General features: G+C 46.7%; 4 protein-coding genes across 11 annotated transcripts; 2 read left to right on the top strand and 2 right to left on the bottom strand.

Moving 5' to 3' along the window:
• Positions 1-15555: 15555 nt before the first annotated feature.
• On the bottom strand, positions 15556-64538 carry Rab22a (RAB22A, member RAS oncogene family). The gene is made up of 7 exons (XM_075963235.1): positions 64224-64538; positions 62771-62850; positions 35600-35681; positions 27392-27463; positions 27206-27312; positions 26573-26682; positions 15556-21756 (listed from the first exon to the last, which is right to left on the bottom strand). The coding sequence occupies exons 1-7, from the start codon at positions 64257-64259 to the stop codon at positions 21659-21661; spliced, it is 585 nt and encodes a 194-aa protein (XP_075819350.1). The 5' UTR covers positions 64260-64538; the 3' UTR covers positions 15556-21658.
• Positions 64539-64808: 270 nt separating this feature from the next.
• Positions 64809-153306, top strand: LOC142844576 (serine/threonine-protein phosphatase 4 regulatory subunit 1-like). Of its 8 annotated transcripts, XM_075963225.1 has the most exons (21): positions 64809-64841; positions 64981-65025; positions 98031-98121; positions 100910-101042; positions 115300-115406; positions 116659-116801; positions 125881-126027; positions 133399-133506; positions 134100-134165; positions 136100-136258; positions 136808-136992; positions 139320-139747; positions 141648-141841; positions 144308-144403; positions 145090-145275; positions 145471-145632; positions 146337-146437; positions 148875-148995; positions 149803-149937; positions 151921-152062; positions 152704-153306. In XM_075963225.1, the coding sequence occupies exons 3-21, from the start codon at positions 98070-98072 to the stop codon at positions 152853-152855; spliced, it is 2817 nt and encodes a 938-aa protein (XP_075819340.1). In that variant the 5' UTR covers positions 64809-64841; positions 64981-65025; positions 98031-98069; the 3' UTR covers positions 152856-153306. The 8 variants fall into 8 exon arrangements, with proteins under 8 accessions (XP_075819340.1, XP_075819342.1, XP_075819345.1 ...); XM_075963227.1 differs by lacking the exon at positions 98031-98121 and having other exon boundaries at positions 64815-64841; XM_075963229.1 differs by lacking the exon at positions 64809-64841 and having other exon boundaries at positions 64955-65025; positions 151921-152013.
• A 2807-nt stretch (positions 153307-156113) lies between these two features.
• On the top strand, positions 156114-161598 carry Ankrd60 (ankyrin repeat domain 60). The gene is made up of 2 exons (XM_075963234.1): positions 156114-156198; positions 161441-161598. Exons 1-2 carry the CDS (start codon positions 156114-156116, stop codon positions 161596-161598), a joined length of 243 nt encoding a protein of 80 aa, XP_075819349.1.
• A 43428-nt stretch (positions 161599-205026) lies between these two features.
• Positions 205027-211801, bottom strand: Cimip1 (ciliary microtubule inner protein 1). Its single transcript, XM_075963956.1, has 4 exons — positions 211713-211801; positions 208955-209036; positions 207341-207442; positions 205027-205188 (listed from the first exon to the last, which is right to left on the bottom strand). Exons 1-4 carry the CDS (start codon positions 211778-211780, stop codon positions 205027-205029), a joined length of 414 nt encoding a protein of 137 aa, XP_075820071.1. The 5' UTR covers positions 211781-211801.
• Between the last annotated feature and the right edge of the window lie 15 nt (positions 211802-211816).

Genomic DNA, 211816 nt, shown 5'->3' with positions numbered 1-211816 from the left:
TATTTTTACATCTACAGGAAAATTGAGAAGAGAGCCGTGAGCCTGGGCATATTCCCCGCCCCCCCCCCCACAGCGTTTCCTCTTGCAGTTTTCACACTGCCCTGTTGCATGTGTGCACACTGAGATGCTACCACCAGCCTGGTACTGTCAGCCACACTCTGGCCTTTGGATGCCACTGGTTGCCCACTGACTTTGCTGTTGTTCTGTTCCAGGATCTAGGCACATACACTTACCAATGTCTCTCTTGGGAAGATGCCCTGGGAGCTGACTGCTGGATAAGGTCGTCATAACAACAGCAGCCACCCACCCACCACATCCGACAGGGACTGTGGTTGCCTGAGAGCTTCGGGCCATTGTACACACTTCTCAGAAGAGCAGGATGTTGTTTTTCCTTGCTGCATAGATCAGGAACCTGAGGTGCAGGAAGTTCCATAACCTGGCCTAGGGGAGTGGGACCTGAAAGCAGGGGCTGAGGTCTGGGCTGTGGGGAAGAGGGTGCATTTTTCAGAAGCAGGGTCTGTACTTATGTATTATCTGTGTGTTTGCCAGGAAATGGGCTCCTGAGGGGCCATCATGTCTGCTTTATTTTTAGCTTTATAAGGCAGAATCTCATATATCCAGCTCAGGCTGGCCTTGAACTCACTATACAGACAAGGTTAGACTTCAGTTCCTGATCCTCCCGTGTTCACTGGGATTATAGGTTTCTATTTCCATGTCTGGCTTTTCTGTCCTTTATTTTACCATCATCCCTCCCCATTTTCAGCACTGATGGAGGCTTGCACCCTAGCAGATACTCGGTGGATGGAGGAGTGACGGAAGGGATGAAAGGATGGGTTTGGGGGAATGGTCTGGTCAGTAAGAGCACTTGGAACACAAACAAGGGGACTTGATTTCAGATCTTGGTGCCCACATAAAAATCTGAGCATGGCCTACAGAGTTCAACTGTAAGCCTCACTGGGGCCTGCTGGCTGCTAACCTAGGTCCAGGATCAGGGAGAGGCCCTGTCTCAAGGGAATGAGGAGGAGGAGGAGGCAGTGAGTGACAGAGCAGGGCAATCGACATCATCCTCTGACACCTGTAAGCTCACGTGCGAGCACTTGTAACACACACCACACACACACACACACACACACACACACACACACACACACAGCACACACACATCCTCTGAAGGAAAGAAGGAGAGATACAGATTCACAGTCCCCAGGTCTATGCCCTTCCCTCACATACACACACACACACACACACACACACACACACACACACACCCTCTGAAGGAAAGAGAGATACAGATTCACAGTCCCCAGGTCTATGCCCTTCCCCCTCACACACACACACACACACACACACACACACACACACACACAACACACACACACACACACACACAGCACACACACATCCTCTGAAGGAAAGAAGGAGAGATACAGATTCACAGTCCCCAGGTCTATGCCCTTCCCCCTTACACACACACACACACACACACACACACACACACACACACACACATCACACACACACACACACATCCTCTGAAGGAAAGAAGGAGAGATACAGATTCACAGTCCCCAGGTCTATGCCCTTCCCCCTTACACACACACACACACACACACACACACACACACACACACACACACATATCACACACACACACACACACACACATCCTCTGAAGGAAAGAAGGAGAGATACAGATTCACAGTCCCCAGGTCTATGCCCTTCCCCCTCACACACACACACACACACACACAGCACACACACACACACAGCACACACACACACACACACACAGCACACACACACCCTCTGAAGGAAAGAAGGAGAGATACAGATTCACAGTCCCCAGGTCTATGCCCTTCCCCCTCACACACACACACACACACACACACACACACACCACACACCCTCTGAAGGAAAGGAGAGATACAGATTCACAGTCCCCAGGTCTATGCCCTTCCCCCTCACACACACAAATGGCAATCAATAAAACTTAACATTCCGGGCCCCAGGGTAGAAAGTGTCAGGATGAACTTGTGCGCACTATGTCTTAGGACCTCAAAGACCTACTGACACAGAACAAGCCTGGGGGGCTTTGCGGTGATTACATCCAGATGCTTCATAGTCTCTGAAAAAAGGGGTGCAGCCATATGAGCCACTCTTGCTACAGGAGAGGAGGCCCCTTCAGACCTGGGTGGGAGGCCTGAAAAGGGTTTCTCCTCAGGAGAGGGTCTTGGTGGCCTAGGCGGCTGACTTTGGGGCTCTCTGTCTCTGGAAGGAAGCTCTTCCCTACATCCAGCTTTCTTGGACCCTTACTGCTAACCGAGAAAAAGCAGAGACGGATTTCTGGGCCAAATCTCTGTGCCTTGCACGTAAAAGGTGTTCAATAAATGTTTGATGAAGGAATAAAATAATGTAATTAAGAATCAGAGGGGGCGGGGGAGGGAGTCTTTCAATCCTTAGAATTTGTCCCAAGCACCCAGAAGGCCACATTTGCATACAAATAATTGATATTCTAATTACAAATCATTCCTATTGATTTATTAAGCAGATCCCCGAAGACTCTCCAGATGATAATTAGATTCTCTCTCCTTAGGGGTGAGGGTGGTGTGTTTACCTCTCTGGTTCCCCCCATCCCCGCCCACCCTCGAGCAGAACAGCAGAGCTGCCTGCCTGATAAACGCTCTGAGCAGAAGCAAGCGTGGGCATCATTGTGGAGCGAGGTCTCAGGGCCCCACAGATTGCTATTGTGCTGAGAAGCAGGGATGTGCCCACGCATGCGTTTGTGCTGGGCAAACCCTGGGGACCTTATGCATAGTGTTGGCGCTTGAGGGGCCTATGCTGTCACAGGAGAGACCTGAGTGGTCCCTCCCAGTGGCTGGGAGCAGGACCTAGACCTGCACCCATTGTCTGTTGCCCCTCCCTTACCACATTCAAGGCATGACAATAACGCATAAAGGCTTCAAATAAAGGTTCTATAACGAGTGCGAGGGTGAACACTGAAGAGAGTCTCCCTGACTACAGATCAGGGAATCCAAGGACGATGACAGTCACAGATCCCGCTGAGAACTGTCACTCTGATCCTACCTCCTGTGTCCTGACTGGATGGCCACACGACCAGTGATAACAGCTGTAGTGGCCGCTGACCCCTCAGCCTCCGAAGGGTAGCTAGTGTCTGGGAACCCCAGACAAACACACAGACATCAGTGACAGGAATGAGAATGACCAGGACAGACACAAGTTGTGTTATGTGTCAAGTCGTGGAACTTTAAAGTTTGCCTTCTCCACACCAGTTTTTGTGCTCCCGGGAAGGTTCCAATCACTGCTCAGTGGCTGCTGACCATTCCCCATTCTGCTGAGGGGAAACCCAGGTGCCCAGAGATGACGCCATTGATACCAATACCAGATTTCGGCAGCAGAAAACCCTCCCATGTCTGTCCTGGAAGAGCAGGAGTGGGTGTTAGCTGTCTTAGTCCCCATCTGTCCCCGGGCCTAGTAACAGTTGCCCCTAGACAGGCTGCTTAGGTCTCCATAATGCTTTGCAGACAGGGAGCCCGCTGAGATCTCTGGAGGTGTGTGTGGGCTGGAGAGTAATGCGGGGCATCCCGTGGGGCGATGACAGAAACGGAGTGCAGTGGTTAGAGGCAACTGCAGAAAGGCCAGGGATGCAGAACTTTGTTTAGATCTAGACCCTGTGAGGGTGTGGACCAACACTCTGCACGGACCACCTAGGGCAGGTCAGAGTGAGCTGTGAGTTCGAGGCCAGCCTGGTCTACCTGCTGAGTTCAAGGTAAGCCAGGGCTGCGCAGTGAGACCTAGTCTAAGACACAAGAGTAAGCTGATGGTTAGTTAGCACTAAGATGGCGGCATCGCTGTCGGGCTGCGTGGTTGTGTTGGCATTTACACCACGTCTTTTCTGGACTTAGGGGTGATCACGGAGGCGGGGGGGGGGGGATCATGTGTTTATCTTGACAGTCTGTCAGAGCGTCCTTCTGTGACATATATTGTGTATGTTCTGTGGGTCAGAGAACACCACTGGGGTCACCAGGGGATTTTTTTTTCTCCCCTAGTTTCACCACTTGTGTGGAGGGGAACACAGGAACTCATGTGTGTGACAGGCAGGGACACTCAGGGAACAGAGGCCGTGGTGTTGGGACAGTATAAACAGGAGTCCCGCCAGCATGGGGCGGGGGCGGAGCTTCAAGGTGTAAGCCTGAGGTCTGTTGCACTCCTCGGGACTGGAGCCCTAGTGGGGCGAGTGTGCCAGTCATTTGTCACCTTATGAAGGACATGAGCTCCCCGGTTCTGGTGGGGCACCTCCCTGGGTCCCAAACACACCGTCAGTATCCAGGCGTCCAGGCATCAAGGCAGCGTTGCTTGAAAGACATTCCTCCCTCCTCAACCTTTAAACGCTGTTAAACAGAAGCAGATGATTCTTAACTGGTAGCAGCAGGAACCACCAAGTAGTAAATATCTTGTTATTTTCTTCTAGGGAAAGGGCCCACAAAAGAGCTGTCTCCTTTCCCTTTATTTCCCAGAAGCTTAATTCCCTAGGGGGGCCCTGATTTGTTTCTGTTCTGATAATGCACGGTGTCTGTCTGGACTCATGAAGCCCTGTCCTGATTTCTCATTTATTTATTCCTCTGAGCCCAAGATGTAGGACTTTGCAGCGGCAGGGACAGTCTAACGTTTGACAAACCAAATAATAAACGATGATGGATCAGTGTAGGAGAGATGGTACCAGGGAGGGGAGGGAGGCGGGATCAGTGCAGGAGAGATGGTACCAGGGCGGGGAGGGAGGCAGGATCAGTACAGGAGAGATGGCACCAGGGCGGGGAGGGAGGCGACCTTCAGCTGCTGTGCTCTCAGAGCTCCCCGCCTCTTCAGCTGTTCTGTCCCTGCTCTGAGACCCAGGTCTCCTGATGACACCCTTTCCCTGATCCTGTTACTCTCTTACAAAAAAAGTCTTTTGTCTTTTTTTGTCATTTTTCTCGGCAATTTCAACATTTATCTTTTATTTATTTTGTGTTTGTGTGTTTACACATACCTATGTGGGTGTATCTTTAAAAAAATAGACATTATGAAAAATGAGGACAAGCTTTCATATTGTTTAGGCTCATACAGAACCAATAAAAAAGTCCCCCAATGGACCCACGGTGGAAGAGGCAGGTGTCCACTGTATATGGCTCACTTACAAACAATTGCAATGTTAGGGCTGAGAACAGAATTTGTGCGTCTGTGTGTGTCTCTGTGTGTGCAGGGAATGGCATTGGTTGACAGAAGCTTGGCTTCTTGTCATAAGTTTAAATCCTTCTCATTTAGCAAATTAAACCATCAAACAAAGTTAGATGTGTTGGTTTACACTTGGGAGACTGAGACTGAGGCTGGAGGATTGCCACAAGTTCAAACAAAGCCTACCTGGGAGACGGTGAGTCCCAGAATAGCTTGAGTCCTGTCCCAAAAATCCAAAAGGGAGGGGAACATCCACACACCAAGTCACAGAAGAAGAAGAAGACAAGAGGGTGGGTTTGGGAGTACAGCCCAAATTCCAATACTCGGGGTGCAGATGCAGGCAGGACTTCGAGGCCATCGTGAACCCTACCTCAAAAACAGAAGAGGGACTTGTCTATAGTAACTACTCCAAAACAGTGCACATGCTTTAGGTGATTCCCAGCCTAGAAGTCAACGGGAAAGGCCACCAGGACTTGGGGTGGTCTCTAAGAGGAATGATTTAGGTCATTTTTCTCCTGGGGACTTTGCAGCCAGCTAGCTGAAGGACATTGCTTGGTACTGTCTTGAGTCCATGAGTGTACTTGGTTTTTGAGACAGTGTTTCATTATGGTGTCCAGACTGGCCTGGAATACACTCTGGAGCTTAAATGGCTGGTCTTTAACTCTTGGTAATCCTCCTGCCTCAGCCTCCCAATGTTGGCATTACAGACATACACCTCATGCCTGCTGAGCTCTCAGGAGGACCTGGTTGGCTGGCTCTGATTGGTTCTTCCTTGCCTCCAGGTGGCTGTCTTTGGGGGCAAAGCAGATGGACTTCATGCCATCCTCATGAAGACATCCAGTCGCCACTTCACTCCCAGGCCATTTACAAACACTGGCTCTCAGCCACCCACATCCTCATTGCCTGTGACCTGCAGGAGGAATTCAAGAGCAGGAAAGCGAGTCTATCTGGATCCTGATTCCTTTACGTGGGGGTTCATCAGAGTGCTATTAAGATGTATAAAAATCAGTTCAGGTGAAACGCTCTGGATGGGTTATTTCATGAGTGGGCATTGGCTATTCAAGACTGATTACAACAGCAACCCAGCCTGTTGAAAACATTCTGGTTGTTCCTACCATCAGGCTACTACACAAATAAAAGGCTTAAGACATAAAAAAAAAAAAAAAGAAAAAAAAAAAGAAAAAAAAAAGCAACTGTGAGGTTAAGATGGTTCTCACTTATATGCAAACAAGCCATGCCCTGACCCCCCTCGTTTGGGCGGAGTGGGGTCTCCAGTGCGGATGATAGTATACCACAGGGCCACGCTGTCCCAGCAAGGCACATTAACCTCAAATTAACATTCTCAACTCCTCAATTTTCTTCTTTAAAAAATGCCCCTTTCTAATGGAATTGGAGCCCTGGTAGCTTTTCCATTTTCTTTCTCATATATTTCACAGAGGCCTGAAGCTCTGTTCTACACTAAATATTAATAAAGAGAAAAGTGACCCCCTGCTCCGCTTCCTACCCCATTAGCAGTGGTATTAGGGATTGCTGCACCTCCGCGTACACTTAGCGAAAGGTGGTCTCCAAGTTCCTACCTTGTTTCCTAGGAGACGATGAAAATAAATCTAAAGTGACTGGAGGTCTGATTAAAATCATAATTAACCAAGTGATTCATCTTGACAAGGTGTTGGCTGTAAAGCCTCCACCTCCCTCCCCCCCTTCTTCCAGGCTCGACCAGCACTATAAAGAAAAGTGGTAATTTAATACTCTTGAAGAGTAAATTCTTGAAGCCTGAAGATGCCTGGCTTCCTAGCTGACTGTAGTTATTTTCAGTGGGGGTGGGAATCATCATGTTGGCCATTATTATTAAAAGAACACCCCCCTATCAGAGATGAGTGTTTTGTAATTTATCATCTCAAAGGAAGTACACTTATGTTCCAATGGAAGAAAGATCTATCTAGAAGCAACTCAGCGGTTGCCAAGAAACCTGGTCGGGCAACCCAGCTGCCGTGGGCTTCCAGGCCAGCTGCCTGTGAAGACACCAGGCCATTGTTGTGTGCATTTAAGACATCCGGCTTGTTTGGAGTGGTGGTAATCGGTTCCTTCCTTTTTGGCTTGGGCTCCTCCTGTTTCTCTTGGCATCTGTAAACAACGCTGGCTTTTACATAGTGCGGCTTTGAGAACCAGAGACTGATTTGCCTTCTTAGTAAGCATTTACACTTCCCTGCCCTTCTTCCATGAGGATTTAAGGTGGCTTGGAAAGATCTAAGGCAAAAACAGACATGGAAATAAAGGTGCCCTGTAAAGCTTTTACACTTGTTCCAAAGCCACCTTAAAGTGAAACAACAAACACTTTCAGTGTGTGTGAGCAGCTGCATGTGAGCGCGTGGGTGCATGCGTGTACGTGGGTGGGTGCATGCACGCGTGTGTGCAGGTCCAAACATGACCTTGGGTGTCTGATTTGTTTTCTGTTGTTTGGACAGAAGATTTTTTTCACTGGCCTAGACTGTAAGCTACACTGGCGGGGATCTGCCTGTCTCTGCCTCCCTAACATAGGATTACAAGCACAGACCGCCACATGGAACTTCAAGTGGGTTCTGGGGAGTACACTCAGGTCCTTGTATTTAACTGAGCTGTCTTCCCAGACCCATGTTTTTGTCTTTTTTTTTCCTTTTCATTTTTTGGTGTTTCGAGACAGGGTTTCTCCGTGCAACAGCCCTGGCTGTCCTGGAATTCACTCTGTAGGCCCGGCTGGCCTCAAACTCACAGGGATCCTCCTGCCTCTGCCTCTTAAGTGCTGGGATTAAAGGCACGTGCCACTACTGCTTGCTTGGTGTCTGTTTGCATTTTCAGACAGGGTCTTGTTATACAGCCCTGGCTGGCCTGCAATTCTCTATGTAGACCAGGCTAGCCCCAAATTCAGAGCTCTGTGTGCCTCTTCTTTCCAGATGCTGGGATTAAACGTATGTGCCTCCAGCCAAGCAGCTGTGAACTCCCTATCTTCCTGATTCCAATTCCTGTGGGTGGTGAGGTCCCAGGTGTACGGCACCTCCAGGTGTGCGGCACCCAGGGCCTCGTGCGCTGGAAGAAACCAGTCAGCCACACTTTCTGTGCATCGATTGATTTTCATTAACGTTCTGAAGGCAGGTTTTTTTTTTTTTTTTTAAGTTTTGTTTTCTCTGTCTTCAGAGGCTGTGTAAGCGCTTTGAAGCCTGCAGAGTGCCGTGAGGATCCGGCAAACTGGTGAGGATTTGTTCTTTAGACCAGAACAGAAAGAAAACAAGTTTGTTCAGTCCACTGCACAGCGAGCAGTGGGCACGGCAGCGACACAAACGACAGACCAGATTTCTTACAAAGGTGCTGTTATGTGAGAAGGACGGGCACATCTGCGGGGTCAGAAGTCATCTTCCAGGAGCGGGTTCTCTCCTTCCACTGCTTGTTTGAAAATAAGGAAGATTATGCATACAGCAGGAGCTTGAACAAGTACAGAATTATTCACAAAGTAGCAGGTGTCAATCAACCTCTCTCCCCAGAAATGACTACCGCTGGCAGCTGGGGATGGACTTGTAGTCTGTAACCGGGGAGACTGAGCAGTGGAAAAATCTCCTGTGCTGCTAGTGGGTTCAATGGAGGGGCCCACCTTAGAATAGTGCATCTAATAAAATAAAGAGCAAAAAACTGTGTACAAATACCACACCCCGAGGATATGCCCAAGAGCAGTGTGATGTGTAGACCACAGAATGTGGGTCACAGCGGGGTGGGGGCTCAGAGCCATCATTCCAGCGTGCAGAGGTGGGTGGCTCTCTGTGCACTCCAGGTCAGCCAGAACTACAGAGAATTTCATGACACTCAGGGCTAGAGTGACAGCCAAAATGAGCACCAACAAACCAAACAACCAGGACTTTTTGTCAAGGTATATTACAATAGCAAAAGCCTGGGCGCAGCTCGATGCCTATGGGTACAGAACGGACACAGGGCAAGGATCTGCTGGCAAGGACTCTACAGGGATGTAGGCAGGAGTGAACAAAGTGCTTTGTGCTATTCTGACTCAAGGCCAGACCCAACAGTACACCCACACGGCTGCGTGCAGTCCACATCAAAAACGACAAAGACAAAAGAATTCTGTGGCCAGAAAAACAAGGGCTGGGGAGATGCTCCACCAGTGAAGCGGCTGCTCTGCAGGCGTGATGACTCACGGCTGATCCCTGGCACCCCTGTAAAGGACACGGAATGTGCCTGCAATCTCAATGCGGGGAAGGTGAGAACAAGAGGATCTCTGTGATTGGTTGGCCAGTCACTTTCACCAATTGGTGAGCTGCAGGTTTGTTGAGAGACCCACTCTCAAAACCTAAACCAGAGAACAGTGTAGGAAAACATTCAATGCAGACCTCTTGCCTCTGTATGTACCTGTGCAAGTAAACATAGACGAGCAGACACACACAGAGAAACAGACCAACACACACACACACACACACACACACACACACACACACGCCATGGTAGAAATGTTTCTGGGATGTACACAGCACAGTTTGGGCTGGACACATTGTGTCATCTCCTGAAGATGTTTGTATTTTACAAATGAAAACAAAGCCAGTCACCCACCCTGAATTACAGTCACCTGAGTAATAGGGAACTTTCAACACAATGGCGTAAGGACAGAGATATTCCCTGTGTGTTTACTCCTGGTTAATACATCAACCTTCTACCTGACCACACAGACACCCAGCCTTTCACCAGATACCACAGATACACCAATCTTCTACCTGACACCACACAGCTAGGCCAACATTCTGCCAGACAGCAAAGATAGAGCAACGTTCCACAAGACGACACAGACAACTATCCACCAGACACCATACAGCTACACTAACACACTACCAGACACAACAGATACATCGACCATGCACCAAAACTTCCACCAGACACCACAGACACACCACCCTCCCACCTGAAAACAGACCTTCCATTAGACACTACACGTTATGCCTAGATGACGGAGTCCACACAGTCCCCCCAAACCAACCAGAAGACCGAGTCCTGTATGTAAAAGCAAAGAGCCTTTATCCTTACACAAGTTTGCAAGCCTGGTTTCTCCATATGTCCAATGTATTGGAGTGACCGGAGAACCCGAGCTCAGTTAGAGTTGGGTTTGTATAGTAGCAAAGGCGGGGGTCAAGGATTTCTAAGGTTTAGGACCCCTGATTGGTTGACATTTGTCTAGGGGTATCTTGGTGAAAAGCGATGGGTATGGGCTGGCAGGTGATCCTATCTGTAGGTTGGAACATTAGGAATTTCCTTTGGATGGTCTGTTCCTGAGTGGTGCCTGGGTAGTCTCAGTTTGTGGTCTTTCTTGCAACCAGGTATTGCCTTAGGGAAAACTACTGAGACTCAGGCCTCTATTGAGCTTCTCATACACACAGAAATACCAAGACACACAAGACACCACATACACATGAACCATCCACCAGACACCACACAGATACAGCAACATAGTGCCAGGCACCAGAGATACACCAATCTTCCACCAAACACTACAGATACATGAACAGACTACCAGACAGCACAGATACACCAATTTTCTACAACACACCCCAGATACAACAACTTTGCACCAGACACCACAGATACACCAGCCTTCCACCAGATGCCACATAGATAAGACACACTAACATACTACCATAAACTGGAGATATGTCAACATACAAGATACTACAGAAATGCCAACCTTACATCAGATCAGACACACCAACATACTACCATATACCACAGATACACCAACCGCAAAGCAGAAACTATAGATATATCAGACTTCCACCAGAAACCAGACACACCAACCTTCTACCAGACACCATATAGATACACCAACTTTCCCCCCGATACTACACAGACACAACACACTATCACATACCACAGATACAGCAACATTCTACCAGACACCGCCACGGACACACCAACCTTCCATCAGACACCAAAGATACACCAATATTACACCCAATACCACACAGATACAACAACATGCTACCAGATACCACATATATACTAAAACTCCATCAGACACCATAGACACACCAACATACTACCAGACATGATAAACACATGAACCTTCCACCAGACACCACACAGACACACCAACCTTCCAACAACATAACCACAGATAAAGCAAACTCCATGAGATACCTCTAATACTGAAACCTTCTACCAAAAAACATACCACCCTTCCACAAGACACCACACAGATACGTCAGCCTTCCACCAGAAACCACAGGTGCACCAGCCTTCCATTAGACATCACAAATATGCCAACCATGCACCAGCACACAGATACATCAAACTTTCTCCAGAAATCAGATACACAACTTTCTACCCAATACCACAGATATACTAATTTTCCAGCAGACACCACATATATACCAAACTTCTAGGCACAGATATAACATATTATTATAAATCACAAATGCATCAACATAGTACAAGATACCACTGATACACCAACCTTACACTAGACACCAGGCAGATACACCAACATACTATCAGACATTACAGACAGTCCAACTTCCTCCAGGCACTACAGACACACTAACCTTCCACCAGACACCACACAGATACACCAAACTTCCACCAGACAGCAAACAGATATACCAACATACTACCAGACACCACTGATACATCAATATAGTACCAAACAATATAGACTCAACAAACTTCTACAAGATACCACTGCAGATACAGCAACATACTCCCAGACACCAGACATACCGACCTTCTACCAGAAACCAGATGCACAAAAATTTCATTATTGCCACAGATTCACCAGTTTTCCACCAGACATTACACAAATATACCAGCCTTCCACCAAACTCTACCACAGATACACCAACCTTCAACCAGACACCACACAGTTATAACCACCTTCTACCAGACACCACCACCATACACCAACATACTACCAGATATCACAGATACACCAACCTTTCACCAGACACAACACAGATACATCTAGCTTCTACCAGACACCGCCACAGATACACTAACCTTCCCCTAGACACCAGATACACCAATCTTGTATCAGACACCACAGAGGCATACCATCATATTACCACACCACACAAAGATACACTAACCTTTTCAATAGACAGAACAAAAATACATCAACCTTCTACTAGATGACATCAGAGATATGCCAACATACTACCATACATTATAGATATAACACATTACCAGACATCACAGAAACACCAACCTTCCACTAGAAACCATACCAACATTCCACCAGAAACCAGATACATCAACCTTCCATGAGAAACCATACCAACCTTCCACCAGATACCACACAGATACACCAACATACTATCAGACGCTACACAGATACACTAACTTTCCATCAAACATCACAGTAACCAAAGATATACCAGCCTTTCACCAGACACCACACATACACCAGCCTTCTATGAGACACAACAGATACACAAACTTTCCACCTGATACCACATACACCAATCTTCCACCAGAAACCACAGAGACACACCATCTTACTACCAACACCACACAAACACACCAACCTTCAACCAGAAACCACATATACACCAACTATTCCACCAGACACACAGAGGTGTATCACCTTCTACCAGACACCACCAGAGATACACCAACATACTTCCAGATACCAAACAGATTTATCAATCTTCCACCAGACACTATACAGATACACCAATCTTCTACCAGGCACCACAACAGATACACCAACCTTCCACCAGACACCACTATTGTTATACCAACTTTTCATGAGACACAACATTCCATCAGAAATCACAGAGATACACTGTCAGGTAATATGTTCCTGAAACCACACAGATACATCAGCCTTCAACTAGACACTACAAATACACCATTCTTTCCACCAGATATATCAACCTTTTACCAGACATCACCAGAGATAAACCAACATACTACCATACAGAACAGATACACCAAGGGTCCACCAGTAACCAGATAAACCCACCTTCCATTAGACACCAAAGATTGCATGCCAACCTCACACCAGAAACTACAGAGACATACCATCTTACTACCAGACACCACACAGATACACTGGTCTTCAACCAGAAACTCCATATACCCACAACCTTTCTAGCATAAAACACAGAATATCAACCTTCTACCAGACACCACCAGAGACACACCAATATACTGGTATACACCACTAATACACCAACATATTTCCTGACACAACACAGATATACCAACCTTCCAGAAGGCACTATAGATACACCACATAGATACACCAACCTTCCATCAGAAACCAGATACACACACCTTCCATTAGACACCAAAGATACACCAACCCTGCACCAGACACCACAGATACACCAACCTTTTCACCAGAAACCGCAGAGATACACCATCATATTATCAGACACCACAAAGATACACAAACCTTCAACCAGATACCACAAATTTACCAACCTTTCTAGCAGACACTATGTATATGACTTTTCACCAGACACCACCAGATACTCTAACCTTATACCAGACACTACAACTTCCCACCAGAAACCACACAGATACACAAACCTTCCACTTGATACTCAACAGATACACTAACAGCTACCAGACACCATACAGATACCCCAATCTTCCACAGTATACCACAGAAACAGCAGTCTTCCACCAGATACTACATAGATACCCCAATCTTCCACAACACATCACAGACACACCAATTTTCCATCAGACAGATACCCCAATCTTCCACAACACCCCAGACACACTAGTCTTCCACCAGACACTAAACAAATAGCCCAACCTTCTAAAACTACCAGAGTAGTTCATACATACATATACTAGTCTTCAACCAGACACTATACAGATACACCAACCTTCTCCCAAACACCACCAAAGACACACCAGCCTTCAACAACAACCCACAGATACACCATCCTTTTACCTACACTACAGACATCCCAACACACTACCACTTACTACTGATATAATAACCTTCTACAGATACTACCACAGACATACCAATATGGTAAAAGGCCCCACAGATACAGCAATCTTCCACAAGTCACCACAGATACACCAACATACTATGAGACATGATAGATACACCAACCTTCTACCAGACAGCACATACTCTAACTTCCCCCAAACACTACCACAGATACATCAACCTTCCACCAGACACCATATAGATTACCAAAAATACTACCAGACATCATAAAGATACAAAAACCTTCCACCAGATACCACAGATATATCAACTGTCTATTCGAAACAGGAGACACACAAACCTTCTACTCTACACCAAATAGATACATTAAAACACTACCAGACACCACAGATACACCAATCTTCCACAATACATCACAGACATACCAGCCTTCCTCCAGACACTATACAGACATACCTACTTTGTACCCAACAACACACAATTAAACCAACCCACTAACAGACACCAAAAATGTACCAATCTTCCACAATACACAATTGATACACCAACCTTTTACTAGATACCACAGATACATCTGTGTTTCACCAGACACCACATAGATACACCAAGCTTCTACCAAACACAAACCTCCCATCAGAAACCATAGATATAACAACCTTCCACCAGACATCACAGACACTCCCAACTTTTACTAGACACTACTACAGATACAACATACTACCAGAGACCACAGACAAACCACCATTCCAGGAGGCACACAGACAAACCAACCTTCTACCATATACCACCTAGATACAGCATCATACTAACAGACACTACTCAGATACGCCATTCTTCAACTACACACCAACAGAGATACACCAACATCCTACCACACAGCACAAATACACCAACATTCCACTAGAAAACACATATATCAACCTTCAGCCAATACCACACATACACACCAACCAACCTTCAACCAGACACCACAGAAACACCAGCATTCCTCCAGACGGCACAAAGATAAACCAAGATACTATAAGACACCATACAGATTCACTATCATCTACCAGACAACAAAGATATACCAAACCTTCCACCAGACACCGCAGAAACACCAGGCACTACAGATACACCAATGTTCAGCAGACACCACACAGATACTCCAACCTTTTACTAGACAGGAACTAGTCACCCCAATCTTTTGGAACTCTATCCCTCAGCCTGTTAGGAATGCCTTTGGAATAAGTGGCTAGAGTGATGTGAAGGGCGGTGGGTGTGGTACATATAACCAGAAATTGCAGTACTTGGCAGAATTCATATTTGGGTTAAACTTGAAGAAAACATCTCAACCAAAATAAAAGAATTGTGTTGAATATTGTTGAAGAGAAAAAGCACCAGAGTCTAAATCATGCATCTGTAAACATAGCATTTTATTAACGAAATGTTTACACCTCTCCTGACATAAATCTTGTAGTGATGGAGCATGCCATACTCTATAAAAGCATACAATACAAGTCAAGCTGAAGAAACACTGTTCCAAAGGATGCTAGATTTACCATCTGCAAACAGGTCACAAAAGAAAAATCTTATAACGAGAAGGAAAAGGTGGAGTTTCCTTTCTTCAACGTTTACAAACAAAACAAAGACTTAGGCCCAGCCTAAGGTCAGACTGCAAAAATGGTCATCAAACATCCATACAGGCTTGTGAAGCCACGGCTTTTCATTCAGGCGTTTAGAGTGTTACCAGGCTTGGGAAACCAGGAACAATTGGATTTTCATACAGATGCTATTAAAAAAGGCACAGGGCGCTATTCCTTCCACTGGGTCTTGACAAGGGGTGGCACTCTCAGGAGCAGAAAGGATTGCTGGTACAGGGCTTAGGTTTTCTTTCCTTCAAACTTCGTGCAGCTGATTCTCCAGTCCACCACCCTATCACCCACAACAGATCCCATTCCGTCATTCAGTTGTGTTTGCCTTGCTCATGCTGCCTACTGCCCTTTTGGAAGTCCTGGGGGCTCTTTACCCCACAGGGAAGGGCATACTATACATGCCAAGATCGCTGGGGCAGGATGCCTGAGGGAGAGCCCACAGAAAATGAGAGTGAGGCAAGAATTCAGTGTCGATCATAAGGAAGGCAGGCCATAATTTCTGAAGGTCAGAGCAGTGATGGATGATGGTATAAGTGACTTGTGATGTAAAATGATGGAAAGACTGAGTGGGACATTAAAAAAAAAGATCCTTCCCAGGGCAATAAAGTTATGTCTACAGAACACAACCAATGGTTTAAAAACAGAGCCGCATCAGCTGCTGACTACCCAGCTGCCACTCATCCTCCCCTACCAATCTAACTGGTCTCTCTGACATCGTGGGGGAATGACCCAAGTTGAGAAAATTTCATGACCATGTAGTAACAACAAAAAGGGATTTGGGGGGCGGGGGCTCCATCCTTGCTTCCAAGCTTTTCCAAGGGGTGAAATGAATAATTAAAGTGTAAATGCCAAGTGTTAATGGTGGTCAAACAATGTTAAGACAAGCCCTAAAAGCAAACAGTATAATGGGCAGAGTCTGGCAAGCATGGGGAGGACTCCAGGCTGGCTGAGCAAGTAATTAAAGCCCTGCTTTGTGGAGCAGTGGATGAAGCACACACTGGGTTTTAGATGCTTTGACAATGTTATAGTTAGTTCTATGTAAAGATGAATCCCTTCAGTGGACTGCTGTCCATAACCTGCCTCTAAACACTGTCCAGTTCCTGAATCAAGAAGTGGCATGAGGAAAGCAGCAGGCCATTTCTACTGTGCCATTAAGGAGGACATTAAGACCCACGCTTGAAAACTGTCAATTAAAGAAGGCTCTAAAAAAGTCATTACTGTCTTAGACTCCCCATTAATTGGGAGACAGAGCTTGGCACTTAAGTCGTGTCTGTGGAGACCTACCCGGGTTTTTGCTTGTTGTAATTATGCAGCATTTTGATGAGGCACTGGGCACCATAAAATGAACTCACAGCAAATTAAAACATTTTTTTCCTGCAAGTTTTTTGGACATTATGGTTTCAATCTTACTATCTACTATTTATATATTCTAATCTTGCTATCTAAAACGTTCAACATAATGAAAGGAATCGATGGAAGGTCTGAGATTCTATTTTATTAAACTTCTGAATCCTTTTGTTTTGAAGCCAAAAATATTCTAGCACATCTCTAATTGATTACCCTCTGAGAGGAAAGAACACAGATATTAGTTATTTCTGATGGTACAGACCATCAAATTAAACTTGATCTATGCTGGTGGAAGTCCTAGCTCCAGATAGTAAATCACTCCTACATGCTCGGAGCATCCTGAAGGACGAGCTGAGAAATACAGTGATTCCAAGCTCTATTCATTTGCCCTTCTCAGCATGTCTAATGAACTTCATCAGTGTAGGCCCCTCACTCATCACCTTCTGAGGTGCAGAAGGAAGGCTCCTGAGAAGGGTAATGCCCTTCTAATATTTTTTAGAGCTTCATTTTCACATAAAACAGGACAAATGCCCTGGAATTCCATTAACATTTCTTGCAAATCAGATAATCAGATTGCCTGGTTTTCTATCCCTGGACAAGATCTCTGCCGTCACAGGAAATCTGTCGAGGTCATTCTTTTAAGTCTCAGGCTAAATTCTACCTGACCCTCCTTTTCCTAAACTGCACAGTGCTCTGTTTGTCTTCTAGATAATGTACTGCACAGAACATTTTTTAAACATTATGACACTTTGTGTGTGTGTGTGTGTGTGTGTGTGTGTGGCGTGGGAGGACACGCGGCGATCAGAGGACAACTTGTGGAATTCTCCTTCTACCCTGTGGGCTCCAGGGACTGGACTTGTGTCATCAGCCTTAGCAGCAAGTGCCTTTACCCGCCGAGCCATCTCGTCAACCTCATTAAAAAAAAATCAAAATCATTCATGGGTTGTCTTAAACAACATCTTTTATCATCAACGCCCCCCCCCCCCCCATGAAGGCATAGTTAACGGCTTGAATCTTAAAAGTATATCCCATTTCTTCCTTAAAAACTGATAAAATCAAACAATGAACAAAAATTGTGCTGCTTGTCCCTTCAAAATGAATTTAAGTAAGAACTTACAAGGGATTCCATGACCACTCTGCCCTCACCAGAATCAGGCTCAAGAGCCTGGTAAGTTCTGTGATCCAAGCCACCTGTCTGGCTGCCATGCTCTGAAGCACGACTGGCGGTTAGAGAAGAGCTAAGGGTTCCCAGCTACCTTTCCCCAGGAGGATTCTCTCCTGACTCCTGCAGGGTCTTGCAGACACATGGGTGGCTAAGAGCTAGTTGCAGAGATCACATAGTATGAGGGTCCACATTTCACAGTCTCTGAATGAATGGGTGAGAAATGTTGAACGGAACCCCATTAGCCTCTTTTGCAATAGAAAAGACAGAAGGCAGCGAACTATTGCCTTTTGGGACACGCAGTGTACCCCAAACTGAACCCACCCACTCAAACATGGGAACCTTGAAATACAGCAGCAGACCCTCTGGTTTGGCAGCCCCCTGGGTGCTGGGTGACAGCAACCTACAGAACACTCTCAGCTGTATATCTTAAGAGCTTTAGAAGTCCTCAAACCCACTTTCCCCCTGAAGACAAGGAACAGATGTAAGACTTATAGGTTAAGTTCTGAAATTAAATGTGGGTCACTGCCAGCCCCCATCACATATTTAACAATCCAGAGAACAGCTAATCTTCACAATGATACTGGCCTCTTGATATAACCATGTCTCTCATAAGAAAATCTTGATCCTTTGACCTGGGTAGGCATCCAAGGAAGAGGAGCACAACGAGAAGAGGTGGGCACTTAAAAAATATCATCATAAATGGGGAACAAGGACCCAGGTTATTTTAAAAGGAATAAATCTCCCGACTGCCATGTACAGTGCTTGTCTTGGCTGAAGCTGACAAGCAGGCAATGGAATTTCATTGGGAACCAGAAAGGCTTGCAGTAGGTATTTCTCTCCAATCACTTCTCACAGAGTTCACACTGAAGGACACTTAATCAGACTCTCACTTTATGTTCTTTTAATCACCAAATGATAGTTAATTAGTTATCACAGAATCAGAAAAACACTTATGTAAAAGAAGAGATCGAGAGACCAGTGGCTCCTAGGATTGGACACCTGCAAGGAGCTTATTTCAATTTCTCTGAAAGAAATCAATACACACTGGCAGTTAATTAAAGATCTTGCCCCTTCTGTTCAGTCTTCAAAGTTTTTAAAAATGGCCCTGCATCATTTGGAACCAAAGATTTTTTTTTTTTTGGAGGAGCAATGTCTCAATGCCTTTGGAGTCTGGCTATTTCTCTTAAGAAACAACCAGGAGACAATGTGGTCAGAATAAAGCACTATGTCTGCCTACATTTTAATATACATTTTATAGGAAGAAAGGACATGGAGACCTCCCTGTGTTCACTGACCATGGAGTGTGGGCCCAGCTGCAATCCACTGCCATTAAGCAGTACACGACACCACAGGCAGGGCAGCCCCCTTCATTTCTTGGACAGACTGGTGACAGAGTGGGCAAGAAAGACATGAACACAGGGTCATGACCAGGAATCATGCTGCTCCTTCTGTTGGGAAGACATGCAGCCATGGCCAGAGTCACTCCCTCCATGTGGCATGAGAGGGAATCAGCTAGAGAAGTCACATGTGCCACAGGAGAGCAGTCACTGCATGCCCCACGACTTCCAGAATTTACTGGACTGTGCAGGTCATGAATTTATACCGTCATTTGGTGAAATGAGACAGAAAGGGTCTCACATGGGCAGCCTCGTCCACATGAGCTGAGCAGTGCTGTTTTCTGCAGGTGTATGTCAAGTCGTATCAAGCCACTGCAGGTGGAAGCAGCTCAGTCTTGGGAAATCACGTGTGAGAATTTAATGCTGCGCAGGAGGCTCAGGGATGAGGTGACACTGAGTCCACACAAGGCGCTCCCAGTCTGACTTGAGTAAGAGTAAACAACTGAGACGCTCACGAGGCCTCACCCAGGTCTGTGTCATCTGGGCTGCCCTTTTGCTAAAACCTCTCCATGGGAAGCATGTATGGGAGGGCGCAAAGTAGTAACAGTTGTTTTGAAAAGTTTTGACTGTTTAGTTAAGGACAGCTCTGAAAACACAATTTGGATTGAAATTCAAGCTGTTTCATTTCCTATTTAATCTTGTAAATTTCCTTCCCTTACAATACTTGGGCTGGAAGGGTGCCAAATTAGACCAGGAACAAATTTCCAGCAGTTTCACTTGGGGGCTTTATTTTTAGATTATATTAAGAACCTCATTAGGCTCCTGAGGGAAAAGAGTGCAAAGCACTAGCAGAGGCAAGAGAGAATAAAGGAGGTGAGGCGAACTGGCTGTTATATGCAAAGCACTGTCAACACAGTTGGTCTGAGCTCCCTACTGCTAAGGCCAGGTGAGTGCTGGGTGCTAGGCTCTCACTTGCCCCAGGCTAGCAAGGACTGGTCGGCTTGTCAAGGAGGCATATGTCTTTATTACCATTTCCAGATGGGATGCAGAAGGGCAAGGGGAGGAGGAAGGAGCTGTGAGCTAAGTGCTCCATGCTTTTGCACAAGGTGAATGCGCTTCAAAATCTCCTGTGGACTGGCTGAAAAATGAGTGGGTGCACGACTAAATGGAGTACTAAATGTGGAATTCAAAAGTTATTAATGTATTTACATAATTTATAATTTTAAGCAATGGTCTCATAAATATAGACTACAAATGTACATATGCTAGGCAGCACACATTTGTTTTTGTTTTTTCCACCAAATACCTGGACCAAAAAAACAAAAAAATCATTTCCTTTGTTCTTTCTCTCTTCCTTTTAAAGCACTGCTTATCTCAAGTGACTCCAGGTAACATCTCTACACCATCACCTGGACCATGAGAGCTTACTGAGAAAGGTAATGATAAAACTAATGTGTGGTGACACATACAGGGTCAGAAGGAAACCCGAGGTGAACCAGGCTGCCGCCGCCGTGGTGTTAATTTACTGTGCATGAAAGTGCTTGAGAGATGGTGGAAACTGTTCCAGGGCCAACCGTCCCTCCACTTGTGATCATTTTCCACATCTTAAATGATGCAACTCTGACACTAGCGACAAGGACCAAGGAGATGGCCATCTCCACAGCGTTTTCCCTTAAGATCCACAAAAGTGCTCATTTCCCTTTACAAATGATACACGACATCCTGATTACAAAAGTACCTGCAGTTCAGTCCTACCATCCATACATCAGATGCTCCTTTCAGCTAGTCAGCAGCCAAGGATGTGGTCCCTTTGCACACCAGAGTCCGCGACACAAGTCTGCAGTTAGAAACACCTGCTGCAGTCTTCCAAGAGTACCCAACAGCCAGTTCCTCTGAGTCCTTTTTGCATGAAGAAGACTCCAGGGCATGAGGCGGCTGCCAATGGCAGGGACTGGCCCTCCTGCAACATCCAGGACCACCTGCTTCTTCATTAGTGTGGGGCCCCGGGTCGTCAGCAGCAGCTTCGCTTTGGCTCCGATGGCTGTCTTCGGAGTTTGAAGCCCTTGCCGCCAGACGGCGGGTTGGCATCTGTGGATGGAATTCTTCGGCCTACACCAAAGAGAGAAGAGAGGAAAGGAGAGGAGGCACAAGCTTTGATTTCCTAATCTGTTCCTTCTCATACACAATTTTGGCAACGCAACATGTCAGTTTCATTGAGGTAAGACAAGGAAGATGCCAGGGACAGAGTGTGCCTATTCACAGTGACCCAGCATCACCTAACCCTGATCCTACAAGACACCTGCCACAGTGAACAAACACTGCTATGGCACCAGAAGTCACCAGTCTTTTAGATGTCACTAGTTCTTAAACTAATATACTTCTATTCCAGGATCCAAATAAGAATAAACAGCATTTAGTAAGCTTTTTAAATACAAAAATTAGACTAAAAACATTTTCTCTTGAGCCAGTAAACATACACACCTAGGAACAAAAACAAAAGACAACCAACAAGCTTGGTTTCATGTCTCATGGCAGAAGTCATCACAGGCATGTGGACACTCCCAGATGTACTCAGCTCCTTTGCCCTCAGGATGGTCCCTCACAGAACACAGTGGGCTGCTGTGTCTCTGAATGGTTGAGCATCTGCACTGTCTCTAGCGATCATCACCAATCCCCAGGATGTCAGTGTTTTGAGCAACTGTGTGTGGGGGGGACTAAGAAACTGGAATAGAGGAGCCAGGGCACTGCTCCACTCCTGAGCGTGTATCTGTCACATGCACCAAACTCCCAGTGACTACCTACTGCAATTTAGCTTTTGACAGATGCTGCCAAGTTGCTCTCAGAAGAGGCTGTGGCATTTTATCATCGACAACAATGTAGGAGAGGGACAGGCTTCACTTTACTGCTCTGTGAGGCTAATGTCAATTTTGAGAAAAGCTTCAATCACCATCCACCCACCTGGCTGACATGGCTCAAGGCTGCTTCTTGTACAAAGGCATTCCTGCCCTCCTCCTCCTGCTCTATTCTAACCCTCACATATCACAAAGCACCAAGACATCAGCAACATGCTGGACTTGTTTTCTGTGTGGCTGGCATCCTCGTACTAGACTGGGCCCTCCAATCTTGCCTGTTTTCTGCTCTGGCACCCTCTGATCTCTGTGGCATAGCATCAGGCAGAGAAAGGCTTTCTGTCTGCTTGTTTAAAGAGGGAATTAACAGACAGGAACATCTGACATCAGCAAGGCTGAGAGAAAAATTCCTGACAACCCTTTGGGTGTGGCTGCAGAATCTTGAGGGCTCCCCACCATGGCCGGTAACCTGTGTAGACAGCACACAGTGTGACTTCCACATGGACTGTCCAAATGTGCTGTGACACTGCTGTGAATAAATCACCAATGTAGTTAAGTCTCTCCAAGACTCTTGTTATTATGGTTTTCTCAATAAATGGAAACTGAAATATAGCTGGTACCACAGAGGCAACTGTGAAATGTGACAGAAGATTTTCAAATGTGACAAAGTGATTTAGAAGAAAGCAGGAGACAGCTTGATGGTCTGGGCACGACCAATGGTTTCTTAAGCAGGAACTATGGTGAGTATAAAGGAAAGTGAGTACAAAGGGACTCTGGGTAAGGTTAAGAAGCTCAGTCCATTGAAGGACTGGTTCAGAAATCAAAGTCAAACCTAAGGGAAGATATTTCCAACACACATAACCAACCAGCGACTGACATCCAGAGTGAAGTACAAGTCATTAGGAAGGGGGGTGGTGACTCGGCAGAGGCAGGCAAGAGATTAAGAACTCTGAAGAAGAGGATGCCAGCTACTGTCCAGGTGGAAATCTGTATGCGGACAGGCGCTCAGCTTCAAGGCAGACACGGAGATTCAGACCCTGCCTCTCCCACAGACTGACAGGGAAGAAATCTTGTACACCACTGCTGTGGGCAGCAGCTGGCACAAGTACAACTTTGTAAACTGTTTGGCAGTAAAGTCACAGTGAACACATGCAAACCTAATGACCCAGCTATTTTTCTCTTGGGCACAGAGATACTGAGCAAAAAATGCATCCAGATGTTCCCCAGAGGACACAGGATGTTCATACAGCAGTCTGAAATTGCCCTAAGTTGGAAACAACTGCCCAATGTCTGTCAACAACAGAAGGGACAATTATACAGTAAACAGTATCCATTTCTTCATTTTCCAACTTTGTGATCTGACACTAACATACACTAGCATTGTGAATGCATCTTTTGCAGCTGTATGGGATGTACAGACAATTTAAACATGTGATATAGAGTAGCAGCCAGACACAGAAGAGTAAATAGGGTGGTCAGTTGGCAGAATGCCTGCTTAGCATATGTGGGTTCAATTCCCAGCACCGAACAGGCAGGGTGGTGCCAGTATATTCTAGGGTGAGAAGGGAGAGAAAGGAGGTCATCAGTCACAGAGCTCGTGTGAGGTCAGGCCGGCTACAGAAGATGGAGACAGAGGACAACAGAGGAAACAGTAAGAAAGTGCTGTGCAGTGTTTAATCTCAGCACGGGGGACGCAGAAGCAGCAGATCTCTTTGAGTTCAAGGCCATATTGGCCTACAAATAGAGTTCCAGGGCAGCCTGGGCTATATAGTGATAGCTTGTCTCAAAAAATAAAACAAGGGGGCTGGAGAGATGGCTCAGTGGTTAAGAGCATTGCCTGATCTTCCAAAGGTTCTGAGTTCAATTCCCAGCAACCACATGGTGGCTCACAACCATCTGTAATGAGGTCTGGTGCCCTCTTCTGGCCTGCAGGCATACACACAGACAGAATATTGTATACATAATAAATAAATATTTAAAAAAAATAAAAAATAAAACAAACAAAAGTACCTGAAGTCAGCTATCAGGATGGGTTACCTGTGGGGTGGCAGCAGCTGTGCTTCCCGGAGTGTTGAGCACAGGCTTTGTTCTTTCTGAGACAACCTGGGAGTACCTCTGTGCTTCTGAAACTGCCCTTTCCTATATGCACATTATGCTTCAACCCAAAGTTTGTGTCTAGGCGTAAGTTACTGACAATACTCACTGAACAAAAAATAAAGATGATTTCTAACTCTGTCTGGTTTCCATCTCTGTGGTCATGTTCAATTCTTCTCAGTTACAAGTATGCACTAGGTCTTTGCAGTGCTGGCAACTGAACCCAAGGCTTTGAACATGTCAGGGAAGTCACTATCACAGCGCTGCACCCTGTTTATGTACATTCTGGCATAAGGATTTGTTGCTCGTAAACCTGTTTATTTTTAAAATTGCTATGGTACAGAGAAAGAACCCACAACAAAACCAATAGTCTCAACACACGGCACACTGTCCCGACAGACCTGGCTACCTGTTAGCTATGAGTACCATGTCTACCCCTGGAATGAAGAGAAATGCTTGAGTCTGCCATGGACTCTGAAAAGGTTTAAATTAGTGGTCAACTGAAACAATGGAACACATGCATAAAAACCCAGATCTCTGAGCATCTAACTCATCACAGTACTAGATGTGTGGACTCAGACTTGTCAATTCTCGAACTTTGGAGGCTGAGGAAGGGGACTGCTGTGAGTTCAAACCTGGGCTATAGAGTGAGACTCTGAGCCCCTGCCTCATAAAGGAAATACAAAATGAGAACAAAGCATGCCTAATCTCTAGAACCCAGGGTGACCCCAACTACTACAGTTGATTGGTCCAGCCCATGGGGGATCACTTCTGCTCCCTTTGGGCAGTCCCTGAATGGATCTGGGGGGTCTTGCAATTCATGACTTTCACCTTCACCAAGGCCAAGAGCTCTTATAGCTTCTAGCTACTTTGGATTTCAACCTAAGGGCAGTTAATAGGTAAAAGTACTATGCTTGGATGGGTGCTCCCTTCATTTGGGAGCTGACTATGCTCTGTGAAAGCAAGTTATTTAGCTTGAGGCCCGTACTGTCAGGCCTCAGCCCCCATCCCACTGCCTCAAAGAGTCCTTCATCAGGCCTCAGCTTCCAACGCTCTTCCCCAGAGGGGCTTTCTTGGACACCTTGCACACATGCTTACATCTATCTCATTGCTTTCTTCATGTCTCTTATTACTATGTGAAATGATCCTATTTATCTGGAGTTCACTGCCTGACTCGCTCAACAGAACAAGCATTCCAGGAGAGCAAGGGCTGTGTCTATCTTCTTTAGACTGGCTCCCTTGAGTCTGGAACAGTTCCCAATAAATATTTTGATGAATCTGAATGAAATGAATAAACACAGAACCAATCTGCAGAGAATCCCAAAGGCACCAGGCAGCTTCTCTCACCCACTGTCGACATGCTAACACTCTGAAGGAGGAGAAGGGGAGTGGTCTGACCCTTCCCTTGCCAAGGACTAAGTTTGTGGGTTTTCTTTCAGACAGACCATACCCACATTGCATCCCCCTTGAGCTATTTTTTTTTTCTCTTCTAGAAATCTTTATTATTTTTAATCCTGTGTATATCTGTGTATAGGCATGAACAAACAAGTTCAGCTGAGTTCAGAGGCTGGAAGTGTTGGGCCCCCTGGAGCAGAGTCCCAGGTGGTTGTGAGCACAGTGTGGTGCCGGGAACGCACTCAGCTCCTCTGGAAGAACAGTGTATGCTCCTCCTTGCTAAGCCGACTCTCCAGATTATTCTGTTCATTTCTGATGGCCTTGGATGAACAACGTTTACAGGAGGAGAGAGGAAAGCAGTTTTGACACTGAGAGGCATCCTTTCTGGAAAGGCACTATCTACCAAGCAACATCTCTCCAGAAACCCCACTGCAACAGAGACTCTTGGCTGTCCTCATCTGCTCAAATCTCCTTTCAAGGACACAATCTCAGAGACTACTTCAAACAAGTTGGGTTCTAACCAAAAAGAAAATTCTGTTTTTGTTTGCCCTGAACAGAGGAAACCCCCAAAATGCAGGGATACTTACTAATTTCTATAAAGAGTTCATTTATGTTTATTGCATTTTTTGCGCTGGTCTCTACAAAGATGGCATGAATGGAATCAGCGTAGTCCTTAGCATCTCTCTCCATGACTTCTCTGGAAGGCAACAATTGCTAATCAGAGGGTCTGTCCCTTAAGACCTTCCCCTCACCCCACCCATACAGAAGGATCATCCACGGCATGAGCCCAGACAGTCCTTCCAGTTACATGATTTTTGTGACAAGGTTTTCTCCAACCCCTATATTAAAAAGCCCTCCCCCTCAACAAAACAAGGTCCCTGCTCTGGGAATCAAATGTGTAGTGCACTGAAACTACCAATAAAATGCACTTTTTGTATTCTATTACTCTGTGTCATAGCAGCCTGAGAGGCAATGATCTCAGATAATGTCATATGTGATACCACTAAGGTTTGAGTAAATTACACGCCTGTCTACATGTAATATAATTAACTCCAAATGTCTTTAGTCTTCATTTTAGCTTGAAACTTCAGGGCCAACCACATAACACAAGACATTTTTCAATGTCAAAGATAAAATAAAAGCTAGACTCTTACCATGGATGTGGCTCATTAGAAAAAGAACATGTAATCGGTATGGGAATCTCTTGTCTAATAACTCACCTGACGTCGGTAAGATCGCATTTGTTCCCAGCAATGGCAACAACAATGCTAGGGGGGCCATGCTGGCGGAGCTCTCTCACCCAGTTCTTGAGCGTTGAAAACGTCTCCTGCAACATGAAAGGAGAGTAGCTAGAGGCCTGAGCAACAAATGATGGTGTCTAAGAATAAATGAATAAAAAGTCTTACTTCTTTTGTGATGTCATAAACGATGATGGCTGCTGCTGACCCTCGATAGTACATCGGTGCCAATGCACGAAACTGCAGGGGGAAAGAAGCAATGAAACTGCGAGAGCCAGTTAAGGATGTCCTCTTAGCAGACTTTGAAGTCCATTATCCCTGCACAAAAGGTAATCTTTCTCTGAAGTCACAGAAGATGACATAATGCTTCGGAGTAAACAAACCTGTAATTACTAAAGGCCAAGACTGATGGTAGTGCTGGAATGTCCCAGAAGATAGTCTAGAAAACAGCTTTATAGGAATTGAATATGGGACTATAAACAATTGTTTCAGCTAAGAAAGCTTTTTAATTGAACTCAACATTATATTCCCCAAATTCATTTGTTTAATAGTCTTTTAAACTTTGGTTTCCCAAACTAAGGAGATAAAAACACTGCTATAGCCATAGTGGTTGAGGATACCACAGGAAGGCACATACAATTAACTAATCTGAGATCATAAGGGCTCACAGAGACTGAACGGACAACCAGGGAGACTGACGCTTGGCACTCTGTATATATGTTATAGCGGTGTAGCTTGATCCTCTGTGGGACTAACAGTGGCAGCAGGGGTTGTCTCCAACTCTTTTAATGGCTTTTGGGACCCTACTCCTCATACTGGGTCATCTTGGCCAGTCTTAACACATGGGGAGGTACTTAGTCTTACTGCAACTTGAGATGCCATGTTTTATTGATACTCATAGGAGACCTGCCCTTGTCTGGATGGAGACAGAAGAGAGGGTTTGGGAGTAGGAGTGGGGTGGGGTGAGAGGGTCTGGGAGGGGAGGATGGGGAGGCTGCTGCCGGGCTGTAAAATAAATAGATGAATTAAAAAACAAAACAAACACTCCCCCCTCCCAGAACCCACTGCTGTAAACAGTTTTTCTAGACATGAATGCACATTTGAATTTACTAGAGTGAGTGTGCAACTTGCTTTTCTGACATCTGCATGCATATGTCTCACTGCATTCCAAGTGTCATATTGCAAGTAGTTTCTGCGTCCTCTCCCCACACACTAGAGAGGGACTTAGGGAAAGGCTTACCCTCAGAGTGAGGGTAATTCAGCAGGCCATTTCCTTGGAGGAGTTTGGGATAGAAAATGTGAAGCTCTTTCCTCATTCAAATCAGGGTCTTGGCCAAATGTTCTAGTGTGGCTTCCCCCCATCAAGTGTCATGTCTTCATCTTATACCCTGACTTTGAAATCTAGTACCCAAGAGTGATACAAAGTTCCTGTACTGTATCCTGATCCCTTTGCAGTGGTTGGCTGGCAGATACTATCCTTAGAGAGCACGGGGTATACATGAGAACACATACAGCCTGCTTGTGACACTCGAATGTCTCTGAGTTCACAGTCAACCTTCTGATAAAGTAGTGACATTCTAACTGGAACATCCATGAGGGAAGACATCATGACTGCTAGGGCCTGGAATGGATCTCATGCACTACAGCATAACCAAGAGCTACAAGCCAGTTCAGTCCTTTCTGCCCGACAAACATTTAAACTGTTGGACTGACTTGAACAGTGAAAGAGAATGAGACAGTGGCATGTAGATAGAAGTAGGATCAAGGCCCTAGCTGCCTCGCTATGGATGTACTTGTGATGGCAACATCCTTTAAAGGGTCATTTCTTTCTCTACAATTTTGTAAGGGGAAATTCACACCAAGAAAAGCAGATTGCAACTCTATAATGTGTAAGCCAACAAATGTAAATCCCCTTGTACATCACAAAGACAAAGCATTTCTGTCAACACAGACAATTCCCAAGATCTCTAACCTTGATAATACTTGCCTTCGAGTCCATCTGCAGAAGGAACACAACCACAGTATTGTTTTTTTCCCCCTTTGTGCTTATAATCTGCATAGAATACCCTTTTCTATTCTCTTATTTTCTCTTCTCTGTGCAGAGGTGTGTACATTTCTTTAAGCACCACTGATAAGGTCTGTCACGTGGCAGTTCTGCCACCTCTGCCTGCTCAGTGGGGTGCTTGGTCCTTTCACAACTAAGAACATACGCTGTGTCTGGACACAGGTCTAGGGCTTTGCTGCAAATTTGTTCAAAATTTAAAAAATGCTCATCCTTCCTTTCTTCCTTTCTCTGCAGTGACTAAGTTTTAGTACCCCTAACTGGTTTCAAATTCCTGATGTTGCCAAGGATAACCTTAAACTGCTGACATTCCCACCTCAATCTCCTGCGTGAAGGGCTCCTGGCTTATGTAGTGCTGGGAATCAAAGGGTTTACTGTGCCTGGTCCCAGCCCCCTTCTCTTAGCTTTTTACTATACTTTTATGCATTATTTATTAGGTGGTTGTTCTTACAAATACGATATAAGTTTTTTTTTCTCAATATACTTCTAATTTAAATGTATTGAATATATGCTTCCTATAAAACATCAGAATCTTAAATGAATCTAACCTTGCCTATTAGAACCTTATATAAATTTAACCTTGTCTACTTCACCATTCTTTGGCTGCTGTTGCTAAATGCTTGAAATGCACAAACTAACTGCTGAGTGAAATAGCCAGAGTTGAGAAGAAAAAAATATGCTCTTCACCCTCTATCACCTGTACTGCTTATTCTTTCTTTCTCTCTTTTTTTCAAGACAGGGTTTCTCTGTAGCTTTGGTGCCTGACCTGGAACTAGCTCTTGTAGACCAGGCTAGCCTTGAACTCACAGAGATCCACCTGCCTCTGCCTCCTGAGTGCTGGGATTAAAGGCGTGCGCCACCACTGCTCAGTTCATTATTTATTTCTGTAGGATATGGGTGGCCACTCTGTGACTGTTACTACTGAACTCTCTGCTCCCACTTTTTCTAAGACTACTTTGATTTTGTATCTGGAAAACTATCTAGGCAGACTGACTTGTTTGCATGCCCACAGCATGCTAAAGAGTCTGTCTATTGGCCTGCCTCACTGCTTCTGTAAGAAGTCACCCCATTCCTACTGTTCTCCTGTATACAATATATCTCTGGCTATTTGAGGATTTTTCTCATTATCTTCACTTTTTGGCAGTTTGACTAGGGTCCTAGTTGTACTTAAAAATTTACTGAAACTCTTAGATTTGAGAGTAGATGTCTCATTAAACACTGGAAGAGTTCAGTCATCAATTACAGAAATATTGTCTTTAACCTGTACCCCTTCTTCATTCCTTCTGGGTGCCAGCTCTGTTTTACTCAGCCAACCACATCCATAGACTGTTGAGACTTTTCTGGCTTCTCCTCCTCTGGTTCCCAAATGATCTGTTCTACTGTCCACTCAGTCACCTTTGCTTCCTGACAGTGTGGCTTTCAATCTTGGTATTTTCATCATATACTTCATGAACCTCCATTCTGCCATTCTTTGAACCTTTGGACATACTTAAAGGTATATTTTAAATTCTATGGCTGTATATTTTCATCGCAGGGTCATCCTCTGTTCTCATTTCTCCACATATGTAACAATTACAATGGCACTCTGGCCATGTCTCCCACACTGCCGTTTTGAAGAGCGGTAACTCTTATCGCTTCAGCTGATTTTCTGCACTGCTAGGATGGCTCTATGTGGGTTGGTTCCAGGACACTGTCTCTCCTCTGACTAAGATGCTTCATCAAAATGCATCACATCAAGGAGTTAATCAACACCCTCTAATGTGGCAGACTGGGTTTAAATTCCAGCGCTGCTGTAAGAAGCACCAGTGAGTCTCTGCTCAGTCTGGTCATCCTGCTGATTTCGGTTGGGTTTTGCAATGTCTTCTCTGCATATTCACTTAGGCATGAGGGGGGCTTCTCAACAGACCTGACTGAGGGTTCTCTTTTCTGGGATGTGTCTCCCCAGGCTTTGTTGATCCTGTCCTGTCTAGTGCCCTAGCACTCTCGGACAACATCTTTCCGTATCGTAATCTTAGAGACTTTTTTTTTTTTGAGACAGGGTTTCTCTGTGTAACTTTGGCTGGCCTCAAACTCAGAGATCTGCCTGCCTTTGCCTCCCAAGTGCTGGGACTAAAGGCATGCGCCGCCACCACCCGGCATAAAGATATTTTCTGCTCAGCTCCTTGCTACTCTGTGGCACACTCTAACTGGGCGTGCCTGTGAGGCCTGGATTATGACCTTGCGATGCTGCTTCAGCCTTAGTTACTAGTTGTTTGGCAGCACTTTCAAAAGGCTACTTGTACAGTCTCATCCAACATTTACAAGCCAGGGTGGCCATTCTGGGTGACACTCCTGTTGCTGACTTAGCCAGGGTGGCCATTCTGGGCAACACCCCTGATACTGACTTGGAAAGTCTCCCATATTATTCTGGTAAAGAAAGAAGATGGACACATAAGAAGAGTCCAAATATGTCATCACATCTGTACCTCAAATCTGGCTCTGGATTAGGGGACAACAAACATTTGCTGTTGAGGACCAGATAAGAAATAACTTTAGCTCTGTGGCCCTCTGTTTTGTGTTATAGTATTATTGTGTTTTTGGACCAGGATTACTGTAGAGTAAAGCACAGACAAAAATGAACAGATAAGCATGCCCGTGTTCCAATAAAACTTTATTTATAAGAGCGGATGGTTGGTTCAACATGGCCCATGGTCTGGCAATCCCAGCTCTGGATGCTCTTAAGCTGTCCTTGTCCCAATTTAAGCACTAACAACACTGGTTATTATGAACACTGCGAGAACTGATAAGACGTCATGCTGTTTTCTGACCTTTGTGGAACAGTAAGGCAGAACAAGTACAGGAAAACACAGGGTTGTAAAATGGTTGTTAGAGGTGTGGCTGAGAAGCCTTCTAGACTGTCATACAGTTAGGAGGCACTGGGGATGCTGCACTGCACTTATGATGTGCATTCATGGTAGCCATCTGTTTACGTGCTGTGGGGCTGTCTTGACACACCCCAGGAGTCTTAGTTAAGGGTAAGTGGGACAAACGGTGACAAGATGAGCTCACTCAAATTGCAAACAGTGGAGAAAGGACTCACAAGTGTTCAGTCTTAAGAACATATATTTAATCATGAAAACAAGTTCATTTAATCTGGCATTTGAGAAACCCAGGTTTATCTTTACAGCAGAAGCTGATTTTTAGAGGAGTCTGAGTCAGTGAGGAGACAGCCTCGGGAGCTGCTTCTGCTCAAAATGGAGGAGAGCACATGGGACCTTTCATTTCACAGTGGACTCTCGTGGGCCTCAGAGACAGTGGCTTTGAAAAAACATCTGAGAGCTCCAGTCTGCTTTCCTGGGTGCTTTTTAACCCTTTGATATACAAATCATTGTCTTCTCAGCACTTTTTTCCTTTGACTGTAACAAGCTCCCCAGTCAGAGACTCACATTCCATTCAATTCTTACTTGCTTCCATCAACTTAGTGAAATCACTTTGTGATCATTGGAAACTTGTCAGAAAACCCCTCTTTCAGAACTACACATGGCAAGAGATGTGAGGGTCAAATGGAGAGGACGTTTGTTCAGTTCATCAAAAAGCCTTTCCATTCTGCAATGGTTTTGGGTCCCTACCACAAAACTCTACCCTACAGAGTGCTAAGCAATAAACACACTACCATAGACACTTATCACTGGAGTCATGCACTACCCACAGTGGGCAGAGAGGCTCTGTCCTTATCTGTCAGAAGGGGGGCTACCAACCAGTCAACTAAGTACAAACATCAATGCCATGTGCCAAGGGCTGGAGCACATGCAAAGGCAGTCCCTGCCCCTGAAAGAGGCCACAGTCTAAATGGAAGATAGAAAAGTAAGAAAATCGGTAACAATCCCATGGCCAAGTGCAAGCAAAGACTGCAAGACACAGTTCATTTGCTGTCAACCAGATAACCCTTGGGCATTAGTTTGCCTTTGGGTACTGTGCCAACACTGGGACTAGAGCAGTAAGCAAGATACTGCAGGCCTAACTCTTGACATTTACATCTTGGTTGGTAGAAGTTGCCAATAAAGGTAGACAGATAAGCAGACATTACTACTTGTAAATGAGCATCTTGAAAATACTGACAAGGATAGAGAATGAACCAGGCCCTGCTCAGATACAGGGAGATAGGGAAGCCCTGAGGAATGACATTTAGCCTGAGGCCAAAAGCTGGTAAGGAGCCTATGAGTGATAGAGGGGTATGCCAGTGAGAAGAGTCAGCATATGTGAAGGCCTGATGGCAGGTATGCATATACGGACCTGCATGGAGGCCAGCATGTAGTGAGAAGAGTGGAGCAGAACACATGGGCACAGATAGAGGTGAGGGTCAGCAAGAAGACAGCAGAGTCTGATCAATGTTCTCTACAGTGTCTGGGTTCTCGGAGTAGTGATATAGGTCAGAACTGGGAGGAGAAAAACAAGGGCTGCAGAACACTTGAGAGACAGTGAAGGCAGCTGAAGCCAGGTGAGTGGAGAGCCAAAGAACTGAATGGCCACCAGAGCTGTCAGGAAGAACACAAGGCGACCTCTAGATCTGAGTGTAAGAAGCACAACTTTATGGCAACGGGGTGGTTAGGACAGCTCCTCTCAGGTAGTAGAGGGTAGGTTCCAAAGCCTGGATAGTTATTGGGCCAAATACGGGAAGACAGACAAGAGAATGCAGAGCTGTGTGGCACACTGGAGAAGAATGCATGTTTACAGCTCCAGAGCAGACAGGAAGGAAGAGGTGGAGTGGCGTCTAGCTATAGCTCCCATACAGAGCCTAGAAGATCTAGCTCTAAATGAATGGGCAAATCCTTGAATGAACCCTAAAATCTGGATCCCTGGGCATGTCCTTCTGCACAATGACAACTGGCCACACCCCGTCTTCCTCTCTTGATTCTCTTCCTGTTTCAGGGTCTCCTGGTCAAGGGCCCTGTCCCTGGCCTGGACTTTGAGCATCACCTGCCCAGCTCTGGGCTGCAAGATGGTACTTCAGTCAAGGAAGGCCAGATTGCACAACAGAGCAGCACTCTCTGCTGAAGAACCAATTGGAAGTGGGCAAGTAAGAGGCAGGCAAAGCATACAACAGTCCTCAGGCTCCTGTGACCACTTGAGGGAGGCTCATGCCTAAGCATTCATTCTATTTTCATGGTACAAACAAGTTACATGATAATGGAGCCTGTGATAATCGCAGCATGTGAGCATCAAATATATCTGAAGGGTAATAGAAACCTGGGGTCCAGGAGAGGGGCACATCTATCACTACTAGGGAAAGTCCATGTGTTTGGCTAACAGCACAGTCCCAGGGAAGTGTGTAGATCCATCCGTAGGACTTGGGGAAGAGTGCTTCTGCACGATGGAAGAGTGATGGTTACAAAGGGGACCACTGTCCAACTCCCAATTCTAGATGCACACAGGCCACCAACAAAAGGGTGGCAGCTCTCATAAGTGACACACAGCATTCAAAACTAAAGGTAGCAAGCAGCAAGGCTGAGGCACATGACCTCTGCTCAGATGTGCACCCTAGCCTGGTGCTCTTCCATCTGTCAGGCTCTACCTGTTGTTCTAGATAGAGTGTGATGCCAAATTATTTTTCCTGATTCCCTCTGCTGCACTTTGAGGAGGCGAGGACAGAATTGCGCATCTGTCAGGTGCTCTGTTTGCATAGAATCATTTGAAAACAAAATTAAGTTGTAGCTGAATAATGTGATGACTGCTGCAGGACCTCACCAGGGAAACTGGACTTAGTGCCAGAATGGTATCAGGCTGAGGGCGTGCTTCTGTTTCTGCTCCCTATTCCTTGTCTATTCCCATAACTCCCCAGTTCCCACCTTGTGCTACAGACAGGCTCCCTGTCAGGCACTTAAGAGCCTGTTGCATGGCACTGCATTAGCTAATCTGTCCACTTAAACCTAAAGTTTATATGCTGTAAAGTTCCCTCTTTAGCTTTTAAAAGGCGGCTATAAATGAGCTGTGCTTAATTCCCCCTTTCTACCACTAATTCTTTTACATCTTTACTAGAGGACAGAGCCCCAAATCACATACTCTGCTCAAGGAACTTTATCAGGCCTGTTAGTCAGCATTTACTTTAAGACACTAAAAAGTATAAAAACGCCCTCAGTGCCCATTATCACTTTCTCCATCAGTGGACTTTGTGGCTCTAATTGAAAAGAAAAAGGCTGGCCCACGCAGATGGAAGCAAATGCGTCTCTGGTGCACAGAAGTGAGGAATGGTGGACGACAGGGATGCTGACAGTTTAGTTGGAGCTGTAATTTGGTTTGGGCCTCAGAAAAACATAGTAAATTAAAGAGTGACTTACTCGTTCTTGTCCAGCTGTATCCCAGATTAGGAATTTATGTAGCTCATTTTGGTACTGGACAGTCTTGGTCATAAAAGATGCCCTATAAAGAGAGACCTAAATGATCAGAACACAGTCATTTAACACCCGTGTCCAGCCCCAATTGGAATCATCACTTAGATTTGCACTCAGACTCCCAGTTCCCCACTACATCCTCACCATGTCTCTCTGGAGTATTCAGGGATGGTCAGACGCTGGCTGCAGCTTCTGTCAAAATAAAGTATTAGGCACATCTGCCTGACAGAAGAGGAAGCCTGAGTTCCACATCAAAGAACTGAGAACCAGTAAGCTTCCCTTGTAAAACTCACGGTGCTGTCACTCACACAGGTGGGTGTCACAGGAAAGCTTTCTTTAAAATAAGGCTTATTTTATCATTGTGCACCCACGCACTTACAAGGCAAGCACTCTTACCTGCTGAACCATTTCACTGCCCCATGAGAAAGCAGTCTAAAGACCACCATGCTCAGGAACCTGTGCACTAGTTAAAGCAACTCAGACCATTTTGGGTTTCTCTTCCAGTTCTCAAACCACGTGCCACATAAATAGCCAAGTAAGAACCAGGGTAACACTGGAGCTCATAGAATTATGATGCCAAAACAAAAGAGGACAAGGATGGCTTCTGGGACAGCTGAATCAAGGCGACAATGACCTCTGTACTGGATGATCACTGCTTCTGGAACACAAACTTCTCACCTGATGCTCAGCGTCTGCCATGGGACATTTCCCAACCAACGGTTACACTCCGTTTCTGCTATTTGGGGGCCTTAGGCATTTTGAAGGACTTTGAAACTACCAGGTGCGTGTGTGTTTCTGAGGAGCCCCAAGGCCACAGCACAAACCTGCCTCTCCCAAGTTCTGGGGTGCAGGCCTGGCTCCAGTGTTGCTTTCTGTCCTCTGTGAAGGTTCTTGTCTTCTCACTTTGCTTCAAAGGACTCAGAAATGGCCCTTTGGGGTAAACAACCAAGTTGTGTATTTTTAAAAGGTGTGTTTCCCTTTGTAGCCTAGGCTAGCCTTGAAATCACAATCCTGCCTTAGTTTCTGAGAGTTGAGATTTAGGTATGAGTCAGCATGCCAAGCCCGAGTTGTATTCTTAAAATACACCCCAATCACTGCAATCTAGACAATGAACTCATTGGGTAGACATTCTCAGACATGCGAGAGAGCCTTAATCAGAGGTGATCTTCAAGAGAGTGCATTAAGGGGACTTCTGGAAGAATACTGAGCTCCTCAAGAATCAGAATTCTTAGAAACACTTATGTAAATTCATGGCCCAGCAGGCAGCCTCCCAAATGGCTAACGGAATGGAAAGTGAGATGCAAGACCTGGCTACTGTGGGTGCCATCTGCTCCATGGAGCCCCAGGGAAAAGCTTTGTGGTAAAGGTTCTCTATAAAGTTCAAGTGTAAGGAGCTTTTGGAGAGTCACTTTGACTAAATCAGGGTGTGCAACAGGATTTTCTTAGGAAAGATCTGGCAGTCAGAAGCCACAGTACTGGAAGACGAAGAGAGAAGACAGGTCTATACAGGTGTTATTGGTCAGAGGCAGCTCAGGAAATGTTCAGTCGAAACTCCCCAACATGTCCTCAAAGACTGCACTCAGTTCTCATCAACTGCACTGTGGGGTTACATGAGCATGACAGCAAGGGGAGCAGACAGATGGTGACTGGAGGACAGAGAGGCCAGGCTGTACTCCTGGTGGACAGAAAGCTGAGGAAGGAAGATGCAGGGATCAAAAGTTGTTTCCTTAAGCTCAGAATTCACGCCAAGCCCAGCCTGCCTCCAACCAGTTTCCTTTAATGAAAACAGGCTTCCATGAGTAAGAGAACACAAACACAGCACTGAGGTCTGCAGTGTCTAAAAAGAAGCCCCAGCACCCACACAGCTCTCACTGTACATCCTCCCAGTTTACCCACAGCTCTTCCTCTGTAGCAACACGCTGTCTGCAGCTTTTCTTTGCTGTCCTGGAACTTTGTCATCAATTACTGTGGTTGTCCACAGACTACTTGGCAGTCCATTACACACACACACACACACACACACACACACACACACACACACACCCCATTACAGCATAAAGAACAAGTGTCACTCATACGTAGAGGCAGATAAGGCTCTGCTCTAGCTTGGCCAGAATGCAGCAGAAGGAAGTGGTGCAGCGGGGCAGGAGTGCCTTGTTGAGGGTCCTACTGCCTTGTGCTCAGTTACCAGCCTCAACCCCTGGACTAGCTGCAGGGGTCAAGCAAAACCTGGGATTGCTGCAGACACTCATTCTGCTCCCCCACTACAGTGGCCTTTGCAGTTCATTAGGAAGAAGTCATAGTACCGTATGGGGTTTGTCTGCTGCTCTCATGGGTTGAACCAGGAGCCTCTTCCCACCTCCTAGTCCCAGTCTGTCACTCTCTCACCTCTCCTCCTTTGGTCTCTCTACTTTATAGCACCAAGCATCGCATACCTGTTCACTGTAAGAGAGTGAAATACTGATTTACCTCAAATCACTTCATCCCTGATACACAGGTTTGGTTTCCTCCTGTAGTAGCAGTACTACAGATCAGAGTCAGACTTTGGAGTAACATTACCTGCTGCTTCTCTCAGTAGTCCCTGCTAGGTTCTGGCTAGCACCAGGACAGAGGTTGTCTACCAGACTCAACCATAATTTCCTGCCAAAGCTATAGTGCTGTCTACTGAGGACAGCACTTTTCAAAATTGAGCTAACAACAGAGACACGTTATCACAGAACACAAGTGTCTAACCCCACATTGGTCCCAACTTCTAAGTTGTCAGTCACAAACACCAAACCTCCCTTTAACACCATGTGATTATACCTGTCTTTTATTAACTTGCATCCAATTTTGTAGTAGAGTTGTCTGGCTCTTTCATTTTATGTTTAATCTACATCCAAACCTTGGCCCCTGAAATAAATTCATATATTGGACCCCTAATCTTGGGATGGCTTTACTCCAATTATCTGCCATCATTACTTCAATTCTAGGATCACTCCTTTAACGTTCAAGTTAAATGATCCAGAGGGTACGATAGCTTCAGTGTCTTGCATTTGAAAAACAGGCACTGGCTCCCTGCCATTCAAAGGATACGTTTCTATTTCCCAGCCTGCCATTTACTTGTCTGAGAACCTTATTTTTCACTACTAAACTGTCTCTCTTCAGTCTGCCTAGGCAGATCTTATTACCTCTTTAATCTAAAATCCCTACTAGCATTATTTCCTAAAGCTAGAACGCCTTTCATATGCTTCTCCATTTTTCATGACATTCTAAAAATATGACTCTCGCGCACATCAAGCAGTCACGATCTTTGGTCAGAGTACGAGTTCCCAATGAAAATACTCGCTACAAGGTGTTTTAAAATCATCTCTTCTTTAACTTCAGTAACTTGTTTAGCTCTCCTGGAATACTGCTGTGCAATGACATCACCGCAGACTGCTTCCTTTGAGACCTTTCTGGGCTCCTGAGGTGCAGTCACCCCCCTACTGTGCATTCTGAAGATGAACAACTCAGTACATCTTTAAATAAAAAAAAGGCCATAACTTGGATCTGAAGGTTAAATGTGCTTGATGACACACTGCCAGGCACAAACCAAAATGGACGTGAAGAGACAAACACAGATGACCCTTATAGGTCCTCTAACAGAGACAGCAAAGGTCTTGGGAAGGTGTAGGGCAGTGCAAAGACCGTTTGGGGCTCTGAGAATTTGCTGAACAGAGAAAACATCTGCCTAGGGTAAAGTCTTTAAAGCCTTGATGTTGTTGCCGGGGCATGGTGGTGCATGCTTATAATCTGGGAGACTAAGATGGGAAGGGAGTATCCACAAGTTCCGTGAATGTACATACATCCTCCAGTGATAGACCTCTCATCGTTTCCCTTTACTCATCATCTGAGCCTAGCCATGCATAAAGACTAGCTGGCCACACTATCGCTGCCACCCATTCACATCAGCAGGCACACAAAAGGTTGTTCTCTAGGGTCATGTTAAATCCATACAAGCTCTTTATATTCTCTACGTTGGTCATATATTCAAAATAAATATTGAAAATCTAAAAAAATATTTATTTAAACGGAAAAATATCTAAAGAGTTTTGCTTCTCCTTTCCTATAACTTTAAGAATAACTTATAACCCTTTCACATCATAAACAAAAAAATCAACAATAACAACAAAACTAGCTGCTTCAGCTAAGTGTTGACTGCTGTCATATTCTCTTCCTATCTGTTCATGTGTGAACCTATTTAGCTGGACTGTGAGCTTTTGGATTGTGAGCCTTCATCATCACTGCTCAGGACAGAGCCATGAATGGGACTGCTGGGATCCAAGGGCAGTAGGATCCCAGCTGTCTTTTCCAACACCTGGGCTTCCTAAGTCTTGTACGAACACTGACTGGTAGGCAAAAGGGGTAACCACATCACTGCCTCTGAGAAACCCAACTGGGAGGGCTGGTCCCAGGGACAGAAATGTACAAGACAGCTGTTCTGGAGATATTCACACCAAGGCTCTCTACAAGAGCAACCATGAAGGGCCAGGGCCAGAGAAGGTGATGTGAAGATGGAAGGAGAGAGTACAGTGATGGGCCTTGAAGATGGCAGAGGAGGCCACAAGCCATCGTAGTCACTAGAAACTGTAATAGGCAAGACAACAGGCTCTCCCCTCAGAACCTAGAAGGAAGCAGCATGGCCGACACCCTGAGCTTAGAGTTAGGGAAAGCTGATTTGGGACCCCTGATCTCCTGGACTAGAGGTGAAAACACCTGTGTTCTTCAAGGTGTTGCAGTGATTGGTCACAACAGCTGGGGGAGACGAACACATGCAGACTTTCTGAAGAGTAAGGGAAGTTGTTCCTGGAAGTCAGGAGGGACAGTGTAGATAGTGGAAAGAGCAAGTTCATAGAGAGCAAACTTGGGCCAAAGCAGAGCACTAAGAACACAGCAGCAGCCCTGCCTGAGATGGGCTAGACAGGGTGGGGTGGGTACCATGTTAGGAGGCCACAGAGAAGGCTCTGGGCAGGAAGGCACTGGGGATGAGGGCATTCTGTGAGCTAGTGCCCCTCTACAGAGGTATCTTTCTGCCATGGCCACACTCTGTACTACTGTTGAAGGCACATACTAACAAACTACTTCCTCTTCTGAAACCAAGCTATGCCTAAGCATGGTGTTGGTAAAATCAAGCACTTGCAGGTTTCGTAGATGAACTTCACTTATTGTTTATCTGTGTATGATCTGAACTCAGCTGCATGCACTGCTTTAGAAAATGAGAGCTAGGATTGGTCACATGACAAAAGAGCAATGCTAGCTAATGTCCTTAGAGTGGACCATGGTGTGGGTAACGGATCTCGCAGGGCAGAGACACAAGTGAACTTGAGATATAGTTGCTAGGGCTGGGGAGATGGCTCAGAAGGTAGGAGTACTGGCTGCTCTTCCAGAGGACCAGGGTTCAGCTACTAGCACCTCCATGGTAGTTCCCAAACCATCTCTAAGTCTAGTTCCAGGGGATCTCCTGAACTCCACTAGGTTTGCACACATGATACATATAAACTCAGGTAAGCACAAACATATGCACATAGTTTTTTTTTCAAGAATACATACAGGACAGAGTGAACAGGACAGAAGGAGAACAAGGGAAAGAAGGCTAAGAGACCTTTGCAATGATCCTGGACAAAGATGGGCAAGCTTAATAGGAAGAAGGGGTAGTTGGAGACTGATATCCAAAAGTCACAGGGCTTTGACTGGGATGAGGACAGGAGCAGTCTCAGTAAGTCTGAGGCAGGTTTTCATGTGCTTAGGCACATATGCGATGAAATATTTCAGCAATTTCCAAATTGTAATTGTGGTCCTCAGGTTTCTGATAGAATACTGATATGCTTCAGTACCTCCTATGTATAAACTCCTCCTACTGCTTCTCAGGCCAGCTGCATCCTCTCCTGGAAACTCAACTTGATCAGCTTCCTCAGAAGTACTGCAGGTTTATAGGAGTATAAGATAGTCTCTACCAAACCCTCCTTATTTTTGAAACACTGATAGTAATACTTCAAGCTGATCTTTTTTCCCTTCTACACTGCACCCACCTCACCCAATAGATTATGAATGTGTATTCAAGTTGCATCACTGTACTTAATACGATCAGAACAGCCCCAGTGAACAGTGTCACGGCTGTTAACTGTAGTTTGAAATTTACAGGTGCTATCTGTAGGACAGAGTCCTAGAAGTGGAGCCATCAGGCAAGACTGAAGAAGATAGACAATATGCACTGGATGAGAAGCAGACCTTCGAGGGAGTTTTCCAGCGTGGCTGATCAGGTTTGATAGTATGTGCCACAAGATTAGTCAACTCACCTTTCTTCAACTATCTCATGTGAAAACGAGAAATGACTTCATATGTGTTTTCCCACAGGTTCAGGTATTTAAAGCGTTGGTACCCAGGTGACCTTACTGAGATGTGCAATGGACCTCCAACAGGTGGGGCCTAAGGAGGGCCTCAGTCTTGGGGGTATGCTCTCCAAAGAGACTGAGAATTCTAGTCTCCTCTTGCTTTGCTTCTCAGCATGAGGACATGGAGCCTACTCATTACAATCACCCACCCTGCTGTTCTGCCTCAGCATAGCACTGAGCAGAAACACAACAGGGTCAACTGACCAGCCAGTGCAGCCTCCAAAACCTAAAGTCAAAATAAGCATTCTTTTTTTTTTTTTTAAAATAATTACCTCAGCTATTTTGTTCTAGTGACAGAACAATGACTAACACAATGGGGGTTTACAAAACTGTAAATTTATTGAGGTATTGCTCTGGTTAGCCTTGATTATAAGCTTGACATGGCCCAGAGTAATCTAAAATGATAAGGCTGTGAAAGACTGTCTTGACTGATGATTGATGTCATCCCATCAGGGCCCATCCCACTGTGGGTAACATCATTCCTAGACAGTTGGAGCTGGGCTGATAAGAAAACCAGTGGGGGGGGGTCGCTAGAGAAATGCTCAGCTATTTAGGCCATTTCTTGCTCTTCCAGAGCACCCCAATTCAGCTCCCAACACCCCTAACAAATGGCTCACAGCCATATGTATCTTTACCTTCAGGGGATCAGACACCTTTTCCTGGCCTCCACAGACACCCCCACATATGTAGCATATATTTACTCAGGAAGATGGAAAGACTAGAAGAGAGATCTAGCAACTGAATCCCAATTGTAAGCATTTCATGGTATAAAACAGTCCTGCTGGCAATAGATAGAAGGTTCAGTTGGTAGAGTGCTTACTAAACAAGCATGAGAAACTGAATTTGAATGCACAGCACTCATGTAAAGGCTGTATGTGGTAGTGTGTGTCCTCAATCCCAGCATTAAGAAGAGGGAGTCAGGTGAATCCCTAGGGCACACTGGCTAGCCAATCTAACCAAATTGGTGAGCTTCACGTTCCAAGAGAGATTTTGTTTCACAAGATAAGGCAGGAAGAAATTGAAGGAGCCTTTCTGTGTTAATCTCTGGATCCCACATGCAAAAGCACATAGTATGTGTTTCTGGTGCTACTCTTACAATCAGGCCTAGCAATGCTTATGTGTGTACTCTGATATCCTGACTAATGATATCCTGTCTTTTAGATGCCAATCAAATGATGACCCTCCAGTCTCCAAGCTTGAACATTCTTCATGCCCATTAGATCAGACAGGTTGAATTTCCACACCTAGAGAAGAGAGTCTCTAACAGGAAGAAGCTTCAAAAAATGCATATTCAGCCAACATCAACCCTTGAGATTAAGGGACTGGAAGCTGGGTGTGGGTCTTGGGGATGGAATCAACTGCAATCCTTGTTACTGGGAAGCTGAGGCAGGAGGATCACTGGAAAGTCTGAGGTCAGCCTAGGCTACAAAGTTGAGTTGCAAGTCAACCTGGGCTGCAGAGTGTGACTCTGTCTCAAAAACTAAGGATAACAAACCTTCAAAGAGATAATCTAAGTCTCAAAAGGAAAAATTGAGGCTGAGGAGAAAGATAGAGAAAAGTTAAGGGGAAATAGGGGGAACAGGGAGTCTCTCATCTCTGTTGCTGAGAAGGTCTTTTCAGCAAGATTATGAGCCATGTTTACAGTCAAATATGTTTTGGCTTGTGACATAAGTTTTTAACCAAGGCTTCCTTTGACCCATGATTTTATCTCAAGGCCTGTGAAACTGTACCATACACTTCATAAACCACTTTAAAGTCTTACAGTCAACAACAAGAATGAGTAACATTTCTACCCAATTTTTTAAGTCTTTGAACAATGTAAGTGAATGTGACTTCAAAAGCTGTGAAGTCCATATAAACAGCTGCTAAGACATGAACTGTGGCTCTGTAGAGAGCTGCTAGCTGCTCTGGAGTGTGCACTACTGTTCTTCTTTTACACGTCTAACATTCAGACTTTCCTTAATAAACTCAAACCCTGTTTCAAAAGGGAAACAGATAAGGACTAGGGAGATGGCTGAGTGGGCACAGGTACTTGACACAGAGTTTAAAACCTTGATTCCATCCCCAAGACCCACACAGGAACTGTAAACTGTCCTCTGACCTCCACATATGTGCTGTGTCCTATATGTGTGACGGTCTGAATAGGAATAGCCCCTATAGACTAATGTGTTCCAATGCTTGGTCCACAGGGAGTGGCACTATTAGGAGGTGTGGCCTTGTTGGAGTAGGTGTGGCTTTGTTGGAGGAAGTGTGTCACTAGGGGGTGGGCTTTGAGGTTTCAGAAGCTCAAGCCAGTTCACTTCCCGGTGGGTCCAGATGTATAAATTTGCAGTAAAAGTCAAATTTCAAGTCCAAGAATCTTGGTGAACCCAAGGGATATTATGTACTTTGCATATCATGGTAAACGGGACAGACAGATAAACAGCAGGCCTCTGAAGCAGCTGGAGACTAAAGACACACATTACATACACAGACATCATAGGTAGGGGTGGGCTGTTCAACAGAAACACAGGTACCAGGGTTCAATTGAACAGTGTATTACAAAGTACTTGAAGCAGCAAATAGGGGACTGCTTAAGCCAGAGTACACAGCTGGAGTACACATCTGGGACAGATACTCCTCCAAAGTAAGGAGGGGAGCACTACAGGCCGTGAGGATGGAGTCCATGGGAGTTAAATCACTACTTACAAGGCATCGGATAAAAGCATAAAGGCAAACTCTGAAGGGAATACGGAGCCTGAAACTGGAATGTGCATTCAGCAAAGCACCTCTCAGAGATTTGCAAGGAAGAACAACCTGCACTCTAACCAACCCTCCACAGGATGGAGGGAAACAGCTCCAGGGTGGTGGAGCTCATCAATGCTGGCAAAACTCACACAGGGTTAGCCACTATACTTCAGGAACTAATAGGCCCAAATAAAACATGGGGCTTGAAGGACAAACCTACAATTAATTTTAGCGAATCTCAAACTTGTCTTAAATCAACATCCTCCTACTCACATTAATGTCTTGATTAAGTAACACAATGCAATTAAATGAAATAACTGTAGCTGGCAACATGACCCAGCCATGAACATATTTAACATCTCCTTAATATCCTTATGTATCACAATCTTTCTCTTGCTAAGGCACTTTAAACACAAGTCCAGAAGCATGGTGGCACATGTCTGCGACTACAGCACTCAAGGCCAGGGCAGGCAGGAGAAATGTGAGTTTAAAGTCAGCCTGAGCTACATAAACAGTTTCAGATCAGTGTGTGCTACACGGTAGAACTCACTGTCAAAACAAAAACAAAAAAACATAAAAGTACCCCTAAACATCAAAACAACATACATCTGAAGTACCCAGAACAGAATTAGGCTTACAAGGTGAAAGAAGCCAAGAGGTATCACAGGGCAGAAGGAACAGTCTTCTAAAAAGTCAAACACTGCAGAAAAAAAAAAAAACAAACAACCATAAATGGTATGCTTTCTCCAGTTTGCCCAGTGAAGAAGCTGCAGCTCAAACTATTTAAAGTAGCAGGCACAGGAGTGCCTTCCCAAACAGTGTTAACTTTGAAGCAGTGTGTCTTTGGATCATAAGTATCAAAAATTCTCAGGTCTGGGGTCAGCAAGATGGCTCAGTGAGTAGAGGTGATTTCAAGATGAGCTTGCAATCTGAGTTCAATATCCAGATGCAGGTAAATGTGGCAAAGATGGAAAGAAAGAACCGTTCTAGGAAGCTGTCCTCTGACTTCCACGTGTGCGTGCTCTGAGAGTCCCTTACCAACAGCAACAATAACATGGGTCACGATCAGGGCTGGTAAGATAGCCATTCAGTCAGTAAGGGTTTTGCCATACAAGTACAGAATCTGTCCCGCCAAACCCCATCCACATAAAAGACTGGTGTGGTGGAATGAGTTTATAATCACAGTGCTGGGGGAGTCTCTGGCATACATGGGAGCCTGCCTCGCCTATAATCAGGAAGCCTCAAATGCCAATGAGAGATCCTGTCTCAAAAGCAAAAACAAAGATGTTGAGGATTGTTTGACAGTTGTATTTACAATTAAACATTGGAGAAGGGCGATGAAGTTTGGTTAAAGAGTGTTCCTGTGTGTCACACAGGATATATTATGTATTAATCTTTGGTTAATCAACTATGTACTTAAGTTTAATCAAAATCAACAAAAAAGGAGACGAAGTTTGGATGTGACTCACAGACGTGTGTGCTCGTGCGGGCGGGCACACACGTGCATGGGTACAATCACAGGCCTTAGGTGTTCTAGAAAAGTATTTTTGCTACTGAGCTGTAACCCCAACCCTACAGGTAGTCTTCTATGTAAATAAAGGTGGAAGTGGTGGCTCATGCCTGCAGTCACAGTACTTGAGGATGGAGCTAGACGAAGGCCCATCATGAATTTGACACAAGTATGGACTACATATATAACTGTTCTAGGTTACAGTATGAGAATGGGCCTTTCAAAGAAAAAAAAAAAAGGCCTGTGTAGTAGTTTGAATGAGAATGGCCCCATAGGCTCATATGTTTGAATGCTTGGTCCACAGTTAGTAGAACTGTTTGGGAAGGGTTAGGAGGAGTGACCTTGTTGGAGGAGAGAGATGTGGTCACTGGAGGTGGGTTAGGAAGTTTCAAAAGCCCACACTAAGCCCAGCTACTGTTCCAGCACCATGCCTATCTGCCTACCACTATGATGATCATGCTAACACTATAAAACTGAAAAGCCCCAGTTAAATGCTTTCTTTTTACAGCGTTGCCTTGGTCATGGTGTCTCTTCACAGCAATAGAACAGTGAGGAAGATGACAGCATGCTAGCACAGGACTGCTCATTTCTCTTGGGATTTACTTGGGAGAATCATAAGTTAAAAGCCAGCCTGAGCTACAGAGTCATTAAGGTTAACCTGGGCAACTTGTGAAATTGTCTCAAAATAAAAACACAAGACTCTGGGAATAGCAGATATAACCTATTGCATAATACTTAGAATAGATGAGGCCCTGGGTTCAATACTCAGGCTCAGGGCTAAAAGGCAAATGAAACATGTCCTGGGGGAAGGCTGAAGGGAGTGAGGATGCAATGCAGGCTACAGCAGATCATGATCGGGGAAGCCTGTGCACAATAGCCCTACATCAAATGCTAGCTGGTCAATAAAATAAGTAAGGGTCAGCCATCAGAGGAAAACTCCATTTTACAAGAAGGAATATAAAAGTTATTTCTTTTCTTCCTGATCTGAATAAAGTTTCCATGAGATAGTTTAAGTAGGTAACTACTCATTGAGAGGTAAGTAAAGTCACATTGGCCACAGGTCTCAATGAGCGGGCTGATGAACTCCTGCAGATGGAGTGGGGTGCTGGTCTGTGCTGAGCAGGTGACAACTCAATGGCTTTTCTTGTAGTAAAGGGTCAGAGTCTCTCACTATGCAGCAATCCCCACCTCACTACTGCCCCTGACCACTGTGTTCCACTATGGTCCACCCTCACTACCTCCCCATTGTATCCCATCACAGTCCCCCCAACTATCTCCCCACTGTACTCCACCACAGTCCCCCACTGCCCCTGACCACTGTGTCCCACCACAGCCCCCCTCCCCCACCTCCCTACTGTATTCTACTACAGCCCTCCCACAGTCCCCCACTGCCCCTGACCACTGTGTCCCACCACAGCCCCCTCGGTTCCTCACTGTGTCCTACCACAGCCCCCACCTCCCCACTGTGTCCCACCACAGCCCCCGCCTCCCCACTGTGTCCTACCACAGCCCCCACCTCCCCACTGTGTCCCACCACAGCCCCCGCCTCCCCACTGTGTCCCACCACAGCCCCCGCCTCCCCACTGTGTCCTACCACAGCCCCCGCCTCCCTACTGTGTCCTACCACAGCCCCCACCTCCCCACTGTGTCCCACCACAGCCCCCACCTCCCCACTGTGTCCTACCACAGCCCCCACCTCCCCACTGTGTCCTACCACAGCCCCCCACCTCCCCTCTTGTGTCCTACCACAGCCCCCGCCTCCCCACTGTGTCCTACCACAGCCCCCACCTCCCCACTGTGTCCTACCACAGCCCCCGCCTCCCCACTGTGTCCCACCACAGCCCCCGCCTCCCCACTGTGTCCTACCACAGCCCCCGCCTCCCCACTGTGTCCCACCACAGCCCCCGCCTCCCCACTGTGTCCCACCACAGCCCCCACCTCCCCTCTGTGCTCCACACTGCACTATACCCACTACTCTCATTTAATACATCAAGTAGTTGGTTGTCTTTTAATGACACTGAGACAGAGTGTGGGAACACTTCACAGTGAAACAACCATTTTAAACAACAAAATAAAACAATTTGAACCTACAGAAATAGATGCTAAGTACAATTAAAAACAATTTATTTTCCAGTTGAAGAAGCTGCATGTATTTATCCCAACCCTTCACGGTACATTGCATCACCCTGAAGGCTAGTATGACTCCTACAAACCAGAGCACTTTCCTGTAGAATCTGCAGCTAGTCCTCAGACCCCATTAGAATTCTGACAATGGTCCTGATGTTGTCTTTCTGGAAAAAATCCCAGTTCAAAGCCACGCATTTCAGCACGACTCCTCTCCTCAGCCTTGTCAACGTTTCAGCATCTCTTCCACCTGTCAGCCTGTGAGATGACCAACAAGCTGTCATGTCATATCAATGTTTCTCAATCTTGGTTTGTCTGATGTCATTATATAAGTTGTAACAAAGATAGACAGGGGCTATATTATAAGAAATTCGGTTTATGAAGATTCTAAGACACACCTCTTTTCTGCACCATGGGACAGTCCTAAAGTGTGTAAAACTGTGTTCTTAACAGATGCCATTGCCAATGACTCTCAAGAGGCTGGAGAAGGCACTACAGATCTTACCCTGCCCCCTCCTTCTTCTATGCTGTGTGAGGGCACCACTCTAAGAGCTTGGGGTAGGCTTACCTGGCAGAGAACAAGGAAGATACACAAGGGCCTCCAGCCACAGCCATGCCATCAAGCATCCTTTAGCCCTGGCTGATGTGTCACTGAACCAGAACAGACTCTGAGCCCAGCCACAGCGAACTAACCTACAGAAAACATGATGTACCAAAAGCTTGGGATAACTGTTCCATACAATATATAAATACAGTAATGCACCACAGAAAGGACAAAAGAATTATCATCTAAGAACATAAAATATCAAGAAAAAACTCAAGAGTTATTCTTAACAAAAATGCTTATTTAACTAGAAATACAAAGAGACTTCCTTCTCTTCGTAAATGGCAACTTTCGTGGGTAAAGTCACCCTGCGTACTACAGAAAACACCCAACAGCACAGTATCAGGGCTGAGGAAAGGCAAACATGTCAGCTCTCACCACTGTTTCCAGCTAAAAGTCCTGGGGAACAAGGCACGGGGAAACAACAATAAAAAACACCTAACCAAATCATCAAACTAAACTACCACCCAAACTAACCAAAGAGTAAAACAACCCCACTCTGAAATCATAACTATGTAATCCAAGGATCCCAAAAGCCCACAGCACACTTTTGAGAATAAATGGGGCTACCAGGTGTACATGCTGATAAGGCCAATCCATAAAAACCAACAACATTGTACACAAAAATGAAAAAACAAACAAACCATTTTCATTCACAACAGCTAAAACACCCATCAAATATTAAGAAAATAATCAAAAAGATTTCCAGCATTGTTCACATTACAAACTGTAAAAAAGGGCTGGAGATATGGCTCAGTGGTGAAGTGCCCATACTGCTCTTGTAGAGGACCCAAGTTCAGTGTCCAGCACCCATAGCACTCAGCTTACAACCACCTGTGACTCCAGCTCCAGGGCTTCTAGTCTAGTCTCAGTGGGCATCTACACGATCTATAGTCTGTCTGTCTCTCTCTCTCTCTCCCTCCCTCCCTCAAAAACAAACAAACAAAACCTATAAACCAGTACAGAGAAAATGCTTAAGATATGGGGGGCGTACATATTCAGGGACAAAAGACTCAATGGGAACAACATTGACTCAAGTGCTATTAAATGGAAAATGATAAAAGCTCACAGAATGAGAGACAAATTGACAAATTCACAACAACAGAAGGTTTTAACCCATTCTCTCTGTTAAAATGCCAACAAAGGAAAACAGAGAAGATGAATGTTAAAGAAAAAGAAAACAAATTCTAATCGCAGGCCACGCCCCAGCAGCTAAGAGCACAGAAACTTTGCCAAGAAACCCAGAATGCTTGCTGAGATGGACCACATGATGGGAGAGAGACTGCAGATCACACTGGATCCAAAGGATGAGTTATGGAAAATATGCTCTCCTGTTTTACAAGAATTTTGTCAGTAATCCAATAAAAAATTAAGTTATTTCTATGTCTGAGATTGAGAACCACATATTTAAATGACACTTGTTTCAAAGATAAAGCCAATAATAAATCAGAAAATACTTAGAACTGAATGGCAATAAGATAACAAAATACAAAAATTTACTGAGCTGGAAGAGAGATGGCATAGTGCTCTTGCAGAGGACATTAGTTTAGTTCCCAGTATCCATGGCAGGCAGCTCATAGGGATCTGACACCTCTGGCCTCTGCAGAGCCTACAGTCATATATACATACCTGGCTCCCTCCCCCAGTAATAAAAATAAATTAAAAAGAAAAGCCTTGCTAGTTAAGGTTTAACTTGTAAGGTGTGTGTCTTAGGGTCATTACTGCTGTAATGAAACACCAATCAAAAATAAGCTGTAGAGGAAAGGATTAGGTTTGTCACTAAAGAGTCAAGACAGAAACTCTAAACAGGGCAGGAACCTGGCGGCAAGAAATAATGCAGGGGTGCTGCTTTATGGCTCACTCAGCCTGGTTTCTGGACCACCATCCCACTCGCAATGGACTGGGCCCTTCCCCCATCAATCACGAATTACGAAAATGTTCTACAGGCCTGCCTAGAGCCCAATCTTATGGAGGCATTTTCTCAACTGGGGTTCTCTCCTCTCAGATGACTCTAGCCTGGATCAAGTTGACATAAAATTAGCCAGCAGAATGTGGAACAAAAGACTGAATATTGCCTGGCGGTGGTGGTGGTGCACACTTTTAATCCCAGCACTTGGGATGCAGAGACAGGCAGATCTCTGTGAGTTCGAGGCCAGCCTGGTCTACAAGAGCTAGCTAGTTTCAGGACAGGCTCCAAAACTACGGAGAAACCCTGTCTCGAAAAAACCAAAAGAGTTAAAATCATTAAAGAATGCAATCTACCAAAACCAGAGCCAGAAGTAACAGATTAATTTGCATATGAACAATCTTAGAACTATGAACGTAATTCACTCCTCAATTAACTCTATTACATAAGCAGTGCTTGAAGCTCAGATGGAAACACTGACAAATTTTACTAATAATTTGAGGAATTAGGAGTGCTTCATGCAAGCAGGGTTACTGAATAATCACAACTTTGATACAAACCTGATAAGTGTTTGTTCCAAAATGGATGACATCACAGTCTCACTTGTATACACACAAATCCAGCAAGTGACAGGCAAGTGAAGTCAAATGTGATGCTTAGGACAATCAGCTTAAAAGGAACTGGATACCTAGGAGACAAGCCTCTGGACAAGATGGGAGGAGTTTGCAGACAGGGTGGGCTGATGGGGGTGACAAACACAAAGTAGAAGTGCCCCAGCAGCAGCACTGTGGCTCTGCCTCCGTGACTTCCCTATCACAGACTACAGTTCCTCAAATGACAAGATGAGATAAACTCTTCCTCACTATGCTGTTTCTTGTCAGGGATGCTGTAATGTCAACAGAGAAAGGAATAAAAAAGGTACTGAGTAATGGGTTTGCTGTTGTGATAAATTTGACAACGTGATTTGTAGGCTCTGGAGACTATCAGCAGGAGGAAAGGGAGTCTGCAGCTGTGTGCCACAGAAGCTGTGCAGAGCCTACTGGGTGTCTAGTAGACCAGAGTACAGACAGTCATGCAAACAGTGACAGGCTAGCTGATGAAATTTCAGAGAGCAACTGGGAACTGAGCTAAAGGCCATTAAAGATATATTTTGGCTATATTCTGGTTGGGTCCTGAGAATCTTATTGAGGCTGAATTTGAAAATAATGGACTAATTTCAAGACAAGGGAACATTCAGGATGTGGCATGACAACTTCTTGGTGCTCTTACTCAGATTGGGGGGGAGGGACAGGCAGGGAGTGAGAACAGAGACATGAAAAACACAAAGTTCAGTAAGGAAAGGAGTGTTGCTGACAAGGAGGTACTGAGCCAGCTGAAGATAAGGCTAGCCTTGACTACACACAGATACAGACAGACATTCAGAGAGACATATGGCCAGACAGACAGACAGACACACACACACATACACACACAAGCCCAAAGTAAGAATGTCTAAAGGGGTTTTCTCCTAGAAAATAAGACATGTCCCCCAGGATCAGTAGACAAGAGACTAAAGCAACTGTAGTTCAAGGAAACAAGACTATATTTGATGTCCGTGTTTTAAGACTAAGGGGGACCATGGAATCCTCTACCAAAGTTCCAGAAAGCCACCAAGGCCAGATGTGTCACAGCGTCAGTTGTGAAGGTAAGGCCTAAAGTTGCAATGGATCCTAAGATATTAACAGGCAACAGACCATCCACAGAGGAAAGGTGCAGGTTACATTGTGAAGTTGGCCAAATAGAGAGGCTATGTGTATTATAGGTAGTAGATTGGTAGAAGTGGTGCTAACCAAGTCCTTTGGAGTCGACATTATTTCGTTATGGGCTTCAGAATTTGGTGTTTATAATGCTAGGTCTGGATTTGCTTTGACCTGGCCCTTCCTTGCTATGCTCCCATTCCCAGGTTTTGGAATTATAACTATTTACTTTATGCCACTGGATATTGGAACTATGTAACTTGGTTTTATTTTTTAGGAGCTCTCAATTAAGAAATTGCCCTGAGTTTAAGAAACTTAGACCCTTAGCATTGTTGGGACTATTAATGATTACGAGACCGTCAGAAGCTAGACTGGATACACTCTGCACCTGAGATGCCCATGAGTCTATGGGAAGAGGGTAGAATGTTATAGCTTAAAGGTACTATGCTTGGGTATCAAGTTGTCCAGGGGTGGGCTTGTGATGGTTAATACTGTCAACTTGATAGACACAAGCCTATGGGCATAGCTATGAGGAGGTTTTAGATTGGATTACCTGAGGATGGAAAATCATGAAGGGGTCCCAGACTGAAGAAAAGGAAAAGTGAGAAGGCCACCAGCTCTCTCCTTCCTGACTGTAGTAGATGTAGTGTGATCAGCTGTTCTAAGCTGCTGCTATGACTCCTCCATCATCTTGGACCATATCAACTTAAACAGCTGAAACCAACTCTTCCTCCCTTAAGATGTTTCTTGACAGGGATTCTGTTAACAGTGGTGGCCGTCAGCCTCCTAATACAGAGACCCTCTACATAGTCATGCTGTGCTGACCTCAACTATAAAATTAGTTGTTGCTAGTACTATTATGAATTATAATGTAAACATTTTTGGAGATAGATGTTTGTCAAAGGGGTTGTGATCCACAGGTTGAGACCACTGTGTTAGAGCAAGGAAAGCAACTAAGACACCAGTGACATATAAAAACTGCATGGATGAATCCTATAAAAATTCAAAGAGCTGGAGAGTGTTGGCACATGCCTTTAATCCCAACACTTGGGAGGCAGAGGCAGGTAGATTTCTGTGAGTTCGAGGACAGCCTGGTCTACAAAATGAGTTGCAGGACAGCCTGTTACACAAAGAAACCCTGCATCAAAAGAATCAAGCCAAATCAAACCACAAAATCTAACAAGATATTACATATAATGTGGTCAGCCTCTTAGAGATAGAAAAACATGTTCACAAAGTCAATACTACCAAACTAATAAGATCCTAGCGAACAACATCTTCTTTGAACATTGTGGTAAGGATGTGCACAGAAAAATCCTCTAGTGAACGACCTATCACATGGCAGCTCAGTGAACGTTCTCCCAGCACCATCACAGCGCTGTCAGAGTACTCAGTTACTACTCATTCTCATCGACACTGTTAAGGAAATCCGCTGAAACCAACAAAAACAGAAATAACAAGTCAAAGGCTTAGGAGTTACTATAACAAAGCCCCACTCCCAGATGGCAGAAAAATGTGCACAGAAAACACAAAAAATGTCCATATGGAAGTGAATTCATAAGCAAATTCAGGAAGGTCATTGGAGAGAAGCTCAAAACCCAAGATGTTGTTATGTGTGGGGGTACATGCCTTTCTCACAGCACTTTGGAGGCTAAGGTAAGATGTTTCCAAGCTCAAGGTTACACACCAAACCCTACCACACCAAAGAAGACAACAACAACAAGAAGCCATAAACTTTGAATCAGCTACCACTTTCACAGCAAAATAGTGCATTAAAAACATCAACCCCCTTGAAATAACTCTAATGACAGATGTGCAAATCCACTACAGAGAAAACAGAGAGAGACTACAAAAGCCCAGGGAACCGAAGGATAATCCATATTCATAAGCTACAGCGTTTAGTATTACCATGTCATTTCTCTCTAAATGGATCTGTAAATTCAATGGAAGGCTAGTCAAAAACCACAGTAAGGGTCATCATGTTGGTGTGTGCAAAAACAGATGATATGATTGCTAACATTTATATGGAAATGTAACAGACCCAAAGCAGCCAAGACATTCTTGAATCACAGAACATTCAACTAACACTGGACATTGCAACTTTTTATAAAGATTAAAAAGAAAAAAGAGGGATTGTACTATTGGCACAAGGATGGAGAACGGAAAAGATGAATGACATCTATAAAAGATCACTGCTGCACAACAAGCTCACTGCAGTCCCTTGAAAACAAAGCACAAAAGCTACAGAAGGTGCTTATAGGCACCTACAAAGCATGCAAAGCCATGCTATTGTCTGAACACAAACTGTGATTCAGAGACTGTAACCCTAGGCAACAACCGTTTTCATCTTCATTATTGTATAGAAGGTAGTCAGACAAGATGGCAGTGGAAATAAAATGGAATTGTAGACACAGGAAAAGGCAGCAAGATGGCAAATTTAAACCAAACCACACTGACAGCTACCATACATTTAGGGTCTAAACTAGTACCACAGCATTCCTGACAAGGACTAAAATGTAGACAGCATTGATTGAAAACCCTAATTTTACATGTGGTTAGTAGCAACTCTACTCCATAGCTACTATCGGTCTAAACACTCGGAGTAAAAGGGGGCACTCCATGAAGCCATAAAGGCTAAGTTCAAGTTAGCAGAATGCATGTAAGAGCAAAATTACTTGAATGAAACTTGTAAGATGCTTGCTTGAAATACCTACCTATCAACAGGTTAAGTTTAAGATATGCAAACAGAATGCAGGGAGCCTAAATTATACCCAAGCAGATTCAGACCAAGCATTCTTATTGGGCGTGGAGGTGAGGGTGGGGTTGAGGTGCATATCAAGAAACCATGGTACATACAGACACTCAGAACAAAGACTTCACAACACTCTAAGCAAAAAATAAAGGTTACCATCATTCAGAGTTCAAATACTCCTTTCAGTGCAGGCAACAGAAGAAGGGCCATACAAACACCACTATTAATAAGCGCGTCTTTGCTAACATCCATTCATCCAACACCTCACACAATAGTAAACACACAACTTTTTCTAGGATAGAGGAGGTTCTAGGCCAAAAAGAGGAAATACATATGTATATCCTAATAAAATCAAAATCAATTTCTTATTAACTCTGGGTAGAGAAGGCATCCGTAGTCTGTAGCAGGAGCAGCCATTGAGTTTAACTATAAAAAGGCCAGATGAGTCCCTTTTGCTACAAGGTTAGGAAGACAAAGGGCCTGGCTGTCTACACCTCAATGGTGGGCCCTAACTTTATTGCACCTATCTCCTTGGTGTAGTAAGGAAGTAGAAGAAAAAGCAAATGTGTGTGAACCAGAAAGGCAGAAGTGCCTGACCACAGTGACTAACTGTGTACCAGAGAAAAGCCCAAGGAATTCTCAGAAAAGTTGCCTTAGCTAACTCAATTAGGCAAAGCCACAGCAATTTGTGTCTACATGTTATCAGCATGCAATTAAAATGAAGACTATCTATAGTAGCAAACAGAAGCTGGAAGATTATGAGTTTTAGGACAGCTTAGGATACACATCAAGACCTTGTTCCCAAACCAACAAAGAATCCCAAAGCAAAGGAAACAAAAGCCATGAAGCATTTTGAGATAAACTCAGTAAAATATATACAAGGCATGTAATGTACAGTGACAACTAAAAATGCTAACAGGAAGAAAAGGATCTAATGAGACAGAGAGAATAGGACTAGAAAGTCAAAATCAGCTTTGACTACAAGGTGAATTTAAGGTGTGTGTGTGTGTGTCCATGTGTTGAGAGAGAGAGAGAGAGAGAGGGTGAGCGCACGAAAGAGGTAGAGTGCATACACTCTGAGACCTAAGGAACAGAGGAATCATCATGTTCATGGTCAGAGCAGAACAAATACTATTAGGTTATCAATTCCCCCAAACTAGTCAGAAGGTTCCCAGTCAGATTTTCAGTAGATGCTCAAAGAATTAGGCATTGTGTCCCTAAAAATCTATACACATATCCAAAGTGCCTACAAGAACAAAACAAATTTGAAAAGTAATACAATTCAGTAACTGCCACATTTCCAAAACTGGAACCAACCCCCATCCAATCAGCCCATTTCTGACAAAGGTGCAAAGGCGTGAACAGATGCTGAGCTCCCTGCAGCCAATGCCCAGAGTGACCATGGGGAAAGTACTACCTCACACAGCAAGCACAGTAAGACAAACAGACCACAGGTCAATCTTAAAACAAAGTTACGGAAATTCTAGATCAAGGGCTGTGCAGCACACATTTTAATCCCAGTAATAAATGTGTGGCAGAAGCAGTGGATCTCTAAGTTCTAGGTCAGCCAGGGATACCTATCAAGACTGTCTTAAAACACAGAAACAAAACTAAAACTAAAAATCAAAATCTAGAGCATAGGAGAAAATCCTGGTCTTGGATATATAGGACACAAGCTGATGCCATGAACAGAACAGAAAGAAACTGCTCTTCTTAAGATACTGGTGAGACATAAAACACTCCTGACGGGTAGAAATGAAACAATACACGTGGAACTAGACCAACAGAAGTGCAGGACAAGATGAGCACACCCTTGGGCAGTAGTAGGGAGTTGCAAATCAAAACCAGTGTAGTGCATCACAGACCAAGAGGGTGGCTGGCATTTCAGAGAGGACTGACAGATTTGGAAAACTGTGGAATCATCCCAACTTACACAGTATCCTGGATGGAACACAAAATGAGTATTTGCTCTGTGACAGGGTCTTACTACACAGCCCTGGCTGGCCCTGAACTTACTACTTACAGGCTGACCTTGAATCCACTGTTCCTCCTGCCTCTACCTCTCACATGCTAGGATTAAAGGTGTGTATCACCACACCTAGATGATATGAATATTTTGGAAAAATCTGAAAGTTTCTTAATGAAAATTAAATAAATATTTAGTACATGACCCAGAAATGGCACTTCTAGATAATATAACTTGAGATATATATCTAAAAGAAAACTTATGTCCAAATATATATGTTTTATTAATAATAGCAAAAAATTGTAAACTCTATTTTAGCTTATCAACTAGCCAGTGAATACATTTTGGTATATCCCATGCAATGAAACACTACTTAATAATATAAAGGTACATGCTAGTAATACATTTAGTAATATGGATTAAATCTCAAAAAAAAAAGTCTTCAAGACAAAACATTATTAGAAGTATATAACCAGCAGCTGAATTATCTGAAGATCAAGAAGACTGCTAGAAGCTTCTTAGTAGCTGCCTGGGTAGGTACAAGGGTGGAGCTGCAGAGGTCAAGTGATGGGGTGAACACAATCAAGGAGAGAACTCTGTTCACCAGAAAGCTGTTCACAGATGGCAAAGGCTTGTCACACAACGGGACACAAAACCTCCAGACAGATGACAAGAGTGACACATGCAAAGCAGTGAGTGACCAGCAAATTGTCCATGGTTTGAACACAATGCTGAAATATCCAGTCTCTGCAGTCACCAGAGAAACAGAAACTAGAACAAGACAGCCCCCTCCCCCTGAGAAGATCGACTAGGCGATGCTAGTTAAAAGCCATATTACACAAGCTGTGGAGGGTCGGGGCATCCAAGCACCCAAGAGCTGCCGGTGGATGAGAATACTTCAAGATACTCACTAGAACTGAAGATGCACAGCTTTGTGACGCAGTGGTGTCACGGCAAGGGCTGTATGTGCCTGTGTGTGTGCCCCTGGCACGTTAAAGAATGTTCTAAGTAACAGTCCTCAGTGAGAACACAGCATCCGGCACAAACCTCAACTGTGCTTTACATCCAACAGGAACTACAACGTACACACTGCTAGACTCTTCTCACAATACTCAAAAGCAGTGGGGTTATAGTCTAATTCCGCTCACTAAACTCTAAGCTTTACAGGTTTATTATGAAATAACGACTGCTAGGATGTTTACTGTACACCACGCGCCATTCTGCACCACATTTATATGCTTTAACCCAATTCTCACAACCACCTCTATAAGGTATCACAGAGTATTCCCAATATGCAAATACAGGCACAAAGAGCTTACATAATTTAACAAGCCCACAATAACTAAGTACAGTGAGAGCTGGGAAATACGCAGCTGGCCTAGTGTGTGAGGGTGTGTATTTAAACATTCACTATGCTGTGGTTCGATGACAGAATGTAATAGCAAAATGGAGGGAAGACAAATGTACAGGAGGTGGGAGGACAGCTAGGATCCACATTTTAAAGAGAAAATCAGTAGATAATGTCTAAAATTGGTGGTGGGAGTGGGAGGAGGGGTGCAGTGTGTGTGTGCCTGTGAGGAACTGAAGGAGAGATCAGGAAATAGCTGCACACCATGGCAACAGCGGTTGCCTCTAAGAAATGGGTCTAATAGACAGGGCTGTAAGATGGACCCCGTTCTTTTCTGTAAACTACTGCTCTTCTCCACTCCACCCCACCCAGTCCTAGAGGAGCTTGTTATGTAGTCCAGGCTGGCCTGCAACTTCCCATCCTCCTGCCTTCACTTTCCTAGAGACCACGCACACCGGGGTTACAACTTACAGGATGCCTGCCTAGAACGCTGAGTCCTTCTGTTCAATCATAAAGCATTAAAAAAAACAAAAACAAAAACAAAAAAAACAAGATATAGTAACAGCTGTGTGATTTATTGACTCCAATGTCTCTACAGCTCTTTGCTTCACTTAACCTGCATTATTTTGAATCCTCCCAACAATAAGGGGGTGGTCCCACTAACCCTTACTTTGTTGAAGAAACAGATTATAGATTTGACTGCCATTGGCTAACTAACTGGCTAGCAAGTGGCAGAGCCACAATCCAGAAGTGTCTGTGTTTCATTCTGAAGTCCTCCATGTCAGGTGACACTGTGGAGGTTTGGATGAGAACCGTGGTGATTGGCTGGGAGGAGAAGGTGTGACTTTGGTATCTGAGGACATGCTAGTCCTGCTCCCTCCCCAGGAAAAGAGGAACAGGGGTCCAAGCCTTCCAGTGGTTGCTTACAAGTACAGTCACAAGCATGCAGAGCTCCCAGGTATCTGTGGATCACCTATGGGCACAGGCTACCTGGTGAGCACAATCTCTTCAAGGTTGGCTCTTAGGAGAGAATTTGGTGTTAACAGTGTGGGACCCACCCACCTGCCCACAGTGACGGCAACCTCTCTATTCCAGCACACCCAAGGGACACAATGAGCTTCCAAGGATTATTTAAGCTCATCACAGTGGTGACTCTAATGGGGTCCTCATCCTCCTGTGTTCCTTGAGGGATGGAATTATAGCATGTGGTTGATGTCTTACCAGCTACTGCCAACACTTAACAATACTTCCTATGCTAAACCAGTGAATCTTCAGTGACTCTTCATCAAACCCACAAAGCAGGTACGAGCCAGACAAATCCAACAGCAGCCTGGCCACTGGAGTGGAAATTCTCCCAGCCAGTGTTCACTGTGGACACTCACTGAGGTCCCAAGTCAAGTCCACAAACAAGAAGGTTCTCTTGAGGCCAAGGCTCTTCCCTATTCCATAACTCATTTGGGCCATCAGGGAAGAAGACACTGAGGAGCAGGGGAGAGACATCCACTTCTTTAGGGAGCTAAGTCTAAACCATAGCTTTGGACCAGTGGCCAAGGAAAAGGCTAGGAGAAGCTCAAGTTGGGTTACATGACCCAGGTGAAAGGATGTTTTGGGAACAAAGAGGACACGATTTGAAGAAGCCCAAGGCTTACTTCAGCAGTAGGAGAGGCCAAGCAGTCCCAGTGAAAAGAGGCAGCCTCGGGTGGAGGGAAGGAACCAGAGAAGACAAGGGACCTCATTCCATTACACCTGGTTTGCACCTATCATGGTGACTCACTCCCCATATTTAAGGCTCCTTGCCTGATCTTTGTCTCAACAGCCTCGCTGGCCACTCTTCCTGGTCTTACTCTCTGTCCTGGCTCAATTCAGACTCTTTTCCACCTGGCTGGCCCTTCAAACTCCCAGGTCTGTGCAGATTACTTCTTGCCACCTCTCACTCCTACCAAGTGACATACTCCTCTGCAAACACAGTTTCTTAACTTCCTACAAAGTATAATCCACTCATCTTTCAGTATTTAAATGTCACCGTTATTAAGTGCTTCCCATTTTCCATGGGACCCGCAGGAATCAGGCAACCTTAGGCAGGTCAGGGCCTGCTTTGTGCTGACATCACAGAGATATGCTAAAGAATCATTTTCTACACAATAGTTACAGAACTTGCTTCTCTCTTAACCCACAGGGAAGCTATTTGATATGAACAGAGTATGTCCAAATCAGGATTCAGTAAATGTATTTTGAAAAGTACCAGGTTAGACATATGATGGCTCATCCCAGCACTCAGGAGACTGAGTCATCCTAGGCTACATATTAAGTTTTAGTCCTACCTAAGCCTAAATATTTTTGCCTGCTGCAAAAATAAATAAAAGTGCCATAGTGCCAGATAGCAAATCCTGGCTTTCTGTGCCACAGGACCCCTGCCTTTGGTCAGGACAGCCTGGAAACAGTAGACAGGTGTGACTGTTTCAGCAATGCTTTATTTACAAACAAAGCAGGCAGGGCACAAGGCTACAGTTTGCTGAAGTCAGATATAAATCACCAGCATCCAGAACACCTGTTATACCCGAACACGTTATGGCTGAGACCCAACTTTTTGGAAAAATACCCACTGGGTTTGTTGTGGTGTTCCCGCCATGACTAGTACCCAGAGGTGGATTTAGTGACATGAGGGGTGGGGTGGAATTGTGTTGACACTGGGCTGCACAAAGTGACAGATGACAAAGTGGCAGGTTCTCTTCCAGCTTAAGTAGCAAGACGGTAGGAGGAGGGGATGCTGCTGGAATTCATCAGGATACATGGGCAGCAAAGCTGTAGGATAGGGGAGAAAGTGAAGAAAAGCTGGGGACCCAGAACTCCAGAGAGGTATATGGATCACTGAGGTGCTAGTCAAGGGAGAGGAAGTTAGAGGCAGAAAGGTAGCTAGGATAAAGAAGGAGGGGGCTTTATAGTCTTTATTGTAAAATATTAGCAAAGATAATAGCCTGCGACACAGTGGGAGCCTGACTGGGCCAAGGCATGGCATGGACTTCTCTCTACTCATCCAAAAGGAACTGAGGTGGTATTTACTATTTGTGGTCCTTGGGTTTCCAGCTGTGACTCGGTGTGAATGAAGTATGTCACTCACTGACTCATCCACACTTGCCACTTTGTAATGCAGGTACCAAGAGGACCCGACGTGGGAGGTGACAACTCCAAACATGTGGACACACCCAGTTCTTCTGGAAGTATGCTATTACAACTATAGACAGAGTGGTGGATTTCATCTGCATGCTCTCCAATGTGTAAGAAACCCAGAGATTTAACAAATTCTCGGTGAAGCTGTTCCCTAGGAGGCAGAGAATGGTCTTCACAGGACCACCAAGACACAGCATAGCCTGATGATGAGCCACACACAATTTTTCTTTAAAGACAGGAAACCATTTGACTGGCAGGATTTTCAGAACAAATAGTACATAATCATTATTTAGTTGTAATTAAATTAAATTAAGCTTTTAATTTAATAGTAGAGTCTACACAGCTCTCAAGTTCTCACACAGAAAAATTAGAATTAATCCCATGATCACCCCTATGACATTTAAATAGAAAAGATTTTTGTTAATTCTCTGAGGCTGGGGAGATGGCTCAGCAGTAAAAAGCAGTGCTCTTCAGAGGACCTGAGTTTGGTTCCCAGGACCTACAGCAGGCAGTTCACAACCACCTCCGTGGGCATCTGATTCCTCTGGCCTTCAAGGTGGGCACTACACTGACATTCACACACCGAATGAAAAATAATCAGACCTTCAAAATCTCTTTAGACAGTCAACTTTACTGACCAAAAATACTAGAGACCGAAAAAAGCAAAAAACAAAAATACCTAGCATTTTAAAGTCACTTTATTATTTCACTACTGTCACCAGTATTACACTGCTCAAGACGGTTTGGAACTCAAAGTTTCACTGAACTCAAGATGACACGGGTTACACCAGCAACACATTTTTTTCCTTGAAATGACTTTTCATTCATTCTACGAAGTATATTAAATAAACTTGTTCTCTTACCCTATGGTAGGATTGATATTCGGATCAAAACTGTCTTCCACGAATCGCCATACGATGCTTGATTTACCCACACCAGTATCCTGAAAGAGAATAAGATGTGTGACTGAGGAAAAGCTTGCTATTTGCAGACGCCCAAACCCACTTTGTGGCATAAAGTGGGGAATTTTAGAAAAAGCACCCACATCTGTCGATTTTCTAAGTTGAGGGACACAAAGAAGGCTTTTGCAATGCGTCAGTGAAGTAATTTTACTTCAAACTGTATTACTGGGGCCAGGCCCAGTAGTGGATGGTTTTGATTCCAGCACTTGGGATGCAGAGGCAGGCAGATCTCTGTGGTACAAAGATTTCTTAGCCTACAAAGCGAATTCTGTGCCAGTCATGGCTACACAGTGGGAAACTTTTAAAAAAAATATTTAAAAAGTACTAGGGAAGGGTTTTGTAGTTTTTAAGATTAAGAGACACTAGAACCTCTTGAAAGACCCAGGCTGGCCTGCCTAGTGGTACAGGCCTACAATCCCAGCAAATCTGGGAGGTTGAAGTGGGGGAGTTCCAGGTTCAAGGCTTGCTGAGGCTATGCAGAGACTTCAAGGATAGCCTCGGCAGCTCCTTAAGATCCTGCTGTAAAACATAAACAAGCTAGGGTTACACAAAGCTGGGTGGGACAGGCTGGCCTAGCATGTACAAAGTTTTAGGTTCAATAAATAGGATGCTCCTTCTCCCTCCATGAAGAAAAAGACCCTATGCTTCTGCTTCTTGAGTAAAGTGCCGCCGACTCGAAGGCCTTTTCACATATACCAGGAAACTCTGCGCTTCCAAGCTGGGCCTGAGTAATCCCGGATGAACCCTAGCCCCACCCTAGTAGAGGGGTAAAAAACGTCTAGTTATTGGAATTCTTTTCAGTCGGTCATTAAAACAGAAACTCAGGAAGGAGACCATCAGAAGGCTTTGGAATGGCCAAACTACCAACAGAGGACCGGAAGCTGAAGCTTCAAAGTCCTGGAAGCTTCCTGGTATGGACTCCTCCTTTCTCCACTAGGAGAGTAAACTTTTGAAAGTAACTCTTGCAGAAGTGTCAGAGACGTTCCAAAAGTTCAAAAGTATCCCACACTGCAGAAAGTAGGCCAAGGGCGCTCATAAAAACCTAAAGACCTGCTAGGGGGTTAACTTTGACAGACGTGGCCAACTTCAAAGGAGTCCCTCGCAAAGTTGGAAGGAAACTACCCGCGGGCCGCTTCACTGTGGGATGGAAAGAGGACACCTCTCTGGGGCGCCGGGGACCACCCCGATACCTCGGGGCCTTGGGTGGGGCACAGCCTGGGGGTCCGGACGGCCCAGGGGTCTGCGGAGGGGCGGCGTCCCGCACAGGGCGGGAAGGGGTGCAAGGGGCCCAGGGATGCCGGGACCCGCCCACTTGGCCTCCGCCGCCCTCGGGGCCCGGCCCGCCGCCACTCACCCCCAGCAGGCACACTTTGAGTTCCCTCAGCGCCATGGTCCGGGGACCAGGGGTGCGGGCCTGCCGCCGCCCTAAGTTGAGGGAGAGGCCCTGCCCAACACCAGCATCCCCCGGCGCCGCTGCCGGTGGCACCACCCAGCCCCGGTTCTGCACGCCGGGCGGCCGTGCCTCCGCCGCCGCCCTTCGGTCCGGCCGACCCGTCGCTTGCCCCGCGAAGGCACCTCAACAGCCTGGACGCTCCCTCGGCCTCCCGGGCGCTACAGCCGCCGCCATCTTGGGACGCCGGCAGGGTCACCTGACCTCCCCGCCCACTTCGGCAGCCACCTTCGCCGCGAGGGCGGGGCGGCCGGCTCGCGGTTCCCAGGCGGATGGGCGGAGCATCAGGGGCGGAGCCTCAGCCTCGCCCCGCCCTCCAGCTCGGCCCGGGCGCCTCTGAGGAGGGGCGGAACGGGGTGGGGCGTAATCATGACACTGCCACGCCCCTATCTCCACCTCTCACCCATCCCCAAGATGGCGGGTAAGCCGGACCAGGCGGGTGGGCGGAGCGCGGCGGAGGGGCGTGACCTTCGGCCTCGCTCCGCCTCCAGCCCCGCCCTCCAGCCCTTCCCAAGATGGCGGGTGAGTGGGTCCAGGCTCCGGGGTCTCCGAGAGGCTCCCCTCCCCCTCCCCGGGAGCCTCCCCGTCCCACCTCCGCGAGCCCGGGACTCGCCGCCCGCGCCGCCCCGCGTAACTCCTTGTGTGCCTTTTGATTTTTCAGAGATCCCCCTGTACTTTGTGGACTTGCAGGATGACTTAGACGACTGTAAGTAACAGTTGGGGCGCCCCGCCCCTCTTTGGGTCTCTCTTGGAGGATTGTAGGGTGCACTTAGACGGGGCGGGAACCTCAGGTCGAGCCTTCCTTTCCCCACGAGCCCATTTCCTCAGGTGACACTGCTTCCCCGGCCAGGACTTGGGTCTGTTGGAAACTTTGATTTCCTGTCAGTTTCTCCCTTAGCTGCTCTGGGAGCTGAGAGAAGTCGTCAGGGCGTGTGAGCCTCCTGTACTTGTGGCCCCAGCTCCATCTCTTCTTGGGGCACACTGCTTCCCTCGTTTTGAGTGGGTCTCTTCCACTTGACCCTTCTAGCCTGCTCTTTTTCTCTGGGATTTTTTTTAAGGGACAGTAGCTGAGAGAGATACTACTTCGACATGCGAGTTCGAATGTGTGATTAATGAATGAATGAACCTTTGGCTTTTCTAGGCAACACATTTTTTCCCCCAGTGCCTACCTCTTCCTGGCCAGGTCATTTGATGGTTTTCTGAGCGGTAACAAAGATGAACTAGAAACAGCCATTATTCCCAGGATCTCCCTCACAGGCCCGAGGGGACCAAAGATATATCAGAAAAATAACAAACCCTGGGAGGCTTGCTGGTGTATGAGGCCAGCACAAGTCCCCAAAGTAGCCATAGTCAGATGGGCCTTCCTGGTTATTGGTCCTTTTCCCTCCCTTCCGGCACATCCCTAGTGATAAGAGTTGCTGTTGACTGAGAATTTTGGGTAGACCTTGCAGTGTTGAGCACACTTTATCTCTTTACCCAGAAGGAGTCAATTTTATTAATGTCACTTGACACTTGAAGAGAAAATAGAAGTCAATGGTGAGGAGGCCTAGCTCTTGAGTCGGTGAGCCGCCAGGTGACGTCCAGTGGCACTGTAGCTGTGCTGTGATCCGGGGCAGGTCACCCTGCCACTTGGAGCCTAATTGGTCATTTCATCTGCAGAATGAGAATAAGAACTGCCCACCTCATAAGTCTTTTATGGATTCGAGGCCAACTTGCTCTACGTGGTGGGTTCTAGGCTGGCCAGGGCTGCATAGTGAGGGATTAACCCCCCATAGACGGTGACATGAGTCCTTGTGCACCATAAACACTCAGTAAATAGTGGCTGTTCCTCTGGGAAGTAATTGCGATTATCCTGGCTTACAAATAAGACTGGGAGTCAGAGCGTTTAAGATCTAGTGTGGCATAAAATGGTAAAGAAGATACATTTTGTTCCTCCTAACTCCTGGTCTTTTTGTCTCACTGTGTGGATTGACCTGACAGATACTCTTCACCCAGGAGTTGGGGTATGGTTGTCCGTTTGGGTGCTCCTTTATCTGTTGTCTCCTTGGGTGATTTGGGCGGTTTATCTAAATCGGTGGTTCTCAATCTTCCTAATGTCGTGACCCTTTAATATAGTTCCTCATGCTGTGGTGACCCCAACCATAAAGTTAATTTGGTTGCTACTTTATTTCTAACTGTAATTTTGCTACTGTTAGGAATCGGAATGTAAATATCTGGCATGCAGGGGATCTGATATGTGACCCCAAATCGATCCACAGGTTGAGAACCACTGACACCAGGTTTAGGTCAGGTTCCTGTGGGCAGGGACTCTGGCCATCCTTTTCATAACCTCATGCCCTGTATGGTGTAGGTGCAAATTCATATCGATACTGATAATAGTAATGTCTGATTTACTTGGTGATCCTTGATTAGGTTTGGCTGATCTCAGAACGAAGGTGTGATGAGTGGGTGCCTTGCTTTAAGCCTTCCAGAGTCTCCAGGCCAGAGCGGCCCAGAAAAGATGGGATTTTCTGGGGCTGGCTTGTTGAAGCCATCTGAATTCTCTTGAGCGCATGAGGGAGGGAGGTAGTCTTCCATTCTGGTTTTTAGCTGGGGTTGCAGGTGGGCGGTAGGGCCGTTAGGGTCGGCCTAGGGAATTCTAAAGGAGTCGGGGTTCGCTTACAGTGCGCAGAGGCTGAAGAGGTGTCATTGTTGATGAGAGCTGTTCATCCAGGGATGGATGATTGAGGAATGCCAGGGCTCTATGGCACTTGGAAACAGACTTAAGAGACTAATCTGGAGCACACAGTATGTGGTCATATTTGGATCCTTGCTTGAACAGAACCAGTATGAAAATAAAAGACTTTGAAGTGAGATTGAATATTAGATAACATTAAGAATTATTATTTATTATTTTGGTGGTGATAATGGTATCATGTTTCTTCAAAGGAAGAGCCCTAACAGAAATAAGCATTCATGAGTGAAATGACTTGGTGTGTGAAATGAGCTTTCAAACGCTCTAACAAATAGCAAACAAAACGTTGGGAGGAGGGATCCACTGGAAAAATTGCAGAATGCTGGTACTTGTAGAAGCTAGTGGCTGGGGACTATCCTTTCATTTTTTTGCATATTTGAAAATTTCCATAGTAAAAGGTTTTAAAAAATGAGATGAAAGTGTCACAAATGATCAGACCTTTGCAGGAGGAGTTGGAAGGCTGGATTTCAATTCTGAATATGCTGTAAGTTATTTTAGGATGCATTTAGCTTCCAAAGACCCTGGTGAAAAATACATCAGTGTTCAGGAGATCACATTTCTTTTCAGATGTTTAGTTTGCAAGAGGTATCAGTGAAGGAACCTGGGAGAGGGCATGCTTCTATTTATGAGAAAAGCAAGGTGCCAATAAATGATGTCTGGATCTTTGGTGAAAATAGGATTAGCTCAGCTGGTGGAATATAGAACGCTGGAGGGGGTAGTGCCTGTTCAACCTTGAATGAAAGACTTCCAGAGGAAAACACGTCGCATTTCACCTACACACTTTGTTCTGTCTGCGACAGTCTCTTTCCAAGAACTGCAGCTACTCTATACCCGCATTGCACCAGTTGCAGACAGTGTGCTACTTGAACCATAAATGCAGCCATTGAGTTTTTTCTTTGTACAGTGTGACTGTGAATCAAATATTGGCAACTATTGTTTACCAAAATCTCACTGTCAAGTGAAATAATTTGAACAGAATCAAGAGCTAGTTGAGGATTCTAATACTTGTAGAGCAAACCTCAGACAGTAGACCATTCTTAGAAATTGACCAATATATATTTATTTCCATGAAGGCTCAGATGGTAATAATTTTGAGCTTTTCAGGCCAGAAGGTATGTGACGCACCTGTAAGCTCTGAAGTTGCATACTGGACCAACTGTGAACTACAAACACACCCTCACACACACCTTGGAATCAACCATAAACCACACAGACACATACACACATATAGACACACACACCAGCTGTATCCCCACACCCTGTAAATAACACAGATGCAAACACATACATATACACATCCTGAAAGCAATCATACTCCTTCCCCAACATATTCCCAAGAAGTAACTGTAAATCAGAAACATACATAATACACATATGCCCCAAACTATATAATGTAAACCATATGAACACAGATGCACGAGTAAACCACACAAACACATACATAAACCTCACAGCTATATACATATACACATACCATAAACTACACACACCACCAACCATACAAAATATATCCATAAAGTTCACACAAATACATAGTCATACATACACACCATAAATCATATAAACATGCCCGTAAACCATACACATCACCAACCACACATAGACCATAAGCCGCAAATGTGCAGATGTGCATGTATTTGGGCCTGGATGTGTGCTTTTGAAGCTTTATTGACACAAGAGAGAGCTGAACTTGGCTCAGGGCAAGTGGTTTGCTGATCACCCCCATGAAATGAAACTGTCACATTGGAGCAGTGAATTCTGTCATCTGTGGAGGAGCTGGGCCAACCTGTCGAGGTGTCTTTCCTGCTGGGTTTGTGAGCAGAATATTTTTTGAGGACCACTGCTTGGTTGAATAACCTTGAACAAGTTACTCATACTTGATGTTTGGTTTTCTGTGGCTGCTGGGGATGAAGACATACACTCTTTCCTCTTGGTGGATGCACAGGGCAGGAAGTCCAGAGTGGCTTCCCTCCCAGCCTGGTGTCTTGTCATTCCTGGGTTCTTATGAGGCAAACAGGTAGATGTCAGCACGTCCTGGAGAGTTGTCAGTGTTTGGGTCTGTGCACCTTTCATTAGCAAATACAAGTAAAGTCGTATCATAAAGAAACTCTAGTAAAATTTTAAACAGAATTTTCAACAAAAGCTAATTAAAAAGAAAGCCTTTTGTGGCTGGAGGGTTGGCTTAGCAGTTAAGAGTACTTGTTCTTGCGGATGACCCAGGTTCAATTCCCAGCACCTGGGTGGTGGCCCACACCAGTCTGTAATTGTAGCTCTGGGGGGATCAACACCCTCTTTTGAACTCTACAGACACCAGGTGTGGCGTGATGCATGAATGTGCACACAGGCAAAACAGTCACATACACATAAAATAATAAGGCAAATCTAAAGAAGGATTACTAAAAATAATAAAAGCAGTAGCTTTCCTTTCTGGTGCTTGAGGGTGGGGCCTCTGCACAGTAGGCATGCGCTCTGCTACTGACTCTCACCACCACCAACTTACTTACTTTTAAGTTTTGCAACAGGGTCTCCCTAAGTTACCCAAGAAAATCTAACAGTTGGGTTTCCAGATGGCGTGCTTTGTCTTCAGATGGTAACATGGGAGGTTGGGAAGTCTGTGGAAAGGGTGGGGCGACACTAGGAAATAGGGCTGGAGACTGCTAGAGAAGAATCTACAGCCTGACCAGTCATATTCAGGGCTAAGGAGAAGACAGTAGACGGCTCTGAATGCTTTGCTTCAGCTTCTGTTATGGGAGGCTGAGGCAGGAGACTCACTTACTCAAGCAGTGGTACAAAACCACTGTTTAGTTTTTATTTATTTGCTTATTTTGTGTGTGGGTTCGTGCATGTGAGTACGGTGCCCATGGAGGCCAGAGTCATCGGATTCCTTCTAGCTGAGGTTAAAAAGACCAGTGAGCTGCCCAGAGTAAAAGCTGGCAATCGAACTCTCTTCCTCTGCAAGAACAGTATGTGCTCTTAACTGCTGAGTCTTCTCTCTAGCCCGAAGCTACCATTTCTTTAGGACTAACGATGTGAAGCTCTGATCTGAATATTTCTAGCATTTTACTTAATTGCAGGGCTGGTAAGATTGCTTGGATAAAGGTATTTGCTGCCAAGCCTGCTGACCTCTGTTTGGTTCCACACAGTGGAAGGAGAGATCATCTCCTACAACTTTCCTTCTGACCTCCACATGTGCACCACGGTTCATATGCAAGCCCTCATAAACTCACAGTAAATAAAAATGAGTAAGATATAACTCCTCTAGGGCTGGCAGAAATTTTATTATAGAAACTACATATAAGCCCTGGAAGAGGTAAACACTTTTAACCCAGTGTTGTTGCTGAGTAAGGCTGACAAGGGGTGAAGACAGGTTACATGAGTTGTCCAAAATAATGTACACAATCTAGTGAGTGATACCAGGGAGCTGGCTGCAGAATTTGTCTCAGACACTAATCTGTGGAGACATCATCCATCCATCCATTCGCTGGGCCTTTACTAAAGGCCCCTTAAGTCGTGGGTACTACTATAGGCATTATAGATTCAGAACTGTGCAAGTTCAGTAACAGAGCCCAATGTTCAGCAGGTTAATACAAGCCAGTGTCATAGTCTCAGGTTGTGGTAGATGCCTTGAGGACAGACAATCATGAATGTTGTTCCAAGTGCCAGCACAGCCAGGTGCGGTGGTTTGTATGTGTAGTCCCAGCATGTATGAAGCTGAGACAAGAGAATCCCAAGTCCAGTCTACCTGGACTTCCGAGTAAGATTCTCAGGGGCAAGGCAGTAAAAGAGAAGGTGCCAGCACAGTGCTGGAGGACTGCAGGGGTTGATTGTGTCAAATGGCCAGACAATCCTCTGGAGCTTTGTGGAGGGGCTCTTGAGTTGAGATTGGAGTGAAGGTGGAGGTTTTCATGTGAAGAGGCCAAGAAATAGTTCACAAATGGCCCCTCCAAGTCAAGGACCAGCGGGTATCTGTATGTCTGACACACAGGGAATGATAAACAGAAGAGATCAGAGACATGGTACAGCAACACCCCACATGGTACTTCAGTCCCTCTGCAAGGTGAAGTGTTTGCTTTTTGCTCAGGAACTCCTGGGGAGCCACTGGAGAGCTTGAACCAGGGCGTGACTAGAGCTGAGCATGCTTTCAGGAAAGGAGGTGTGAGAAGAGCTGCAAATCAAGAGAAGGGCGGGTCCCTTGTGCTCTCAGGCTGCCAGTAAAGGATTTAGGTGTGACACACACAAGGGGATGAGGTTGATAGCGGTTCCTAATGATCAGGGAAGAGTGACCTCAGAGCTAGAGCTTGTGGGACGCCTGTTTGCTCTTAATTAATACAAATAGGGCTAGATGCCCATTCTCCTTGTTCTGAAACTCTGTACCACTCTGTGGTAGCATTTGACATGGGCGTGGCCAAGTGGCTCTGTTGCTCACCAGAATGCATTGTGTTGACCTTTTATTGCTGTGGTCTAGTGCAGCAGATGGCACCAGGTAGCTTGGAGAATGCTTTGGGTGCTGGAGTAAAATGAATGGACACCACTTGCTTCAGAGAGGTTAGCTAAGATGAGAACTAGAAACACTTCAGGGTATTTGGCAAGGTCAGCCCAGCTCAGAGGGAAATAGGAGTGAGTTGGGAAGGCGTGGGAAGTTCAGCAGGGCAACCAAGGCCAGTTGCTCAGAGGCTACCCATTGAGCACTTACCAGGCAGTGGCTGAGTGTTGGACATGTTGCAGGACACAAAACCTAGCAGGAGAAAACACACCAACTCAAGAAGCTGGGTGAGAAGGCTTTCCCTTGTGAATGGAAGATTCCAGAACACATTAGTACTCTTTGTATTTACTCTGAAAATTTCATGAAAAGACAAAACCATACACAACTCCTTCCTCAAAGATTTGAATGCTATAACATCCCACTCTTGCTTGTATGCCAGGTGGAGAGTGCTTCTCAGGGGTTCTCTTCATAACAGCTCCTTGGCAGAGTTAGACTTGAGCCTACTCAGATATCCACGGAGAGCAGAATAGGTGTAGACTGGTGTAGTCACAGTGGGAAGCTTTGGCTTTAGCAGAAATCTAGAGAGCCCTCCCCACCAATTTCGATGAGTGTCTGGAATGTAAAAGAAGCCAGAATGTAAGGGCTCATGGAGTGATTCGGCTGGCACAGTTGTTCAGGCTGTGTGGAGGGAGGAAGGGTGGGGGAGCCAGGCAAAGTTTGGAGCTGCTGGGGAAGGTCTCTGACTTCCTGGAGCACTCACTGGATAGGCATGTTCTGTGTGAAACCCTTCGGGTGTACTTGTATTAGAGCACTGTTCTATCTGTATGCTACTTTATATTTTTTTAAAAAAGGAATGGTGACAAACACCTTTTAATCCAGCTGGGCGTGGTGAGACCGCTTTTTAACCCAACATCTAGGAAGCAGAGGTTGACATATTGTTATGAGTTCGAGCCAGCCAGAAATACATAGTGAGACCTTTTCTCAAAAAACCAAGACATCCAGGCTGATGAGGAGTGCCCAGAGATTCAGGAGTTAGAAGGGAAAAGAGAAGAAAGCAGGAGGAACTGGGCTAGGCTTGGGCTTGGCCCACTTCTCAACTGCTGTGACAAGGCTTTATGATCAAGGCAGCTGACAGACTAACGAATTTATCAAAGGCTTACAGTTTTGGAGACTTAGAGTCCATGACCATCATGGGGGGGGGGGTGGAGGACATGGCTGTAGGCGGGCGTGGCATTCCAGCAGCAACTGAGAGCTTACATCTTGATCCATAAGCTTGGAACAGAGAGAGCGAACTGGGAATGGCTTTGAGTTTTGAAATCTCCAAGCCCATGCTCAGTGACACATCTATTCCGAAAAGGCCATATCTCCCAATCCTTCCCAAACAGTTCTACCATCTGTGGGCTAAGCATTCAAATATATGAGTCTATGGGGCCACCCTTATTTAAAATACCACAGACTTCATTAGCCATAAAGCTCCAGTCTGTCTATGGAAGAGTTTGTTCTTATCTGGGAAAAGTGTGATCCACTATTAGATTGGCCAAAGAGAAACAACTTTATTGGGACAAAGCTGCTTGGTGCTTTTAAATAGTTTTAATAGGAGGAAGATAGAAACCTCCCCAGCACAGAGGCAGAGAGCGTCCTTCTAGGTCCTTCTTATCTGTTTGAATGGGTTTCAAGTCTGACTAGTGAATTCATTGCCTCTTTAAATAATTGTTCTATTTATCAGTACTGTGTCAATGAGGAATCACCGTCTCCAGATCTGCCCTCGGCCAGTGGGTCTGCTGACAAGGTGAAATGTGTCACTCTAAAGGGAGGCTTAGGAATTGCTTAGATGCAGCAGTCTCACCAATCAGCTAACCCGAGTAAATGTTTCCTATTGACCGTCAGTGTAAAAGTCACGGTCATAAATCATGACAGGTTTTGGAAGCTGTGATTAAATCCACAAATCAAAGAAGAATCTCCATGTATGCATGGTGTAGAAAGGATGGCTGGCTGCTCATGAATTAAACTGGCCTTTCCAGCCAGCCCAGAGCATGGTGCCAGATCTAACCATCAGTGGCCCTCAGAGATGTTGCCATATGAAGCACTGTGTCCACGGATGGGCTCTTTCAAGGGCTCATACATCTGTGGGGGCTTGTTAGAGGAGGACGCTGATACAGACACTTTGTTTTGGTATAACTTGCCTTTGAAATTCAGTTAAGTCAACAGGGTCCTGCTGTGAAGGGTCATTTCCCCAAATGAGTGACCAATCAGAAATGTTCTTTGAGATTCGGTGGATCTAGCCTAGCTAGTAGAAGTAGTCACCATTTAAGGTCTTGTATTCATCCTTGGAACCTGTTAAGGAGAAGGAGACCCTCTGAATAGCAGGATGGGGAATGGCTACTCAAGTCTCCCCAAATCACTCTGGACTCTTAGAAACTGATTGTTCAGGGAGAGACTAGTGAAACCTTTGTATATTTAATTATTGTTTCTCTGAATTCCAAATGATGCCCCCTTTTCTCTTTTTTAAGTACAGATTTTGAGAATAAGGTTAACCTCCTTGGCCTCAGTCAAGTAATGTACTATTTTGAGCCAGAAGTAGACGCAGAGGACCATGTCCATCATGCTCTCCACCCAGTGTCCCCTAGTGCTGTGTCAGAGACAGAATGTTGGATCGTGTGGATAATTGGCCTGGCCCTGGGTGTCATATCTCACACAGAGTTATAGTGACAGGGTGACATGTTGAATGGAGAGTCGTAAATACCGGGACTGCCCGGAGAACGGATTCTTAATGAAAATGCTTGCTGGGATGGACGTGCTGGAACATTCTGCCTGCAGCTTCAGCTCTGCTCATGTCTGAACCAATAAAGGCATCTCATTGGCTGTGCACTACTGTGGTTAGTTTTCCTCACCTTTCCACTTAAAACCAGTTAGACTGTGGCTACTCAGTCAGAGCCTGGTGGCTTCCTATGAGACTTCCTGAGTCCCTGGACCAGAGATGGCAGACTGTCCTGCCTCTGCTGTGTTCTTGCTGTGTATCCTGAATGTTCTTTTCTCTTCCTCTGACTTTTACTTTCTTCCCAATGACAGATTCTCACTTGTTCTTCAGGGCCCAGCTCAGATCATTTTGCTTCAGGAAGCCGTTTCTGCTTCTCTTTGCCTAATGGGCTTACCTCTTGTTTGTGTGTGGCATTTCCCTTGGTTCTTCCGTTTGGGACTGAATGCTGGTTCCTAGATGATGGCCTTGGTGCCCAGGAGCCTATTCATCTGGGGACTGCAGGGCTTTGCTGAGTTCTGGGTGACTGTGGATGGAGAGGGTGTTTTCACAATGGCTTTGCTGCTTATCAACAGCTTTCATACTGAGCTTTTGATGCTTTTCTTGCTGTGAATAATCTGATGGGTTTCTTTTCTTTCTGTAGATTAGATCTGTTCTTTGGTCCTGTGAAGCACATTTGTCTAACAGGAGGCTTAAATATTTACTCCTATACAGCCTACAGTAAGAAGTTGAGAGGCAGTGGCTTTCGCATAGGCACTCAGGGACATGTCGGGTCACTGAAATTCCTGGTCCCATTTGCCCTTCATTCCACCTGTTGGATGGTAAAGATGGTGAAGACAGTAGTCATTTTTTTTAGACAACTGTTGAGTGACTAACTTGTTTAGCATTGTGAAGGCTAATTCCCCTTCTCTGAGTTGAAGGTTCTTGATTTTTAAAACTTTTTTTTTTTGTAATTGTCTGGCTTTAGGATCAAAGGAAAATAAATCTTGTTCTTTGCAAAATGAAAACATCTTCATTTTGGTTATGAGAGCTCAGAACCATGTTGACTTGGCTGAATGGTAGAAATGAGATGTTTGTATGAGTTACTGAAGTGGAGACTTGAACTTGGGATTCTTCCCTGTAAGGCAAGTAACAGCCACAGCTGCTCACAGCAGGGACCTTGGGCACAATTCAGTAGAAACAGGCTCAGGGGTGTGTGTGTGTGTGTGTGTGTGTGTGTGTGTGTGTGTGTGGTATGTTCATGCACACCTACCACCATGCAGTAGACAAGAGACTGGGTGCTGAGCACGTGGGATTCTGGGAAGAAAAGCATACTTGAAGATCACAATAGCACTTCTAAGCTCTTCTCCAACTGCTTCTTGATGGATCTAATTATTTATCCTTTGTTGCAGAGGTAGTGGTGTCCTATGTGAACCTGGCACTGGCAGTTTATCCTAACCTTGATGGCAAATGAACTAAAACATGATCAGTATTGGTTTATTTGCTCTCTTAATTGGACCAGTTGATGTGAAGTTACTTGCTTCTCTGCATTGTATTAAGCTTTCATGAATGGAGCCGGTAACTTTTATTCCCCAAATGCAAAACAGACAGTGAAAACAATTGAACGAGGAATTATTCATATACTACTTCATATTTCATGCCTGACTCGGTGTTTATGTTCAGCCTGGACTTGTTGGCTCCCAGAAGAGTTGACTGCCCCATACCATCATGTAGACCTCACCCATAGTCCCTGTCAACAGTTGCCAGACAGCATGCCATCTTAGCAGTGGCCGGAAATGTAAATCCTAGAAAATCCTTTTAAGAGCCTACATTGCTTTCCGTGCTGCTTTTCTCGCTAGGGGACACAGGTTTTTTACCAATCGCTCATTCATTCCGCACCTTTTATTGAGTGTCTGTGTGTGCCAGGCATATCAATGAGCTCATCAGAGCTTCTTACTCGGGGCTTGAGGGAGGGGGAGGGGACACAGCTGATGAACAGCAAACATGCTTTTTCCTTCTGAAGGTGAGGAGTTTGTTGGAAAAATAGAAAAGGAGATAGGGCAGGAGAATGAAGATGGTGTTTTATTGTTGTTGTTTTTCAAGAAAGTTGTCTGAGAGGACATCAAAGGAAGAGTGTTCTAGGCATGGAACCAAGTCTCGTTGATGGGAGCATGTTGGGGACAGCTCGAACAATGAGTAGAGAGGTGAAGGCTTTGCCACTGGCCAGAGGCTTCTTGGGTAGTTATGCTGAGACCTCAGGCTCCTTAGGTGTGCCTCAACAACAGACATCTTGCCATCCTCTCCTTCCATCCTGAAAGGGAAGGGATGCTCCTGGCATGTGGGGTGTGAGACACAGTGCTGCTGAAGCAGTAGGGCCCACAGCAGAGTGTCCAGATCTCAGAGGTATCAGGGTAGAGACAGCCTGCTTTGTTATTACTGAGCTCATCAGTTGTTGATTGATTGAGTTTGTCTTTGAAGACATAATGAGAAGAAACAGGAAAATGTCACAGGCAAGGTTATTCTTCTGAGCACCTGGTCAGCACACCTTGGCCATCCACCCTGAAGCCATTGCTGGCTTGCTCACTGTGAGAATGGGCAGTCTCAACCTCATTTGCTCTCAGTTTAAACAGATGTGATGCACCATTTGCAAGGAAGCATTGGCCACCGCCTGGAGGATGGTGATAATTCAGCCCTGGGAGGGGCTTCGGATGCTTAGAAGGCCAGGGACTGCTCCCATTTTCTTTTACTTTTATAAAAGAAAATGGATTTTTAGTACTCGAAATAAGACGTGCTATTCTTTTAGGTATGAATGTGATATTATTAGTAAAATTATTTTCTTTGGATTACATCAATTCAGAAATCAGTCGCTTGTGTGCTATTTTTTGTCATTTTACTTTATCAATGTATAATGTGTAGTTTTCTTTATATCAAGTACATTTGAAATCATTTTGAGGAACTTGTATTGGTGGCTATAAGTGAAATTTAACAAGTATATAATATGATGGAGATAAAATAATATCATTAAATTCTAGATAGACACTGTTGCTTGCAAGATTTTTCTTTCCTTCCTTCCTTCCTTCCTTCCTTCCTTCCTTCGTTCTTTCCTTCCTTCTTTCTTTCTTTCCTTCTTCCCTCCCTCCCTCCCTCCCTCCCTCCCTCCCTCCCTCCCTCCCTCCCTCCCTCCCTCCCTTCCTTCCTTCCTCCCTTCCTTCCTTCCTTTCTTTTATTTTTAGAAGGGTCAGACTCTCTAGCCCTGCTGTCCTGCTGTCCTCACCAGGCTGGCCTTGAACTCACAGAGATTTGCTTGCCTCTGCCTCCCGAGTGCTGGGATAAAAGCTGCTACATCCACCTTGTCTGCAAGAAATTCCTGACAGCAGCTTACTTTATATTAACAGGAAGACTTGCCATTCTGTGATGGTGATACTCCTTCCCTGAAGGAGGAGGGCCCGCTTGTTTGTCCTGGATGCCTGGCTTGCTTAGCCATGAAATAACCACACAGAAACTGTATTAATTAAATTATTGCTTGGCCCGTTAGCTCTAGCCTCTTATTGGATAACTCTCACATCATGATTTAACCCATTTCTATTAATCTGTATATTACCACAAGGTCGTGGCTTACTGGGAAAGATTTAGCATTTTGTCTCTGATGGCTCCATGGTGTCTCTCCCTTACTCTACCTTTTTTTCTCCCAGCATTTAGTTCTGTCTTCCCCACCTACCTAAGTTCTGCCCTATCAACTAGGCCAAGGCAGTTTCTTTATTCATTAACCAGTGAAAGCAACCCACAAACAGAAGGACCTCTTACAGTTCCCCTCTATTCCCAGAACTCAGGAGGATCAGGAGCTCAAGGCTAACCTTGGCTATATAGTGAGTCCGAGGCCAGCCTCAGCTACATGATAGCCTGACTCAAAACAAAATAAAACACAGATAACTAGTCTTATGGAACTGTTTGAGACACATTAGCACCTAAAGGGTACTTCCTTTGATTTCGTTAGGGAATTAAGAAGGAAATAACTTCCCCCTCGTGCAGTTTAATAGCGTTTAATGTGTTTTCCCCGTGTTGTGAATGGGGAGCTGCTGTCCCCAGCCATGTGTGCTCTGAGGCACTGAAGGGCTGCTTTGGCAGCAGGACTGGCGGGCTGCATTGTAGTGAGAGTGCCGAGCCCACTTGTGGCACACCAGCTGCTGCTTCTCCCTGGCTCCATGTGACCCCCCAGCAGTGGATTTGGGCTGTAGCCGTGGCCTGATGCTACTGTGTGTAGAACAAGATTATAAATCCTGTTCTGAACCTAGACAAAACTATAATTTAGATTTGCTGCTATTTTAGGTCATTTTTTTAAGTTTTAAACTTATGCCTTTCCTTCTTTACATATCTAATATGAGCTATCAAGATTTCATTCCACTATGCCCATTGTTAGTGACTGACACTTGACAAATTAATCCACATTATATTGAACGTTAGCATTTATTTTACTTAGCAGCAGAATGGTAGTTTTGACCTGTTTTCTGTCTCTGTTTGGCAAACAGAAGCACATTAATTAGAGCCTGTGCTTGCTGGATCCCTGCTTTCCCCAGGTGGTGAGGCTGCATGCTGCACCTCAGGTTGGTTTTCTGAAGGCAAGATTCTCGCCTTCTTGGAGGCTGCCCCGCTGTCTGAATGCTGCTAATCAAAGCCTCCGGGGACTGATTTCTATAGAAACGAGCTGAAGTGTTCCAGGCACTATATGATAGGGCAAGTGTTTAAAGGCCTAGCCATGGAGGCAGAGCAGGCCTTGGCAGAACTGCTGCTGTCTGTGTGGGGTGAGGTGTTAAGTCCACCTGAAGAAGCTCCTTGCAGCCCCCGGTGTGGTTGAGTCACCACTGCCCACATCTGTGGGGTGCAGATTCTACAGCACAGGTGCTCATTTTCACTTCAAACCATAACGTGCACTTTAAAGTAATTGAAGGCAATAAAGAGGAAGGTGGTTTGTCTCTATGTTTCCAATAGGCTTTGTTCCCTTTGAAGACAAAGGTTTCTAAATGGTCTCACTCCATCCAGCCTGCTGTTCCTCCCAGCATTTATTGTTGTCTGGTGTTAAAAGCAATGTGTTAGGAGCACATTTTTACATTTTTCTTTTTAATCTGGCAGTGTCTTTATTTCATCTCATTCCTGAAGGCGGTCCCACTGGCCACCGAGCTCTGGATTGACAGCTTTTTCTTTTAGTCTTGGGTGATGCAGCCTTTCTCCCCTGTCCTGTGAGGAGAGGGCAGCCAGTCCTCATTCCATGCTGCTTCCAAAATGTCCATTTTGGTTTTGATGACCAATGGTGATGATGTGTCAGGTGAAATTTTTGTGTTTGCCCTCTTGGGGTTTACTGAGAGCTTAAGGTTCTCAAGGGTCTAATGAAATTTGGAGAATTTTATCATCTTAAGTGAGTTTTAGAATTTCAGATGTTTTCAATTCTAGAATTACTACTTGGTGCTTTTTCAAATGAAAAAATTATTCTCACGTATGTATGTGTGCTTGGACATGTGTTTGCATGTGCGGGTGTGTGTATGCTATGGCATGTGTAAGGACCAGGGCACCCTCGCCTTCCACTTTGAGACGTGTCTGCTTTGCCCCTGCACTGTGTACTCTAGGCTAACTGGCCTGCACACTTCCGGGGAAGTCTGCTGTCTCCTTCCTGTCTTGCCACAGGAGTGAAGGAATCACAGATAAGCCACCATGTCCAACTACATGGTTTTGTGGTAACGTGGGCCATCAGGCTTGCGGTACTCCCGATTTTACCTGTTGAACCATCTTCTTCCCAAAGGACACTTCTTTGCTGAGACCTTTTCTTCTTCATGGATCATCTTCATGTTGTGAGTCTAGTGTTTCCTTAGAATCCTTTGTACTCCCTAGCTTTTGGGTCCTCTTACACGCTTTAGAGTTTTGCTCGTGTCTTTCCATCTTCTCTCATGCTGAGGATGCTGTGTATTGTAGAACTTCCGAACCCCAGAGTGTTGTTTTTGTCAGTATTACCGAGCAGACATGTAAATCAGCAGGCTGAGATGTGAGACCGTTTCCTTGTCTTTCTACCCGGTCTCCAACTGTCCTGTCAGCTTGGGCTTTCCATGGATTCATGACTCAGCCATCAACCCAGGCATTGGAAGAGCTTATTGCCAACGCTCCTTTCTGGATTTCCCCTGGAAATCCTCCCCTCCCCACACTCCTAATGCTGTGGTTAGCCTTGAACTCTGGCCAGAGAAGCACGAACAGCACTAGCGGTGATTTAATAACAGTAACAGCAGCTAGTATTTTTCAAGGAAATTGTTGTGTTAGGAACAGCAAACTGAAGGCCCAGGAGTGACAATATTTACAGAGCAGACAGAGAAGGGTTTAGTAAATAAAACAGCTGTGGATTGTGTGAGAGAGAGGTCTCCTCTGGAAGATAGGAAAGGGCTCTTTTCTTGTAGGAACGGCAAGTTTCTTGATCTTATCTGGATAGATCAGTGGTTTTCTCACATCTTGTTAGGTAATTTATCTTTTCCTGAGATTGGCCATTTGAGATGAGGGTCTTCAGGTCATCAAGAGTGAAGCTCAGCCAAAGGAGGGGGATGGATACATCAGCAGGTCTGTTCTGTGATCGTACAAAGCAGACTGCAGGGAAATCCACCCCGATAAACAATCATCTACCACAGTCACTCATGAGAGTGCACCCTCATATGTGTGTGTGTGGGGGGGGGGGTTGTGTGTGTAGAAACCACATCATTACTGGCTTAATACTGTGGCACTTTGAATTAAGATGCTATCAAAAACCCACTGAACTTTGCAAACTCCACTGTTGCCTGATGAGAGAAACTGCTCAGGACTTGGAAATAGATCCGCACTCCCAGAGCACAGCCTCCGGTGCTCTGCAGGAGACAAGTCAGGCAGCTATGGCCACCTTTTTGAAGGTTCAGGTCTGTAAAGCGTTGATATGAGTCTAAATCTGATTTCTTCAGCTTTGTTGTCACAAACTCTAAACAACCTATGAGATGTTTATGGATCTAGTTGCCAGTGTTTTGGATGTTTTTAAGAGAAGTAGCTTTCCTACAGGCGGTGACGGAGTAGGTGCTGTCTTTGTCATGCAGTACAGTAGGTCGTGATCTTGCACTTCATGAACTGAGTTGTCCTGCATGTAAGCTTATGACTTCAGTGTTACCTGTCTTGTGTGCAGTGAAATACGTTAAATCTTAGGCATAGAAGAGGTAGGCTCTAATTGCTGCTGCAGGCCAGGCCCCCAGTTGGTGGGGCCCCTATTGTGTATAGGGATTTCTGCCTCTGTCATTTTTATGTCCACATTCATCTGTTTCTGTCACTTAGTCCTTGCTGCAGTAGTCATGGGAGTGGGCACTGCTCCGCTCCTTCACACAGGGGAAAGGGAAGCTCAAAGCCAAGGTCACCCTTAATGAGGCTGTCAGAGTCCACATCCCTCTTGTTGATTGGCTATTATTCTTCTAATAGGCCTTTTCCGGAACAATCCTTGCCTGGACGTCACTGTTCGGTTTTTTCTTTGCTGTGGTACTCCATAATGCTTGCATTGCTTTGTTATTAATTATGCAGTTGTACTTCCTCAGATTGGCTATTCATCTTTTTTTCCGGCCACTATCTCTTTCCTTTTTCTCTAATCTCTTCTAGAATCCTATTGGACTTACCTCAGGCCTTAGCTTTTCATCTTCGGTGTCCTAATTGTCCTCTGTTGCCATCTTCATTTCTCCACGCAGTGTTGTGGGCAATTTGTCAGCTCAATCTTCCAGCTCACTAACTCTCTCTTGAGCTGTGTCTAAACTGCCACTTAAGCTGCTTGCTCAAGTTTTAATTACAGTCCCCATTTTTCATGTCTACGGTTCTTTTCCAATGCCCGTCCCCCCTTGCCTGTTTTTGTTCTCTTCTTTCATCGGGATGCCTATTTCTGAAGATGTTGCTCATTTCTAACAGACTCCTCAGTCACTTTCTCGGGTCTTGTGATGTTTTGGTGCTGGACTGACGATGCTCATTTGCCTTGTGTACCAATTCTTCCTGGCAGTGGTCTGCAGTCTTGTGTACTTTGAGAGATGTGTTACCTGGTTCTCTTTGGGGGTGGTTTGGTATGTTTCTGCATCTTGAGTTAAAAGTGTTTCTTTGGGATAGTTCTTCTTTTGCTTCTGCTAGAGCGCCTGGGATTTCGATGGATCAGGGCAGCCATCCTCCTAGTGCTCTCTACGTATATGCTTTTGATCGATGAACTGACGTCTCCCCGCTGGCCCACAGCTGTTTCCTATTGGTATCTTGGTTTCCTAGTTACTGACCATGTGCTTTATCTCTGTGTTGAACAGATGTTTCCCTATGTCTTGTTCCGTTTCTGACAAAGTCTCACTCCCTAACTAGCCTGGAACTCACTACATAGCCTAGTTGGCAATCCTCCTGTCTGAGCCTCTCAAGTGCTAGGATTGCAGGTGTGACCCACTATGCCCCTGGGTGTCCTGCTAGTTTTTAGCTTCCTTCCTGGCCTTGGGAGAGCTCCTTCTCCCTCCCATCCCCCTGTGCTTCTGTGAGTACGTTACTGAAATTGCTGTGGTGTAGGTGGGGTGAGGGATTCCATTTTCTTCAGCTCTGTTGTCATGTTGCTGAAAACCTTAGTAACCAGGTTGAACCTCGTGGTCCAAAGCCCTGGGGGACAGAAGAATGTAGAGTAGAGAGATCAGTCCTTGGGATATTCATTCTGTTAGCCTTGGTCATTTCCCATTTGCTAGACTGTGTGGTAAGAACTCACTGGCTTTTCCAGTACCGCTGGGACAAATAGCACTTACTGACCAACAACATGAATGGCTTGGCAGACTGTATCTCTATCACAGTGAATTGAAGGACTCCCTGAAGGCTGCCCATCTCCCTGTGGTTTCCTAACTATTATCTATTGTGCTTGCTTTGAATCCCAGCTGGGTTTTGAAGGAGAGGGTTGGGTTCACAAAGTCACTTCCCAAACACAGAATCAGAACACAGGAGTCTCATGTGCTGAGTTTTCAGCTGGACTTAGTGGCACACATCTTGATAATTCTAGTCACTGGGAGGAGGCAGGAGGATCTGAAGTTCAAGGCTGGCCTGGGCACCATATGGAATTCAAGTTACATATTGTAAGACCTTTTGGCCCTGTAAAGCTTGGCTTGGCAGCATCTACAAAACAAGGTCTCACTATGTTCTCTTACTTGCCTGGGATTCATGGCGCTCCATCTGCCTCTGTCTCCTAAATGCTAGGATTAAAGGCTCATATTAATTTTTTAAAATTACTTTTAGTGATGATGTACAATTTACATTCAGTGAAACTCACCAATGTTTAATTTGTTAAAGTCAGTCTTAATACATAACCATTGGCAGAATAGATCTTTTTTTTTTTTTTTAGTTTTTCAAGACAGGGTTTCTCTGTGGCTTTGGAGCCTGTCCTGGAACTAGCTCTGTAGACCAGGCTGGTCTCGAACTCACAGAGATCCGCCTGCCTCTGCCTCCCGAGTGCTGGGATTAAAGGCGTGCGCCACCATCGCCCGGCCAGAATAGATCATTTTTAATGCTTGAAAAGTCCCTCATGCCTGTTGCCCAGTGAGCTGGAGCTGCCTGCCTCTTCAGCCCCAGGGACCATTTACACAGCCACAGCCCTTTGCCTGGACTCATCCACCCCTTGTTTTGGATCAGTTACTGCTGCTTTTTTAGGCCAATCACAACCTTACTTCTTAATACCAATCACCGTCATTAAGGCTTATATTTTGGACCAAACAAACCACAGCCTTGACTTCTGTACCAGCCATCACAGTCCCTGTGCTAGACTACAAGGTCAAAATGGCTGCAGATTCTTCTGGACTTCAATGGGTGCTGTCTCAGCTGTCCTGGCTGAGACTGCCTTTAGGACCAGGGCAGCCAGCTGCAACCTTTATGTACTTGTCTCCACAGCTCTGAGGTGTTGATGGTGGATGGCATTACTCTGAGCAGCCAGGCAGAGTCCAGCAGCTGCTAGGAAGGGAGACTGCCTCATCCCAACAGCTTTGCCTATTTACAGGAAAATGAGTGTCAGGAGTGCTCACACACACACACTTACACAGCTTATCATGAGTGCTGGTCGTGACTACGACGGACTCATCAACGCTCTAGCAGTGCCAGTGGCCCAGGGAGAGGTTGTTCTCCTTTATTTGTAACTGAACATACAGGCCTTTGTGTAAACAAACGTGTTTTCATTTCTCTTGGGTAAATACCTGGGAGTAGGGCTTAGAGGGTCACGTGGTAAACGTCTGTTAGCTTTGTGCGGAAACTGCCAGACTGCCTTAGGAGCAGTACCAGTTCGCCTTTCTGTCTCTGATGTGTGAGAGGTTCCATCGCTGCAGACTTTTGCTAGTGTGTTGATACAGTCAGTTAAAAACATCTTTCTAATGGGTGTGTAGTGTGGTCTCATTGTGGTTTTAATTGACATGGGCATAATTACCAAGGATGTGGTCCAACATTTCCTGTACAGAGCTGTCAGGTTTTTTTAATGTATAACCTTTATGCAAATCTTCCATTGAATACCAGTTTTGCAATTTTTTTTGAGGTCTGTCTGTGACATGGTGTTCCGCTTTCATCTTGTTTCTGGGTTGGGTGGTGGTGGTGAGGGGAAAATAAGGGGTTCATTGTTTAGCCCAGGCTATCAGATTCACGGCAGTCCCCCTGCCACAACCTCCTCAGTGCTGAGGTACAGGTATGGGGTACCCCATCTGGCTGCTTCTTTCTTCTGAGAGCGTGCTCTTCATTGTGATGGGGCTGAATTGGTCATTTTGTTGTGGCACATGCTTTTTCTCCTGTGCTCTAGAGTTTTTCGTGTTCTTGCTTCATATTTATCTGGCAGGTTGTAAGTTAATTATATTGGCAGCACATGAGGACCAAGGTTTATCTTCTCCACATTGATTTTCTTGTTTTGTTTTGTTTGCTGGAAAGTGTGTCCTTTGCCACTGAGTTACCTTGGAATCTTTGTAAAAACTGACTTCAAGGTTTGCAGACAACTCTTTCTTCTTATCATCCACTAAACATTCACCATAGTTTTCTGTTTGTTTGTTTTTTTGGGGGGTGTTGAGACAGGGTTTCTCTGTGTAGCCCTGGCTATCCTGGAACTAGCTCTTGTAGACCAGGCTGGCCTGGAACTCACAGAGATCCACCTGCCTCTGACTCCTGAGTGCTGGGATTAAGGCGTGCGCCGCCGCCACCCAGTGTGCAGTTCTGCTTTTTTTCTTGCCAGCTTATATGCTTCTGTCTTTTTTCTGGTCTTGGTGCCATGTGGTAATTCTACCAACTCTGTGCATAAGCCCCATATTGTGTCATCAGGAGTTCTGCTTTAGACATTAGTTATCTTTTGTTCATCTTGTTATTACTGTGTATGAGGTACTTACATGCACGTGACAGTGCGGGTGCGGCTCTGCTATGGTATACATGTGTAGGGCAGAGGCTGATTTGGGGAGCCCATCCTCTTCTTCTGTTATGGGCTCCAGGGATCACATTCAAGTTGTCAGGCTTGCATGGCACATGCTTTTGCCCTTTGAGCCCTCTCGCAAGCATGCAGTTATCTGTATTTTAGAGAAATTTTGTCGAATGAGAAAAACAACCCCCTGCCTCTGTTTTCCTGTGTTCATTCTTCTCACCGGAATGGCTTCTGAGCTTTGTCAGTGTCATGGCCTCTCTGCAGAAACCCCACCAGTTCTTCCGTGCAGTCTGTTGGCACCGGGCTGGTTTCTGTTGTTTGCTTGCTGCTGGAGACATGCCTCAGTAGTTAAAGGGCAGTCGCTGTACCTCCACAGGAGCTGTGTCCACTCCCTAGCACCACACCCCACGACTCACAACCGCCTGTCACTTGAGAGCCCACTAGTGGACTTTTAAAAACATCTTAAATTCTTGAGATAGTTCTACTACTTTACATCTTGAAAGCCATGACTCTAGGCAGAGACTTTGCCCCAGTTCTGTAACAGTATCCTTCCATTTCCTTATTTAATGGGTTTTGGTGAGAAGTTGGCCCCTTTTTTGGTTTCTGCATTTTAGTGTCCCCCCCCCACATCTTCAAGTGCATTCAGATTTTCCCTGTGAATGCAGTTATTATTTGTCAATTTACAAAAAGGAACTTTTATAAATGGTGCTTTGGTCCCTGATTTTTAACTGGCGAATGTGGCATGCCTTGCTGTCATCGCATTCCGTAGTGCTGCTCTGCACAGAGCAAGAGTGTTTGCATTTCTAGGGTCTGAAGACTTGCAGTTGTTCCAGTTTCAGTGTGCCTCTTCGCATCTCTACTTGCGCATGCGCTGCATTGCCATGCATCTTTTTATTTCTTGCCATTAGACTTCGTTGCTTTATTTTGGGCAGTTTCCTGTGTTAATTTTTAAATGTTATTATTTTATGTATATGGATTTTTGCCTGTATATGTGTCTTTGTATTATGTGTCTGGTGTTCATGGAGGCAAAAAGACGTGTTGGATCCCTTGAACTGGAGTTACAGGCAGTTGTGAGCTGTCAAGAGGGTGCTGGGAACTGAACTCTGTTTTTTTGGAAGAGCAGCCAGTATAGCCAGTCTTGGTGTATCTTTTGAGCCATCCATTTTCTTAGTTATCTGACCTGTTAACTTATTTCCATTTGTCTTTTGGTTTGTTTTGTATGTTTTTCTCACTCGGATATGCACTTGGATCTTCCTTGTATTTCTGCCTCTTTTTTTTCCTGGAAAAAAAATATATACATTATATATATATTAAACATTCATTTAACTGATGCTTAGAGAGAATTTTCTATTAATCCCATCGGCTCTGGGCAAATTCTGTGTATTCATTTTTTTTTCTGGTTATTATCAGCTTGGCTTCTTTTCAGGCTTGCTAATATTCTTTTGCATTTTGGACCTTAAGAATTTTATGTGTTCTAAAGGCCTTTTGAAAAAGCCGTATGGAAACCTCCTACTGCAGAAGATTACTACAATAATTACATATAGGAAAAGAGTCTAAATGGAGTTGCTGTATAATGGGTGTGGTAGCTTGAATGAAATTGTTCCCCAAAAACTCATGGGGAATGGCACTATTAGGAGGTGTGGCATTGTTGGAGGAAGTGTGTCACTCTGGGGGTGGGCTTTCAGGTCTCATATATGCTCATTCCATGCCCAGTAAGTTAGTTCACTTTCTGTTGCCTGCCTGTGGATCAAGATGTAAGACTCTCAGCTCCTTCTCTAACACCATATCTGTCTATATGCCACCATATCTCACCAATGATGATAACAGACTAAACCTCTGAAAAGTGTAAGCTACCTTAATTAAATAAATACTTTTCCTTTATAAGAGTTGTTGTGGTCATAGTTTCTCTTCAAACCCTAACTAAGACAGAGGTTGGTACCAGGGACTGGGGTATTGCCATGATAGGTCTGACCATGCTTTTGTTTGAAAGAATGTGGACCGTGGGACTATGGATTAGAAAAGCAATTGGAAGCTTTAAGGGCTGCTTAATAGGGCATCCTAGTAGGAGTGTGGAAGACAGTGGTACTGAGTGTGACTTGATGAGTGTGGGGGCCTGGCTCAAGAGGTTTTAGAGGAGAAGAATATTAATATGTTGCCCGGAACTCTTGTGCAATTTTGGTAAAGAATGTGGCTGCTTTTTGCCCTTGTCCAATGAGTCTGCCTGAGGCTAAACTGGAGATATTTGGATTAATTCAGTTGGCAAAAGAAAACTTCAAATCTCCTAGTATAGAGTCTGTCATGTGGTTTTTAGTGTTAATTCTAATGAAGATTTATAATGCAAAGAAGCAAGTTGAGAAAGAAAAAATATAAAATGTACAATCTGAGGAGAAAAAGAGTACCAAGTCGTGAAATTTCTGTGTTCGAGGAGATAAACTGATTAAGAAATGAAACAAAGAGAATGGTAATTTCAGGGCAAGATCCCATCCAGTTAAGTTTCCAACTTGTGAAAAGGAATTATAGAAATGTTTAGAAGTAGTTGTGGTGATGCACACCTTCAATCCCAGTACTCCAGAAGCAGGGGCTGGCAGATCTCTGAGATGAGGCCAGACTGGTCTACAAAGCAAGGTCCAGAATAGCCAAGCTTAGGCAGTGAGGGAAACCATTACAAACAGAAAGCTGGTGAAGATGTAATTGAAGAGTTCTGCCCAGACCACCGAAGAAGCAAGATGTGAGCTGCCCCACTGAGAAAGTCACTTCTGGTCAGGTATTTGGTCACAGCAAGAAGAAAAGTAGTGGCAGACACAGGTGGCAGCAGACGCAGGCGGCGGGGACCAGCGCATAATACCGAGAGCAGATCACCCCACTACAATTAAATCAGAGGTAGGCCTTTTGTTGGCGAGGTCCCTGGCAAATGGGGAGCCTGGTCCTGTTCCTGAAGACCCTTCTGAGGGGTGAGAAGATCTTGGCCTGCGACAGGAGCCAGGAAACAGAGCGAGGGCATTTTGTAAGAGGAGCCTCTGGCCAGCAGGGAAACCTGATCCGGTTTTAAAAGACCCATTAGATAGCATCGATAGGAGGAGATGGGCAGGCACCAAGGCAAGAATTCACCCAATAATCTGAAAAACAATATGAAAACACCAGAACCCAATGATCTTACAACAGAAGGATTTGAACACCCTAACACAGAAGAATTGGAAAAAATCGACTTTATGAAAGTAATAGAGTCCCTTAAACAACATGTAAAAAACGCCCTTATAGAAGTGGATGAGAAGTATAACAAAAAGTTTGAAGAAATGAGTAAATACGTACATGATACCCTGGGAAACCAAGAAAAAAAATGATCAAACAGGTAATGGAAACAGTTCAAGAATTGAAAACTGAAATGGAAGCAAGGAAGAAAACACAAACTGAGGACCAGCTGGATATGGAGAATCTAGGTCAATGAGCAGAGTCTACAGAAACAAGCATAATCAATAGAATACAAGAGATAGAAGAAAGAATCTCAGATTCTAAGGACACCATAGAGAAAATAAACGAACAGATCAAAGAAAACAGCAAAGCCAACAAATTCTCATCACAAAAACATTCAGGAAATATGGGACACAATAAAAAGACCAAACCTAAGAATAATAGGAATAGAAGAAGGAGAAGAGTCACAGCTCAAAGGCCCAGAAAATATTTTTAACAAAATTATGGAAGAAAACTTTCCCAACATAAAGAAAGATATTCCTTTGAATAGTCAAGAAGCATACAGAACACCAAACAGACTGGATCAAAGAAAAACATCCCCTCGCCATATAATAATCAAAACACAAAATATACAGGTCAAAGAAAGAATATTAAGAGCTGCAAAGGAAAAAGGCCAAGTAACTTATAAAGGTAAACCGATCAGACTTACACCTGACTTCTCTATGGAAGCCATAAAAGCCAGAAGGTCCTGGATAGAGGTACTGCAGAAACTAAGAGACCATGGATGCAAACCCAAACTACTATACCCAGCCAAGCTATTGTTCACTATCAATGGAGAAAACAAGACATTCCAGAATAAGAACAAATTTAAACAATACGTAGCCACAAATCCAGCCCTACAGAAAGTAATAGAAGGAAAATCGCAACCCAAGGAATCCAACATTGCCAACACTGCCTACAATAACTCAGGCATCTAGCAACCCTTCACCAGCACAACTCAAAGAAGGGAGACACACAAACTCTACTACCAAAAACAATAAGAATAACCGGAGTAAACAACCACTGGTCATTATACGAAAACAGGATCCAACATTCTGCTGTTTGCAAGAAACACATCTCAACCACAAAGACAGGCACCTACTCAGAGTAAAGGGTTGGGAAAAGGTGTTTCAAACAAATGGTCCTAAGAAAACAGCAGGTGTGGCCATAGTAATTTCTAACAAAACTGACTTCAAACTAAAAATCAATCAGAAGAGATTGAGATGGACACTTTATACTCATAACTGGAACAATTCATCAGGATGACGTCTCAATCCTGAATATCTACGCCCCTAATATAAAAGCACCCACTTATGTAAAAGAAATATTACTAGAACTCAAGGCAGACATCAAACCACACACACTAGTAGTAGGAGACTTCAACAACCTCTCTCTCCAAGGTACAGGTCAATCAGACACCTAATAGAGAATTAAGAGAATTATTGGAGGTAATGAAGCAAATGGACTTAACAAACATCTATAGAACATTCCACCCAAATAGGAAAGAATATACCTTCTTCTCTGCAGCTCATGGAACCTTCTCGAAAATTGACCACATACTCGGAAACAAAGGAAACCTCCACAGATACAAAAAAATATCATTGTCCACCTGTGTCTTATCAGATCACCACAAATTAAAGTTAGAAGGCAACAACAATACTACCCTCAGAAAGCCAACAAACTCATGGAAACTGAACAGTCAACTACTGAACCACACCTGGGTCAAGGAAGAAATTAAGAAAGAAATTAAAGTCTTCCTTGAATTTAATGAAAATAAAGCGACAACATACTCAAACCTATGGGACATAATGAAAGCAGTGCTAAGAGGAAAGTTCATGGCCCTAAGTGCCCACTTAATGAAAACGGAGAATGCATACATTGGGGACTTAACAGCACACCTGAAAGCTCTAGAAAAAAAAGAAGCAGACTCACCCAGGAGGAGTAGAAGACTGGAAATAAACTGAGGGCTGAAATCAACAAAATAGAAACACAGAAAACAGTCCAAAGAATCAATGAAACAAAAAGTTGGTTCTTGGAGAAAATCAACAAGATCAACAAACCCCTATCCAAACTAATTAAACGGCAGAGAGAGAACACGCAAATAAATAAGATCAGAAATGAAAAAGGGGACATAACCACAGACACAGAAGAAATTCAGAGAATCATTAGATCTTACTACAAAAGCCTGTATGCCACAAAACTGGAAAATACAAAAGAAATGGACATCTTTTTAGATAAGTACCATATACCAAAGCTAAACCAAATCCAGGAGAACAATCTAAATAGACGTGTTAGTTGCGAAGAATTAGAAACTGTTATCAAAAATCTCCCTTCGAAAAAAAGCCCAGGACCAGATGGTTTCAATGCAGAATTCTACCAGAACTTCCAAGAAGAGCTAATACCTATACTCCTTAATGTATTTCACAATATAGAAACAGAAGAGTCATTGCCAAATTCCTTTTATGAAGCCACAGTTACCCTGATACCAAAACCACACAAAGACCCAACCAAGAAAGAGAATTACAGGTCTATCTCACTCATGAATATCGACTCAAAAATTCTCAATAAAATACTGGCAAACCGAATCCAAGAACACATTAAAAAAAATTATCCATTATGATCAAGTAGGCTTTATCCCAGAGATGCAGGGCTGGTTCAACATATGCAAATCTATCAATGTAATCCACCATATAAATAAACTGAAAGAAAAAAAACCACATGATCATTTCATTAGATGCTGAAAAAGCATTTGACAAAATTCAGCACCCCTTTATGATAAAGGTCTTGGAGAGATTAGGGATACAAAGGCCATACCTAAATATAATAAAAGCTATTTACAGCAAGCCAACAGCTAACATTAAATTAAACGGAGAGAAACTCAAAGCCATCCCACTAAAATCAGGAACACAACAAGGATGTCCACTCTCTCCATACCTCTTCAATATAGTGATTGAAGTTCTAGCAATAGCAATAAGACAACATAAGGGGATCAAGGGGATTCGTATTGGAAAGGAAGACGTTAAGCTTTTGTTATTTGCAGAAGATATGATAGTATACATAAGCGACCCCAAAAATTCTACCAAAGAGCGACCCCAAAAATTCTACCAAAGAACTCCTACAGCTGATAAACACCTTTAGTAATGTGGCAGGATATAAGATCAACTCCAAAAAATCAGTTGCCTTCCTATACACTAAGGATAAGGAAACAGAGAGGGAAATCAGAGAAGCATCACCTTTCATGATAGCCACAAATAGCATAAAATATCTTGGGGTAACTCTGACCAAGGAAGTGAAAGATTTATTTGACAAGAACTTTAAGTCTTTGAAGAAAGAAATTGAAGAGGACACCAGAAAATGGAAGGATCTCCCTTGCTTTTGGATTGGGAGGATCAACATAGTAAAAATGGCAATTCTACCAAAAGCAATCTATAGATTCAATGCAGTTCCCATCAAAATCCCATCAAAAGTCTTCACAGATCTCGAGAAGACAATAATCAACTTTATATGGAAAAACAAAAAACCCAGGATAACCAAAACAATCTTATACAATAAAGGATCGTTTGGAGGCATTACCATCCATGACTTCAAACTCTATTACAGAGCTACAGTATTGAAAACAGCTTGGTATTGGCATACAAACAGAGAAGTCGACCAATGGAATCAAATAGAAGACCCTGACTTTAATCCACAAACCTATGAACACCTGATTTTCGATAAAGGAGCTAAAAATATATAATGAAAAAAAGAGAGCATCTTCAACAAATTGTGCTGGCAAAACTGGATGTCAATCTGTAGAAGAATGAAAGATCCAGATCTATCACCATGCGCAAAACTCAAGTCCAAATGGATTAAAGACCTCAATATCAGCCTGAACACACTGAACCTGATAGAAGAGAAAGTGGGAAGTATTCTACAACACGTGGGCACAGGAGACCACTTCCTACATATAACCCCAGCAGCACAGACATTAAGGTCCTCATTGAATAAATGGGACTTCCTGAGACTGAGAAGCTTCTGTAAAGCAAAGGACACTGTCACCAAGACAGAAAGGCAACCCACTGACTGGGAGAAGATCTTCACCAACCCCACAACTGACAAAAGTCTGATATCCAAAATATATAAAGAACTCAAGAAACTAGACCATAAAAGGCTAATCAACCCAATTATAAAATGGGGCACTAAGCTGAACAGAGAATTCTCAACAGAAGAAGTTCAAATGGCCAAAAGACACTTAAGGTCATGCTCAACTTCCTTAGCAATCAGGGAAATGCAAATCAAGACAACTTTAAGATACCATCTTATACCTTTCAGAATGGCTAAAATAAAAAAACACCAATGATAGCCTTTGCTGGAGAGGTTGTGGAGAAAGGGGTACACTCATCCATTGCTGGTGGGAATGCAAACTTGTGCAACCACTTTGGAAAGCAGTGTGGCGGTTTCTCAGGAAATTCAGGATCAACCTACCCCTGGACCCAGCAATACCACTCTTGGGAATATACCCAAGAGAGGCCTTATCATACAACAAAAGTATATGCTCAACTATGTTCATAGCAGCATTGTTTGTGATAGCCAGAACCTGGAAACAACCTAGATGCCCTTCAATGGAAGAACAGATGAAGAAAATATGGAATATATACATATTAGATTACTACTCAGCAGTAAAAAACAAGGACTTCTTGAATTTTGCACGCAAATGGATGGAAATAGAAAACACTATCCTGAGTGAGGTAAGCCAGACCCAAAAAGAGGAACATGGGATGTACTCACTCATATTCGGTTTCTAGCCATAAGTAAAGGACATTGAGCCCATAATTAGTGATCCTAGAGAAGCTAAATAAGAAGGAGAACCCAAAGAAAAACATATAGGCATCCTCCTGAATATTAACCTTCATCAGGCGATGAAAGGAGACAGAGACAGAGACCCACATTGGAGCACCGGACAGAAATCTCAAGGTCCAATTCAGGAGCAGAAGGAGAGGGAGCACGAGCAAGGAACTCAGGACCACAAGGGGTGCACCCACACACTGAGACAATGGGGATGTTCTATTGGGAACTCACCAAGGCCAGCTGGCCAGGGTCTGAAAAAGCCTGGGATAAAACCGGACTTGCTAAACATAGTGGAGAATGAGGACTACTGAGAACTCAAGAACAATGGCAATGGGTTTTTGATCCAACTGCATGTACTGACTTTGTGGGAGCCTAGGCGGTTTGGATGCTCACCTTACTAGACCTGGATGGAGGTGGGTGGTCCTTGGACTTCTCGTAAGGCAGGGAACCCTGATTGCTGTTTGGGCTGACGAGGGAGGGAACTTGATTGGGGGAGGGGAAGGGAAATGGGAGGCGGTGGTGGGGAAGAGACAGAAATCTTTAATAAATAAATAAATAGTAAAATAAAAAAATAGATGTAATTGAACAAGGGGGCCATGTTCCAGCCCAGCAGAAATCGGCACTTGAGCCACGTGGTTCTGGCTTTCGAGTCAAGGAGCGACTAGGGAAAGCCACTGGTGTCAGGCGTGTGTCAGGGATGTCCCTGCATGGAGTTCTAAAGAGGCCATTGCATGAAGCTGTGAAGGGGAAGCCTGGATTGCCTTGGAGACCCCAAGAGGTTGGAGAGGCCAGAGCCATGGAATCCTTGCCGAGGAGAGCTACTAACAGAGAGTGGAACCAGCCGAAGAGAAAGAAGTGTGCTGCAGTCAACAATGCTGGAAGAAGTTGGGGATCTGGAGAGTACTTTGACATCAGACATGGAGATGAAGAGCTTGGAGTTTGCCCAGCTGGTTTTCAGTCTTGCTTTGGTCCAGTGTTTCCTCACTATGCTTCCTTCCCTGCATTTTGGAATGGTAATATATATACTGTGCCATTATTTATTGGAAGTGTGTGCTCTGTTTTTTTTTATTTTGATTTTATAGGGGATTACAGTTAAGAGATTGCATGAATCTCAGAAGAGATGTTGAACTTTGCTGAGACTGTGATAGACTATGGGACTTTATTGAATTTGGACTAAATGCATTTTGCCTTATGATATTGTTACAAGCTTATGGGGGCCAAAGAGTGGAATGTGGTAGTTTGAATGTAATTGATACCCATAAACTCATTCAGAGTGGTACTATTGAGAGGTGTGGCTTTGCTGAGTAGGTGTGCCCTTGTTGCAGGAATATGTCACTGTGGAGGTGGGCTCTGAAGTCTCGTATATATATATATATATATATATGTATGCTCAAACTACACCTGGTGTCTCAGACCACTTCCTGTTGCATGTGGGTCAAGATATGGGACTCTTGTCTCCTTTTCCAGCACCATGTCTACCTGCATGCCACCATATGGCGCCATGATGATAATGAACTAAACCTGTGAACTGTAAGCTACCCCAATTAAATGTTTTTCCTTTATAAGAGTTGCTGTGGTCATGGTTTCTCTTCATAGCAATAGAAACCCTGACTAAGACACTGAGGAAGCAGGGAACAGTATCCCAACTGAACACCATGCACTACCACGAAATAAAACTTTCAGTGCCAGGAATGGTTTACCTATTTTTCAGTTGTTGGTTGATGAGGGTTCCATAAACCCCTTCCTAAACATTATAGGCTATTGCCTATGCTTTTGGTTACTTGCTCCAGACTAGGTAGTATGACCCTGTGCTGAAGACGGCACATTTTTGAGTCAAAGGATGTGGAAAAATTGAGCTGGTGCTCATCTAGAGGCTTCATTCCTATTGGCTAATGTTCATTGTACTGGAAAGTACTATGCACAGTACTAGAGGAGAAAAGTACTCATCTGTCTCATCCAGCTGTGAGTGCTATGAGACACAATAATGTCTCGCCTAGCCAGATATTCATGCTGATACAAACTGTTTCGGAGTAACCAACCACATTTTGATTGGAGAGGGAACTTGTACATGACACTGTCAATGGGGCTAAGAACCTGAGACTAGATATGTCTTGGACCCCAGGCAAACCTACTACAGTTGACTATTCTGCTAAAGGAACATAACAATAAAATGACTGCTAATGATATATTGCTGCACCCTAGATCAGTGCCTCATTCATTCCTCCCACAGAGACCCACAAGGTCAAGGTGCAGGGAGTAAGAGACTCAGGAATGCCCAAACCTAAAGGGATGGCTCTGTCACACCCCTCCCCTCAGGGCTCTGGATCTCCGTGGAAATTGGAAAGATAGAGAATGGTTCAGTACACAGCAGGACAACTGCACATAGGAACTCAACAAGATGGCAGAAGCTCAAGCCTGACAGGATACCAGAACGGAGCAAGGGAGGGGATTGTGACGTCACACTTCTAGCTGAGGAACCCTTGGCATGGAATTGCTTCTTGGAGAGGAAAAGACTGCTTTTTCACTGGTATAATATAACCGACCCCGTTCCCAGGAGTGGTCATCCAGTACAAACTGGACTCTGAGTTTAAAGGCAGGTGGGCAGGCAGAGAAAACATGAATTGAATAGGTAGTGGGGAGGATGGAGAAGGAGGCAAATATGATCGCAGTACATAGTCTGAAATTTTAAAAAAATTAATATAAACATCAAAACATTTTAAACTATACAACAAAGTTTGTGTGGTTAGTTCCTGGATTGTTGGAGGTAACCAGTAAGGGTTAATTATTCAATACCGTATGACCTATAGCTTTTATTCCTTTGTTTTATATGTCTCTGTAGTAGGGTCATTAGTATTCTGCAGTAACAGCTCTTCTGTGGACTAATTGGCAAGGTCTTTAGTTCTCTGAAGAAAGTGTTTCTTGCAGAGTTTTAAGACAGCAAGTTCTCTGCCCATGAAGCATAGGGTAGGTCCCAAGGGCCCGTGAAAGCCTCCACTCTTGGATGTGAGGTTCTCCTTGTGTCTGCAGGTCGGTCTCTGTGGATTCCAAAGCCGTGAGTAAGCCCCAGAGCTTAGGAATGAGCTCTTTGTTCTCTGCCAGGATCCGCAGAAGCTCTCACTCCTGTAGGCTGAGGGCTGCAGTTTCTGGACCCTGGCAGGGTCTTGGATATGCACATCAAGTACTGTGGTCATGATCAAGTACTTGGTCGTGACCCCTACAGGACTTTGTCTGTCTGTATCTCTCTCTCTCTCTCTCTCTCTCTCTCTCTCTCTCTCTCTCTCTCTCTCTCTCTCACACACACACACACACACACACACACTTATAAAGCTAATGTATACTAACTAGGCCTGGGGAGATGAACTAAGCTTGTTCAGCAAGCATGCGGACTTGAATCTGATCCCCCTCACCCACATAAAAGCCTGTCATCCCAGAGCCTTGTCGGCAGAAACAGAAGAATCCCTGAGCCTCACTGTCCAGCTCTTTCAGTTGTATCAGTGAATTCCAATTTAAGCAAGAGACCTGCCTCAAAGAATAAGATGGAGAGCAACTGAGGAAGACACCCAGCATGTCCATATTCAGCATTTCCACATGCACATGGCGTCCTTTAGTAAGATCCCCTTAGCCAGTTTGAATTTTTAATAACTCTCATTTATAACTAAAAGAATTGAGAAAATTGTGGCCAGAATTTCAGAGAATAGTGAGCACCTAGGCAACAGCTTTCTATCTCTATTTTAAACTCTTATCAATTATTCCTAAATTGACCATGGCTTCCTGTCTGCCAGGTGGGACTCTTCTGCCTCTTCACACCTGTAGTGTAACTGGCACAGACATCTAATTTTCAGTGCTCAGTACAGCAGGGGGCATCGGCACCTCTAGAGCAGGTGCCGTTGATCTTCCCAGAACTGGCCAGGGAGGCAAGTCTCTTGCCAAAACTAGCCTCTGGGAGGCCTCGGCTGCCTGTTTCTTCATCTTTATTCTTTTTGGTCAAAATAAAAAGGTTCAGCAGGGGATTGGGGGCGCAGAAGGGCTTTGCTGTGTCTTTTTCTCTTCGTTGTACACAAACCTATGGGCTCTCTTTGAAACAGTGGGAGCCCTCTTGATAATTAGATTTCAAATCCAGGTCCTTCCCTTCCTGCCTTACCCTTTTCTTCAGCAGGAATGAGACAAGATGGCTGCCTATAGGAAAAGTCAGCTGTCTCAGGGCTCTAGTAGTTCACCATATGGACCCTCTGAGGAACACGAGCTGTGCAGGTACATACGTCTTTCTGATGGTCCTGTGTCATTTGTTTGTACAGTGCTTCCCTAAGTGAGGAGGACAACTGGCGAGAGCAGAGATGGCTGTGAGCGCAGCTGTGTGTGAGCCCGCTGCTGGCGGGGACAAGCCAGGTGCGTGCCTGATAAACTCCTATCTCTGAAACAATAGCAAGAAGGAATGCTGAACGGTGGGTCCTTATCACCTCCACTAAGACTTGGAAAACAGGAAACAAGAGGAGGCAGACCAAGCCAGACAGCATCCCGGAGATGAGGTAGATGCTCTCCTTTTGGGAAGTTACTGGCAGTGAGTAATTCCTGGGGATGAGTCATCTTTCTTCTGGATATGTTGACCATTGGTAGGTTTCCCATGCTCCAGGGTTGGCCCTCCATCCATTCACATACTGATAGTTACCAGCTGGACTTCGAGGGTTATCAAAAAAAAAAAAATTAAAAAGATAAGAAGTTAGGAGAAGGGCATGTTAGAGGGTTATAAGAGAAGTTGAAGGAGGAAAATTGGATAGATGTCATATTTTTGTATATCAATATGAAATTCTCAAAAGAAAAAATTTAAAGACCAAGAAGGGCTGGAGAGGGAGCTCTATCAGTATAGTACCCAAGCGTAAGGGCCCGAGGTGGAATCCCCAGCACCTAAAAGGCTGGGATGTATGCAGTGCCCCAGAGTTCACTGACTGGATCCAGTGACAAATGCCCTGTCTCCAAGGCAAAGTAAAGACTTGAGTCATGCCTACTAGGACTTCTTCTCTATCTCTGTCCATCACAGGTGCTTAAGAGACAAAAGCTATTTGTGTGTGTGTGTGTGTGTGTGTGTGTGTGTTTGCGCGTGCGTGTGCATGCACGCGTCAGTGGAGCCCAGAGGTCTGCCTTGGGTGTCATTCCTCAGTAGCTGCTCACCTTGTTTTTTGAGACATGGTCCCTCACTGGCCTTGTACTCGCTAAGTAGCATAGACTGATTTGTAGCAGGCTTTCATTTGGACCACCAACCAGCTCCCAAATTATGACACGAAGACTTATTATTAGTTATGAATGCTAGGCCTTCCTTATGCTTCTCTCACTAGCTCTTATAATGTAATTTAACTTGTTTCTCTTCATCTCTGTTTTGCCTCAGGGCTTTTTTCCTTCCTTCCTTCCTTCCTTCCTTCCTTCCTTCCTTCCTTCCTTCCTTCCTTCCTTCCTTCCTTCCTTCCTTTCTTTCTGTATGTCCTACTTTGCTGCTTCTTCCATGTCTGATTGGATGATGACTGCCTGGCTCCCCCCCACCCCCCAGTATCTCCTCTCTTTCTCCCCCATTCTCCACTCTACTTCCTGGATCTCTCCTCCCTTCTCTTGAGCCTAGATTCCTCCTTATGTTTATTCTCTCAGCCCGCCAGCCCTACCTCTACTGCCTAGCTATTGGCTGTTCAGCTTTTTACTAGCCCAATCAGCTCCCTTAGGCAGGCAAAGAATAACCTTTTTGCATCCTTAAATAAATGCAGCATAAACAAACATAGCACATCTTTGCCTAATTAAACAAGTGCAATATAAACAATTGTAACACATCTTAACATAGTTATAGTAATATTCCACAACTGGTTAGCCATTGTGCCCTAGGGATTTACCTGTTTTTGTCTCCTTATCATTGAGATTACAGTGTACTCCATCATGCCTGGCTTTTTTAATGGGTCCTGGGGATTGAACTCCAGTCCTCATGCTTGGACGGCAAGCACTTTACTGAGTAAGCCATTTCCCCAACCCCTAAATTAAATTTATTTTTATTTTTATTACTACCTAAGAGCTCTTCTTACTATCACCGTTCTAGAATGGTCTCTTAGTGATAAGTCTTTAGTGTGTGTTTTATAGAAAGATTTTATGGAAAGATTATGTTAATTTGGTGGTTTAAAGTTTCCTTAGAGAGATACATAGCTTTAGCATGAATTTGCTCATCATGTGGTTAAGAACCAAACCCTCTACTGTGCCCCAGGCATTGTGCTAGGCATGGAAAACTGGGAGTGAGTATGTAGAGAGTATCTGTTGTTGAAGACCTCACTGCATTGTGCAGAGAACTGAACTGGAGCAGGTCAGCCAGGTTGGCACCACTGGAACCTTTGACATGGGACATGGTGGGCACGGGAGGCCTTCTAGAGATGCTGCACACTAACCATGACCGAAAAGCCCAGGACAAAGGAGATGAGAGACAGTGTCTGCCGAAGGTCTTGGAGACAAGAGAGCCAGTCATTGGTCATCACAGATCAAAGGATGGGGACCTGTGGTCAGAGTTGGCCAGGTCACAGGGCTTGGGGCAGATCTCACAGCTCTTTTTGTGCGAAAACTCATGTGCTGCCATCCTGATGGCACAAGGTAGGTTTACTTGGGATGAGAAGTGCAGAGAGGCTCAGTGATGTCCTCTGGTTACATAGCTATGTAGGGAGTCATGGGATTCCTTCTGTTCCAGGGCCATTGGCCCCAGGATTCCCGAACTCAGATCCCTCAGTGCAGTTCTTAGCTAAGGAAACTGGAGGGAGGGGCCTTTTTGAGTGTTGCTAGGCCAGGGTGTGGATGGGTGGGACTGCTCACCAAGGCTTTAGGCAGACATGATGTGAGGGGAACCTGATGTTGGATGCTTGTCTTCAGGGTGAAAAATGTTTCTTAGCTGACCATTTTCAGCATTTTGGAGGAGAGGTACATATTCTCCACAGAGATGAGTGGTTACCATAGTTGTTGATAAAAACCAGTTTTCTCTGTGACTCTGGTCCCTGCCACCCTTCTTTTGTAGTTCCATAGCTGTTGGCTCCAGTGTGGATGGCTTCCAGGAGCTTGTACTGGACGGCCCAGTCACAGGGCATGTCTGCCTCAGTGTGACTGACCCATCACTGTTGGCGGCACCTACAGATGCAGTTTTAGAGTGTTTCCTCTTCCTGTCTAGATGGATTTGAAGATTGTGGTCCAGACTGTGACAACGGGAGGGTCACGGCTTTTTTGGACATCCCTGGCCATGATAACCTGCCCCTGCTCACTCGCTTGGAAAAGCACGTGTTCAGCGAGAATGTCTTCAGCCGGTAAGCAGCATCCTCACACTGCCAGCCTTTTGCTGCTGCGGCAGGCTCGGGGGGACTCATGGGTAAGTTGGGCTACTGCTGTTTCCAGGACACCTTGATTCTATCTCTGCAGAATCCTGTCTTACTAGGCTTTCTCACTTGGCTTTTTGTTATTTTGGTAGAGCTGGGGATCCAATCTAGAGCTCTGTGTGTGCTGCTCTGGCTCCTTCTCACTGAGCTCGTTGCTCTTGTTATCATCTGCCAGCTAAGCAAAGGAGGAAATGGTCCAGAGGGCATTCTGTCACATGTGTACAGTAGAGTGTAGCACACAATTGCTGGACTATGCACTTCTGAGTTCCTTGTCACCCCATCCTGCCTTTCTCTACTCTCATGCCATAGTAACGCTGACCTGGACCATTCTATGTTGCTTTCGGTGATGACCTTGGTTTGGTTTCTTGAAGATAGCAGGAACTAACCCTGTCCAAACTACCCAGGAACCTGCACAGCTTCACCCCGTCCTTCCTGTTTATCCATTGGCTCTGCCCTTAGCCTTATTACTTCCCATCCTCTGTGCCCACCTGTTCAGAAATACCTTTGTCCCAGAATCTTTATCTGGTATACTGGTCCTCTCCTTCTGTCATTTTTTATCCTCTTATCTTCCCTGACTGTACTACTCTCAAGAGAGCCAAGGGCCTTCTCAATCTGTCCTCACCATCCGCTTGATTGTTCTAGGATGACGTTCTAGGTCAAGCACAAGCCCCACCTTACATTGCAGGTCATAGAGTGGGGAGAGCCCAGTGTCCTCCCATTTTAGAAGCAGGGAAATGTGGTCCTCATTCTTCATCTTCATGTAGTTCACAGCTTGCTTGCTTTATCTTTCCTGGTTAGGGCTTTTGTGTCTTGTAAACACGGTGTTTGCAGTAGATGTGGTGGCTCACGTTTCATCTCAGTACTTGAGACTGAGGCACAACAGTGTCAAGTCCAAGGATAGTTTGGACTACTTTTGAGAACTTGTCTCAGGAAACAACAACAGAAATGTTTGCCTGTTGTGGAACCATAGCTGTTCTCTGCTGGTGTTTTCCCAAGTTTTACATTTCGCATTTGTGTTTCCAGTCCACCTGGAGTCGTGGCTGTTGTCTGGACAGTGTGTGGGTGAAGCACTGTCTTCTCTGTGTCTTGTGCTACCACTTTCTTCAGTCACATGTCCGCACGAATCTAGTACCTGTTACTGCCCTACAGTATCCTAATAGATCATCAAAGGCATGACATGACACAGCGCTTTGGCTTGTCTCGCTGTCTCATTCCCACACACGCTCTGCAGAGGCTCAGCAGTCCCTAGAAGGACAACTAAGCAGCCTGTAGCGCTCCTGTTGGCAGCTCCACCCACCAGTCAGGCCCCGAAGAGTGTGGTTCTTCCAAACCTTCCTTCTATTCGCGTTTTAAGTTTTTCTTTACTTTCTTTTTATATGTGTCCACGTGTATGTGCAACACACATACACACACAACACACACATGTATCTGTGCACACACACTAATACAACTGTGGAGCCAAAAAGCATAATTTTTCTGTTGGAGAGTCCTGCCTCTTGTCAGGTTTAATTCTAGGTGTTTGGGTTTGGTCTTCTCCTTTATAAACCTTTCTGAGACAAACTTGCTGTGCAGCCTGGAAGGCCTTGAACATGGGCTTTTCCTGCCTCTCTCCCAGGCACAGCATTGCAGTTGTGCACCTTGTAGTGGCACCATTCCGTGACCTTTCTAGCTGCTGCTGCCATATGAGAATGAAATAGGCTTTAAGCTTTGTTTTCTTTGTTGATACTAATGCTAACTTCCCTGCTTTCTGTGGAGTCTCCTGGTTCTCTATGGTGTTTCTGTTTTCTCTTTCCTTACTTTACATTTTAAGTGGAAAGCTTGTGTTTATGGTTCATTAAAAGATGGTTTTTAAATTAAACACACACAGGGGAGGGATTGAGGGAGAGAAGGGGGGGAGCCTCAGGAGTAGCAGTGAGAGTTCTAGTGTGCCTTCGACTTCAGTTCCTCCGCAGTCACATTGTCAGCACTTTGCCCTGTCCCCTTCAGGACCTCTGTCTCCTCAAGTTTGTATGCTTCTCTCTGACCCTATGAGTAGCCTGGAGACCTTGCCTTTGCTATCCCTTGCTTCAGTTGCAGTTTCCTAAGAACATGACCCTCCTCTTTGTCGCTCCTCTAATCACACAGTGTGATTAGCATGCATGGGAAATGCAGCTGATACAATACTGTTTGTCACCTAGTTATTTTAGGGTTTTTTTTTTTTTGAGATAGGGTTTCACTGTGTAGGGAGCTGGAGAGATGGCTCTGCAGTTAAGAGCACCACCTGCTCTTCCAAAGGTCCTGAGTTCAATTCCCAACAACCACATGGTAGCTCGCAACCATCTGTAATAAGATCTTGAGGAAAAGACCTGGTCAGTTGTCTTCATCAACTTAGACATGAAGCACAAAATGTACCAGTTCAAGAGAACTGCCATCTACGGACTGCCCATGCATGCTTCAGCATTGCCAGGGCATAAATTTCATTTTTTTTCACTGTGTAGCTCTGGTAAGCCTGGCAGTCGCTGTGTAGAGTGGGCTGACCTCTGATGCTTGGAGAACCATCTCATTCTACCTCCTAAGTGCTGATGAGAGGATGCCGCCCTGCCCGGCTAACACTGTCAATCTAGTATACAGACGTTAGTAAAACGGCACGAACTCTCCCGATAATGCCTTGGTATTACTTTTCCTGTCCAGGAGTTAGCTCAGCACTGTGTGTTCTCTTTCAACTTTGTACTCCTGTGGCGCCCATTTATTCCAAGTGTCTCACCCTTTCTTTACCTCTCATGACATTCACTTTATCTTTTCTTCTTTTGAAACCCTCCAATTCATAGTGATTGTCCTGCCTCAGCCTCACAGATTCAAAGCTGTCATGCCTGCTGATTTTAACATTTGTTTTGTAAAATGATCTTGATTGACAGGCTCTCAGATCTGTCAGCTCATAGGTCTGAATTCTGTAGCATACTTCTTTGATTTTTTTTTTGAGATTGCCAGTGGGTTTCTGTTTGTTTGTTTTGTTTTGTTTTTTGTTTTGTTTTTTGTTTTGTTTTATTTTCTACTGAAAATCTCTTTAAAAATCTTCTTTAAAACTTCTTGCATTGCGAAACTGGATAGCAGCTAAGGAGCACTTTCTGCTCTGTAGGATCTGCTGCCCCTTCTGGCTTCTGCAGGTACCAGGCATACACAAGGTGCACACACATTCATGCAAGCATAATATTTATACATGCAAAATAAAAAGAAATCTTTAAAAGCTTTCTTGCACTGTGAAGTATGATACATAGGAAGTGGGATGAAGTATACATACAGAGTCGAAAGCATTCTTATGAGGCCGGTACCCTGCAGTCATGTCCTCGGGTCAAGCAGTTCCGGCTACATCAAGTGGCTGGCATCCTAGAGCCCTTCCTGTCCCTCCCCATGGCTTCCCCCTCACCAAGCACTAGTCACTAATCTTCATTTTCATGTGAAACACATTCTTAATTTTCTGCCAAGTTTTAGCCCCAAGTATCCACCTTAAAATTTTTAATTTTCTTTATTTAAAATATGTGAAATTATATAGGAGATGGGGCTTTTGGGCTTAGTGCTTAGCATGGGCATGCATATTTTGAAGCTCTTCTTGGAATACACAGACTTTTGCCTGTTGACAGGGTAGGGAGGTTTCAGGTGCTGGACTCTTGGGCAGCAGTTTCCCTTCGGCACCTGTGTGAAAGGATTGAGGGGAGGTGTGTGCTTGAGTGGATGTTGTTGTCTTTGCAGACCGCATATCTCATTGCATAGCCTGCCTGTGCCTCACACTTTACCTAGAGATGGTGCTGTCAGGTTTTCCATTGGAGCCAGCCTGCAGGGTAGCCATGCAACACCAACCCTGTTCCTTACAGTGCAAAATTATGTTCATCTGGTCTTCTCTGACACTGCTGATCACTTCTGTCCTTTAGACTCCTTCATAGATCTGAAACCCAGCCCCTCAGATCCTAACAAAATAAAACAAAACATAGCACCAGTTGGCCAATTTGGAGGACCTTGTCTTTTCTATTGTAGAAGGAGCTGCGGGCAGGCCTGCTTTTCATCCTGCCCGGCTCTGCCACGGCTAGCTTAGCCCCAGAATAATTACACGGAAACTGTATTCATTTAAACACTGCCAGACCCATTGTATCTAGCCTCTTCTTGGCTAACTCTCATAACTTGCTTAACCCATTTCTAATAATCTGTGTAGCACCACGAGGTGGTGGCTTACCAGGAAAGATTCAGCATGTCTGACCTGGCAGCTGGCTTCATGGCATCTGACTCACTTCCCTTCTTCCCAGCATTTTGTTCTGTCTATTCCACCCACCTAATTTTCTGCCCTATCAAAAGGCCAAGGCAGTCTCTTTATTAACCAGTGAAAGTAACACATATATAGAAGGCCCACCTACATCATTCTATAGTATTGAGAATCCAATCTATAAATGTGGCCTGCCTTTCTTATTTATGTAGGTTTTCTTTTATGTCCCAATAAAAACCTGTGCGAGGAAGAGAAAGCTATACTGGGCTTTTTTGGTGTTCTTCCTTTGGTAGCATCTGCATTTTTATATTGTACAATTTTAGTCAGCTTTTCTTAGGGTGACAGAATTACGGTGAGAAGAATCGATGTAAAGATAAGATGTATCTGTGGCTTAGGAGTATTCCTTGGTCAGTCGACTCCACTGTTTAAGACAGAAGATGATGGAGGACACGTTGGTACAAAGCTGCACACCTCATGGTAGTTGGGCAGGAAAGGAAGAAGCCTGGCATTGTGCGGTCTCATTCCAGGCTGCATCCCCAAAGCTGTAACTTCCTTCCACTAGGCCTTTCTTCCTAACTAGTCCACTTCTGAGAGCACCACATGCTGACAACCACACACCAGACACTTTGACTCTTGCAAGTAGCTGGTGTTGTAATAAGAGCGGTGGGCTACGTTCCTGGCACCCAGCCGCCTGCACGGCTAGCTTATGCCCCGAAATAATTACACAGAAACTGTATTCTTTTAAACACTGCTTGGCCCATTAGTTCTAGCCTCTTATTGGCTAATTTTTACATCTTTGATTAACCCATTTCTAATAATCTGTGTAACACCACAAGCTGGTGGCTTACTAGGGAGGATCTTAACCTGCGTCTGTGTCCAGCAGGAGAATCATGGCGACTCCCTGACTCGGCTTCTTTCTCCCAGCATTCTGTTCTGTCTACTCCGCCTACCTAATTTTTTGTCCTAACAGAGGCCAAGCAGTTTCTTTATTACTTAACCAATGAAACGACAGATAGAAAGATGACCCTCCTCCATCAAGCTGGCACACAAATCCTAGTGTGTAGATATCACCTAAGTTTTGTTTGTTTGTTTTAATAGAGCCTTGGGTGGTTGACCCACAAATGAACATAAGGCATATTTGCAGCTGCCTTTTATTTTATTTTTAGTTTGAGATATGGTATCATGGTATCAGGTATCCCAAGCTAGACTTGAAGTCACCAATCAGCTTGCTGAACAAGCAATGTGCCGGCTGATCTGCATATGATCCATTGTCACCAGGGTCCCTAATGCCCATGATGAGTTTCCCATTGACCAGTGAGTTCACAAATGCACTCTGCCATTTTTAAATCTTAAAACAGTTTTCAAAAATATTTGTTATCTTTGCTTTCATTTATTTTGTTGTCAGAGAATATCTTTTTTTAAAGTTTGCTGACTGCCGGGCGGTGGTGGCGCACGCCTTTAATCCCAGCACTCGGGAGGCAGAGACAGGCGGATCTCTGTGAGTTCAAGACCAGCCTGGTCTACAAGAGCTAGTTCCAGGACAGGCTTCAAAGCCACAGAGAAACCCTGTCTCTAAAAACAACAACAACAACAAAAAAAAACAACAAAAAATAAAGTTTGCTGACTTATTTATGTTTCAAAATGTGTTTTTTCTTGGAAGAATGTTGTATGCTAGAGTTTTGGGGAAGAGCGCCTTAGACATACATTTATATCCATTGGGTTAAGGTGATTGGAGGCATTTTCCAGATTTTTCGTGCTATTTATTTATTTATTTACTTTACTAAATTGATTTTTTAGTGTGCATATGTCAGTAGATGCCTGAATGCCACAGTGCCCGTACTGAGATCAGATGACAACTTGCAGGGCTGGGCTCTCTTTCTACTAGGACTCTTGTAACAAGTACCTTCACCTCTGAGCTGTCTGCTGCCCTCTTGACCTCTGAGCTATCCACTGCCCTCTTCACCTCTGAGTCGTCCACCGCCCTTAACCCTCTGAGCCATCCACTGCCCTCTTGACCTCTGAGCCGTCCACCGCCCTCTTGACCTCTGAGCCGTCCACTGCCCTCTGCACCTCTGAGCCGTTCATAGCCTTCATTTTTTATGCACCTATGTGGGTAGTTACTGAGAAGAGAATAGTGTTCATATCCTCAGCTAGGATCGTTATCGATTTTTCTATCCTTGTAGAAGTTTAGATGTTGGGAGTTGTACCCTACTAGCATTGTTCTATTTTTTTTTTAAATTAAGTTGGCTCTTTTATTTATCCCCCTGTCTGAAGTTCACATTGTCTGATAGTAATGCATGAAGTCCAGCTTTCTTTTGATTTTGTACTGTATTTATTTGTATATACTTGAACCTATGACCTTCAAAATTTCAATTATACTTACTGTGGGAGGTATATGAACACATCTTGCTTTTTGGTACAGTTCTCTACTTCTTAATTTGATCATGCAAATCCAGCCTGTGGTCCTCGGACCCCATACGCCCCAGAATAGCTTTGAATGCTGCCTGCCATGTTCACAGATAACATTCTCTCCAGCATCAGAAGGCTGGCCCCTTGGATAGATCACTGCCATTAATGCTGCTGTCAGTGTGGCTTGTTAAATGATCCAATTTCCCTTGGGTGCTGAGCACCTGCTTCTCCAAATCATTTAGTACTTGGCTTGGTTGGCTGGCAGGTACAGTCTTTCCAGAAGGCCATGTTCTTCCCTGTCTTGTTAGTCTTGCTAACTGAGACGGTCCTGAAGCCTGTGCTTTTGGCTCACTTTATCCCCAGTGTTCTCCCCGGGCATAGCCACAGAAAGCAGCAGGTTTTCCAAAGCACTACTATGGGACCGGTTATCTGCCTGCAGCCCTTTCTATCTGTATTCACACCAGTAGACTGTCCTGCCCTGGGGTCTCTCTTATCCCTTTCTTCTCTGTCCTAGGGAGGGCAGGTCCCTTGTGCCCTCTTGAGATCAGATGCAGATTTGTTCATCTATTCTGTGGCCAGAGCAGCAGATTTGGGATCTTAGTTCTTTGATTTCCCTGGGGAGGCTGGTGTGAATGAGGTCCAGGGAAAGGTAATAAGTTTCTTTCTCCATAGTGTCTGTTTCGACTTTCCCAAGCTTCCTGGCTGCCAGATCTCAACCTTTTATCCCCAGGGTGGCATCTGTCTCATCGGCCAGGCTTTGTGTTGACATATTTCTTCTGTATTGTGCTGGGCCAGAGGGCTTCACTTTGAATCCTCAATTTGCTGTCTTCTTTTCTTGAAAATCGGAGTAGGTGAGTCTACTTTGTTTGCTTCTCTGCGTGCAGTGAGGCCCTTGGCAGAGGGGATCTGTTGATTCCTCTGACACTGTTGTCTGGTTGCCTGTGTCGATTTGTGTAGATTTGTGCACACCATGCAAGCTGCTCGCCCTGAGCATTCAGTGTGCCCTCTTATGCAGCTGTCACTACAGTAGCTTGAGCACCTCTGTCACCCAACAGGCTCCCGTGTTTGTTTCTCATGGTCAGTTCTTCCTGCCCGATTCTGGGGTCCCCACAGCCTCTGGCATGGTTCCTGTTGTTTTCTCATCTTATTTCAGTAGAACTAGGGAGACCGATGAGGGATTCCCGGACTTTGTTTTGCACATGTGTTCACTAGCAAATGGACTGGACTTTTTTCATGAATGATGTTTGTGTATATGTTTTACAGCCTCTGTATATAGATAGATGCGTCTTCATTTCATTTGACTAGACACCTAGAAGTGAAGCATCTGTAGCTCCTCATGCTGTGTCTTCACTGGTACTTGGATTGGCATCCTACTTTAAGTGCTGGCTGCTGTAGTACTGTCTTACTGTAGTCTTTCGTCTCCTCTCTTTGTGTATGTGTGTGTGTCATTGTGTTTCATCTTCTAGCTTTTGGTTTTGAGATCATTAGTTGCAGATGAATTGTAGTGTAAGGGTTTATATAATGGTCAGCTTGACAGACCCTAGAGTCACCTAGGAGATAGAGCTCGGGGCATGTCTGTGAAGGCTTTTCTAGACTGAGTTGATTAGCTGAGTTGGGAAGACCCATCCTAAATGTATAAAACACCTTTCCAGGGGTTGAGGTTCCCAACTGAGTAAAAGGAGACAGTGAGCTGAGCACCAGTCTTCATCACTTTCTGCTTCCTGACTGTGAATGCCATGTGACCAGCTGCCTTATGCACCTGCATCCAACTCTTTCTGGCCATAATGCCTCTTTCTTCAAATTGTGGGCCAAAATAAACTTTCCTTTCTTCAGTTGCTTCTGTCGACGGTTTGATGACAGCAATGGACAATGGAACTGACGGGTATACAGATTCTGTAGCATGTGCCCAGCTTCTTCTAGTGCAGTGACCTGCAGCCAGAAGAGAGTCTGCTCCCAGGAGACCTCCAAAGGTGTCTCAGACACATATCTGGGTGTCACATCTGGGGGTCAGGGAATGCTACTGACACCTAGTGGATATAATCTAGGGCTGCTAGTAAGTACCCCTTAATGCACAGGATGGTCCCCCAGCAGAGAATTGTCAGCTCTCAAATGTAGTTGTGCATGTCAGACGTGAATATGTGTGCTTGTGTGTAGCAAAGAAAGAAAGCTGAGCTACTAACTGTAGCTGTGGTCCAGGGTGGCTTATTAACCACAGACATCACAGCTTTCCACAGAAATCTCTTTCTTATGCCAGGTTTGTACCCAGAGTAACATGTCAGTTAGTTGTGTCTCTGTAGTTTCCTCAAATCTTTGACAATTTATTGGACTAGCCTGGTCTTACGTGATCTTGATGACTTTTGAAGAATAGTAGTGAGGTATTCATAGACTCTCTTGTTGTAGGAGACTGCTTGTTTGTTCCTGAATGCTTAGCCCCAAAATAATCACACAGAAACCATATTATTTGCAATATTGTTTGGCCAATAGCCTAAGTGTATTTCTGGCTAACTCTTATATCCAAAACTAGCCCATCTCCATTAATCTGTGTATTGCCAGATGGCTGTGGCTTACCAGGTGGTGTTCCAGCATGGCTACATGGCTTCTCACTGACGCCGCCTTCTTTCTCCCAGCATTCAGTTTAGTTTTCCCCACCTACCTTTGTTCTGTGTTGCTATAGGCCAAAGCAGTTTCTTTACTCATTTAAAAACACACATAGGCAGAAAGACTTCCCACACCATTTCCCCTTTTCTGTTTAAATATAAAGGAAGGCTTTAACTTTATTACTACAATAAATTAGCACTCCAATGTGTACTAGCTAAATCCACTTAAAACCTGAGAGGACTTGGAAAGGAATTCTAGACAGTTTCTCTGTGGTTATTTTGGTTCTGGGCAGCTGGGAACAAATAAACATCCTCCTACTATACTCTCTCCCCAACTGGGTTTGGTTGATACTTTCTCATAGGTAGTTGGGGTCATAAAATTTTGGCAGTGTAATCCAGAGTCACACACCCTTCTCCCTGCATTGTAGGAGGACACACCTCCTTATCCATGCTGTCTATGTGGTGTCTGTCAGGATTTTTGCAGTCTGTGTTCCCAAAGACTTGTGAAGTGAACTCTTTCCTGATGATTGAATCAAATCAATACACAATATGTTATAGTCTTACAGTTTTAAAAGTCTGACAGTCTTTAGTTTACATATCTATATTTTCAAGAAAATGATGTACAGTAGCTGATTTCTGTTTCAGTGGGTGAGTTTGAGTTTATTAAGCCTGGGGCAAACAGGCTCAGAAACTGATAACAAGGAGCAGATAGGGACAGGAGAGAAAGAGAGAGAGAGAGAGAGAGAGAGAGAGAGAGAGAGAGAGAGAGAGAGAGAGAGAGAGAGAGAGAAACACTATTGAGTCAGGAGTTAGAGCATCCATGTGGACAGCTGGAGTAGCCTGGTTGAGAGAGCAGACAAAAGGCAACATCAACTGGGGCTCCAGCCTCTGGCAGGAAGGACTAGAGAAGCCTGCTGAGGCAGCAGCTCAAGGTTTAGGGTCCAGGCAGAGCCTTCTGAGTTAGAGAACAAATTGCGGCATATAAAGGCAACATTACTAAGTCAGGGGCTTACAGCACCCAGCAGAAACCAGTTGGGCAAGCAGAGGTTGTCAACTAAATTTACTGATTGAGAGTCCTAGAAGGAGGGATTTCCTTCTTCCACCCCACGGCTAAATCCACAGCCTCTCTTTCCTACAGTAGACTCTTTCGTATCATGAGGCGAGCACCCTTAGCCTCTGCTGTATATCCTCAGGAGCTCTGTGTTTTACTCTTGGGCTGTTCTAGTGTTCTCTCTTCTGCCACAGTTGGGGGGCATGGTCATCCCATTGGGGGGTATGGTCACCCCATTCCTGGACATGAGGTGTTGGAGGACACATTGAAGCAAAAATGATTGGTCTGAAGTGTGTGTGTGCTCATGCACATGTATGTAATCCTGCTTCCAGAGACAGCTTTTCAGTGAACTCAAACAGCATATGACAATCTACTGGTATGGTGTCCATTACATATCTGTGGTGGTTTGAATGAGAATGGCCCCCATAGGCTCATATGCTTGAATGTTTGGTCATCAGGAGTGGAACTGTTTGAAAGGATTACAAGGATTAGGAGGTGTGGCCCTATTGGAATAGGTGTATCACTGGGGGTGGGCTTTGAAGCTTCAAAAGTCCATGCAAGACCCAGTCTCTTTCTTGACCTGTGGATCAGGATATAGCTCTCAGTCACTGCTCTAGTGCCTTGCATTCTGCCATGATCGCCCACTATGATGATAATGGACTAAACCTCAGAAACTATAAGCAAGTCCTTAGTTATATGATTTCTTTTATGAGTTGTCTTGATCATGGAGTTTTTTCACAGTAATAGAACACTGACCAAGATAATATATCATACGGTTTAGTATAATGTCCACTACATTATGCCATACCATGCAGTTCATCAATATATTTTTCTAACACATACAGTAGAGTTTACCATTATAGTGTCTTTACACAATCCTGCTATGGGACAATGGTCTTGTACTCTGTAAAGATTTGTCACTTGTATTGGTTTAATAAAATGCTGATTGGCCATTAGCCAGGCAGGAAGTAAACCCAGGGTGGCCAGAACAGGAGAATTTTGGGAAGAGGAAAGGCTCAGTCTGCAGTCGTCACCCAGACACAGAAGACGCAAGATGATAATGCCTCACTGATAAAAGGTACTAAGCCACATGGCTGACTCAGACAAGAATTATGGGTTAATGTAGGATGTAAGAATTAGTTAATAAGAAGCCTAAGCTAATAGGCCTACCAGTTTATAACTAATGTAGACCTACTCTGTGTGTTTCTTTGGGACTGAACGGCTACAGGACTGGGTGGGACAGAAACCTCTGTCAACACAAACCATACAGTTTACAACTTTCAAATTTCATATTGATAGATTTTTAACATATTCACAGAATGTCTAGCATTCTTCAAGGAATTTTGAAATTTTCTTAGTACCTCCAAAAGAAACTCTGTTGTCATGAACATTTCTGCTCAAGTGACCTTTGTCCTCTCCCTAAGCAGCCATAATTTCTCTTTCTACTGTGTGTAGCAGTTATATTCATGTGGTTTGTGGGCTTTTGTGGCTTCTTTACTCAGTTTGTTTCCAAGGTTCATCCATGTTGTAGAACATATCAGTTCTTCATTTTGTTGACCTGCTTGGCAACAAATAATTATTCGGGTTGTTTTTAGTTATTTTCTGTTTGAACAACATTGCTGCAATTGCTTATGAACGGAGTTTCAATGCTAGGTCTGGATGTCTCTTTTGTCCGATATTTTCTTGCATTCTGTGGTTTGTCTCCTCTACCCTCCTTAGTAGTATGATTTTGGGAAAGAGTTTTTTATTTTAATGACATTTTTAAATTATTTATTTTCTTTTATGCTTTGTATATTTTGAGGCTTCAGAAATACTGCTAACTAAAGCTCACACAGATTTTTTTTTCTTGGATTCTTTTTCTTTCAGGACGTTTTATGGTAAAGATCTCAAATTAGCCTTCTGATGCATTTCATGTCAATCTCTGTGCAAGGCACACGGTGAGAGTCAGGGTCATTTCCCCAGTGTCTGTGCATTCCAGCAGCATTTTTGAAAAGCCTGGTTTTTCCCTGTGACCTTTGTGAAAATTCACTGGTGATGTATGTGTGGTCCTATTTCTAGACTCCCACCGTGACTTTTATCTATTACTCCTTGTAGTTTTATTGATTTTTTTTTTACTCTGTAGCTTGAAGCTGTGTTATTTAGTACATAGATAGACATTTAGGATTATTATATCTTCTTTACAAGTTCACCCCTTTATCATTGTGAAATGACTTTATCCATAGTGATGTTCTCTGTCTGAAATGTGTTTTGTCTGATATTGAGGTAGCCACCCTAGCTCTCTTTAACCACTTTTAGTTTTTCACTCTGTATGTATTTACATATGTATATTAGAGTGTGTTTCTTGTTAGCAGTATATAGTTGGATCTTGTTTACTCCAGCGGCTTGGTGTTTTCGTTGAAGTGTTCAGAGCATTTATGTTCTTTGTACTCCCTGCTGCTAAAACTGACATCATCCTGCTTGAGCTCATCTCTTGTCATTCTTCTCCTTTGGGTCTTCATCTGCCTTTCCTTGGCTTAATGGAATTTTTTTTATGAATTCAGTTTGTCTTGATAGTTGATTAGCTATAATTTGTTTTGTTATTTTAGTAGCTGTCTCAGTGTTTGTTTAACTTGTTAGTGATATTTTTCTACTACACAATGTAATAAAATTACAGTAGTATGCTCTCATTTTTGTTTCCTGGTCTTCGTGCTATTTTGTCTTCCACTTTACATATATGTATATTCATACACACACATGAACACAGACATATATGCTATAAATCCACAATTCATTTTCAGTTTTTCTTAACAATTGTTTCTTAAAGAGATATGAATAATGAGGTCAATCTTTATATGGGGTTATCATTTCTGGTCCTTTTTGTTCATGTATGTAAATTTGGGTTTCTATCTAGTGTCATTTTCTTCCTGCTTGGAGGATTTCTTTGGTTGTTTCTTATAATTTAAGCTTTTTTCTTAATGTTTAATAAAGCATTTATTTATGGTTCCTTGTCTTGAGTAGTTCACATTGACTTCCTGGGTTTTTAGGCCTGCTCCTTGGAAGGTCTCTACCCTGCTCTCAGGTAAACTTTAATGGCCATCTGTTTCTCCCCGGTGTCTGAGATGCCTACAAGGTGTATCTTTTAGACTGCAGTAGCAGTCCCATCTCTACAGCCCCATGGTGAAACCCTCTAGTGTTTGGAATGTGGCTTAGTGCTGGCCGCTGCCTATGGAAGGTTCCCTAGTTACTGTGTTGCTCCTTGGCTGCAGGCTGGCTCACTGCTCTCCTGCTGTCCCAGGGCCCAGTGATAGCTTTTCCTCTCCTTAAATAGTCGCTCCCACTGACCCTACCCTTCACCTTTTGTTATCTTGACCAAGCCTACTTGTAGCATTTGTGCTCCCTCCAAACAGGTGTTATGGGTCCATCCTGTTTAGTATTAATCACATGGGAAGATGGGGGGAACAAGCCAGCAGAATCAGAGAAGAACCTTAGTTAAAACAGTTATCTCTGGACTTCTGTCTGTATGTAGTACCTCGTTCTCCAGACCTTGAAGGACCAGCAGCTGCTCTCTGGGTCTCTTACTTATGTTTATTGGTCACTTGCCCCCATAATCTCAATGATCCAGGGTTTTCTTCCAAGTCTGTGTGAGTCCAAAGCAGCAATAGACCAAAGAGAATAAGGGCTTTCTGTGTCAAGTTTATTCTGACTTGCAGGCTGTGAGATAAAGTCCCAATTCTTACAGGACTTTGATCGGCATTAGAGCGGCCATCTCTGATGGGTCTTGGTAGTCTCTGTCCTGGATGGACGCTGGCTTTTCTTTGTTCCATGACCCTCCTGCTAGATGTAAGCACTGTACCTGCAGTGCAGCATCCTTTGGTCAGCACCTGCCAGCTAACATCCATGTGGTTTCTTCTGTCCCTATAGTCAGATTGTCGCCAGAGGACTACTGGATGTCTTCCGGGATGTCAGCCACAGTGACAAGGACATACTGGCAGTCATGGAGATAGCAGTCCGACTGTCAGAAGATGCAGGTTTGTTCAGTTCTGTAACTTTTTTACTTGTACATTTCTTAAAAATTATATGGTACAAGTGCTAGCTAAGATTGAAAGGCCTTCATATTAATCAGCGAGCTTTGGACAGTGTCTGACTGTGGATGGATTTTGTCACGAAGAACAGACGTCTTACTTGAGAATGACTCAAATTGCCCTTATTTTTGGAACATCGGAGTGACTAATGTGATGAAGGCCATTTGCCCTGGCAGTTAGGCCTTTTGTATTTCTTGAGTTTTGCCAGAGTGCTGGTTGCTAAGAAATACCCAATCAAAAGCAGTTCTTTGGATTAGAACAATCCAGTCATTAGTTTCTCTCACCTGTGATCTCTGTGGACTGATCTTGATTTTTCCTGTTCTCTCTGCCTCCCTGTGATTGCTATTCTGGAAGAAAGCACGCCGCAGCACAGCAGATGCTGCCTCCCCACCCCCGCCACCCTGTAAAGATGAGGAAGATGAATGAGTAGTGGGCTTGCCAGTCTTGACAGCTGCCCCGCAGCCCCCCTTCTTTGCACTCATAATGAATGGCGAGCTGCTTCAGAAAGTTCCAGAAATCTGAGGCCTTAGAATTTGATCATTTTAGCTGAAGATAGAAAAGAAGCCTTCCATGTAGCTCTGCTATCAGTTTGAAATATTCATGTGGATGTGACACGGTGCTTTTAAAAAGGCCCAAGTGGACGTTCTCAGGCTTTGAATGGATTCTCTTCGGAAATGAATCACCATTTACAGTGCTGCGGCAATTATATATTTGTGTTAAATTTAATGTGGTGTACTGGAGCTTGAGCGCTCTTTTGTTTAATGCTTTGCCTTAGAAATAATTGGGATGCGTGGATTGTGGGGGAGTGCATTTGTGAAAGAATTATTTATAATGTATACATCCTGGCTGGAATTTAAATAAGCACAACCCATAGGTCTGACAGAGAAGCCATTAGCTGTAATGGCTTTTGGACGCTGGCCCAGCATGCAGACTTCTCGGTCCTTTCTCCATTTGTATATGGCTTGTTATAATAGAGTTGTCATCCTCTCTTCCTTTCATGTTTTTATATTGCTCTGTGCCTTACTAGCTTTTTAAGCCTGTCTGTAGCATAAATACTCTAAATGGGAAATGATTTTTAAACTGCATTTGTCTAATTTTCTTGATGAAGTATTTCAGTAAGCAAAGCTAGAAACCATTAGTATATACCATGTCAGATGCTTGGCTTCTCCTTATCTAACTCTCTGTCCCATTGCTCCAGAGCCCACAGTGCGAACTGAGCTGATGGAGCAGATCCCGCCCGTCGTCGCTTTCTTACAAGAAAGCAGATTGGATTTTCCTGTGGTGGTCTCCCAGTACCTCGTGCCTGTTATAGTGCGGTACCTCGTGGATCCAGACAAGCAGGTGTGAGCATGCCCACCAAGGTCTCATCAGCACACTCTCTCTGGTTCATCTATAGCTCAGGAAAAGCCTTGGTAGAGCTAACTGCATGAAATAAGTCCTCTCATCTCACGGGAGAAGCAGACTGTATTCCTTCTTACTGTTACTTCTCTCTAACTTTTCATTATGGATGTGTTCAAACACCAATGGGTAGAACATAAAAGTGAGGTTCACGAACCCTCTACTGCTTCAGCCATCATTGCCACTTCACCAGTCGTCTCTGTTGATCTCACCCAGAGAGACTCCATCACCGGAGAGTAGTTCCCGACACCACATCCCTCAACTGCCAAAGCTTTAGCATGGCTCTCTAAGAAATAAAGAGCTGAGGGTGTAGCTCAGTGGTAGACACTTGCTTAGTGTACAATTCCTACATTTAGTCCTTAGCATGACAGAAATATATATAGAGAGATACCGTTATTTTAAAACTTACCGTTACTTATTTGACCCAGTCAGCTCTGCCAATTAGATTGTCCTGGTTTCTCATCAGTGTGTGTTCTGTTTGGGTCTGTGTTTTTGAGGCAAGCTAGTCTTCCACTTGCTATGTAGACCATGCTGGCTCTGGCTCCTCTTTCCTCACCATCTTCATTGCTGAATTATGGACCAGCAACACCACACATAGCAAGAAATGTGACTTTTCTAGATGACCCATTTGGGTGTAAATACAAACAAAGTTGGCACATGGATTTTCTTAAGTCTGTGAAGCTTGCGCGAGCTGTGCCTCTCTCCTCTCCTTGCTGTGTATTAACTAAAGAGCCCAGGACATTGGTGCTGTTGATTTTTCCACCTTGGGTCAGTAGTAGTATCTCTAGCCTTAAGATCTCCTTCATTCCAGGTGTTTTCTATAAACTGGGCATTGAATCTAGAGGTTCAACCAGAATGAGTTTTCTGTTTCCACAAGGGTACTTCTGAGCTGGGACCTCCCTTCTGTGTTGAGTAGGAAGTATAGAAGCTCTGGGAGCTTCTTTGTCGGATGCTGAGCTTGGCTCCAGGTAATATGCCATCTGAAGTTTAATGTGAAGGTGCCCATCTCTTGGAGCAGACCTGGGTAGTCCTCATGGAGAACACTATTTCCTTGGAGGCTGTATGATTTGATACCTGAATTCTGTCATTCATTGCTCTCTGGGCTAATGCCTAGAAGTCTTCAGTGAAGAGCTTTCCTACTGTCTGTTTGAGAACGCAGACCACATAGACAGCTGAGATCAGTTCTTTATGTTCTTCCTTTATTTACTGGTTTCCAGGATAATTAATTGTCATGCTCTGTCTACAGATGACCGCTGAGGCTCTGTCATTGGTTGGCTGTCAGAATTATGGAGACCAGCTAGGCTTTAGTGTGATGACTGTGTTCCCATCATTGTGGGCATTGCTTCTTTTTGGTAATTGTTTTTCACTCTGGCTTGTGGGAGCTATTCTAGAATCTTCCTGACATGTCTAGTGGACTTTGAGAGTTTACCTCCAGCTGAAACTGACTTCTTCTTCACAGGGTCAATGCTCCTTTAGCTGGGGAAATGATGAGAAACCAGAACATGGGTACCAGGGTGTTCCTGGCTATGCACTCAGCCATTACTTCTAGTGATGGCAGTTTTTAAAAATAAAATGGCCCATTGGTTTATCGGTATATCCAACTTTTATCAAGGATAGCTTTTACTTCATTTTCATATTTTATCTTCTTTTTTCACTTTGTACAGTGTAAGTCTCATGTGGTAGTTGGTATGTTTGTGTTTAATCCACATTACTACACTGAGGTGTGTGTGTGTGTGTGTGTGTGTGTGTGTGTGTGTGTGGTGCTGGGGTGGGACCCAGATCCTCCTGCTTGCTAGACACGGACTCTTCAATGGATGAGCTACATCCTCATCCTTGTTTTACTTCGGGTGTAAGTTGCTCAGCCTGACTTTAACGTTGGATTTCTTGCCTCTGCCTTAGGCTGTTGAGAAAATAGGCATACCAGACTAGCCTGAGTGGCTTTCATCTACTGTGTTATTGTTTGTTTATTTTTGAGATTGTGTTTTAGTTACATTTCCTTCCCTTTCTTCCCTCTAAACCTTCCCATTTACCTTTCCCCAGTCTCCTTCCAATTCACTGTCTCTTTTTCCAGTTGTTATTTATTGCATGTATTTTTTGTAGATGCATATGTACATTCCTAGATAGACTCTATAGAGCGCATAATCTATAGAGCGCATAGTCTTTTGCTCTTTTGAGACAAGGACTCACTATGTTGCTCGGGATGGCCTTGAACTCCTGGGCTCCAGTGCTCTGCTGTGGCTGAACATGTTTATCTTCAAGAGTAGGAGTAGCTCTTGTCATTCTGACTCTGATGCATTGAAAATTTTCACCCAATTCCCAAACTTAAAACTCTCAGTATATTTGGGGAAGTCTAATCTTCCTTCCTTCCTTCCTTCCTTCCTTCCTTCCTTCCTTCCTTCCTTCCTTCCTCCCTCCCTCCCTCCCTCCCTCCCTCCCTCTCCCTTCCTTCCTTCCTTCTCTCCCTTCTGACTCCCTTTCTTCTGGGCCTGCTTCCTCAAGTGGTATCAGTCTTACTGCTCTCCAGAGAATGCCCTGTGTCCTGCATCCCGGCCTTTCTCAGGTGGCTGTGCCCCCTCCTGCCTTCTTCATGCCATATGCCCTGTTCTTGGGGCAGTGACTCAAGGTGGGTCTTGCTCCAATTTCCTACAGTGTCAGCCTCTGAGGTTAGGGATAACACATATGCTGTTGGACACTGGGGAAACTTTAGTACCTATGACTTTGTTGAAGGGGTCTGGGAAACTGTTCAGGGACTCTCACACAAACTTGATGACCTAAATTTCAGTCTTTGGAAGCCATGTGGAAAGGTTTGATACAGTGGAGCGCATCTGTAAGTCCAGCATTCCTGCTCGTTATGGGAGCAGAGACAGGAGAGTTACCTAGAAACTTGAGGGCCACCCAGCCTGGGGTCTGCAGCCCAGTGGCAGAAACAAGAGGGGTTGCCTCATAAACAGGGTTGGAAGAAAGAACCAACTCCTAAAAGTTCTCTTTCACACATATGCCATGGAATATATGTACCCCCCCACACACACAAACGCTGTGAAGGAAGTTTCTGTCCTTTGTATTTGTATCAGCGTATTTCAGAGATGACTTCCTGTAAAGGGTGAAAGTGTTTAAATTTTTAATGACATACCATGTTTAGATTACCACTATTTTCAAGAAATTCTAAAATTTAGTTTGTGTTTTTCTTGATCTGGTGTTCTTAAAAAGGACAAACAGTCATTTTTAACTGTTACACAGTGTGACAGGGCGGAATAGAGTTTTCAGATAAGGAAAAAGCCATCCCATTTCCACTCTCCTGCCATGGATATTTTGATTATCTTTGCATTTTCTCCCACACGCGTCTGATCATAACGTGGGGCGGCTTCCTCAATTCGTTCATTTGTTCTGACAGTTTCTGAGTGCCCATTATGAGCCAAGCCTGGTGTGTTGTGCCTGGGGATGAAGAGATGAACAGGGCAGATTTCTGCCCTCAGCAAGCTCGTCTGAGGGCCACAGACATTCTCCTGTTTCTTCATCATCTCCACTGGTTTTAATTTTGTCGTGTGCCCATCTTCAGCTCGGCATGTGTCTGAGTGTTCTGTGAACTGTGCGGGCATCCACTTTTGTTCTTCTGTTGACTTTCTTTTTCTTTTGATGCATTCTTGAAAATGAGAGACTGTCCAAGGGTTTGCCTTTTTCCTGACCTCTGTCGCCTGTCTTTTCTGTATATTTTGTTCCAGACTGTTGGATCTACAGCTCCATCATGTCTGATTCTATAGTAATCTCTGCTCTGCATCTGTGCTCTCTCCCTCTACCCCCTCAGATCCACCTCCATGTTCCTGCCCTTTGGTAGAACTTCTGCTACCTTGGCTCTACCTAGCTAGGCCTGGCTTCTTCCAGTCTTACCTGCTGAGCTCAGTCTGTGGGAGGGTGTCCTGTCATGCATTGATTGGTGCCATTGGAAATTTATGGGCTCCAGTCGCAGCTGGATGTGCAGTACTGTCCGGCAATCCTTTCCCCCGTCCCTCATCAGCTGCTTCTCCCATTATCCTTGGCTGTTCCTTTAGACCTTTGCCATTCTCATCAGGCCCCTCACCCTGCCCTGCCTTTCGCCAAGCAAGTGACCTTGCATTTTACATCACGGAGAAAATAGAGGCCTTCAATCTTCATTCCCTATTGCCGTGAACAGAGCCACCATCTGAGATATTCAATTCCCCTGAGCCATGGCCCGGGAACTCTGGAAACCCTTCCCCCTCACCTCCACATCCAGTCAGACCCGTGCCACATATCCATTGTTTCCATCATAAATGCATAACCTCAAAGGCCTCCTCTCCTCCTGCCCTTCCATCTTCAAAAACAGAGCTATGAGAAAGTTGAGTACACTGGGTAGAGGCTCGAGGCTGCCTCCTCCATCCCCACTGTAAGCCTCATGAGGGCCTGCTCACTGGAGCCAGCCTCTTCCTCCCAATGCCCTTCTCTCCTGTCCAGGTCTACCTCTCATGATCAGGTGCTGGCTCTTTGGAAGTGTGCAGTGGGCTGCTGGCAGTGCCCAGAAGTCCTAGTCAGTGTTCTAGTCCAAACATGGGTGGTTTTGCCTCAGCCTAGGATAGGTGCCTTATTCTGTCAGATTGATGAGCCTAAGGAGTATTGGCCACAGCCCTGCGGTAATACCTAAATCCTGCAACTGTGATTGCACAGCTGGACAATAGCTGCTGTGCTCCAGGTCTGCATGGCACATGGCATTCATTTCTTCATTCTTGTGTCTGATGAGAGGAAGCTGAGGTGTGGGAAATGAGGCTATGGCTGGATACCAGACCTGGATCCTGAGCCTCACTTGTCTGTCTCGGAATTGTCCAGGCTCTTGTGGACCTCTTGCCTGTCATCAAATCTGAGTCCTTCCCTGTAGGAACCTTTGTGACCTAGCCCCAGAGCCTGGTACCTTGTTGTAGTCCAGGAAGCTGGGAAACCTCTGTCCTCAGCAGGCCTTGCCCCCTGCCTTCTGCCCTGGCTGACCATCTTCTAAAGAAGTGTTTTCGCTCTGTCTACTCTCAGTTTGTGTTATTTCTGTGCCTCAGTTTCCCTCCTCTTTGCTTCTTGGCTTTGGTCCCATTTCCTACAGCTGATCTCCTTGGAGGATCTGCTGCAGCCCCCACACACTCCCACTCAGTTTGGGCCATTCTGCTCCCTCTGTTGGGCTTCCGCTCCTGGTAGCTGGTAGACATGGAGCTGTTTGGCCTTGAATTCAGCTAATCAGCTCATTTGGAAGATTCAGTACTCTTGTTTTAAAAACACGTTCATTTTTAAAATTATCTTGACAAATTTAATCACTTGAGAGAAGGATCATAAAATAAACACGCGTCTCATCCCACCCGCTTTATGTAACAAGTGTTTGCAGTTTGCTTGACAGCTCTTTGCTTTTGCTTTTGAGGTTACAGTAGTGGTTCCAAGTGCTCTGTACCCCTCTCCTGCTCCAAAGTACCACCATCCTTTGCATGCAGGTTGTCATAGGCATCCCACTTGTGAGAGTGGCTGAGTGGGGTTGTTAGCACATCACATAAACTGTGTGGCTCTGCTTTCTGGGCCATGGTCTCCTGTTCCTTTTGTTGTAGGCTATTGAACTAACCTGTGCTGGGCTCAGCTGTTCACTTTATGTGTGCTTACCATTGCATTGTACCACCCAGCCCCACCGTGATCCAGGTCACCTGTTGGCAGCCTCTTTCGGTTTCTGCTTGATCCATACTCCACTCCACTGCCACTTTGGGTGTTTGAGATGGGAACTGGATGCCTGTCAGCCATTTACTGCTGTTCCACGCAAATGGTATGAAGGAAAAAGGACCACATGCATCCCTTGATCCCCTCGGGGTCCTGGGCTCTGACAGTGGAAACTTTGGGAACAACAGCCAGCTTCTACTTGAGCACCATGAGTGCTAACTACTGTTCTCAGCTCTTTGCATCCTGAGAGGCTTTTGATGCTTAGGTCAGGCCTCTGATGGCTTAAAGGTCTGATTCTTTATGGTGGTGTATACAGATGACTATTTTGGCTTTTACTCTCATTATTACCTTCAACCAATTACCTGAGTTATACAGAACTTTACTATTAGATTGGGTTATTGTAGGCGATCTTGTCCAACTGTTGCTAATGTAATCACTCAGCACATTTGAGGTTGGCCAGGCTGTTAGTAGGTTAAATGTAGTAAATGCATTGTTGTTTGCTTGCTTGAGTTGAGATAAGATCTCAACTGTAGCCTGAGCTGGCCTGGAACTTACAGTGATCCTGTTGCTTCAGCATCCCAGGTACAGGGATGATGAACCACCCCTATCTTTGTTTCTGTTTCTGATTTTTACTTTTAGAGACAGGGTTTCTCTGTGTAATAGTCCTAGCTGTCCTAGAACTTGCTTTGTAGACCAGAGAGACCAGACCCTTACACTGGCCCTGCTCTCTCTACCCTGCCTGCTCTTTTTCCTCTTTCTTCTGTTCTGGCGTCAGTAGCCAGGGCAGTGTCAGCAGTCACCTTTTGCTTCTCTGACCTTCCGAGGTAATGGCCTTCCTAAGCCTTTTTTCTTACCCCCTCTCTCCTGTCTGCAGGGCCAGGAGCTCTTTGCCCGTGGTTGTCCTTTGGCTCCACTCCAGGTCGCTACTCTGTTATCATCACTCATACCAAAACATGATCTGTCACTTCTGTGCTCTTAAGCCCTCGGCAGCACTCACTGGTCCCCAGAGGGCTTCACTGTGACAACCTTTCCTGGGCTTTCTTCAGCTCACCCTCAATTCCTGTTCCATGAAGGTTTCCCTTGCTTCTGTCACCTGGAACTTGTCACGTCCCCAGGTTTCATCTCCCTCTTCTCCTGAGCATGCTCTTCTGGGGACCTGAGGTCCCTTTCCCTTGCTGGTGTGTTGTTTCCCTGGGCAACTGCAACAAAGTGCCAGGAACTTGGCAGCTCTAAGCCTCGGGCCTTGCTTTACTCTCACAGTTTGGGACAACAGTGTTGTCAGGGTTGGTCTACCCGCCCTCACCTGCCCAACTTTTGCTGGTTGTGTCACTTGACCCTCCACTTGTAAGTATTTCTTCACATTTTCTCCTCCCATTTTTCTCTTGTCATAATACATACTTGTGATGACATTTATGACCGTTGGGCTAATCCTGGCTGGCGTCAGGGTCCTCTTAATCACGTCCTCAGAGGTCCTCTTTAGAGAAGTCTTGGTGGCCATTCGTTTTCCACCACTATGTCACAATAGCAGATAACCCAGGTACCAGAGGAAAGGTTAAGCTGACGGTGGTGGCGCACGCCTTTAATCCCAGCACTGGAGAGGCAGAGACAGGTGGGTCTCTGAGTTTGAGGCCAGCCTGGTCTACAAAGCAAGTTTCAGGACAGCCAAGGCTCCACAGAGAAACCCTGTCTCGAAAAACAAACAAGCAGAAACAAAAAGGGGGGTATATTTGGACTCCTGGGTTCAGAAGTTTTGTGCCATAGAGTCGGCTCTGTTGCTTTTGGACCTGTGTAGAGTAGATCATTATATCAGGGAGCATGCATGGAGCAGAGCAGCTCACTCGTGGTGGACAGGGAGCAAAAATGAGAGTCCAGAAAAGACCCAGTGATTTGGTTTTCTTCTGCTAGGTTTTCACCCCCTGACCCAAGGGTCCCCCACATCTTCCATCATTGCCACAGGTCAAGGACTGAACCTTTCAGTTCATAGACAAGATCCAGACACTACCACTAGTAGCTGCGTGTTCCAGAGACTGACATAGAAATAAATGCCTTTGGAGAGCGCTAACTCGTCACCGCTCTTGGCAGTGCCTCTCTTTGGACACCTGTCTCCAAGTCTCCTCTTTGACTCTGCAGTTCCTACTGTCCTCTCTACATCCTTGGTGGCCACTTATTCTGGCCAAGGCCCCACTGTGCTCTGTGTAGCCTTAGTGTTTGCCTGTGAGTGTCCCGACTCCCTCCTGGTGCACTCTGCATGTACTTGGTGCCACCTCCGAGGAGGAGTCTCCGTCCAGGCTACCCCAGAAATGTTTCTTTGTCTCATGTCCTTAGTTCCTGGCACATGCCTGCTGCTCAATCAGTGTGACACCTGAACATTGTAGCAGGACCCAGTCTTGTCACCATGCTGGGTAATATTGCTAGGCCATCACCTTTCTTGACACAGTCGACTTAGCAGGGTCTCATCCCTCCGCACTGGGTTCTGCCTTCGATGCCTTGCAGGCCCTCTGTATTGTCTCGCGTTGCTTGCCATTCATTTGGAGCACTACAACCAGAGCCATCTTTTTGAAGCATAGTTTCCCTCCCTGCACTAGGGTCAAAAGCCGTGGTGCCGTGTAGCCTTTATGGCTACAGCCTCGGGGCTTGCCCTCTTGTACCCTGCTATGGCTGATCATTGGTGACAATGTCTGTTCACTTCTGGGGCCCATTATGATTTTCTTGCCTTCCTCTCTTGACAATGGACTGCATATTTCATTGCTCTCTCTATAAATGGGAATTCAAGTGCTTTCATTTCCTAAAAAAATGCCTCTTTAGCTTCTTTTGGTCCCTTTACACCCTTTTGTTGGCTCACTGCACAATGGCCAAGGACAAGAAGCATCTTTTTTCTGCCAGTGCTCTCCACCATGATGGGGCTCTTCCAGAAACCACTCAGGTCTTCTTGTATGTGGTGATCCAGGTTTGCATAGGAGCAGGAGTAGATGCTGGCATTCATTCTGATACCTATGCCAGTGGGGCAGATGTGCGTCCACCAACCAGCACTAACAGAATGAGATGTTCTGTGTTACCTGCTGTTTGTACTAAGGGTGTGCTGAGAATAAGAGGCATTTCAGACATGGGACTGCCCTCCAATCTCACCCTCTGGAAGACACATGACAGTTAGGAATCATACCCAAAACATGTCCATATGGGAGGAATGATTCCACCAGGAGACTGAGGCTCTCTCCGGAAGTGGAGCAAAGAGTAGATCCAGAGGAAGTGGAGGGCTACTGGGGGAGAGCTGTCTCCATCCTGAGAAAACATCTCCCCATCTCCTGTTTCACCTTCTTCTATTCCCCTCCAGGTCAGAAAATCCAGCCAGGAGGTGCTGCTGGCTCTTGTGGAGCAAGGTCTGATTTCCCAGTGCGACATCGAAGGCAAAGTGTGTCCCGTTCTGCTGGAGCGCTCTGCTCCTGACTGCGACGATGAGTGCAGAGCAGAGGCCATGAGTGTAAGTCTTCCTGGGAGTGGCTTGCAAACCTGTGGCTAATGTAGGACTTGAATTCTCACAAGAGTTGGACTTTGGCCAGCACCATTCCCTGAGTAAGGTGGCCAGGGCTCATTCAAGACAGTTCCACTAGTAGCTTTGAACCTGTTTTTAGACATGCTCATTCTTGGAGCACCAGGGCTGGAGAAGTCCCAGCCATGTGAGTGTTGCCAACCATTGACTCAACCCACTGCTGCTCAGGATCTCCATTCTCACGGCAAAACTCCTCAGCCTGGGGATTTTACCCTTGTTTCTCCCAGTCATGGGCCAGGAATAATTCAACAGACCTGATGTCTTCTGTCGATGCCAAGAAGGTATGTAAGCAGTGATAGATCCCTGACAAGTGGGTGTGGCAGCACACTGGCAGAAGCAGAGAGGGGAGATTCAGCCTCTGCCCTGCCATGTTGGTTTGGCATCCTGTGGTATCAGGTACATATACTATTAGTAAGGGTCTGTATAGTAGTCCTGGCTTCCTCCTCTCATTATTTGATGGTGAGCACTGCTGGGTTCTGCTATGCTCGCCCAGTGCCACAACCTGGCCTTGCTCCTCCTCTGTGTTCAGGGACCATCATGGGTCCACCTCGTTTCCTTCAAGCACTCCCCTCTGTTGGCCCGTGCAGATGAGACTATGTGCTGGACCCTTTCTGGGAGTTCCAGTTCAGAGCTGCAGGATCGGCCCGGCCTGGATGATGAATGCCGGGTGAGCAGATAGTTGTTTTCTTGTTCAGAAAGGAATGACGTTACAAGAAGGAATTATTTTTTTTCCCAAAATGCAAAAGCTTTATACGCCATGTAGCTAAAAAATTATATTGCAGAGTTAGAACGTTTGGCAATTATTCTTCATTTATATAAAAGTTTTTTTCAACTATGCGTTAAAGGTCTGGATTTTTAAACTAATTTAATTTTTTGCATATTCCATATGTTTATAAGATGAATCAGTCTGAGGAATAATTGATTATTAAAATTCAAATTCTCCAGGGTTCTTTTATAAATTTCAAGTTTCTCTACAAGAAATTTAATTTACTTTGCAAAATGAACCTGGATAATAGCATTTAGCCAGGGTGTTTGGCAGTGGAGCAGTGAACTTTGCCAAGTAGATCTTCTTTTTCATTTGCAAGTTGGTCCAGTGAGTTTCCAAGGTTACAGCTGGCAGCCAAGAATCTTATCCCTAAAGACTGATAATGCCACAGAGAATAATGCTGAAGGCATTTCTGCAGGATTTTTATTTTGTTTCCAAACACTCCATTCTTATCAGTGGTGTCCACCCCCCCCCCTTTTTTTTCTTTTTGGTAGGACTATTTGGAAAATATAACAAGCCTTCCATAAACAATCCCCACAGGCCATTTGCAGACTAAATTGGTTTCTGGTTTGTGATTTGAAGCCCTACTGTGCATGCCCAGACCAGTCATGCAACTCTGTCATCTTATGTTTGGAGGGCTTGCTTGTCTTTCTGTGGATCCCACAGGAGCAGAAGATGCTGTTCTATGGCCCGACTGTGCTCTGGTCCATTTCTTTCCCTGGATCCTGGAAGTTAGGGGGCCCTGGAAACCAAGAGCTGTGAGGCTGTCCTCTTTTCAGCTGGGAAATGACAATGTATGTGGCATGTAGGTGATTTTATTTGAGGAAGAAAAGACTACATGTATGTTATGGAGCTCCCCAAGAAAATGGTTGTCTGGTTCAGTGGGCAGTACCCTAAACTCTACAATAATAGCGTGTGTTTACTGAGAGCAGAGAGATGGTGATGGTAGAAGCGGATTGGACTGGACAGTACCCTCTCCATTCTGTATTCTGTGGCCGTGTGTGTGAATGCTGTGGCTCTGCAGATGCTCAGAAGGAGGCTGTTCCGCGGGAAATGGCCTGTCACATGGATGACACACACATCTCTCTCTTCCTCAGCTTCAGTTCTCATCGGAAGTCACAGTCAGTCAGTTCTGATTGTCCTGTGGGGACAGGATTCAGGTCGTGTCTTATCCCATGTATACACACATTGCTTTGCTGACGTCTTTCCCTATACCTTGATCACTGCTAGTGATGCCTCCTCTCTGTGATCACAGGCTGCTGCATGTCCATCTCCTTTTACTTAGCAGTTGAGTTATGAAGTTCCGTTTACCTGTCCCTTGAAATGGTGAGCTCTGACCTAGGGTCACTGTGGCCTCGTCGCACCATCAGCGCCCAACACAAGGCCAAGCTCAGAGTCAGTGCCGAATAAATGTTAGTTGTTGGATGAATGGATTGGTAAAAACTGTGAGCGCTGTATCTTGTAATTATATCTCAACAGGATAAACAGGCCACTGGAGACCAATTATAATTCCTCTTGCTTGCAGGGAGGCCATTAGCATTCTGCGATGATAACTAATTGTCAGAAGCCTGTTTTTCTCTCAACACGTTTTCACAGTAAGGCTTCCTCATTTTTTGTCGTCATCCCTGCTTTGAGCTCATTTTTATTTGTGCATTTATTTAAGAGAATGCTGTGGTGGGCTGTAAAGAATAGTTGGCTCCGAGCAACTGGTGACGACTGTCATTCCACACAAGTGCTTCCCAGGGCTGCTGGAATCTCATTTCTTGTCACTGTGTGCTGCCTTTTAATGATTCTGGATTTGTCTTATATGGTATAGTAATAAGGTCATGTGGGTGTGGTGGACGAGGAGGAGTGGAAAGAGATACAGGGAGCGCTTTAGTTCTCCGTTGCCCTGGATACAGAGGTCTCACATCCTCATTTATTGTGGCTGTCAGTGTACACTCAGCTAAGCATTACATCAGAAACAGGTGTCCTCAGAGTTTGAAGACAGAGGCCTTTTCCTGATTTGTGTTCTGGGCTTGGATTACCCTTCCCTCACCCCAATTAGGTTTCTTTGTGTTTCTTTCTCCCCCTTCCCCCATTCTCTTGTCTGTGTACAAATTCTCAACAGAATGATGGCTATATTACCCACTCAGAATTCTTCACTGTACTATGGCAGTGCTGTGTCCCTGAGAGACAGAGCTTGGAGACAGAATGTCTGTCCTTCCTTCCTTGTTTTTTTTTCCTGTTTACTTATATTGGAATATTCTTCCTAAAGGAGGTAGCTTTTTATTATTTTAATTTCAAACTTGCAGAAAAATTAGAAAAATATAAACATGAGTTCCTATGTGCCCTTGTTCCCATTTCTCTTGTAGCTTGTCACTTTTATGTGTGCCATCCTTTCTTTTCTGTTTGCACAGACATATGCATATGTGTGTAAAGCATGTGTATATATATATTCTGCAAAGCATCTATGTATATATGCATGTATGTATACACATGTATATATGTGTGTCTATATACCCACACATACACACTAGCCATTTGAGAATGAGTTGGAGACTTGGTCATTTTGCATTGAAAGACTTGGGTGTGTGTTTCCTGACACAAGGATAGCACAGGGATGGAGTCAGAACATTTCAGTGAGTGCTGATGTCACCTAGCTTGACATTGCGTGCCTATCAGTCTCTCGGCCCTGAGTCGTCCTGTCTCTGCTCTCCTGATCTTAGGTGGTTCCTAGGTGTTTGGGAGATCTCAACACAGTCTAGGCCAGTTCTTTTGTAGAGTGTCTTCTGTCTTAGCATTGCCTGCTGTCTCCTCCATTTTGGTGTTAGCCTCTGTTTCTCTGACAGGAATGTCGTAGACATAAACATGTTCTTGGTATGTCATGGCAGGAAGCTGAGGACTCAAATACTGTTATGCTAATTTTGACATAGTCAGAGATGGTGTCTGCCAAATTCTCAGCTGCTGTGTCCTTTCAGAAGTAAGGAGAAAGCCCGGCGATGGTGGCGCACGCCTTTAATCCCAGTACTCCAGAGGCAGAGGCAGGCGGATCTCTGTGAGTTCGAGGCCAGCCTGGTCTACAAGAGCTAGTTCCAGGACAGGGAACCAAAAAGCTACGGAGAAACCCTGTCTCAAAAATCCAAAAAAAAAAAAAGAAGAAGAAGTAAGGAGAGTGTGCAGTAGGCCTCCTCCTGGGACTTACCCACTGGCCTTTGTGCCTAGCTGGCATCCTGCTGTGGAGTGGCCCTTCTGAGCAGTTTTGTTTAAGATCAGAGACCTTTTCTCTTCTTAAATTCTTGTTAGAGCACACCAGTCAAAAATATGGCTCTAGAGTTTTCTTTGTGGCATGACATGGTTTTGATAAATTCAATTCACATGAAGAGTTCATTTTTGTTCAGCATTTAAGAGAACTCACTTTCTCCATCTGAACTGAGATTTATTAGGACAGAGTTATTGGCAGTGCTCACTTACCCTTTCACTGTCTGACAGATCTCTAGTGCTTCCTTTCATTCATGATTGTCAATTCTTTTAGCATTTCAACACAGTTTTAAACCTTACTTTCTCAATTGCTTGCTTTGCTATGACTTTCCTTCCCCTCTGTTTTCTAGAGTTCAGCCTGCTTGGTTTGTAGAAAGGAAGCAGTGGTTTTGAACCTATCTTTTCTGCTGTATTTAAAGAGGCAGGTTCAATGCTTATGCCCGTCTGAGTTACTAACGTATCATCAAGAATTATTTATGTTTACAAGGTTTTTTTTCAAGGGCACAGGATTGGGTTTCTTGTGTCCAGCCTCATTGCTTATGCCTTTTAATTGGCATACTTAATCCATTGTTGTTGACATGTTTGGATTTATTTCCACCCTTTTGCCATTTGTTTTACATTTATCTTACCAGTTTTTGTTCTTCTATTAATTCTTTCTTTGTGTGTTGGGGTAACAATACTTTTAGGGCTACATTTTGATTTCTTTGTCAGCATAGTCTATCACTCGCTCTTACCCTCTGTGCTGTTGTTTTGTGTGTTACATTATAAATCAGAAAGTGTAGTTTTATGTTGTAATTAGAGTAGGGGGCTGCTTTCCCGGCACCCGGCCGCCCACATGGCTAGCTTATGCCCCGAAATAATTACATGGAAACTGTATTCTTTTAAACATTGCCTGGCCCATTAGTTCCAGCCTCTTAACCCATTTCTAATAATCTGTGTAGCCCACAAGCTGGCTTACCAGGAAAGATCATAACCTGCGTCTGCCTGGAGTGGGAGAATCATGGCGACTCCTTGATTCAGCTTCTTTCTCCCAGCATTCTGTTCTGTTTTCCCCACCTACCTAATTTTCTGTCCTCTTAAAGGGCCAAGGCAGTCTCTTTATTTAACCAATGAAATCAACACAAAACAGCAGACTTCCACATCAGTTTTATAATTTTTTAAAAAGTTATAACTTTTGAAGAAATTACTAAGAGAAAGATAATAGCATTTTTTTATGCTAAATTTTGCCAATTTTGGTGACTGCTCTTCCTGTCATTTCTCTCCATGTGAAGAACTTCCTTCAAAGCTCCGAGTGGTTCTGGTTTTAAAGGAGTCCTTACTTTCCTCACTTTTTATGTTAGTTTTGCTGGATATAGAACTGGGGTTATAGCTCTGTTTCTTTTTGTAAAGTGTCAAAGCCATTGTTGCCATTGGGTCTCCTGTTTCTCTCTGAAGTCAGCTTTCATTCTTAAGCGTTTATAGATACAGTATCTTCCCCAAGCTTTTTTTCTTTCCTTCTCACAATGGATCCTAACAATGTTTGTTATCCTACTCCTTATTTGTTGAGCAACCTAGATTTTACAGGGTTTGGGAAGTTTGGGGATTTGTTCCTTCACACACTCCTTCCTTTGCAATGCAGTTCCTTTTTAGTTTTTTGAGGTAATGTCACTGTGTAGGCCCTGCCGGTCTTGAACTTACCATAACTCATAATCCTCCTGTTCCAGACTCTTGAGTGCAAAATCGAAGTCCTATGCCAACACTCCTGGCTGGCCTTCATCTTTTAAGGGCATCTAGACATACAATCTCTGCCTTTTGGTTGGCTCTCACTGCTTCCAAATAGCTGACTCTTGAGTTTGCTGAACTTAACGTAGCTGTTATCCACAGGGCAGTTGATCTCCAAGGCGTATGGACAGCTGCTGCTCACTGCTGTGATGGTGGCTGATGAAAGGGACTCACAAGACGGAAATACTTATTTGCTTTATTATTTTTGCAATTTCAGAGGTTGTCATCTGTTCATGATTGGAAATATTAGGCAGAATGGCTGACATCAAGGAGGACAGGGAGCAGAAGAGAACAGGAATAGGAGAGGCCAGGGCCAGATCCAGTCCCAGATGCCCCCATTACCTCTTTCATCCCAGACAGGCCCCACCACCCCGGTTAGTGGATTAAAGCACTCTTGGGCCAGGAGCTTCTTCCTGGAGGTGCTCACACAGGCACACCCAGAGTTGACACCTTCCCTAACTTGCTGTTTCTCAGTCCAGTTCCATTCAAGGGCACCTGTTACAAAGCTGCTCTGTTACTGTGTGATTCTATTCTGTAGTTTCTGTTTCTTTGATGAGAGTCTCTATCTGCTCATTAATTGTAACTATCTTTTCTTTGTAGTTCCCAAGCATGTTTATAATGACTGCTTTATGTTCTTTTTAAAGTTTGTAAATTCTAACTTCTGAGTACTGGTTTTTGTTTGTTTGTTTGTTTTGTTTTTTAAACTATGGATCACACTTTCTAGTCTCATGCTCATTTTATTCATTTTTTAATGATGCTAGGTCCATGCCTGTGCAATTTTGTTTTTGTTTTGTATCTTGTTGATAAAATAGAAAGTAGATTCTCTTACTTTTCTCTGAAGAGTGTTACCTTAGTTGTGAGAAGTGTTCCAGATCCTGCTTTCCAGGCAGCAGTCATGTGACCCTCATCATCTTCTCTATATGTACCCAGTTCATAGACTGTCTAGTGAGGCAGATAAGATCGCATCATGATGGTGAGCTCTTCTTTCTTAGCTTCCTTTGGGCCTCCTCCCAAAGTACTCTACTCTTTCCAGCTTTCCTGGAAGGCTCAAACCTGAATTCTCAAACCAGTAACCCTGTAGTGTTTGCTTGGGGTCTCAGTTTTCGGCTCAGGGGTGGAGTGTGAAGCCTGCTCACCCACAGCCGTGTGGAGCAGTGTTACATGTGTGTCCTGTGGTATGTCTCACCTCAAGGCTCTTCATTTGTATTTACACCACTTGACACGTCTCTGTGCTGATTTCCTCATCTGAAAAGTGGGACAGTAACCATCCTGGAGGGAAAACATCCAGTGAAGATCAGTCAGGTGGTGCATGGTAGGGGTTGGGCAGCTACTGATGGGGCTGCAGGAGAGCTCATATTTGGGTAATGTTAGGGCCACCTTTGGCCTCTGCTGACCATCTGACTTGACAGAACTCAAAGGTATCCTGTGTTTTCCTTCCTGGGTATTTGAGGACTGTTTCAAATGCATGTCTTTTTATCCCTGTGATGGAGACATTTTGGTATGTCAGGCCGTCCTGCTCTTCTTGTTGCATACAGATAATCTGCAGAATGGCGTCCATGCTGAACAAGAACATAGTTAAGCGCCTGCTGCTGCCTCGGTTCTGTGAACTGTGCAGCGATGGGAAACTCTTCCAAGTTCGAAAGGTGGGAGCATAAGAGACTGCAGTCTGTCCCTCTAGTGTCCCTGTCTACTTGTTTAGTCAACTTTGGGAGGGCCACTGCTGGCTGGGTAACATTGGACAGACTCACGGGTTCTTTGATTCCTTGGAATGATTAGTTCCAGAACCCTCTTGTCATCTCTGCACCTTCCACCCTATTCCTGGTTTCCCTTTGGGTTGCTCAAGATTTAGCTTTCTCAGCCCTACTTAGAGGTAGTGAAGCCCCAGCTTCTACCTTGCTCTTCAGGCCATGTGACAAGCATGGTCAGGACTGGGGGTCTCGTTCACTATGCAGGGAAGCGAACAGGCTCTGCCTTACTTATCACTACCAAATGCATTATGCATCAAGAGCAATTAGGAGCCAGGAATCCAAAGAAGTGGGCAACCTCCTGTAAATCCCTGTTTTCAATGCAGCAGGCACCTGGCATGGTGCTGTGTGGGCGATGGGCCTGGTACAGGCTTGTTAGCTGTCTGACTAGAGGGATAATTGCTCTCAGAGTTCCTGCTTGTTAGGCTTTACAATTTGTTAAGACAAAAAGAAAGAAAAAGAAATGATGGGTAGGCCTTTGCCTTTCACAGGTATGCGCCACGCATTTTGGTGATATTTGTCATGCTGTTGGACAAGAAGCCACTGAGCAATTTTTGGTATGTGAAGCTTTGCCAATCGTAATTGCTGCCACACTTCTTGATGTGCTTTGCAAGTCTGTCGGCAAGTGGGTGGGCACAGAGAGCCCAGACATTGTGCTGTGCCCTGTGACTTTGATGCTGTTCCCACTCCTGGTCACATCTCCTGTGCCTCCTCTGTCTGTGTTTTCTCTGCTACCTCCTCACCACCCCTTCCGGTGCTCTTTCTTGCCCTTGAGCCTGCAAACACTAGGCATATTTTTCTTGGTTTCTGGGTTAAAATACAGAGCCTTGTCACCATTCAGGTCTCTTTAAAAAGTATCTCTTCGCCGGGCGGTGGTGGCGCATGCCTTTAATCCCAGCACTCCGGAGGCAGAGACAGGCGGATCTCTGTGAGTTCGAGGCCAGCCTGGTCTACAAGAGCTAGTTCCAGGACAGGAACCAAAAGCTACGGAGAAACCCTGTCTCGAAAAATCCAAAAAAAAAAAAAAAAAAAGTATCTCTTCTACCGTGCCTGCAGTCACCCCATATCTGTCTCACTGTGCTGGTCTGGCTGGGTTCAGCTCTGGCCACACATCTCAACTGGGAGTCAAAGTTCATGTGACTGGTGTGGCCAATGGAACACCACATCTATAGTGCCCCCCCCCATGACTTTCACTCCTGTGAAGCAGTGGCTCTTCTTAAGACCATTCTGCCTGTCCATTGAGAGACCCTCACACGCCGCTAGCTCAGCTGGAATGCACTCGGGCCTTCTTGTCTTGCCCAGATTCACCTGCCCACATGCTGTAGAAGGTTTTTTTTTTTTCACCCCCTGTATCCTTTTGTTCATAGGACCTCTTGGGAGTGTTTCACAGATGGGTACCTCTAGGACAGGGATTGTACTGGGTGATCTTGGCCTGGGCGGCTGCTGGGCTCTCAAACTGCACCTGTCTCTCATTAATGCTCTAGCTTTGCGGTTGGAATTTAACCTCAAAGAGGATCATCTCCAAATTGATTTTTAAATTTCAGTTCAGAAGCACATTTTATTTATTTAAAGTGTAAGCCACATCAACGCCATTGTAAACCAAGACAATTTATCCTGGGCTTCTGCTCTGAAGGCCCCAAGAACATGAGCATCTCGTTGATGTCTTTGGTGGGGGCAGCAGTGGCCAGCATAGCCATTTTCCTGTAGATGGCTCTTCCCTCTGTCACACCATGCTCCCATTTGTGAAACGTTTTCAGCTAAGTGTTTTACATTAGGATATTAAAATCAAAGCTCTTTAAAGATAAAATTTTAAAGATATAATGGCCAACTTCATGTGGACATAAATGAACATAGGTTAAAAAAATTATATTTAACTCATTTGCTAATAAAGGAAACCAGAAAAATATAACAGCCAATTTCAATGGAGAGCCCCACAGTACACATTCACAGTCTGAGCACAGAATCCAGGTGACTTCCAGAGGAATAGAGAGGTCATCTACCTTCCTCTGGACATAATTTGCATGTCTGTAGACAGAAATTATTTATATTCTCACAGTCTGTGTAGCCCAGACTAGCTTCAAATGTGTAATCCTTCCACCTCAGTCTTCTGAGTGTTGGGATTACAGGCGTGAGCCCCATGTCTACTCTCCGCTCCCCCAGCCTGACAATACCTGGGTGAGTCTGCCATTCACCGAGTCTCTGACTTTTGAGCTGGTCTAATTTAGCTGAGAAAGGAGTGTTGGCCCTTCTCTTTGTTGTTTTCTCCATTATCTTCTTAAATTTAACCTAATCACTTGTTAGGTGGTGAAAGAGCTATGCTTTCTTTTCCTACTTACTGTTTCTTTTATGTGATCCCTTTAGAGAATGTTTTGCTGTTATCTTTTTATTGTTGTTTTGTTATGCCCCTGTGGCTCTGCCTTTATAGGCTATTGGGACAGGTCCTGACCATCTACAGGTACTCATATTTGAGTAGCTTTTGCTTGTCTGGTAGATACCAACGTTTTTTGAGCTCTGCTCGGATAACATGTGGGGGATGCGGAAAGCATGCGCGGAGTGCTTTATGGCTGTGAGCTGCAACACCTCCCCTGAGGTCCGTAGGACCCAGCTCTCGCCCCTCTTCATCAGACTCATCAGTGATCCCTGTCGATGGGTGAGTACTTGCACAACTGGCCTCCAAGTGTCAATCTCTCCATCTGTCCTGCTGTCTCCAATTTCTGTCTTGGTTTCTGGCTTATATATATATATTTTCCCTTTTATTCATTGATGGCTGTAGTCAGAGTTAGATGTTGTGAGATCAAAATTAGGGTAACTAAAATATCAAAGCCTTTGGGGTAAATACTAAGAAAGAGGCACACAGTTCAACACTTGGGGAAAGTGCACAATGTAGAAGCCAGAACTGAGAAGAAAAATCTCTAAGTGCTTTATTCTCTTTCCTATACTGCTATAGGCAGGTTGGACACTGTCAGTGAGGTCTTCCTACAGACCTCATGAAGTCTAGTGGTAAGTGGAGTTCACAGTCTAGAAACATGAAGACTAGGCTGTGGGGTTAAATGTACCTCTTTTCCATTGATAATGGTTTACTTGGCTTTTAGTGGGTGGTTAGAAAGTAGCAAACTTGCGATCGGCCATCTCTGTCCCTCCCTGGTGTCAGATCTGGTCCCTGCTGCATGCAGGTCAACACTGTGTGCTCTGGTTCCAGGTGCGCCAAGCGGCCTTTCAGTCACTCGGCCCCTTTATCTCCACGTTTGCAAACCCATCCCAAGCTGGCCTGTCCATTCGGGAGGATGGCACCCTGAGCATCAGGCCACCAAGCCAAGAGGTGGACCCTGGGTTTGCCTCTGGACCACCCAGGCCCACCAGTTGCAGTGCAGACTCCTCAAACGGGTAAGCTCCAGCCAGGATACTTGGCACAACCCCCCCCCTTCACCTCAAGCATCCATCTAGAATTCTAGCAATTATCTCATCTCCAGATTTAGTAATAGTGACCTTCTGGGCAAGATGGAATATTAGAGCTTTAATTATGTAAAGAAGCAAAAAGTAATTGCAATAATGATTTTGAAACATGACTGCCAGGTTATAAATAACGGAGCTACCACATCTCTTCAGTTAGATCAGATCTTCACGGAGTGTGGGGATGAAATGATGACCTGTAAAGAAAATTCTTTCTCTCCTCGAGTAATGTTCTTTGGAGAATTTACACAGGGAAAAAGGTGAAGTGTTCCAGACATACATTTGTGACATGGGACATTCTGTGTATACAAAGGCCCCATCCCTGTGTGCTGTGTTGACCCTCAGTGTCTTACTAGTGTGAAGTCTGATCTTTGGCTTTTTAGCTTGCCCTATGAAGATTGTGGTCATGGACTGACCATATTGAGGTAATTTTTAAGCACCCCTTTATGCAAAAGTGTGAGGGAGGACTGTGTGGGCACTTGACACCTTTGCATATAGACCCTTCTCATCCTCCATACTTCCTCCTCCTCCTCCTCCTCCTCCTGCACTCAGTGTCCCCATCCTCCATACTTCCTCCTCCTCCTCCTCCTCCTGCACTCAGTGTCCCCATCCTCCATACTTCCTCCTCCTCCTCCTCCTCCTGCACTCAGTGTCCCCATCCTCCATACTTCCTCCTCCTCCTCCTCCTCCTCCTGCACTCAGTGTCCCCATCCTCCATACTTCCTCCTCTTCCTCCTCCTCCTCCTGCACTCAGTGTCCCCATCCTCCATACTTCCTCCTCCTCCTCCTCCTCCTGCACTCAGTGTCCCCATCCTCCATACTTCCTCCTCCTCCTCCTCCTCCTGCACTCAGTGTCCCCATCCTCCATACTTCCTCCTCCTCCTCCTCTTCCTCCTGCACTCAGCATCCCCATCCTCCATACTTCCTCCTCCTCCTCCTCTTCCTCCTCCTCCTCCTGCACTCAGCATCCCCATCCTCCATACTTCCTCCTCCTCCTCCTCTTCCTCCTGCACTCAGTGTCCCCATCCTCCATACTTCCTCCTCCTCCTCCTCTTCCTCCTGCACTCAGCATCCCCATCCTCCATACTTCCTCCTCCTCCTCCTCTTCCTCCTCCTCCTCCTGCACTCAGCATCCCCATCCTCCATACTTCCTCCTCCTCCTCCTCCTCCTCCTGCACTCAGTGTCCCCATCCTCCATACTTCCTCCTCCTCCTCCTCTTCCTCCTGCACTCAGTGTCCCCATCCTCCATACTTCCTCCTCTTCCTCCTCTTCCTCCTCCTCCTCCTCCTGCACTCAGCATCCCCATCCTCCATACTTCCTCCTCTTCCTCCTCCTCCTCCTCCTCCTGCACTCAGCATCCCCATCCTCCATACTTCCTCCTCCTCCTCCTCTTCCTCCTGCACTCAGTGTCCCCATCCTCCATACTTCCTCCTCCTCCTCCTCCTCCTGCACTCAGCGTCCCCATCCTCCATACTTCCTCCTCCTCCTCCTCCTCCTCCCGCACTCAGTGTCCCCATCCTCCATACTTCCTCCTCCTCTTCCTCCTGCACTCAGTGTCCCCATCCTCCATACTTCCTCCTCCTCCTCCTCCTCCTCCTCCTGCACTCAGTGTCCCCATCCTCCATACTTCCTCCTCTTCCTCCTCCTCCTCCTCCTCCTCCTCCTGCACTCAGCATCCCCATCCTCCATACTTCCTCCTCTTCCTCCTCCTCCTCCTCCTCCTCCTGCACTCAGTGTCCCCATCCTCCATACTTCCTCCTCTTCCTCCTCCTCCTCCTCCTCCTCCTCCTGCACTCAGCATCCCCATCCTCCATACTTCCTCCTCTTCCTCCTCCTCCTCCTCCTCCTCCTGCACTCAGCATCCCCATCCTCCATACTTCTTCCTCTTCCTCCTCCTCCTCCTCCTCCTCCTGCACTCAGTGTCCTCATCCTTCATACTTTCTCTTCCTGCACTCACGGTGCTTGTGCTGTGCCATTCCCAGGACCAGGTCTTCCTCATCAAGGCTTTCCAAGAGACTGACACACAGTCAGCTCTTGCTGGTGCCGGAGCCTTTTTTTCCAAAGCCTGCCCCTCCTGGGGTACTGATAAACTTTAGGGGTATTTTAAGTACACACCTTTCTCCCAGGGGACAGAGTGGTACTGAGTGCAGCTGTGAGGTAGCAGTCTTCTGACACAATGGCAGGAGGGTGGAGGCCCCTGCTTCTGCCTCCTTCCCTAATGCTCTGTGGCGCTGAGAGCTTGCTCCCTTCTTTGCTCTAGTCCTAAAGCAGCAGTGCACGTGGAGCCAGACCTGCTTCCGGAAGAGGCCTTGGTCAGGACCGGTGACCGGCATGACAGCAGCTCCTCCGCAGTCACGGCAGAGAGCCAGCCACGGAGCTCTTCTCCAACCTTAGCTGAGAGGACTGGGGCTTTCCCAGAGCTCCCAGGGGGCAGTGGCTGCCTCAGCAACAGTGACCATGAAGCAGGTCCAGGGACTTCTGAGGACACATTCAGTACTTTCCTGTATTGGCGAACTCCTCTGCCTGACATAAGCAAAGAAGTGGAGGTGCTTCTGAGTGGGGCTGGACCCCTGGAAGAGAGCCACAGTGGACCTGAGGCTACATGTGACAGCTGTGTGGCCAGAAGCGAAATCCAGAAAGTCCTGCAGAGTCTGCAGGGGCATTTGCTGCAGGACCCAGACATTCAAGGTAAAGGCAGGATGTCTCTGTGTTGTGGATGGCACAGGACTTCCCCCCCCCCCCAGCCCCCTATGCTGCAATGTCTGTCGGTATAATCTCTTAACTATCCTTACTCAGGGTCATGCCTAGTCCAGTCTGATATCTCCAAACAGGAACTGTGTGAAGAGGGTTTCCAGACAGTGTGTGCACAGCCTGGAGGGAACCCTGACAGAACAGGGGACAGTGCTTGGGCATACCTGTGGTTACGGAAGGTTTATTAGCTCCAGGGACAGTGATGTCATTTCTCACACTCCCTGCGAGGCCCTCCTTTTGGAACCCATTGCCTCAGGCCTTCACTAAGTCCTAAAGTTTCTGTCTTATGCAACCAGGGAAAGCACAACTTTTTTGAGGTGTTTTTTATGTCATGACTAATGCTCCCACCAAATGTGGGGTCTCGGAGCCAGTCTCCTAATCCAGGCCCGGTGTTGTGCATACCCCAGTTAGTCCTCAGCCAATCAACAGTGTTAGACTTGTGTTTGTCCTGAGTCAGAGAAACTGGGAAAGCAAGACTTGCTGCTGTTACAAGGCAAAGATCTGTGATGCTTTGGGGAAAGGAAATGTGAAGGTTCAGATTGCCCCATGATTAGTCTTTGTCCCTGAGACTAAATGAAGGAGCCCAGTGGTTGTTCAAGGGATAAACAAGCATTCCCTGCCTGACTGCTACAGGCAGAGGGTTGGACATGGACCAGCACATTCCTGTAGCTGCTCTGACACTCCCCTTCCTCCCATAACAAGAGCTGCTGGGGCTGACATCATCTGCCAGAGGGGGTTGTATAGGCAGCTCTGCCTAGGGTGTAGTGAGGACTGACAGAGAGGTGTCCAGAAGCAGCATAGGGCAGGAAGCTGGTCATTCCTGGGGGCAGAGAAAATGAGGGATTCCCACCCTGGAGGTCAAGGGATAGGCCACAGGTATTTTTCCTGCTCCTGAAAAGCCATTGTTTGTAGTGTTCTGTACATATTTACATAGCTGCTTTCTCAGTAAGAAAGGACTCTTAGCTTTCCCCAGATCCCAAAGGAGTCAGTACCCCCAGAGATGCAGAAACAAATGACACATTTTATATTCTGGCTATTGCAGAGGGCCTGGTGTGCTGCACTTGGGGGATAGGTAGTGCATGTGCCCAGTGCTCTGGAGATGGGAATATACAGCTTTAATTTGTGTAGAAAACTCTGTAGGTTCACATAGAGCAACCACACTAGTGTGAGAATGGACTTAGATGTATGCGCATGCATATGCCTGAGTAGGAGGGAGGCAGCCGTCCTGCTTTAGAAACGGGTAGTGGGACAACCCTTGTCAAGGAGGATGGCCTCCCAGCTTCTCCCTGTGTAACCTCATTTTGTTCTTTTGTGAGAGACAATAGAGTTGAACTGATTCTTCCTGACAAATGTGGTTTGAATCCAGATATGTGCTCAGTGTGGCTGATATGGCCAGCATCACACTGGGCTGGGAGATCTTGTTTAGACTCCAGAGTCTGGTACTAGACAGTCTCCAGTTCTGGAGAAGGTGCACATATATGCCTCTAGGGAGTATCCCATTCCCAGGCCAAGGCTTGGTGCATACCCCTCAAGTCAGTCCAGGATCCACATTCAATTATTAAAATCTTTTTACAATTATTTTTTTGAGACAGGCTCTCACAAAGCCCGAGTTAGTCTGGTACTTGCTTTGTAATAGAGAGTGCCTTTGAACTGCTGGTCTTTTTGCTGCCATCTCCCACATGCTGGGATTATGTAGAAGTAAGCACTGTCACACCCATCTTACGGGGTGCAGGGCATGCAAAACAGGGTTTTCTGAATGCTAGGTAAACACTATCAACTGAACCACATATCCAGCCCCATATAGTTATTAAAATTCTTGCTACTTCTCTTCTTGTAGCTCAAGTTCAGGTATTATCTGCTGCACTGAGAGCAACGCAGCTCGACTCCACTCATGAACCCGAGGGCAGGCAGACAGAAGGTCTAAACGAAGAGCCCGTTTCAGATCCCAGCCCTGTCTCCGACAATCATATCCTCCTGTCAGCTTCATCATCTCAGAATGAGCTCTCCGTGGCCAGGATATTACAGAGCACAGTAAGTACTTGCCCTGTCCCTCAGCCACTGAGGATGTGACAGAAATCACAAAGCCATGCTTGCTTTTATTAATACATCCCCACAGAGAAGATAAATGGCAAATTTCATTTCATTCTTAAGGTCATGTTTTGGATAACTAGACAACCAATCAATCAGGTGATTGATCACCCTGAATCCCTTCCTTGGGAACAGGGTGGGCACCAGAAACAACCCCCCCCCCCGGGGGGGGGAATGACAGGCAGTGCTCCTGGGGGATTAACGGTGTAAATGTCCTGGTCATTTCTGGCGGTCACTTACGTCTTTAATAACAGAAGAGGGTGAATTCTAACTTGACGAAGGCCACAGAGAGTGACATCCTTTTATCCCCAGCTGCTTGGTGCTGGTCCTTCTCAGAGGGGAGGCTTGAGAAAGCCCACGTCACCAGGGCCCCAAGTGAAACCAGAAGGGCCTCAACTTCCTCCTTGCCTGACTCTCTAGAAGCTTCCTAACCCTCTTGATATTGGGCATCCATGTACCTTCCCGTTCCCCTAGCTTTCACTTGGCCCAATTTAAACTGGGGTTTCTCATTGCCCAGGCCTCGGGTAAGTTGATGCCTTTTCGCCACTGTGAATCAGCGTGATCAGACTCTGCAAGTCCATGGTCTTCTGGAGCCAAGTGCACACTGCTGTTGACAGGACTGAAATTCTGACTGTAGTTATTAATTTATCATCCCCACCCGAAGCCTGTTCAAATAAGCGGCTGGCACAATCTTAATCTCAAATGTCTAAATTGTCAAAGGTGCCTTTAGGTTAGTAAGAAAGGATGGGATACCTGTGTTGCTTCTATAAAATGCCAAGAAAACGGACCTGTTTCCTTTGTTACCTGCCTGTAGAATCCCTATCCATAGGGGAGAAAAGTCTAGTCCATTGTCCCTGGTGGAGTGTGTTAGTATTGGGGCCTCTTTATCAGAGGCAGAACTGGAAAAAGGCAGCAGAGCGCCTCAGCCAGGTCTTCCGAGGTATGTGTGAAAAGCTAAGCTGGTAGATCTCAGCTTGACCCTGGAGGGCAGATGAGGTCAGCCAGGGGCCTCAGCTGCAAATACTGAGACCACGTGGATGGCAGAGCACCCCTGTCCCACAATGTTCAAGAGAGGCAGAGTGGATCATACCTCTGTGCTGTCTGTCCATGTCAGCATAGGGTGCTCAACAGAAGAAGGAAACCCTACCCCAGAAGTCCTCCTGCCTTTGCTCTCCTCCTGGCTCTCCTTGGCCACAGCTGCAGGGGGAGGGGAGGTGCAGATGGCAGAGTGGTTGGAAATGTGACTGTCCAGGAGAGCTAGGGCTCTCTCGCAGGTTCTCCTCAGGAAGGTGTGGTGCCTCGCACCACTCAGTATACCACCCTGCTCCAGGGCTGTTTGGAGAAGTGAGCTCACAGGGCTGGTGGTGTGGGGTCAGGATGGGTCACTCCTGAAGCCAGTGCTCCACAGTGAGCTCACTCAAGACTTGGACAGGATTCCTTCCTAGAGTGCTGAATTTGATACCAGCCATGTCGTGTTAGTGCGTGTTGTTGATTCATGTGGAGAATCGGAGGCACCATGCCCAAAGGAGACCTTGAGTGCCCTACCAAAATGTTACTGCCATCATGTTTCCTCTTCAGATAGACAGCATGTTTCTCTGTAAACATTGGGCACTAAGGTCCTGTGGCATGCTCAGAGCAAACATTGCATTTATTGGGGTATTAATTGACTCCAGGATCATATATTGAGCTGATTTGTCAGAATCCATTAGCACAGTAGACAGTATGACATTTCAAGTGCAAGTTGAACATCCGTGTTATGGTTGAAGGAGAAGGTCAGGTCCATCTCAGTTAATGTTAATCAATGATCAAAGACTGATATGTCACCATTGAATGTTGTTGCTCATTTTAATTGTTAACCTAATGCAAAGGTTCATCAGCAAACATTAGGAGAGTTTGCACATGTGCGAGCACAGAAGAGTTTACTGAGTCAATAGTCCCCTGCTGGCCGAACCTCCCTCACTGCCATGCCTGCCACCTGCACTGCAGCCTGACTCCAAGCCAAGACTGCAGGTCCTGCTCTGTCCTTTCTGAAAATCCATCCTTACCCCTCTTTCTGGAACTGTCTTGAAGGCTGCTGGTTGACCACACACAAGAGACCCAGGCCTTAAAAGAGTGGCAGATGACATCCCACACTGCTGTTCCTCACTGGCTTTAACAGTCAGCATGGCTGCCTATAAGGCAGCCTTGAAGCTGCTGTGAGCTCCTTCTCCAGAGCACAGGTAGAGACTGGACTGTGTGCAGAGCCTGCCGCTATGCAGAAGTGCATGTTCTGCTGTCAGGAGAAATGCCATGCCCCTCAGGAAATGCACTTGTTGTTTCTGACATGAAGGACGGTTCCTTGGATGGGGGTGGATGAAGACTCTGTCCTCCTTTGGTGTCAGTTGGTGACATGTCCCATCAACTCTACAGGATCAAACTGAGCCTCAGAATAGAAGCAGTGAGCACCTGGAGACGGAGCAGAGGCAGGGACCTCCGGCACTTGAGGAGCACAGATCTAAAGTACAGGTTTGTTTGTTTCTTAAAACAAAAGGAAAGAACAAAAAAACAAAGTAGATTACCCTTTCATCTTCCTTAAGTTAAGCTTTGCAGCAGCCACTGAAGCCCAGTGTTTTCCTTATCTCAGGACTGTTTATCTAGTTAATTGCATTGGTAATATTTTCTCTAATAGAATTATGAAGTAGTGTTCAAAGTCTATTAATAAAGCTAAACAAGGGGGAAACGACCTCAGACTGATGTTTTAGACAATGACTTTTTTTGGCACAAAAATTTTGTAGGCTTCTTTTGTCGGGTGCGTTTCTCCTGTGAACTGGCCCTTGTGCCACACAAATATTATGCTCCTTAAATATTCTAAGTCATTTGTACACATTGCTCTTCCAAAGGCAGGCATAAACAGGTACTGTTTGTACCAGGGAGGCCCCTCTTCAGTTGGAAAGGAGAAATAATAATCCCAGGGGTAGCCTTGGGCCCAGCTTCCAGGGCTGTTGGAGAGCATGGTCTCCACACTGGGCGGCTGTGTCATGCACTCTGCTTTCCAGGCTCTTCTCTGTGGTCTAGGTGCCCCCTTTGAGGCAGCTGACTCTAGGTACTGCTTTCCCTCCGTTATTCTGTTCTCAGCCCAGGCTGTGAGAGCCTGCACTGCTGTCGCTGGCCCTCCTTGCCAGTGTGATGATTTCCTTTCTCCTGTTTCTCAGGATATAATCCCTCAGCCTCTGCTCGACCAGTTCGTGTCCATGACTGACCCAGCTAGAGCCCAGACTGTGGACACTGACATCGCCAAGCATTGTGCCTACAGCCTCCCTGGGGTGGCCCTGACCCTCGGCCGGCAGAACTGGCACTGCTTGAAGGACACATATGAAACTCTGGCTTCTGATGGTCAGGTAAAGGGTCTGGTCGAAAGGCACAGACAGAAAGAGGGCGGCTTCAGAGCAGGAGGCCCTGGGGCTGCAGCACAGCTTGTCGCCCTGACTTTGCCTGTGACTGTGAGCCGGCTTGTTTACTGTCCTCTGGGGAAATGCTAGGAACATTGAATTACACTTGCTCGTGCTGATTCGTGTGTCTGCTGTCACCCCTAGTGGAAGGTCCGGCGGACCCTCGCCTTTTCCATTCATGAGCTGGCAGTGATTCTCGGGGATCAGTTGACAGCAGCCGACCTGGTTCCCATCTTCAGTGGGTTTTTAAAGGATCTGGATGAAGTGCGTGTAGGAGTCCTTAAACACCTGTATGACTTCCTAAAGGTGGGAAAGCTGAAATCACGCAGGCCTTCCCCAGTCTGCCACTGAGCATGGGCTAGCAGCTTGGTGGCAGCGAAAGAAGCCGCACTCTGCGGTTGAAACGCACCCGGAATCTAAAATGGACATTCATACCTCTGCTGCTGCTTGGACCCAGTAGGGCTGTGCTTCTTATGAAGGGTTCTGGGTGGCAAAGTTCAAGGTCCCCAGGGGTGACCTGGCTTACCCAGGGGTCACCTGTGGAAAGATGTTGGGCCCAAATAAAACCATAGCCCTGCACACAGGAAGACCTTTCCTGCAAGTCACTGCAGCGCTTCTGCTCCAGCCTTTTCCTTCCCCTAGGGAAGTGATTGGGTATAAAAACAAGAGCTTAGAAGTTACTTAGAAAAACTCATTGTCACTCTAGGGACTTTGGTGGTCACTGACCCCATTCAAACCCTGCAGGGGCAGCAGAGCCATCATCCACTGAACACAAAGACACACCTCCTCGGGGTGGGGAAGCCCATGGGTTTCAGGGACATGGACACCCTCCCCCAAGACGAAAGGGGTGCTTCACTGGGTGTCAGCCACACCGAGTCCTAGGTGGCTAGGTATGAGGGAGACACACAGGCTTTTGGCTGGTAACAAACTTATAGCCTGCAGAGAAACAAAGGGAGTGCTGGAGTCACCTTGAGGCTGGCATGTCATTCATGGAGCTGTATTGTCAACAGCTGCTCCACGAGGACAAGAGGAGAGAGCACCTCCGCCAGCTGCAGGAGTTCGTAGTGACCGACAGCAGCAGGAACTGGAGGTTCCGATACGAACTAGCAGAGTGAGTGAAGGGGCCCCGGGAGACAAGCTGGGAAGTTGCCTCCTTCCCTCGTTGTTGCTGGCATCTGAAGCAGCAGCACAGTGCTCCTTTGGATAAAGAGAGCTTGTTTTTGTTAAGGTATAAACGGGATTCTGAAGCTCTGAGTTATATATGTCCTGTGTCTCTGGGGAGACATCCATTTTCACATGAAGACAGGGCTAGAGTCACTCTGGAATTGGAGTGTTCTGCAGTTCTATAAGGCAATTTATTTGAAGCAAATAAAAGATGAATCACCCACTCTTCAATGTTTTCCCCTGAATCAGAGTGGTTTTGCAAAGCCTTCTTGAGCATTCTGTGTACTGCCTTCTCCGTAGGACACATGGTGCCTCCTTCACTTGAATAGCCAAAGAATGTTGGGCAGCATTGAGGTCTGAAAAGGTCTCCTCTGGATGAGACAGCTATTAAATAGAAGTACCCGCCCATGAGGCTTGCTGCTGTGCCGAGCCTATGTGGAGCACTCTTCAGTTCCTGTCTGCTGTCAACACAAAGAATGTTCTAGGCTTTACCCATAATGAAGGAGAATGCAGTTCAGTGCCCCCTTCTCTAAGTGGAGAATGTACTTTAGTGATGGGGAGATTGTTTGTGGGGTGCTTGTTTGGGCTTTTGTTGAGGGCTATTTAGTATCTTTAGTTTTCATTTTCATTATTCACAACTAGTCATCTCTCAAATAATTATCTTTCTGAAGAAATCCATCTGGCATTTTCAGCTATTCAGGATATGATTTGGCCGGTGCCAGGGGCAAACTGGAAGATTTTCTTTTTGCTGTGAGCTTTAATCATTATGCTTAATTTGAGAGATTGAGGTTTAGTCATTATGTCATGTTCTCAGCACACTCAAAAGAATTGAGAAAAACAAGCCTGGGCCCGGCGCAGCGGCCGTGCTCCCCCTGGCGGCAGGAGCCGGCTTGGGCCTCGGCGGCCCGGCCCTATCTCCCATCACTGTGCTTATTGCAGCCCCGGGCCGCGATAAGGACTGTGCGGGGAGCGATATTCATCCCCCCTCCCCACTGCCTCCCCTGCAAACCGCGGGAGCGATATGAAACAGCCTGCCGCAGCCCGCTTCCTCCCCGCCCTTTTTCATTTCCTCTGCCTGCCTGCAAATCACACCACTCTCCGCCCGAGCCGAGCGGGGGCTCTCGGGCCGCGGCGAGTGAGACAGAAAGAGCAAGGAAAAAATGTCCTATCGAAAAAACGAGGGGAAAAAGAGCGAGGAAGAAAGACCTGGCGAGAAAGAGCGAGTGAAAAATCCTAGCGAGGAAAAGCAAAGGAAGAAGACCCAGCTAGAAAAGACCGAGGGGAAAAAATACCTAGCGAGAAAGAGCGAGGGAAAAATACCTAGTGAGAAAGAGGGAGGGAAAAATACCTAGTGAGAAAGGGCATGGGAATAATACCTAATGAGAAAGAGCAAGGGGAAAAGACCTAGCGAGAAAGAACGAGGGAAAAATACCCAGTGAGAATGAGCGAGGGAAAAATACCCAGCGAGAAAGTACAAGGGAATAATAGTACCTAGCGAGAAGGAGCACGGGGAAAAAAACCTAGCGAGAAGGAGCACTGGGGAAAAAACCTAGCGAGAAAAGAGCAAGGGAAAAAAAATACCTGGCAAGAAAGAACACGGGAAAAAGACCTGGCGAGAAGGAGCAAGGAGGAAAAGACCTAGCGAGCAAGGAGCAAGGGGGGAAAAAAGCCAGCGAGAAAGAACAAGGGAAAAAAAGCTAGCGGGAAAGAACGAGGAGGAAAAAAAACCTAGTGAGAAGGAGCAAGGGGGATTAAAAAAAAAACTAACGAGAACGGGGCGCGGGGGTGGGGGGGAGCTAGAGAGAAAGAGCAAGGGAAAAAGAGCTAACGAAAAAGCGAGGGAGGCTGGAGAGTGAAGGGAAGACCTAGCCAGAAAGAGCGAGAGTGAAAGGGCTGCCCGCAGACTGGTGCGGAGGGGACCGCGATGAAGCGAGCAGTAAAAAGCAAACGGTTTGAAAAGAGTGGGCATAAACGAGCTAGGGGAAAGCGGATGAGAAAGAAGAACGAGGGGGAAAGAGCGAGCAAAATAAAAAAGAAATGGAGGCAAAAGAACACAGGAAAAAGAGCGAGGGCTCCATCCGCCGCTCGGCTCTCGCTCCCGCTGACCCATGCATGGTGTGGCCTGGGAAGTGCAGGCCTGTGGCTGCTTTTACATTGTGTGTGTTGTAGGGCAGAGCTTTGTGTGCCTTTCAACCATAGCCCGATGCTGGAACCTCGGTACTCATGCCCTGAACGCCCAAACCCGTTTTACAAAGCACTCGGTGCCAGCGGCTTCAGCACGCCCGCTGCTCTGGCTGTTGCTGCTGCGCCCGCGTGGCCGCCGAAGGAAGGGAGCGGAATCGACTAGTAACTAATGGTAGGGGTCCCCCTGCTTGTGATTGTAGGCAGCTGATCCTCATCTTGGAACTCTACAGCGCCAGCGACGTTCATGGTTACCTGAGGCACGTCGCCCTGAAGTTATGTGCGGACAAAGTTTCTCAAGTGCGCTGGATTTCCTTCAAGCTAGTAAGGAGCCAGCCTTCCCATAGCTCATTCTTGTAAACAGCACACTCTTATCTGTTTCCCATCTTAACACTTTTTTTTTCTGGGATGTTTGTTGTTTTCTCTATAAGTCCAGCTTTTTTAATTTTTGAAGTTAGAAGCTTTATTGTTTTATCAGTTTTCAGGCTACCCTTCTGTTAATTTTATGCTTCCATGATGGTAAGTGTGCAGGAATCATTTTGTATTTGAAACTCTTTAAATAATAGCTTAGTGTTTTATTGTTGTTTATGTGTGTGTGTGTGTTTGTTGTTATTGTTGAATTCTATACAGCTTTGTAGAATAATTCATAAAGGGGAGGGCCTTGGTTAGAAAAGATGACCCTGTTCTGTGTGTATAGCCTCCAGCCCCCTGAGAGAAAGACAGTCTTACTTGAAAATAATGATTTTTAAATTCCTTGATGGTATTAAAATTTTATAAAAGTACCATATCCTCAAAGGTAATAATTTACAACATTTCACAAGATGATGTGTTTTAAGAGCTGGATCTTTCTCCTTGATGTATTTGTCTGTTAATCCCCTTCTCTGTTTACATTGCCCTTGCAGAGTTCTGTGTGCATGTATGTATTATGACTTATTTAAACGTGTGTGTTCCAGTGAGAACTGAGCTACTTTCTCTTGCTGGTAAATCCATTGCAAAGATGGACAAGAACATTAGAATGGCCGCCCCTATCCCTCTCCACTCTCCACCCCCCACCCCCTGCCGTGGAGAGTGCTGCTTTGAGTCAGCTCTGCTGGGCCCTGCCTCAGGCTGGCTCTCTCACTTTGCTTGCAGGTGGTGGCCATGCTGCGGAAGTTCTACTCCCAAGGCATGTGTGCTCTGGGGCTCAGTTTCATGCAGGAGCTCGTCTCCAGGTTCCGGCACTGCCCTAAGTGGGGTGGAAGGCAAGCTTTTGCCTGCATCTGTCAGGTCAGCACAGCCACAGGTTCCTGTCCCTGGCAGAGGCTGGGCTTCTTTACTGAGGCTCCTCACCTTAGAGGAGACTCAACAGCTGGGAGGTATACCGTCTTGTCCAGTCACCCTGGGTACTCGTTCACATCCCACACACGGTTGATACCTGCTGTGTACTGGGTATCATGGAGATGAAATCAGTGAAGAGCCAGCCAGCGCTCCCTCCAGACCCAGCCCACTCCTGTCACACTTCATTCAGGGGGATGGTGCAGAAACCCTTTTTCATGCCCCAGGCTTACAGTTTATGTCCCCTTGTCTCCTCTACAACCCCTTCCTCATGACTGAAGTTCACCTGAATGTCAGCCATCTTGGTACATCTGGCTCTCCAGTAAGACCTCCTGGTATGGAACCCAGTGGAACACGGTAGAACGTAATGGCACATTTGTTAACCCTTAAGGATAATTGTTTTAGGTTAAGCATAAACCCCAGAGAAGTCAAGTGACCTAGGCAGGATCCCACTAAAGTGTAAAGCTGTGGGTTTTGGTTTGAGGATTTTGATAATGTTATGATGTTTAGGGTAATGATAAGGATAATGATTTTGATGTTTCATCATGCTGTCTTTTGGCACCACAAATGCAAAGGGATTGGGCGCCATCTCCAGGAGCTGCTTGCCCAGCTGTGCTCACAGTTGACTTTGATGGGGCCCTGTCTGTTTCCACTTAGTCCCTTGACCCTGCCTCAAAAACAACTGCAGTGAGAGACTCACCAGCGCCCCCTGTCGGTCTAGAGGAACATAGCCAGTATTTTTCCGCAGCACAGCCATCTGTGAAGAAAAAAATCAGTATTCACATCATTGTGTAGCAAAAGCAGAAATGAAATATTTTTCTTTTTATGTTTTTAATTATTTATCTAGAATGTAGAAAATAATGTGAGAACCAAGAAATGATTCCAATCCATTTTGTTCAAGAAAAACTAACAAGATCTTTTTTTTTTTTTTTTAAGAAAAAAGAAGCTTAATGTTAAAGATTTAGAAAATCAAGAAAAACACAAAACAAGGGAAGGATGTTCAGGAGATAGCATACTTCAGAGACTTGTTAATTTTGATCTGAACACAGCTCTGGGAAGAAGGTACCAGGGTGACAAGACAGGTCTGGATTGAGACCTAGTTGGCCTAGAACCTCTCTCTGAGCTCCCTGCCAGTGGCCTGCGCAACCAAGTCTCTCTGCACAGTAAAGTGTATCCTCCTGTGCTGTTCCAGGCTGGCTGGTCTGATGCAGTCCAGCTGCCTACAGCAAGCTTGGCACCTAGAGCCCCTTGATGGCCTTATACATTGTTGCAATGATGCTAGCCTTGCCATGAACACCCACAGGACCCAGAAGCCACACACCTGGCTAAAGTCCCCACTCACTTGTTGGTCCTAAGACTTTCAGTGCCACCACCACCACCACATTGGTGGCACTCTTACCATAAAACAAGGCTAGTTTTGCTATCAGGGTCGGTTGTGAGAAGAAAGGAGGGGTGTACTGCACATACTGTGCTGCTGTGCTCAAGCAGACATGGCCAGCTCTTACAGACACCCAAGCCTGGGCTAGCATCTGGGCCCCTGTCTCTGAGGCGGGGTTCTGAACAAGTTCTTACTGGCCAGGTAAGTACAGTGTGGTGGTACTGTGCTACGTGATTGGTACAAAGGGTCAGCCACTGTGCAGTTGAGAAAAGCCAGGTGCAGAAAAGCTAAACAACTTACCTGAGGCCACAAGGAGACCAGGCTCCAAAACCCATGTTTCCCTCTAAATCCTGTGCTCTTGTCAGTCATTCTTTGGAAGGATGTTAGGCAAATTAGCCACTGCTTATAACTAAATTTAGTTCTTGAAATGTAAAAGTTCACATGTGCACTGCTCTCAAACCTACAGGTTCCAAAGTGATATCGTTAGAATTATAGAAGTATGTGTGCTTTGAAATGTTGAGAAAATCACTGCTGGGCTGTGGCTCTTATTTCTGCAGGCTGTGGTCAATGAAGAGTCTGTTCCTGTGGATCAATTTGTGGAGCACTTGCTTCCCAGCCTCCTGAGCCTGGCATCGGATCCTGTGCCAAATGTGAGGGTTCTGCTGGCCAAGGCCCTGCGGCAGACACTGCTGGAGAAGGGTGTGTGGGCCTTGCTGGATTCTCAGTTAACCTTAGCTGTGGCAGGTAGCAGCTAGGTCCCCAAGGAGTTATAGCAGGCTGCATAGCAACACACTGGAGGCACAAGCCAGCTAAAGAGATGAACACAATCCCATTTGTTTAACAAGGGCACACCAGATACAAACTATCTATCACTCTCTAGACAGGGCACATTTATCAGCTCCAGTTCCAGTAGGAAAGAAAGCCCAAAGTCTGTCTCAGTGCTACTGCAGTGTGACTCCACTTGGCTGTTTAGGCTTGAATGATAGTGGGTGTAAGCTGTGTGTCTGTGCTGCCTTACTTCCACCCACAGCGTGGCCTGTTTGTCCATTTCTAGCCTTCTCCCCGTGCTGCTGATCACACATGCCAGTTCTCATGCATCGCAGAACAAGGAGCATCTAAAGGGATAATTTTTAAAGCCGCTATCACTTCTGGCAGCCCACCATTAAAATCTCTGAAATAGTTTTGGAATAAGGCACTTCTTACTTGAAAGGACTTAAGTATGTGGATATTCATGGAAAATTTATCCAGTGTCTTGACATGCGGCTTAAAAGACAACAAAATTAGAATATGTTCTAGAACACAGTTCATGGCACATATAACTCCAACTTTTCTCTCCTTAGCATATTTTAGAAATGCCGGGAACCATCATCTTGAAGTTGTTGAAGAGACTCTCTTGGCTCTGCAGTCTGACCCGGACCAAGATGTTTCATTTTTTGCTTCCCTAGAACCAAAGATGCAGACTGCAATAGACACCACTATACTGGAAAAGTAAAGCCACACACAACCTTGTCATGGGTGCACAGGGATGGCTTCAGTGTACACATGCCTGTCACTTGAAGGGGATCCAATCGTATTGGAGCTTCTGAAGGAGGCCTATTTCAGGTGATAGGGCAGTCCTGTGCTTCCCACCTGTGCAGACTTGATTCTTTGCAGTTTAGAAAGGTTGTGGATCTAGGCACCAGTGACTCTCTGGCTTCCACACGATCAGCTGTGACCAGCCGTTTGTGTTTTAGGAGAGACTGTGTTACTTAAACTCCCACCCCCACCCCCATCCCCGCCACCAGAGTGTGGTATAGTTTGTTCATATCTGTAACCCCAGCACCTAAGAGGCTGGGACCGGGAGATCAAGAGTTCAAGGTCAATCTAAAGAATTCCAGGCCTGCCTATCCAAGGAAACCAAACGTAAATACAGCTTCCCTTGCCAATAAAGTAATTTAATAAAAGCTTGTATGTTTTCTCTGGGCTTGCTGCCCTAATCCTTTCTGAGAAAATGGAGTTTATGGCATTGTATTTTATCTCCAGCTGAAATACTGTACATATGTAAATAACTTGACAGGAAGAAAATATATGACTGTAACACTAGCCTCCCAACAGTGGACAAACATGTCATGTGAAGTTGTGACCTGCTCTGGAACTGTTGCACATGTAGCTCCATGCAGCTGCTTTGGTGACCTTTGAACTGTGTCCTCTGCTGTGGGCTCCCCTAGGGTCATGTATTGTTGTTATAAACCACTGTACTCAGGATATTCCCTTCAGAGATGGGAAGAAATGTGTATTGGTCTTTGAGAGTAGCGAGCCATAGGTTGTTTTTAAGAGGGACTCAGTCAGGCAGTGGTGGCATATGCCTTTAATCCCAGCACTCGGGAGGCAAAAGCAGGTGAGTTTGAGGTCAGCCTGGTCTAGAGTGAGTCCAGGATGGGCTCCAAAGCTACACAGGGAAATCTTGTCTCGAAAAACAAAACAGAAACTAACAAACAAACAAACAAACATAGGGACTCAGGTGGGGGAAGGAGGCTGACTGCTGAGAAGCACGGATATTGACTTCCACTTTAGACTCAAAAGAAAAAAGAAGCCGTCATTTTGACCAGCACTTTCTCCAGGCAACATTGGTTTGAGGAGTTAGGTACTCTATGTTGGTTTAAGTACACAGAAAACAGAAAGATGCTGTATAGATTAAAAAGCTTTCCAGGGGGCTGGAGAGATGGCTTAGTGGTTAAGAGAATTGCTTGACCTTCCAAAGGTTCTAAGTTCAATTCCCAGCAACCACATGGTGGCTCACAACCATCTGTAATGAGGTCTGGTGCCCTCTTCTGGCCTGCAGACATACACACAGACAGAACATTGTATACATAATAAATAAATAAGTATTTAAAAAAAAGCTTTCCATTCATTAATTCTGTATACTGTAGACATTTGGGTATGGCTCTATACCTGTGTCTACCCCAGCTTTGTTTCTGATTTTAACATGGCAAAGGTGGGAGAGCAACCCATGGGACCCAGGAGCTTAAAAAACAAAACAACAAAAATCCTGTAAACTTATATGTTGAATTTCCTGGTATACAGAATACCCCTGTAGGTCCCCAAGTGCCATTGATCTTGTTATTTAAAAAGAAGAATCTACACTGCCAAACAGAATGGGAAATGTGTAAAGAACTCAGCAAGCACAGACGACGTTTGGGCTGCTTTGGCAGAGTTAATTTATCAAAGTTAGAGGCAAAAGATTTAAAAAAAACAAAACAAGAACAGTCTAGGTTGTGTGCCTACAGCAAATAGACAGACCATACTGCTGGGCTTCTACAACAAGCAAGCTTTTATTGCCTACAAAGTGAATGAAGATGGCTCTATTAAAATCAGCTGGAATCTTGGATTCTTTACAGAGCATAATTTTCTATAAAGAAAAACAAAAAGCCAGGGCGGTGGTGGCACACGCCTTTAATCCCAGCACTCCCGAAGCAAAGGAAAGCCGATCTCTGTGTTTAAGCTCAGCCGGTCTACAGAGCTAGTTCCAGGACAGCCAGGGCTACACAGAAACCTGTCTTGAATAAACAAAAATAAAGAACAAAGACCGGTGTTCTGAGGTAGAATCTGGGCACTGAGATCCATTGTGAACACTTCCTTCAGGTAACAAGGCCAGCCTCCTGTGTAGACTATGGCTCTGTGATAGGTAGAGAGCTAACCTTGCATGGGTGAAGCCTTGGGATCCAGTTCTGCAGATCCCAGTTCTGCAAGAAAAAGGGCCACCCTGGGCGCTGTACAAATGAGTTATCTGTTGTTTAGAATGAACTTCTCTTCGATATAAAAGGATTAAGCCCCTCCCTCTTTGTGTTACTGGCTTACTGTATAGTCAAGGATGTCATCTTGAACCCTACCCCTGACCCCAGATGCGTGGGTGGCCTGAACCACTGTGCCTCTCAGCCCATATTTCTGTAACTGCTATACCAAATGCATTTTTTCAAGCTGTATTTTATTTTGGTAACAACAGAGTTTTCCAAAGGTATTCTGGCCCCCTGCCCTTTCCCTGGTGCTTCCTTCAACCCCTGAAGACCTTACTTGGGGTCTGATATTTGAGGTCCCCACCCCCACCCCCCGTGTGAGCTCTACTTGAAAAGGTTTTAACCTAGCCTGTCCCATGAAATGTATTCCATACTTTTCTCCCTCGAGGATGCTGTAGTGTCAGGATGCATGGGCTTGATGCCGTTTCCACGCAGGCCTGGGTCACTTCCTTTGTGGTCCAGGTCTGCCTGGGTTACTGTGTTCTGGAAGCACATGGGGGCAGTCCTGGAGCCCACCTTAGAAACGGTGGGCCTAGCGTTTCCGGATGGTTCTCCCTGATCTTGCATTCTGCCTTGGACAGACGGAAGCCGATTCCCCACAGCGCTAGGAGGCTGGCGAGGGCTGCGGCGGGAGGTGGCGGGGAACCGGAAGCGTGGGCGCCCCCTCTCCCGTCTCGGGGGCCCAAGCGGGGGCGGTGATGACGCGCGGGATGACGCGGGCCATGCGGAGGTCGACGGACGTGGCGGGGGCGAGCGTGCGGCCGCGGAAGCCGCAGGGGGGTACCCCTCGGCACGACCCCAAGGCGGGCGGGCGCACCGCTCACCCCACGAGCCGTGCCCGCGCGTGGATTAAGGGACAATCAGGGGACCCGCGCGCCTCCATTGTGTCGCCAGATTTGGTCCCTGACGTCTTCTTCCTGCGGGTGAAACTGGAGGAGACTGGGGAGCTGTTCCGCGTGGCCAACTGCCGCAATGACATGACGGTGCGGGAGCTCAAAGAGGAGCTGGACCTGATGGTCGGCATCCCCTTCAACCTACAGCGGCTGCAGTTCCTGGACCAAGGTGGCCCCTGCCCAGTCCCTTCCGGCACCCACGAGCTTCTTCCACACAAGGGCCCCGGCCCACTCCTGCCCTGGGTCTCCAAAATATATCTAACTACCAGAGGTCCCAAAGTGACCAAGTCAACTCCAATCACCCTGGACCCCCATCTAGAAGGGCCCCTTGGAGCGCAGGCCACTCAAGAGCCCCCAACTCCAAACACACAGGTTTCTCATTAGACCCCAAATGTAAAGGTGGACCTGGTTCATAAACATTCTGTCTGTTGGCTCCAGTCTGCCAACCTCGAGCAAGTTCAGGCTACTCAGAACCTCAAATCTCAATCCACAGCAAGACCCTCCTGGCAGCCCAGATCCTCTGTCTTTATAAGGAACACAAGCAAGCCATCACTTGAAGCAAAACTAGACCTCAACAGACCACCCCCCAATCAAGGACAGGCCTTTTCCCTGTGAGTTCCTGAATCCAAAACCAACCCTAAGTAGTGAACCCCAAATTCTGTAGCCAGGCTATCTGTGCAAGCATTCCAGAAGCTGAGATGAACCTTGCTGGTCTTAGAACCCCAATCTCAGAGCACATCTGTCCAAGATTGAACCCCAAATCTGCAAGCCAGCAATAACCAGGTCAAAACCCTAAAACTCCATCAACTGTATCCACACAGGACTGCACAAACACAAAAGAAGCCAGCCAGTCCCAGGACCCTCAATACCCAGAGCAAAGCTAGCCAAGACTAAACTCCAGGTCTCAGGATTACTAGTTATCTATCATAGCCTCAGAAACCCAATTCCTCCACCCCCAATGGCCATTCAAGGAAACTAAACATTAAATCCTACCCACGTCAGGGACCCCCCCCCCACCCAAATGCGAGCAAACATGACCAAATCTTGACTTACCATGACTGTTAGATGCTTCCATCAACTGTATCTACATACAGATGCTAAAATTCAGAAGAAACCTTCCCATTCTGGAACCCCCAAATCCAGAACAAAGTTGAATGTCCAAATCCGCCCCCCATCAGCCACTAATACACAGACACACCCCCAACTCACACCAAGTATATATTCATTCAACGGTGCTAAAGTTCAAAATAAAACCTGCCCATCCTACAACCCCAAGCCTAGAACAAACATACCTATTTACCCAAGGCTGAACCCCCAACTCTCCCAGGATAACTACTACTGTAGCCCCCCACACCCTTACTGTGTGCATATAGAGATGCTAAAATGCAAAACAAACCTTGCCTATCCAGGGACCCCAAACTCAGTACAAACCCGAACCCCAAGTTTGAACCTCAGGTATCTAGGCTAGCCATCACTCTTAGAACCCCAACTACTTCAACAACTTATTTACATAAGAATGTCAAAATTAAACCAAATGCTTCCTTCCTACCCTGGTATCCCCAAATCCAGAATATACCTACCCAAGACTGAACCCCAGGTCTCCAGACTAGCTGTCACTCCTTCAGAACCCCAGATCCTCCAGCAGCTGCATTTACATAAAGAGACTGAAACTCAAAACCAACCCTACCCACCTTAGGATCCCTAAATCAAAACAAACCTGGTCAAATATGAGTCCCAAGTCCCCAGGCTAACCACATGACCCTCAGGACCTGGAATCCTCCATGGCTGTGTCCACAAAAGGATACCGAAGACTGAGACAAACTCAGGGTCCCAAAATCTGTCCACACATTGCTGTGTTTGAACCTCAAATGCTCTAAAGCTGCCCCCGGCCACTCCAGCACCCTAAATCCCAGAGCAGACTCCACCCACATCATAAGTATCAACACCAAGCCTACGTACCCAATTCTGAGACACTCCTCCCCCCATATCTCACCATTCATCTGTGCAGCCAAACTCCAGTCTACACAAGGACCTTGCCCACATCTGGACCCCCAAACCCAAAGCCAATTCTGTGCACCTCTGAAAGGCACTCCTCAAACTATGCATGATTACAGCAGGATCCCAGTCCAAGCTAAGTGTCTCCTAAGGGTTCCAAGGATTAAATAAAGCCTGCCTACAGCAGGACCCCCCCCCCCAGAGTGAAGCCAAGCCTGCCTCTCTTCGATTTCCCACCCCCACCAACATCATGTGTTAGGAGCATTTCAAAGCTGACGCGGCTGTGTGCCAGTGAGGAAGCAAAGGTTTAAAGTAACCCTTATTCATGAGGACCCCAAAACTCAATACAGATCCCTTAGCCTAACCTACTCATAGCAGAACCCCAAAGTTAGGGCAAACTCTGTTGGTAGCAGGATCCTAACTCTCAGGGGAGAGCTGTTTGACTCCTCACTCTCAGCTGCCTAAACCAGTCCATGAAAGGACCTTAAATTCGGCCATAGATTGCTCTTAAACCAGGACCCCCCAAGCAGCCAGCAACCCCTGCTGTCATGAGAACCCCAAGTCCAGAGTAAATCCTGCCCTCATCAGAACCCCAGAACTCAAAGCATCAGGACCCCTAACTCTGACACTACTATCTAAACCCCAAGGTCCAAGCTATGTCCTTTCCCACATTGGGGGGGGGGGGCTCAAAGGGAGCCCAGCGAAATTAGAACCTAATACCTGCAGCTCTCTTGAATCAGAACCCCCATAAACCCTGGTCTACACAAATTCCATGGGGAGGCACCCAGTGGAGGTGAGAGGCTCAGCAGCCTATTCTTCCATCTAAATCCTTCCCTCAACCTGAGGACGCGGCTGTCCCTGGCCCCATTCCCTACAATGTTTAGGATATGAGAACAGGATCAAAGCCCCTTGGGCTCCATCATCTCCCACCCGATGGAAATCAACGCAAAACCCTTCAAGAAAATGAAGAGAGAGAGAGAGAGAGAGAGAGAGAGAGAGAGAGAGAGAGAGAGAGAGAGAGAGAGAGAGAGAGAGAAAGACAGAGGAGAGAGGCTGCCTGGGGAACAGCCGGTAGTCCAGAGACACTGCAGAGTACTGCAGGGCCTGGAGCGATGGAGACAGCTCTGAAAGCAGCCTGTCCCCACGCTCAGCTCAGCGTTCTCGAGCTGCCCTTCCTGGGCTCAGTTTCCTAATCCGGAAAGCAGAGCCCCATTAGCTCCAGAATTCTCTGTGCTGTTCCCCGGTGGACAGGAATGACTCTGCATTTTGCCAGTGTGTGCAGGCAAGGCCAAAACACTTTTCCTTGCTGCTCTTAAAAAATAGGCTAAGTGTTTTCCATGGCACATATATTTCCTTAGAGTTGTGTAAAGATGCTTTCGATATTCTTGAAGCTTTATGGAGCTCTAAGCTGTGTTTTGAGCCTCATTCTATAGCTGACAAGTTATGAAAGAGATGAGGCATAGTCGGGGGAACAAGGAATTTGGAAATTATGTATCCTCCTAACTCTGGACCCTTGCTGGTTCTTTTGTCTTCACCAATGAGCAAGAAATTCAAGCAAGCTGAAGAGGGAATGAGAGGTGGGGTGACTTCACACTGATGTCACAGTGTTGAGACTCAGCAGTCACTTAGCAACTGCTGGAGGCCTGACCCCTGGGCTGGGCTGACTGCGGCTGGCACGGTGGAGATGGTGCCGATCTGTCGCTAAGAGACATTTGGGTCCCTGCCTATAAATAACTGGCTGGCCCATCTGCCCACCTCCAAGGTGGCAGAGGGAAGGAAGGGCAAGTGAGATCATGGCGGGAGAGTGTCTCGATGGCCAGGCCAAAACAAGTCAAGTGAATTCATGGGCCAGCAGTGCCCCTGCCAATCATTTATGTATCTGTTGATAATTAGTAGCATTTGTCTCAGTGGCTGACTGTCTGCAGAGGGAATGTGCTAGCGATTGTATAGGAACGACTGAGTGAAGAAACCCATCTCTTCCTGGACATGTACAAAGAGGTTAGAAAGTCAGGTTGTCTTAGGCTAGTGACAGACTGGCTCCCATGTTCAAGCCACAAATAAGACCCTAACTTACAGATTTGCTGGCCAGAGTTTTCTGTCTTCCTCCTCCTGAGAGTCTGGTCATCAAGTGGTACCCACGAGCCTGGGGGGAGTCTGCTCTATCACTCACATCCTAGCGGGGGCCCAGCCTCACTTTGCTCCCCAGGAGGGAGAGCCACAGAGGCTGGAGGGGCAAGAAACCAGAACATTCACGGATTCTGCTCAATTGAGAGAGTCCCGGTATAGCTTGGGTAGACCATTATTGCTTATGGACAACCCAAGTCTTCTGTGGTCCCTAAGATGGTAGGTGACCAAGAAAGAAACGTGTATGTGTTTTAAAAGAGAAACTAAATACCACCACATTTCAAAAAACATTCCCTACATAAGGCCCCTTCAACTATTTATTTATAACTATTTATTTATTTATCTATTTATTTTTTAGGCAGGCTCTCATATATCTCAGGGTAGTCTTGAACTCCTGGTCCTCCTGTCTCCAGCTCCCAAATTCTGGGATGACAGGTGTGTGCCACTAAGCCTGGCTGGTTTATGTATGTGGGCCTAGGGGCCTACCTAGGTCCTCTGTTCTTCACGTATCCATTTTATTCAAGACGCCAAGCTGGGTCAGGCGAGAACTCTTGACACTCAGGTCCAAATACAGTGAGTGTTGATATTTTGCTTCTGATGTTACCATAGGCTTATATGGGGACAATGTGTCCCTACCAGGGGCAATGTCTGGGGGACGTCCTTCACTGCGAGAGCTAGCCGTGGGTGTGGCTGATGTGTCACGACAGAAGCCATGGAGACTGTGGTGTGTGGGGTAGAGAGGGTTAGTTACCTAGTTGAGAGTGTCAGTTAAGATGACGTGGAGAAACCCTGACGAGGGCTATCTGTCATCTGCAAGGCCTTTTGTGCGTCACTGTCATCTGTTTAGCCAACTAATGGCAGCATTCCCTGAACTCGGTATTGAGTCGAAGGTATATAACTTGCTAAGTACACTGTCGGGCCTGTGATGTATAGCTCAAATTTAAGTAGTTCTATTTGTAGAGTTTGCCTCATAAAACGATTTCACTGACTCATGTATTTTTCCCCAACAGGACAAGCTGTAATTACAAAATTTTATAAATCATTGCTATTGTGTATGTTTTTTTTTCTTTTTGGGTCCAGCTTCGATCTGAGCTGAGCCAAATTAATTTTCTAAAGAGCATTAGAAGCAGCAAACGGGCTCCTGTGCAGCCATCAAGGGAGAGACATTCCCCCCCTTTGCTCAACATCTTAAATGTATCTTTGCGTGATTCAAGGTCAGACACTATCTCAACTGATACAGTGATTTCTCTTTAAATCCTAATTTTGTTAAAAGGAAAAATTGTTCCCCACAGGGATTTTGATGGACGATGCCACCCTGAGGTTCTACGATGTCATCCCTGGCGCAGTGATTTCATTATGTATCTGGCATTACGATGGTTGGACAGAACTGGTCTTGGCAGCCGTGGAAGGGGACCCCAGTAAGGTGATTTCATGCTTATTTCAATATTAGGGGTTGAGGGACTCCCCCCCCCCATCTTTAACATGAGCATTTGAATAAAGGCCTCAGAGTAGGGAAGAAAAATGGCGTATCTCCAGCCACTCTGGGCTTGAGTCCCCTGGGTTCACTTCTTTACAGCTTAGAAATGTGTTTACTTCACCCGCGGTGGAGCTCAAGGGGTGCCTTTCCGAATATCTACGTGTTGGTCAAGTTGACAATGAAATTTTAATCCTAAGAACGAGGCTGTAGCTCCACGCTCGGAGACTTGTGTGCCATGAGCAACTGAGCAGAAATATCCCAGGAGGTTCTGTCTGATTAGGGGGATGGGGTCACCTTGGACAGCAGCCTGTGTGCCAGACCCCCTGCTGGGCAACCCGCAGTCTCTGCTGGGGGCGGGGGGAGGGGGGAAGACCAGGACAGGAATGCTCACCCCCTCTGTGAAGATGAATGGTTGGCTCCCGGACACAGAAGACTTTGAGGGGTAGAGCTCTGAGATTCTGGGGAGGAAGAGGCAGTTTCCTGGTGGGATGGGGTTCAAGGGAAGGTTGAGTGCTGGGTGCATCTGGGGAAAGGAGGGTGGTGGTAGTCTCTGTATCACAGACCCCAGGCCTGAGACACAGGAGGGAGGTCTATCCAACCCCACCTGTAGTATGTTTTCCAGGCATTTTTCTACATCCCCAATTTCTCCTTTCCCAGTTTTTCTCTTCTTTCCTGGAAATTTAGCCACTGCCTCAGCTTATCCCCTCCTGCCTGAGGAGGTAACTGTTGCCCTCTGCTCCCTGTGCTCCTGACCCCATTGCCCCTCCTCATCCCACCCCCTCCCTGACCCTGGACCTCTGAAGCACGGTCCTCACTGTGGTAACCCATGGCCCTCTTCCCATCCCCAAGAGGGTTCTATGGCACGCTAGCTACCTCCCAGCAGAGTTCGGAAAGTTTCAAGAAGTTGACATTGGGCACGGAAGTAGATTGGAAAGGAATGCAGAATCCATCACAGCTCCAAGAGGACTTCCCTCTTCTTGAGCTCCTTCAGGGTACCGTGCTGTGTTGTTATTTCCAAAGGGCCACAAACATCTTCCTTTGAACACTAGCAAAGTTATTTTCTCCCTTCAGAACACCTGACAGGAAGGCCATCCTGTGTCCCCTGCCTGACCAGGGGTGGCTGCCCTTCCTGAGGGCATGCAGGTCACCGAACAGTGTCCCCTGTCAGCATCCCCCTCCTCCCACTGTGCTTCCTGGTTTGGATCAAGTAGGACCTCATGCGCCCTGGGGTGTGGGTCACGCTCTGGAGATGACCCTGACCTGTTTCTCTCATCCAGCTGTCTTGTCTTGGCATCAGCGAGGACACCTTCTACCGAACGGCGAACTCACAGCACTTTAAGGGGGAGCAGTGGAGGCAGTGGACCGCCCAGAGGGCGTTTGTGGCCTTGTACATCTCCGCACACAGAGGCCACGTGGATTCCGTGCGGTATCTCCTAGAACTTGGTAATTCCGCAGAAAGCACTACCTGGTCTGGTTGGGAGGACACAGTGATCTATCTTGTTTCTTCAGCAGTGGCTCCCTAGACCCCAGTCCTCACCCACCAAACACGTCTCCTGTGGGGCTCTTATGGAGGTTTGCACATCTCTGGGCTGGATCTCTAGAACATTCTCTTGTGGCAGGACCAAAATTATAGGACAGTAAGACACGGGGTGTCCAGGACTTCCAAACTTGTCCTTTCCGAGTAGCCCATAGTCTGTCTTCATCCTGGCCCCACAGAAATGCAGTGGACCTCACCTTGGGTATCACAAGGAGTGGCCAACAGGCTGGCTGGAGGTTCCTCTCAAATTAGATCCTCAGAAAGATGCTCACTGCTCCTTCTTTTCTTCCTGTCTCCCCTTGAGGGTGACCATCTGTCCATCTGTCCATCTGTCCCGCTGTTCAAAGCTGTAGTCAGCACTGTGTCTGGACAGATGTCGGGGGATCTTTTGTTCTCCCTGGTTGGGAGAATGGCACCCCTGATTGAAAGACGATCCACTAAAAACAGTGCCGCAGGTTCAGACCACCCAGAGCTCTGACTTCCTTGGGAAAAGGAAGGACTAGCAAGGACCTCTGGCCTTTTAAGCTGCCACCTCCAGCCCTGTCGTTTTCATCTGCAGTCTTGCTCAGTCCTGGCTATCACCCCCCTTCAACCAGGAAGGGTGGGAGACACCTCAACTTTCCAGGGCAGAAGCCTGGCATGTCACATCTCTGCTACAGAGCTCAGGGATGGCTGGGTGATAACACCATGTTCTCTGCCATTCCACACTGCCTTCCTGCACTTCTCTTGTACAGTGAAAGATGGCCTTCCACAGCCCAGCAGTCCTTTAAGCTCATAAAAAGTCATCTTCGCTCTGATAGAGCCGTGATGTATTTGAAGGCACCAGTTAAAAAATGACAGCCAGCTTTGCAAAGTTTTCCATCCTCTGCAGCCACCACAGAGGGAGGTACAGAGTCATGCCCGCATTCTGGAAGCCTACTTGAGCTTCGCCTCGTCAGCCAGCCATAGCTCAGTCGGACTGTGGCAGCAGCCGCAGTGCCGACTGGGTTGAATTGAATTGCCTTGTTTTCTGTGTCATGATTTTTGTTACCCCGTGAGTCCATGCTGGACTCTTGTCATTAGCCCATCTGTCTGCAGGAGGCAGAGAGAACCCAGATCTCTCCATGCATAGGCTGTTATCCCCTGTCACCTCCCCAGAACCTCTAGCTGTGTGCTGGGGACAAAAAGCCAGCATGGATCTTAGGTGGGAAAGCCAGCCAGGGATTACAAATGATTAATTCCATAGCTAGCCACATATGGGATGCATTAAACATTGTGCATACTGAGCTTGTATAGGTTGGGGTAAAGGTTGTAGAGAGGAAGAGCTAAGGAAATTACTGAAATCCTAAGAAGAAAAAAATGCAAGTGTAGTCTGTAACAGGAATAGTATGTGCAAAGAGCCTGGGGCAGGTGCAGAATGATGTAGTTATGGGTAAAGACAGGAAGTACATGGACCTGGAGCCTTGGGAGCAAAGGGAATCAGTAGAAAGCACAAGAAGGGGTGGGGATAGCTTTGGAATGACTAAGCAGTGTAGTGAGAGGCAGACAAAGACATCAAAGAGTGCTCCCCAGACAGCAAGATTCAGTGATAGACTTGGAACAGGAGACTGGAATGGGTGCCCCATGGAACCAGGCTGGATGGGAGAGATGATAAGATAAGGACTGCCACCATGTCCCTGGGAGCAGTGTCAACCCTCCCTTGATCCCTACCATAGCCCCTGGCCCCTTCTCGAGGTACCTCAGGGTCAGATGGTGGGACTCCCACCTGGGAGAGCAGACTACTCCAATGGGTCTTTTTTTTTATCTTACAGGAGCAAATTGCCTGGGCAAATCACCTCTGGGCAGGACGCCCCTGCATGTGGTTGCAGCCATGGGCAGGGTGGACTGCATCGGGCCCTTACTGGAACGTGGTGCCTCCATTCACGACAGAGACGCCAAGGGGGAAACACCCGTCACCATTGCCCGGCGCCTGAATCGCAGAAATTTTGAACGCAAGATGTTCCTCCTCTACTGGATGATCAAGTCTGAAAACAAGGACCCCACCAACTTGGTCATGAGGGAGGCTCCGGAGAAAGCCAGCTCTGGGGCCGTGTTAAAGAGCTTAATGATCTCCTGAGTGCCTTTGCCCCTCACCCTGCTCTGAGGCAACCTCGCAGCTCCCACAGTGGCCCCCATGGCACTCATTAGGCAACAAAAGAAGGAACAGATCTAAATCAGACACTAAATTGGTTGTCCTCTTACCAATGTCTCTGGGAGGGTGTAATGGAGCAGGTGAGCTTGTCTCTTTTGTAATCCATTTTGTCCCCACCAGACCCGACAATGCCAGCCTTTAATTTTCAGCTCTTTGTACGTGGCACCAATCACACTGGTTGGGGTGATGGTAGCCAATTATCTCTCCCTTTTGAGGCCATCTAATGCACCCGCATAATAGGAGCAATAGCAGGAATGATAATAGCACCCCTGTTATCGTGCAGAGAGAGCACTGGCCTGCGTCAGGAGGTCGTGCACAGCGTAGGTTGCGAATTTGTCATTTCTGTGGCCAGGAGTGACACGATTTTGGTCAAGCCAGCTCGGAGGGGTCTGCTTCTTGAGTATGAGGCATAGGTGAAGCTGGGAGCAGGGCCTACAAGCCTCCAAACAAGGGGGCTGTCAAGGGGCTGCTTTCGTATCCTTGTGGCAAGGGCTCATGTGGCCTTAGGGGTGGAGGAAACAGCAGAAGAGACAAACAGGAGAGAGAGAGAGAGAGAGAGAGAGAGAGAGAGAGAGAGAGAGAGAGAGAGAGAGAGAGAAGCTGGCAGCCTCTTCCTATGGTCCCAATCCAGTGGTACCCACAAACCTCTGTGCTCCTTCCCACTTTCCTAAGCACCTCCGTTCCCCGGGAGCTGACTAGCTCAGAGTCCCTGCTGTTGGTGCCATGCAACCTGCTGCCTGAGTCTAGACCTGAGACCCTGCAGTGGGGGTTAGTGATCCAAGTGCAGACTACAAGCAGAGAAGCTGAAGCTGAGGCCCGGTGCCTGGAAAAAGGACGTGGGGACTCAGCTCCATCAGAAAGGCAAGGCAGAAGTTTCTAGATTGTTCTAGAATGTTCCAGAGTTAAAACATGACTTTCGTGACAGTTTAACTCCTGGCTTTAAAATATTGCCTTGAAATTCTGAAGAAGTAGAAAGGCAGAAAGCAAGCCCGAGGGACAGCTGCTGACCACTCAACTGTTTGTTTCGGGGGAAAGTGCCAGAAGGAACCTGGATCTCATTAGGATGATCCCCAGTTCTACAACTGCAGTCTTGTAGTGACACATAATGTTACTCCTGGTGGGCCATATGTTTTCCTGAAGCCCTGAACCACAACACAAGTTCTGGAGTCCATGTATACGTCAAAGGTCTCTTGGTCACTCATCACGTTGCTTGGGGTGGGAGCTGGTCAGAGTGGCGTCGTAGCCTGGTTGCTCTTCTTTGCAATGTCCCAACAACTAGACCTTTAAAATTAATGGCCTGTGTTTCCTGGTGTCACAGCAAGTAAGACCTTTGTTGACAATGGTCTTACACCAGCCTACGTGGCTGTGCCTGGGCTCGGCCATCTGTTTGACAAATAAGAGTTAGGAAAAGACATCTCAGCATCGAGGATGTCAGACTGAGATCTTATTTTTGGCAGGCAAGCTCCAAAGTCAATAGGCAGATATCAAACAACCCCCATCCACAGTGTAGGCGGAGACTGCTCTTTCGTTTCCCGACTGCTCAGACCCAAATAATTACACAGAAATTATATTAATTACAACACTACTTGGCTAATACTTATGCATATTCCTGACTAACTCATATCTTTTTAAAAAGTATTCTTGTTTTGTTGCTTTTTTTTTTAAAAAAAAGATTTATTTATTATGCATACACTGTGCTGCTGGCATGTAAGCCTACATTTCAGAGGAGGGCACCAGATCTCATTACAGATGGCTGTGAGCCACTATGTGGGTGCTGGGAACTGAACTCAGGTCCTCTGGAAGAGCAGCCAGTGCTCTTAACCTCTGAGCCATCTCTCCAACCCCTAACTCTTATATCTTAAATTAACCCATTTCTATTAATCTGTGTATCACCCCGAGGCTGTGGTTTACTGGAAAGGTTCCGGGCAGCTGTCTCCTTTGGCGGCTACATGGCGTCTCCCTGACTCTGCCTACTCTCTCCCTATATCTCTGTTCGAATTTTCTGCCTGGCTTTTTTTCTGCCCTGCCATAGGCTGAAGCAGCTTTATTCATCAACCAGTAAAGCAACACATATAGAAGGACATCCCACATGACACTGGGTCAGGTCACTTAGCTAATGAGGTACGTGGAGGGGGTTGGCTTACGGGTACCCTTTTAACTTAACAAGTGGAGCCCCTCCAAGTATTGTGTTTGCCAAGAGCTTGCTAAGCTGTCTTTCTTCCTGGAAGAGTCAACGGCCTGGCATGAAGACCCACACTTTTGGGGACAAGCACTCCATTTCCCCCAATTTAATTAGACACTTGGCTAGGCATCTGGCAGTGTCAAGCTCTCTGTGGTAACATTTTCTTCAGTTTGGGGCAGGGCCACTTGGACACTCTCCTGGGTTCTGAGGACACTTCACTAGAGAAAAATCTCAGTACCTTGCATTGAGTCTTGGGGTTACAATGTAGGTGTGGAAGGCTTGTGTAGCATGCACGAGGCCCTGGGTTCACTTCCCATTACTGTGAACACACACACCACACCTGCATATCACATAGAAACAACCCCACATCACGGGCTGTGTGGGGTATGTCAGCAGCTTTGCCAACAGATCTGCCTCTGGTCAATAGATGGTTACATTTGGAACTGTTTTTTTCCCATGATTATTTTGAAGAGTGTTTTGTTGTTCATAATCAGGAGCTAACAAAGGGAAATCAAGGGAAGGTTCATCTTCAGTATTCCTGTAGAAGCTAAAAAGGAAAAAAAAAAAAAGATCCTTGCTACCCCATGCCCTGGAGCAAGTCTAGAATGCTGAGGGAACTGTGGTCTGCCACATCCTGATGACATGACGCTTTCTGTACAGAGAGGACATTTGTTCTGTACCCTCATAGGACTGACCTTCCATTCTCCAGGGACCTCACTTGTGTGGAATTGGAGGCTGAGTACCCCCACTCAGCACTCCAGGCTCGTGTTTCTGGGTGGGTCTTTGCTTCTCTGAGCCAAGTGTTTCCTGTAGAGGAAGGAAGGCCATTCCTGTACCCAGTCCCCATTGAGGAGCACCCAGCAAGTCTTTTGAGATCTTGGCTGCAAGCATTGCTGAAGCACAAGAAATGATGGTTGGACCACGGAGGGTAGGAGAAACAAGAAGGCCTTCTTGCTGTCTTTTCTGGGCACTCTTCAGTCCTGGCCACCAAACTCTGATGATCAACTAGCCCTTGGGCCCTAGTGCCCCGGGGAAGTGCTATTGTGTGTCCTTGATGACATTTGAGGCAACAGCAAAATGATCTTCCCATCTCTTCAGTTTGTTCACTGCTGAGCCTCATGGCAGCCTGAAAAAACAGCTCTGGAAAAGCCAGTTCCACCAGGATGACACAGCAAAAATGCTGGTTGCATTGACCACCGTGTTTCCATTTGCCGTGGCTATGAGGGCTCTCAAAGTCAGTGTCCAGTGACCAGTGTGCTCTCTCCTCCCTTCTCCTCCCTGAGAGAGTCTCCAGACTCTCCTCCTGGGTCCTCCCTGCAGAGGTCATTGCAGCTGGTGTCTGTCATGGAAGCCAACACAGTGGAAAGTTTAAAGACAGCAAGACAAGCTATAGGTTAAAGAGTATAGCCTGTATGGCTCACTCAGGACTGAGATGATGGACCTAGTCTCCTGACTCCAGCCTCTGGTGTCCCCATCCCAAGTGTCATGAGTAGAGAGCACAGCTGTTTCTGTGTACTTGGGTCCCTTGACCTCCCAATACACTGCATCATACACCTGGATGCTCCCTCTGTGTTTACTAGTCCAGGGTGTTTAGAGTTTGGGGAAAGTGTCCCTCTTGACCCTGCCAGGGGTTATTCTGAGCACTAGGTGAACAGGTTGACCCCATTCCAGCTTCTCCAAGTTGTGCAGTATAGACCTAAAGTGCCTTACTCTGTGTTAGGCTACATGGAGCCCTCCAAACCTGTCTGGCCTCCCCTTGAGACCCAAGAAGAGCTGACTCCCACAGGCAATAGTGTTCTGCCAGCTCTAACATTGCCTTGATTTCTGCATGCCATGGGCTAGAATTGTGGTTCCCCCCCACCCCAACCCTTTGTGTGTGTGTGTGTGTGTGTGTGTGTGTGTGTGTGTGTGTGTATGTATGTGTGTACACAAACAGGTGTGGGTGGTTTGGGACCACACTCAGAGCATAGTCTCTATGTGTGGTTCCTTAGGGACCATACACCTTTTTTTAAAATTTATTTATTTTTTTTACTTTCACTTTTGTATTTTTTGAGATAAGGTCTCTAACTAGCCTGGAATTCACCAAATAGGGCCACACTGGCTGCAAGTCTTCAGGATTTGCTTGGCTCTGCCTCCCTGGCAATGGGACTGCAAGTGCTTTGCCTACCATCACGATGGTTTTTTTTTTTTTAATTTAACGTATATGGTGTTTTGCTGTCACCAAGCATATGTGCCACATGTGTGCCTGGTGCTTGCAGAGGCCAGATGAGAGTGTTGGATCCACTGGAACTCGAGTTACAGACGGTTGTGAGCTACCATATGGGTGCTGGGAACTGAACTTAGGTCCTCTGCAAGAACAGCCAGTGTACTTAACCACTGAGCTGTGTCTCCAGTCCACATACAGGATTCCTTCATGTGACTTCTGGGGCTCAGACTCAGGTCCTCTTGCTTGTGCAGTAGACATTACTGATGGAGCCATTTCTCCATCATCAGCTGTGGACCAATGGCTGCTTCCCGATACCCTTAGCTCCCTCCACCTATTCTGTACAGAGGTCTTGTTCCCATACACAACCAGTCACGCTGGTGGAAGAAATGGCCCGTGGGAATTGCCTGCCTTACCGATCCCTTGATGAGCAGGAGGGCTGGCTTTGTGGTCTAGTAAATGTGCTTTGCAGACTACCTCTGCCTTTAAATGGGTAGCAGTAGGCCTATCAGAGGCAGTTCCTGGGGCCTCAGTTGCCTCATGTGGAGTGTTTGGGGGTAATAAAACCTGCCCCTGTCGCCACCAGAGAGATGAAACGCTTGGCATTAATCAGACACTTGAAAAATGGCAAGCATTATTTGTATTATTATACCACCAGCACTTAATTTGCTTAAAGTGTTTACTCGCTGAGAATCGATCCCCTCCTGGATTCCGGAGAGACTCATAAATTCTCAGCAAACCTTATACAATAAGAGTCTCCATCCAGAACTAATAATTCCCAAAGTGGGAGATTAATAATTTCCCGTAAACTTGCTGGTCTGGACATTAAGTGGAAGGCTTTTTCAGCAACTCATAGAGCGCCCTCAGGCCAGAGCTGCCACAGGGGAACAGCAGGCTCAGGCAGAGGGAAATTCCAGTCGCTATGCCTTTCCTCTGCAGTGCGCACTGAATAGAAAAGCAGCCAGCAGAGGGCGCAAAAAACCGGGGTTTGTGTTCTGCGGAAATGTCAGGGATGCTGCTAACTGCGTCACTCCTGATTTCAAGAGTGGGGCTCAATCTGGGGGGCTCGAGGGCGGCGTTTCTGCCCGAGCTCTGGAACCTTCTGCATAATAGGCTTAGGGAACACGTGTATAGCCCTCATGACAACCGGAAAGGGGTCTGTACCCCTCCCTTCCTCCTGGAGTCCGCATCTGGTCGTGGAACAAGGAGGCCCAGTTTCCTGGGGCCCAGCTGCCCCAGGAAAACATGGCATTGTATCCCCGTACAGTCGTCATCTGCCTGTTTGGTTGCTATATGTTCTAAATTTAAAATGGAAAAAATAAATACCGATAACATCTGGGGCTCGCGCGCGCGCCTGTGAATGTCACGGGTGTTTAGAGAATTCCATATCCTTGAAGGTTATAATTGACCATTTCCTGTCCAAATGCCCAACCTGGACCCAGCCACCCCACTTTTGTAGAAGTCCCAGGGTACAGGACATGTTTCGCTGCTTAAGATGATGGTAAGACCTTAGAAGTAGTCCCTGTGCTACTAGGAGGGATGTTGGGGGCACATTTTGCAGCTGTTGAAAGATCATGGGTTTGAGGGACGTGAGGAGCCAGAATTCATTGCGTAACTGTTAAAAAAACAAACAAACCCACCTGTAACTCCAACTCTGTAGGATCTGCTGCCCTCTGCCGGGCTCTGAGGTCACTGCATGTATTGCGCAGTTTAAAAAAGACAGCTCACACCCCCACACATAACACCCACAAACACACCCCGCAAACACTTCCCCAATCCCCACAGCCTCCCCGAACCACACACACGCAAGCACACACACACACACACACACGCGCGCGCACACACACACCTTTTATTAAAAAAATCATTTGAGGGTCTCAGTGGATTGAGTTATTGACGAGCTTACATAATGCCCTAGGTTTGATCCCGAGCACTCTAAAACTGGGGTGGATGCTGCTCACACATGTAATTCCAGCACTCGGGAAGTGGAGGCTGGAAGATTTGAAGTTCAAAGACATCCTTGGTTACGTGGTGAGCTCCAAGTTATCTTGAGCTACACAAGCCCCTGGTTTTCTGTTTGTTTTGTTTCATTGTATTTTTTTTTTTTTAAAGAAGATCTTGCCTTGTATGCTGTAAGTACAGGCCAATCGGTAGTCACAGGATTGTCCAGGCTGTGGCTCGAGGGTTGGAAATAAACACACGATCCCCCAGTTACAGTTGTAAACAGACACTCTGCTCATGCCTTCCATGTTGATTTGAGCACAGAGAATGATGTCAAAGAAGCTGAGGGCTGGAGAGTCAGGTCCATCAGTATTGCATCGAGGATCAATTTTGATTCCCAGAAAGCAAGTAAAAAGCCAGCCACGGTAGCTGTGTGATCCCAGAGCTGGGCAGTGGACACCGGACCCACCCCTGAGTGTGATCCCAGAGCTGGGGCAGTGGAGACCGGACCCACCCCCAAGTGTGATCCCAGAGCTGGGGCAGTGGACACCAGACCCACCCCCGAGTGTGATCCCAGAGCTGGGGCAGTGGAGACCGGACCCACCCCCAAGTGTGATCCCAGAGCTGGGGCAGTGGACACTGGACCCACCCCCGAGCTTTGTTGACCAGCCAGTCCGGACTGCTTGTGTGAGTCCCAGGTCAGTATGAGATCCTGTTTCAGAAAGGAACACGGATGGCACCTGAGGAGAAATCCTACTCTGTGGACATTCACCCTCCACAGGTGTGTGCATGGCACATGCACACAGAATACACACGTAGATGCACAAACAGCGTGCACAGGTGCATACATCTGAACACACGTGAATGCACACAAACACACACAAGCATATACACATGCACACAACAGTCACACAATACACACACACACAATGTATGTTAGTGTGTGCACCTGCATGAGCACACACATATACACAGACACACAGACACACACACAGAGGGGAAGAAAGGAACAAGACCCCCTCCCACCATAGCTCTCCAAAGCTGGAGAGTTTTGTCAGTGGTTCATTGAGCCCTTCCAAGATATTCTGATTGGACTATTGTATGAGTATTCTCAAAGTATTGAGGTAGGGGGCATAGGCTTTGAAAGCATTAAGGGTGTCCCAGTCAACCAGGGTACCCTAAACATGCCTGCAGCCATGCATCATCATGCAATGCAGACTGAAGGGTGGATGAACGGACGCACAGACTCCATACACTCCCTTTGGGTCCCTAAGACAGTTACAGACCCAGCCCACAAAGGTCCCAGAACCTAAAGCCCCTTTCCTGGATTCCGAAAGGAAACTCTCCCAGGCCAGCTTGGGGTTGGCTTCTGATAGGTGGCGCTGTTGGGAACCACTACTGCAGACACGTAATGGAGCCACCACCAGGTGTCGCCTGGAGACCACGAAAGGATTCCCAGTTAGCTGCTGTCTCCTAAATTAGACCCTTTTGCCCCAGGTTTCCCCACTTGATTCTTATCTACGTCTTTCATCTTTGCATAGATGAAAAATATTTTTAAAAACATGTAACTTTGTATTTTTAAATTATTGTTGGAGATAGCGTTTCATGTAGTTCAGGCAACCTGACTCCCAGACTCATGTCTTCCAGCTCAATGGCCTTCCAGGGGCTTAGGCATCATGGTCTCAGGGTCAAGAGTGAGAGGTAGCTAGCTCACTATTATGTAGCTTTGGCTATCCTGGGATTCAACATGTAGACCAGGCTGGCCTCAAACTTACAGGCTCTACCTTCCCCTGCCTCCCAAGTGCTGGAGTTATGGCGTGCACCACTGCCGGGTTCATAAATCCAAATTTTGACCTCCGAACAGAGGGCTGGCTAAGACTTTTCAACTACAGTGAACGTTTTAGTGCAACAAGAAAGACGTCTCGACAGCCGAGCATGGTTCTCAGCAGAGTGTAAGCCGTGTGTGCAGGAAAGGCCTGGGGTCTAAGGCATGCACCCCACAGAACCACTGCTTTCACCAGTGTGTGAAGATTTAGGAACAGCATCCAGCTGGAATTCTGAAATGGGCCCATAGTGTGTGTTCCAGCCCGCAAATAGAAGCGGGCTTTGAAAGGGAATGCATCCCACCTGGAGACAATGCAGCCCAGGCAGGTGGGCATGCGCCCTGAACTCTGGGCAAGGAGGCGTCCAACTCACAGATTGCTATTCAACAGATGAAAGATATGTACCGACCTCAGTGCTGGCATGTTGGGCCTTCCCGGGGCTCTGTTACCCTCCTTAGTTTCCAGCTATTTCTTTCATAGACAAAACTAGCCATTTGGCTTCTTTGAATCATCTCTGACCCTCTCAGGTCCCCGCTTTACCTCCCTCGTGGTCTTCTCTGCCTTGGTCTTTCTGTGTTGCCCTCTGTGTGTTCTTATGTGTGAGTGTTAGTATGTGCAGGCGTGCGTGGAGGCCCAGGTTATCTTTTTCTCACTGGCGAGATGGCTGAGAAGGTGAAGGATCTTGCTGCCAAGCCCAGTGGTCTGAGTTTGATCCCTGGTACCCACATGGTACATGGAGTGAACTGACTTTCACAAGTTGTCCTCCGAGGAGCATCTCCCTCCATACATGTGCTATTCTCTCTCTCTCTCTCTCTCTCTCTCTCTGCTTCTCTCTCTCTGCTCTTCTCTCTCTCTTTGCTGTTCTCTCTCTCTCTCTCTCTCTCTCTCTCTCTCTCACACACACACACACACAAAATGTAACATAAAAATTTAAAAAGAATGTCTCTCAAAACCCTAAGCTTACTGGCTCAGCTCCAGTGGCTGACAAACAAGGGAATTCTCCTGTCTCCGTCTCCTCAGAGCTTGGTGTACAGGCATGTGCTGTCACACACAGTTTACATGAGCACCATGGATCCGAGCTCAGAACCTAATGTTCACACAGTAGAGACAGAAAGGCACCACTACACTAGCCCACTCCAGTAGGCTCGGGGAGGATGGACATGACCCGGAGGAGAAGCAAGCCAAAGCAAGGCACCAAAGCATGGTATGGAGGAGGGCTTGGGTCACAGGATGAGGGCAGCAAGTGCTGGTGGGAAAGGTCAGGAAGTCTGGCCAGGCTCTGCTGGAATAAACAGTGAGACACTGGGAAAGAACCTGGAAGATCTCCGGATGTCACACACAAAGTGATTGTGAGGCCCTGCAAGCCCAGAGAGAACTTGAGCTATACTCCCAAACCTAAAGCATCTATGGACGTGCTTGGGGCAGCTTTGTTTACATAAGCAGGGCAGCTTAGCCACCCAATCTGAGGCACTCGGTAGAGGAATATTACTCACCTGCGAAAAGGCAACAATTTTTAACTCAACCCAAGTGAGTGGGTCAAATCCAGTTACTAGGTACAGATAAACCCTCAACAGGACCTTAATAATGGTGGCCAGTGGGAGGGGCTGCCAGAGGAGACAAGACAGGAAGTGAAATGGAGTAGCCTGTGGACAGGGTGCAGATTGTAGGGCTTCTGATGGAAGTGACTGGTTTAGATTGTGCCCTGTTGTGGAGTATTATTTTAAGGTGTGTTACATTTCTTCCTACTGCTTTTGTTTACAATGCAAAATCATGTTCCACTTGTTTGATTAAATAAAATTAACCTGTGGGCAGGAAGCTGTGTCAGCAACTGGCTGATAGGAAGTGTTAGGGAGGAACCAGGTATAGCGAGGGTTCTCCAGTGGGAGCGGAACGGCTGGTCTCGTGGGTTTTTGGGAGATGTGAGGAAGGAGATAAGGTGAGGTACTTGCTCCTCAGCCTCTCTGAGCGAGCGGGATTTCACCTCAACCCTTGAATCCTGAGTTCTACAGAGGGGCAGAGATGCCGAAGAAGTTTCCCTTGGTGTCTTTGGGAGAGCCGGTGCACGAGGGAGCAGAATTCCCGCTGTGGATGACAGCCCTCGCGGTGGAACAGCTGCGTAGCTGTGCGGCTGCAGTTGCTGATTAGGACAGCAACTGCTTAAGGGGCGGCCGCTGAACCTGGTGAGAGCAACAGTGCCCTGTAAGTGAACAACTGCGTGTCCATGGGGCCAGAGTTCTGTTTAGTTTATTGTATTCCTGGGTGCTCATGTAGAGGGGTGTGTGTGGGTGTGTGCCAATGACTGACGTCTTCTAACGTCCATGCTGGCTTGTCTCACAGGAGGACACAGGGCAGAGGGACAGGACAGCAGAAGGAATCCAGACTCTCCTGGGTTTGTGCCCAGTGCCAGGACGACTGGGCACCTTCTAGTCTGGGAGGTGGAGTCTCTGCACTTGGCTCTTGCATGGCCTATGGACATGTGTGCCAACCTTGGTATCTCAAGACTACTCCAATGGCTGAGGTAGCCCTGAACACACTTGCTGGTGCCTCTGGCATCCCCCAGGCCATACCCTGGACTCCACTCAGAAAACATCAAGGACTGAAGAAGGGTCAAGTGCTTCCAGCCTCTCCTTCCACAAGCTTCCAAGTCCATAAGGGGAGGAAGTGAAGAACACAGGGATGCCAAATGATTTAATATCTTCCCAACCCTTGCCGTCAGAGCGGGGGTGATTTATTTTGAGAAAGGCTCTCGATGATGCTCTGGGTGGGGTGGGGGCTCCCCCCTCTTCCAGGAAGTGTAGAATTAGAACTGGAGATGACCATTGAAAGCTGCCAGAGGCATCTCCAGAGGGAAGTTCTTGACCTCCTGGGGTCCCTTCAGACCCTGTGACTATCCCTTTGAGGAGAAAAATATCTTGCCTGATGTCGTTTACTGTATATATTATAGATCTATGTATATATTTAGCAAAGAATTGCAAATTCCCTGGGAACAAGAATCCCAGCGTCCTGTTTTCACAAGTCCAGAAGACAGACAAAGATCAAATTTAGACAGTGACCCTGATGCCATGAGACACGCTCACAGAGCCAGCGCCAGCATCTCTTCCTTCTTCCCAGAGCTGGCGGCCAGATGGACGTGCGAACTTGGGGCTTTGTAGAGCTTCCCTTCCTCCTGAGCGCTCAGAGGTCAAGGCTAGCCTGCGGCACATGGGAGCGGGGTTTGGGGCCCTGGACTGTCTAGAGAGAGGCTCTGTGGCCTGGTTCTGCAGAGAGGTTGAACCCACGAATTGGGGTGGGGGGATCTTACAGGGCAACATTGAGTTCTCAAGTCACCGAGGCGCCTCTCTGCTGTATAAGCCTGTCAACCAGAGCTGAGTGGATTGAGGCCTAGGAGTCAATGAGGCAGACAAGTCAGATGGGATCTAAAGCAAGCCCAGGGCACGCAGGCTCTAGCAAACATTTAAGTGGAATGTGTTGGACGGGTAGAATGTTGGAGGAGGGGCATGTCGTGGCAGGAATCTCTGTTCTCAGTCACAATCACCTTGGGAGGCTGGTGACTGGAGAGAGCCTGGCTTATGAAGCCTGAAGCTAGCTGCTCTGGGAGTGATGGTCTGCTCTGGCCCTGGATCAGGTAGCCCAGTGACCTGCCAGAGTCCAGCCCCGTTACCTCAGGCTACCCACCCTACTACTCGCCCCATCTCAGGGCCCCTTCCTGTGTCTAAGCTGCTTCCCAGGGCTGGGGAAGCCTCCCTGCTTCTTCTGCCCTATGTCTCTCAGGAAACCTTGGGGGACCCTGGTGCTGCACCTCTCGCCAACAGAATGATTGTTCTGTGGAAATGTGAGAGCATGTTTCTCTTCTGCCTGGAACCTTCCATGACTCCCGGCTGCCCTTTGGATAAAGTTAAACTCAGCACTGAAGCTTACATCTCTCCTCCCTACGTCTCTGTGGGTCTCACTCTGGGTCTCAGGAAGGTACACTCACGAGTTTTTCCTATATCAGCCCCTCCACAGGCTGTTCTGACTACCCTGGGTTCTCTTGCCTCTCCCGGTCTAACTGCTCCCAACTTCAACGTCTCTGTTCCCTTCTCAGCTTGCTTGCTGTCACCCTCAGCTCAAAAGTGATGGCTGCAGACAGAGCAGCTATCTTGTTCTCTTTAGGACAAAGGAATTTACAGCTAACCCAACTCTCTGATTCCGCTGAGTGGTGGTGGAGCACGCCTTTAATCCCAGCACTCAGGAGGCAGAGGCAGAGGCAGGTGGATCTCTGCGAGCCTGGTCTACAAGAGCTAGTTCCAGGAAGGCTCCAAAGCTACAGAAAAACCCTGTCTCAAGAAAAAAAAAAAAAAAAAAAAAAGGAACTGTGATCCAGCAGGAGTGGCCTTCCCACGCTTTCCGAAAGTCACTTTAGTAGGTTCTTCTGTTATTTTCAGCCAGATTCTAATGACCCTAGTTCTTCTTTCTATATATTCCTTCTACACAAATATCTACATAGATATGTTCAAGACTTCACCTGTGCTGTGTGGTTTTGTGTTCCCTATTTTATGATGGACATTGCTCCATCTCATTAAGGCTCCTGCGAGAGGTATGAGCTAGCGACAGAGCTCAAGAAAATGGGGAGATGACTGGTGTCAACTCCTTCTGTACCCCAAATTCCTACGTTTACCCTTGACTTTGCAGGTTTCCCTGAGGGTGGTGCCTATTTTCCAGCCTCTGCATCATGCTGTGTGTGGCTCCAACTTGAGGTTAAAAAGGCAACACACCGGTCCCAAGCCTGGACTCCAGAACCCTCATTTCCTCGCCTATTTCTCCAAGTGTCATTGCTGTTGCTGTGCGAAGGACACGCGACCGCCCAGGAAGGAAGGGAAAGAGATGTAAGAACAGGAACCCTCAGACCCAGCTACTGCTAGTAGAATCCTCAACAACCTACGGATGTGTGGGGATCCTTGCAGTTATGGACGTATCTGCTAAAGCGACGGCCTCGTCTCCAGGCATCTTATCTGAGCTCAAAGCATGATGGGAAATCAGCTGGGAAGACAACAAGAGTCTGCAGATGCATCGGGAGAGTACGCTGGGACTAACTAGATAAGAAGAGGCAGGAGGACTTTGGGAGGAGGGTCTGTGATAGGCCCCAGCAACTGGTGGCTGCTGTAGTGGGGGTGGAGAGGAAGACAGCCTGGCCTGCACCCAGGTGTACTTACTGTGAAGGGGCTATGGGCAGAGAACATTAACAGCAGCTAGGAGTGAGGTGCTTTGAATTCAGCTCAGGGAGCATCCTGGAGGAAACAGCCATTCAGGGTTGACCAGAGCCTTGCCATGGCAGTGGAGTGATGGTGGCGATTCAGGCAAATGCCCGGCATGTGACCAGTGTAGTGTTCAGCTCTCCCTCCTCCCAGACACGTCGCCGTGCCTGTGGCCAGAGGGGCAGGGTCTTCATAAACTCCTGCAGCTGCTCTGGGGCAGAGGCACCATGTTCCCAGCTTCTCACACCTGTCAGCCGCCTCACGGTGGTTGGTGCTGAGTCCTTGGTGTGAGAGCATGGCTGGGACCCTGGCCACTGCTCTCCAGGGCAGGTGTGGCCTAGGATAGTGGTCAGACACAGACAGGGCGCCCTTCTCCTCTTCCTGCCTCTCACCTCGAAGACACCTCGGGTGGATTCCAAGACCTCTAGCAGCACAGAGATGATGTCACACAGTTTCTGCATCCACACTAGGGCTTCCAGGAGCTGCTGGCCCCAGGCATCTGTGGTTCCTATTCAGCCCTTATCTCCCCTGTGCTAAACTGTGTGTCCAGGCCTGGTGGGGGAGGATAGGAATGCCAGGGCCTGTCACGAGGCTAGCAGCGTATAGAGCTCTCTTAGATGGAGACAGATCTTCTCTGGGTCCTTTGCCACTATTCCTGCACAGGATATACTTGTGAGGGTGTGGAGTCCCCACTCCCATGATAAAGCCCCTCTAGGTTCTCCTACCTCTTCTGTCCATTGGAATGAGTAGTGTTGCCAATAACATCTGTGCCACTAGCTGCTCACCAGCCAGTGGGCACGAGTGGGGCCCACACTCACAGCCCAGATGCCACCAAGTCCTGCTCTCTTTACTGGTCCTCCTGGAGCCCGAGAAAAACCCACAGACCTTTTCCACCGCAGACATTTCTAGGGCTCCCTGTCTGCCACATGCATGCTTCTGAGAGGATGGATACATTGGCTGCCACTGCCCTCTGCTGGTGTCCCTAGATTCTGCTATGGCCCAAGGTCACTGGGCTGTAGCATAGGGGTCTGCAGTAGGGTTTGCTTAGCTCAGAGGGAGGGTGCTCTTCCTATGTCATGGTCGCTTGCTCTTCCCCTTCCTCTTCTTCCTCCTCTTCCTCCACCCGTCTTCTTTCTCCTCCTCCTCAAGTGAGGGAAGAGGGACTGGAGGGTAGGGCAGAGCTGGGAGGATGTCTGGCAAGGGCCTGGTATTGAGTGGCAGGGCTCTGTTCAGATGTTCCCACAAAAGCTCAGGGTAGCTGCTGTGGCAGGCAGGACCCAGGCACTTCTCCAGCCTGCCAGAGCTGCTGGCTCTGTTGTTCCTGCAGGCTGATTTCCCTCGTGGGCTTTTCACACATGGCTGCCGCTAGTGTGGGCACTTGTGAGGCTGGTTACCCACAGCAAGTAGAATGAGGACTGTCTATAGACTCTTTCTCTTCTGGGAGGTGCTGGGGGAGAGGGAGTGGGCCAGGTGAGCCAAAGCCTGAGGGACTTTTTTTTTTGATGGAGGCTTGGCAGCCAGTGTCCTCCTGCCTGCTCTTTGGAGGGAAGAATGACAGGCCAGTTACCACTTAGGAACATGAGGGACAAAGCAAACCCCCAGGACCCAAGAAGCTGGGGTGAGAGCATCTCTGACCAGTTTACTGTGCACTGTCTGGGGGAATCTCAGTGTAGTCCCCAATATGTCCCCATGGGGGATACATCACCCATGTCTGTTTCTTAGTGTGCTTATCTAATGGCTATTGTCCTTATTCAGCTCCCTTTTCTGTGGGCCCAGGACCAGCCTTCTTATGTGAGAAGTGAATGTATGTGCACGTATGTATATATGCATGGGTAAAGACAGAAGTCCCCTGAGTCACTTGGGACAGTTTTGGGTATAACTGGCAGAAAATCCTTGTAAACGTGCTAAAGTACAAAGAGGTTACTGTTGACTCTCGGAAACTTTGACAGTTTCAGGGGTACCCTGGGCTTTCAGGGCTCCAGGGAATAACTGATACTACTGGGTATCCCTGTCCTCCTACGCTCATCCGTGCTCTTTTCCGGCAGATGTGTTCCAGCAGGTGGTCCTCAGAGCCCAAGACCCAGAGTGACCCCCTTTCTCTCTCCATCAGATCTCAGACGTGTCCCCATCGAGCTGCCTGGGTCACTTGCTCATCCTGGATTCAATCCCAGTCAGCACTAAGAAGGTTGAAGCAGGAGGATTGTGACTTTCAGTTCAGCTTGGGCTACCTAAGGAGACCCAAACTCAAAACACAAAACAGTGCTGTGCCCCAGCAGGACGGGCTGCTCTGATTGGCCGCTGGCTAATGGCCTTCCCTTGTGTATGTAGTGGGTTGAGGGATAGGGTATCCTGATTGACTGTTGACCCAACAGTAGGAGCCCTAGAGGGGAGGAGCAGAGAATGCATTTCCCCTCGTATTACACTGTTTTATAGTCACAGACCACACTGTGTGTCACTTTGCTCGACTTACTCCAGAAATCAGGCTTGTAGCTCCCACTCAATATTGAGAACCTGCACAGATCTTGTAGCGTTAGGGTCTTAGAGCAAAATAAACTAGAGCAGAAAAGCCGGACAGTAATTTCCTAGCACGTCATTTTAGCTAAAAAGCTGCCTATTCACAGGAGGTACAGTATTAACTCTGACCATCACCCCAGTAGACTTTTCGGTCACTAGGGAGGGAGACTTAGGGACACAATCCCATGTAGCACCAGGGCAGTATTGATAAGACTCCTCCCGAAGCCTGGGATGAGCCACTTCTCATTACCACGGCGGAAAACGCTGAGAGTCAGTTTAATCTGCAAGGGTAGGCGCCTTGGGGAAAGGGGTGAGCCCCTCTGACACATGAGTTTTAGTCTGTGTGAGAACCCTGGCTCTAGGTGGATACCTTTCCAGCAGGCATGTCTTTTTTGACCCACTCTTCAACCTTCCTGATGCTCCAGGACTACCTTGAAATCCCTGTCATCCACCGACTCGTGGGATCCTGGAAACACTCAGATATGTTTAGGGTGGGTTAATTTAACAGGTGAGTCTAGGGGTGACTGAATGCTCTGTACCTCTCCATTGAGTCCAGGTAATGGGTTCACCCCAAGTCACCAGAAGCTAACACCATATGTGGAGATCCTAGACAGAGAAGACTATTGCTGGCCTAATAAGGTCTAAAAACAAAGAGATGTAGCTGAAACAGCCAAAGGCCCACTTACAATATTCGCCTAGCCATGCCATGTACACACACCCCCCTAAAAACCCTTAATGTCCAGCACGAAGGGTGAGTCTGGAAACTCATGTCCGTCCTCCACTGCCCTCCCCACCAGCAGCATCACAGCTGTCTGCTCGGGGGGCTGAGCAATGGCAGCTTGGGTCCCCGTGCTCCTAGGAGAGTACAGGAGGCAGAGCCTTGGCCGACTACCCCATGAGAAAGTTTGTTCCTGTGAAGTTTGCTCCACATTTGTCCTTAGGTATGAGCCGGTGATTGTCACTGGGAATCGCATTCCTTATGGCATTTTAAAGAGGTTTTAATAGGCTCATTATATCAGTTAGTGGGTTAAAACCACACCCATTTGTCATCTGCAACTCCTAGATCAGACGTGCGGACACAGCTCATCTGGGCTGGTGTTGCTCCAGGGTCTCAGAAGCTGAGTCAATGTCAGGGCAGGGTCCTCATCTGAAGACCAGGGAGGGTTTGCCTTGTGCTTGCTTGCTTGGGCAATGACACAATTCATTGTCTTGACAGCTTGCTTCCACCTAGCAGGGGACACAGGGATAGAGGCGGGGGGAGAGGGGGGAGAGAAAGAGAGAGAGAGAGAAGGAGAAGAAGAAGGAGGAGGAGGGAGGGTAGGTGAGGGGGAGGGGAGAGGAGAGAGAACACAATGAGAGGGGGAGGAAAGAGAACAGAGAATTTAAGCAAGAGGCAGGGCCTTGGGAGAGATCCTGTCACTGGGACGTGCCCTTGGACGGGTGTGTAGGACAGCCCTCTCTGCTTTGGCAAGGGTTTCTACTATGCTGTGCCACCATTTCTCCCTAGTTACCAGAGGCTAGGCTAAGGAGGTATCTCAACTGGACTTCAAACCTGCCAATCTGTCAGCCCAAGAACCCTTCCCCGTGTACGTTCTAGCTGCCTTTGGGTGTTTCACTCCAGGACGGAGGATGACCGAGTTAGAGCGTTTTCAATACTGTCACTTTGTAACTTCCTTGGGGCATGTAAAAAGCACATAGATTCTGTTTTATTGACCAACTGTGTTTCCCCTGGGTTCATAACTACCATTTTTCTTGTATTTTTGAATACTTAAAAATTAATACATTTCTTATTAATTTAGTGCCAACTTTGTATAAGTCACTTAAATCAAAATTCTTTAAAAATGTCAATAGATTTTTGTCTTTGTGAAGAACTTATAAAATGTTCTGAGTTGATACCTTCCTGTGTTTGCCTAGCCTCTGTCTAAGGTCACTGCCTTGCCCAGGATTCGAGTATCTGGAGACCCAGAGATCCCTCAGACACCTATAGCATAGTATCCCCCCATAGGCCAGCTACTGATTCCTGCCCGCTCTCCCAGGTGCTTGGACCCAGGTACCTGACTGCTGCATCATAGGACTTTCATATACCTGGCTACCAGAAGCCCAGTTATGTGGCAACATCTGCTAGGGCAGAGGACCATAGTGGTATATTATTTGTATTTTAATAAACAAATCAATCTGAAAACCAGAAAACAAGGTAGCCTAGCCACTAAAGAAGTCTTAACCTCTACCAAGGCTGGGTACCCACAGACTAAACTCTGCTTCTCTCTTCTCCCATTTTATATTCCCTCTAGTGCTGGGATTAAAGGTGTGAGCCACCACCACCTGGAATTGTTTCTGCACTGAAATATTGTGTAGCCCAGGGTGACCTTGAACTCACAGAGATCACTGTGCCTCTGTCTCCCAAAACCTGGGATTAAAGGTGTGTGTCACCACTGCCTGACCTCTAGTGGCTTTAGGTTTGTCTCTGGTCTTCAGGCAAGGTTTATTTATTAAAATACATCATCTAGAGAGCCTTCCCCCTCCTCCCTGCCAGTGCTCTCAAAGAAGCTGTGCTCCTTTCTGCCTCACTCTGAGAAGGACTCTGCTCCTTGGATGCATTGCCAGAACCCTGAAGGGAGGGAGAGGGGGCCATAGGAGGCCCAGTAGTACTGACCTCTCTTGCAGCACCCGTTCTGAGCCTCAGTTTCCCTACCAAGAGAAAGAACCAAAGGATCCTGTGGGCTGTTCCTCAAGCTTTGACCTTTGGGGTCCCTTTGCGATGGTTTTGGACCTAGAAAGACATTTTGGCTCCAAGGACCCAACAGGTCACTAAACATGTTTGTACCAGCTCTGGTCTCATGAGTACCCTGGCTGGTTGGCTGACGGAGGACACTTCCGCGTCCTTGTCTAAGCCAAGCCCAGCCAGAAGAACAAGGCAGAAGGAAGTCTGTTTCGAGGGATTTGGCTGGACAGGTGTGGTCCACCTGGACAAGTATGAAACGCATGGAGCCAACCCTGAGGGCAAGCTGGCCTCTTGGTCTAACTGCTACTGTGACCACAGGGGTGAGTTCTGTTTCTTCAGGGGAGTCGAGGCATGTAAGGCCTCTCACCTGGTTGGACCTGGCCTACCCAGGATATCCAGAACAATCTCCATAAAGTCAGCAGATGATGGGCTTAAATAACAGCTCAACACTTTTAAATTTATTGTTCGATTGACTGATGGGGCCATAGTGGTGCCAATTTGACATTCAAGGAGCCTTTTTCTGTCTTCCTTTGAAGATGTACCTCAAGATCCATGGAGATCCACTGTACATATATATGCTTATATGTAGACACTGGTACATAAGGCTTCAGTGTCTGTGCCCATGTGTGATTAATAGGTGAGCTAGATGTGTAAGTCACACTGCAGAAGTCACATGACCATACCCCCCATCCTGGAGCCAGATGGGTCTGCTGACTCTTTTCTTTGGAAATCGGCTCTGCACAAATGCTTTAGACATAATTTATATGCTTCCCCGGTGACAAGGCTTGGCCCATATAATTAGCTGTAATGATAAATACAAATAAAATATGGGATAATATGTGGCCAATTACCCGTGCCAGAGCTCTAATTCCATCTGCGGGGATGATAAACCACCAAGAGTGGTGGCAGTCCTTTGGGGTTGGCTCCCAACGCCGGAAATCACCCGACAGCTGACCATGTGACATAAAAGACAATGATGTGGTGGTGTCCGAGGCTGCAGGGAGCCGGGAGAGATCAACTTCCAGGAGAGAAAGGCCGACTCCCCAGGCCCGCAGGTTAAGCGTTGAACAGCAACCGCATTGCTTTGAACTTTCAACGAGCATGTCGGGGGTACACCCAGGCAGCTGAGCAGTGGGAACCTGATCAGGAGCAACCTAACTCCAGGCCCCGAGTGGTGATGTCACTGAGGATGGCATTAGGGAAGGCGGGACTCTGTAAGTTGTTGCTGTGACGACTAGTGGGACATGGCTAGTGTTCCCGGGATCAAGGAGGAAGCAGGTTCAGAATTGCTGGCACCTGCTATAAGGGCTTGGCAGGGCTAAGGAGTGGCTTTGAAACCGGGTTGTTCTCAGCTCTGCTTGGACATCAACATTGGGTTAAGTGGCTACTCCTTGGCCATCCCACAGGGTAACTACTGTGTCATAGAGCCTATGGAAGGCAGGGTGATGGCCCCAAAGATCGCATGCCCCAATTCCATTACTCAGGGAAAGGTTGGATTTGGATAAGTCAAGGATCCAGAGATGGCGTGAGTGTCCTAGGTGGACTGCAATACCATTGCAAGAATCCTTAAAAGGGAGGAAAGATCTTATATATACAGCAGGATGGAGGGACATGACCCTAGGTGACAGGAACAATGAGGCCAGGAGTCAAGCAAGAGATGCCCGGCACCACCAGAAGTTGAATGTGGCAAGATCTACCCAGGCCTGTAAGAAGGGCAGAGCCCCGCTGATGCCCGGGCTCCCGGCTTCTGTTCCCGTGTTACGAGAGTCAGGTTCTGCTGTCCTAAGCCTTCAGTTTTGATGTTTCTCACACAGCTGTGGGGGAAATCCACCCCAGCAAGGGATGAAGCAATTGCTTGGAGCCATCTTGGGGGTTCCAACATTCCTTGGGGACATTGGAAGTCTCTCTATTGGGCTTCTGTGATGCTGTGACTGCCACCAACTCAGGGTCTTAGACAAGATACATGGCCTCATAGCTCTAGAGGGTACCATCTGGGAGCTCCTCTAGATTGGGTCTTGGCAAGCCTGTGTTCCTTTCTGGAGGCTCCAGGGGACAGCCCCTGTCACATATGACTGTTCTCCAAGTGAAACAACTGCTATCTTGGGGAGTTCAGCTGTGTTTGCTTGCGAACGACCAGCCCAGCTGGGCTTGGTGCATGGCTGCCGACATCGTCCTCTCAGAGGGACAGGAAGGGTTGTAAGTCACCCAGTCATCCAGTTGCTGTCTCCACGCCACCTGTCATATGCAACTCAGACCTAACTGCTCCTGGCCTCAGGGAGGGTCTAAAGTTTACAGGCCAAGAAGAATAGAAAGGGGGTTCCATACATGTAGCTATAGGCAGCTGTCATCCCCTGGGCCAAGATTTCCCAGAGTCGCCTTTTTTGGGGGGATCACCCACACTCTTGTAAGTAACGTCTCATTCATGCTGTATAAGAAAGTCCAATAAAATCATTGGTTCCCTGGAGTGAATTTTGGTAAAATGGCGCCCCAGTTTGCCATTGGGACCTTAGGAAGGGGGGCTGCTTATATCTCCCCTTAGGAAGGAATATTATAATATAATATCATAATATATTAGCAACTGCCCATCCTCTGTCCGTTCCATTTCCTAGAGGGTGGGAAGAAGGATCTACCCCCTGGTCAGGAGCAGGACGGAGTCCTCCGGGTAACAGGGAGAAGAGCAGAAAGCCAGGTGAGCCAGGACAGAGCCAAGGCTACCACAGAGAAGGGACTTCGTGCCTTGGGCTCAAAATATAAGAAAAGGTTGAAATGAAATAAAAGAACAACTAGGAACCCAAGCAGAAAACCATACCTGTAATCAAGATAAATGACATTTTAATGCAATTTTTAAAAATCAAAATTAAAGCCAAAAAGCCATGCAAACAAATCATCAGGGCTTTACTTTAAATAAAGACAGACAAATTACAGTGTTGTGCTCAGCTGTACCGGAGCTGGAGGCGACAGAAAGAAATCAGTGATAGGATCCCATGTTTACTGAAAGCTTCGATATTTTTATAGAACGGGGAGATATTTACATTGATTCTAGGATTTAAAAAAATGTTATTTATCTGAGTGCTGAAGTTTTATTGCATCTGCTTTAATTTTCCACCCATTGTACCCCATGCTTGGTGGTAGATGGCAGACTGGGGGACCAGTTACCCACAGGAGTGGCGCTGGCGGTCTTGTAGGTAGCTAGCGTTCCCTACCAGGCTCCACCCCCTCACCTCAGGACTCTGGCTCGATCGGTGCCACAAGTGCCCAGCAGGGGGCAGCATGGCACCTCAAGTCCAGCCTGGGCCAGGGGTTTTATCCTTCCCTCAAAAGTCCCGCAGACAAGCGAGGGAGGCAGAAGGCTGCCGAAAACCTCTGCACCCGGGGGTGGGAGGCAGAGCTCCAAGTTTTAGTCCCACTGAGCTGTGTGGTTTTATTGCATTTGAATTGAAAACAAAACGAAGGAACCCTTGTGTAAGATTGACTGTTAGGGCCACACCAGGCTCTGCACAGCCACTCTGGACTGGACAGTCTCTCGTGAATAGAGGCTGGTGTGGGCTGGCTTCTGCCCACTGTTATCCACTGGGGTGGCACTGTTCCCTGTCTCTCAGAGCTGCCTTGTGTGTAGCAGTGAGGATCAAGAGTTGCCAAGCCCTCAACAGAGCCCTCTAGCCCCCTAGCAAGCAGGTGGCAGGTGACATCACCCAGGGGCCTGCTGCCTCTTCTGGGGTCATGATGGAGCACAATGCCGTGGCCTGGGCCAGCCTAAGTCTCCTGGGTCTTCCTTGCTGATACACTTCCCCACTAAATGACATATCTGCCTCACAAGGGACAGGCACACAGGGCACTCGGCCGCCACAGTGTTCGTGGGGTGCCGACTATGAGCCAGGAGCTGTGGAAAAGACTCTGTGGGGCTCACTTTCCAGAGCCATGTCTGACGGCGAGCCAGCGGCTACACAGGGCTACTGGGTTGTGAGCCCAGGTTGGAGGGTGCGGTCTCATGAAGGTGAGAGAACAGTGGGGCAAATTCCCACAGGGCTGAGTTCCTCTCAGGGTAATTGCTTCAGATGGAGTGGATATGGCACGGGTGACGGGGTACTTAGGGAACCACGATGCCCTGAAAGTGGCCATTGCCTAGGCATCCTGACTCCGGGGAAGGATCTCATCTTCTTCGTGCAGGGCACATTTTTCCTCATTTTCTGCAGTCGGCAAGAGCACATTCTTTGATAATTTGAAATGAAAGTCATGAAAAGGTAAGATGCTTGGACAAAAAAATCCATTCAGACATAAATGAACCAAAACCCAATGAGTTCTCAGCAGGAGGCTGCAGGAAGCTTCTGTGTTGATGACCTGCAGGTGACGGAGCTTGGCATCTAGTGTCTGCCCCTGTCCCCACGGCAGGGACACAGTTTGTTGCAGTGACTGTAGCCAGAGTCCTGCTGGCTTTGACACATTTGATCCTCACAGTCAGCCTGCGAGGGAAGTCACTGTTTTTGTGTTTTCTCAGATAGGAAAATTGAGACCCAGGGATAAGCAGACTGAGGTCACACAACACAGAAACACTAGACTCAAAATTTGTCCCAGAGCCAGCTCTTGATGCCCTTCAGGATGCTGCCCTCAGGGTTCCTTGGTACTCTCCCCAGCTTGTCTTCACTGCTGACGAGCCAGAACCTTTGAGGTTACCAAGCAGTGTCCTTCAGGGGATGGGGGAAGAGACTCAGGCTTCTAGCTTTGCCCTTCCCTCCTGTGCCATCTCTGACAGGGAAACTGAAGCTCAGAGAGGCTAAGTCACCAACCCCTAAGGGTGGTGTTGGCCCCTGGCCATGATCCACATGGATAGGTGTGCAGGATGCAGGCTTTGAAGTGGGGCACACTGTGGGACCCTTGACTTCTCTTCTGAGGGGTTCTCTACCCTCCACCCTCCCAGACTCCTCTCTGCTTGTCATTGTCTCTGTCCCTTGATATACTCTCAGTTCAACAGTGACCTCAGCAGGGGTCCTCAGAGGTTCCTTCCCAGAGCAGGGCCCTTTCTCTTCTGGCAGCTCTCCCTTACTTAGGGTGTGGTGCAGTTTGTGGCCATCTTGGTGTCTGTGGCTGTTGGTGTCCTGTCTTCAAAGGAGCATCAGCTCTGTTGTCATCTTGTTCTGGGAGAGTGGGGAAGGCAAGAGGAGGAACGAACAGAGAAGCAGGCACAGGTCTGGCCTCCAGTCCCACCTATATAGGTGTCCCTCCTGGAGGGGAGATGGCCTGAGCTCGCTCTCAGCTGGTGGACTGAGCTTTCTGCCAGCTGAAGGACGATGCTTGAACTCATGGACAGAGCCCCGCCTCTCATAGCACAGGGAGATAAGCTGGGGTCTTTGAGCTGGCTGTCCCATCTGTTTCTGAGACCTTTCCTTTCCTGGTGGGTTGGAGGTCTAGCCCTTCTCCTTCATAGGCCCAGGCCCCAGGTACTGCTCTACATCACAACGGAGGCCAGAGCTTTGAAGATTGTCCAAGCCAAGGGGTCACGTGAGCTTGGGAGCATGGCCCTGAGATCTCTGTTGAAGGCTAAGGATGGGTGAGGGACACTGGAGTTAGAGCATGGGAGGGACTGGGTTTGCTGTGTTTTCTCAGCAGGGCAGGGCTTCAGCTGCAGGCTCAGCACAGACTTGGGGCTCGCAGCTTTGAGGCAATCCTATAGATGCGACCCAGGTCCTGCATGTGTGGCAGGAGTGGGAGAGAGGATGCCGGGAGGCAGCAGGTGACGTGCCCTGGCAGGCGGGGCTCCTAGCTGGCTGGCACCTCTTTCCCTTTGCATAGCTCTGCAAAGAAGGCAGAGTGAGGAAGGAAATCATCTGGAGAGACCTTGGGGTGGGGGCACCAGGCAGGTGACAGTGATGGCTGGGTTTTCTGTGGGTGTCTGGCTGGTGACCTTTTGTCGGAGTGGATTCAGAAGTGCCTGCTATTTGTCGAGGCGCAGTTCAGAGACATCAGATGGAGTTGCCGCCTCTGTGCGAAATGTCAGGCCCCTGCTGTCCCTGGATGTGAAAAGCGCGTCCAGCCGGCTGCAAGCTGAGACCTGACAGGTTCCCGAGGAAGTGTCCTCAGAAAATGCCTGTGTGCCTGCTTATTTGTTGAGAGGCTATCCAGCAACCTGTGTGTGTGTGCGCGCGCTCATGTGTACCTGTGAGCATGTGTGTATGTATGTACCTGTAACTATGTGTGTATGTACCAGTGTGCCTGCACTTATGCACGTGTGAATGTGTACACATGTGTGTACCTGTTCACATGTGGGCCCGTGTATGCATGCTGCCTGCCCCCTCCCTGGACTCCTACCTCAGGCTTTTGTGGCAATGGATAGAGTAGAAAACAGAGTTCAATGAGTTTCTACACAAAAGCACATTTTTGGAGGGGCAGTAAGAGACAGTAAGGGGAAAAGGCACCAACTTGGGGTAGGGTCCCCAGGGTTAGGTGGCTACGATGCCTGTGGGACCACCTGAGGGGCTGGGCTCTGGGCTCCAAGGCCCCACTGCTCCAAAGCCCCATCCACATCACCTTTTAGCTTTGCTCCCAAGGCCCTTTGATTCTGCAGATGGAAGCCTGGGGGCCAGAGTGTTGCCACACCTGGGTTTGCCACAGGCTCAGCCTGCTGGGGCCTCGGTGTGCCCCCTCCTCCCCAGTGTGCCCCCTTCTTCCCCACTGTGTCCTGCTGTGTAAACTCAGGCTGCCGAGTCCCTGCCTGCCATCTGAAGCAAGGGCTAAGCTCGGGGTGCCTCGAGCAATAGCTCTTGTGCAGCAGGTGTGCAATCAGCACTGGCCCTGGCTATCTGTATTGACAGTGACTGACCAGAGGGCACTGTAGATTTGGGCGTTCCTGGAGGCTGGGCTCCTGTGAAAACCTTGAGACTCTGGGGGAGAAACCAGTTAGAGGAGTCGGAGGGGACCAGCAGAAGGCACTGATGGGACATTTGAGAGCTGTGGTGAGACCCCGTGTTTCAACCAAGGACATCATGGGGACACTTGTCACCTGAGGAGAGTCACCCAGTCATCCCAGGAGTTAATCCTAGCGTGCTCTGCTGTGTGTTAGAGAAACTTTTTTTTTTTTAAAGAAACTGAGGCCCAGGGCCTCTAGTTGGGTCTGCAACCTTTATGACTGATCAGGGATCTGGGTAGGGACTTTCTGTGTGAAACTCAGATGTCCTTCTAGGGAAACTGACTCTCCAGGAGCACCAGCCTTGGGTCTCTATGTGCAGAGCCTAGCTCCAGGTCCCAGTGCCTGAGCCCAGCCTGACCCCTCAGTACCCAGCCTCGTTTGAATAAATGGTGGAAGGGTCACATGAACCCGGCCAGCTCCCGGCTGATGACCTCCACTCTCAGCTCTCTCATTGCCCAGGACTGGGACCTATTACCAACTGGGACACTTTTGCCCTGGATGGATGCTACATACAGGAATCACTGTGCCACATCAACACAACTAACCGGCACACTGGGGACATTGTGTTCGTAGACCCTCATGGAGCAGGGTCTCGGTGCCACTGTCTTTGCTTGGTGTGGTGCTCCACAGGAGGAGCGGAGGGAACTTAGGCCCACCGAGGCAGCTCATCCACCTGGGAGAGCTGGAGGGCGTGGCTATGAGAACCCATAGAGCCTGGCTCTCTGGCCCATTCCCGGGTACGTAGGATGGTGGCTACGCTCAGACTTCCCCGTCCTCGCTCTCCTCTGGACTGGAGGCCCAATCAGAAGAGCAACTGGGTCCTCCCTTCCTTTTTCCCTAGCCTCCTCATCCCATCTCTGTCCAGCAGTGTGTGTTTGTGTGTGTGTTTAGCATCTCCACAATTGCCTGTTTCTTGCCTCTTTGCCTCCCCCCTTCCCTCTCTCCTCACCCCCCCCCCATCTTTCCTTCCATACCCTGGAAGGGATGAGGTGAGGCTGTGCTGCTCATAGCTGACACCCCTGCCCCAGAGCTGGTGTGGAGGGTGTTGGAAGGGTGGACATGTAGTACTGGCTGTGCTCAGGGAGAAGTAGGCCCCCAGAAGGGCCACAGCAGAGGAAGAGGGGGCGGGTGGGGATAGTGGCTTCTTTGAGGATTCAGAAACACCTTGGGGGTGACTGGGAATTCTTTCCGGAGCGCTATAGAAAAGTCAGTTCTCTTTAAGTGTCTTGCTGTTTAAGTGGGTTAACAACCTTGATCTGGGCTGCTTGTACCCATATCCCTACGAACACAATGTCCTCAGTGTGCCAGTTAGGTGTGCTGATGTGACACAAGCTAGGGTCACCTGAGATGAGGGACCTCAATTGAGAACCACCCCCCTGAGATTTGCCTGCGGGCAAGCCTGTGGGCAAGCCAGTGGGCAAGCCTGCGGGCAAGCCAGTGGGCTTTTTCTGGATTGATTGATTAATAATTGATGTGGAAGGGCCCAGCTCCCTGTGGGAGGTATCTTCCCTGGGTTGGTAATTCTAGGCTGGACAGGGAAGCAGGCTGAGCCAGGAAGCATCGCTCCTCCGTGGCCTCTGCATCAGTGCCCAGGTTCCTGCCCCCAGCTCCTCCCTTGGTGTCCCCATGACTGTAACCTCTAAGCCAAATAACCCCTAAGCTGCTTTTGGTTGTGGCATTTCATCACAGAACAGAAATCAAAGTGCACAGGAAGGGGAGGGATGCTTCTGGGCTCTCCGTCCACTGTCTGGAGTGACAACTGCCTGCACGGTCTTCCCTAGGCATTTCATCCCCAGAAGGAGCTTGCGCCGGGTTCACTCAAGGCCGCTTGCTGGAGAAACATCCCGTATAGTGGATGTTTGGATCCCAGACTCACCTTGCAGGCATCTTACCCCCTGAGGAAAGTCTGGCAGGCACTCAAACATGGCCAACACACACACACACACACACACACACACACACACACACACACACACACACACACACAATCGTTTCTCTGAAAACTCCTGATCCCGAGAAAACAGCTCAGTGCAGTGTCCCGAATGTGCAGCCTGGCGAATTTTCACAGGCTCGACACAGCTGGGTCCCCAGGGTCTTGATTAAGAATAGAATGTGACCCGAAGTGCCCTCTCCCTGAGCCCCTCCCGGCTGCCACCCCGCAGAGACCCCAGCCTGACTCTTGGATCGATGCTGTCTCCGCACTTGATATAAATGGAAGCAGACAGCGCGTTCTTTTCAGTGTCTGGCGTCTCTGGCCCCATGTTCTGTGGGTTTATTTTTATCTTCAGCCCCACCAAAGCAGGTTTTCCAAGGCTGGGAAGGTTCCCACACAGAGCCTTTGGGTGCGAACAGCTAACAGGAGGGACTGAATGGCCAGCTGACCGGCTGGCCTCAAGGGACACTCGAGGAAGGGCTGGGAGGCTGGTGCTGGGGAGGCAGCTGAGCCAGGACAATACTTGCCATGAAAATGTGAGGACCTGAGTTTGGTGCCTGGGACCCATGGGAAGAGCTGCCCTTGGTGCTTGTAACCCCAGTGGCGGGGAGGAGCCAGGTGGAGCCCTGAAGTCCACTGCTTAACTTACTTGGTAAGTTATAGGTCCCTGATAGACCTTGTGTCAAAAAACCCAGGTGTGTGTCACCCAAGGAACACCCAAGATTGTTCTTTGGTCTCCATGCTTGCACACACATGTACAGGCACACACAAGAATAAGCACATAAAAGAACAAGTGTACATATATGAACAGGCACACACAGGAACAAGCACAAGAAGACACGTACACACACACACACAGGCACACAGCCTGGAGGATTGATTAGGGGTTCTAGGACTCACCATAGCCTCTATCACACGATTAAGTGACATGTATCCCAGAGACTGGAAGGATATGCGAGGGAAAAGTTGCCTGCACATAACACAGAACACAGAATTGACAGTTTACGAACCCCAGCCGTTTTTAGAAGTTTGCACTACACAAAGTGGCCATTTGACAGGGTGGGACTCATCATTAGGTGTTTATATATAGTACAGCCCTCACCACCTCAGTTTCAAACTGGTTTGTCACCCTGAAAGGAGACCCTGTCAGAAGTCCCCGTGCCCAGGTGGCCCTGTCACCCCCTCCCCAGTGGTTGTTATGTTCCTATGAACTGGCTTAGTCTGAGCGTTTCCCACCACGGAGGCCAGATGACAGGAAGGAAGCCTTCGTGCTTTCTGGCTTCTCGTCTCAGGTGCTTGCCCGCCTGGACACAACTGTCACATTCATTTCCTCTTTTGGCTTCTGGTCTTCAAGGCGTCTTCTGAAATAAAGACATGACGATTGCGGTGGTGGCGAGGAGGCCTCTTTTCCATGGGAGCGCCTCTGTTCTCTTCCCAAACTGCCCCACCCCCCTTCTAGGGGGAAACTGTCTGAGAATTAGTCTTCCTTGGCGTTTTGCTTCTGACTGGGGAATTGTTTGAGCGTAGGAGACTGTAGGTCCAGGTGACTTGCTCTGTAGTATGACTTGAGAGCCGGGTCACGTGTGCCACCCTGAGGGTTAGCATCATCAGGCTGGTGTCTGTACCCACTGCCATCCTCATGGAACCTGTAGGTCAGGAGGTTTAGGTGTCTGCTGTTGTGGTCATCAGGGGGGACACTTTACCAAGAGGACTCATTTAACTCACTTCCAGAGAGGGATGTCTAAGGCCAATGGCCTTGCCTGTGCAGCCTTTGGGGAGGACACCTTGTTTGGGTCAACACACACAGTGATGTCAGTGCACGTGAAAGAAAGGGTACTCAAGACAAGATACGAGCCAGAGGCCTTCAGTGGCCAGCCATTTTCAGGTGTGTGACTTTTGTTTACGCTGTGTTTGTCTAACTCTGTGAAGCTGTGATCCTTTGCCTGTCTAAAACACCTGATGGTCTAATAAAGAGCTGAACGACCAATAGAGAGGTAGGAGCAAGGATAGGCGGGGCTGGCAGGCAGGGAGGATAAATAGAAGGAGAAATGAGGAGGAGAAAAAGCAATGAGAGAACAAGTAGAGGAGGATGTCAGGGGTTAGTCACCCGGCCACCCGGCCACCCGGCCACCCGGCCACCCTGTCACCCGGTCACCCGGCCACCCGGCCACCTGGACACCCTGTCACCCGGTCACCCGGCCACCCGGCCACCCGGCCACCAGGCCACCCGGCCACCCGGCCAGCCATGGAGTAGGAAGGAAAGTAAGATATACAGACGTAAGAAAGATAAAAGCCCAGGGGGAAAATGCAGAAGGGTTAATAAGTTAAGAAAAGGTGACAAGAAACAAGACGAGCTAAGGCTGGACAATTATAAGAAAGAATAAACCTCCATGTGTGATTTATTTGGGAACTTGTGGTGGGCCCTCCAAAAGAGCCAAAAAAAAAGTCAAAAGAGTAAAACACCGCACAACAGGCCCACTCTTCCTATGATAAGCTGTTCTTGAAGAATTATCAGGGTTACGGGACTCACTTCCCAGGACTCCGACAGCTCCTCCCATCCCTTGGGCTCCACATCTCACAGTTCCAGCGCCTTTTAACTTTGCTACCCTGGGGACCAAGCTGCCAACACAGAACCCTGGGGGTGGCTGAAGCCATTTCCGAACCACAGTACCCAGGGAAGATGGTGAAGGCTGAAGGTGCTGCGGTGGCCGGTAAGGACAGCTTTGTTAAAGAACCCTTGGGACGAGGAAGACTTCTGCCTTGTCTGTAGGCACGCTGGGAAGGAACAAAGGACACAGTTAGCGAAGAGAGGTGGCTGCTGGAATAAGGTGAATTTTTGGTGTGTTCACTTTAAGATGCCTTCTAAATACCCACACGGAGACATCGGGAAAGCACTTGGAAATGTGTTTCTTTGAGAAAGTCTAAGCTGCTGTTTCTGGGGTATCTCATTTGTCCCACACTCAATAAGAATTGGAACATTTAAAAATGTAAAAACATTGAACAATTGGGTGATTTTTTTCTTTTAATTTTGAAAATCCAAAGTGTTCAACTTCCTTTAGGGGGGAAAAAAGGAGCACGTGCATAGTAACATTTCAACTATATTTTAATAAATAAAGACTGCCTGAAGATCTGAAATAAAACAGCCCCACTGGTCACTCTTACAGACCAGGTTATGGCAACACACCTTTAATCCCAGTAGCCACACTAGCTGTCATAGAAACTGGGCGGTGCATGCCTTTAATCCGAGCCGTAGAGAGGACTATAAAATGGGAGGAAACAGCTCTCGGTCACGCAGTCTCCTGAGATTCCAAGAGGCAGGATCGCCATTTAAGACTGAGGTCAAGGTAAGATGTTTTACTTTTTGGATCTTCAGGTTGAACCCCAATTTCTGACCCTGAGTTTTTATTAATAACACTTTGATTAATAGTGCACCACACCTGGCCTTGAATTCACTCTAGAACTCAGGTTGGCCTTGGACTTACAACATTCCTACCTCAGCCTCCCAAGTAACTAGGATTCTAAGTGTGCACCACGAGGTCTGGCCCTGTTTTCTTGTCTCTTAGTTTGAGATATCTCAGTCTGTTTTCTGTTGCTGAGACACAATAACCCAGGTGGGGTATGTTATAGAAAAAGAGGTTTATTGAGTTCCCCGATCTGGGGCACAAGGTGGGAGGTCTGTGTCTGGGGACAGCCTTCTAGATGACAGGTCTCAGGGCTGTTCAGGGCACCACACTAGAGACAGCATGCACAGGACGTTGTGGTGTCTGTCAGTCTCTCCCTCCCCTGACAAAGCCCCCAAAGTCAGTCACGGGGGCTGATGACTTTGTGTAGTCCTTGTGGCTTTGAGATGCCATGGTGAGATTATGTTTCCACTCTGAATACCTCGTAGTGAGACTAAGTTCCAGCTTGAGCATCCCAGGGCACAGGCTGTAGTCACAGCGCGGGCGGAGGGTGGTTCTGCTCCATCAGCCAGAGGTCATGTGAGGCTTCAGCACCGTCTTTGTGGCTTGCCTAGCTTTGTTGGTTCAGGTTTTGAAGATGCTCATATGATTTATGTTTATTATTATTATTTTGTGTGTGTGTGTGTGTGTGTGTGTGTGTGTGTGTGTGTGTGGGCACACAAGTACCATGTGGCAGGCATGTGGAGGTCAGAAGTAAAGTTTGGGGGAGTTGGTTCTCTTCTTCCATGTGGGTCCTGGGTACTGAACTCAGTTGTCGGGCTTGGTGGCAAGCTTCTTTTCTCAAGCTAGACACACCTGAACCATCCTTCCAGGCCATATGCTCCTATACTTCCTTCTAACTATTTCATAAAGTGAGGAGGAGATTCATCTGATCAGCCTTTGTGGCCAACTTGACATAGTCTGGAGTCGTCTGAGAGGGACTCAGCGGAAGGACTGCCTGAGTCAGATTGTCCTGTTTGAGGGAGATTGCCATTATCATTAATTGACACAGGAGGGCCCAGCCCACTGTGGGCGTTACCATTCCCTGGGCAAGTGGTCCTGAGCTGTACAAGTTCGTTAAAGCAAACCAGCAAGCAGTGTTTCTCCACAGTCTCTGCATCTGGTTCCGTCGGAAGTTCCTGCCTTGATTTCTGTCCTGACTTCCCTCAGGTATGGAGTGTGTGACCTGGAAATAAAAGTCAGATGAGCCTCTGTCTGCCTTGTGGTGCTTTGATGGGGCGCGTTGTCATAGGAGACAGAACATGGTACCAGGGAGTGGAGTGTTGTTGGGACAGAGTTGAGCGTACAGCTTCCTCCTATGCCTTTAGAGTGGTTTATTCAAGGATTCAGGAACGTTGGGATGGGAAAGTCATCGAGAGCTCAGAACTTAATGGACCATTATTGTGGAAGCTTGTAAGACAAAACTGGTGAGAGAAATGTGAGGTTACACAAGGGCTTAATTAGGACTCGGGACAGGGCCATTCGTGTGATATTTGACTGATAATCCGTGCATGCTTGGTCATGCCCGGACTGAAGAATTAGCTGTGATTAACAAGACACCAGCCCCACTCAGGGGAAATCTTCAGGGAAGTATCTCTCTGAGGGGTCAGAACACAGGAACTGTGGTCTGGGGGCCAAAGCTACATCTCAAGCATGTAAGGAATAAAACTAAATGAGCTGACGAGACAAACTGTGTGTGCTGTGGTTGGCAGAACTTGAGAGGTCAGGATGCCTGTGCCCTGGTGACAGGTCACGAGCAAGTCCGAGATGCTGCACACAGTGACAGGACCTAGATCTCCTACTGGAATCTGGTTTCACCTTTACCTGGTTCCTCCTGTGCCCTGGTTCTTCCCTTCTGGAGTGAGAAAATTTGTGACTTGTATTTTATTTTATAGGAAAACATAGTAGAGCCTCTGGACTTGGAAAGAGATGTTGAACTTTTAAAACTCTGAATTTTTTAAAGGCTACGACTTTTAAAGTTGTATTCTATTCTAGAGTACGATGTTAAAATGAGACCCTGGTGACAAACGAGGCTCTGGATTAATGCATCTGTGAGTCAAGTGGACAAGGGGTGGGGTGTTCTGGTTAGCCTTGTCAGTTTGACACAGCCTAGAGTCATCTAAGAAGACGTCTCAATGGAGGGACGGTCCAGGTCAGACTGGCCTAGGGACGGGTTTCCAGGGGATCGTGCTGTTAATAGATGCGGCAGGGCCCAGCCCACTGTGTGCAGCAGCCGCCTATGGACAGCTGGTCCCAGGCTGCTAGTTATGTCTGTGAGCTGGCCAGGGAGCAAGCCTGTGCATAGCATTTCTCCATGGTTTCTGATTCAAGTTCCTGCCTTGAGTTTGGATCCTGCTTCCTCCACTATGGACTGTGAACCAGAAATATAAGCCTAACAAACCCTGTGTGGGTTAGGTTTTTGTTTTGGGTTTTTTGTTTGTTTGCTTTTTTGTACCAATTTGACACAAACTGGGGTCATCTGAGAAGAAGAAAGCTCAGCTGAGAAGTTGCCACCATGACTGGGCCATGGACATGTCCACCGGCCATTTTCTTGATTAATGACTGATGTGGGAGGGCTCAGCCCTTCCTCACTGGTCTGTGTGGCTGATCCTGGCTTGTCTAAGAGATGGGACTAGCGACTGGGAGTGGATTTCCTCCCTGGTTCTTTCCTTTGCTCTGAGTTCCTGCCCTGGCTTCCCTCAGTGATGGACTTGGACTTGGAAATTTAAGCCAAACATTTTCCTCCCCCAACTTAATAAAAAGTAGAGAGAGATAGAGGTGCAGGTTTCTCTCAGGGAACAGAAAAGGGCTGTTAGCTGGGATCTGGCTTCTGGGGAGAGGTGGGTGTGAAGGCAGCTCCCAGGCGCTGTGAGGGTCAGAATTCCATCTGACCCACCACATCCACACTGCCTGGTTTTGGCAACAACACCCATCATAAGATCTCTCCAGGATGCAGAAGAGGGCAGCTGAGGCTGGGGGTGGGGGGGGGGGGAACGCCTGCAGGCTGGGGGCTCAAGTTATGCCCTTTGTCTACGTGGCCCCAGAAATACATAGAAGCAGAACAACTTTTCTCATGGGAGTGGGAGGTGTGCAGCCAGAATTGTGTTTGTGGGTGTGCACTGGTACAGTCAGAGGGCTCTGTGGTCTGACTCCTCCCCCGCCTCCACTGTCTGAAGCACTCAGTTCCCAGCAGGCAACTGGACCAAGGCCGCATTCCTCCTTGGCTGTTGGATGGTGGTCTCCTTCCGTTCCAGATCTGTGGAGACGCCCCGAGCATACACACATGATGGCAAACGGTTTCTCTGAGTGGATGAATATGAGAGCGAGAGAGACAGGAAGGGGTGAGAAGGGGTCACGCTGACTCAGGAATGGACATGCTACCAGATTGGAGTGGATGAGACACAGTGAGACCATACTTGGGAATCCTGGGAAATAGCCTTGGACACGGACTAAGGAAAGCCAGGAGCAGTTGCAACACTCTTGTGACAATGAGGACTGTGAGCTTGTCTGAGAGTGACATCATGGTGACTACTGTACTTACCCCTACGTCTTTCTTTCTGCTCTCCTACCAGTAGGCACAGTGTTGCATGGGAAGGGGTTGTTGGCCCAAAGGAACTAATGTAGTGGTTGACCTATAACAGGGGCAAAAGCCACCCCAGCTGAAGCATGATTAATAAAAACTCAGAGAGAGAAATTGGGGGTCAATTTGAAGATCTGAAAAGCAGAGCAGCCAACCACTGACTCTTACCTCGACCTCAATCTGAAATGGTGGTCCTGCCTCCAGGAATCTCAGAATGAGACCGTGTCTGAGAACTGTCTCCTTCCATGTTATAATTCTCTCTAGGCCTAGATTAAAGGCATGCACCGCCTGGTTTCTATGGCAAACTGGTGTAGCTACAAGGATTAAAGGTGTGTGTTACCACTGCCTGGTCTGTAAGGCTGACCAGGGCAGCTGTTTTACTCTCTGATCTTCAGGCAAGCTTTATTTATTAAAATACAAGTGAAAAATCACTATCCCAGTCATTGAGACCCCCAGGCAGGCTTATCAGAGATACACAGTAAGCAAATTCCTTTTCTACTGCCACAGGTGAGCAGAGAGTGTGTGACCCTCTCTCTGTAGTGTTGGGGGCACCAACACTACATCCCCAAGGGAGGCTGCCATCAGGACAGTTAAGAGAGAAAAAAATCCAGAGCTTTGAAGGCAAGCTATCAGACTAGCTCGTTACTCCAAGTGCCCCTGTACCTGCTCTTTGGGATCTAAGAAACTTCCCCATGATTTAACGATGCTTAACGATGCAGAGATACGTCTCGTGTAGCTGGAGTCAGACCAAGCTCAAGTGAACTGGGAGGAGAGATCCTGGGTCCTAGAGACAGTCTCTGAAAGCCCGAACAAACAGCACCTGAAGCCTACTTACCCCTGGGGCTTCCCAGTTATGAGTTTATAAATTCCTCTGTATCTTATCTGGCTTGGGGTGGGTTACTTCCTTTTACAACCAACAGAATCCCTGCCTAATTTCATAAAGGCAGGCAGATACAAAAGACTCCCACAATGTCTTCTGTGGCAATAGTGATTTTATTTCCAAAACTTTTCCATTGATTTCAAGCTCTAAAATGCACCAACCCCCAGGGACGTCCATCTAGTGTGACACCAGCCATCATCTGCGGACAAAACTCCACGAAACTGACACCTGACCCCGTAGAGCCTCCGTCTGAGTTTGTGTACTTATTTTTAGGTTTCAGCAGAGCAAAGGGGGAGGTGGGCAGAGAGACGGCTCAGCAGTGTGAGCACTTCTGCTCTTCCGCTGGACCTGGGTTCAATTCCCAGCACCCCCATGGCTGGTTACAACCGTCTGAAACTCCAGGGAATTTGCTGTTCTTTTCTGGCCTCTGGGGCCACTGCAGGCATATGGTGCACAGACTGACACACAGGCAAGCACCTATACACATTTTCAAAAAGTTAAAATATTAATGAGTTTAGCTTTGTGGGGATTCCCAGGCCTTGTCAATGGGATTATAGAGTGCATATACAGAATGTGTAATCTCTGAAATATGTTGATTATAATCTCTCAAGCAATCTATTCTGGGGCTTTGGGATCCTGAGACGCTGAGTTCCTGGGCACATTCCTCCTTGTTAAAATGCTTATGAGCTGGTCCCCCTAGTTTTCAGCTTGCATTCAATTATACGTTTTTGTTAACTCGGCACAGGTGTTTCTAATTTGTGTTAGACTCAAGCATGCTTGCACTGGGTCTGTTCTGGGTCCCTGATCCAGTCCTGTGTGGCAGCATTCTGGGTCAGTTCGTTTGGCTCGTTATTGAGATGATGTTGACATCCCGCACGTGGGTTCCCCAGCTGCGTCTTGACCTTGGAAATGCTATGGTATTTTACAGCACATAAATGTAGTCACATTTATGGGCCTTCGTGGACACCCACAAAGAGGTGGATTTCCGTAGATTAAATGTCAAGTTTGCAGTGGTTATAGGGAGTTGAATCCTGGAAGGGTGTCCACTTCAAGTCTCAACTGGGCCATTGACTTGGGGCTTGGGTCTCGTTAGGTGCCAGTGAGCACAGGGCAGATTGTGTTGTACCAGAGGTCACCCAAGAATCAAGGAGAAGCAAGTGGGTGAAGACGGCGGAGGAGTGAAACAAGGCACCCGGAGGGACATCTTATGCTCAGTTCTTTAAATCAAAGAACACATGTGGCTAGTCGAAGAATAAGTTACTGCAGACAGACGGTGTGCTGGCTAGTTTCATGTCAACTTGATACAAGTTAGAGTCTTCTGAGAGGAGGAAACCTCAGTTGAGAAATGCCTCCATAAAATCCAGCTGTAGGCAAGTTTTTAGGGCATTTTCTTATTGATTGATGTGGGAGGGCCCAGTCCACAGTGAATGCACCATCCCCAGGCTGGTGGTCCTAGATGCTTTAAGAGGCCGAGCAAGCCATGGGAGCAAGCCGGTAAAGCAGCCCCCTCCGTGGCCTCTCTGCATTAGCTATTGCCCCCAGGTTCCTGCCATGCTTGAGTTCCTACTTTAGCTTTCCTCAGTGGATTGTGACCCAGGATATGTAAACAAATAAACCCTTTCCTCCCCAAGTTGCTTTTGGTCATGGTGTTTAACAGGGCAAAGAAAGAATTCTAAGGCAGACCATTCCCACCACTGAGAGGGTTTCCTAGATGTTAGCTAAAGCTATCTAAGCAGAGGCTGGGAAGATGCCATGCGACCATGAGAACCTGAGTTCATATCCAGGACCATTGTAAACGCAGGGCACAGTGGTGCACATCTGTAAACCCAGAACTGGGATGCAATGGCACTCACAGAGACAGGAGGATTCCTGGAGCCTTCTTGACACCTCGCCCAGCCAAATTTGTGAGCTCCAGGTTAGGTGAGACACCTTGTCTCAAAAAGTAAAATTAATAGCAATAGGGGAATACAGCTCCAGCTCTTGTCTCCACATGCATACACACATGTGCACACGGACAAATATAACACACATACTCTACACCACACAAACACACGAAGTCATCTAAATGTTGACAGGAGCAAATGGAGCAGAAGAGAGTGTAGCTTGTTTCCTGTAGGGACCGGGGACAGAGCGAAGACCTTGGACATGCTAGGCAAATGGCTCACCACTGAGCTATCTCTTTTCAGTTTTTTTATTTTGGGGCAGTCTTCTCAGTTGCCCAGTCTGGCTTTGAACTTGTGACCCTCCTGCTTCAGCCTCCTGAGCAGCTGGGATGACTAAACCTGACCATAGGCATAGCTGTGGCAATTATCTCACCAGGAAGTGAATGAGGTTTCTGAGAGGAAGCCTGGCCCTGGCACAACAGAGCTCAGATAGATGCTGGCTCAAATCTCCACCTAGAGGTTCTCAGAGAGAGGAGAGTCCCCATGTGGCAGGAACTTGTCTGCTGGTCTCCCAGCCCTGATGGTAAGGGGATGCCCTGATGCTGAGGGGATTCTGTCCCCTGGTGTTTGACTCCTATTTGCCATGAAATCCCTTTTTGGGGGGCCGTAGTAGAGGGGTGAAGGGGTAAAGGCCTGTGCTCAGAACTGGGAGAGGTCTTCGAATCTCCCTAAGAGGAGGGACTCTGGCTTCAGCAATGGCTCCACCAAATGAAGGCTCTCCAAGCCCATCAGCCAGTCATGGAAAACCTCCTGCCCACAGTATAGACAGGAGGAAGAGTCATTCATTGTGGAGAAGACGACGGACTCAGACCAGATCTGAAGAAGTTGCAGACTGAACCCCAGGACTGGAACTGTGACTGAGTCCTTGCCTAGTGTGCAGGAGCCTGGGCTTTATTCCCAGCACACAGAAACCTGCTTTGGTAATTTATGTCTGTAATCCTAGCCCTTGGGAGGCAGAGGCGGGAGGATCAGAAGTTCAAGGTCATCCTCAAATATCTATCGGTTCCACACCAGCCTAGACTACACAAAATCTTATCTCAGAGTCAGCAGAGACCAGGAACAGCTCCCACAGTATCCCAAAGCTCTGCCTGCCTGCTTTGGAGCGTACAGTTCGTGATGCCTGCCACACGATACTCTTCCTCTCTGGTCACCTGGGAACCGCTCCCACCTGCTGCTGGAGGACCCGGTGGAAAGCTGCAGAACTGAGCTGGGGACGGCAGGAAGGAACTGTTAGCTGAGGTACAGTTGTCCACAAGGTGAGAATGGCAGAAAACCTGGGTTGGGAGGCCAGGCTGTTGAATGGGTCAGGTGTGCTCAGAAAATTCAGGAAGGGACTCTGGGAAATCCACCTGGTGGCTTTGGCTTGGTCTCTGCCCTTGAAGCTGTGGACTTCCTGAAGAAACCTCAACAAGAAACCTCAAGCTATCTCATTCCTTCTGAAGAGAAGCTGGTGTCTGGACACAGAAGCCATGAACCAGCAATCTCACCAGCAAGAGGAGACTGGGAGAGGCCATGAGAGCTGACACAGGTTTTCACAGGAGGTTCCTTGGGACTGAGCATTGGGTTGTGTGCAGGCTAGGCAAGCACTCTACCACAGACCTACCTCCAGCCTTCTTTCTATGTTCAGAACGTGTCTTACTGGGTTTCCTGGGTTACCCAGCTCACTCTGCTCCCCAGGTAATCTTGGAGTCTCTGTGTAATGACGGGCCTGCACTACTGTGCCTCAAGCTGGGCAGGTGTGTTAAAGTCTTTTCTTTTTTTTTTTTAATATTTATTTATTTATTATGTATACAATATTCTGTCCGTGTGTATGTCTGCAGGCCAGAAGAGGGCACCAGACCTCATTACAGATGGTTGTGAGCCACCATGTGGTTGCTGGGAATTGAACTCAGGACCTTTGGAAGAACAGGCAATGCTCTTAACTACTGAGCCATCTCTCCAGCCCAAGTCTTTTCTTTTTTGAGACAAGATCCCACAGAACTCAGACTAGCTTCAAACTTGATTTGCCAAGGATGTCCTTGAACTTATTTCTTCTGCCTCCATCTCCTAAGAGTTGTGATTGGTACCATAGCCAGTATTCTGAGGTGTTAGAGCTTGGTGCACGTATATAAGTCATCTACCAACTGAGCAACATCCCCAGATATAGACAAGTGTGCTTAAGAGTTAAACGACTGTTTTCCAAAGTCATAGAGAAGAATTCCCACACAAACAAACAGACAAATAAACCAGAGTATCTATTTTAGCTCACTTAAGCCAAGACTCTTGGAAGCACCACTAAATGGCAATGCCCAAGGCCGACTGTTATTCTTCAACACATCCGTTGATATGGGGGAGCTGTCCTCAGGGAGGCTCGCCCAGGTACAGGGCGCATCCCACCTGATGCGGAGGCTGGTGACCTTCAGTACACGCCTTGCTCAGGCCAGTGCAGCTCTCGGGCGTAAGCCCCTTTGCAGCTGCGGATCTCTGTGTCCTGCTCCAAGCACTTGTTCAGGCCTGGCACCCCAGATCGCCACCCGATGAATCCCTGGGTGGTCTGTGGGACTGGAGGTGATGGATGGACCTGAAGGAGAAAGGCCAGGGGTGAGTCACAGGTGCTGACAGGAGGAAGGCCTGCATTTCATGGTGGGGCAAATGGTCATACATGCCACGGGAGTGTCTGCAAGGTGCCCATGGTGCCATATGAGGCCTACGATGGAGAAGACAGGAAAACCAATATTAAACAGTGTGTGCAGAATGTGTGTGTGTGTGTGTGTGAAGGCTGGAGTTTGGCTTTTGTGTGTTCGTTAAGTTTCCATTCTGCTTCTTTGGTAACACTGACCAAAAGCCACCTAGGGAAGAAACTGACTTATACTTCCAAGTCTCAGCTCATCAGTGAAGGCATTCACCGCCGCATGCCGAGGTAGAAACCAGGGAGAAATGCTGCTTGTTGGTGCACCCATAGCTCAGTCATAGGGTCAGGGTTATAGGCCTTTGTTCTAAAGCCCAGGGCCACTTGCCTAGGGATGGCGCTGCCTGCAGTGGGCCGAGGCCTCTCACATCAGTTTATAATCAAATACGTCCACAGGCTAGCCTGAACTAGGCTTTCCTTCCAGAGGACTATAGGCTGTGACAAGTTGACGAGGCTGAGACACATGCCTTAGGGTTTCTAGTCCTGTGATAAAACACCATGATCAAAAACAAGCTGGGGAGGTAAGGGTTGGTTTCATCTTACAGCTTGGAGTCCATCATCCAGGGAAGTTAGGGCAGAACAGGGCTGGAAGCTGGAGCAGCTAAAGCAGAGGCTGTGGAGGATGCTGCCCACGGCTTGTCGCGTACGGCTTGTTGCCCATGGCTTGTTGCTCATGGCTTGCTCAGCCTGCCTTCTTAGAGAACCCAGGACCCATCATGGGCTGGGCCCTTCCACATCAATCAGTAATTTAAAAACTACACTGCAGTCTTGCCCACCGACAAATCTTATGGAGGCATTTTCTCAGTTGACAGTCTCCTTTCTCAAATGACTTTAGCTGGGTCAAGTTGCTAAAAACTAGCCTGACTGTTGTGTGTCTTCCTCAAGGACTCCCTACCTTGTCTCACGGAGTCTGTAGCTCACTGGTTCAGACAGACTGGTGGCTCATGAGTCCGGGACATTCGAATGGAAACAGCCTGCCACGAGGGGTCTGCCCACGGGCTCTGGTCACCCTGTGGAACATCTCCTGCCCACTGCATTCCTTGATTTTTTGTTTGAGGATCCCTTCCTTGTTTGCCCAGCCCATGATGGGTCCTGGGTTCTCTAAGAAGGCAGGCTGAGCAAGCCATGAGCAACAAGCCATGGGCAACAAGCCGTACGCGACAAGCCGTGGGCAGCATCCTCCACAGCCTCTGCTTTAGCTGCTCCAGCTTCCAGCCCTGTTCTGCCCTAACTTCCCTGGATGATGGACTCCAAGCTGTAAGATGAAACCAACCCTTACCTCCCCAGCTTGTTTTTGATCATGGTGTTTTATCACAGGACTAGAAACCCTAAGGCATGTGTCTCAGCCTCGTCAACTTGTCACAGCCTATAGTCCTCTGGAAGGAAAGCCTAGTTCAGGCTAGCCTGTGGACGTATTTGATTATAAACTGATGTGAGAGGCCTCGGCCCACTGCAGGCAGCGCAATGACTGGCGGTCACCACTCTGGAAATGTTGGCATCTGTCCCCCGTCCTGCATGCACACTGTCCATAGAACCCTGCTCCCTAAGGTGTTCCAGTAACCCTGAGATACAGTGACGAAGGAAGGAATGGAGACACAAACTCTGGGCCACTTGTCCAAGACAACACAGGAGCTGAACAGTAAAGCGGGACTCAGGCTCAGATCTCATTGTAAATCTTGAACCTCCCTTACTCACCTACTCCCATAGATTGCGCGCATGTGTGTATATATATGTGTGTTCATACATGCATGTGTGTTTGTGTTTATTCTTACATTTATGCATGTTTGTATGTGCCTGTGTTTTCTATGAGCATGTTTAGAAATCCATGTGTGTGTACGCGCATGTCTGCTTGTGTTGATATGTGCAGGTATGTGGGCGTGATTACCATGTCCGTGCAGGTGTCTTACCAGCGAGGTTCCCAACCTGGCTGTGGTTCTTGTGGCTGACAGCATGGCCCTGTCCTCACCCCTGGTAGTGGACAGACCACAGTTTGCAGTAGGACTTGCTTCTTTCTAAGAAAATGGTATAAAAACAGGCTGCAAACCTTGATATATTTGTCCAAGGGGCTCACCGGCCGGACACGGAAGTGGCTGGGCAGCTCAATCTTAGGCTTTGGGGTATGTGGCTCTTCCTCACCTTCAAGCAGCTGAAACGGAACCCCAGAGACAGGAACGTCAGGCCAAGGCTTCAGGGTGTGAGTCCTTCATTCACATGTGACCGAGAACACTCGTGGGGTTCTAAGTAGAGATGCTACAGCCCCAGCACAAGCGGAAGATGGCAAAGCGGATTCGAGCTGCTAAGTTAGTCCTGAGTGGCCCTTGCTGGGGCCCCTTCTACTAGTCTTCCAGCCTAGGAATTAACACCCCATCATGGGACCAGAGGGGACATCCCTGGTCAGGAACTCAAACTAAAAACTGCCTGTGCTGACTCCAAGACCAAGCTTTCCAACCAGAAATGAATGCCCCACACCCTGGGAGATTTTAGAGCCATTTAAAACTCCCTGGAAACCCAATTTAATTACACACGAGGAATATTAATATCGAATCACTCACGAACAGTACATTATTAAGGCCCCTACTTTATGCATCGAATTTCAAACCGTATAACTGTCTAAGAATTTTAAAAACCTCATTACAAATGGCATAATTTTAAAGCTGTGCAGTGGGTGGGCTGCGGGTGGGGCTTGCGATGCCATGAGTTAGAGGATTTTGAACTATGCGGTTCTGGTCACTGTGTTCTGGCAAAGGAAGAGGACCTGCCTGGGGTCTGGCCAGAGGTAGCTATGTCACAAACAGGCCAGCCCAGAAACCCTGTGGGTACTATGAGTGTCTGCATAGCGTTTGTTGTTGTTTATAACGAGGACCCACTCCCTCTAGAAGCTGAGCTTATGGTGGCCGCCTCTGTGACCAGCACTGTCTCTCTGCCCATGTCACCATGGCTCTGCTGTGATGCTTGTCCCCTCTCATTCTATCATGTGTCTGGACCCTTCTGAATGTTTGACCCACGCTTTGGGGAAGGCACTGTCTCAGTTACTCTTTGTCTCCAGGCCTGCAAAGGGGCCCACAGACCTTTGTCTCACCTACACCCCAAGTCACGTGGGAGCTACCATCCCACTTCACAGAAGGGAGAGGGTCAGGTGGCCTCAAGGTGAGGCTGAGGCCAGCTGGCTCCTCGTCTTTGTGCCCGCTTTGCCAGTCTTGTGCCCAGCCATCCTTCTTTGAACTCACTGGCCTTTTTAATAAAGTGGGCATGCAGCGGCAGCCCCACGCGCCTGGCTGCTGTGCAAACCACAACGTTGGTTTAGAGGAAATGCCCGGCACATGCCTTGAGCCTTGAGAGTGCTCTGCAACCCCTCAAAGGAACCTCTGGATTCAGGGGAGCAGAAAAAAGCTAGTTAAAGTGTGTGTGTGTGTGTGTGTGTGTGTGTGTGTGTGTGTGTGTGTGTGCGTGTGTGTGCCCATGGCTGCACATGTGAATGCCCAAAGCGGACATCAGCTATCCTACTGTGTGACTCTTACGCACAGTCATCTCCTCAGTCCCTCTCTTTCGGTTCATTCTTGCCGATTATCGGAAGGTAGCCATTTATTTCCTGACATCACTGGCTACAGCCTGGAGTCAGGGGTGGGGAAGTGGGGGGCCTGGTGAACTTCTCAATTACCTTCTCCATGGAGGTCGTTAAATAGCCCCACTTTGTCGGCCAGTTTTCCTGGGCTTCGTACTCAGTCTTCAGACGGTATCTCCTGAGAAACGGAAACACTTAAGTGGGCGGTGATGCTCTCAGAAAGGCCACCGTGCCAACCTCTAAACCTGTGGAGTCCTGGTGGCTTGCCTCTGTGTCCTGCACATTGACTAGTGGGTCTGCAGGGGATCTGAGTGGGGCTGGAGCAGGAGAGAGGTCAGTGCCCTCAACAGAGTCTCCCTTAACTTATGAAGAGACCCTGGCAGGGGAGGAGGAGGTGGGGAGAGATGGTGCAGGTGGGACTGGGGCTGACTACTGCAGGGGCATGTGACTGCTAGCCCTCTTAGGCTGGGTGCCCCACTACCCTTGGAGGAAGAGCAGCCGGAAGCAGACATACCCATGGACTGGGGTAGTGAGTTGAAAAAGACACTTAGTCCTGCAAGTATGGACGCAAAAAGCATGAACTTGACATCCAGACCTTCCTGGGGTGTTGTCCTCAGATCCCCCCTCCAGCCCCACCCTTGCTCATTCCACATTAAACACAGTTCCTAGATGCCCACGAGTGAGCTGAGTTGAGGGGCAGCTGGTGAGGTGATGTGTCAGGCTCTGCAAACACTGAGTTCAACTTGATCCTTCACTTGGAAATCAGAACCTACACCCCTCCCCAGTCTCTGCATGTTTGGGGTCTGGCCAAGTTATATACCTAGGCCCAGAGCCTGGAAGACAAAGTCTATTTCTTTTTGTTTTTCTTTTTGTATGTGTATGTGTGTACATTTAGTGTTTGAGTGTGTACGTGTGTGTACATTTAGTGTTTGAGTGTGTATGTGTGTGTACATTTAGTGTTTGAGTGTGTGCATGTGTGTACATTTAGTGTTTGAGTGTGTGCATGTGTGTACATTTAGTGTTTGAGTGTGCATGCCTGCGTACATTTAGTCACTTAGTGTTTGCGTGTGTGCATGTGTGTGTATACTTAGTGTTTGAGTGTGTACGTGTGTGTACATTTAGTGTTTGTGTGTGTGGAAGTCAGAGGACAGTTCACAGTGTTCTAGGGATCTGAACTTAGGTCATCAGGCTTTCCCTGTCACACTCCCACCTGCTGAACTGTCCCTCCGAGTCCCAGAGTCTATCTCTTATAAAAATGTAACCAACATGAGCCTCAAACAGGAGCCACAAACATGGCTGTAAATTTCCCATGGCCACCTCTCAAAAAGGAAGTAAAAATTGCCAACTCTCATGAATTTTCATGATACTTTTTTGGGAGTGAATTTTTGAAACTTATTAATTTCCCATTTCTAGTTAACCTCACATTTGACCATGGCCATTGCCAGTGCTCTGGAGTCACGTTAGATACCAGAATCTGGAGGCTCTAAGGGTCAGTTCATAGGGGAGGGGCCTTTTGGTCTGGATATCGAAGGATATATAGGAGTTTGTCTAGTGGAATGGGGGAGAGGATAATGTTTCCTTTTGGATGGTAATAAACACCTTTAAAACACTGAGATTGTGTGGTTCGTGGAAATGATGCTGTTTTTCACTTGGGAGAATTATACAGTTTCCTATAAAACAAACAAAGCAACAGTTCTAAGATGAAGCAGGTTCTTCATCAGGCTTCATCATCAATCGTCCCCATGGGTGCGAATAGTCACCGAGATGGTTACTAGGGAGCTTACGAGGAGAGCCAGGGGCCTGTCATCCCAGATACTCGGTGGCTGAGGCAGGAGGATGGTAAATTGAAGGCTCACCTGAGCTATGGAGGAGTGAGTTTAGACCAGCCTGGGCGACTCGAAATCAAAAGTCAGAAAAACAAAGCTGGGGCTTCTGGGGCTTCTGGGGCTGCTGCTGGGGCTGCTGCTCAGTAGCAGAGCAGAGGCTTGGCCAGAGTCCTACCCAGGGCTGAAGCAGAGGTGGGGAGAGGAGGAGGGGGAAGGGAGGAGGGGCTGCAGCTCAGCAGCGGAGCACTCTGCTTTTCAAAGCCTCAGAGTCATACCCAGTGCTGGGGGGTGGGGGTGGACGAGAGACAAATGTTTCTTGCACCAGACTCTTCAGAGAATAGCCTTTCGCTGCTCTTGGAGTCAAGGTCTCACTACAAAGACTGGGGTGGCCTTGAACTCACAGAGACCTATTGGTCTCTGCATCTCCAGTGTTTGCATTAAAGATGTGGGAAACCAAACCCAGCCCTGGGTCTTTTAAAATTAACATTTCTTCTTGTTTGAAAGAATCAAGGAAAACCAAGAAAGGCCAAACCTTCGATGTTTGTCAAATATTAGCATTTTAATTTTTTATCCTCTTTTAAAATTCCCTGTTGGGGGGCTGGAGAGATGGCTCAGAGGTTAAGAGCACTGGCTGCTCTTCTAGAGGTCCTGAGTTCAATTCCCAGCAACCACATGGTGGCTCACAACCATCTGTACTGAGATCTGGCGCCCTCCTATGGCATGCGGGCATACATCGAGGCAGAATGTTGTATACATAATCAATCAATCAATCAATCAATCAATCTTAATAAAATAAATCTTAAAAAAAATCTTCCAGTCCCCGCGGTGGGCAGGAAGGAGGGGTGTACAGACTGAGGTGTCCCTGTGTCCCCAACGTTGCCCCCCTCTCCTTCACGTTCCTGATTATCATAAGAGCACTCCTCTTGTGCCTAGAGATTGGCTGTTATCTAGTCTTGGCGGGGGAAACTGAGGCCGGCCGCCAAGGTGTGCGCTCGGCAGGTGAGAAGGGCCTGGCCCAGGGGTCTTACCAGATCTCGTCCTGGGCCACAAGGTTCATGCGCTCTGCGGCTGTGGTGCTGAGCGGCTTCTGCGACATGGCTCCTGGGGTCTCCGCAAACCTGTGATCTCTTTC

Source organism: Microtus pennsylvanicus, chromosome 2, assembly GCF_037038515.1.
Source record: "Microtus pennsylvanicus isolate mMicPen1 chromosome 2, mMicPen1.hap1, whole genome shotgun sequence".
Lineage (NCBI taxonomy): Eukaryota > Metazoa > Chordata > Mammalia > Rodentia > Cricetidae > Microtus > Microtus pennsylvanicus.
This window is presented reverse-complemented; position numbering and strand designations above follow the sequence as displayed.

Bases quoted from the DNA above. Each gene is read 5' to 3' on its own strand.
- Rab22a (XM_075963235.1), bottom strand. From the start codon at position 64,259: ATGGCGCTGAGGGAACTCAAAGTGTGCCTGCTGGGG. The intron at 62,851-64,223 runs GTGAGTGGCGGC...ATTCTCTTTCAG, and splicing joins TCAAAGTGTGCCTGCTGGGG to GATACTGGTGTGGGTAAATC. The intron at 27,313-27,391 runs GTAAGACTTTTT...TTCATGTTGCAG, and splicing joins TTTATGACATCACAAAAGAA to GAGACGTTTTCAACGCTCAA.
- LOC142844576 (XM_075963225.1), top strand. From the start codon at position 98,070: ATGGCTGTGAGCGCAGCTGTGTGTGAGCCCGCTGCTGGCGGGGACAAG. The intron at 115,407-116,658 runs GTTTGTTCAGTT...CCATTGCTCCAG, and splicing joins CCGACTGTCAGAAGATGCAG to AGCCCACAGTGCGAACTGAG. The intron at 145,276-145,470 runs GTAAAGGGTCTG...TGTCACCCCTAG, and splicing joins CTCTGGCTTCTGATGGTCAG to TGGAAGGTCCGGCGGACCCT.
- Ankrd60 (XM_075963234.1), top strand. From the start codon at position 156,114: ATGACGGTGCGGGAGCTCAAAGAGGAGCTGGACCTGATGGTCGGCATC. The intron at 156,199-161,440 runs GTGGCCCCTGCC...TGTTCCCCACAG, and splicing joins GCTGCAGTTCCTGGACCAAG to GGATTTTGATGGACGATGCC.
- Cimip1 (XM_075963956.1), bottom strand. From the start codon at position 211,780: ATGTCGCAGAAGCCGCTCAGCACCACAGCCGCAGAGCGCATGAACCTT. The intron at 209,037-211,712 runs GTAAGACCCCTG...TCCGTTTCTCAG, and splicing joins GTGGCCCAGGACGAGATCTG to GAGATACCGTCTGAAGACTG. The intron at 207,443-208,954 runs GTAATTGAGAAG...GTTCCGTTTCAG, and splicing joins TAACGACCTCCATGGAGAAG to CTGCTTGAAGGTGAGGAAGA.